Source organism: Rhinoderma darwinii, chromosome 3 (assembly GCF_050947455.1).
Source record: "Rhinoderma darwinii isolate aRhiDar2 chromosome 3, aRhiDar2.hap1, whole genome shotgun sequence".
NCBI classification, from domain to species: Eukaryota; Metazoa; Chordata; class Amphibia; order Anura; family Rhinodermatidae; genus Rhinoderma; species Rhinoderma darwinii.
The window spans coordinates 348,778,185-349,066,542 of record NC_134689.1 but is presented as its reverse complement, the minus strand read 5'-3'; the positions used below and the strand labels follow the sequence as shown (position 1 = coordinate 349,066,542).

At 43.4% G+C, this 288,358-nt stretch overlaps 1 long non-coding RNA gene across 1 annotated transcript; it reads left to right on the top strand.

Moving 5' to 3' along the window:
• Positions 1 to 50,439: 50,439 nt before the first annotated feature.
• LOC142748216 (uncharacterized) lies at positions 50,440 to 176,054 on the top strand. Its single transcript, XR_012882186.1, has 4 exons — positions 50,440 to 50,774; positions 53,174 to 53,802; positions 124,901 to 124,998; positions 175,869 to 176,054. It is a non-coding gene; the product is annotated as an uncharacterized LOC142748216 (long non-coding RNA).
• Positions 176,055 to 288,358: the final 112,304 nt, after the last annotated feature.

The window sequence follows — 288,358 nt, the reverse complement described above, 5'->3', positions numbered from 1 at the left end:
CTTTGCTCGGTGGCTTACACGTCGTTTGATGCGGCAGTTGCGTGGGTGCGCCGCTATGGTGTGGGTGCATTAATGGCAAAAACGGATATTGAGTCGGCCTTTCGCCTCCTCCCTGTGCATCCTGACAGCATACGGCTGTTAGGATGTTATTGGGACGGGGCTTATTTTGTGGATCGCTGCCTCCCTATGGGGTGTTCTATTTCCTGTGCCTATTTTGAGGCTTTTAGTTCTTTCCTGGAGTGGGTGGTTTGTGAGGTTGCGGGGGTCTCATCGGTCATACATTACTTGGATGATTTCCTGTGTGTTGGTCCAGGCGGGTCTTCGGTTTGTGCTACGTTGTTGAACACGATAGAGTGGGTGGCAAAGAGGTTCGGTGTGCCTTTGGCCCAGGACAAAACGGAGGGACCTAGCTCCTGTCTGGTCTTTTTAGGAATCACCATTGATTCTTTGAGGATGGAGTGTCGGCTCCCGGAAGATAAATTGGTAGCGTTACGGGCGGAGGTGGACCGGGCTAGACATTTGCGTAAGATCACGTTACGTGCTTTACAGTCATTATTGGGTAAGCTTAACTTTGCTTGCAGGATTATGCCCATGGGCCGGATTTTCAGCAGGCGGCTGTCGGGAGCGACGGCTGGGGTGACAGCCCCTCATCATTTCATTCGTCTGACACAGACGCTGAGGGCAGATTTGGCAGTTTGGTTTGAGTTTTTGCATCGTTATAATGGGAGGTCCTTGATCATGGCCCCGGTGGTTGACAGCGTGGATTGGGAGCTGTTTACAGATGCTGCGGGGGGCGTGGGATTTGGGGCTTACTGCAAGGGTCAGTGGTGCGCGGCGCGGTGGCCTGAGGAATGGGCGGAGTTGGGTTTGGTGAAGAACCTGGCATTCCTAGAGCTGTTTCCCATAGTAGTGGCGGTGGAAATTTGGAGTGAGAGGTTTCGGGACAGCAAGGTACGGTTCCATTGTGACAACTTGGGCGTAGTGGGGGCCATTAACAACGTGTCAGCGTCATCCCCCCCGGTCGTCCGGCTTTTGAGGCACCTTGTTTTACGTTGCTTGTCTTTGAACGCTTGGGTTGTGGCGGTTCATGTGCCAGGGATCAAAAATGACATCGCAGATTCTCTTTCTCGCTTGCAGTGGGAGCGGTTCAGGATGGTGGCTCCGGACGCGGAGGAGGACGGGATCGCTTGCCCGGAATGGTTGTGGGGGCTGGGTTACGAGCCGCAGGAGGTTTGATTCAGGCTTCGCTTGCGCAGGGTACTTGGGCTGCTTATGATTCGGCGTGGCGGGAGTGGGAGAGTTGGTTGGCAGTTCTGGAGGGTGTAGTGACGGATGAGGATCGGGTGGTGGCGTTGTTAGTTTTTCTGGGGCAAGTCTCTATCGCGGGCTGGTCAGTGTCCAAGGTGAATCGTTTTGTGGCAGCCCTGGCTTTTGGTTTTAAGGTCCGGGGGTACACGGATGTTACAAAAAGTTTTTTGGTTGGCCAGGCCCTGAGGGGGTACAGGAGAGGGAGGATGTTGCCGGATCGGCGGCGCCCTGTGTCGTTTATGTTGTTGGAACAGTTGTGGGGGGTGTTGTGTGACATTTGTTTTTCCAGCTACGAGGTGACCCTGTATAGGTTGGCATTCTCGTGGGCATTTTTTGGGGCCCTGAGGGTCGGGGAGCTGGTGGCTCCCAGCACAAGGAGACCTGGGGGGTTGAGAATGGAAGATGTGTTGGTAACGGATCGGAGTGTGGAATTCTGGATCCGGCGGTCTAAGACGGATCAAGGGGGTCGGGGTAAGAGAGTGGTGTTGGGGGTGGCCAAGGGGGTCAAGATGTGCCCGGTCGCCTGCTTTGCGGGGTTCAGAGAGGTCTCAACGGTGCGTAGGGGACAGTTGTTGTGTCATGAGGATGGGTCCTTTATGTCCCGGTATCAGTTTACGTGGGTTTTTCGTAGGTGTCTGCGGAAGTTGGGACTGGAGGAGGCGTTGTTTTCCCCCCATTCTTTTCGGATTGGGGCAGCGACGGAGGCGGTGGCATGGGGGTTGGGTGAGGAAGTGGTAAAGCAGATAGGTCGATGGGATTCCCGCCGCTTCCAGCTGTATGTGCGCCCTCAGTTTATATGATAGTCCAGTCGTAATCCCTCCTTCTCTACACTCCCTCCGGCTCCCCTCATCGTTTTTCTCTCCTCCTCCATGTTTCGCTTGCATCCTTACTCGTTTTGTTAATCAGTGGTTTTATTTTTCAGGACCCGCGGGCCGATTGGTGTGGATCGTCGGGCATTCCTACGTTCATTGGGGGGCGGAGCGGGCGGATGTTCGTCCAGACGGGCGGCAGTTGGGTTTTCGGCGGGAGGATGTAGTCGTGCGGTGGCTGGGGAGTAGGGGGATGCTGTGGAGTCGGGTGTTGCCGGACGTGCATCGGTTTGCGCTGATGGACAGGGCCCCGGATGTCTTGGTGTTACATGTCGGGGGTAACGATTTGGGTAGTCGTCCTTTTCGGGAATTGATCAGGGATATAAAATACGATCTACTCAGGTTATGGTCCGTTTTCCCGGCTATTAAGGTGGTGTGGTCAGAGATTGTCCCGCGGAAGGTTTGGCGGCATGCTAGATCGGTGCAGCGGTTGAATAAAGCCAGGGTTAAGGTTAATCGGGCAGTTTCGGGTTTCGTGGTGAGAAATGGGGGGGTCTTCGTGCGTCATTATGACTTCGAGGATGGCCAGGGTAATTATTGGCTAGGTGATGGTGTGCACCTGACGGCCGTGGGGATCGACCTGTGGACTCTGCGCCTGCAGGAAGGTATCGAAAGGGCCCTCTCGTTGGGTGGGGGCTCGCATACTTAAAGGTGTCTAAGTATGTTCGTGTGGCGGATTGGGGGTCCTTGGAGTTGGTGGTAAATTACTGTGGGGGGGGGGGGATTCATAGGGGGTATGGTCCCTCCCCAATTTATTATGGTTGGTAGTCTGCTCAATTTGGGCTCCTGCTGGGTGGTGTCCCGAGGAGTGGTCAATTAGGGCTCCCGCTGGGTGGTGTCCCGGGGAGTGGTCAATTTGGGCTCCCGCTGGGTGGTGTCCCGGGGAGTGGTTGCGGTTGAGGTCAGCCAACTGCAGGTATAACGGTGCCCCTGAGCCAGTAGGGTGACGGCTGGGAGTAAAATACTATGCAGGTGGGCTGTTTCGTGACAGACTTTTGTAGCTCCAAGGACTCCCCTTCCATTGTTATTATTATTTGTAAATTGTTGTTCTTGATGTTTGTTTGTAAATAAAATGGCTGCTGTGGCCAAATTTATCCAACCCAAGTGTCTGAGTCTTATTAGAGGGACAGGGGGTTTGGGAAAAGGTATGGCCATTAATGGGGAAGGTGAGTAGGTGAAGCCACTTCCCCCCCCGGTAGGAGTGTACGCACTCTACAGTCCCCTGATCAAGTACAGGCTGGACCCGGCAGAATGCCATAGGGGGAGGCCACCATGATCAGGGATGTTAGGAAGGGAAGGAGTTAAGGAGTTAGGGGTGTGGTTAGGAGGGGGCGGATGTGAGGGGGGCGAGGTCAGTTTACTTAAGGGTAGGAGAGGGAAAGGCGTCGCCATCTTTAGTAACAGCACAGGGAAGCTTGTCCCACCCTCCCTCCCAAAATGATGTGTTCATCTGTGTGACTATTTTGGTATTTCGCTTTGTTGCTCGTTGTTTTTGTTTTTCCGCAGGTACCAGAGGATGCTGTGGAACAGTTTTGCAATGTCGCAGCAGTTGTATGGCGGATTGGGGGTCCTTGGAGTTGGTGGTAAATTACTGTGGGGGGGGGGGGATTCATAGGGGGTATGGTCCCTCCCCAATTTATTATGGTTGGTAGTCTGCTCAATTTGGGCTCCTGCTGGGTGGTGTCCCGAGGAGTGGTCAATTAGGGCTCCCGCTGGGTGGTGTCCCGGGGAGTGGTCAATTTGGGCTCCCGCTGGGTGGTGTCCCGGGGAGTGGTTGCGGTTGAGGTCAGCCAACTGCAGGTATAACGGTGCCCCTGAGCCAGTAGGGTGACGGCTGGGAGTAAAATACTATGCAGGTGGGCTGTTTCGTGACAGACTTTTGTAGCTCCAAGGACTCCCCTTCCATTGTTATTATTATTTGTAAATTGTTGTTCTTGATGTTTGTTTGTAAATAAAATGGCTGCTGTGGCCAAATTTATCCAACCCAAGTGTCTGAGTCTTATTAGAGGGACAGGGGGTTTGGGAAAAGGTATGGCCATTAATGGGGAAGGTGAGTAGGTGAAGCCACTTCCCCCCCCCCCGGTAGGAGTGTACGCACTCTACAGTCCCCTGATCATGTATCTTGGTGTGTAAGGGAATGGAAAAGTTTACAACAAGTGCATATTTCGGTTATGCCACCTGGGGACAGTACAATTTTTTTTTTTTTTGGTCCTTTCTACAGTTGATGATGTCAAAACCCAGTGGAGGAGCTGCCAGGGATCAATTCCGCCGTGAATATGGCGCTAGAGGCCCCAGTGGTGACGGGGCCAGCAAAAAGCGTAAATACATCTACACCCAGCAACTAATGTTCCTCAAGGACATTATGGAGATGCGGCCGTAAGTAATGACTGTACCTTGAAGACATGTCTGTGTTCACATGTCATGCAACCAAAACTCTTTGTTTGTCCGTTGTGGCAATGTTACGAAGAACTGTACATTTTTTCATACAGATGCAGTGACAATCTTTTGGACACGGAAGAGGAGGCTGGCCATGAGGAGGCTCAGACGCCACAAGAAGAACATCCCGTGCTGCCCTTAACCCCAGAGGCGACTGCTCCAGAACCAGCCCCACAGGCGTCCAGCCAACCCCAGGTGCCACGGGACGTTCCGGCTGAAACCACCGCAGCAGCCAGGCGCAGGCGCAGCCACATTGGATCTGAAGGTGCCCAAGTGGACTCCAGGGTAATCGAGTACCTGCCTCGCTGCGCCGAGGAGGACGGCTGTGACGCCTTTGGCCACAGCATTGCCCCGCTTCTCCGGCGAGTACCCGACGACCGTATGGCACGCCTCCAAGGCTTGATACTCAGCCTCATAGATGCGGCCATACCTCCTAACAACCCATGCCAGTGCTTCCAGGCAATTGAGTATTGGCGTGGATTGTCCGAGCCATCGGTGCCGTTCACTGCACCTGGCCCTTCACAGCCTGCCACCCCCTTGGCACGCCAACACTTCCACCGCCCAATGCCGGCCCGCATGTCACCTGGTCCTGTGCCGATGCGGGACCGGCCAGTACCAGCCTACAGCCAACCCGTGGTAAACTTTCCACACGGCCCACCTCTAGGCTAACACACGCAGCATCAGCACCACTATGCTGTTGAGGAACATCCCCTGCAGGCCCATGGGCAGCATAGTTGTGCTGAAATGGGCAACTACAACTCCCCATCCCACCATTATCAGCAGTTATAGTGCTGGTGGCGCAGCATAGTTTTGGGGCTGAATTTAGGCCTTATTTAGCCAAATGTTTCCAGATTGTGCATCATGTTGGTGCGTTGTTTTGTTGGTTTGTTGACCTAGGTTGTATGTTATGTTTTGTTGGCCCATTACCCAATAAAGTGTGGTTTTGTGGAGCAACAAAAGTGTGTGTGTTTCTCTACATATATGTCATGTAACATGCTTTCCCAAACATGTCCTTAGGTAACGTTGCAACATGCTGCCCAGGGCCCAAGGTAGTTGCATGCCATAATTGAGGTATTAGTGTATCTTTTGCGGTTTTGCTCGAAACACAAACGACTTCTCTAAGGCCTTGCAGTGCTATGATAATGGACGCACTAAGGACATTTGTGATTGTATTTGCGAACATTGGATTGGCCAATGTGATTCACATACAATTAGAACTTTGGCAGCAAAACAATACGGCTAAACAACAAAAGATATAAGCTCGCAACCCACGTCAAGGGTCCTCATGTCTTGCGATTCCCTAATACTAAATTCCCCCCCAAAATTCATATCATTGCCCTCAGTAATGAGAAATTGTGGCAATAATCTCCACGAAGCCACCCTTCACAGAGAATCTTCCTGTCAAAATATTCGGCAAAAATTTTGCGCACTCGGATACCAGATGTTTGTGCCCTTCCTAGTGGAATTTGGCCTAGAATGGTTGATGTGGTTGCATTTCTCCGAATATATTCAGCATCAAAACTGGCGTCATGTATGCGGCTGAAGTTATGAAGAACGACCGACGCTTGTATGACACGGGTCACATTCTGCGCCGTCAGTTGCATTGTTGTGAGAAACACCCGCCATTTGTTTGTCATAATGCCAAATGCACATTCAACACATCTTCGAGCTCGGCTTAGCCGGTAATTGAAGATGCGCCTACGGTCACCCAAGCCCCTTCTTGCAAAAGGACGCATAACTTGGCTTGTGAGGCCAAAACCCTCATCTGCAACGATGACATATGGGACTGGTGGTCCTCGCGAGCAAGGGAGGATGCTCGGTACCGGCACAGAAAGTTGATTGCTCATTAGACGATGGCCCATTCTGGATGAGCGAAATATGCGTGCATCGGCCGAGCTTCCATACGAGCCTATGTGGACTATTGTAAAACAATAATTACTGTCGGCCAAGGCCAACAAGACGATGGAAAAATACTGTTTGTAGTTATAGTATCTTGAGCCAGAGTGGGGGGACTTCTTCACACGAATGTGCTTCCCGTCTAGGGCACCAATACAATGAGGAAATTGGGTGGCGGACAGAAAATCGTCGGTAATTCGAAGCCAGTGCTCTGTCGTGGGCTGAGGCATCACTGTGGGCTTTAATCTCTGCCAAAGCACCACACATGTGCCTGTCACAATGCCAGAAATTGTTCTCACTCCCAGAAGGAATTCAAAATGTAAGGAATGGTAGCTATTTCCGGTTGCAAGAAATCTAAATACGTGAGAAAAAAAAACACAAACAAATATACATTTTATAGGTAGGACATGACACCCACACACCATCCTGTAAGCACTAACTGTATAAAACACACATACCTCAACGTCACAAGGAGTCGCTCCTCGGGGGAAATGCAGCGCCGCATGTTTGTGTCCTGGTAGGTGATTCCTGTACGAATCTGCTCGAGCAGAATATCAAACGTGGCTACAGACATGCGGCAAAACGACCTAAATTTTTCGGGGTGATGGCGGAGGTCACCATAGAGAGTATGAAAGTGCCCTTTGGAGGTGCGCTGTGCCACAAGCGGATGAAACCAAATCCTCCCTCTTCTCCGGGTTCCCTCCTGAAGCATGGATCGGCGCTCGCCAAATCGCCGAGAAACCATCCACCATAGCAGCACATGGCCCAGCGGAGTCACCGGCATAATTTGGCTTTTAGACGCCAACAAGCCAAGAAACACAGTAAACGACCCAAAGTTATTTGCAAGGTGCAAAAAGGATGAGAACATGTGCTCACATCAAGCAGGTGTTTGAGAAGGATGACTTTTTGTAGGCTGGCCTCTCCATTACTCCACCCTCCTATTTTTTACGCGCGTGAAAAACACATGGCATACGCGTGTAAATAATGCAGAAACGCAGCCATAACGCAGGCCACACACAACTACAACGCATGCAAAACGTCGTGTTTTTTACGCCCGCAAAAACCACACGCTCGTGTGAATCCAGCCTTATAGATATTCTGGTCCATATTGGTAGTTCTATGTTATGAAAAGAATTATGCAAAAACTATGTATAGTATTACTAAGAGACTCGTTCACACATAGCAATTTGACCAAGGGATCTCGTCTCAGCAGAACTCAATTGTTCTGATTAGCTGCAGCTCACTGAAGCTCTGGAGGGTTTAGAGATTGGCCACAGATCAGACTAAGGCCTTATTTACACGAGCGTAGTTCGTTTTGCGCGAGCAAAACGCACACGTTCGTGTGAATTTCGCCTAAGGGTATGTTCACACGCAGTGGTTTCAGATGTATTTCGGACGTTTTACGCCTCGAATTACGCCTGAAAAAACACCCCTAATACGCCTACAAACATCTGGACATTGCTTTAAATGAGAATTACGATGTTCTGTTCCCACGAGCCTTTATTTTACGCGTCGCTGTCAAAATACAGCGCGTAAAATAACAGCTCGTCGAAAGAAGTGCAGGACAGTTCTTGGGACGTTTTTGGAGGCGTTTTTCATTGACTCCTTTGAAAAACAGCCGTAAAAAATGCAGTGAAAAACACGAGTTGTTGAAAAAACGGCTGAAAATCAGTAGCTATTTTCACCTGAAAACAGCTCCGTGTTTTCAGACGTTTTTGCTAACTGCGTGTGAACATACCCTAAGTGGAATAATAGAGATAAAGAATATAAAACAACTGATAAAATATAAATAAAAATCAATATAATGGATATGAGATGATATGTGGAATCTAACCAATTATATAGGGGGTGAATAGGCTTGTTAATAATAACATAATATGTTGTTCTTCCACTTTTTAAAAAGAATATGTATTTAAATAAAAAGTATAATATTTAGAAGTGTATATATATATATGTACACGATTATGATGATAAGATCAGATTATCTCTATATATTGAAGAGATCATTTGTTGTATATGTATTTATAACCATTTTTGAAATGTATGTAAATTTATATGAATTGAAATGTTTTGCAGCTATATAAACTTGTCAATTAGACACGTCAATCATGCCCCAGAGGAAGATGGAAGGGCGAAACCCAGGGTCGGGCGAGAGTGTTTGGCGTGCCGCCTAGAAATTTTACTTACTTTGATGCTTTTATTTCTTGTTACTTCTTTGTTACTTTGTTATTTCTTTGTTACTTCTGTGAGTATGGATTAAACTTGGCGTGGAGCAATCTTTTTTTCAGAGGCTGTTGCACTATGTGTCTTCCTTTTTCCATCTATTAGACATAAGATCCTTTCCCTACCAGGAGTTCTTTGCTCTGTGGGACTACAGGGATAAGAATTACCATCCACACCCTCATTGGATTGTGTACTGTGCACTGCATTTTTCTGGGAGAGCGCATCCATACCGAATGATATTGGACTGTTACCAGTGCCGTCTGAGTGGTAAATGTAACTGTACGTTAAATTAATAAAATTATTAGGCTATTGTCACATGACAGTTAAAAATGGTCGTGTGACAGCAGTTTAACAGCTAAAAGGAGATTTTTGAAGCAGCACTAGTCCCGAGTATGGTGCGGTGCACGCTGTCAAGCCAGGCAAACCCACTCCAGCACGATGTATATCCAAAGAAGTAGTAGGACAACAGCACACGTCTTCAAATCATCAAAGTGGTTTTATTGTCAAGACATCCACAAACGACAAGCAACGTTTCGACCCATAGTGAGTGAAGGGTCTTTGTCAAGCCTAACATTATGTCTAAAAACATCGTTATAAATGGGTGAATACAAATGATCACATGGCCCATTCCAACCAGTGAACATCATGAATCTGGTCTCCCAGGTGAAGCATACATTAGTCTTAATGACATACATCAAATAGTTATATAATCTTCAAAAACGTGAAAAACTACAATGTGTAATACATCTTTAATACATCATCATCAATAATATGTCAATCATTGTTATTACAATAGAAAAGTGAAGGAGGAAAGTTCACCACACTCCAGGTTCCAGCCACGATCACAGAGCTCCACTGTGCATGCTCAGCAATCAATCATCTCTGCTGTGCAAAAAATAAATAAAGACCAGCGTTCGATCAAAAATGGTAATCAAAGTATGTATAAATGTAAGACATCCTCAGTCATAACAGGAATCCATCATACTGCAGCTCCATATCTGTATGTTTTGAAGCAAAATTAATTCAATAATTAAAAACGTCTTCACTCTGTATAAGTCACATGTGAACAGGGCAGACGGAGGGAGAAGGGATCAGGTTCATATTACTTCATGATATCAATCACTAGAAGTTAAATATAAGACATCCTCAGTCATAAACAAGAATCCATCATACTGCAGCTCCAAATCTGTATATTTTTGAGGCAAAATTAATTCGATAATTAAAAACGCCTTCACTCTGTTTAAGTCACATGTGAACAGGGCAGACGGAGGGAGAAGGGATCAGGTTCATATTGCTACATGATATCAATCCCTAGGAGTTAATGTCATCAAATACTGTTTAGTGTTAAACCGCCTACATAAATCGGATCACCGAAGTGATTCAAAAACTTTCTAGGGAATGCTTGTAACTTCTGTCCGACAAATCATGTTGGACAATCATACCGCACAAAACACGAGATTTATATAATGATGATAAAAACGCCTTCATTCCGTGATGTTAAGTCACATGTGAACAGGGCAGACGGAAGGAAAAGGGATCAGGTTCATATTACTACATGATATCAATCACTGAAAGTTAGTATCATCAAATACTCTTAAGTGTTAATTAGCCTACATAAATCAAATCACTCAAAGTGATTAAAAGACTTTCTAGGGAATGCTCGTAATATCTGTCCAACAAATCATGTCGGACACCTATACCGCACAGAACACGAGATTTATATAATGATGATAGAGCATCAACCATAGCCCACCCAATCAAAAAATCACTATACTCAAAAACATTGCATAAAAAATACAGATGGATGCCAACATGAAAGGAACCGCTATAATCTTCGTTCTGATCATAAATCCGCTGGCGTGTGGTGAATAAACCTCCATCACGAACATGCTCAAATCTGTAAGAAATATTCCAAAAAATATCAAGACCCTCAGGAATACAAGACGATGCAAAAAATAGATGCTACACAATGTGTCAGAAATCACCCATCAAGTGTAAAATATTAAAATTAAAAAAATGTTAAAAACAGCAATGGGATTTCAGAGTCCAGGAATTATCTTGTATTCTAGATGCAAACCTTTGGGGTATAGGGAATCTAACTCAAAGATCCAACGTAATTCTTTCTTTTTCAATAGCTTCTGTCTATCCCCTCCCCTCCTGAGTATCGGGACACAATCTATTACCCTAAATCTCAGTTGATTTAACTGATGATTCTTTACAACAAAATGCCTTGGTAATGGAAGTTCCATCATTTTCTTTCTGATTGTACTTTTATGCTTATTAATTCTCAATTTAATAGGCATAGTTGTCTCTCCTATGTAAATCAATGAACAAGGACATGTAATCATATATACAACGAAATCTGAATTGCATGTAAATCTGTGTCTGATATTAAAGACCCTCCCCGTATGTGGATGCTGAAAACTATTCCCTTTCACAATATTATTGCAATTGCAGCAATTCAGACAGGGAAAATTACCATTTTTGGGGGGGCAAAGTAGTAATTGTGTATTTTTCTTTCTACTACCCACGTCTGACTTAACCAGAGTGTCTCTGATATTCTTAGTCCTCCGATATGACATAATGGGTGGTATTCTCAACGTGTCAATCTCATTATGTCCCTTGGACACTATAGGCCAATTCTTTCGCAGAATGTTACCTATGCGACCACTCAAATTGCCAAAAGTTGATATAAATGGTATACGTTCAACTTGTACACCCTTAATATTGGATTCCAAACTATTGTCTAGTCTATTCTTATGTTTCTGTACAAGTTTCCTAGGATAACCTCTCTTCTTAAATTTATTACACATCTGAGTCAACCTAATTTGTTTCTGTGTAGTATCTGACACAATCCTATCTACCCTCAATAATTGACTCCATGGTAACGACTCAATCATGTGTCTAGGATGGTTACTACTATATAAAAGGAGATTATTTCTGTCTGTGGGTTTCACAAATAAATCTGTGGAAAATACTCCGTCTTTCCATTGTACCAAAGTGTCCAAAAATTGTAATTCTCGATCAGAACAAACCATGGTAAATTGAAGAGCTGGAATATGAGTGTTAAGTTCTAACAAAAACTGATCAAGACCCAACCTATCACCTTCCCATATGACAAAAATGTCATCAATAAATCTCCACCAGCAGCGGATGTGACCCATATGGGGGGAGGTGTAGACATACTCCTCCTCAAAGGTGGACATGAAGATGTTCGCGTACGTTGGGGCCACGTTGGACCCCATCGCCGTCCCCCTAAGCTGTAAATAGAACTGGTCACCAAAGAGAAAATAATTCTTCCCTAGTACCAGCTCCAACAGCTGGAGGATGAAGCGTCTACACCCTGGGTCACATCCGGTGCTGGCGAGACATTTCTCTATTGCCCTTAAACCTCTATTGTGTTCAATGCTAGTATATAGAGATACAATATCAAATGATACAAGTAATACAGGACCACTGGCCTCAATCAGTTGTAATTTATGTAAAAAATCTGTTGTATCTTTAATGTAAGACGAGGACTTCAAAACATGTTCTCTCAGGATTTTGTCAAGGAAGATTGCAATATTATTAAAAATTGAACCCCTCCCCGACACAATTGGTCTGCCTGGGGGGGCATGGAGATTTTTGTGAATCTTAGGTAGTGTATATAATATCGGAGTAATTGGTTCCTCCACCTTCAGAAACTTCCCCAATTGTTGGTCAATAATGCCCTGTTCCACTGCAACATCAATAATACCTTTGATCTCTTTCAATAGCTCTAACTTGGGGTCTCTAGGTAACAATTGATATATCTCACTATCTGCCAATTGACTATAAATCTCTGACTCATATTTACTACTGTCCAAAATGACCGTGGCTCCACCTTTATCGGCCTGCTTTATGGTAATCTCCTTATTATTCATAAGTTCCTTTAAAGCCTTCCTTTCCTTATTTGTAAGATTCAAATTACCCCTTGTATCATGTATAGTACTCTCTTTTAATGATTTAATCTCATCTAACACAATCTTTGAAAACGTATCAATAATCGGGCTAGAGGGAGGCATATATGAGCTAGTTGGTCTAAGACCCAATTTGCTAGACTGAAACATACAATCAGAATCACTTTTCTCACAGACAGTAACATTATCTTTGGAAAACATTACTTTAAGGTTCAGACGTCTAAAAAAACTTTTAAGATCAAGATCCAATTGGAACCAATCAACATCAGTATCAAGACAAAATGAAAGACCCTTCTGTAACACCTGAAGTTGGTCATTCGTGAGGTCTATAGATGAGATATTTACCACTATATTTTCGTTCTTGGAGGGTTCCTCCTCATTGGGGGTCTCGATCTCGAACGAAATCGGCCTCTTGCGTTGCCGTTGGTGTTTCCGTCCACCCCTCCTAGACCGTCCATACTTCCAAGTGGACCTTTGTCTAAAAAAGGTGCATGATTGGCGTCATCGGTTGAATCAGAATCACCGGTAGTGTATAACAGGTTGCCACTCCCCAATTTCCTCGGTTTTCTCCGCCTCTGGGAAGGACCATATGAATTCATATTTTGCCAATTGTAGATTTTACCATTGCGATAGTCCTCCAAATCCCGATGCCATTTATCTCTTTTCGTTCTCTCTATCTCGGTCTTCACTCTATCCAAATTCATGGAGATTTTCTCCTTTAGAGAACCAAAAATTAGCTCATTGGAAGATTGGACAATTGACACTTCAACTTCCTTCAATTTATTTTCAATCAATGCAATTTCTGATTGTAGATATTCCACATTGAGAAGTCTTTGTTACTTTGTTATTTCTTTGTTACTTCTGTGAGTATGGATTAAACTTGGCGTGGAGCAATCTTTTTTTCAGAGGCTGTTGCACTATGTGTCTTCCTTTTTCCATCTATTAGACATAAGATCCTTTCCCTACCAGGAGTTCTTTGCTCTGTGGGACTACAGGGATAAGAATTACCATCCACACCCTCATTGGATTGTGTACTGTGCACTGCATTTTTCTGGGAGAGCGCATCCATACCGAATGATATTGGACTGTTACCAGTGCCGTCTGAGTGGTAAATGTAACTGTACGTTAAATTAATAAAATTATTAGGCTATTGTCACATGACAGTTAAAAATGGTCGTAAAGTTCTATGGGTGTATTCAAACCACAGGTTTTTGAAAGGCCCGTAAATACTGGTCAAAAAATAGAACATGCTCTATTTTTGCCAGTTTTCACAGCCCGACAGCCCACATAGTGGTCAACGGATCAGTTTTTAACAGCCGTTTTTCAGAAAGCCATCCGTGTGACCACCGTTAAAAACTGATTCTGGCCATCACAAGGGGACTTAATTGTATCCGCATCCTTAGGACGCATGCAGCGCGATGATGTTATCGTGCACCGTGCGTTGCTTTGCTGGAGCAGGCCTAGTCAGAAGAGACCAGGCCTGTATCGCTGGAGAAGAGGATGGCGCGGGGACAGGGACAGTATAGAGTGTGGCACTATCTATAGGGCGTATGTGGCGCTATCTACAGGGTATATGTGGCGCTATCTACATGGTGTGGCGTGTTGAGCTATCTACACGGGGTGGCGTGTTGAGTTATCTACATGGGGTGGCGTGTTGAGCTATCTACACGGGGTGGCGTGTTGCGCTATCTACACGGGGTGGTGTGTGGCGCTATCTACAAGGGTTTGTGTGTGGCGCTATCTACAGGGGTTGTGTGTGGCAATATCTATGTGGACACAATCTATGATGGGCCCTGTGGCAATATCTATGTGGGCACAGTGGCCCTATCTATGTGGGCATGATCTACAGTGTGCACTGTGGTACTATCTATGTGGTCACTATCTACAGGGGCATTGTGGCACTATCTACAGTGTGCACTGTGGTACTATCTCTGCAGACACTATGTGGGCACTATCTACAGGGACATTGTGGCATTATCTACATGGACACTGTGGTGTTTTCAGGGAGTTTAGACAAAAAAAAGAAAACAAATTAAATCATCCATTGTTTTAACGGCCATGAAAACGGATAACAAACGGCCACTTTAGAAGGTCAGTTGGCCGAGAAATGGATGAAAATGTGGAAACACACTGATGAATATAGCCTTAAGCGTCCCTGTGCACAAAGCATTAGTGTGTTGCGCTGTAAAGTCGCATCAATTCATAAATTTGCGAATCCAAACCCAATTGATTCCTAGTATTTATTAATAATATAATAATTTCATATGCTTACCGTATTTTTCGGACTATAGGACACACTAGACCAGGGGTCGGGAACCTATGGCTCGCGAGCCAGATATGGCTCTTTTGATGGCCGTATCTGGCTCGCAGACAGGGCTCCTACCTGTCTATGGGAGGGATGCACGTTGCAGCCGCACAGCTCAGTATAGTACACATGACTATGAGAGCGGGGCTGCGGCTGTGTAATTCAGCCACAGCCCCGCTCCTGAGTCCTGACATATGCGCGCGGGGTCAGCATCATGTGATGCGGCCGGCGCTGCACTAATGATCTGCGGCATTGAAGACAGAACATGGCGGGCGCGCTACAAAGCACCCCCATGTTGTCTTCAGTGCCTGAACTGCCGCTCATTAGTGCAGCGCCGGCCGCATCTCCTCATGCTGACCGCGCGTGCACTTCCTGTCAGGAGCGGGGCAATGGCTGTATTACACAGCCGCAGCCCCGCTCTATAACGCTGGAGATCAGAGAACCTCTCATCTCCGCCGTTATTCCCGTGAATGCTGCGATCACAGCTGACTGCAGCATTCAGGGGAAAGTGAGAAGGGGGGATGCCCCTGGATCGCATCACAGGGAATTCCTGTGACGCGATCGAGGGCCATACCATATATGGGCAGACAGCCCAGGGTCTATTGACGGACCCCAGGGCTGTCTGACCATATCTCTTGTTGTTAGGATATACCCAAGTATGTCCTAACAACAGCCTGTGTGCTATCTGTCCACAGGTTAATGTACTGGCACATATCTGATATATGTCAGTACATTAAAGTTTAAAAATAAAGTAAAAACAAAGTATGGTTACATTTTTAAAAAAATATACACCTTCACCTTTTTTACAATAAACATTAAAATAAGTCTCAATACATAAAATACACACATTCAGTAATGGCGCGGACAACAATGTTTTTGCATCATTTATGTGTACGCTGTAAAAAAATGAAATAAACACGGCTTTCATTCACTTATTAATGTGAGGCGCGAGGTGTGATGAATTTAACCTCCATGTTCCTCACATTAATAGTAATTAACCCCATCATGTACCTCGCCTATCTGCGCATGCGCGAGTTCAAAGAGACAGAGAGTCCTGGGTCCTGCCGCCGATGGCCATAGTGAAGCGCTCCTGCACGAAATGGTGAGTATATCTTAAATTCTATATTTTAAGGGTAAAAGTTGGGGGTCGTCTTATACGCCCAGTCGTCTTATACGCCGACATATACGGTAGTTCTTTGATGGCCTGATAAGCATTGGCGGCAGTGGTGAGCGGCAGGGAGCATGGACTACATTTCCCATAACTCCCTGCATAGCCGCGCCGTCTGCAAGCACGCACCTGCGTCCCCTAGTGAAGCGGCATCTGCCTCCTCCCTTGTGTCTCCCTTGGACGTTCCAGAAACCCCTGGCTGTGCTGCTGCTTTGAAGGTGAACATTATAACATGGAAATTGTTACACAGCCTCATGGTCAGCAGCAGTGAGCTGCATCAATAAAGGGGCTGTGTAATACAGTGTGTCCCACCAACCCCCCCTTCCCACTTCACCCCTGAAAATAATCCCACATAATCCATAATATAGCCCCCCCCCAAAAAAAAAAAAAAAATATGGCCTTAAAAAACATCTGCCACCCATATTACACTCTTGGGGGCTTTAAATTAATCTCTTGTGGGCATAAGAAACTGATTTAAAGGACCACTATCAGGGCAAAAATCTGTTCTGAGCGCTTTATTACAGCTCTGGAGGTCTCCCAGATGGGTCTGAGCCTCTCTTTTTTGTTCATTTTCTGTAAGACCAACACTTTTAAAAGGGCCACTGACAGATACAATTGCTCCAGCGGTCACTTAGTACACAAAGGAGTGTTCCTCTCTGCTGCACTAAGCCACCGCTGGACCGAAACAATAATTCGCTGTAAAATAATAAAATAGATAATTGACATAACTGACAATGCGTTGTGTGACATGTCCAACATTCCAGCTTCTTTCTTCTGCGAATGCCTCAAAGCTGGCATTCTCTCAACATCAGGTGGGAAGAATGCCAGCTTCCAGCCATGCGCAGGAAAAAGAAGAAGCCAGACTGCTGGACTGATGTCATGCATCGCAAGCTCACAATGTAAGTTATTTATTTAATTTTTTTACTGCTAATTACCATTGTTTCAGTCCAGTTGTGGCTTTATACAGCAGGGAGGAGCATTCCTTGCTGTACTAAGTGAACATTGGAGCGATTGATCTGTCAATGGCCCTTTAAACATATTGTACGGCTCTCGCGGAATTATATTTCAAAATATGTGGCGTTTACGGCTCTCTTAGCCAAAAAGGTTCCTGACCCCTGCACTAGACCATAAGACGCACCCATAAATTGTAGCATAAAAGTACATCTTCACATTAATGACTATTTTCTCATGTTTTCCCGAGCAAAGATATGAATTTCTATATATAGGGTTTGGTTTCAGTCAGCTGAAAGATGGTTGCACTTGCTCAACTGTCATCTTGGTAAAACTTACAAACAGACAGGATTAGACTGCCCCACTAGAGTACCAGAGGGTGCTATGGTGGGCCCAGGCTGTGACTCAATAATAGGTCAAAAAGGTCCAGCAGAAGACAATCCTATATATGGACCTGACTTTGGAGCAACTAGAGTCAGATTTTGTGAGTGCTAATCCACTTCTGAGTTGCTGTAAGCAGTTAAGCTGTGCTCCCTGTACAAGAGGGGCCCCATGACCACTGTTATACTAGACAAGTAGGCCAACCACCATCTCATCCAGAAGGAGAATGTGTGGTGAACAACTTATTGAATAGGACAACATAACAAAGTCCAGCCTACCCTGACTATAGGTTAGAAGAATTTAGAGACATAGAATGGTAAGACTGAGTTGCGATGAATCTCAATAATCTCATTATTACATTTGTAATTCCACTAAATATTATTTCAAATAAAACATAACACAATGGATCCATCATCTTTTTCCTTTGTTATTTATATAGACAACACTTGTTGATTTGCTTTTGTCTTTCTATATATGTATGTATTGTCTTCACTTTGGATAACCTTGTGGATTCACTTAGGATCACCTTGTGGATACTCCACTTAGGATCACCTTGTGGATAATTCACTTAGGATCACTTTGTGGATTCACTTAGGATGTAGCGTTCACAGCCGCGGACCGTCAGGATTACTCAGCCCCCGACGGCCGCAGCCATGGATCTTTGAGCGTTGGGCCGCATCGCCTCCCCAGGAGACGCAAGCGCTCACTTCGGCTCCGTTCTGCTGTGGCCCGTAGGGTGCGTGCACACGTTCATGCCCGGCCTTAAAGGGCCAGCGCGCACATGAAAATAATCATCAACTAATCCATAATCACCCTGAACTATAAAAAGGGCTCTAACCTTTTCTCATTGACTCAGCGTTGTTGTGTTTACCCGTGTTAGTATTGCATATGGTCCCTTAGTGTTATCCTGTTCCCAGTATTCCCATACCTGCTACCTGTATACTGTATCCCATGCTTCCGTTGTTCCTGCGCCTTAGAAAGTTGGGGTCGTGTTGTGCCATCGGTCATGCCTGCTGTCTTACACCACGCCTGGTGTCTGCTGCCAAGGTCCCATCTGAGCCTAGCCATTACTACTGTCTGAACTGCTACAGGTACCCTTGTACTTGGATTATATAGACATTGACTTGGTACACTGTTTGGCCAGATGCTATCCCGCTACGGCGGTATGGCCCAGTGCAGTGGCGCAGCTATAGGGGTCGCAGCGGTCGCAACTGCGACCGGGCCCTGTAGCTAGGGGGGCCCGCAGAGGGTGGAAAATGAATGATAGATGAATCCACTCATCTTATGAGACCCAGGCCCGCCCACTGTACTGTCCACCCAATCAGCTCACCTCTTGCTGTTTCCCTCTTCCTCGTGACCTGTTCAGAGGGAAAGGAATGGCTACAGCAAGAAGATGGTGTGCGTGTCTGCTGCTCCCCTGCAGTACGAGCTGCTCTCTGACCCCACAGCAGATGTAAGTAGCAACTAGTAATCCAGCTCTTAACCCCTTCACTGTGTGTATGTATGTCTGTCATGCTGAGCAGTCACACCTCAGGGCTGACCGTTTAGCATAACAGACAAAGTATCTATCTATGTATCTATCTATCTATCTATCTATCTATCTATCTATCTATCTATCTATCTATCTATCTATCTATCTATCTATCTATCTATCTATCTATCTATCTATCTATCTATCTATCTATCTATCTATCTATCTATCATCTATCTATCTATCTATCTATCTATCTATCTATCTATCTATCTATCTATCTATCTATCTATCTATCTATCTATCTATCTATCTATCTATCTATCTATCTCATGTCTATCTATCTATCTATCTATCTATCTATCTATCTATCTATCTATCTATCTATCTATCTATCTATCTATCTATCTATCTATCTATCTATCTATCTATCTATTTATCACCTATCTATCTAATCTATCTATCTATCTATCTATCTATCTATCTATCTATCTATCTATCTATCTATCTATCTATCTATCTATCTATCTATCTATCTATCTATCTATCTATCTATCTATCTAATCTATCTATCTATCTCATATCTATCCTATCTATCTATCTATCTATCTATCTATCTATCTATCTATCTATCTATCTATCTATCTATCTATCTATCTATCTATCTATCTATCTATCTATCTATCTATCTATTTATCTCATATCTACACTGGCGTAGCTATAGGGGTCGCAATTGCGACCGGGCCCCGAAACCAGGGGGGCCCACAGCCCCCCGCACACATCAATAAAAAGTTACTATAGTAACTCGGGCCGCGGGCCCCTGTTACTATAGTAACAGACTGACCTTACCTTCCTGGTTCCGGATCGCAGCGGAGGTCCTGACATCACAGCGCTATGTACCGCGCACAACATCGAGAGGACAGAACTTCTGCCGCGGCTGAAGAGGAAGGTAAGATTAGTTGCCCTGACTGGCGGGGTCCGACTCCCGGGACCCGCCAATCAGCTGTTTTGAAGGGGCTGCAGCACTCGTACGAGAGCTGCTCCCCTTCATTCCGGTCACACTGTGAATCCGTGTCGGCGATTCACAGTGTGAGCGAGTAGTGAAATGAAGGGGAAGCAGCTCTCGTACGAGTGCTGCGGCCCCTTCAAAACAGCTGATTGGCGGGTCCTGGGAGTCGGACCCCGCCAGTCAGGGCAACTAATCTTACCTTCCTCTTCAGCCGCGGCGGAAGTTCTGTCCTCTCGATGTTGTGCACGGCGCATAGCGCTGTGATGTCAGGACCTCCGCTGCGATCCGGAACCAGGAAAGTCCCGGGAGTCGGACCCAGACACATCAGCTATTCATGGCCTATCCTGAGGAAAGGCCATCAATGTTTAGGGACTGGACAACCCCTTTAAGCCTACGATGTAGCAGGCTTAGAGGGCCCATGAGACAGTATCACAGATTGTGTGATCCTGTTTGCTGGGCCCTGTATCTAAGACAATCACATGGTAGGCTTAGATACATGGCCCATGTGTGATCCTGTCTGTGGGACCCTGTATCTAAGCCTACCACACTGTAGGTTTAGATACAGGGCCCCAGCACACAGTAATCTTATACTGTATAAGATTACTGTCTGCTGGACCCTGTATCTAAGCCTACGTTGTGGTAGGCTTAGATACAGGGTCCCACAGACAGTATCACACATGGGCCCTGTATCTAAGCCTAACACACGTGTTACTAATCATTTTTTGTGTGTTTCCTTACAGGTTCGGTCGTTGGACTACGGCGGATTCCAGGACTACTTTGATGACGGCTTTTTTTTTTGTTATCAATAAAATGGTTAATGAGGGTTGTGTGTTTTTTTTTTTTATTTCAATAAAATATTTTTTCTATGTCTTTGTGTTTTTTTTTAAACTATATTACTACCGCTGGCTGATTGACAACCTCCATTACTAAGGCGGGGCTTAGTGTTAGCCGGTGCAGAGGCTAACACTAACCCCCTTTATTACCCCGGTACCCACCGCCACCAGGGGTGCTGGGAAGAGCCGGGTACGATTCAGTACTTGACCATCTGTAGTGATGGTCGGCCACTGGGGTGGCCGCAGGCTGGTATTATCAGGAGGGGAAAGGCCAAAAACAGTGGCCCTTCCCACCCTGGTGATGCTAGGCTGCTGCTGCTTTATTGTATCTGGCTGGTTATGAAAAATGGGGTGGACCCCAAGTCATTTAAAAAAAAATAAAAAATAAAAAATTGGAAAGAACGATGTGGGGTCCCCCCCAATTTTCATAACCAGCCAGATGCAACACAGCAGCAGCAGGCAGCATTACAAGGGTGGGAAGGGCCACTGTTTTTGGCCTTTCCCAGCCTAATACTACCAGCCTGCGGCCACCCCGGTGCCTGCCCGTCACTACAGATGGTCGGGTACTGGTTCGTACCCGGCTCTTCCCAGTGCTCCTGGTGGCGGTGGGTACCGGGGTAATAATGGGGGTTAGTGTAGCCTCTGCACTGGCTAACATTAAGCCTCGCCTTAGTAATGGAGGTTGTCAATCAGCCAGCGGTGATAATAAAGTTTAAAAAGATACAAGCACATAGAAAAAATATTTCATTGAAATCAAAAAACACAACCCTCATTAACCATTTAATTGAGAATAAAAAAAACGCCGTCATTGAAGTCCTCGAATCCGAAGTCCAACAACCGAACTTGTAAAAAAAACACAAACACACAAAAATAATCAGTAACACATAAAGAAGCAAAATTATTATTCTTACCTATCCTGGGTCCAGCGCTGGAGACGCAATGTCAGCGAGGTGGGCCCTGTATCTAATCCAATCATGTGTGATACTGTCTGCTGAGCTCTGTATCTAATCCAATCATGTGTGATACTGTCTGCTGGACCCTGTATCTAATCCTATCATGTGTGATACTGTCTGCTGGGCCCTATATCTAATCCGATCATGTGTGATACTGTCTGCTGAGCCACTGTATCTAATCCTATCATGTGTGATACTGCCTTCTGAGCCACTGTATCTAATCCTATCATGTGTGGTACTGTCTGCTGAGCCACTGTATCTAATCCTATCATGTGTGATACTGTCTGCTGGGCCACTGTATCTAATCCTATCATTTGTGATACTGTCTGCTCAGCCACTGTATCTAATCCTATCATGTGTGATACTGTCTGCCCAGCCACTGTATCTAATCCTATCATGTGTGATACTGTCTGCTCAGCCACTGTATCTAATCCTATCATGTGTGATACTGTCTGCTGAGCCACTGTATCTAATCCAATCATGTGTGATACTGTCTGCTGGGCCACTGTATCTAATCCTATCATGTGTGATACTGCCTTCTGAGCCACTGTATCTAATCCTATCATGTGTGATACTGTCTGCTGAGCCAATGTATCTAATCCTATCCATAGTTTATAGGGTCGTAGTGCTATAGATATGCTATGCTGTCTTATATACACACTTTTTTTGGGGCGGACACACATGTATTGGGGCTATTTCCCTGACATTTTAAGCCCTGAGGGTATGTTCACACGGCAGCGTCTGTTACGGCTGAAATTACGGTGCTGTTTTCAGGAGAAAACAGCACCGTAATTTCAGCCGTAATGGCATGTGCAGGCGTCTTTCGCTGCGTCCATTACGGACGTAATTGGAGCTGTTTTTCCATGTAGTCCATGGAAAACGGCTCCATTCACGTCCGAAGAAGTGACAGGCACTTCTTTGACGCGGGCGTCTTTTTTACGCGCCGCCTTTTGACAGCGGCGCGTAAAAAAAAATGACCGTCGGCACAGAACATCGTAAGACCTATTCAAATGAATGGGCAGATGTTTGCCAACGCTTTTGAGCCGCATTTTCGGACGTAATTCAATGCTAAAACGCCCGAATTACGTCCATAAATAGGGTGTGTGAACCCAGTCTTAGTGACGCCCCCGGTTGCTAGTGCTGCATTATTGGGTCACTTAGGAGACCCAGCGATGCAGCTGAAAGCTGCGGACCGTCGGCCATGAGGAGTTTGCGGGGGGGGGGGCAGTAAGAGTTTTTGCATCGGGGCCCATGAGCCTCTAGCTACGCCCCTGGCCCAGTGGGTCCATATACCCACAGATTGTGACATAGGATCACCTTGTGAATACCTGACAGGTATCTTCAATACATTCTATATCTAAACAATTCTCACTGATGGTTGTGCCACTCTCTAACGTTGCTTGAGACTGATTTGTATATCTGAGAATCAGCTTTAATGGACAAATGATGAGAGAAAACCAACAAAGAACTTTCAGAACGCTTTCATTTTTGGCCTTGTGGCCAGCAAATCCTTCATCCTCCATTATTTAGTAGAGAGAATGATGGAGTGAGGGGATGTAAGGAGCAGAGATCATTAGAAATAACACTATTTTGCATTAAATAGGATTAATCAGTTCAGACACATCTTAAATTTGATGCCTTCCCTTTTGAAGAATAGATGTTTATTTTCCCTGGGTTATATGCCTTTGGATAGAGCTGCAATACTTTGGCTCATAACACCTCTGCTTTATCGGAAAAAATTGTCATACAAGAAACTACAGTCTACTCTACTGCATGACACTTTCTGGTGAAGTTATATGTGTGATCACTATCATTAGACCCATAAGGGTATGTGCACACGTAGTGACAAAAAACGTCTGAAAATCCAGAGCTGTTTTCAAGGGAAAACAGACCCTGCTTTTCAGACGTTTTTTGAGCAACTCGCATTTTTCGCGGCGCTTTTTCGTGCCGTTTTCGCGCCGTTTTTTACGTGCGTTTTTGGAGCTGTTTTCATTGGAGTCTATGAGAAAACAGCTCCAAAAACGTCCAAAGAAGTGCCCTGCACTTCTTTTGACGAGGCTGTATTTTTACGCGTCGTCGTTTGACAGCTGTCAAACGACGACGCGTAAATGACAGGTCGTCTGCACAGTACGTCGGCAAACCCATTCAAATGAATGGGCAGATGTTTGCCGACGTATTGGAGCCGTAATTTGAGGCGTAAATCGAGGCATAATACGCCTCGTTTACGCCTGAAAATAGGTCGTGTGAACCCAGCCAAAGGCTTGACTGGAGCTAGAATGTGACACAGTATTTCATTCATGAATTCTTTACAAGGAAATAACTGTATTTTGTATAAAATCATTTCATTTCACTTTAATGTCACAGGTCTAGGTTTTCATTTTCTATTCATCAAGTTATCTATAGAAGGAAACGACTGACTTGTCTGTCACATAGTTAATATATAGATACTTCACATTGCATTATTTGCAATGAGGCATTTATTTAAAGAAGTTTCATCATTGTACAGTGCTTTATGGTAAAACTTGAAGCTTGAATACAGTTCTGAGCTATTTCAGACTCATGTGAATGATAGATATCCATAGTAGCCATGGTAATACTGGGAGGAATCCAGAATTAGGGGGTTGGCAAAATAGCAGAGCACAAAGCACTCCACCACAAAATTTTGCTTTGTTTGGTTACACCCTTAACTACGCTCTTAACCCCTTCAGGACTGAGCCTGTTTTAGCCTTATAGCCTTAGGCTGGGTTCACACGACCATGTTACGTCCGTAATGTACGGAATGTATTTCGGCCGGAAGACCCGGACCGAACACAGTGCATCATAGTTATGTACGACGCTAGGAGTCCCTGCCTCTGCGTGGAACTACTGTCCCGTACTGTAATCATGATTAATTAACCCTTTCAGGACTGATCCAGTTTTTGCTTTTTCATTTTCGTTTCTCACTCCCACGCTTTCCACGACCCATAACATCTTTTATTTTTCCGTCAATGGAGTGGTTTGAGGAGGTGGAGTGGTGTGCGCTATAAATTACATTTTATTTTATTCTGCGGGTCGATACAATTACGGCAACACCATATGTATATTTTTTTTATGTTTTGCAGCTTTTGCACAATAAAATCACTTTTTTTTATTTTTTTATAATTTATTTTTTTCTGCCATCATATTCGGAGAGCCATAATTTTTTGTTTTTAAAAGCTGTGTAAAGGCTTGTTTTTTGCAGGACGGGTCGTAGTTTTCAGTGGTACTATTTTGGGGTACATGCGACTTTTTGATTACTTTTTATTCCATATTTTGGGAGGGGTGTTGACCAAAAAAATAGCAATTCTAGAACTGTTTTTTGTATTTTATTTTTTTTGCAGTGTTCAGTTTTTCCAGTCCGTTTTGCATCAGTGTGTCTTCAAATTTTCATCTATTTCTCGACCATCTACCGTGTGTAGTGCAATGCATTAGAGTAAAGATCAGAAGTGCAGGCCCTCAATAAAAGTTTCACGTTAATAAAAACAAACACTGCCTTTTTTCCTATAATAAGTCTTTTGTTATAGGAAAACAATGAATACATTAAAAAAGGTACACGTATTTGTTATCGCCACGTCCAGAATCGCAATTTTTTTTTATCACCACCCCTCCCAAAACATGGAATAAAAAGTTATCAAAAAGTTGCATGTACCCCAAAACAGCACCAATAAAAACTACAACTGGTCCCGCAAAAAAACAGGCCCTTAGGGCGGGTTCACACATAGCGGAATTTCACTTAAATTCCGCTGCGGACACTCCGCAGCGTTAATCCGCAGCGGAGCCGTTTCTCCATTGACTTTCACTTTAATTTAGCAGTGTTCGTTTACACGATGCGTACAATTCCGCTGCGGAGCATAGGCTGCGGAGCGGAATTTGGTGTCCGCAGCATGCTCTGTCTGTTGCGGAGCAGTGGCGGACTGGTTGCGGACTCATGGCGGAATTTCTCCATTGACTTCAATGGAGAGTCAAAATTCCGCAATGAAGTCCGCAGATCTTATGTGTGCTGCGGAGCGTATTGTTTTTACTACCATGACATTTCTTCATTCTGGCTGGACCTATGTATTTCTAGGTCTACAGCCAGACTGAGGAAGTCAATGGGGCTCCCGTAATGACGGGAGCGTTGCTAGGAGACGTCTGTAAATAGTCACTGTCCAGGGTGCTGAAAGAGTTACGCGATCGGCAGTAACTGTTTCTGCACCCGGGACAGTGACTACCGATCACAATATACATGTATCTGTAAAAAAACATATAAGTTCATACTTACCGAGAACTCCCTGCGTCTGTCTCCAGTCCGGCCTCCCAGGATGACGTTTCAGTGTAAGTGACGGCTGCAGCCAATCACAGGCCAAGCACAGGCTGCAGCGGTCACATGGACTGGAGCGTCATCCAGGGAGGTCGGGCCGGATGCCGAAAGAGGGACGCGTCACCAAGACAACGGGCGGTAAGTATGAATTTCTTTGACTTTCACTAGGGAAAGTGCTGTCCCTTCTCTCTATCCTGCACTGAATAGGGAGAAGAGAAGCACTTTTCCTGCAGTCCGCAGCGGCCAGTCCGCATCAATTTTCTGCACATTTTGTGCAGATCCGCTGCAGAATCTGCAACGCAGATTCTGTGCGGCATTGATGCGGACAGTTGCGGAGGAATTCCGCCATGTGTGGTCATGCCCTAACACAGATTTTTTACTGTAAAATAAATAGTCATGGCTCTCAGAATATGGTGACACAAAAAAAAAAAAAAATGATTTTATTGCGCAAACGGTGCAAAACTTTTGGTGTTGCCGTAATCGTATCGACCCGCAGAATAAAGTAAAATTCTCATTTATAGCCCACGGTGAACGCCGTAAAAAAATAAATCAAAAGCATTGTCAGAATTGTTGGTTTTTGGTCACCATGCTTGCCACAAAATGGAATAAAAAGTGATCAAAAAATCACGTGTACCCCAAAATAGTACCAATGAAAACTACAGATTGTCCCACAACAAAGAAGCCCTCACACAGCTCCATTGGAAAAAAAATAAAAAAGTTCCGGCTCTCAGAATATGGCGATACAAAATGTGCAGAGTGTCCAAAAGCGGATAAGATTGAGCGACACTGGGCACATATCTACGGATTATTATTTATTTACCCCATTATTATACCCTCTTATTATTCCCTGCTGTACCCCTCACAGTTTACATATGCCCCCACATTATAAACTGAAATATTAGCAATACCTCAAACAGAACTATTACCAAGCTAAATCTGCGCTCCAAAAGCCAAAATTGCAGTTTACGTCCGCATATATGGCATCGCCATACCCCGAGAGAACCCGCTTAAAATTTTATGAGGTATTTGTCTTTGGTGGCACAAACTGGGCACTACATATTGTGCACTAAAATGGAATATCAGCGGAAAATTGCAATTTTCACTTTGCACCATCTGCTGCGCATTCATTTCTCATCAAAAAACATATGTGGGGTCAAAATGCTCACTACACCCCTTAAAATGCCTTAAGGGGTGTAGTTTCCAAAATAGTGCTCACTACTTGGGGGTGTGTTTTACTATTTGAGCTCAGAGCCCTGCAATTGTGGGCCAATGGTGGGAAAATCACCAAAATAGACCTCAAATGTGCATGCTGCTCTTCACTTCTAAGCCCTGTCATATGTCCAGGCAAATGATAAATGCCTTGAGTGGTATAGTTTCTAAAATGGATTCACTTCTTGGGGGCTACCACTGTACTCTGGTACCTTAGGGTTTTGCAAATGCATCATGGCGCCCAAAAACCAAGCCAGCAAAATCTGCATGCCTAATAGTGCTCCTTCCATTATGAGCCCTGCTGTGTGTCCAAACAGCAGTTTATGACTCCATATGGAGTATTGCCGTAATCGGGAGAAATTTATTTTCTAATGTTGGGGTGCTTTTTCTCCTTTTTTTCCTTGTAAAAATTTACAATTTCCACGTTTTATCAGAAGAAAAGTAATTTTCAAATTCACAGCATAATTCGACTAAATTCAGCAAAAAAATCTGTGGGGTCAAAATGCTCACTATACCCCTTCGAGAAAATTCCTTCAGGGGTCTAGTTTCCCAAATGGGGTCACTTTTGATTGGTTTCTACTGATTTGGTCCCACAGGGGCTTTGCAAATGTGACATGGCGCTGCAAACCATTCCAGCAAATTTTGAGCTCCAAAAGCCAAATGGTGCTCCTTCCCTTGTAAGCCCTGCCGTGGGTCCAAACAGCAGTTTATCACCACATATAGGTTATTGCCGTTTGAAACGCGTAGGCTTCCTCAATCCTCTCACTTCTCTCCCAGCACTTGAGGACATCACTCCGATTGACCTCTTTTAAAACAACTTTCATTAAACTTGGAACAAGTTCCTTTTTAGTTGCAGCTACGCTGGATCCAAACTACCTATTCCTCGGTTATTGCCGTGCTCAGAAGAGTTTGCTTTACAAATGTTGGGGTACTTTTTTCTAAAACTACATTTTATTAGAAAAAAATAGATTTTCATTTTCACGGCCTAATTCCACTAAATTCAGCAATACAAACTGTGGGGTCAAAATGCTAACTATACCCCTCGATAAATTCCTTCAGGGGTGTAGTTTTTCAAATGGGATCACTTTTGAGTGGTTTCCACTGATATGGTCCCTTAGGGGCTTTGCAAATGCGTCATGGCACCCAAAAACCATTCCAGAAAAAATTGAGCTCCAAAAGCCAAATGGTGCTTCTTCCCTTCTGAGCCTTTCCAAGCAGCAGTTTATTGCCACATCTGTCATATTGGCGTAATCGGGAGAAATAGATTTTTAAATGTTGTTTTTTTTTGTCGTTTATGCCTTGTAAATATTGAATATTTCTACATTTTATTGGAAACCATTTAGATTTTCATTTTTACATCCTAATTCCACTAAATTCAGCAAACAAACTGCTGGGTTAAAATGCTCACTATACCCCTCGATAAATTCCTTGAGGGGTGTAGAGTGCCAAATTGTGTCTTTTTGGGGGGTTTCCAGTGTTTTGGCTCCACAAGACCTCTTCAAACCTGACATGGTACCTAAAATATATTCTAATAAATGGAGGCCCTAAAATCCACGAGGTGCTCCTTTGCTTCTGAGGCCTGTGCTTCAGTCCATTAGCACACTAGTGCCACAGGTGGGATATTTCTAAAAACTGCAGAATCTGGGCAATAAATATGGAGTTGCGTTTCTCTGGTAAAACCTTCTGTGTTACAGAAAATAATGAATTAAAAGTGATTTTCTGAAAAATATGTTTTTGTAAATTTCACCTCCACTTTGCTTTAATTCCTGTGAAACACCAAAAAGGTTAAGAAACTTTCTAAATCCTGTTCCGAATACTTTGAGGGGTGCAGTTTTTAAAATGGGATGTTTTAGAGGGGTTTTGTAATATATAAGGCACTCAACGACACTTCAGAACTGAACTGGTCCCTTAAAAAATAGCCTTTTGAAATTTTCTTGAAAATGTGAGAAATTGCTGCTAAAGTTCTAAGCCTTGTAATGTCCTGGAAAAATAAAAGAATGTTCAAAAAACAATGCAAACCTAAAGTGAACATATGGGAAATGTTAACTAGTAACTATTTTGCGTGGGATTACTATCTGTTTTAAAAGTAGATACATTTAAATCCACAAAAATACTAATTTTTGAAAATTTTCTCTAAATGTTGGTATTTTTCACAAATAAACACTGAATGTATCGACCAAATTTTACCACTAACTTAAAGTACAATGTGTCACGAGAAACCAATCTCATAATCGCTTGAAAAAATAAGAGCATTCCAAAGTTATCACATAAAGTGACACGGCAGATTTAAAAAAAAAAAATCACTGTAAAAAACAAATTTCTTGTAGTTTTCCCTTGAAGCTAGAGCAACATTCACTGAGTTTTGTATCGCAAAGGATGTATTGTATATATTACCATCTATATGTGGTTACATTTGTTACATTGTTTTGTCATTTTAGCATAAATGAATTGTGGCAACAATCTGCCTTATTTAACTAGTGCCTGTGCACTTTACATTAACACCATTAGATGTAGTGTGGTAGATAAGGAATACAGATACTACCTATGCGGATGCATTGATCTCTATATGATATTTCTATTTTTTCCTCCTCCCAGTTTTTATTCTTATTTTTTTAGATTTTCATATTTTTCCTTTTCACCTTTTTAATATTTTTATTTTGATATTATTATAATATCCTTGATATTTTTGTGTGTATATATATATATATATATATATATATATATATATATATTGTTTTTTTTGTTTGTTTTTATTTTAAATTATTTATTAGTATTAGGTGAACTTATATCAGTGTAGTGGATATATCTGTTTCTTCCACTCTGTTTCTGATACTTGTCAATCGGAAGTAACTGAGATCAGGAAGTATAACACTCCTGCATTCAGGAAGTGTTATCCCTGTCTACCTTCTATCAGTCTTTCTGATGCTTATCCTCAGAGGTGGCTGAGCTCAGGAAATATAACACTCCTGCATTCAGGCAGAGTTATCCCTATCTACCTAATACCAGCCCTACGCGTTTCTTTACTAAGTTATTAATCTGCTGTAAATTGTCAGGGGCTTGCAGAGTCAGAATGTTATAGCTTCTAGCATTCTAGAAGTGCAATGCACTGAAACAAAGTCGCGTGGAGTAAGAATGCCAGCCACGTGATAGGAAACAAATTCTTATTTAGTAGAGCTAGAGTAAATCTCCTCTCCATTTAAACCATTTGGGAATCCGGTTTCCATTTGCAGCATCCAGTATGCTTCCCTATATAGAAGATGTCTTCTCCAGTCTCCTCCCTTAATAGGTCTCTACACAAACTCCAGCTCATGGAATCTGAAAGATTCCAAAGAGCTACCATGTTTCTCAATGGAGGATGGGGGAGGAATTTTTATTTATATTTGATATATGTTCCGCTATTCCAGGGGCGTAACTAGGAAAGACTGGACCCCATAGCAAACTTTTGACTGGGGCCCCCCCTCCGCTGGGTATCACACAACCCCCCCACTTGTAGATAGTGCCTACCTATAGATTCCACCACACAGTACCCCCCTATAGATAGCACCATACACAGCCCCCTGTAGATAACGTCTTACAGCCCCAATCCCCCCTGTAGATAACGCCATACAGCCTCCCTGTAGATAACGCCATACAGCCCCCTGTAGATAATGCCATATAGCCCCCTGTAGATAACACCATACAGACCCCCCTTTAGATAACGCCATACAGACCCCCCCTGTAGATAAGGCCACACAGAGTCCCCCTGTAGATAACGCCATACAGAGCTCCCCTGTAGATAACGTCATACAGAGTCCCCCTGTAGATAACGCCATACAGAGTCCCCCCTGTAGATAATGCCATACAGAGTCGCCCCTGTAGATAACGCCATACAGACCCCCCCCCTGTAGATAATGCCATACTGACCCCCCTGTAGATAACACCATACAGAACCTCCCGCCTGTAGATAACACCATACAGACCCCCCTAAAGATAACGCCATACAGCCCCCCTGTAGATAATGTCATACAGCCCCTGTAGATAACGCCATATGGCCCCCTGTAGATAACACCATACAGACCCCCCTGTAGATAACACCATACAGACCCACCTGTAGATAACGCCATACAGACCCCCCCTGAAGATAACACCATACAGACCCCCCTGAAGATAACGCCATACAGACCCCCCTGTAGATAACACCATACAGAACCTCCCCATAGATAATGGCATACAGATCCCCTGTAGATAACGCCATACAGACCCCCCCTGTAGATAACGCCATACAGACCCCCCCCCGTAGATAACGCCATACAGAACACCCCCGTAGATGACGCCATATAGCCCCCCCCCCCAAAAAAAAATATGGCCTATAGTTTGTCCCACAAAAGAGATGTACCCCTATCCACAGGATAGGGGATACATGTGTGATCGCTGGCAGCGATAAGGAGAACGGGGGACCGGAGTCTGCGCAGTTCAATAAAAATTAAAGGTGTGCTGGTCACGCATGCGCACAAGCGCGACCAGTGCACAATTAATTTCTATGGAGCTGCAGACAGACCCCGGAAGTCCGAGGTCTGTCATGGAGAACTGCGGGGGACTTTCGGTCCCCTGTTCTCCTTATCGCTGGGCATCCCAGCGATCACACATGCATCCCTATCCTGTGGTTAGGGGATGCATGTCTTTTGTAGGAACAACCCCTTCAGTGGCGTCGCGCTATAGCAGCCATAGAGGCTGCTAGCGGAGCCTCTGGCCATGGGCGGGCCCGTGCCGGCGGGTGGCATGGGCCCCCACATGCTGCGGGCCCCATAGCAGCAGCTACGGCTGCTGTAGCGGTAGTTATGCCACTGCGCTATTTGGATTTTTAATTTTCTAATTGTACAACCTATGTAGATCTGATTACACAGGGTGCATATAATTGCATAAACTACATGGCGTGTGTTACAGTTCATAAATGTATCAATTTTGTAACTTATGTTTTTTCGAGAAATAAACTCCTTGGTTTTAATACTATATTTGCAAACATTGCATCTGCTACCTCCGCATTTGAAAAAAGCTTTCTGGGACAGCCAAATTTTATTAGTAATATTTGAGGAAAAAGGCTAGGTGAAAGAGCATCTCCCAAAGTTTATCCGCTATTGGATACATATTTGCAGCCCTGATCAATCTGGAATCAGCTTTATTCTAAACTAGGGATAGGCAAAAGGTGGAGATCTACTGTTGTAACTTGGAAGGGTATTGAGATCTACTTGGCACCGACTTGTGACAGGACAATGGGGGGAATGATGTGTAAGTGATCAGGGACATTGCTAGGATCTGGATGGAAATTACTTTTTACATTAAACTCAGCGCTAAAGAACATACAGGAGAATCCAGCACTGATCAGACGCAGTCACAGGCATAATACATAACCATTACATTCAGTCACTGAAAAGTGACGTCTTCTCCGATTGTAGACGGTCTCTTTCTTCATCTTCTCCATTCGGCTCATACCGTCATGACAACTGCTTTCAGCATGAAGTGGTCTCTGCAGAAATTGAACTCAATCAGTAAAAGTAATTGCCACCAAATAATTGTAACAATCAGAGTGCTCACATAGTCATACCTTCCGACATCAAATGAATAGAAAAAGGGTGTCCCCAGGCGGGAATTTTTTATATTTTTAACTACTCCTCTAACCATGTCAAATCCCCAACCAAGCACACCTAATCACACACAGCCTCCTCCAGCAGACTAGTGCCAAAACCACTCTATAGAGCGCGACCCATCTCAGAACTGCAGATAGATGCAGGATGCAAGGAGCAGGCAGCCAGGAATATGCGCTGTGTAGTGTGACGTGCTCTACCAGGCAGAACAGTGGTAGGTCAAAGGGGGCACTGCCGCTGCGGTTGGGCACAAAGCTGAAGGCTCCAGAACTATTCCGCAGTTGTCAATTTCATCTACGTCCTGAGAACATGAATAGAGTTTAAAGTTGGAGAGAAATACAGAAACCACAATGAAGGAAGCGCTGTTTTTGTAATTGCCATAGCCTTTAAATTGAGCGTCAGGGCACATGCGGTTTTGCAACTGGGGGGCAAAGGTCCAGAGACTTGCAACTGGTGCGCTCGCAGTGGTCAGACCTCCACCTGTTTAACATTTAACACTTATCCAGTGGATAGGTAAAAAATGCTTAATACCAGAATAACTTTCTTGATGTACACGCTAAAAGTACATCATAACCTAAGACAGCAAACTAAATATTTGCCCCGGGTGAAAGAAAGATTAGCTACGACGAAAGTAGAGTAACGTTTAAAGTATAGTAAAGACGAATCACTGTCACACAGTCAAGTCCGTATACTTTCAAATGTATTGTTTATCACTGCCTGAATGAACGATTAAAATAGCTTTATTATTCAGTTTATTCTTAAAACATGAGCTCAGCAGCCAATTTCCTACACAGGCTCAAGCAGATAGACCAGATGATAGACTTAAGGTGTCAGGGTATTGTATGGTACATACCCTATTAACCATTCATTGACCGCTAGTCTATAAAAAATGATGATATAATCTATTGATCAGCTGACAAAAAACTGGTGTCCCTACGTGTTTCTATACAACATGGGCAACAGGGTGCGTTCTCAAGGGTCATACATTTACTAAACATTAATAAGCCGGTAAGCACATTTTTCAAGCTCTATCGTCTCCCCGGCGTGCACACAACACTGGTATATTGGCTGCGCGCACCGGGGAGACGCATAGTAAAGATGACAGTAATTAAATTTCAAATTATTTAAATATTCAATGTTTGCACATAACTTAGCGCCCGCTGGGTACTGCTGCATCTTTGTGCTTGTTTGCTTATGCATTTCAGTCACAGAAAATTTGCACTTTTGATGGGGCATCTTACATTCTGATCTAAAGAAAGGAGTCTGGTCACAGGCTCCATTTAAGTGTCAAGTATACAAAATAAAAACAGTGACATAAAGAGTATATAACTAAGTGGCTTTTTTGTATAAATTAAGACAATGGGAATATTTTTCTTCTTCTTTTTGCTTATATACCACCAGCACATGAGCCAATTTCATAGGAAGTCAAATACCCTACAGTATAGGTATGTTTTTGGAAAGAAATCCACACGAGGAGAACATACAAGCTCCATGCAGAGGTTGCCCTTGGTTGAATTTGAAACCAGGACCCCAGTGCTACAAGGCAACAGTGCTAACCACTGAGCCAACATGCTGCTTGATCCTATGGAATTGCTTGTTTTGCTTATTATCTAATGCAAATTGATAACATATCTATTTATATTTCGAATTGTTAGATGTTTGGTAGAATTAATTCACTATGTGATAATAATAGGCAAAATGGATGGTATTATTGAAGTTTTATAATATAAACAGAAGGGGTTAAGGAACAGCACAAAATTTGCTGCTGCATTTATTAGCAGGGATAATTATTGTGGATTATTTAAATTACAATGGAAATTACTCATGAACATGTTGTTATCTGTGGTAAATATAGCTGTGGTACACAATAGGACCTAAAGAGCTCTCTGATCACATAAAGGCTTATAGTTTACTTGATGCCATTCTGATGTGGTCTCTTCCTAACCCAACTGTGATACTATGCACCTGTTGTCCATCTTGTTCTCCAAGTTTTGCTTATTGTATAATTTTCTGTGCTTACTGCACATTTTTCTTTGACCAGAATATTCTAGTTGTACCAGGCAGGGCCACCATCAAGGCATCACGGCAAGTACTCCCGTCAGGGGCCCAGCAACAAAAATAAATAAAAGGGGCCCATCCGCCTCTGCCCACTACTGCTCATATAAAGTTATCCCCAGCGGTAGTTAGTTTGAAGAAAGAAATTAGCCCCATTATATTACAAGGCTCAATCCCTTCTCTAAAGTAATTACTTGAGGGGCCCTGCTTCACAAGTTCCTGACAGTGGTCAGTGTCAGGATGTTGTGCGCAGCAGCGCATTCAGCCTTCTGACGTGTTGTAGGCGACACCACACACAACATCCTGAAAATGTTGGCCAGTGGCCAGAAGGGGGAGAGGCGCCCAGAAGTGAATAGGCGCCCAGAGGAGGAGAGGCGCCGACTCAAAGTGGAGGCAAGAGGACCCAGTAGTGCTAAGAACATAGGGATCTGGTTTGGTGTTTGAATTAATTTGGAAGTCTCATTGAGGTGTAACTTAATATAGGTGTCTGGTTGGGAGTCTAAATTGGTCTGGTTGGGAGTCTTAATTAAAGGGGTTTTCCCATCAGAGACATTTATGACATATCCACAGTTCCCTTCTCTGGGACCCACACCTATCTCTAGAATGGGGCCCCTAAACCCCGTTCTACTGCTCTGTGTTGTGGGTGAAGCATGAGATTCCCAACCATGAATTACGGAAGCAGCGTAGCTCGCTGAGCTACTCTGTTTCCATAAGTCCCATACAACCAAATGGTAGTTACAGAAACAGAGTAGCTCACATGCTACGCTGCTTCCGTAATTGCCATTCACTACTATTTCCGTAATTCATGCCACAATACAGAGCAGTAGAACAGGGTTTAGGGGGCCCCGTTCTAGAGTAAGTTGCAGGTCCCAGAAGTGGGACCCACATCTATCTGACATTTATGACATATCCTGTGGATATCAAGAAAAAAAGGGATTTTTGAAGCAGCACTAGTCCCGAGTATGATGTGGTGCACGCTGTCAAGCCAGGCAAACCCACTCCGGCACGATGTGAATTTCAAAGAAGTAGTAGGACAACAGCACACGTCTTCAAATCATCAAAGTGGTTTTATTGTCAAGACATCCACAAACGACAGGCAACGTTTCGACCCATAGTGAGTGAGGGGTCTTTGTCAAGCCTAACATCATGTCTAAAAACATCGTTATAAATAGGTGAATACAAATGATCACATGGTCCATTCCAACCAGTGAAAATCGTGAACCTGGTCTCCCAGGTGAAGCATACATTAGTCTTAATGACATTCTTCAAATCGTTATATAATCCTCAAAAAAGTGTAAAAATGCAAGATATAGTACATCTTCAATACATCGTCATCAACAATATGTCAGTCATTGTTTTTGTAATGGAAAAATGAAGGAGGGAAGTTCACCACACTCCAGGTTCCAGCTACGATCCCAGAGCGCTACTGCGCATGCTCAGCAATCAGTCGTCTCTGCTGCACAAATAGAAACCAGCATTTGATCAAAAAAGAATCACAATCGGATATACGTAGATATAATAATATCCTCAATCATGACAAGAATCCATCGAACTACAGCTTTATTTCCATGCAATTTGAGGCAAACTCAATTCAGTTGTTATGGACGCCTTCACTGTGTGATGATAAGTCACATGTGAATAGGTCTCCGAAGAGTCAGAAAAAGGGGGAAGAGGTCAGGTTATTGCTGCTTCATAGTATAGATCACTAAGTGATAATATTATCAAATAATTATTTGTGTTAAATCGCCTACATAAATTAGATCACTGAAGTGATCAAAACTTCTTGGGGAATGCTCGTAACATCTGTCCGACGAATTACATCGGACAATTATACCGCAAAGGAAACGCAAGATTATAGAATGATGATCAAGCATCATCTGTGCCCACCCTATCCGGGTCCCTCTAACCTCAAAATCAATGCATAAAAACTCCCGATGGATGCAAACATGAGAGGAGCCACTATAATCTTCATTCTGGTCATACATCCGCTGGTGTGTGGTGAATAAACCTCCATCAAGAATATTCTCAAACTTTCCATGTTTGAATTGTTGCAATTGCAATAATATTTTGAAAGGGAATAAATTTAACCCCTTCCCTCTTTAGCCACTTTTGACCTTCCTGACCGAGCCTCATTTTTCAAATCTGACATGTGTCATTTTATGTGGTAATAACTCTGGAATGCTTTCACCTATCCAAGCGATTCTGAGATTGTTTTCTCGTGACACATTGGACTTTAAGTTACTGGCAAAATTTGCTCGATATGTTCAGTATTTAATTGTGAAAAACACCAAAATTAAGCGAAAAATTGCAAAAATTAGCATTTTTCTCAATTTAAATGTATCTGCTTGTAAGACAGGCAGATATACCACACAAAATTGTTGCTAATTAACATCCCCCATATGTCTACTTTAGATTGGCATCGTTTTTTGAACATCCTTTAGCTCTAGGTCCACTACCAGAGGGAACAATATTGGCAACTATGGATGTGGAATCTTTATATTCTAACATCCCCCATGAGGATGGCATAGCCGCATGCCAACACTTTCTTCAAAAGAACAATCTAGCGACAGAGCCAGCCCTACAACTCATCAGGTTCGTACTCCATCACAATTATTTTTTATTTGACAAAGACATATATCTGCAATGTATGGGAAGCGCTATGGGTAGCAAAATGTCACCACAATATGCTAACCTGTTCATGGCCAAACTAGAGGAAGAGTTTTTATCAACCTGCGCAACTAAACCTCTAGCATATTTCCGGTACATTGATGACCTGCTGATAATCTGGACAGGCTCTGAACATGAACTGCTTTCTTTCCATAAAAACTTCAACAAGTTCCATCCTACCATCAAACTCACTCTCAACTACTCTACATCTCAAATACATTTTCTGGACATGACCATATACATGAGAGACAATACCATACAAACAACAATCTACCATAAACCTACAGGCCGTCCAGCATATCTGAGATGGAACAGCTTCCATCCGAGACACATAAAGAAATCCATCATCTACAGCCAGGCTCTGCGATACATACGGATCTGTTCAGACTGTGAAGACACAAAACAACACCTGCTATCACTGAGGAATACATTCTTACAACAGGGATACCATCCAAGGATTATAGATGATCAGATCTACAGAGCAACAAGAATTCCAAGGAGCAATCTTCTGGAGTACAAAAAGAAGGAAGACAACAGCAGGGTTCCCCTAGTGGTCATATACAACCCCCAAATGAACATCTTGAGGAAAATTGCTGCTGATCTCCAACCTATATTTAACAAAGACAATAAACTGAAGGAAATATTCCCAGATTTACCACTCCTTGCCTACAAACAGCCACCAAACCTAAGGAATCTCCTGGTCAGAAGTGCCCTCTCACCACCAACAGAGACTGGCACTTTTCCTTGCAACAGTAGAAAATGCAAGACCTGTACCAACATCTGGTCATCAAACACCATCCAGATACCAAACACGCAGCAGGACTATAAAATCACTGGCACGTTCTCCTGTACATCCTCCAATGTAGTGTACATGATCCTGTGTACAAGGTGCATCAATAAAGGAATCTACATTGGAGAAACAATACAAAAACTACAAACCAGGATGAATCTTCACAGACATACAATAAAACAGGAGGTGGATACACCCGTGGGAAAACACTTCTCTGGACCAGACCACAGTTTGGCAGATTTAAAGGTACTCATTCTGAAGGGTCATTTTAAAAACAACAGAGAAAGAAAAATTTGGGAATTCAAGATGATGATAAAATTCCAGTCATTGACACAAGGCCTCAATCTAACACCAGGATTTATGAGCCACTACATGGACACACGTCACGTCCCCCATCAGACTGACTCCAGATGCCTTAACTCCTAAGTCATCACCCCTATAACCTCAGTTTTATTGCCCCGGCTTATCTTAATGATGTATCACCTCATGTACTAATTGTCTTTGTGTAACATCTAAATGTTGTGCTTTTTTCTAAGTCATTCATTTGTAAACTGCCTGAAGAAGGGGCCTCTGTGCTCTGAAAGCTTGCATATAGAACTTTTATGGTTAGCCAATAAAGGTATCATACCTATTATACTTTTGTCTTTTTTGACACAAAAGTATTTAACATTTCACATTTTCAAGAAAATTTCAAAAGGCTATTTTTACAGGGGCCAGTTCAGTTGTGAAGTGGCTTTGAGGGCCTTATATATTAGAAACCCCCAAAAAGTCACCCCATTTTAAAAACTTCACCCCTCAAAGTATTCAAAACAGCATTTAGAAAATGTCTTAACCCTTTACACATGTCACAGGAATTAAAGCAAAGTAGAGGTGAAATGTACAAATTTCATATTTTTTTGCAGAAATAAATTTTTAGTACAATTTTTTTTATAACACAGAAGGTTTTACCAGAGAAATGCAACTCAATATTTGTTGCCCAGTTTCTGCAGTTTTAGGAGATATCCCACATGTGGCCGTGGCGTGCTACTGGACTGAAGCATTGGCCTCAGAAGCAAAGGAACACCTAGTGGATTTTGGGGCCTTATTTTTGTTAGAATAAATTTTAGGCACCATGTCAGGTTTGAAGGGCTCTTGCGGTGCCAAAACAGTCAAAATCCCCCAAAAGTGACCCCATCTGGGAAACTACACACCTCAAGGAAATTATCTAGGGGTACAGTGAGCATTTTGACCGCACAGGTTTTTTACAGAAATTATTGGAAGTAGGCCGTGAAAATTAAAATCAACATTTCTTCAAAGAAAATGTAGGTTTAGCGATTTTTTTTCTCATTTCCACAAGGACTAAAGGAGAAAAAGCACCGTAAAATTTGTAAAGCAATTTCTCCCGAGTAAAACAATACCCCACATGTGGTAATAAACGGCTGTTTGGACACACTGCGTGGCTGAGAAGGGAAAGAGCGCTATTTGGCTTTTGGAGCTCAAGTTTAGCAGGAATGGTTTGCGGAGGCCATGTCACATTTGCAAAGCTCCTGAGGGGACAAAACAGTGGAAACCCCCCACAAGTGACCCCATTTTGGAAACTACACCCATTGAGGAAATTATCTAGGGGTGTAGTGAGCGTTTTGACCCAACAGGTTTTTTGCATAAATTATTGGAAATAGGCCCTGAAAATGACAATCTAAATTTTTTCAAAGAAAATGTAGGTTTAGCAAATTTTTTCTAATTTCCACAAGGACTGAAGGAGAAAAAGCACCACAAAATTTGTAAAGCAATTTCTCCCGAGTAAAACAATACCCCACATGTGGTAATAAACGGCTGTTTGGAGACACGGCTTGGCTTAGAAGGGAAAGAGCGCTATTTGGCTTTTGGAGCTCAAGTTTAGCAGGAATGGTTTGCGGAGGCCATGTCACATTTACGAAGTCCCTGAGGAGACAAAACAGTGGAAACCCCCCACAAGTGACCCCATTTTGGAGACTACACCCATTGAGGAAATTATCTAGGGGTATAGTGAGCGATTTCACCCCACAGGTTTTTTGCAGAAATTATTGGAAGTAGGCCCTGAAAATAAAAATCTACATTTTTTCAAAGAAAATGTAGGTTTAGCTTATTTTTTCTCATTTCCACAAGGACTGAAGGAGAAAAAGCACCACAAAATTTGTAAAGCAATTTCTCCCGAGTAAAACAATACCCCACATGTGGTAATAAACGGCTGTTTGGAGACACGGCTTGGCTTAGAAGGGAAAGAGCGCTATTTGGCTTTTGGAGATCACATTGAGCAGGAATGGTTTGCGGCGGCCATGTCACATTTGCAAAGCCCCTGAGGGGAAAAAACTATGAAAACGCCCAAAAAGTGACACCATTTAGGAAACTACACCTCTTGAGGAATTCATCTAGGGGCGTAGTGAGCATTTTGACCCCACAGATGTTTCATAGAATTTATTAGAATTGGGCAGTGAAAATAAAAACAATCCTTTTTCTTCAATAAGACGTAGCTTTAGCGCAAATTTTTTTCATTTTCGCAACAAATAAAGGAAAAAAAAGAACCCAAGATTTGTAAAGCAATTTCTACCGAGTACGGCAATACCCCATATGTGGTCATAAACGGCTGTTTGGGCACACGGCAGGGCTCAGAAGGGAAGGACCGCCATTTGGAGTGCAGATGTTGCTGGATTGGTTTCTGGGCGCCTGTGGGCCCAAAACAGTGGAAACCCCCCAGAAGTGACCCAATTTTGGAAACTACACCCCTCAATGCATTTACCTAGGGGTGTAGTGAGCATGTTAACCCTGCAGGTGTTTTGTAGAAATTAGTGTGAACTCGATGTTGCAGAGTGAAAATGGGATTTTTTTCCACAGATATGTGGACAATATGTGGTGCCCGGCTTGTGCCACCATAACAAGACAGCTCTCTAATTATTATGCTGGGTTTCCTGGTTTTAGAAACACCCTACATGTGGCCCTAATCTCTTGCCTGGATAGTCGACCAGGCTCAGGAGTGAAAGCGTACCATGTAAAATTGAGGCCTAATTTGGCGATTTACAAAGTATTGGTTCACAACTGCAGAGGCTCAGATGTGAAATAATAAAAATAAACCCCTGGGAAGTGACCCCATTTGGAAACTGCACCCCTCAAGGCATTTATTAAGGGGTGTAGTGAGCATTTTCACCCCACAGGTCTTTTCCATAAATGAATGCGCTGTGGATGGTGCAAATTAAAAATTTATATTTTTCCCTAGATATGCCATTCAGGGGCAAATATGTCGTGCCCAGCTTGTGCCACTGGAGACACACACCCCAAAAATTGCTAAAAGGGTTCTCCCGGGTATGACGGTGCCATATATGTGGAAGGAAACTGCTGTTTGGGCACGCTGTAGGGTTCAGATGGGAGGAAATGCTATTTGGCTTTTGGAGCGTGGATTTTGCTTGGTAGTAGTTTTGTTTGGAGTCTTACTGGTGTTTCCGTTTATAATGTAGGGCATATGTAAGCCGGGCGGAGTATATAAGGGGCATAGTCAGGTGGTATAATAATGGGGTAAAAAAAAACAATAAAATAATCCATAGATGTGTGTTACGCTGTGAAGCAATCCTTTCTGCACAGGCCGGTGTCGCACTGATATATGGCGTCCTTTCTTATCCCCCTTTTGGTCCACACTCCGCGCCTTTGTAGTTTGGGGAATTTTGCTAGGAAGTGTTGTCCTGGTATAATACGGGCACCCTTGCTTCCAGCAGATATGTTTGGGCTCTCCCTTTCCTGGTTCCCTAATTTTAGGTCCTTGATAAATCGCCTCTTCAAACAGAAGAAATGTTCCCCTCGGACCTGCACAACTGCATATTTTTTTATTTCCTGACTTATTGGAGCCATAACTAATTTTATTTTTTCATACATGTAGTGGTATGAGGGCTGGTTTGTTGCGGGACGAGCTGTAGTTATTATTGGTACCATTTTGGGGTACATGCAACTTTTTGATCACCTTTTATCCTATTTTTTGGGATGCCAGGTAAACAAAAAACCGCAATTCTGGCCCAGCTTTTTTCGGGTTTTTTTTTATACAGCGTTCACCATGCGTTATAAACTACATGTTCACATTATTCTGCAGGTCAGTACGATTCCGGCGATACCTAATTTATAGAACTTTTTCATGTTTTACAACTTTTTGCACAATAAAATTACTTTTGTAAAAAGAATGTATTTTTTCTGTCGCCAAGTTGTGAGAACCATAACTTTTTAATTTTTTTTGTCGACGGAGCTGTATGAAGGCTTGTTTTTTGCGGGACGAGCTATAGTTTTTATAGGTACCATTTTTGGATACGTGCGACTTTTTGATCACTTTTTATTCTAATATTTGTAGGGCAAAGTGACCAAAAAACAGAAACCCTGGTAACTTTTTTTAAGGTTTTTTTTTACGCTGTTCACCGCGTGCAATAAATAATATAATATTTTGATACCTCCGGTCGTTACGGTCGTGGCGATACCAAATACATATGGTTTATTATTATTTTTCAATAATAAAGGACTTGATAAGAGTAAAAGGGCGATTGTGTTTTATTTGATTACTTGAAACTTTTACTGTTTTCAAACTTTTATTTTTTGCACTTTTTTTTACACTTTTTTATACTTTTTTTTACACTTTTTCTCAAGTCCCACTAGGGGACTTGAAGGTCCAACGGTCAGATATTTTTTTTTTCTAATACATTGCACTACCTATGTAGTGCAATGTATTAGATCTGTCAGTCATTCACTGACAGCAAGCCGATTAGGCTTCGCCTCCCGGCGGGGCCTAGATCGGCTTCCGTAATGGCAGAGCAGGAGACCATTGTGTCTCCTGTTGCCATAACAGCAATCGCCAGTCCCGATTGCCTGTCAGGGCTTGCGATCTGCTAGTAACCGCTACGATGCAGCAATCGCTTTCGATTGCTGCATCGAAGGGGTTAATGGCAGGGATCGGAGCTAGCTCCGGTTCCTGCCGTTACAGGTGGGTGTCAGCTGTACAGTACAGCTGACTTCCACCGCTGATGACGCCGGATCAGCTCCTGACCCGGCGCCATCTTGCCGGCAGCTACGGAAGCCGATCAGGCTCCGCCGCCGGGCGGATCTTGACCGGCTTCGGTGCTAGGCAGACCGGGAGGCCTGTATTAGGCCTCCGGTTGCCATTGCAGCCACCGGAACCCCGGCAATTTCATTACTGGGGTTCCGATGAGCTGCAAACACCTTAAGTGCAGCGATCGCGTTTGAGCGCTGCACTTAAGGGGTTAATGGCGGGGATCAAAGCTAATTTCGGTCCCCGCCGTTACAGCCGGATGTCAGCTGTAAGATACAGCTGAGATCCGGTGATGATGGCATCGGCTCAGCTTCTGAGCCGGTCCCAAACATTCGGCGTACATGTACGGCAAGATGCGGGAAGTCAATGCTTTCCATGACGTACATGTACGGCAAATGTCGGGAAGGGGTTAAGCACCCATACACTGGGAAGGTCTTCAATATCGGACATAGGTTTACGTGCAATTCAGATTTCGTTGTGTATATGATCACATGTCCCTGTTCATTAATTTATATAGGAGAGACGACTATGCCTATTAAATTGAGAATTAATAAGCATAAAAGTACAATCAGGAAGAAAATGATGGAACTTCCATTACCGAGGCATTTTATTGAGAAAAATCATCAGTTAAATCAATTGAGATTTAGGGTAATAGATTGTGTCCCGATACTCAGGAGGGGAGGGGATAGACAGAAGCTATTGAAAAAGAAGGAATTACGTTGGATCTTTGAATTAGATTCCCTATACCCCAAAGGCTTGAATCTAGAATATAAGGTAACACCGGGACTCTGAGATCCCATTGCTGTTTTTAACATTTTTTATTAACAATGTACACATGATGGGTGATTTCTTGGATAAATTTTATTGCATCTATTTTTCATCTTCTTGTTTTCATGATGTTTTTTTAACATATTCTGAATATTTCTTACAGTTTGAGAATATTCTTGATGGAGGCTTATTCACCACACACCAGCGGATATATGACCAGAATGAAGATTATAGTGGCTCCTCTCATGTTTGCATCCATCGGGAGTTTTTATGCATTGATTTTGAGGTTAGAGGGACCCAGATAGGGTGGGCACAGATGATGCTTGATCATCATTCTATAATCTTGTGTTTCCTTTGCGGTATAATTGTCCGATGTAATTCGTCGGACAGATGTTACGAGCATTCCCCAAGAAGTTTTGATCACTTCAGTGATCTAATTTATGTAGGCGATTTAACACAAATAATTATTTGATAATATTATCACTTAGTGATCTATATTATGAAGCAGTAATAACCTGACCTCTTCCCCCTTTCTCTGACTCTTCGGGGACCTATTCACACGTGACTTATCATCACACAGTGAAGGCATCCATAACAACCAAATTGAGTTTGCCTCAAATTGCATAGAAATAAAGCTGTAGTTCGATGGATTCTTGTCATGATTGAGGATATTATTATATCTACGTATATCCGATTGTGATTCTTTTTTGATCAAATGCTGGTTTCTATTTGTGCAGCAGAGACGACTGATTGCGGAGCAAGCGCAGTAGCGCTCTAGGATCGTAACTGAACCTGGAGTGTGGTGAACTTCCCTCCTTCATTTTTCCATTACAACAACAGTGACTGACATATTGTTGATGACGATGTATTGAAGATGTACTATATGTTGCATTTTTACACTTTTTTGAGGATTATATAACGATTTGAAGAATGTCATTAAGACTAATGTATGCTTCACCTGGGAGACCAGGTTCACGATTTTCACTGGTTGGAATGGACCATGTGATCATTTGTATTCACCTATTTATAACAATGTTTTTAGACATGATGTTAGGCTTGACAAAGACCCCTCACTCACTATGGGTCGAAACGTTGCCTGTCGTTTGTGGATGTCTTGACAATAAAACCACTTTGATGATTTGAAGACGTGTGCTGTTGTCCTACTACTTCTTTGATACCCTGTGGATATGTCATAAATATCTCTGATGGGAAAACCTTTTTAAGTTAGGGAACTGGTCGGGGTTCCAACTTAATTTAGGGCTTTAATTAATTTAGGGGTCTGGTCAGGGATCTTAATTAAATTAGGGTTCTGGTCGGGGGGTGTATGAATTAATTCAGAGATATGGTCCGGATCTGAAATAATATAGAGGTGTCGTCGAGGGTTTTAATAAACTTAGAGGTCTGGTCAGGGGTCTGAATTAATTTAGAGGTCTGGTGGGGTGGTCTTAATTAATTTAGTGGTCTTGTTGGGGGTTTTAATTAATTTAGTGGTCTGGTCCGGAGTTTGAATTAATTTAAGGATCTGGTAGGGCATGTGAATTCATTAAAGAGTCTGGTCGGGAGTGTCTGAATAAATTTGGCGGCCTGATTGGGGTGTTTATTCATTTAGGGGCCTGATTAATCACACCAGAAGGGGACCCCATTTAAATTGTTTTTAAGGGGCTCCTATGTACCCTCCTACTATGGAATATAGAATATGAGCCTTGTAAACAACATAGGGTCCCAAACTTGGCTCTAATGTTAAAATGAAGCTTCTTTACTCATAGGTCTTTTTTTCAAAACATTATTCATTAAAAAAAAAGTACCCTTAAAGTCAATGTTCACCTTTTAACACCATGTAATTTTAGGACTAGCATTCTGTGCTGATTAATTTCAATATACACACTGATCAACCATAACATTAAGACCACCTGACTAATATTCTGTAGGTCCCCCTTGTGCTGCTATGAAAGCTCTGACCCATTGAGGCATGAGACATCTGAACAGGGGCGTAGCTAAAGGCTCATGGGCCCTGGTGCAAAAGTTCTTCTTGGGCCCCCCCCCCCCCCAAATTTCTTCTCATGGTCGACACTCCACAGCTTTCATGGGTCTCCTAAGTGACTCAATGATGCAACACTAGCAGCCAGGGGCGTCACTAAGGTCTTAAAATATCAGGGTCAATATACATATATATATGAGACAGCATATCTATAGCACTACAACCCTATAGATATTGATAGGATTAGCTACATTGGCTCAGCAGACAGTATCACACATGATAGGCTTAGATACAGGGCCCATTCACTGACATTGCGGCTCCAGCGCTGGACCCCGGAAAGGTAAGTATAAGAATTGTTTTGCTTTTTTGTGTTACAAATTCTTTTTGGGTTTGTGTTTTTTTACAGGTTCGGATGTTGGACTACTTCAGATGTTGTCCAAAGCAGAAAATTACCACAGCACTGGACCACAAGTGGGTGCACGCCTCAATAGGACCGGATCCGTGGTCCCCAATATCAGATAGACAAAATAGACGAGGAGACAGCACTTCCAAAATATGTCAGCTTTTTAATCACCCGTGCGACGTTTCAGTCCAGCAGGACTTTTCTCAAGCATAGTGAACACAGCAGTACAGGAGTATTTAAGGACTCACAGAGTCAACAGTAATAAAAAATGTGATTAATACAAAAACAGTTTGAAAGGATCTGTGTATAATAAAGCAGTGTAATTTTAAATCACAATCAGACCACCTAGGTGCTTATGCATAGAACTATATAAGTTTTAAGGGACTGGTACATCAATAAGCAGTCCGAATAAACAAAAAATAATAATGAATAACAAACTCACCAAGTGTGTGTATAATCAAAAACGATTACAGGATATTGTATCAAGATGCCAGATGGAACTACTTCTAATGGATAACGGCGTCCTGGAAGTCCAGATATCCACGTGTATAGGTTGAATAACATGCTATACTTCCTGTATTCAAAATGTGCATACTCTCGCGAGACTATGCTAATTAGTTCCTGCACATGTGCAGTGCATCTAGTGACTGCACGGCGGCCATTTTGGAAAGTGGCAATGACGAACATTAGAGGAAAATAGGGAAAAATTGTCAGTATCATTTAAAAAGGGGGGGGGGGGAGAGAATACTCTATAGGACAACTAGGAGTTAGGGACAATGATATACTGATCAGTATTAAATTGTAAAAAACAGCACACAGATGCTAATGTATAAACATTCTGACAGGGTGTGTGTGTAAACCAATATCATTGAGTATATGTCCCACATAATCTCACAAAAAGTGTCTACTCCCACCAAAATGACAATATATATTTATATCCCTTGGCCTCATACGTATGGAAAAAATTATTATATCTAGCCACACATGTTTCACAAATATGGTCGCCACAGGAAGAAATGTATTCGCAGGATTCCGAAAACCAGAGAAAGCAGTCCATTCAACAAATCGAATCTGTAATAATAATAAAAAAATATGTATATGTATATATAGTAATAAGACATCATTAAGAATGTGTTCAATTCACATAAAAAGAGATGATGCATAAAAAAATCAAGCAAGGTACATAAGGGAAAAATACGTTACAATATATGACATACTTAAGTGACTACACCGACTTTAAAATCAATGTTCAAACCATGTGGGGCAAGGCAATTTAACTTGAAAATCCATTCAAGTTCTCTCCGTTTGAGTCTGGAGACCCTGTCCCCACCCCTACGGTGTAGGGGAATATGGTCAATGATCCAAAATTTAAGGTCGCTGACCACATGCCCCGCTGATACAAAATGTGCGGACACTGGGAGATCCAATTTTTTAGTTCTAATAGTCGATCTATGTTTATTAAGACGAGCCCGACATTCCTGGGTAGTCTCCCCCACATATAGCAACTTGCATGGACACTGTAAAACATAAATGACATGAGATGATGCACATGTCAGAAAATGTTTAATGGGGTAAGTCTTGCCATTAGTCGGATGAACCAACGTGTTCCCTTTAATCATATTATTGCAATTGACGCAATTAAGACACGGGAAACATCCCAATTTTTTGGGAGCCAGAGTCAACTGGCGGTTCATTTGAAAGGATCCGACATCAGCATGAACAAGACGATCCCTTAGATTTTTTTGTCGTCTAAATGCCATCCTAGGAGGACAACCAAATTCAGGACCAGATTTAGTAAGATTTGTAAAAATATGCCACTCCTGGCGAATAATACAAGAAACTCTATTACTAATATCTGAATATGTAGAGACAAAAGTTAATCTATCAGATGATTCTCGTCTATGTGGTATAAGCAATTCTTCCCTAGTGATGGTTTGAACTCTGTCCCTCTGTTTTTGTAAGAGGGACAAAGGATATTTACGTCTGGCAAATTTGTCACTCATTTCATCTAAACGTAGTGTAAGTTGTTGGGGTTCAGTCACTATACGTTTAACCCTTAACATCTGACTAAAAGGTAAGGACTGTACCATTCGGCGGGGATGTTGACTATCGTATCGCAATAAACTGTTGCGATCAGTCACTTTGTTGTAAAGATCAGTAATTAACTTGTCACCCTCCCTATAAACTAGGGTATCCAAAAAATGTAGGTGTGTAGTTGATGATTCCATCGTAAATTTTATGTCATCATCGATGGAATTAAGGAACCCAAAAAAGTCTTCCAATTGTGACGTATTACCGGTCCAAATCACGAACACATCGTCTATGTACCTCCACCACCTCAGAACATGGCTGAAGTGGTGGGATACATAGACGTGGCGCTCCTCGAGGGCCGCCATGAACATGTTGGCATATGTGGGAGCCACATTCGAGCCCATGGCGGTCCCCCTCCTCTGAACATAGAAGGAGTCAGCAAACAGAAAATAATTTTCCGTGAGAATCACCTCCAAGAGGTCCATCAAAAATTGTATGCCTTCAGCCGAGTGTTCTGACCTCCCCAGGGCGTCCTTCACTACACTAAGACCCCGGCTATGGTTAATGGATGTATATAAATTACAGACGTCAAAAGACACCAAAATGATCTCACTACTCAGGGAAATGTGTGTTAATTTCACTATAAAATCAGATGTATCCTGTATATATGATGACGCTGAAATGGCATACACTCTAAGTATCTTATCCAAGAATATTGCTATAGGGTTAAAGATAGAATCTCTCCCCGAAACTATAGGACGTCCTGGGGGTTTATTTAGGCACTTATGGATCTTGGGAAGACAGTAGATGACAGGAGTAACTGGATGTGTAACGACAAGGAATTCTGACAACTCTTTATCAATAATCCCTACTGACAAAGCCTGTGAGAGAATATGTGTGATCCTATTTTGGATCCTGAACTTGGGGTCACCCGAGACCTTTGTGTATACATTAATGTCATGAACTTGGCCTCTGATTTCATCCAAGTATAGCGACGTATCCATGACGACCAAGGCCCCGCCTTTGTCGGCCGGTTTGATCGTCAGGGACACGTCACCAGACAGGTCCTTCAAAGCACTCAATTCGGCACTGGTTAAATTAGGGTGAAACAATGACGATTCACCCAACTCATCACGAAGTTTGTTTACTTTTTGTTTGACTATACTTGTAAATGCATCTATAATTGGTTCACAGACATATGGTTGCCAAACTGATTTTTTAAAAAGCCCTACTTTATTCAACGCAAATTCACATTGTGCCCCACTACCCTGAGGCATACTATGGGTGCCAAAAAAATGTTTCAATTTTATCCTGCGAAAAAAGGCATATAAATCTAGTTCTAACTGGAACCAGTCTATTTTAGACGCGGGGCAAAAAGACAGTCCCTTGTTCAACAACTTTAACTCAGTGTCGGATAGAGGACGTGAGGAGATATTTACCGCAAGTGATTCTAATTGGCTTTCTTCTCCTTGCCACGTGCCGACTGCCATTGACGTCTGGTTCTCTCCGGTCTTGGTTTTGTACCTCCTCCTATGTTTGCGCCCTCCTCTTCTTGTGCGTCCATGGTTCCCCCTAAAAAAGAATCTGGAACTTCCATGGGGTCACCAAATGTAGACTGTAGGCGTCTCCTGTTCTGAGGGGCTCCCTTGCCATATATTGCCCCTGTCGTATTTCTGGGCTCCTTCTGCCAGTTATAAATCCTCCCATCAGCATAATCTTCAACATCACGTATCCATTTCAATCTTTTAGTGTTCTCCAGATGCGATCTAAATTTGCCAACAGATGAGTTGCAGAAATACAAGGATGGTGCTAGGGAATCCTTTGGCAAATTTAGATCGCATCTGGAGAACACTAAAAGATTGAAATGGATACGTGATGTTGAAGATTATGCTGATGGGAGGATTTATAACTGGCAGAAGGAGCCCAGAAATACGACAGGGGCAATATATGGCAAGGGAGCCCCTCAGAACAGGAGACGCCTACAGTCTACATTTGGTGACCCCATGGAAGTTCCAGATTCTTTTTTAGGGGGAACCATGGACGCACAAGAAGAGGAGGGCGCAAACATAGGAGGAGGTACAAAACCAAGACCGGAGAGAACCAGACGTCAATGGCAGTCGGCACGTGGCAAGGAGAAGAAAGCCAATTAGAATCACTTGCGGTAAATATCTCCTCACGTCCTCTATCCGACACTGAGTTAAAGTTGTTGAACAAGGGACTGTCTTTTTGCCCCGCGTCTAAAATAGACTGGTTCCAGTTAGAACTAGATTTATATGCCTTTTTTCGCAGGATAAAATTGAAACATTTTTTTGGCACCCATAGTATGCCTCAGGGTAGTGGGGCACAATGTGAATTTGCGTTGAATAAAGTAGGGCTTTTTAAAAAATCAGTTTGGCAACCATATGTCTGTGAACCAATTATAGATGCATTTACAAGTATAGTCAAACAAAAAGTAAACAAACTTCGTGATGAGTTGGGTGAATCGTCATTGTTTCACCCTAATTTAACCAGTGCCGAATTGAGTGCTTTGAAGGACCTGTCTGGTGACGTGTCCCTGACGATCAAACCGGCCGACAAAGGCGGGGCCTTGGTCGTCATGGATACGTCGCTATACTTGGATGAAATCAGAGGCCAAGTTCATGACATTAATGTATACACAAAGGTCTCGGGTGACCCCAAGTTCAGGATCCAAAATAGGATCACACATATTCTCTCACAGGCTTTGTCAGTAGGGATTATTGATAAAGAGTTGTCAGAATTCCTTGTCGTTACACATCCAGTTACTCCTGTCATCTACTGTCTTCCCAAGATCCATAAGTGCCTAAATAAACCCCCAGGACGTCCTATAGTTTCGGGGAGAGATTCTATCTTTAACCCTATAGCAATATTCTTGGATAAGATACTTAGAGTGTATGCCATTTCAGCGTCATCATATATACAGGATACATCTGATTTTATAGTGAAATTAACACACATTTCCCTGAGTAGTGAGATCATTTTGGTGTCTTTTGACGTCTGTAATTTATATACATCCATTAACCATAGCCGGGGTCTTAGTGTAGTGAAGGACGCCCTGGGGAGGTCAGAACACTCGGCTGAAGGCATACAATTTTTGATGGACCTCTTGGAGGTGATTCTCACGGAAAATTATTTTCTGTTTGCTGACTCCTTCTATGTTCAGAGGAGGGGGACCGCCATGGGCTCGAATGTGGCTCCCACATATGCCAACATGTTCATGGCGGCCCTCGAGGAGCGCCACGTCTATGTATCCCACCACTTCAGCCATGTTCTGAGGTGGTGGAGGTACATAGACGATGTGTTCGTGATTTGGACCGGTAATACGTCACAATTGGAAGACTTTTTTGGGTTCCTTAATTCCATCGATGATGACATAAAATTTACGATGGAATCATCAACTACACACCTACATTTTTTGGATACCCTAGTTTATAGGGAGGGTGACAAGTTAATTACTGATCTTTACAACAAAGTGACTGATCGCAACAGTTTATTGCGATACGATAGTCAACATCCCCGCCGAATGGTACAGTCCTTACCTTTTAGTCAGATGTTAAGGGTTAAACGTATAGTGACTGAACCCCAACAACTTACACTACGTTTAGATGAAATGAGTGACAAATTTGCCAGACGTAAATATCCTTTGTCCCTCTTACAAAAACAGAGGGACAGAGTTCAAACCATCACTAGGGAAGAATTGCTTATACCACATAGACGAGAATCATCTGATAGATTAACTTTTGTCTCTACATATTCAGATATTAGTAATAGAGTTTCTAGTATTATTCGCCAGGAGTGGCATATTTTTACAAATCTTACTAAATCTGGTCCTGAATTTGGTTGTCCTCCTAGGATGGCATTTAGACGACAAAAAAATCTAAGGGATCGTCTTGTTCATGCTGATGTCGGATCCTTTCAAATGAACCGCCAGTTGACTCTGGCTCCCAAAAAATTGGGATGTTTCCCGTGTCTTAATTGCGTCAATTGCAATAATATGATTAAAGGGAACACGTTGGTTCATCCGACTAATGGCAAGACTTACCCCATTAAACATTTTCTGACATGTGCATCATCTCATGTCATTTATGTTTTACAGTGTCCATGCAAGTTGCTATATGTGGGGGAGACTACCCAGGAATGTCGGGCTCGTCTTAATAAACATAGATCGACTATTAGAACTAAAAAATTGGATCTCCCAGTGTCCGCACATTTTGTATCAGCGGGGCATGTGGTCAGCGACCTTAAATTTTGGATCATTGACCATATTCCCCTACACCGTAGGGGTGGGGACAGGGTCTCCAGACTCAAACGGAGAGAACTTGAATGGATTTTCAAGTTAAATTGCCTTGCCCCACATGGTTTGAACATTGATTTTAAAGTCGGTGTAGTCACTTAAGTATGTCATATATTGTAACGTATTTTTCCCTTATGTACCTTGCTTGATTTTTTTATGCATCATCTCTTTTTATGTGAATTGAACACATTCTTAATGATGTCTTATTACTATATATACATATACATATTTTTTTATTATTATTACAGATTCGATTTGTTGAATGGACTGCTTTCTCTGGTTTTCGGAATCCTGCGAATACATTTCTTCCTGTGGCGACCATATTTGTGAAACATGTGTGGCTAGATATAATAATTTTTTCCATACGTATGAGGCCAAGGGATATAAATATATATTGTCATTTTGGTGGGAGTAGACACTTTTTGTGAGATTATGTGGGACATATACTCAATGATATTGGTTTACACACACACCCTGTCAGAATGTTTATACATTAGCATGTGTGTGCTGTTTTTTACAATTTAATACTGATCAGTATATCATTGTCCCTAACTCCTAGTTGTCCTATAGAGTATTCTCTCCCCCCCCCCCCTTTTTAAATGATACTGACAATTTTTCCCTATTTTCCTCTAATGTTCGTCATTGCCACTTTCCAAAATGGCCGCCGTGCAGTCACTAGATGCACTGCACATGTGCAGGAACTAATTAGCATAGTCTCGCGAGAGTATGCACATTTTGAATACAGGAAGTATAGCATGTTATTCAACCTATACACGTGGATATCTGGACTTCCAGGACGCCGTTATCCATTAGAAGTAGTTCCATCTGGCATCTTGATACAATATCCTGTAATCGTTTTTGATTATACACACACTTGGTGAGTTTGTTATTCATTATTATTTTTTGTTTATTCGGACTGCTTATTGATGTACCAGTCCCTTAAAACTTATATAGTTCTATGCATAAGCACCTAGGTGGTCTGATTGTGATTTAAAATTACACTGCTTTATTATACACAGATCCTTTCAAACTGTTTTTGTATTAATCACATTTTTTATTACTGTTGACTCTGTGAGTCCTTAAATACTCCTGTACTGCTGTGTTCACTATGCTTGAGAAAAGTCCTGCTGGACTGAAACGTCGCACGGGTGATTAAAAAGCTGACATATTTTGGAAGTGCTGTCTCCTCGTCTATTTTGTCTACTTCAGATGTTGGACTACTTTGATGGCGCCGTTTTTTTATTCTCAATAAAATGGTTAATGAGGGTTCTGTGTTTTTTTTTTATTTCAATAAAATATTTTTTCTGTATATTTGTATTTTTTTTAAACGTTATTACTACCGCCTTCGTAATTGTCACCCCCACACAACCCTCATTAACCATTTTATTCAAAATAAAAAAAGCTGTCATTGAAAGTAGTCCTCAAATTCAAAGTAGTCCAATGACCGAACCTGCAAAAAAACACAAGCAAACAAAAAAAACATTAGTAACACACATTGTAGGCTTAGATACAGGGCCCAGCAGACAGGATCACACATGGGCCATGTATCTAAGCCTACCATGTAGTTGGCTTAGATACAATGCCTAGCAGACACCCGCCGGGACCCCGGCTAATCAGCTATTTTGAAGGGGGAGCAGTGCTCGTACGAGCATTGCTTCCCCTTCATTCCGGTCACTTGTTCACTCTGTGAAACGCAGACACACCGCGATTGGATAAGAGATAGATAGATAGATAGATAGATAGATAGATAGATAGATAGATAGATAGATAGATAGATAGATAGATAGATAGATGATAGATAGATATGAGATGGATGGATGTATATACTTTGTCTGTTATGCTAAACAGTCAGTGCTGAAGTTTGACTGCTCAGCATGACAGACATACACAGTGAAGGGGTTAATAGCTGCATTACTAGTAGTTACTTACATACATCGGGTGTGGGGTCAGAGAGCAGCAGGAGTCAGGATTCCTGGGAGGAGCCGGCACACACACGATCTTCTTTGCTGTAGCCATTCCTTTCCCTCTGCACAGGCCACGAGGAAGAGGGAAACAGCTAGAAGCGAGCTGATTGGCTGGACCGCACAGTGGGCGGGCAAGAGTCTTCCCCTCCGTGCAATGACTGTTTCACCGCTGAGCTGCCACCAATGCATTAAAATACATTGCTGGGTCTCTTTTGTACCCCAGCAGGGACCCAGCAATGCAGAGGAATCATTGTAGCACTACTGTGCTACTGTGGTGAGGGGGGCCTGTGGGCCCCCTAGCTGGGGGCTCGGTCGCAGTTGCGACCGCTGCGACCCCTATAGCTACGCCACTGCATCTGAAGGTGTCCTGTGGTATCTGGCACTAAGGGGTTAGCAGCAAGTCCTGTAAATTGTGAGGTGGATCAGACTTGTTTTTATAGCACATCCCACAGATGCCTTATCGGATTGAGGTCTGGAGAATTTGGAGGCCAAGTCAACACCTTGAACTTTTTGTCGTATTCCTGAAACCATTACGGAACAATTTTTCCAGTGTGGCAGGGTGCATTAGCTTGGTGGCAGAGACCACTGCTATTATAGAATGCTGTTGCCATGAAGGGGTGTACTAGGTCTGCAACATTGTTTAAGTAGGTTGTACGTGTCAAAGTAACATCCACACGAATGCAAGTACCCACGGTTTCCCAATAGAATATGGCTCAGAGCATCACACTGCATCTGTTAGCTTGCCATCTTCCCATAGTGCATTCTGGTGCTATCTCTTTCCCAGGTAAGCAACACACACACACCCCCAGCCATGTTTCATGATGTAAAAGAAAATGTGATCCATCAGCCCAGGCCACCTTCTTACATTGCTCCATTGTCCAATTCTGATGCTCATGTGCACATTGTAGGGGCTTTTGGTGGTGGACAGGGGTCAGCATGTGCACTTCGACCGGTCTGCGGCGATTCAGTCCCAAATGCAGCAAGCTGTGATATACTGTGTGTTTGGACACCTTTCTATTGCAGAAAGCAGCAACATTTTTTTTTATCAATTTGTGCTACAGTAGCTCTTCTGTGGGATTGGACCAGACGGGCTAGCCTTTTCTCTCCATGCACATTAATGAGCCTTGAGCACCCATGACCCTGTCGACGGTTCACCGGTTGTTCTTCCTTGGACCACTTTTAATAGAAATTAACCCCTGTATACTGGGAACACACCACAAGACCTGCTGTTTTTTTAGACGCTCTGACCCAGTCTTCTAGCCATCACGATTTGGCCCTTGTCAAAGTCGCCCAAATCCTTACGCTTGCTTTTCTTGTTCTAATAGATCAACTTTTAAGAACTGTTTGTTCACTTGCTGCCTTATATATCCCACACCTTGACAGCTGCCATTGTGTTTATAGTAGTTGGAGCTCCATTTTTCTGGTACTAAGTTCCAAATCCCCTGCAAAGACAGTTCAATTATAAAATTCTGGCTGCATTCAGTTATCACCAGTGTGTAGTTCGGAGTTTACTACGTGCTGATTTATTATTAAGTACAATGTACAGTATAAACAGTATGAAGTGAGCTCCTAAGTTCCCTTTTCTGGTAGCTGCAAGAAGCCACAAATGTATCATTATACCCTATGTTTTTGAAGGTGAATTTGAATATTTGTATCAGAAAAAACGGAGCTCCAACCAATATAAAAATATATTATAAAATGTATCAGAACAGAATATTGAACCTAAGTATTAAGATTTAGTTACCAAAATGGTGTGTAAGTCTGGATATGTACTGGAAAAAACAAAGGAAGTAATCCAGCGCTGAGTCCAGTTGTGAGTTAAAAAGGAAACGTTGTTCCCATCTTTATTGAGGTAGTATGGTTAAAAATCGTAGGGAGACGCAGTCCCAGAAAAATTGTGAGTAGGCGGTGTGCCCTGGCCTACGCGTTTCGAGCAGCTCCTGTGCTCTTAATCATGGCAAAGAAGTGTGAGGACAACCATCATCCTGTCTGCTTAATAAGCGTAACCAATGAGTACGCAGGAAAAACAGGTGAATAGTTAACCCTAGCTGCTGATTAACTTCTCAGGTGAGATACTCCTGTATATGGATAAGATACGGGAAGTATATATTAAACATAGAGAGGAAAACCCTTTCTATGAACCCGTACTGTTAACACATCAGATGGTAAAAGAATAAAGAAATTACAACTGTATTAGAACCAGTTCAGGGATACTCAAAGTCACAGCATATAGTATACTGGGTTAGATAATAAATATAGCAGTCAGGACGACTTAGTCCCCACAGTTCTCACAACGTATATCACAGATGTTATCAATTCAGTATACGGAATTTAAAAACAACAACACATATTAATGGTTTAGCTCAGTCAGAAGTATAACATTCTCCAACAAATATGTACTATAAAGCAAACATTTCATTTAACCCCTTAGTGTCTAAGCCTGTTTTGGCCTTGTGGACACAGCCGATTTTTGCAAATCTGACATGTGTCACTTTATGTGGTAATAACTCCGGAATGCTTTTGCCTATCCAAGCGATTCTGAGATTGTTTTCTCGTGACACATTGCACTTTATGATATTGAAAAAATGTTGTCGTTAAATTCAACATTTATTTGTCAAAACACCAAAATTTAGAGGAAATTTGCAAAAATCTGCATTTTTCTAAATTGTAATGTATCTGCTTGTAAAACATATAGTAATACCACACAAAATATTTACTAGTTAACATTTCCTATATGTCTACTTTATGTTTGCATAATTTTATTTATTTTTATGCTTTTTAGAATACACTGCAATACTAATGTATTGCAGTATATTGTGATTTTTACAGGCTCCTTTAACCGCGTGATCGCTGCTTCTGTCCGTTAGTCCCGTGTATCAGCTGTAATACACAGCTGAAACCCGCAGCGTATGGCGCGGGCTCAGCGCGTGAGACGCTCCATATATCCCACACCACGACATGCTATTAAGTCATGGTGCGCGAAGGGTTTTTATGCGCAGCGGATGGTGCAGAGTGAAAATTAAAATTTTCCACTGATGTGCCATTTTAGTGCACTATATGTTGTGCCCAGTTTGTGCCACAAATACCTCATAAAATATTAACTGGGTTCTCCCGGGTATGGCGATGCCATATCGGTGGACGTAAACGGCTGTTTGGGCACGCTGTAGGACTCAGAAGGGAGGGACGCCATTTGGCTTTTGGAGCGCATATTTTGCTTGGTAGTAGCTCTGGCGTTTTGCTGGTATTTCAGTTATGATGTGGGGGTATATGTAGGCTGGGCAGAGTACATCAGGGCATAATAAGAGGGTATAATAATGCGGTAAATAAATAATTATCCACAGATATGTGGCCAGTGTCGCACTTATAAATTGCACCCGATCCTATCCGCTTTTGGAACGCTCTGCACATTTTGCATCGCCATAATCTGGGAGCCAGAACTTTTTTTATTTTTTCACCACCGGAGCCGTGTGAGGGCTTATTTGTTGCGGGACAATCTGTCATTTTCATTGGTACCATTTTGGGGTACATGCGATTTTGTTGATCACTTTTTATGCCATTTTTCGGCAAGCCAGGTGACCAAAAACCATAAATTCTGACAATGATTTTTATTTATTTTTGACAGCGTTTACCCTGGACTATAAATGACCATTATACTTTATTCTGCAGGTCGGTACGATTACGGAGCAGATGTATATAGGTTTTTTTATGTTTTGCAGCGTTTGCGCAATAAAATAACTTATTTAGAAAATAATTTATGTTTGTGTCCCCATATTCTGAGAGCCATAAGTTTTTTATTTTTCAGTCAAAAAAGCTGTGTAAGGGCTTGTTTTTTGCGGGACGGGTTGTCGTTTGTATCGGTACTATTTTGGTATACATGCGACTTTTTGATCACTTTTTATTGCATATTTTGGGAGGGGTGTTGACCAAAAAATTGTGATTCTCGCATTGTTTTTCATAGGCTTCTGTACATGGCAGCCTGGAAGCCATTGTCCGGCGTCCGGTTGCCATGGGTACCATCGCCAGCCCCCGTGATTTCACGTGGGGGCTGCCGATCGGCGCTAAACACCTTAATTGTGACCTTCAAAATCGAACGCCGCAATTAAGGGGTTAGCTGCCGAAATCAGCGGCGATGGGCCGCTGATCGGCAACGGGGAATGCAGGGCAGACACCCTGCACAGTTAACCGCCGCTGCGGTGTAGCGCCGCGCGGTGGTTAACTGTCAAAGCACAGACGTAACTGCACGTCAAGGTGCGCGAACTTACTGCTCACCTCGACGTACAGTTACGTCAAGGTGCGCTAAGGGGTTAAATATACTGTATCATTTACAATATATGTAATATTTTCAGATACAAACCACCGTCTGTTTTTATCCTTTAAGGTAGAATTTTCCTTTATAAATTTTAGTATTTTTTATAAATCCATTTCAGCTTTATATTCAGGCTGCATAGATACAGTGTCGACAGGTTTATCTCATTAATGTTGATGGACAGTACTTCACAGTCTGCCCAGCAGAGATGCTTCTAGAAGTGGTACAATGGATGGGTCGTCTCTTTAATTAATGCTAACCAGTGCCCAAGGCTCATTTATATTGCCTTGAATTCAGTATGTATGTCAGAGGCTTTTCTGTCTTCTTACCCTAGAAGAGGATAATGATAGTGGATATTGGAGCCACAGATTTCCATTAGTTACATGTGATTTGATTATAGTTGTTTAAAACACATTGAAAAGGGGGTTATGTGTTTACTGTCTATCTACTAATACTGTACATTGGCATCAGGAAACATTGGCAGCCAACTCTGCCATCTGGATAATATATGTCTGCTCCATTGTGATCTTAGAAGTGCAGCCAATAAATGTTTGTAAGATTTTGGGCTCTATTTAACACAGCCAAATACTCTTATATAATACAGGTGAGAAGTTACAATGTCTTCTCTACACATGAGGATTAGGCAGATTCACAATTGAGAGATACATAAATATATTGTAAATTGCAAGGGGATCCAACACCTTTATATAAAACTGATTGATTAATTTATTACTGAGTGTTGGAAAACAGCGTTCATAGATAAAGATGTTATCAAGGTATTAATAAATAATTACCCCATACCAATGATTCTCTTAAAGGCTATGTAGATCTTCGATTAAATTGTATATACACACCAGAAAATGGCAACAGCACTCTGCAAACACCAATGCCGCCTAAAACACTATATAAAAATAAATATGCATTACTGCTGAATCTACTTACAATAGTGGGGTTCTTATCGCACATTTTGATCAAATTGTGTGATCCCACTTGCCACGACAAGGTGACCTCACTTATACGGTGGGTCCCTACACTGAACATACACCTCTGTTCTGGGTCTAAGCCTATAGAATATACTTGGGGAAGGTAGGAAGCAGCTGTAAACTAATTAAAATCATCCAAGGGCAGAGTGGGAGGAGTGCAAGAGCAAGCATGGAGGCAGTCACCACCCTGACACATCTACAATACACAAGAAAAATTGGTCAGCACATTCAAGCAAAACGAAAGAAACGTGTACAGGTGCAAATAGCCCTGTGACTGTAAACAATACGCTGGAAAATGGCAACAGCACACTGCAAACACCAATGCCACCTAAGCCACTGTATATAAATAAATATGCATTACTGCTGAATCTACTAACAATAGTGAGGTTCTTAGTGCATATTTTGATCAAATTGTGTGAGCCCACCCACCTGTTACTTGCAACTTAGCACTATTCAAGTACCCACATGGTAGCAGTAGCAGCTAGAGCTCATCTAGTAAGTTCAGGAAGTGTTTATAATTGAATTGTAAATGTATATCAGAATCAATATATGTCCCAGTGCCTGTAAACCTTGTTGGCCCAGTGCTAATAGCACCCAATTACTTGTTAGATATATTGCCAATTCCTGGTGTGCAAGTGTTGTATACACTGCCCAGTCTATACTATGTCCTATTGCTTGTAACCTAGAAATGCTGCCAATTCCTGGAGATCCAGTATTCTATATAGTTCCTGACCTTGTGTTACCAGGTGATCCAGTTGTGCTTAGGGTATGTTCACACGCTAAACAAAAAACAGCTGTAACATATATGGCTGGTTTCAAGGGAAAACAGCCTCTGATTTTCAGCCGTTTTTTAAGCATCAAACGTTTTTTGATGCGTTTTTTGCGGATGTTTTTGGAGCTTTTTTTCTGTTGACACAATAAAAATGGCTCCAAAAACGGCTCAAAAAGTGACATGCACTTCCTTATACGGGACATTTTTTTACGTGCCGTTTTTTCAAACGGTCGTGTAAAAAAATGCCCCGTCGGAATGAAACACCATTTTTCCCATTGAAATCAATGGGCAGATGTTTGCAGGCGTTCAGCTTCCATTTTTTCAGCCATTTTTCAGGGCGTTTGCACCCCAAAAAAACGACTGAAAATTAGCTGTGTGAACATACCCTTATACTGTATGTAGATCCAGAAATTAAAATTAAGATTTGTCCCTGGTGGTTTTGTGATGTTAATAATGGACTATATTTAGTATGCTAACAGAAATTTGTAAAGTGACTGCTAAAATCTGACCTGGTAATTTTTTCTTTTAATTTGTTTTTATGTAATATTATCACCAAATAATTCTTATACAGATCACATAAGATTTTTCTGAAGATGAAGCAAAGACTAAACAGCCTTTAACACAAAGCGATTATCATGTAAAATGTTGCAATCATTGGCTAGTGTAAAAATGTTCAGCAATTGGACGATCAGCGAGAAATTGCTCGCTTGCAGTCGATTGAATCTTTTATGATGGCCTAAAAATGATCACTTGTCGGTGTTATATCTCCTTGTGTAAACAGAAATATTTTAGTCATTAAAGACGAGATAGGCGGAAAGACAAGCAACCTCAAAAGTGATCGAAGTTGCGAAAAAAACCAAAAATATTCTTCCATATAAATGCACGTCTTTCAAACGTTAATGACTCGTTATATCGCCGATCGGCGCTCATTTTTTATCAATTTATCTTTACATGTAAAAGGACTCTAAGTCAAGTTACTGCATTGGTTAGCCAATTTCAATGAAATAACACAGTTGATAATCTATTACAAAAACAGAAAAATGCATGTTATTACTTTTGAAATGTTGCCAGTGAGACACTGCTGGAAGCAGAACCAACTCAGAGAAAATCTTTTACAGAGTAGGATAGAATTACATAATATCTTCTCAACAGGCTCAATGTTTATCCAGCCAAACAATATTTTGTTACAGAAAAGTAACCTCAGCTTCCCCAGCTGTCATGTGTAATGTATTGCCTGGTAAGGATCTGCCCACTACTTGTAATACAGACACTGGGTCAATGGGCATTACAAGCAGCAATATCATATATTTGAAATGGAGGTCAATGGGCAGTATAATAGAGATACCGCAGACAGGGGCATAATAAGTAACCAAGGAGCTACAAAACAAAACTTAGAATGGGTCCCCACTGCGACATGGCTACTTTTAGCAGTAGGTTCAGTACATGAAAAGCTTATGATGGTTTTAGTCTCCACTCTGTGTCTTTGTGTATTTCCAAACTGTACAGGGATAATGAGCAAACAAGGAGTGGACAGAGAAAGTAGAGGGCCCCTGTGCAAGAACAGTATATAGGCCCCTAAGGCCTAGTTCACACAGAGTTTTTTGCAGGTGAAAAATCTGCCTCAAAATTTCTTCAAGAATTTTGATTCAGATTTTGACCTGCCTGCACTCTCTTTGCCGTGTTTTTTTGTCACGTTTTTCAGCCACAGCCATTGAGCGCCGCAGGCAAAAAAAAACACAGCGAAAACCGCTTTCATTGATGTCAATGGGAGGTCAGAGACGGAAAAGTCTGAAGAAAGGGCATGACGTTTCTTTTTCCCGTGACGCTCAAACTCGCGGGGAAAAAACGCGGTTTCTGATGCGGTTTCCACATCAAAAACATTGCCAAAAACCCTTATTCTCCAGTAGCTCATCACAGAACACCCCATCCTTATGCCTCTCTAGCAATCCACCAATAATTGTGAGCCATTGTCATAAGTTCAGTCCCTTACTTTCAATGCAATAGACAGTGGGAAGCTGTTCTTAAAATAGCAGTGCCCCCCCCCCCCCCCATCTACTGGGCCCCTGTGCTGCTGCACCAGTTGCATCAATGGCATGTCCACCTTTACAGCAAAGTGATGTCACAGTATAGAGATAATATACACAATTATAATTGGCACAGTGCAAGAATTGACAACTCAGCTACCAAGTTACAGGACAGAATTGATAAAAACATACAGCACAAACATATGTCACTCTGCAGAGATAATGCACGTGATATCTTAGCGCAGGAATAACACACAGAAAAATGTCATCATGCATTAGAAAAAAACATAATGATGTCACCATTTACAGTTACATTGGTTGCTAAATGACACCATTGTCCATCAAGTTCAAACCCTCAAGATCGATTACACGTCATTCATTGCTAGAATAATTATAACCCTCAATGCCCATAGTCATTAGATAACCATCTAGCCCTTTTTTTAATGCTGTCATAGTATCTGCCATTACTACCTATTGGGGTAGGGCATTCCATAGTCTGATTACGCTAACTATAAGGCTATGTTCACACGGGGTATTTTGCCGAGTTTTTTGACGCGGAAACCGCGTCACAAAACTCGGCACAAAACGGCCCGAGAACGCCTCCCATTGATTTCAATGGGAGGCGTCGGCGTCTTTTTCCCGCGAGCAGTAAAACTGCCTCGCGGGAAAAAGAAGCGACATGCCCTATCTTCAGGCGCTTCCGCCTCTGACCTCCCATTGACTTCAATGGGAGGCAGGAGAAAGGGTATTTCTCGCTGTTTTATGCCCGCGGCGCTCAATGGCCGCGGGCGAAAAACGGCGCGATAATCGCCGCGAAAATCGGCGTGCAGGGAGAGGAATATCTGCCTCAAAGTTCCAAACGGAATTTTGAGGCAGATATTCCTCCCCGAAAGTACTCCGTGTGAACATAGCCTAAAGAACCCTTTCATATATTGATGTCTCAATTGCCTTTCCTCCACACATAAAGAATGACCCCTGCTTCTTTTTAAAGTCCTTGAGAATAATAAATAATGTGCTAGTTCTTTATATTAACCACACATGTAACCGATATCACCTCTAAGGCATCTTTTTTCTAAGCGGAAGAAGCCCAATTTTTCTAGCCTCTAAGGGAGACCTCCGATCCCATTTAATAACCTATTTTTAACCCTTTCCAGCTCTCCTATATCCTTTATACAATGTGAGGCCCGAAATTGAATTGAATTCAATATCCAAAAAGATGTGCTTTTACAAAAGAAATATAGAGGGGTAATATTATATTAGGCTCACAGGTTTTTATCTCTCATTTTATAAATACAATATAATACACACAGAGATTTCACAGTACAGGGATAATGTAGTGAGTGATGCCTCAGTTAGGGCCTGTTCACATCAGTGTTGGGTTTCAGTGTCAGGGTTCCGTCTAAGGTTTCCGTCGGGTGAACCCCGCAACGGAAAGTCAAACTGAAACCACAGCTTCCGTTTCCGTCACATTGATATCAATGGTGACGGAAACATTGCTAATGGTTTCCGTTGGTCACCATTCCAGCAGGTTTCCGTTTTTCCGACGACTGCACTATTGATTCCGTCGTTAAAACCGAAACCAGTGGTGACTGAAACTGAAGCTGTGGTTTCAGTTTGACTTTCTGTTGCGGGGCTCACCCAACGGAAACCTCAGACAGAAACCCGGCACGGAAAGCCAACGCTGATGTGAACAGGCCCTTACTTATGGTGTTTGGATGATGCACAGCCACAAAAATATCCTATGTAGGTCTGGATGTGTGCTTATAGAACATAGTAATAACAGCACAGATCGAGAATCAGAAAAGTATATACAACACATTAAGTAGTGGTAGAAAACCTTCAGGAAAAAAAAAAGTCCAAAATAAAATGTTAACACAAAATCGTATAATTTAATTAGGTTCCCCTTTAGAAAGAATACTATCATGTCAGTCCTTGTCAATTCACAATATAATATCCTTACAGAACGGCCGTACCCGAGCCGCACGGCATAGGGGGAGGCTCCATGAGAGGAAGAGGAAGGGGAGGAGCTGAGGGACGCAAGGCTGCTGGGTTAGACAGCGTTCTGGCTTGAGCGGCAGTCCAACCGGAAGAAGCAAACGGAGCAGTTGTCTTGCTGCTCGCTCCTGCTCTCAAGTGTCTCGCTCTCCTTTCTTTATTCTCCTCGATACCGGATGTTCCCAGGTTGCTGGAGAAGCTCCGTGACATGGCGGACAAGTGGGCTCGGAATGGCTGAGGGCCCTGCTTGCTGGACAGGTGGGAGGTCCGGCAGTGGACGGCCGAGCCCTCAGCAGAGGGAGCTCAGGTGATGCAAGCCAGGGAGGGGGAGACGGCTTGGGGAATTGCATGACCACGATCCCCAGAAGGTGAATGCGCGGCGGTCCAGGTGGGCCAGGCCGCCAGCAAGACTAAGCCCTGACACTACTCCCAGGGTCCAGCGCAGGGTTGGGAGCCCCTCTAGGGACCCTGGAGGCCGGGGCCTTGTGCCCTCTCATCCTGGGCGTATGCCCCGGTCTAGCAGGAATCCCGTTTCCCGGCCGGACCCAGCGGGATCAGGCGCCCTGGCCCCCAGTATGACATTTTTGCCTGGATCTCAGGCAGGCCGACCTGTTCCCATGAGGAAAGCGCCAGGATCTCCAGAGGGCCAGACTCGGTGGTCGTACGGGGCAACGGCGGTGGGCGTCGCCCCACTGGCTTGGCGGTGGAAGGTCAACTGCCTGGGAGAGCTCTGTCAATGGCTATTTTTCCAGCTTTGGCGGAGGACGGCGGGAGCGGCCCTCTAGGTTCGGCTACTGGATGCGGGACACAGGCGGAGGAAGATCCTGGTGATGTGCTTTGCGGAGGTCGACTGGATGATCCTGTTCTTCCGGCTGGTGGAATCACATCTCCTGCGCAGCCCAGTGAGTCTTGCTCATTTCCTTACTCTATTCCCGATATCTTTAGGTCCCAGGGCCGGGGTGTCCCTGGGGGGTGGTTAGGGAATACGTTGCTGGTAGCGTGGGTCAGGGGGAAGACAATAGTTTCCGTGATTTGTTGGGTAACGTGCGGGAATTGTTGTTGCGGTGTGAGAATGTCGGGTTGTTGGGGAGTCCGTCGCCGGTTGCTGCGTGGGCAGGTGCCACAGGAGCATTGCAAAGGTCTGGGGGGGGGGGACGGTTCTGGAAGGCAGGGGGCTAGAGTTCGGCAGCCAGCAGAAAAAACTGGAATATGCTGGCAGTTTAATGACGGACAATGTAAATTTGGAGCGAGTTGCAAGTTCAAGCACTCCTGCTCACTTTGCGGTGGAGCGTCCCATGAGTCGTCTCGTTGCTTCAAGAAGGGAAAAGGTAAAGGGGGCAGTATAGGTGGGCATGGGGAGACGCCAGTGAAGCTGGCAGAGATGTTGCCTTATCTATATAGGTACCCTGATAGGGAGAAGGTGAAGTTACTGAAGTTAGGGTTTAGGGTCAGTTTTGTATCCCGCCCCCTCCGCTTGAGGTCCCCTTTTCGTTGCGTAACCTAAAGTCAGCTTGCGAGTTCCCGTTAATAGTGGCTGAGAAGTTGAACAAAGAGGTGGGGCTGGGTAGAATGGCGGGTCCGTTTGTTTCACCCCCCATTTCTGACTTGGGTTTCCCCTCTCGGGGTGGTCCCCAAGAAGGAACCTAACAAGTTCAGGCTTATCCATCACCTGTCACATCCAAAGGGGGCTTCGGTGAATGATGGCATTGATCCGTCTCTCTGTTCTCTGGTTTACACCTCTTTTGATGTGGCAGTTGATTGGGTTAGGTGGTATGGCAAGGGTGTGCTTATGGCGAAGACGGATATCGAATCGGCCTTCCATTTACTTTCCGTTCATCCCAAGAGCATTCGGCCATTGGGTTGGGAGGGGTGTTATTTTGTTGATAGATGTCTTTTGATGGGCCGCTCGATCTCCTGCACCTATTTCGAGGCCTTTAGTTCTTTCTTGGAGTGGGTTATCTGTAAGGTGGCGGGGGTGGCTTCAATCATTCATCACTTCAATGATTTCCTTTGTGTTGGGCCATGGGGTTCCACGGTGTGTAGGAATCTGTTGTCGACAGTGGAGTGGGATTCCGCTTGCGCCTGCACAAACCGAGGGCCCCAGGTCAGTGATGGTGTTTCTGGGTATCACCGTTGACTCGGAACGCATGGAATGTCGCCTACCCCCGGAAAAATTGCAATATTTGAAGTTGCTGGTGGGCAGAACGCAGCACATGTGGAAAATCACGTTGCAGGATTTGCAATCTCTCCTGGCGAAGCTTAATTTCGCATGCCGAATTATGCCGATGGGTCGGATTTTTTGTAGGCGGTTGGCGCGAGCAACGGCAAGCGTGAAGGCCCCTCATCATTTTGTCCGTTTGGTCTGAGAACATTGTGACGACTTAGAGGTGTAGTCAGAATTCCTGGAGCAGTAGAATGCAGATCAATTATCATGGCGCCGGTTGTTAATAGTTTTGACTGGAACCTATTTACGGATGCATCTGGTAGTGTGGGTTTTTGGGCCTACTGTGGAGATCAGTGGTGTGTGGGTCAGTGGCTTGATACCGGGGTCGAGCAGGTTTGGGTTCGTAACCTGGCTTTCCTGGAATTGTTTCCCATTGTCGTAGCGGTTACAATATGGGGTGAGCGTTTTAAGAACAGGAAGGTGCGGTTTCACTGTGACAACATGGGGGTGGTGATGGCAATTAACAATGTTTCAGCGTCTTCTCCCCCTGTTGTCTATTTGTTGCGGCATTTAGTCCTGTTGTGTTTGTCTTTACATGCGTGGGTTACTCCAGTGCACGTCCCGAGTGTCAACAACTCAATTGCTGATTCTCTCTCTCGCTTACAGTGGGATCGGTTCCGGCTGTTAGCCCCGGAGGCGGATGTGGAGAGTCTTGTTTGTCCTCCGCACTTGTGGGATCTGGTCTGCAAGGAGCGAGTTGGCTGATCCGTTCTTCGTTGGCTCCAGGGACGTGGATAGCTTACGAGGCAGCTTGGAGAGATTGGGAAGAATGGTTGAGTGAAATGGATGGGGTTGTAATGGATGACGATTGAATTGTTGCCTTGCTTGCTTTCTTGGGCTATGTGTCGGCTGCGGGTTGGTCGGTCGCTAAGGTGAATTGCTTTGTGGCGGTCTTGGCTTCGGTTGCAAATGGCGGGGACGGCAGGACGTCACCAAGGATTTTCTGGTCGGCTAGACCCTGAGGGGGTTTAGACAGGGGCGGATGGTGTCTGTTAGATGTCACCCGGTGTCGTTTGTGTTGCTGGAACGATTGGGGTCTGCATTGGATGGGGTGTGCACCTCCGGGTATGAGTCGGATTTGTTTAGGTTGGCTTTGTCGTGGGCATTTTTCGTGGCGCTGTGCGTTGGGGAGCTGGTGTCTCGCGACCAGGGGGTTTGTTTGTGGAGGATGTTATGCAGCTGAAAGGGCGGGTGGAGTTCTGGATTCGCCGTTCTAAAATGGATCAGTCAGGAAGGGGCAAACGGGTGTTGTTGGGTACAGTGCTAGGTGCGATCATGTGTCCTATTCACTCCTTGAGGGTTTAATTATGAGGTACTGATGTAGTGTCTGGTCTATTGCTGCGTCATGCGGGCAGGGGTTTTCTGTCTCGGTTTCAGTTCACGGCTGTTTTCCGTAAGTGTTTGATGTCCACATTCTTTTCGGATTGGAGCCGCTAAGGAGGCGGCCAGCTGGGGTTGGAACCTGATGTGGTGCGCCGTATCGGGAGGTGGGAAACGCGGCACTTTCAGTCATATGTTCGTCCCCAATTGCTTGCAGAAGGGCAGGGGGTTGGGGCAAATATTATGATGGTTTGTGCTGCTGCCTTGTGTTCCTGTTTAACGGTTTCTTTATTTTCTTTCACATTATTCCCCGTGCCTGGTGTGGATCTTTGGGCACTCATGTCCATTGGGGGGGCAGTTTGGGCAGAGGTTCGACCGGATGGGTGCCAGATGGGTTTTGCCAGATCGGTGGCTACGTTGTTGTGGCACGGATTTCCATGGCATGTCGTGGGCAAGGGTTTTACCAGATTTCCATCATTCGGCAGGGCTGGATAGGGTGCCGGATGTCCTTGTGCTTCACGTTGGGGGGAATGACTTGGGTCTCCATCCGTTTCGGGAACTGATTTGTGACATAGGCTTAGATCTGCTGCGACTATGGTCCTTTTTTCCCCTAGTGGTTGTGGTATGGTCGGAGATCGTACCTCGTAGTTCTTGGAGGGAAATTAGGAAAGTGTCGGCAATTAATAGGGCACTGGTGAAGGTGAATCGGGCTGTGTCTGCATTTGTGGTGAGAAATGGCGGGGTGTTTGTGCGTCACTATGATTTTGAGGATTGTGTGGGCAATTTTTGGTTGGCAGATGGTGTGCATTTGAATGCGGTGTGTGTGAATCTGTGGGTGTTGAGGATTCAGGAAGGAATCGAGCGGGCTATGTTGTTGGGCGGGAACTCGAGTATTTGAGGAGTTCTAGATATGCTCGCTGTGGCGAGGTTGGGGGTCCTTGGAGTTGGTCAAATTTGGTGGGGGAGGGATTTATAATAGGGATGGTCCCTCCCAAATTATGTTATGGGGATCTGGTTGATTTGGGCTCCTGCTGGGTGGGGTCCCGAGGAGTAAATACATGTTACATTTAATCCATCTGTCACAGTGCTCCTGAGCCTGTGTTTTGGATGGCTGGGGTAAAATTGCAGTTTTATGGGTGGCGCCAAATCCTTCTCTGAGCTTCAAGAACCTCCTTCCCCGACTTTATATCAATTGTGGTGATTTATTTCTTGTATATTTAATTCTTGTATATTTATTTGTTGAATTGTTCTGTTTGTTAATAAAATGGCTGCTGTGGCCAATTCATTCCAAGCAAAGTCTCTGTGTTTTATTGGTCTAGTTAGAGTTATGGTAAGTGGGAGATATAAGGGATAAGGGGGTGTGAATTGCAGTAGCAAGACGTAAGGTAAGACAGGACCGCACTCTATTATCCCTTGCCATGCAAGAACTGATACTTCTGCATGCATTTTCAGTATAAGCGGAAACCAGAGTAACCATGCTTGCGATAGATGCTCTAGAATGAAAAATAACCAAATGAAAACTCAGATAAACAAAGAGCATGACAACTCAATGCAGATGTTGCCATTGTGTTACATTTTTGGGCAATGACATGAAAAAATGCAAAATATACAGCAGGTCGTGCAACCCTCACTGCAAAAACATAGCTGGCTTCCAACATGGCAGTTGCCTAAGTCACTTGCACATTTTAGTTCAGTCCTGGGGATGTAGAGATGAAGGCCCCAAAGGGGTTAATATTTTGGCATGTGGATGGCAAGGAGAGGGGATGATCAGTCATTGATACGCTATACTACCTTATTACCTGATGCTGGCCTCAACAGGAACCCAGTAGTTCCTACTTGGTGGATAGACCTTTCGGTAAGCACTTTAGATCTTGATAGTATCCAACTAGTTACCAGCAGTTTTTTGCTGTCAAACCCCTGGTCCTATAGGGTCAGATCTAAATGGCTTATGGTAGAAAATAATTTAAATCTTTTTTTAAAAAATTGGAACGGTTAAAGGGTAACAAAATGTTCAACAAACTTCTAACATGTCAGAAGTTTTGATTGGTGGGAGTCCGAGCACTGAGACCCCCACCAATTGCTAAAACAAAGTGGCAGAAGCGCTTGTGTAAGCGCTTTGCCGCTTTGTTTCTGCTCTGCTTTTTCCGGAAAGCCAATGTAGCAGGGTACGGGCTCATAGACTTTCTATTCAGTCTGTAAACCGCTACATTGATTTCCGGAAAAATCTGATCCGAAATGAAGAGGCTAAGCGGTCACGCGAGCACTGCTGCTGCTTCATTTTAGCGATTGGTGGGGGTCTCAGTGCTCAGACTCCCACCAATCAAAACTTCTGACATGTCACTATGACATGTCAGAAGTTTGTTGAACATTTAGTTACCCTTTAATGTATTTCTAGAGAATTCAAAAGCCTTCAGACTCTTAGTAATTACCCAACTTGCTACTGTCCTATTATCTAGTCTACATCCAGGAGCCGAGATAATAGAATACAAAGATTTATATTGTCAATAATTTAATACATTTTTTGTAATGATGGGGGTAGGGAAACAGACAAGTGAGCCCTAATCTACCCGCCACTCAGTCCCTGCCTACTTGCAGATCCTTTACAGTACCCCCCCTTTTATGAGGGGCCACCGGACCCTTTCCAGGTGGACCTGGTTTATTGGGGAAACGAAGGTGGAACCTCCTGACCAATACCCCAGAGTGAACATCCCGGGCGGGTACCCAAGTCCTCTCCTCAGGACCGTATCCTCTCCAATGGACCAGTCACTGGAGGGAGCCTTCGACCATCTTGCTGTCCACAATCTTGGCCACTTCGAATTCCACCCCCTCAGGGGTGAGAACGGGGACAGGAGGTTTCCTCGAGGGAGCCAAGGACGGGGAGCAGCGTTTAAGGAGGGAGGCATGAAACACGTCGTGTACTCGAAAAGATGGGGGCAACTCCAGTCGGAAGGAGACAGGATTGAGGACTTCAATGACCTTGTAGGGCCCTATAAACCGGGGAGCAAACTTCTTGGACGGGACTTTTAGGCGCAAGTTCTTAGACGATATCCACACCAGATCCCCGACCATAAACAAGGGGTTAGTAGAGCGTCTTCTATCAGCCTGAGTTTTTTGTATGCTCTGTGACGCCTCTAGGTTCTTCTGAACCTGGGCCCAGACTGTGCACAATTCCCGATGAACGACCTCTACCTCGGGATTGTTGGAACTACCAGGTGAAACGGAGGAGAACCGTGGATTAAACCCAAAATTACAGAAAAAGGGGGAGACCCCTGACGAGTTACTGACCCGGTTATTAAGGGAAAATTCAGCGAGGGGAATGAATGAGACCCAATCATATTGACAGTCAGAGATAAAACACATTAAATATTGTTCTAGAGACTGATTAGTCCTCTCAGTTTGCCCATTAGTTTCAGGATGGAAGGCAGAGGAGAAGGACAGATCAATCTCCAACTTTTTACAGAAGGCTCTCTAAAACAATGAAACAAATTGTACCCCTCTGTCAGAAACAATATTGACAGGGACCCCATGGAGACGCAGGATGTGTTTGACAAACAAGGTAGCTAACGTGTTAGCATTGGGTAGTTTCTTGAGGGGCACAAAGTGGCACATTTTACTGAAGCGGTCTACTACAATTCACACCACCGACTTGCCTTGAGATGGAGGCAAATCGGTGATAAAATACATGGAGATATGGGTCCAAGGTCTCTGGGGAATGGGCAAAGAACGTAGTAAGCCCGCTGGTCGGCACCTGGGAGTCTTGGACCTAGCAAAAACCTCACAAGCGGCGACGTAGGCCTTAATGTCTTTAGGCAACCCAGGCCACCAATAGTTTCTGGCATTGAGGTGCTTGGTACCCAGGATGCCTGGATGACAAGATAGTGCAGAGTCATGATTTTCCCTAAGTACCCTTAGCCGGAATTGCAGGGGAACAAACAGCTTGTTGTCAGGAAGGTTCCCGGGGGCTGAACCTTGATCAGCCGCAATTTCAGAGACTAAATCAGAATCAATAGAGGAAATGATTATACCTGGAGGCAAAATACAAGCAGGATCTTCCTCCAAAGGAGGGCTGGCCATGAAGCTACGCAACAGTGCATCAGCCTTAATATTTTTAGGCACAGCCCTATAGGTAACCAAAAAGTTGAATCTGGTAAAAAATAACGCCCATCGAGCTTGTCTCGGGTTTAGCCTCCGGGCAGATTCTAGGAAAGCTAGATTCTTGTGGTCGGTAAGGACCGTTACCTGGTGCCTAGCCCCCTCCAGGAAGTGGCGCCACTCTTCAAATGCCCATTTAATTGCTAAGAGTTTGCGGTTGCCAATATCATAGTTACTCTCAGTGTGCGAAAACTTCCTGGAGAAGTAGGCACAGGGACGGAGATGGGTGAGGGACCTGGTACCCTGGGACAAGACAGCCCCCACTCCCACCTCAGACGCGTCAACCTCCATGATAAATGGCTCCATTTGGTTGGGCTGAACCAGCACCGGGGCCGAGATAAAGCACTTCTTAAGGACCTCAAAAGCCTGGACAGCCTCAGGAGGCCAGTGGAGGAGATCAGCACCTTTGCGAGTGAGGTCCGTAAGAGGCTTAGCGATGACCGAGAAGTTAGCAATAAATCTCATGTAATAATTAGCGAACCCCAAGAAGCACTGTAACGCCTTCATGGAGGCAGGTTGGACCCACTCCGCCACAGCCCGGACCTTGGCGGGGTCCTTGCGGAATTCATGAGGAGTGAGGATTTGACCCAAAAATTGTATCTCCTGCACCCCAAACACACATTTTTCGGTCTTCGCAAACAGTTTGTTTTCCCGTAGGACCTGGAGCACCTTCCTGACATGCTCAATGTGGGAGGACCAGTCCTTGGAAAACACAAGTATGTCATCAAGGTACACTACAAGAAATACCCCCAGGTAATCTCTTAAAATCGTATTTATGAAATTCTGGAAGACCGCGGGAGCATTACACAACCCAAAGGGCATGACGAGGTATTCGAAATGACCTTCGGGCGTGTTAAACGCAGTCTTCCACTCATCCCCCTCTTTGATGCGGATAAGGTTATACGCCCCCCGTAGATCAAACTTGGAGAACCATTGGGCCCCCTGAACCTGATTAAAGAGTTAAGGAATCAAAGGAAGGGGATACTGGTTACTTACAGTGACCTTATTCAAGTTACGGTAGTCAATGCATGGCTTAAGACCACCATCCTTCTTCCCTACGAAGAAGAAGCCAGCACCTACCGGAGAAGTAGAGGGGCGAATGTAACCCTTGGCCAGGCATTCCTGGATATACTCTCTCATGGCTTCACATTCGGGACAAGAGAGATTAAATATCCTACCCTTAGGGAGCTTAGCTCCTGGTACCAAATCGATAGCGCAATCGTATTCTCTATGAGGAGGTAACACTTCGGAGGCCTCCTTAGAGAAAACATCAGCGAAGTCCTGAACAAACTCAGGTAGCGTGTTCACCTCCTCAGGGGGAGAAATAGAATTAACAGAAAAACATGACTTCAAGCATTCATTACCCCACTTGGTAAGGTCCCCAGAATTCCAGTCAAACGTGGGATTATGCAGCTGCAACCAGGGAAGGCCTAAAACCAAATCGATAATCCCTGCATCAACAGTACAGAGCACTTCTCCAAATGCATGGAGCCAACAAGGAGTTCAAAAACAGGGGTATGCTGTGTAAAATAACCATTAGCAAGAGGAGTGGAGTCGATACCCACTACCGGGACAGGTTTAGGCAAATCAATCAAAGGCATAGCTAGAGACATAGCAAATTCCACAGACATGATATTAGCAAAAGACCCTGAATCCACGAAGGCACTGCCGGTAGCAGACCTACCACCAAAAGAGACCTGAAAGGGAAGCAAGATTTTATTAAGTTTCATATTTACGGGAAATACCTGTGCGCCCAAGTGAGCTCCCCGATGATCACTTAGGCGCAGAAGTTTTCCGGCTGCTTATTCTTACGCCTAGGACAGGTGTTCACTTGATGCTTGTCATCCCCACAATAGAAGCAGAGACCATTCTTCCTGCGGAACTCTCTACATTGTCGGGGGGACACGGAGGCCCCGAGTTGCATAGGTACCTCCGAGTCTTCCGTGGAAAAGCGAAGCAACGGAACCTCGGGAGGCATCATGGGGGAGTCAGAGGGGAAAACACAAAAACGTTCAAGTTGTCGTTCCCTGAGACGTCGGTCAAGTCATACCGATAAAGCCATAACCTGGTCTAGGGAGTCAGAAGAGGGATAGCTAACTAGCAGATCTTTCATGGCGTTCGACAGACCCAACCTAAACTGGCACCTTAAGGCAGGGTCATTCCACCGAGAAGCTACGCACCACTTCCTAAAGTCAGAACAATACTCCTCAACCGGTCTCTTACCCTGACGTAAGGTCACCAGCTGACTCTCGGCAAAGGCAGTCCTGTCAGTCTCGTCATAAATGAGTCCGAGAGCAGAAAAGAAAAGATCAACGGAGGAAAGTTCAGGGGCGTCAGGAGCCAAGGAGAAGGCCCATTCTTGGGGCCCTTCCTGGAGCCAGGACATAATTTTACCCATCCGCTGGCTCTCAGAACCTGAGGAGTGGGGCTTTAAGCGATAATAGAGCCTACAACTCTCCCGGAAGGAGAGAAAAGTCTTCCGGTCCCCTGAGAACCGGTCAGGCAACTTGAGGTGGGGTTCAAGAGGTGAGGTGAGGGGCACTACCATGGTAGCATCAGGCTGGTTGACCCTCTGAGCCAGGGCCTGGACCTGTAGGGAGAGACCCTGCATTTGCTGAGCCAGGGTCTCAAGGGGGTCCATAGTAGTGTGAGGGACCAGGGTAGACTAGGTATATGGCTTGTGATTATGTAATGATGGGGGTAGGGAAACAGACAAGTGAGCCCTAATCTACCCGCCACTCAGTCCCTGCCTACTTGCAACGACCCGCCCTAGGCGACGGGGTACAACTGGGCGACGGTCCCTATGCTCAATAAGTGCACAACAGACAAACAGACAAGGGTACACAGAAGCTAAGGGAAATGGGGCAGTTGCCCACGGCAAACCGTGAGCAACAAAAGTGGTGAACGAGCCGAGTCAAACCAGGAGTGTACGAGGTACCAAACGCAGAGCAGAAGAGTAGTGAACAAGCTGAGTCAAACCAGGAGTGTACGAGGTACCAAACACAGAGCAGGAGAGTAGTCAGTAAGCCAGGGTCAATATGAAGCAGGGTCAAATAGTTCAGAAGCTGCAGCAGGGCCAGGAAACCAAACGAGAAGAATCACAAGCAAGGAGGAACAGGAAAGTCAGGTATAAATAGACAGAGGGCGGGAGCTAGCTCCGTCTGGCCAGGCTGTGATAGGCTCTACCACTCCTAAGCCTGCCATCCTGAGTGGTGGAAGATGGAGTCAGTCTCACAGACATAGAAGCAGGTGCAGACTGATTACCTATGGGCATTGACACAGAAGCTGTGCCTGGCAGATCCTTTACATTTTTATTCACACAATGCAAATAATTCAGTTTGATATCTTTTTTTGGAACTAAACATAAGAGAATTTTATATTTCCTTTAAACAAGGGATTTTGTGTTTTCTAATGCTCCATCATGAAATACATTTTGCGGGTGCATCTCTCTGTCTCTGCCACCTGCTAACCTTGTGTTCTGCTGTCTGATCAATGTTCATACACACCATTATCAAAAGACAATTTAATTTTATGGTGCACTTGTGAGATATGCTGAAGCTGAGTTGTTGGGTGACAGGGTGAGGGCAAGGCAGCGAACCGACTCTTAACTCCGGTAAAGTGATAAATCCATCCTTTGACACTTACTGTACATTAGTCTATTTGATGCTGTAATAGGGGCAACTAATGTACCAATTTCTGCATACATAATTTCATGTATTGCCTAAATAATATGTTTTGTAAGTACAAAGAACTGTATAATTAAGAGCTAATTACCAGAGATAAGCGAATCAACTCTATTTGAATAAAATTTGTTTCAAATTTTACAAAAGTTTCAGATTTTCATAAATCCTAAACTTTTGGGATTTGTCCTGCACGTATCGCTCAAAATAGCGGCTGCCATTTTACAGATCAGAAGATGACAAAAAGACAAAGAATAAGCTCTACATGACCTCGGGCGGCAGACCGGTGGGCTACCCCATATTGCCTTGCAGCCAGCCCTCCAGCACAGCCCATTATGAGGGGTATAGATGTGAGACACAGATAACTCAGTGGATGACAGTCATATGAGTCATAGTCACTATGAACAGCCCAACCAGGAAATGCTACTGCAGATATTGGATTAGTGTTAGTGAGTGTGTTTCATAGTGAGGAGAAGAGAATAGATAGTTAGATTTACAATAATTTGATAGATAGATATATTTTAGAAAGATAGGAGTCAGTCAGTGTATTAGTTAGGCAGGCACAGGCAGCCATTGTTGTGAGCAAGTGCTGCTGCAGCTATACAATTCTTACATTCATTTATGAATCACTAATCTTTATCACATCATTCACAAATCTTCAGTAAAATTATTTCTGGTGCTGATTGTGTGCCGCTGCCTTCTGAAACAGATGTCACACGACACAACATCACTTATTGTTTTGCATATATCTAATTGCTAATAATACCCATCATGCCTGTATATAACCCCCATCATTCCTGTATATATCAACCATCATCCCTGTATATAACTGTATATAACCCCCATCATCACTGTATATAACCCCCATCATACCTGTATATACCAGCCTGGCTGGTATATACAAGGATGATGGAGGTTATATACAGGAATGATGGTGTTATATACAGGGATGAAAGTTTATATATACAGGGATGATGTGGGTTATATATGGGGATGATAGCTGGAGCAGCCGTCATCCATGTATTTAACCCTCATCATCTCTGTACACAACCCCCTATCATCCCTGTATATACCAGCCATCATCCCTGTATATAACCCCCATCATCACTGTATGTAACTCCCATCATCCCTGTATATCCCAGTCTGGCTGGTATATACATGGATGATGGAGGTTATATACAGGAATGATGGCTGGTATATACAGGGATGATGGTTGATATATGCAGGGATGATGGGGGTTATATATGGGGATAATAGCTGGAGCAGCCATCATCCATGTATGTAACCCTCATCATCTCTGTACACAACCCCCTATCATCCCTGTATATACCAGCCATCATCCCTGTATATAACCCCCATCATCACTGTATGTAACCCCCATCATCCCTGTATATATACCAGTGTGGCTGGTATATACAGGGATGATGGGGGTTAAATATGGGGATGATAGATGGAGCAGCCATCATCCATGTATATAACCCCCATCATCTCTGTACATAACCCCTATCATCCCTGTATATATCAGCCATCATATATGTATATAACCTCCATCATCACTGTACACAACCCACTATCATCCCTGTATATACCAGCCATCATCCCTGTATATAACTGTGTATAACCCCCATCATCACTGTATGTAACCCCCATCATCCCTGTATATACCAGTCTGGCTGGTATATACAGGGATGATGGAGGTTATATACAGGAATTATTGCTGGTATGTACAGGGATGATGGTTGATATATACAGGGATGATCGGGGTTATATACGAGGTTATATACTGAAGCAGCCATCATCCATGTATATAACCCCCATCATCCCTGTACTATACCCCCCATCATCCCTGTATATAACCCCCATCATCCCTGTACACAACCCCCTATCATCCCTGTATATACCGAGTAACATGTTTTTTAAATGTATTTTCTATGAGTATATTAAAGTGCTTTTCTTTCTGAATTATAATAGTTGCATGCTGTAGGCCTAATTGTGAATGTACTTCTAGCTGCTCACCTGCTCTGCTTCTGGGATTTGTATTTGATAAGGTTTATGTGATGGATTAGAGCTGATGTTCTCCTTGCTTGTATTTGGCTAGTCTACTGCTTTCAAGTATCATGTTGGTTTAGATGTGTATCTCCTTTTGATATACCGCTGAACTGGTATTATAGTCTGCTATTAAACTTCTATAAATTAGGATGTGTCTCTGATATTGAGACGGCTGCCATGACTTCTCGTGTTAATCATTTTTAATGTAATATTCCCCTTCTTTTCTACTGTTTTGTATCATGTAGATAGCATTTAAACTCCGCTATACATGTATAATGTACTTAAGACGGCATTTTATACTACTCTCAAACTTTTATTTATCATGGATAATATCGCAGCGTATACAGTACAACACTCCTGCTCATTCACTATGATAACCACTATGATTAGGTTGCACCTCTGCAGTTGTAAAAATTTATTGGGGGGGGCCTACTGGGTTGGGGCCCACTCAGATATGTTTTGTCCCCCCCCCCTGTGCTAAACCCCTAGCTACGCCACTGATCTAAGGGGTTAAATGGCCAGGATAAGAGGTAACTCTGATCCCGGCTGATAGAGCAGGAGTCCGACTGTCTTTAGACCCAGCGCTGTGAAAAGGCATGTAGGTGGATATTTATGAAACCAAATGCAAATTAAAAGTGGTGGATCTGCCCATATGAACCAATATGGTCAAAGGACACCTAAAGATGAGAGCTGGAATCTAATTGATTAAATAATTGCTATGGATAACATTTAACTTTTTTTTTTTTTTTTAAAAGCTGGTGTACTGCCTTTCCATAGGTATTAATATGGAGTTGGTCCCAATTTGCAGCTGAAACAGCTTCCACTCTTCTGGGAAGGCTTTCTACAAGATTTTGGAGTTTGTCTGCAGGAATTTTTTCCCATTTATCCAGAAAAGCATTTGTGAGGTCAGTCACTGATGTCGGATGAGAGGGCCTAGCTAGCAATTTCCATTCTATTTTATCCCAAAAGTGTTCGATGGGGTTGAGGTCAGGGCTCTTTGCGAACCAGCCGAGTTCTTCCACACCAAACTCACCCAACCATGCCTTTATGGACCTGACTTTGTACGTGGGAGACAGTCATGCTGGAACAGAAAAGGGTCTTCCTCAAACTGTTACCACAAAGTTGGAATTTCTTGATAAGCTCAAGGATTAAAATTTCATTGAAACTGAGGGGCCTAGGCCAACCCAGGAAAACAACCCCATAGCACTATTCCTCCTCCACCAAAACTTTACAGTTGGCACAATGCAGTCAGGCAGGTAACATTCTCCTGACACACACCAAACCCAGACTGGTCCATCAGACTGCCAGATAGAGAGGCGTGATTCATCACTCCACAGAACACATTTCCACTGCTCTGAGACCAGTGGCGGCATGCTTTACACCACTCCATCCGACACTTGGCATTGTGCTTGGTGATTTAAGGCTTGCATGCAGCTGCTCGGCCATGAAAACCCATGCCATGAAGCACCCAGGATACAGTTTTTGTGCGGTAGTTAATGCCAGAGGATGTTTGGAGCTCTGCAGTTATTGAGTCAGCAGGTCTGCCACTTCATGGCTCAGCTGCTGTGGTTCCTATATGCTTCTCCTTTGCAATAATACCACTCACATATAAACGTGGAATATCTAGGAGTGAAGAAATTTCACAAACTGACTTGTGGCATTCTATTACAGTAACACGCTGGAATTCAGTGATCTCTTTAGAACGACCCATTCTTTCACAAATGTTTGTAAAGGTGACTGCATAGCTAGGTGCTGGACAGCAGAGCGAAAAAGCTGCTTGGTGGCAGCTAAATCATGCCATTCTCCAGATCAAGCTGTGTTATAATCAAGCTTCTTCCCTGTGCAGCCCATTCATGTGAGGCTGGCTGTAAGTGACAATAACAGGCTGAGCTTCCTCTGGGACAGCATGGATCACAAAAAATTCTGAATTCTGTCATTTTCAGCCCAATTTTAGCAAAGGAATAACTAGGATTAATAAAGACCCTTTAACAAAGTCAGGAATGAGTCCTCCGCCTTGTAGACAGTAAACAGAACTATAGTAATGCAAAGAGCAGCATAACTACTTTTACAAAAGGAAGGATAGAATTGACATAGTTGAGCAAGACAACAAAGAATCATCAACATCCCCCCCCCCCCCCCGCCTACAAAAAGGAGCTAAAGTAAAGAGCAAATGTAAGTTTCCAGTATTTTTAATGCTTCCCTTTAGCTCTAAATTAGCTTTATAAATCTGTATGTAAGAAGCTCCACCTAATGGCGGGTGCAGACAGAAATCATTTAACCCCTTAAGGACGCAGCCTAGTTTGGGCCTTAAGGCTCAGAGCCCATTTTTCAAATCTGACATATTTCACTTTATGTGGTAATAACGTCGGAATGCTTAAACCTATCCAAGCGATTCCGAGATTGTTTTCTCGTGACACTTTGGGCTTCATGTTCGTGGTAAAATTTGGTCGATATATTCAGTCTTTATTTGAGAAAAATTGCAAAATTTAGAGAAAATTTAGAAAAAATAGCATTTTTCTGAATTTAAATGCATCTGCTTGAAAAACAGACGGTTATACCACCCAAAATAGTTACTAGTTCACATTTCCCACGTCTACTTTAGATTGGCATCGTTTTTTGAACATTATTTTATTTTTCTTGGACGTTACAAGGCTTAGAACATAAACAGCAATTTCTCATATTTTTAAGAAAATTTCAAAAGCCTTTTTTTTAAGGTACCTGTTCAGTTCTGAAGAGGCTTTGAGGGGCTCTAGGGCGCTCGTGGACTAAAACACAAGCCCCAGAAGCAAAGAAGAACCTAGTACATTTTGGTGGTGCTTTTTTATTAGCATATATTTTAGGCAGCATGCCAGGTTTGAAGAGGTGTTGATGTGCCAAAACAGTAGGAATCCCCCAAAACTGACCCCATTTTGGAAACTGCACCCCTCAAGGAATTAATTTATGGTTATTGTTACCATTTTGACCCCGTAGTTTTTACAGCGCGTATTTGAATTGGGCTGTGAAATTAAAAGAATGAAAATTTTTCCAATAAGATGTCATTTTTGATCAGAATTTCTTATTTTCACAGGGAACAAAATGCCCCATTTTGTTGCCCAATTTGTCCTGAGTGCGGCAATACCCGATTTGTGGTGATAAACTGCTGTTTGGGCCCATGGGAGGGCTCAGAAGGAAAGGAGCGCTATGTGTTCTTAGGAGTCCAGATTTTGCTGGATTGGTTTTCGGGTGCCATGTCGCATTTGCAGAGCCTCAGAGGTATCAAAGCAATGGAAACCCACTAAAAGTGACCCCATTTTGGAAACAAAACCCCTCAAGGAATTTATTTATGGGTGTTGTGACCATTTAGACCCCACAGTTTTTTCACAGAACTTATTTGAATTGGTCTGTGAATTTAAAAAAAAAAACTTTTTTCCAATAAGATGTAGTTTTGGCTCAAAATGTCTTATTTTCACAATGAATAAAATACCCCATTTTGTTGCCAAATTTGTCCTGAGTGCGGCAATACCCTATTTGTGGCCATAAACTGCCGTTTGGGCCCATGGGAGGTATTAGAAGGAAAGGAGCGCTATGTGTTCTTTGGAGCCCAGATTTTGCTGGATTGGTTTTCGGGTGCCATGTCGCATTTGCAGAGCCCCAAAGGTATCAAAGCAATGGAAACCCACCAGAAGTGACCCCATTTTGGAAACTACACCCCTCAAGGAATTCATTTATGGGTGTTGTGACCATTTAGACTCCACAGTTTTTTCACAGAATTTATTTGAATTGGGCTGTGAATGAAAACATTTTTTATTTTTTCCAATAAGAGGTAGTTTTGGCTCAAAATTTCTTGTTTTCACAAGGAATAAAATACCGCATTTTGTTGCCCAATTTGTCCTGAGTGTGGCAATACCCTATTTGTGGTGATAAACTGCCGTTTGGGCCCATGGGAGGGCTCAGAAGGAAAGGACCACCATGTGGCCTACTGGGAATTTTCTGGTGCTAAGTCGTTTGTGCAGAAGCCCCTGAGGTATCAGTACAGTTGAAACCCCCGAGATGTGACCCCGTTTTAAAAACGACACCCCTTAAGGAATTCATCTAGAGGTGTAGTGAGCATTTTGACCCCACAGGTATTGTGTAAAAGATAATGTGCAGCAGATGGTGCAGAGTGAGATTTGCAATTTTCTATATATATGCCATGTCAGTGTCCGATATATTGTGCCCAGCATGTGCCACCGGAGACATACACCCCATAAACTGTAATGTGGGCTCTCCCGGGTACGGCAATACCCTACATGTGGCTGTTATTAGCTGCCTGGGCACACGGCAGGGCTCAGAAGGAAAGGACCACCATTTGGCCTACTGGAGCTTTTCTGGTGCTAAGTCTTGTACGCAGAAGCCCCTAAGGTACCAGTACAGTTGAAACCCCCAAGAAGTGACCCTGTTTTAAAATCTACACCGCTTAAGGCATTCATCTAGAGGTGTAGTGAGCATTTTGACCCCACAGGTATTGTGTAAAAGATAATGTGCAGCAGTTGGTGCAGAGTGAAATTTGCCATTTTCTATACATATATACCATTTCAGTGTCCGATATATTGTGCCCAGCATGCGCCACCGGAGATATACACCTCATAAACTGTAATGTTGGCTCTCCCGGGTACGGCAATACCCTACATATGGCTGTTATCAGCTGCCTGGGCACACAGCAGGGCTCAGAGGGGAAAGATGAGGAGGGGTAAGCTGTGCGAAGTGGATCAGAGCGAGTAAAACTGGGGTAAATTAAAAATAAAGGGATGGATGATAAATTTTAAAACACTCTTTCATACAGAGCTCTGGTTTTTCGGGACACGCGTCACATTGATATATTGTGTCCTTCCTTATCCCCCTCTTATAGCAGACTCTGCACCTCTTTTGACTTTTTCCCTTCTTGCCAGTTTGGGGAACTTCTCCTAAAAAGTGTTGCCCTGCTACGATGCCTGTGGCCCCGCTTCCAGAAGTACTGTAAGGCTTCAGGACTTGATCTGACAAGTCCACCCCTCCCATGTACCTATTGTAGTCCAGGATGCAGTCTAGTTTGGGGGTCCCTGTACTGGTACCTCGTACAGGTACATGGGTACTGGTGTGGCATCTCCCTGGTCTTGTACTTGACACACAATATGTTGCTGCTAGATTGTGCCCTGCTCTCACCCCTTCTGAGTGTTTGCCCAAGCAGAGTCTTAGGGAGGCCTCTCAGGTTTCTTCTAGCAGTGCCGCATGCCGCAGGACTTCTGGAAGCGAGGAAGTTGAAGAGTGGGACGTTGGTATAAAAATTATCCAGGTAGAGGTGGTAACCCTGGTCAAGCAGTGGGTGCACCAAATCCCACACAATTTTTGTATTAACTCCCAGTAAGGGGGGGCATTCTGGGGGCTGAGTACTGGTGTCCTTCCCTTTATATATGCTAAATTTGTAGGTATACCCTGATGCACTCTCGCACAGCTTATACATCTTCACGCCATACCTTGCCCTCTTACCCGGCAGGTACTCGCGGAATTGAAGCCTCCCTTTCAAATGTACCAGGGATTCATCTATAGAAATACACTTCTCGGGGGTGAATGCTGGGAAAACCGGGCACTGAAATGGTCTAATAGGGGTCTCCGTTTATACAAACGGTCAAAACTGGGGTCATCTCGGGGTGGGCACGGCTCATTATGAGTATAATGTAAGAAGCGAAGTATTGCCTCATTTTTATTTTATTCTTTCGTTTCCAGCTCAGTTCTGAAGTTGCTTTGAGGGGCCTATATATTAGACACTCTTATCAAACACCCCATTTCAGAAACTAGACCCCTCAAAGTATTCACAACAGCATTTATAAAGTTTATTAACCATTTAGGTGTTTCACAGGAATTTAGAGCAAAGTAGAGGTGACATTTAATTAATTTAATTTAATTTATTAGGCACCATGTCCAGTTTGAAGAGGTCTTGTGGTGCTAAAACAGTGGAAACCCCCCAAAAGTGACCCCTTTTTAGAAACTAGAGACCTTGAGGAATCCATTGTAGTTTTCTTGGGGTGCATGCGACTTTTTGATCAGTTTTTATTCTAATTTTAGGTGGCGTGGTGACTAAAAAAACAGCAATTCTACTATTGTTTTTTATTCAATTTTTTTTACAGCGTTCACCGTGCGCTATAAATGACATATTCACTTTATTCTGCGGGGAGATACGATTACGGCGATACCAGATGTTTATAGTTTTATTTTATGTCTTGTGGCGTTTGCACAATAAAATACGTTTTGTAAAATATAATTTATTTTTTGTGTTACCTTATTCTAAGAGCCATAACTGTTTTATTTTTCCATCAGGAAAGTCGTGCGAGGACTTATTTTTTGCGTAACGAACTGTAGTTTCGATCAGCACCATTTTTAGGTACATGCGACTTTTTGATCTCTTTTTATTCCATTTTTTGGGAGGTGAAGTGACCAAACAATTGTGATTGTGGTACGGTTTATTATTATTTTCTCTTACGGCGTTAACCGCGCGGGATAAATAACGACATCGTTTTGTAGTTCAGGACGTTACGGACGCGGCGATACCAATTATGTATAGTTTATTTGTTTATTTATATATTTTTATTAATAATAAAGAACTGATAAGGGAAAAAGGGGGAGTTTTAATTTTATTACTTTTAAATCTTTTATTTTCTTATTTTTACACAACTTTTTTTTACTTTTTCACACTTTTTTTACTTTGTCCCACTAGGGGACATGAGGGCAGGAGGCTCTGATCGCTATTCTAATACACTGCACTACATACGTAGTGCAGTGTATTAGAGCTGTCAGCTGTTCGCTGACAGCAAGCATAGTGGGTCCTGATTTTGTCGGGACCCACTAGGCTTCCGTCGATGGCGTAGCCAGAGTCCATTGTTAGGATTCTGGTTGCCATAGTAGCCATCACGGCCCGCTATCGTGTAGCAGGCCGGCGATGGCAGCTTAACCCCTAAGAAGCCGCGATCGCTATTGAACGCGGCTTCTAAGGGGTTAATCGGCGGGGACCACCGCGATCGGTCCCTGCACACTAAGCTGTGATAGCGTGCTGTCAGAAACAGCAGTTATCACAGCTCAAGCACGCGCCGGGATTAAATGGCGCCGTGTTTACTCAGGTCAGTACTATTACTGACCTGAGCGCGAACGATGTACTTAGCGCGACGTAATAGTACTGACCTGAGCGCGAAGGGGTTAAATACTCAACTCTATATGGAGAATATATTAACCTTTCTATGCCAGTTTTCTGGTGTAGAAAAGTCGCAAAAGTCAGCTTTTGGGCATTTTGCACCGCCCTCGATACTTTTAGAAAAACGGGATGTGGCTTACCAAAAGGGGCATGGCTACCACAGCCCGAAAAATGTATAATTTACGCCAAAAAACTGGCGTAAATTATAGCAAAAAATGTTCCCCATTCCCATCTTGCAATACAAAAAAATATATATAAACTTGCCTCTCTGCTTCTCCCCTCTGGGTCCTCTCAGGCTCCTTTTAGAATGCCGCGGCTCATAAAACGTACTGACACCAGCCAGCATCAAGACATTGTATGTGACGCAGCTTTCCAGACATTAATTGCTTCGTCGCATATAAGGACCTCCCGCTCCACAGCGTCAGGACCTTGTCTGAGACGCGGCATGCTGAGGGATCCTTAGGGCACATTCAGACGTGGTGGAATTGCTGTTGAATTACGCTGAGGACAGTCCGCAGTGGAACTCTGCATCAGCTGTTTTTTACATTGGTTTCTATACATCTTTAGGTAACTTAGTTCAGATGTTGCGGAAAATAACTGTGCGGAATTTAGGCTGTGGTGCAGAATTTTCACTCTGCAGCATACATATTTTCTTGCGGAGAAGCAGTGGAATTTCACTGTAGATTTCAGCCTTTGCAATGCAAAAACTGAAATCTGCGGCAAGTCCGCTGTAGGTCAGTATAACATGGAGGGCAGTATGGTGCTTTCTACAGGGGGGCTATGTGACACTATCTAAAGGGGGCTGTATGGCACTGTCTACGAGGGGTCTGTATGGCGCTATCTACAGGGGGGCTTGTATTGCACTAAAGGCGGGCTGTGTGGTGCTGTATCCAGGGGGCCTGTATAGCACTATCTACAGGGGGACTGTATGGCACAATCCACAGCAGGGGGCTGTATGGCACAATCCAGAGGGGGGGGGGGCTGTGTGGCAGAATCTAAAGGGGGTGGGGGCGCTATCTACAGGGAGGGTTGTATTGTACTATACAAGGGGGGCTGTATAGCGCTATATACAGTGGGAGCTGTATGACGCTAACCACAGTGGGGCTGTATGCCGCTATCTACAGTGGGGGCTGTCTGGAGCTATCTACAGTGGGGGCTGTATGACGCTATCTACAAGGGGCTGTATGGTGCTATCTACCGGGGGCTGTATGGCGCTATCTACAGGGGGCTCTATGGCACTATCTACAGGGGGAGGTGGGGGGCACTATCTACAAGGGGGCTGTATGGCACTATCTACAAGGGGGGTGGTACACTGTCTACAGGGGGGCTGTATGGCACACTCTACAGGGGGGCTGTATGGCATAATCAACAGGGGGCAGTATGGCACAATGTACAGGAGCAGTTGTATGGCACAATCTACAGGGGGCACTATTTACAAGGGGTACTGTGTGTGACACCTAGGGGAGGGGGACCCAGTCAAAAGTTTGATATGGGGCCCAGTCTTTCCTAGTAACGCCCCTGAGTCCCATAGTAGCTGCTATGGCTAGTATTGCTGTAAAAATACGCATTAGTACTCAGGATTGCATGGGAAATATGTTTTCCTGTATTCGGAAGAACTTATTCAATGACATATGCACAATCTATCTAACAACATTATTGTGGATTCAAACAGGGGGAAATAAAACATTTAGTCATGTCATGAGGCATTGAATAAAAAACCTCTGACCCTGGAATTCAGTAGAAAAGGATTCTTTGGGATGTTCACACCTCCAAAGTCACCACCATAATACCACCTTCCTCCTTCAAGGCAGAATATCAGGACATGTTGTATATAAAGTTCTTTTTACACGGCCCGATTCCCTGCCGGTAAAATGAATTCCGGTTGACCATACAGCACATCGTTCGGGGCTTCTTAGATCCATTTACAAGGAACAATAGTCGTTTAGTACGGGGTCAAACGATTGTTACTACTATCATTCATCCACATACATTGCATCATGTCGGCAGCACGTCTCACTGTGCTGCCAACTAGCAACCCTTTTTATGGCTGCATAAAAGATGTGATCAGCAGATGAACGAGCGTTTGCTCATTCATTGGCTAATCTTTGCCTTGTTTACTCAAAGCAATGATCGAGAACGAGCGTTCAAATTAACACACATTCGTCCGATTATTGGCCTGTGTAAAATGGCCTTTCGAAAGTTTCCCACATTCCCAATTTTAACCCTGTGGCACCATTTTATTATAGCTATACCAAACACAGTTGTACCGATCTTAAGCAATCAAATCCCCAGTGCAACTCTCATCTCTCATCCATGACCAGACACAAATGAGTCGATCGGATACTTGAATTCTTGATGGATTTGCTTATCACCACCTAATGATTCTTTCAGATTGAGATTTGCTAAATGTCATTTAGAACCATGTGTTCTGCCTCACTTATACTATGTAAAAATTAATATTACGTTAATATTATGCCTTTCGACTGAAGACCTATGTAACGAATGGCAAAAGTAAGAGAATCATTGAGAAGGTGTATCGTGGTATGCTACAGATACTCAAAATAAATTCATATTTGGTTTTGATTCAGCCCCTAAAAATTATGCAAGTTCTGCCAAACATCAGTTTGGATGATGTTATGCAGATCTCTAGAGTCAATTAGTCTTAAAACAAAACAGCTTCAGTATCTTCAAGAGAAGAAATGTAAACATGGATGCTTAGGCTATGTTCACACAGAGTATTTTGGGGGAGGAATATCTGCCTCAAAATTCCGTTTGGAACTTTGAGGCAGATATTCCTCTCCCTGCACGCCGATTTTCGCGGCGATTATCGCGCCGTTTTTCGCCCGCGGCCATTGAGCGCCGCGGGCATAAAACAGCGAGATATACGCTTTCTCTTGCCTCCCATTGAAGTCAATGGGAGGTCGGAGGCGGAAGCGCCCGAAGATAGGGCATGTCGCTTCTTTTTCCCGCGAGGCAGTTTTACTGCTCGCGGGAAAAAGACGCCGACGCCTCCCATTGAAATCAATGGGAGGCGTTCTCGGGCCGTTTCTGCCGAGTTTTGCAACGCGGTTTCCGCGTCAAAAAACTCGGCAAAATGCCACGTGTGAACATAGCCTTAGTGAGTTGAGGAGCTGCATTTTCTCCATTCATCTAGTGGTACATTCAGGTCCGGCCTTAGGATAAATGGCGGCCCGTGCAAAATTATCTTTCGGCTCCCCACCCCATCATAAAAAAAATGGACCATAAAAAAGTATAGTGTCCCTCACAGTATAATGCCCTATATAGTGCCCTCACACAGTATAATGCCCCTTTAGCGCCCCATACAGTATAATAATAATATTTAATAATATAATATATTATAACCCCTTCAACCCCTTCAAGGTCCCCACCAAAAATAGTTTTGAGAAAGACAGAAAATGGCTAAAAACAAGCACTACACTCGTAGGGTATGTTCACACAGCGCTTTTTGTAAGGCAAAAAAAATTTGCCTCAAAATGCCTTCGGGAATTTTGAAGCAGATTTTGAATTGACAGCATTGTTTAATCTTTTTTTTTTTGTGTTTTTTTTAAGCCTTTAAAGCTAATGCAAAAGACTCAGGCAAAAAAGCGCTCCAAACGAGCGCCGCAGGTATTTTCTGCCTCCTATTAAATTCAATTGGAGCTTAGATGTGGAAACCACTTGAAGACTATCAGCCCCCCCACTCACAGTAAAATGATCATCAGCCCACACTCACAGTAAAATGACCATCAGCCCCCCACTCACAGTAAAATTACCAGCAGCCGGCCACTCACAGATTCCCCCTGTAGATAGTGCCACACCGCCCTCTGTAGGTAGTGCCACACAGCACCTTGTAGGTGGTGCCACACTGCCCCTTGTAGGTAGTGCCACACAGCCCCCTGTAGGTAGTGGAACACAGCGCCTTGTAGGTAGTGTAACACAGCACCCTGTAGGTAGTGCCACACAGTCCCCTGGTAGGACCATCAGCCCGCCACACACAGATTCCCCCTGTAGATAGTGCCACACAGCCACTGTAGGTAGTGCCACACAGCCACCTTGTAGGTAGTGCCACACATCCCCTTTGTAGGTAATGCCACACAGCCCTCTTGTAGGTAGTGCCACACAGCTCCCTTGTAGGTAGTGCCACACAGCCCCCTGTAGGTAGTGCCACACAGCCCCTTTGTAGGTAGTGCCACACAGCACCCTGTGGGTAGTGTCACACAGCCCCCTTGTAGGTAGTCCCACACAGCCCCCTGGTAGGTAGTGCAACACAGCCCCCTTGTAGGTAGTGCCCCACAGCCACCTTGTAGGTAGTGCCACACAGTCCACAGTCCCCTTGTAGATAGCATCCCCCTTCCTGTAGAAAGCGCCACTGTAGCTCCCTCAAAGAGGGTCTGTCACCACATTATAAGTGCCCTATCTCCTATATAAGGAGATCGTCGCTGTAATGTAGGTGCCAGTAATGCTTTTTATTTAGAAAAACAATCTATTTTAAACCACTTTATGAGCGATTTTTTGCTTTATGCTAATGAGTTTCTTAACGCCCAAGTGGGCGTGTTTTACTTTAGACCAAGTGGGCATTGTACAGAGGAGTGTATGACGCTGACCAATCAGCGTCATGCACTTCTCTCCATTCATTTACACTGCACTAGCGATATAGTTATATCACTATGTGCAGCCACATACACAAACACTAACATTACTGCAGTGTCCTGATAATGAAAATACATCACTACCAGCCTGGACGTGATGTTTATTCAGAATCCTGACACTTCTGAATCTTTTCTGTGAGATTCCAGTAAAGCAAGTGTAATCTCGCGAGATTACGATGTAACCTGTCATTTCAAACGAGATTATGCTTGCCTTGCTGGAATCTCACAGAAAAGATTCAGAAGTGTCAGGATTCTGAGTACACGCCATTACTGGCCACATAAGTGCAGTAGGCCGGACAGGCCACTCCTCCTATGGAACATCACCTGGTGGGAAAACAGCATAAAATAGGCAGCACAAAAAGCACACCTTAAAGGAACAGCGCCTAATAAACACAGAGGCGTAGCTAGGTTCTCCAGCACCGGGGGCAAAGATTCCGTTTGGCGCCCCCCCCCCCCCAACATCTCCTTCCCCTTCGCCGTGTATGTTTTCTCTACCAATCGACGTGTCATTTATTTTTATGTAACGCGAGAATAAATTTATTTGTACATTTCACAAGCAATATGGTTCTATACACAACACCAGAACCAAGCTCACTACATATATACAACACCAGCACAAATACAGCTCAATTTAGTGCAACCCCTGCCGTATAGGTGTGTACGGTGTAAAACTACAGCTCCCAGCATGTCCCGGACAATGATAAGGATATTCTGGGAGATGCCGTTTCACAAAAAATAAATCCTATCATAATCATATCACCCACCATCTCGCTGCAGATCATACAGTGACTACAGTGCTGATTAGAGGCAGAATAAACATTTACATTAAGTGACTCACCGGTGACGTCTCAGATTCTAGTTCTTTCTCTCCATCCGGTACAGACCTCTATGACGACTTCACCCGGTCACAGCTCATTTCTGCAGTTTGCCGCTCAGATGTCTTTATATAAATATAAAGTTATCATTATACCACACACTACGCCCCTAAATATAATAGCGCCATACACTGCACATCTAATTATAATAGCACCATACACCGTGTCACACACACACACACACACACACACACACACACACACACACACACTGTGCCCCCTGTAGATAGTGCCTGCCATAGAGCCCCCTGTAGATAGTGCCTGCCATAGAGCCCCTGTAGATAGTGCCCCCCATATAGACCACCCCTGTATATAGTGTCCCACAAATAACTCCCCCTATAGTCTTGGTGTAGAGGAGAAGGATTTGGGTTCCTAGAGCACTGGGCTGACTTTTCATTGGGGTACAAACTGTATTCTGCAGATGATTTGCACCTAAATGGAAGGGGGTCCGCTGTGCTGGGGGAGAGAATTCTAGCTGGGGTGGCGGAGTATTTAAACTAGGGCTGAGGAGGGAGGTCAATGTAGAAAAAAAAGGGGTAGCCAGGTTAGAGAGGGGTCAGACTATATTGGTGGGGGGAGAAACAGAATGTGGGGAGAGGACTAGACAACAAGATAAGGAGATCCTTTCGTTACAAAACATCAGTGTAAATAAAAAGGACCGATTAATGTCAAATCACATTTCTGATAATAAAAGTGAAAAACTGACAGGCAAGTTAAAGTGTATGTTCACAAATGCCAGAAGTCTAGCAAGCAAAATGGGGGAGCTGGAGGCCTTGATACTGGAAGAAAATATAGATATAGTTGGTGTTGCTGAAACATGGCTGGACTCTTCACATGACTGGGCTGTAAATCTACAGGGTTTTACACTTTTTCGTAAAGACAGGACAAATAGGAAAGGTGGTGGTGTATGTCTGTATGTGAGAAGTGATATGAAGGCGAGTGTGAAAGAGACAATAGTGGGTCAAGACTGTGAGGAGGTTGAAACCTTGTGGGTGGAACTAGAAAGGGAGGTAAACACTGAAAAAATTACTTTTGGTGTAATCTATAGACCCCCCAATATAACTGAGGAGATGGAAGTTCAGCTATATAAACAGATGGAGCGGGCTGCACAGGCGGGTACTGTAGTGATAATGGGAGATTTTAATTTCCGGGATATTAATTGGTGTCATGGTTCGGCTTCAACTGCAAAGGGGAGACATTTCCTCAACCTATTGCAGGAAAATTTTATGGGCCAGTTTGTGGAAGACCCGACTAGAGGTGAAGCTCTGTTGGATCTGGTCATTTCTAATAATGCAGATCTTGTTGGGAATGTCAATGTTCGTGAAAACCTCGGTAACAGTGATCATAATATAGTTACATTTTACCTATACTGTAAAAAACAAACGCAGGCTGGGAGGGCAAAAACATTTAATTTTAAGAAAGTCAATTTCCCCAGGATGAGGGCTGCAATTCAGGATATAGACTGGGAAGAACTAATGTCAAATAATGGAACAAATGATAAATGGGAGATTTTCAAATCTACTTTGAGTTATTATAGTGCAAAATTTATTCCTACAGGTAATAAGTATAAACGACTCAAATTAAACCCCACATGGCTTACACCTTCTGTGAAAGGGGCAATACATGACAAAAAAAGGGCATTTAAAAAATACAAATCTGAGGGTACAGCTGTAGCCTTTGTAAAATATAAAGAGCTTAATAAAATCTGTAAAAATGTAATAAAATTAGCAAAAATACAAAATGAAAGGCAGGTGGCCAAGGATAGTAAAACAAATCCTAAAAAATTCTTCAAGCATATAAATGCAAAAAAGCCAAGGTCTGAACATGTAGGACCCCTAGATAATGGTAATGGGGAGTTGATCACAGGGGATCAAGAGAAGGCAGAGTTACTAAATGGGTTCTTTAGCTCTGTATATACAACAGAAGAAAGAGCAGCTGATGTAGCCGGTGCCAGTGCTGTTAATATATCAGTTGATATACTGAATTGGATGAATGTAGAGATGGTCCAAGCTAAATTAAATAAAATAAATGTGCACAAGGCTCCGGGACCAGATGGGTTACACCCTAGAATTCTTAAAGAGCTTAGTTCAGTTATTTCTGTCCCCCTTTTCATAATATTCAGAGAATCTCTAGTGACTGGTATAGTGCCAAGGGACTGGCGCAGGGCAAATGTGGTGCCTATTTTCAAAAAGGGCTCTAGGTCTTCCCCGGGTAATTATAGACCAGTAAGCTTAACATCCATCGTGGGGAAAATGTTTGAGGGGCTATTGAGGGACTATATACAGGATTATGTGACAATAAATAGCATTATAAGTGACAGCCAGCACGGTTTTACTAAGGACAGAAGTTGTCAAACTAACCTAATCTGTTTTTATGAAGAGGTAAGCAGAAGTCTAGACAGAGGGGCCGCTGTGGATTTAGTGTTTTTGGACTTTGCAAAGGCATTTGACACTGTCCCCCATAGACGCCTAATGGGTAAATTAAGGACTATAGGTTTAGAAAATATAGTTTGTAATTGGATTGAGAATTGGCTCAAGGACCGTATCCAGAGGGTTGTGGTCAATGATTCCTTCTCTGAATGGTCACCGGTTATAAGTGGTGTACCCCAGGGTTCAGTGCTGGGACCACTATTATTCAACTTATTTATTAATGATATAGAGGAAGGGATTAATAGCACTATTTCTATTTTTGCAGATGACACCAAGCTATGTAATATAGTTCAGACTATGGAAGATGTTCATGAATTACAGGCAGATTTAAACAAACTAAGTGTTTGGGCGTCCACTTGGCAAATGAAGTTTAATGTAGATAAATGTAAAGTTATGCATCTTGGTACCAACAACCTGCATGCATCATATGTCCTAGGGGGCGCTACACTGGCGGATTCACTTGTTGAGAAGGATCTGGGTGTACTTGTAAATCATAAACTCAATAACAGCATGCAGTGTCAATCAGCTGCTTCAAAGGCCAGCAGGATATTGTCGTGTATTAAAAGAGGCATGGACTCGCGGGACAGGGATGTAATAATGCCACTTTACAAAGCATTAGTGAGGCCTCATCTAGAATATGCAGTTCAGTTCTGGGCTCCAGTTCATAGAAAGGATGCCCTGGAGTTGGAAAAAATACAAAGAAGAGCAACGAAGCTAATAAGGGGCATGGAGAATTTAAGTTATGAGGAAAGATTGAAAGAATTAAACCTATTTAGCCTTGAAAAAAGACGACTAAGGGGGGACATGATTAACTTATATAAATATATTAATGGCACATACAAAAAATATGGTGAAATCCTGTTCCTTGTAAAACCCCCTCAAAAAACAAGGGGGCACTCCCTCCGTCTGGAGAAAAAAAGGTTCAAGCTGCAGAGGCGACAAGGCTTCTTTACAGTGAGAACTGTGAATTTATGGAATAGCCTACCGCAGGAGCTGGTCACAGCAGGGACAGTAGATGGCTTTAAAAAAGGGTTAGATAATTTCCTAGAACAAAAAAATATTAGCTCCTATGTGTAGAAATTTTTCCTTCCCTTTTCCCTTCCCTTGGTTGAACTTGATGGACATGTGTCTTTTTTCAGCCGTACTAACTATGTAACTATGTAACTATGTAACTATAGTGCTCTACAGATAGCCCACCCCTATATATAGCCCCCTGTAGATATAGCCCACCCCTGTATATAGAGCTCTACAGATAGCCAACCCCTGTATATAGCCACCTGTAGATATAGCCCACCCCTGTATATAGAGCTCTACAGATAGCCCAACCATGTATGTAGCCCCCCTATAGATATAGCCCACCCCAGTATATAGTGCTCCACATATAGTCCACCCCTGTATATAGTGTTTCACATATAGCCCCCCCTTGTACATATAGTCCACCCCTGTATATAGTGCTCCACTAGATAGTCCACCCCTGTATATAGTGCTCCACAGATAGCCCACCCCTGTATATAATATATACAAGGGTGGGCTATCTGTGGAGCACTATATACAGGGGTGGGCTATCTGTGGAGCACTATATACAGGGGTGGGCTATCTGTGGAGCACTATATACAGGGGTGCACTATATGTACAAGGGGGATATATACAGGGGTGGGCTTTCTGTGGAGCACTATAGGGGGAGCTATTTGTGGGATACTATATACAGGGGTGGGCTATATCTACAGGGTGACTATATACAGGGGTGGGCTATCTACTGGGGGACTATAGCTACAGGACTGGGCTATACACAGGGCTGGGCTATACACAGGGGGGCTATATCTACAGGGGTGCCGATATACAGGGGGAATATATCTACAGGGGGCTATATCTACAGGTCTGGGCTATATACAGGGCGACTATATCTACATGGGGGCTATATACTGGGGTGGGCTACCTATGGAGCACCATATACAGGGGTGGGCTATATCTACAGGGGGCTATATACTATATAGCCCACCCCTGTATATGGTGCTCTATAGATAGCCCACCCCAGATATAGTCGCCCTGTAGATATAGCCCAGCCCTGTAGATATATTCCCCCTGTATATAGCCCAGCCCTGTAGATATAGTCCCCCTGTATATAGCTCAGCCCTGTAGATATAGTCCCCCTGTATATAGTCAACCTGTATATAGCCCAGCCCTGTAGATATAGTCCCCCTGTATATAGCCCAGCCCTGTAGATATAGTCCCCCTGTATATAGCCCAGCCCTGTAGATATAGTCCCCCTGTATATAGCCCAGCCCTGTAGATATAGTCCCCCTGTATATAGCCCAGCCCTGTAGATATAGTCCCCCTGTATATAGTCCCCCTGTATATAGCCCAGCCCTGTAGATATAGTCCCCATGTATATAGCCCAGCCCTGTAGATATAGTCCCCCTGTATATAGCCCAGCCCTGTAGATATAGTCCCCCTGTATATAGCCCAGCCCTGTAGATATAGTCCCCCTGTATATAGCCCAGCCCTGTAGATATAGTCCCCCGTAGATAGACAGCCCCCCCGTAGATAAAGTCCCCCTGTATATAGCCCAGCCCTGTAGATATAGTCCCCCTGTATATAGCCCAGCCCTGTAGATATAGTCCCCCTGTAGATAGACAGCCCCCCCCGTAGATAAAGTCCCCCTGTATATAGCCCAGCCCTGCAGATATAGTCCCCCTGTATATAGCACAGCCCCGTAGATAAAGTCCCCCCCCCCTCGCAGATACAGCCACACGTCTATTACAATTAAAAATAAAAATAAAAAAAAATTTCAAACTCACCTTATTCCCGCTCCCACGCCGTCCGGCAGCCATGGAGACCTGCTCTCTTCTGCGCAGGTCTCCAGGGGGTTGAACGCGGCGTCTATGAAAGGCGCTGATTGGCTGGGCAGGATGACTTTCCCTGTCAGTCAGTCAGCGCCTTTCATGGATGGAAGCTTCACTGGTACAAAAGGTACCAGTCGCTTCATTCGGGGAAAGGCGCTGAATGGCCGGGCACGGAACGTGCCCGGCCATTCATTGCTTCTAATTGTACCTGTGTACTTGCGACACAGGTACAATTATAGTGCAGGAGGAGGTGGCGCTGGCGCCCCCCTCTGAGCTGCGCCCGGGGCAAGTGCCCCGCCTGCCCCCCCCTAGCTACGCTCCTGAATAAACAGACCATATACCTGCATATCTACAAAATATACATTAAAACAACATAAATGTAAGAAAACGTCCGTTTCTTTAAGGTTGTCATGACTACTAGCCTAGTTTCTGGGCGGCTCTGGGTTGAGTTGCAAAGCTAATCTCATTTCTCTGTTTTCATCCTATTATATTCTGGGGTGGAGTTTTTAAATCTGGTCAGTTCTTTCATTGTTGCTTGTAATTTTGTGTGTATGCAGTTTCTGATCAAGCTCCTGGCTACTCCCTGTATCACATGGCTATTTGGATTTTTGGAACTGGACCTCGGCTTTGTCTTTGGATTAACCTTTTTGCTTACTGATTTGAACATTCTGCTCTCGGGTGGTTTTGACCTCTGCAACTCCTGGTATTCTTCTGTTTACTGATTTGGACTCCCTCCTGGTTGTGAACTCGGTTGCTGTTTATCTTCTGGCTTGTCTGGTTTTCCGCTCTGGTATTGCCTACGTTGCACCTCCTGTCCAACACCATATTCTGTTAATGCAACCTGGGTTTTATGCAGCCAAATCCAACCTGCCTTGCGATGGGCTTTGGTGAAGACCATTAGACTCTGCTGATCAGAGTAGTGACGAACTTGAGGTTGCGGATTATTTTCACGCTTATTCCTGACAGTTTCCAGCTGCTTGTGGGGAATCGCTTAGAGAGCAATTCCATAACTTGCACTCTTGGGGAATTGCTCAACTAGTAATTCCATTACAGCAAAGTCCCTATTAATAGTTGGGAATTCTCCCCCATACTCTTACAGAGACATTATCACATATGATATTAATTGCACCATGTTAACACGTGGATATTTTGACATTCAGAGATATTGGTGCGACAAAAATCCAAGCCATAAATGCAATAGTAAAAGCAGATCCTTTATTTTTTTTAGTTTTTTTACAGGATAATCCCTTTTAATCTACTACTATGAAAAAACATGTAGCAGTACGGCATGTTAAATTACATTTACCTTTAAACTTACATTTATCTTTTCATTTACATTTGCCTTTTAATGCTGCAGTTTTCCCCATTGAATCCCATTCTGCAACAGAACTGCATTGGATATGGCATGCTGTAGTTTGTAAAATCCTGTCCACTTTATGTAAAATCCTGTCTACTGTATGTAACATCTAGCCGCTGCAGTCAATTACAGTACCAACCATATAGAAGCGAGTGGCTCCCTTCACAGCCATATATTGTATTTCTTAAATCACAGGAGATAAAATTGGCTTCATCCACAGCATCAAAATGTTTTAACCTTCTTCTCAATATTTTTCATTTGTTCATCATCTGTATTTATAACGTAATGTCAGCGCTCTTGGATCAATCACTTAAGGCTTTTCAAACAGTTCCGTTTTTAGAGGGCTTCACGCTGCTCGACTCAAGGACTTCATTAAAATAAACAAAAGATAAAATGGTCCAATCAAGAAAGGTTGTTTATAATTTTTTTAATGTCTATTTTTATATATGAACACCAAGGAACTAATGTTGCTTTCTAAGAATGATGCAGAGAGAATGAAGTATCCCCTGCAGAAAGGGATTTAAAAAAAAGTAAAATAACAAGAACACTACAAGTTTTACATTCACATTTAGTGAATCAGCACAAAATAATTTTATTGAGGTATTGCTGAAAAGGCCACTTGCTAATATATTGTCATGCAGTTTATAGGGCAGTAATGGCCTGACACAGGCGGTATGATGACTTCATTGCATTGTGCTAGCCTGTGTGGTAGATGGGCTGCCTAGAAAAGCAAAAGCTATAATTAGCCTACCACGTGATTAAGAGGACAGGAAGCTGAAGGCTCTATTACGCCTGCCAGATAACTGCTTCTCCCAATCCGGTTGTGATTTAAAGGGCTCTGTCACCACATTATAAGCTGCCTATCTTGTACATAATGTGATTGGCGCTGTAATGTAGATTACAGTAGTGTTTTTTTATTTAGAAAATCAATCATTTTTGACGGAGTTATCACTTATTTTACCTTTATGCTAATGACTTTCTTAATGGATAACTGGGCGTGTTTTACTTTTTGACCAAGTGGGCGTTGTGGAGAGAAGTGTATGACGCTGACCAATCACCTTCATACACTTCTCTCCATTCATTTACACAGCACATAGTGATCTAGCTAGATCACTATGTGCAGCCACATACACACACACACTAACGTTACTCAAGTGTCCTGACAGTGAATATATATTACCTCCAGCCAGGGCGTGATGTCTATTTAGAATCCTGACACCTCTGTAACGTTTGTGCGAGATTTACAGCAAGGCAAGCGTAATCTCATTTTAAATGACAGTTTACAGCGTAATCTCGCGAGATTACGCTTGCCTTGCTGTAAATCTATCACAAACGTTACCGAGGTGTCAGGATTCTGAATATACATCACGTCCTGGCTGGAGGTAATGTATATTCACTGTCAGGACACTTCAGTAACGTTAGTGTGTGTGTATGTGGCTGCACATAGTGATCTAGTAAGATTACTAAATGCTGTGTAAATGAATAGGGAGAAGTGTATGACGCTGATTGGTCAGCGTCATACACTTCTCTCCACAACGCCCACTTGGTCAAAAAGTAAAACACGCCCAGTTGTCCATTAAGAAAGTCATTAGCATAAAGGTAAAATAGGTCATAACTCACACTGCTGTAATCTACATTACAGCGCCGATCACATTATGTACAAGATAGGGGACTTATAATGTGGTGACAGAGCCTCTTTGATTGAAGATGTATAGTCTGAAACGCATCCGCTAATTGTATTCTAAATTTTCTATCTTTGCTTTGAAAAGCCATCAGCAAGGTATCGGCTTCTGTTTAGGGCAGCCTGTACTTCTTTGCATGTTTATACTTTATACAAGTAACTGTCTCATTTACAATGCTTTTTACTCACCAAAACAGGGACATACATAGAGCTAAATAGCAAAAATGTAATTGGTACCCCTTCTGCTGATGGTTCATGCCATCACACTACACTATGCCAGAAAGGGATACACTGATGCTTGTTGTCTACTCCCTTTCCATCCCTTGTAGGCGAGTAGGGTGACTTGACCTTCGGGCAAAGTCTTCCTTAGTTTGTTCCTAACTTGTGATATGCGAGGGTTGACCACATAGAGTTACATAGGTTGAAAAAAGACACAGGTCCAATAAGTTCAACCTTTCTCAATAAATTACCTGTCATTTATTGCTTGATTAATTATAATCCTCAATGCCATTCGTCAGTAAATAAGCATCTAGCCTTTTTTTAATTGCTGACATAGTATCTGCCGTCGCTACCTCTTGGGGTAGGGCATTTCATAGTCTGACTACTCTAACTGTAAAGAACCCTTTCCTATATTGATGTGGGAAACGTCTTTCTTTCAAACACAATGGATGTCCCCCGGTCCTCTGTAGAGTGCTTGGAAGGAACAGATCATGTGCTAGTCCTCTGTATTGACCACACATATACTTATACATGTTAATAATATCACATCTAAGGCATCTTTTTTTCCAAGCTGTACAAGCCCAATTTTTCTAGCCTTACATTGTAAGCACACCTCCCATCCCATTTAATAATCTAGTTGCCTGCCTATGAACCCTCTCCAGTTCTCTTTTTTACAAGGTGGAGCCCAAAACTGAATTCCATATTCAAGATGTGGCCTTACAAGGGATTTATAGAGGGGTAATATTACATTTGAATCACAGTTTTTTCTCTCTATTTTTAAACACCCTAAAGTCCTACTTGCTTTTGCAGCAGCTGCTTGACATTGAGTGCTGCTTAACTTATTTGTTAACAAAATACCCAGGTCCTTCTCTTGTTCAATTATCCCCTGTTTTATTCAATTTAATGTATATGCATTAATACTATTATTTCCCCCTAGGTGCAGTACTTTACATTTATCAACATTAAATTTCATCTGCCATGTTTTTTGCCCATGCTGCCAGCTTATTTAGTTTTTTTTGTAATATTTTATAGTCAAGTTGAGTTTACAGTATACTACAAAGTTTTGTATAATCAGCAAAAACTGATACCTTACTATCAATCCCATCCACAAGGTCATTAATAAAGAGATTAAAAAGAATTGGGCCTACCACCGATCCTTGTAGTACCCCGCTGCTGACTTCAGCCCATTTTGAGTAGGTTCCATTTATAAAGAACTCTTTGTTTTCTGTCCCTTAACCAATTCTATACCCACATGCATATATAGTCCAACAGTCATTGTGTCTGTAGCTTCGGAACAAGACTGTTGTGTGGAACAGTATCAAATTATTTTGCAAAATCCCAAAAAATCACATCGGCCGCATGACCAACGTCCAGATTTGCACATAAAGCCTCATAGAAACCGAGCATGTTAGTTAGGTACGACCTGTTTTTCGTGAATCCATGCTGGTTATCAGTAATTAGATTTTTCTCCTCTATATACTTTTGCAGTTCATCTCTTAGAATACCCTCAAATATTTTACATACCGTAGATATCAAACTTACAAGACGGTAGTTACCCGGTTCCACCTTTTTGCCCTTCTTAAATATTGGTACAACATCAGCCGTCCTCTAATCCTGTAGCCAGGGCCAGTTTTAGACAAAGTGTGGCCCTGGGCAAAGTTAAAAGTAGGGCTCCAAAGGCTGCATTAGGGCCTGTTCACATCTGCGTTAGGGTTTTGTTGATTACTTCCGTCAGACCTTTCCGTCAGGGGAACCCATGAATGCAAACCAAGCGGAAACCACATATTTCCGTTTGCATTACCATTGATTTCAATGATAATGTTTCAGTTAAATGGTCATTATTTGTCTCCATTCCATAAGGTTTCAGTTTTTTGGCGGAAATAATAGTGCAGTCAACTTCAATGTTTATTGAAATTTCAGTAATACGGAAAAAAATTGTTTTATTTTAGGCATCAAAGTAACAGCTACATTAACATTGAAAAAGAAAAAGAAACCAAGCCCTCTTATACAAATACAAGAAGACCAGCATTGGGGATTGGTTTCTGACAATTTCACATATTTTTCATATTACAAAAAAATGCAATGGAGGAGAAAATAAAAAAAGTGACGTTGACTCACACAGTGTTGGAATATAATTTCAGGGTGACATCAGCATATAATAATACCAGATTACAAGGCACAACAGTGGATAAAATATATAAAAAGATAATGCAAGCCCAAAACATAAAAATAATAAACTTTCCTATAGACATATCTTACTAATTTCTTTTCATTCCCCTGCTGACGGTATCTCGGTTACCTTACTGGTCCTTGTGCCCCACCCCCCTGCGTGCATGCTAATCTGTAAATTACAGTGATGACACTTCAGGCAACCGCAGTGGCAATTGCTGAAGCGGTGGCACCACAATGTACTGAATGTCACTACTGTGGGCCTGCGACCAGTGATTGGCCAGGTTGTCACGTACTATGGAAGACACGTTAACATGCAGGGTATGCAAAACATTGGCAGTGGGAGTATAAGTATATTGCAAAGTTTGTCATGTTTATGTCTTGGACCTGATCTTTACTGCTTTAAAAAGAACAAAATTGACCCACAAGTTCTTGTGCCAAAAATTATATATTTGAGGAAATTATTTTTCACCATATTGTAAATTATATCAACAGACAATAAAAATGACATAGTATCACCTGGAAAAAAAATACTCAACAATTGACTCAATATACCAAAAAAAATTACTGAATAATATACGATTTAGACTCTGGGGGGAGGGGAGGGGCAGGATTTGCCCAAAATCAGAACGTACTTTTGTTAGTATTTAATCACATATGATGTTCCGTCCCAATTATAATATGTATTTATTTCTCCTGAACTGTTGCTTTTCAACTTACCATATATGACATCATAGTGAGACCAGAGAGTAATGTAGACTCATTTCCATTCCAGGTGCTGATAAAGAAATAGTTTCCATAGGCGTCCAAAATAAATCAATCTTTAGCAATTTTCGTAGCACAAGCTCATTCCAGGAACCACTTCTTAATATTGAGATTCCAGATACCTCCATCTACTGTAGCAGCCTAGTGCACATTATACTTCAGGAACTACATTATCAAGCAATGAAAAATAGAATGAAGCGGAGCATTCTGTAGAGAGCTTCATAAGTTTTCTATTTCTTCTTCTTTATTGACTGTATTTTTGGATACTTTCATGACCACAGCTTTGGATGCAGTATCAAATACTTCTAAGAGTATGTTCACACACTGTGATTTCAGGCATATTTTAGGGCATAAACGCCCTGAAATACACCAGAAAAAACAGTAGCTAAATGCCTACAAACATCTGCTTATTGAATTGAATGGGAAAAACTGTGTTTCATTCAGATGGGGCTTATTTTACGCCGGCGTTTTAAGAAACGGGGGCATAAAAAAAATCCCCTGTAAAAAGAAGGAGCATGTCACTTCTTCATCCGTTTTTGGAGCTGTTCTTCATTGTGTCAATGGAAAAACAGCTCCAAAAACGGCTCCAAAAAATACCTCAAAAAACGTTTTCAGCTTCAAAAACCCTGCTGAAAATCAGAGGCTGCTTTCTCTGAAAACAACTCCGTCATTTTCAGCCATTTTTGACTTTGCGTATGAACATACCCTAGCAGATACAGCTGAAACAAGTAGGACTATCTCTATTATATTCTAGGGATAATTGTTAATTATGAAATGAAATATTAAAGGGGTAAACTGAAATATTAAAGATTGCTGAAAAGTTCAAGCACGGTGAACAAGCCCAAAGTGTGTGACCAAGCAAGATACCATAAATAAGATTGCATTTGCCTTCTACATTTACATCAGTGACCTCCAGTCTGTAGCTATCCAGCTGTTGTGAAGATTCAAGTCCCAGCATACCGTAAAAGCTGCAGACTGTCATTGCATGCTGGGAACTTTAACTTTCTCAAAGTTGTTAAGTTGTAGATTGAAGACCCCTGGTACAAATACACATACTTATTTTTGGCAAAAACACATAAATAATGCATTTGAGCATTGAAAGTGCATGTAACCTGGGCTTGCTTGGTAACATAGTTCAAAAATGGCAATATTGAGGGAAGAAGTTTCGGCATGCAAGGGATTTAGACATATTTTCACCGAATTGATTGGAGCGTATTAAAATATAAATTCTTTTTAAGTACAACAATATTCAAGCAATTGAGATTGATCAAACTTTAAAAATGACCACCAAAGCTCCAATTTTTTTTTTTTTTAAATGATGCCAGCATGGTGCATTGTTATAGGAGACTTAACCACAGAACACCTTTAGTTATAGTCAATCTTATGACATATACTGTTACTATTTGTATGTTGTTTATAAATTATAGTCTGTCAATTACTATAGTGGCAGGTAAAAAAAAATGTGCTAATAATAAAATGTTAATATTTGCTATTCCCCCTACCTCCCACGTGAACTGCATGTTAAAGGACATGCTGACATAATAATGATGCTGGTGAAGATATATGTGATCTGCTAATAGTTAAATAATTGCTGGGTTCCTAGAACTCGCTTGGTTTATTGATCAGGTAAATTGAGCATCCTAAGATGTATGTCACTGCCCTTTTATCATAAAGTAAAATAGTAACCTGTTTTTCCTCTGTAATATGCACATACGATTAAACAATAAATGGTCAGGGGCTAAAATAAGTGGGGTCCGGAAGCTCAGATCCCCAATTCCATAAAAGAAGGGGCCTGTCTAGCGATCAAACTCTTCTAAAGCTAAACTCATTATGGCATCCGATCAGTGGAAGTCTTTGAAACAGTAAATCCTTCTGTACTCTCCAGGATTTCACTGGAGTTTCCCATGCACAAGACACATGCAAATCTCCAGCAAAAACATCTAGCCTAGGGAGAGCTTGTCGCATATGTGTTTTTATTGACCCCATTGTCTTCAATATCTGTATAAATATGTATTCAGTGAGCGCCCCCTAGTGGTAGTTTCAGGCAGCCAAAATGTTATCAAGTAACTCTATGTGTGATAGGATGCAGAGTATTTGGAGTTCTGTATCAGACAAACGTAGGTCCAGAGTTATGAGACTAGGTTCAGTAAATAAAATGATGGGATCTATTCTGGAACTGCTTAGGTCGGGCATTTTGCTGGCACTATTATTTTCAGATGCAGACCGTTGACATTGTTTCTGGTGGCACAATTCTGTCATTGTTTATAAAGAATACTCTGATGGCATTGTCGATAGGATCGCTCTAACTCTAATGGTGCCGGCAATAGAGCCATTTTGGTTGTCACCACAGGTTTGTGACTTTTTTTTGCTAGGGTTTTAATAAAAATACATTACTGCATTGCGCAAAGTGTGGCTGTCACTGTGGATCTCACATCTCTTTGAAAATTATTGCAAGTATGACACAGCGAGAATGGAGGTTTTAATAGATATGGGAATTATAGATAGACGTGTACATATATTCAGCAACAATGAAACAGCAAAATACATGGAAGAGAGTGTGCCCCATAGATAAGATAAAAATGCGTTCCTTATTATGGTACCCTGACAGAGGGGCCTGGTATATATTTTCCCTTCACACTCTTTCAATGACCCTTGGGCCAGTTGTCCACCACTTGTTTGCTAAAAAGAAAGTTACCCTGGAGAAGGTAGTGCTGCACAGGTTCTTGCCACCCAGTAGCAAAGTGGATGGTACCACCTAAGGGTGGGCCAATGCTCTCCAAGGATCCCATATCAGCTGCATGGTCTTCCCCTATGGTAAAACATCTATGCCCTTTCATTGAAGATTTGAAAACTTCTACTGTTCAATAGAAATAGAATAGCCTCCTATGAGTTTATATGTGACTGGACACTAGGGTTAGTGAAATTTATCAATAATATTATATTTCCAATAAAGCTTCCGAAAACAAAGGTTGTAACATAATTTTGGATGTGAGAGTATAACCGTATTCATAAAGTTATCCTTGTAGACTGAGTGGCTTTATTTACACAGTTACAATTATTAAAAAGGCATTTATTTAGATAGAACAGATAAGGGCAGGGTATTTTTTCTCACCATGTCGTTGATGTATGGAAATCATTACTTCAACTTTAGCAATATGTACTGCATAGAAATAATGAAGAAAAATTTACTTTGAACATCATTTCATAGTTTTAAGTTGGCCACAAATTTTCGACAGCTATTTCTATCGAACTCCCCATAAAAAATGCACACTCGGTTCTTGTCGAGCATGCATTTGTTTTCAATGTGGAGAAGGGAGTAAACTGCTGCTAAACACCCCTGGCGGCAGCTTATCGCATCTGAGTAAAAAAAAAGCAGATGTTGAAATACACGATCTGATTCTTATTTACCGTTTGTTTGTTCCTGGACTGGGTGAATAATCATGCTGTTACACTCTGTCAGTCGATCCTTGCTTTTGGGCGCTTATCTGCTATGTGTCATATTGCCTTTCAGTTATCTAATTATACTGACTCCTTTCCCTCCCTTCTATTCTTTGCCGTTTTTGAGACCCTCTGTGGTCACATCTGTCGCTATGGGACGCCTTGAGTGATCCCCTAGATTATATATAGCGAATTGGTGTACCCCCCCTTTTTTCAAGTTACACACAGCGACCGAGTGTACCATATGAATTGGTTCCACGATCGCTGTGCTTCCTGTTGCTAGGATACAAGCAGCGATCGAGTGTGCCATTTGGTTTGGGTCCACGATCGCTGTGCTTCCTGCCACTGGCCTTTTTCCTGGCAACATGTCTCATGCCAGTTCTATACGGCCGCCTTGTGATCCCTGGTTACTAGGGACGCTGGTTTGGTTGCTCCCTCCTGCAGTGACAGCGAGCGTCCGGGGGTCGGTCCTGTTTGGGCCGCGTCATGTGTGTGGCTCGTGACGGATTGGCTGCCCGGCCGCCGCGTTATCTCGGGGAGGGAGTGGCTAGTACTACTTATGCCCGGCATCACACTCGGCTCGTGTTCGACCAGCTGACTAGTGTCGTGCACGAGCCGGGTGAATGTTATGAGACACGCAATAGGTGTCTCCCGGCCATAAAATAAAATATAGATGTGTTAAAACCACATCAGTGTGACCCCTGATGAAGCACCTTGACTACTAGCGGTGCGGAAACGCGTAGGGACATGTTTTCAGTGGCACGGATTGACCAGGTGTTATATTATAATACAGTCAGGGGGATTTATCGTTCAGCAGTGTGTGTTGCTACCAAAAGCACCCCCAATTGCTCCTCCTTCTGTATGGTCTACCGTGCTTACGCCTTTATTAGTACATTTGGCTATTTAGCCCAATTTTAGTATGGTTTTTCTATAATAAAAATCAAATTTTAATCGTTCATATAGGCAGTGATACAAATTCAATTAATCAAGTGAACGGACATCTTTCATATATTGATGCAACAATTGTTGTGTAGTGTCAAACTTTATAATTAAACATTTACAGTGGGGATGGCAGGCTTTCTTACTGGCGAGATTAATGTAGCGAAATGGATGAGTGACGCACAGGAAGTGTTTTCTGAAAATGAACTGGTGTCACAGACTCAACATTTAAGCATTAGTGCCTCTTTCAGTCAACTCACTAGGATTTATAAGGACCACATTAGGTCGTGGTGGGAGATTCAGACGCTTGACACGTATCTGAGAAATAAGATAGTACCCAGGGGCTTACGTATTTCCCTTATTCCCGCTGCACGGGTCAGGTCTCCAGATCTCCTCAAAAAATGGGAGAAGGAGTCCATTGACTCATCCCTCAGGTTTATGGGGATTTTACTGGAGGAGGAAAAAATATTGTTGGCACGCAGTACAGCGGAATTGAAAGAGGGCATTGAATCGGTCAGGAGATTCTCTAATAACCCAGACTATGAGAGAAAAGAGATAGTACTCCAACAGGGTATTGAAAAATTTACCAGACATATAAAAGAGAGGAAGCATTTCCAATATGTCCGAGATACCGCTGATTTTAAAGAAGGAAAAATCTTCGATTATAGTGTCAAAAACATGGCGGGATTTGAGATCGAGACCGAACAATCCTCCTCAGAGCAAGATCAATCAGATTCCGACACTGCGAGAAATCCCAGTAGAAGAGCTAGGGGAAGTCAACACTCTGGGAAGAATCCAACCCGTAATTACTAAAGGGGCAGAGGTAGAGGTAAGGGCCCAAATAGGGATGGTTTTTCATCAAGAAACCACCCCATCTCAGAATACCTCCTAAGAGACAGGAGAGAGGTTTAGTGTCTGGGAATCATGAGGACGATTTGCAGATAATCAACCTCTCATCGCGTATCCTAACGACTGAGGAGACTAGCATTCTGAAGAAAGGTTTATCATTTGTGCCCACGAATAGATTCGACCTGTTTATGTGGGTCAAGGATCTGAATCTATTCGTGCGCAAATTGAAATGGAAGAACTTTTTTAAAACCCACGACAGGCGAGAATGCCTTGAACTGGGGATCTCTGAGGAGGACCTTCCGCACTTTAGAACACTCAATCAACTATGGGAAGAAGGTCAGAGAAGTGTGGGTGATGGTCCTTTTACCGATCTGAGGCAGCCTTCCATCAGAAATGCACCTGTCAATGACAATACACCAATTGATTTATTTCTGGAGGTAGTGGTGGACCAGCTCAGGAAAATAGATTCTTCCAATACTATCAAATTCAATACTTCAAGAGAGGAGATGGCAGGTCTACAGGCCCTTGAGCAGGACGACAGTATTGTCATTAAACCGTCAGATAAAGGTGGCAATATTGTCGTGATGGATCGTAATCAATACAGTGATATGTGCCACCGCATTCTGAGTGATACAGTATGCTATAGGATTTTATTGAGTGATCCTATGCCGATTTTTGCAAACCAACTAAAAATACTGGTAAATCAAGGCAGATCTCTCAATCTGGTGAGCACTAATGAACAACGCTTTATCTTGACTGATCATCCACAATATGCCACCTTTTACAGCCTGCCCAAGGTACATAAAGGCACATCTCCTCTGAAGGGTTGCCCCATTGTTTCTGGGGTTGATAACGTGACACAGAATGCTAGTCTCTACATTGACCGGATCCTTAGTCCATTTGTATTGGCCTTCCATCATACGTTCATGATACGATGGATGTACTTAGAAGGTTAGAGGGCATCAAATGTGACACTGGCGTATATTTAGCCTCACTGGATGTAGAGGCTCTCTATAGCTCTATACCCCATGCCACTGGGTGTAGAGCTGTGGAGGATTTCTTGAAAGAAAGGGGAACACATTTTCAGGCCCACAACGAGTTTGTGGTCAGCCTTCTTCATTTTGTTCTTGAACATAATTTTTTTCTATTCGATGGCAAATTCTTTCACCAGCTAAGGGGGGTAGCGATGGGGACCCCTTGTGCACCCTCCTATGCCAACTTATATCTGGGCTGGTGGGAGAAGATGATTGTCTTTGGGGAGGAGATGGATCGATGGACATCCAGGATTATTCTCTAGCTAAGATTTATTGACGACATCATGATTTTGTGGTCTGGAACTAAGGAGGAGTTCAGTGAATTTGTGGTCATTCTCAATGTTAACGAAATGGGGCTCTTTTTTACATCTGTCATCCATGAGAGCAAAATGACCTTTTTGGATATTAATATATGTAAAACGGAACAGGGATACATACAAACTAATATCTTCAGGAAGGAGACAGCAACTAATAGTCTCCTCCGATGGGAGAGCTGGCATCCCGCACCATTGAGAAATGGGATACCCAAAGGTCAATACCTGAGGGCACGCAGGAATTGCTCCACCATGACTGACTTCAAATTAGCTGCTTCTGATCTACAAAATAGATTTCGCCGGAGGGGTTATCCCCATGATGTCCTTGGATGTAGGGGATCTTGTGGGCAACAGACCCTTGGTCACCTATAGGAGGGGCAGAAACATTAGGGATCGTGTGGTTCATAGCCACATGCAATCCATCCGCCCTACAACATGGCTTACACACAACATAAAGGGAACATTTAGATGTGGGTCCTGCAAAGCTTGCGAATGTATATCTTGCAGCAAGAATTTCAACAGCCATGCGACTGGTAGGATATTTGAAAACAGATCCTTTATAAATTGTAAAATGAAGGGCATCGTCTACCTGATCTCTTGCGTCTGCGGACTGCAATATGTCGGCAAGACAATTAGAGAATTTAGGAGACGAATAAGGGACCACGTAGGCGACATTCGTCGCAATATAGACACCCCGGTGGCCCGACACGTATGGGAAAAGCATGGCGGTGACACCCATGTTATTCAATTTCAGGGGATCGAGCATATACGGCCATCGGCCAGGGGGGGCAATTGGGACAAGAGGATTCTACAGAAAGAGGCTCAATGGATTTTCCGCATGCATACCATGAAACCGGCGGGTCTCAATGAACAGATATCGTTCAATTGCTTCCACTGATTCTTATTTACCATTTGTTTGATCCTGGACTGGGTGAATAATCATGCTGTTACACTCTGTCGTTCGATTGCTTATCTGCAATGTGTCATATTGCCTTTCAGTTATCTAATTATACTGACTCCTTTCCCTCCCTTCAATTCTTTGCCGTTTTTGAGACCCTCTGTGTTCACCTCTGTCGCTATGGGACGCCTTGAGTGATCCCCTAGATTATATATAGCGAATTGGTGTACCCCCCCTTTTTTCAAGTTACACACAGCGACCGAGTGTACCATATGAATTGGTTCCACGATCGCTGTGCTTCCTGTTGCTAGGATACAAGCAGCGATCGAGTGTGCCATTTGGTTTGGGTCCACGATCGCTGTGCTTCCTGCCACTGGCCTTTTTCCTGGCTACATGTCTCATGCCAGTTCTATACGGCCGCCTTGTGATCCCTAGTTACTAGGGACGCTGGTTTGGTTGCTCCCTCCTGCAGTGACAGCGAGCGTCCGGGGGTCGGTCCTGCTCGGGCCGCGTCATGTGCGTGGCTCGTGACGGATTGGCTGCACGGCCGCCGCGTCATCTCGGGGAGGGAGTGGCTAGTACTACTTATGCCTGGCATCTCACTCGGCTCGTGTTCGACCAGCTGACTAGTGTCGTGCACGAGCCGGGTGAATGTTATGAGACACGCAATAGGTGTCTCCCGGCCATAAAATAAAATATATATGTGTTAAAACCACATCAGTGTGACCCCTGATGAAGCACCTTGACTACTAGTGGTGCGGAAACGCGTAGGGACACGTTTTCAGTGGCACGGATTGACCAGGTGTTATATTATAATACAGTCCTCCTTCTGTATGGTCTACCGTGCTTACGCCTTCACATAGTTTAGGCTTAATTGGAGAAGTGCCAGTCTATTATTGATAGGTTACAGAGAATAGTGCATGGACTAACATGTCTCATACTTGTGGATTTGATACATTTTAATTTAAAGATGGAATGAGGAGGTGAGAGTGTCAATGTGAGGTCGCATTCCTGGAGAAGATGTTAGATTGTATTTTAAAATGCGATAGAAAGGGGCCATGTCACAGATTTTGCATCAGGTCCTGATCTACAAGTTACATCTTTCTGTATATAAACAATTCAGCCTTTGCTGTACTTATTGGCATAGCCTTGAAAAATCCTCTTCTTTTTTTTAGCTAAATTGAACATTTTATTTGTTTGTAATATCCAAAAGCTTATGGCACTTACCAAAAACTTCTCGTGAATTGTCCAAGCATTATTAATGTCACAATCTTTTATCATCCTAAATGCGCTAAAAGTTGGCACATATTCTACATTTGTAACACAAGAATTCCACGTTTATTGATTTACACATTTACACTTAACCATGTATTGTGCATACCTTTTCCTATTACAGAACCTGTGGAGAGATGCTTCCATGGCCAGATAATCTATTCCATCTGTGTAACTTTCCTATCCATAATGCCCCCTATCGAGACTTATGACCCTAAGGACAAACAGACATCTGTTGTCAACTAAGCTACAATGGTCTTGAATACTAAATTAAATGAAATCCTGATAAAGAAAGAAAACATGTAAATGTGTGTTTCATTAAAGTAGCAGACATCTCTGCAAGGGCCACGTAATGGGACAATTATTCCAAAAATTTCATGTAATTCCATGTAATATGTCTTATGCAGCAGTTAAACAGTTAGTTATGGTGGGAGAACCTTTCCCACATCTCTCATTATTCATTGATGCATGGCTCTCTAACTCTCATATCTATTCTAAACAAATTTTAGAAAAGGAACATGCGGTTCCTGGTACACTTTTTGATTAAACGGTATAAGCCCACTTGCAACTTCACGGTAACTTCTTGCAACCCTATTGTAATATTAGATGAAGTAACCATCTAAAGCGGCCAACACCACCGTAACCCAGAACCTGTGGTCAGCAACTCAACCGCACTGCTGCTGCCAGACTAAGCCCCTTTGACTCTGGGGTATTTTCCCCCAGACACAGCATCACAGACTGCCACTCAGGACTACAGCAACCATGTGAACAAAAGGCTCACCTCTCCATGTAGCCTCAGACTCAGTTATTTATGTAAGTAGCCAATTGCTTGCAGCTGTGAGTACTGAACTGCTTCCATTAAAATATATGTAAGACTGTGTTCACACATGCCATATCTTCATGTAATTTACACAAAAAAAACATGACAAAAACGACAGGCGTGAACACAGCCTATCAGCTCGGGGTCAACTGCTGAGCATTTAGAGATGGGTTAGTGGACCATACCATGCTCCTCTGCCTCTGATCTTTCCAGATAGTAAGAGCTTTAACGCAGATCCATCAAGTGCCCTATCTGAGGGCAGCATATAATACATAGGGGGATGCTGAGTTTTAAGATTAATCGATTTTCGAGACCCCCATCACTCCTGAGTTTAGTACTGCTTTAGAACTGTGTCTGCTTCAAATTTTTACCCTGGCCTGCAGCGCTCCCAGCCACCGGCTGTGCAGGAAATTGCAGCATGGCCTCATTCACTTGCAGTTCCCGGCACAGTGGGTGTCCGGGAGTGCTGCTGTGCAGGGAAAAAACAGTAAAGGGGTCGTAACGCTAAACTAGGGTTGCAGGTTCTTCATTCTCAAGATCGGTGGGCGTCTCAGGAGTCGGACCTCCGCCGATCATAAAGTGATGGCATATCCTAGCAATATGCCATTATTTTATGAGATGGGCAATCCCTTTAAATACGGTCAGGACTTATAGAAAATGCCTGTGAGTCCTGCTTTACACAGCCGCACACTGTTCATTGACAGCTTTTCCTGTATGAAATTGTATACAGGGGGAGCTGTCAATCACGATGTGTGGGCAGGGGATGTACTGTAGGACTCACAGGCTTTCTCTATGAGTCCTGGTATCATTTAAAGGGGTTTTCCCATCTCAGACATTTATGGCATATTCACAGGATATCTTCTATCCCTATCTCTAGAAGAGGGCCCCATGTGGATATGCCATAATAACATGAGATAGGGATACCCATTATAGCAACTTTCACATGGAAATACTGAATCACATCACAGAAATCTTGATATTTCCGAGCACAATCTTACTCTGTGGTGCCCTTAGGGGAGCATAGGAGACATGACAGAAATGCTGTAATTTATGAATAATGGTCCTATAGTCTGGTATATGGGCAGTAAAGTTTTTGTGGCTTTGTTGTGATTCCTAATCTTGCAACCCCTTTATATAAGCCACTGTAAACAAATGCATTTTGAAACTTTGCAGAATCGGACGGTACTTTCGCTACTTTGGCAATGGTAATAAAAACATTCACTTTAAACAAAGGAGAGTATAGTCTGTCCCAATGCTTATCTTTTGCTTATAATAAAGACGTAAAAAAAGCCAACCCATTATAATTCTACAATCATGTGCGTTTTTAAATGTATTATATCTCACTATGTGCATCAGTAAGATATGAAAAGATATGGTTTTATCATACAGAAATGTTCCAACATATTCAATCATTGGTACTTTATTAAGGCCAGAACCTTTGGAATAAAGGACTTCTGTAGCCCAAGATCTCCACCTTCTATTAGACTTTTCCCCACTATATTTTATTACTACGTACCCCCTTTTCAAGCCACTTAAGGCCCTCTTACATGAGCCAATTATTGGGCAAACGACCATTCACAGAACGCTCGTTTCCGATCATTGCCCTGTGTATAACCTCGTTCATCGGATGATTGTATTGAGTATGCAGTTTAAAATATTATCGTTGTCGGCAGCACATCTCCCTGTGTAAGAAGGAGACGTGCTGCTGACATGATAGAAATGCATCGGGACGAGCGATCATAGTAATTAGCGCTCGTCCCCATACATAGCTCCTTCTAAAAAAGAAAACAAACGCCAATTAACGAGCTGTCTCATTGATCGGCGCTCGTTTACACGGCCCACGTCGGGAGGACCCTTAAGCCCCTATTACACCAATATTGGCCAGTGCAACGAGAAATGATCAACGAGACAGCTCGTTGATTGCCGCTCGTTTGCTCCTGTCACAAGGTGCTATGTATGGGGACAAGCGGTCGTTACTCCGATCACTTGTCCCCATACATTATTATCATGTCGGCAGTGCGTATCACTGTTTACACAGGGAGATGTGCTGCCGACAACGATAATATTTCAGTTTTTTTTAAATGATACGATCAGCAGATCGTTTGCTCATTCATCTGCTGATCGTTCCCCTGTTTGCACAGGGCAATTATCGGGAACGAGTGTTCTAGGAACACTTGTCTGCCCGATAATTGCCCAGTGTAAAAGGGCCGTTACACCTAATAAAGTGTTGTAGATAATGGGTATCTATCAAAAGTCAGCAATTACTAATAGAAAGTCTATCATATCTGGGATCATCAATGAGACAGGAGAAAACCCAGATTTGGTGTGTTATAATTAGGCCAGAAATAGACCATTATAACTATCCTTTATTGGACTACAGGATTCGTGTTGTCTTTCCTGATAAAAGCCATCATCCTCTATTAGACTTCTTTCCTCAATATTCCATTATCACATATCCCCACTTCAAGACACTTACACCTAATAAAGTGCTGTAGACACCAGTCATATTTCAATAGTCAATTACTAGTAGATATGTCTTATCATATCTTACTGGGATTATCAATTAGACACTTAGGCTAATTTCTCACAACATATTTTACAGTCGTGTGAAAGACATTTACTAGCACATTTTCAAATAATTTTTCAATTTTGCAACCGTTTTTTGAGGCATTGTTTACGTTGCATTTTTTTTAAGTGTCAATAGGAATGACTTCCATGGAAAAAATCAAATCTTAAAGTCACTTCTTTTTATTGAGGCATCTTGTTACGCTGCCTTTTTCAATTCAGTGGCACGAAAATACGCCTCGTATGAACTACACAGCGCATTTCCAATTTAAATCAATAGGAAGCTGTTTGTAGGCATTTTTTCAAGTGTATTTCAGCACGTAATACGAGCTTACTATGCATCAAAATATGCTGTGCGAACACAGCCTCAGACGTAATTAAGTGTTGAAGACAATAGGCATCTTTCCGCAGTCAACAATTACTAGTAGGTTACCACAAATGATCACCATGATGTAAACTGAGACTTGTATTTAACCACCAATTGTCTTGATTATATACTAGAACTTGTCCAACCATTAAGTAAAACCCTGCTGTCACACTAGAAGTATCAATAATAGCTCAATAACTGCAGTGACATCAAAATCGATCTCTCAATGATGGAGATAAGTGCAGTAAAAGGAAAGATCTGTAAAACTGCAAAGCTTTTAAACAAGGTTCCTATCTATACAAAACATAAGTTTGAACATATATTGTTTATCCTATCCATCATATCTCAATTTCTTAATGTCTATTGCCTTATTGTTTACTTACACGCACCTATTCCACAAGCTTAGTGTCATACAGATGTAGTCAAGTTTATCTTGACTGATAACTAGCTGCAGCGTGAGATCACACAACAAAAGCCATTGAAAAGTAATAGAAAATGTCAAATTAAAGTTTCTTGTCACTGTGTATTTAATGCGTTGAGTCAAGATCTGTATATTGTACACTCATCTATGTATATGTGTTCAAAAATATACAAGGAGCCTAATGCCTACATAATGACATTAATCTGCAATTATATTAATAATCCTGAGTACTAACACTAATCCACACACAGGTACATCAAATATATGGATTTATAGAATCTCACCAAATGGAAAATGACATGCATTAGAAATAAGCTGGGAGTTATATGCTTGGAAACTACTTTAATTAACTCTATGTTTGCTTTGTGCCTTGATCGAAGTCCCCTAGGAAATTATCGCAGCACAGTGGCCAATTGTTCACTTTACCTTGTTACCATTATATTGATTTATCTGACCATCACTTATGTTTCCTCTGTAAAGTGGGCTTAGAATATACTTGAAAAAGGGCAAGGATTGTGGACATCTAATGTATTAGGGTATGTTCACACGACAGCGTCCGTAACGGCTGAAATTACGGGGATGTTTCCGCCTAAAAACATCCCCGTAATTTCAGCCGTAACGGCATGTGCAGGCGCTTGAACGCCGCGTCCATTACGGACGTAATTGGCGCTGCTATTCATTGGAGTCAATGAATAACGGCTCCGATTACGGCCAAAGAAGTGACAGGTCACTTCTTTGACGCGGGTGTCTATTTACGCGCCGTCATTTGACAGCGGCGAGTAAATATACGCCTCGTGTGAACAGACAAACGTCTGCCCATTGCTTTCAATTGGCAGATGTTTGTCAACGCTATTTTCGGCGCTATTTTCGGACGTAATTCGGGGCAAAAACGCCCGAATTACGTCCGTAATTAGTGCGTGTGAACATACCCTTAGGCTATGCGACATTCAGTATAGAAATAAAACCAAAAACCTTCATATTGCCAAAAAACATGAGACTAGAGCAATGAGCAATGCTCATTGTCTACAACACCACCAACAGCATTGTAGCTGCCACACTAAAAGTATGTACAACGTGTCCACACTTAACTTCTCTTGAATAGCAATAAGTTATACTATCTGTCAGGATACTGTACCAATTCAATACAATTTCACGCCATCCAGTAAAAAAACATATACGTCAAGTTATAATTTTTTTTTAAACATGGCAGTCTATGGGCAAGGGATGGTTGACAGATTACAGCCATCAGAGGCTACTGTCACAGCCATCCTGTAAAGAAAAAGTATACTTTTTTTTAACATGGGTGTCTATGGGTGATACATGGCAGGCAGATGGTTTACATTTGGCATCCGTCACAAGCATACATCGACGCTTTTTTTTATATGTTTCTTTAACATCTTACAGGGTATTTCAGGTTTAGAGATAAGTTAAGGGAGGACATTTCTGTATATCTATTATTTTAGCCAGGGCCATTGGTGGAACCATATAAGGGGACCCAGTGCAAAGATTTAATGAGTAACCCCCTCAACCTCCAAAATTTGAAAATGGAACCAATCAAACTTCCTAAAGGCAAGTCAATCCCCCCCCCATAGGGCATTACCACCGTAATGAGCTCTTAGGCTGCATATATACTCACGTATTGTACTTAGGTGTGGGTGCTGTATATATTGTTCTACGGGCTAGATCGGATCCCATCAGAGGAAAACAGAAAAAAACACTGCTTTCTACTGATGGCCTCTGATGCAGTCTTAGGAACAGGACATAAAGCGCTCCCAGAAAGTTTTATAGATCAGTTGCACATAGTTCACCTCGAAAGCTACAATAACTAAAAGAATTAAAAATGAGCTCTAACAGTTCCAATTCTAATCCAGTCTTGATGGCTATGTGACCTTGAAGACTATTGGGGCAGGGTCCAATTGCAGTTGCATTGTATCACACCAACTTACAGACAATGTTTGATCTCAATTGGATGCAATACCGCTATGTGACGATGTTTAATTTAACTGAGTGCCATCTATCACTATGTAGCTGTGGCTTAAAGTAAGGTGGTATGTAATTTATATGAATGATGATCATAAATTAGATTATTTGGGGGTCCTATATATATTTTTAATGTGACCATATAGATTTTAGGATCATTCCAAAGTATGGAAGTTAATACTCACACTACACTTTATTTGGTAACCAATCGTTGAGGTTCTCAAATTTTTTTTTAAAATAAAATGTAACTCATTTGGTATTTTGAAACAGAACAAGTGTGGTACTGTAGTACTGCCAGGCCTCTTTTTCTGCACTTACCTCCGTGCCAATTTGGTCTTGATGCTAAGTCCTGAGGTATCTGAAACAGTCTGGTTAGTACTGACTTAACTACAGATAAAATGCCTGTGGCTGGTAGGCAGCATACATTCTGTCTCGAATGACTTACCTATTTCATCTTGTTTGGCTGTACCACCATCCGAGAAGGGGAAAATAGCTTGGCAGCAGTCATGCCATGTCATTCCATATCTCTCTATCTGTGTTATTAATCATATCTTTCAAAAAAAATACAAAATGTAAGCGGACAACCTCCACACGCATTGGATTTGCTGCGAATTAGTTCCGCAGCAAATTCACTGGGAACTGTGCAAGACAAATCCGCACAGATTCTTGCAAATTTTGTTGCAGACCTGCTTTTCGCTTCGGAAAACATTGCAGATTTGACGCTCTGGATTTTTTTTTGCGAATATCACTTAGTGGCAATAAAAGTAAAAAAAAGTATTTTCCTATCATTTAAAATTTACAATTGCAGAAAAATCTGCAACACTACATTGCTTGCAGTTTTTATTGTGGATATTTTCTTCCCCATTCTTCCACAGGGAAAGTCTGCAACAAACCCGTGTACAATCGAAAACAGCATTGACATGCTGCACGAAAATTTCAGTAGAATGTCAAGAAGTTTTGTAAAATCGAATCCATTTATCTTGCGCTGTAATCCACTGCGGATTTTACTTGTGCAAATCCGCAGGTAAAATCTGCAACATTTCTGCCAATAATAAATAAATAAATGAGTGCAAGTCAATTTGAGCTGTAAAATTGTTCATTCCTTGCCAATTTCGAATACGCTGTCTATGGGTAAATCCATGTGAGGGAGTTGGCTAAATGTCAGTGAACATGTTAAAAAATGTACTGAAATGCATCTACAGGATCCAGGCATTAGCTTCTCAGCACACAGCGTTATGTTCCAGATTTTTTCCTCTGCTGCATCAAAACAATTCATCAAGTAATATGTCAGCAGTCTCATCTTATGATTAATGCTACTTGGGTTTTTTCTTCCTTGTGTTTCTGCAGAGAACAGGCAGACAAGGTGTGCTAATGTATCCGGAGAAAACAAGACTATACGGTTTTTTTATTTGCCAAGAATATTTTCTATTGATTTTGTTAATAGTTTCAATTGAAGGAGCCTGTGTCGAAGCAACCTTTATGTTGCACTTTAATAATGGCCTTTGTCATGAAAATACAAAATGTTCTGATGCTACAACATATACAAACAGCCAGTGGCGGATTATCATTAGGGCGTTTCGGGCGGTCGCCCGGGGCCCAAGACTGCCAGGGGGCCCAAGGCTCCCAGCGAGCCTATGACCGCTCGAACCCCCTCATGCCCAGTGGCGTCGCTAGCACCGGAGGGAGCCCCGGTGCCAGGACCGCACCTGTCAGGCGAGGGGAGCTTTGCTTCTACTTAGCAGCCGTGGTCTGTGCTGCTTTAGTAGCTCCCCCTCCAGCCCCCCTTCCCTGCTCTAAACATCTCTGCTGCTAGCTGTCGGGACATGGGGGAGGGGAGACTGTCGGCGGGCTCTGTGCTGTGAGCAGGAGAAGAGCTGCAGTGAAGACATAAAAGGTAAGTGCATGTGTGTTTAATATCCATATTCATGTGTGTTTAATGTCCATATTAATGTATGTTTAATGTCCATATTCATGTATGTTTAATGTCCATATTAATGTATGTTTAATGTCCATATTCATGTATGTTTAATGTCCATATTCATGTATGTTTAATGTCCATATTCATGTGTTTACAAGGTGTACTTTGTGTATAATGTGCATACTCGTGTATAATGTGCCTACTTAGTGTATAATGTGCATACTCGTGTGTACTTTGTGTACTATGCATACTTTGTGTATAATGTGCCTACTTTGTGTACTTTGTGCATAATGTGTGTACTTTGTGTACTGTGCGTACTTTGTGCATAATGTGGTACTTTGTGTACTGTGCGTACTTTGTGCATAATGTGCCTACTTTGTACTGTGCGTACTTTGTGCATAATGTGCGTACTTTGTGCGTACTTTGTGCATAATGTGCGTACTTTGTGCATAATGTGCGTACTTTGTGCATAATGTGGTACTTTGTGTACTGTGCATACTTTGTGCATAATGTGCCTACTTTGTGCATAATGTGCGTACTTTGTGCATAATGTGCGTACTTTGTGCATAATGTGCCTACTTTGTGCATAATGTGCGTACTTTGTGTACTTTGTGCATAATGTGCATACTTTGTGTACTTTGTGCATAATGTGCGTACTTTGTGCATAATGTGCGTACTTTGTGCATAATGTGCATAATGTGCGTTCTTTGTGCATAATGTGCGTACTTTGTGCATAATGTGCGTACTTTGTGTACTGTGTGTACTTTGTGCATAATGTGCGTACTTTGTGCATAATGTGCCTACTTTGTGCATAATGTGCGTACTTTGTGCATAATGTGCGTACTTTGTGCATAATGTGCCTACTTTGTGTACTTTGTGCATAATGTGCGTACTTTGTGCATAATGTGCCTACTTTGTGTACTTTGTGCATAATGTGCGTACTTTGTGCATAATGTGCGTACTTTGTGCATAATGTGGTACTTTGTGTACTGTGCGTACTTTGTGCATAATGTGCATAATGTGCGTACTTTGTGCATAATGTGCCTACTTTGTGTACTGTGTGTACTTTGTGCATAATGTGCGTACTTTGTGCATAATGTGCCTACTTTGTGTACTTTGTGCATAATGTGCCTACTTTGTGCATAATGTGCCTACTTTGTGCATAATGTGCCTACTTTGTGTACTGTGCGTACTTTGTGCATAATGTGCGTACTTTGTGCATAATGTGCGTACTTTGTGTACTGTGTGTACTTTGTGCATAATGTGCGTACTTTGTGCATAATGTGCCTACTTTGTGTACTTTGTGCATAATGTGCGTACTTTGTGCATAATGTGCGTACTTTGTGCATAATGTGCCTACTTTGTGTACTTTGTGCATAATGTGCGTACTTTGTGCATAATGTGCGTACTTTGTGCATAATGTGCCTACTTTGTGTACTTTGTGCATAATGTGCGTACTTTGTGCATAATGTGCCTACTTTGTGCATAATGTGCGTACTTTGTGTACTGTGTGTACTTTGTGCATAATGTGCCTACTTTGTGTACTAGTGTTTAGGTAGTGTTAGCAATAGTTACGGCGCGGCAGGGTGGTGGTGGAGAAGGGGGGCCCAAGTTTGGGTAACAGCCCAGGGCCCATGGTCTTCTTAATCCGCCACTGCAAACAGCTAGTGCAATATTATCGATGTCTTACATGAATGATATACACTATATGGACAAAAGTATAGGGACACACCTCTTAATCATTGAATTCAGGTGTTTCATTCAGTCTCATTGCCACAGGTGTACAACATCCAGCACCACTGAGGAGTGTAGTGTGTGCTTGTGTGTGGACGGGTGTGGTCGCTTTTGAAAGAGCTCCTGGGACTCCAGCTTTCAGGCCCAGACCAGGGTTTTCTCCTTATACCATCAGCCCAGGTTTGTAACATCATACCTGGGCTTGGAGAGGTTCCTGAAGGGGGCTCCATCTTAGGATGGAGCCTCAGTCCTTCACTCTCAGGAGGAGGCTGGTGGATGGTGGATGGAGGAGGCTGGAGGCACCAGCCAGCAGGCTGAAAAGAGAAAGCCGGCTTCAGGGAAGAAAAAATCATCTCGGGGCAGGAACAATGTTGTCCAGGCTTCCCCAAAGGCTGAGGCGCCAAGAGGGGCTGCGAGGAGGGGACCAGAGATGGCGTCAGTTTTCCCGGAGAGGGCCCAGCACCATCAGGGCCAGAACAACAGAGCTGCAGGGACACCCTGAGGTGAGGATCATTGAGGCCGGGAGAGGATGTCACAGTGTTTAGCTCCAGTCTGGCGACCCACATCCCAGAGTACCGTGCCCAGCATCTCCTCCCTGGAGAGCTGGCAGTGGCCCGAAGCAGAGCCGCCAGGTCCTCCGGGGCAAAGAGGGCCCGGTACTCACAGCAAGTGCGGACATTGGTGCGGGACAGAAATGCACCTGGAGTTAATTGCTGGGGGGGGGGACATCTTCTCGGTGAAGCTCCAGAATAATGACCATTTTGGAGAGGTGTCGTCCCCCAGCGTGGAGACATGTGTGGCAAAGGAGGAAAAGGAAACAGAGTTACCATTTGTGCCAGTCTCCACTGGGTCCCCTCTGAGGGAGGACAGCGATTCAGAGGTCCCGAGGGAGACTGGGGAGACTGGCAGCGAGGAGGAAGATGGAGGAGCGATGAGGAAGACGGAGCCCAGCAACGTGCAGATGCCTTTGTCGTCCGAGAGCAGCTCTGAGTCCACTTACTCAGAATCCGGGAGCTGGAATCCCTAATATCGATGGAGGGATTCTGCGTCGGCTCAGAACTGCCAGCTGAGGATGAAAAAAAGAAAAATAAAGAAGGAGAAGAGGCCCCAGTTGAGACTTGTGTACAAATTGGGGTCTCCCCTGCACTCCGGGCCGGAAGATGTCTCAGTTTGGGGGGGAAGGTCCCGCAAGCCCCCAAGTTCCAGCCTCTGCAGTGGGGCTAGAATAGGTAAGCGGGGAGAAAATCATGGGGCCGGGCAAAATGGTGTTGGACGCTGTTCCCTGCAAAGGGGGCGGTACTGGTGCCATCGCATCAGGGGGAGTGGACCTGAGGCTGACAGAAGGTGAGCCCCTGAAGCCGGCCAGTAGCGTGAGTCAGGGGCTGGTGAACGGGGCGGACCGGAAGTCAGCGGCGTGTTTCTGTGATGTAGCTGACCAGATGTCAGTCGGTTCTGCAACATCTGAGTGGGCTTACAGAGTAGGCGGAAGGTCAGCTACCGCCCCACCACAGAGGCAGTGCTGATAGGAATCAGGAGCCAGTGGGAAGCCACCCCCTGAGCAAGGGGAGTGGTTTTGACGCTGCGGCCCAGGCTGGGAGCGACGTCCGATACAACGAATTTATGATCCCAATTCTGATACTGCAGCAATGAAGTGTCAGTGTCGGAAACGTGGAACTAATTAAAAATGCCCCGCATGTGGGCTGTGTGAGAAGTGTCTCCCACCTCCCCCTGGTTGCCATGGACACCAATGAAGCGGAGGGTAGTGTGTAGGTTTCGTCTATAACATCTGGCGGTCTCTCGACAAAAGCACCCAATGATACAGAGGTGGAAAGTGGAGGAGGGGGAAAAAAGCGAAAGAAAAAATAATAATGTGGAGCCTGACCTAGCCAAAAAACGTAATAAAACTGTGATGTGTGAAAATACGATAAAAAATGTGGTATATGTGTCTAAAAAAGTTAATGCGCCAACAAGAGTGCAGAGGGGCCGAGTGCTCCCTCCACTACTACTCTCAGCAGATCTTATGCTGGAGTAGTAAGGGGTGGGACCACTGGCTCACCCTTCTTCATCCTCTGGCCCCAGGGACGGTAACTTTCAACAGCGTCTCCTGGAGACCTTAAGGGAGGGGAAGCAGACCTTAACGGTAGGGGGTGTGCAGCGAGACCTATCCTTTTGGATAGAGAGGTACGGTCTGGATGCCTTCCGAGGGAGAAGGGGAGATTAGTGGTCGCTCCCAACAACTGGGCTGGCCGCTGCCAGGAGGAATGTAGTCCATCTCTGGTGGCGTGGCAATGATGCGTGCCCTCCTAGAAAGAGGGTGGTGGTGCTGCTGTTGGAGATGGGCTTCAAGGCGAGTGACATCTTTGCCTTGATACATCCTTATGGTACCGCTGAGTTCGACATCAGCTTTGTTCACCTAGGGGGCCTTGAGGTCTTCTGGGGGAATTATGAGCTGGTGAAGAGCGAGCCCGTTGGGCGGGATTTTGCTGTACAAGCAATATCCCGCCAGAGTGGTCTCAAGAAAGTGACCATTCTCATCCGTAACAATTCACTTTCTTGCATTGACATCATGACCTGGTTGACTAGATATGGTGAGGTGCCAAAGAAGAACTTGGATGAATTTAGCATCTGCTCAGGGGCCTGGACGTTTATGATCAAACTTAAATGTCTGGGGCAAACTGTGTCCCACATTCCATTCTTCGCTTTTTTTCGGGAGGGATCAAATCCTGGTCTTCTACCAGGGGCAACCGAAGCTGTGTCACCAGTGTGGCGACCCTTCGCACCTGAGCGTGGGCTGCACTGTGCAGAAGTGTGTTCATTGCAGAGGGGTAGGCCATGTGGCCGCAACGTGTAACCAGATTAGGTGCCACCTGTGTGGTGACTTAGGTCACCCATTCAGTCGGTGTCCTAGCTGCGTGGTCAATGCTGTCTCTAAACCTGAGGAAGAGGAAAGTGGGGTGGCTTCTGCAGGTGAGGAGGCATGTGGAGATGGCAGAGCCCAAGGGCAAGTGAAGAACGCTAAGAGTGGCCCCACTTCCTATCAATGAAGGCAGGAGAAAAGGCCGAAAGGAACGGGAGCAGAGAGACGCCCAGGCAACTGGGATGATCTCTGGCCCTGACCTGGACCCTGCCCCAGAAACAGATGCCATTGAGGAAGCCGATTTGAATGGGGAGATCAGGAGGATCCAGAGAGAGCGAGTGGCTGAACACTCTCAGTCCTCCCATTATGAAATTGTTGGTGAGAAGGAGAGGGTTTGGCCAAAAGAAAAAGGGACACAGGGAAAGAACTTAAAAGAGCCAAGAACATCTGTCTCTGTCCTGACCAAGGAAGGCAGGACCTGCACCCCCCTGGGTCTCTCCCCCAACCGCTACCAAGCCCTCATGGAGGTTCCAGCTCTTCAAAGCCATGAAGAGGGTGAGGTAGGGGTCTCCAGGTACGCTGAACCTCCTCCCTTATGAGGTGCACTGGCCTCAGGGGTGGGGGTTGCCCTGGAGTCGGAGGATAAAGAATGGAAGATAATTTGTTTAAAAGACATTTTTTTCAAAATAAAGGACGAAGAGGAGTAATTCTGAGGGGTATTCCTCAGATAAGGAAAAGAAGGGTGGGAAGAGGAAAGTCGTCTAACCCAATCATCTTAGATGGCGGCACCCGCACCGTTGACGCTGGCATCGATTAACATTGCCAGCATTAAGTCTGATACGGTTAGATTTGCAGCCTTGGATTTTATTGTGTCCGTTGTTCAGGTGGAGTTCTCCAACCATTGTATGATTATGTTTTCTTTGAATATTGCAGAGTCCCTCCAGATGGGAAGAGGTATATGGAGACTGAATTCAACTCTATTGGAAGAAACGGAGATAAGACAGGCCTTTGAGGATTACCTTCAGAGCCAGGTATCTTTGTTGGATCTTGGTGGTACTATGTCTGAGTGGTGGGAGATGTTCAAAGAATGCGTGGCAGAGTTTTTCCACCAGGTCTCGTGCCTCAGGTCCCTGAATAGTGTACATCAGGAAATCTCCTAACGTACACTATAAACAACGTAGACGATAATTCACAGGGCTCCATTATTTCCTTTTAGCCTACGTCGGGCTGGTAGATGTCGGTTTACCTTATTTTTGAAGGATGGAATAGCATAGTAGACTTTGCTATTCCGGAGTCCCCAGGCAGAGCATTACAAGTGCTCTACCCATGGACTTTGTCCCTGGGAAAGCTCCTGACATCACTGTCCATATATGTAAAGTGACGTCAGGGGATTATCAAGGGCCGGAATCACTGGCCAGAGTGTTGCCGACGCTCCAGCCGTATACTCAGGCTTTGCAAAGCTTCGGATGTCACTTTATGTATAGGGACATCAGGAACAGCGTCATAGTCCCTGGGCAGAGTGCTAGTAGATCGCTCCAGCCCTGTTCATGGACAGTGACTTCAGTATCCCCTGGGCCATTCCCCGGACAATGTATCCCACTGTATGCCATACAGTCGGATACGTTTTGGCTAAATAGATCAAAATCCAGAGCATTAACCGGTCACTGCCTGCTCCATGGTTTCGTTCACTGTAATTGACATCAGCACCAAAATCAGTTAATGCGTATAACGTACAAACGTGAGTGCCACAGTTTCCATTGCCCACCTGCACAGTGCCAACCCAATCTTGAGCTGAATAGCTGAGTCTGGTTGCTAGGGATACTCTGCTTAACAACAATAGTTTTTAAATTGGTTTCTCAAGCTGTGAGTCTCTAGTAACTAGTATTTGAAAGATTACATATGTCTTCAACTTAATATTGAATTGCTTCTTAACTGGGATAAAAAGAGTCTGCTTTTTTTTCCCAGAAACAGCGCCATTCTTTCCAATAGGCTGTATATGGGGTTGCAGGTGAGCCCTATTTAAGTGAAAAGGACTGGCCTGCAATGCCAAACACAGGCAATGGACAAGAAGGGACTGTTTCTGGAACCGAATCAGACCTTTTTCTAATCTCAGACAAACCTCTTTAAGTGATGAATATTTTTTTTAATATAATATGTATAACAAGCTGTATTTGCTGCAATGATTTATTTAAAATATTTAATTTCAGTTCAATGAAAATGTGAATGATTTTTTTCCATATCATTCAAGTTTAGTTTCAGGCATTATTAATTGTTTATGGATTCTGCTTTATTCTTGAAGTAAATATTTATTATAGCTACTATTGATCATGATGCTTTCATAATTAACTTATATTATTTAGTACCAAATACTAGATATTGGATTTTGCTCAGTAACACTGTCTTGTATGATTGAATTTAATACATTGGGTATTATTTTATGAGCTCTTAATGTGTGGCTTTTCTATGTAAATGGTGAATCATGTTTTGATCTCTTTGACACTCACGGGATTGTTTTGAAAGTTCCTTCAATGGTTTTCGCTTTTCCTATTTTTGCAAATTCACTCTCCTCCCTATCTGGCTCTAAACATTAAACAAATATGTCATATTTGTTATTTTCTTCTGCCCATTTTCCAGGTGAAATAAATTCACAAAATACAACGATTGCAATAATTCTTATTGTTTGAAGGAGGTATTCTATATTTTTACAAACAGTGTGGCAAACATTTGGGCAAAGACCGGCCTGTGGCCCCACTTTGATCACATCATAGCGATTGATCAGTCTTTGACCCAAGGGCTATCTGGCCATATTATCTGCAGATATGGCATTCATAGGTATGCTCTAACAACTTCCTTGTGTACTACACGTACACAGGATAACATAAGATACAGTATCTGCTAGTACATTATAGTTAAAAACTCCTTTTTGGGAATTTACAACAAAATAAAATAAAGACAAAAGAATTCTTGTTAAAAAAATAAATAAAATCTGTCAAAAATCTCCACATACTTAGGTACATTTTATTAAGTCCCAAGACACCAGATAAGCCACCATACACTGTAATATAGAAATATTTGGCATCTGCACAAAAGTATCAAATTTATAACATCGGTTATAAAATTGCACCTAAAAAGTTGTCTCTTTGCAAAAAAACAAAGCCTACACAAACTAAAACAGGAAAAAAGTTATGACGACAGAAATGCAAAGAGGCAAAATGAATTAAAAATCTTAAAAAATTCTTCAAAACTGGCCTGTCCTCAAGGGGATATTAAAAAATAAATAAATTCCTTAGCATTTAAATTCTAAATTTAAAAACACTTTGGAAATCAGCTAATAAAATGCCTGAATTTCAGAGTCTTATTTCTCTTGACATCAGCCTTGAGTTTTTCAGCCTGTAACATATGCCGTGTAAACTTTGCCAAAGAGAGGGCGAATATGTAGCTGATCCATCCTCTGTGGAATGCTAAGTAATGTCTGATATTAGTGGCTGTCACCTTCGGAAATCTAGCAATTTCAACTTCAATTGCAACAAGGATAGAATGATTATTACAAGCAACTAAACTGTTAAGATGTGTTCATATGTTGTCGCCAAATAGCATTTTTGATGTGGTTCTGCAAAACCACAGCAAAAAACGCGATATGACTGCAACATGTAAAACACAGCTTTATACCACTTTCACTCTCCAGTATTTTGGTCAGTATTTGAATACCTCCCAACGTTCAAGTATCACAAAGAGGGACAACCGATGTGGCGCCTGCAGCATGCCACGGCAATTATTTTTTCCTTTTAAGCCACGGCTCTAACCCCACCCAATCCCCGCCCATACACACCAGTTTCAGCCCACACAGTATCATGCTTCCATAGTGCCTCCCACACAGTATAATGCCAATTAGCTGCTCCCACACAGTATAATGCTTTCTAGCTGCCACCATACAGTATAATGCACCCATGTATGCACCCATACCATATAAACCCAACGCAGATGCCCCCACATAGTATAATGCCCACACAGATGCCCCCATACAGTATAATGGCCACACAGATGCCCCCATGTATTATAACGGCAAAACAAATTTCACCATACAGCATAATTTCTCATAGCTGCCCATACAGTATAATGCCCTATACAGTATAATGTCCCCTTAGCTGCCCCCATAAAGTATAATACCCCATAGCTGCCCTCATACAGTATAATGCCACCTTAGCTGCCCCATACAGAATAATGCCCCCTTAGCTGCCCCTAGTGCCAGTGGCCACATATAAAGTGCCAGAGCCCACATACAAAGTGCCAGTGCCCACATATAAAGTGACAGTGCCCATGTAGATCGTGCCACACACAGTGCCCATGTATATAGTGCCACACCCTCTTTAAAGATAGAAGCCACTCCCACTGTAGGTAGCGCTACCCCCTGTAGTCACTGGGACTCCCTCTAGAGGCGGAATCCCTGGCCAGAGCATCGGCAACACTCTGGCCGGGGATTCCGCACCAGGTAGAGCCACTGATGTCACTGTCCATATATGGACAGTGACTTCAGGGATTCCCTCTAGGAGCGGTATCCCCAGCCAGAGCGTCGGCAATGCTCTGGCCGGGGATTCCGCTCCTGGAGGCGCAACTGATGTCACTGTCCTTATATGGACAGTGTTGTCAAAGGCTTCCCCAGGCTCAACGCTTAAAGTAGCATTGGTATCCTGAGGATGATGATACAGTTGACACCGGGAGTACGGGACATACCACAAGCCGCCCGGGACAGTGGGACACTTTCCGAAATCCGGGACAGTTGGAAGATATGGTACTTGAAAGCCAAAACTAGGAATGGAAAAGAAAAAGTGTAATGGAAAGATTTGCACCTTATCCGTGTTTTGAACCTGATCCTGGTTTTGGCTTCCAAATACTGATGCAAAATACTAACCTAAGTACTGCCGTGTTTAAGTGGCCTTACATATATATATATACTGATTGATATAATTTAAATTTTAATGTATATTACATCTCTTTAACACCAATATGTCCATACTAGAAATTTTTAGGCTTCGAAAAATGATATACAACGTTTTTTTTTTTTTTTTTAAAAATACAAATTTCAGTTGTCTTAAATTAGAAAAAGGGTTTTATTTTTTATTTTTTTACAGAAACAGCACAAATTTTGTCCATGAACTTTGTCTAGTATTGTAGCTGAGTCTTATTTACTTTAGGCCAGGATTACACACACAATTTTGAGGAACATTTTTGGTGCAGTTCTTGGAGCCAAAGCCAGAGGTGGATCCAAAATGAAAGAAAGGTATAAAGAAAAGACCGATGCATCTCCTTTCTTTTGTCCAGTTCTGTGTTTGCCTAAAAAAATACTGAGCCAAAAGCTGCATCAAAAACCTTATCAAAACTGCATGTGTGATCCTGGCCATAAGGCCACTTTCACACGGTAGTATTTTAGTCCGTATCTTTCTTCAGAATTTGTAAGCCAAAACCAGGAGTAGGTCCAAAACATGGAACAGGTGAAAATCTTTCCATTATACTTTTCTCTGTTTATGTTTCACCCCTGGCTTTGGCTCACAAATACTGAAGCAAAATACTCAGCTAAATATTGCCATCTGAAAGTGGCCTATGGTTGAGTGGCAATACCAAACACAGCCCTACGGCAAGAGTAGCGCTGTTTCTTAAAAAAATCAGACCCTTTAATCTAGTCTCTAATAATCCCTTTAATAAACTTGGAGCAAAACACACCCACAGGTAATTTTACGCTTCAAATCAGTCTCATTTGTATTTCTATGCATAAACTGAACCCCATTACCTCTCCTGCACAGGTTTTGCATGCAAGTATAGCAACAAGGCACTTCTCTTACTCTTGTATTGAAAAGGGAGAGGAGCACTAAGCCACTATACTTGAATGTAGCGTCTATACAGGAGAGCCAATGAGAAAGCTGTGAGTCTAGAGCTTTCTTATTTACAAGCAGCCGATTGGTCAGAGTGGGCGGGCTGCGAGAGTGAGTGCAGGCTCTGCTGTGAGTCTAGTTTGAGAATGCTGCAGAGCCTAGACAGTAAGGGCACGTTCAGGTGTGGCAGATTTGCTGCGGGATTCACTGCAGACGGGCCACAGTGGAAATCCACAGCAGACATTTTTTTTCTTTGGTTTCTATCGCATTTTGGTAAAGTTAGTGCAGACGTTGCGGAAAATAGCTTGCGGTGTGGAATTTACATTCAGCAGCAAGCACATTCTTTTGCAGAGAAGCAGTGGATATTCTCGCCTTTGCAATGCGAGAGCTGAAATCTACAGCAATTCCGCTGCAAAATCCTCTATGTCTGGATGGAACCTCAAATATATGCTAATTTTGCTGCAGATTTGTTGTGTATTTGCCACGAATTTGCAGCAAAATCTGCCTTGGAAAATTTCTGCCATGTCTGAAAGTGTCCTAAGAGAAAATTATCATTTTTATTTAAATGTACGGTAATCGTGTGTGTATATGTGTAAGATTTGCTCTGCCCCCACACATGTATATTATTTGGACTGTGCAAATGTGCAGTTTTGGGCGGCATAGTGTAGTAATACTTAAATTAAGTAGTACTTTACAAGCGCCTGAGCCACAGATTTGCGCAGTTCAAATATAATGGATGTCCTGCGGCGGCTGGGAGCCACACACCTTATTTAACAAGTGTTATATCAAGTCCAGAGTCAACGCAGCCATCTACCAGGATATTTTCGAGCACTTCATGCTTCCCTGTGCTGACAAGCTTTATGGAGATGCTGATTTCATTTTCCAGCAGGACTTGGCACCTGCCCACACTGCCAAAGTACCAATACCTGGTTTAATAACCACAGTATCGCTGCACTTGATTGGCCAGCAAACTCGCCTGACCTAAACCCCATAGAGACTCTATGGAGTATTGTCAAGAGGAAGATGAACGACACCAGACCCAACAATGCAGACGAGCTGAAGGCCGCTATCACAGCAACCTGGGCTTCCATAACACTTCAGCAGTGCCACAGGCTGATCGCCTACATGCCACGCCACATTGATGCAGTAATTCATGCAAAAGGAGTATTGAGCGCATATACTGTACATACTTTTCAGTAGGCCAACATTTCGGTTTCAAAAATCATTTTTGAAATTGGGCTTATATAATATTCAAATTTTTGAGATACCACATTTTGGGTTTTCATTAACTGTTCGCCATAATAATCAATATTAAAAGAAAAAAATGCTGGAAATAGATCACTCTGTTTAATGAATCTACATAATATATGAGTTTCGCTTTTTGTGATATATATATCAGTGTATTTGGTGGAACTTTATAAAAACTTTTTATTAAAAATTCTATCTACTTTTTGCGATACAGAACGGCCGGAGCTTAGTCACGGGCATAAGAAGAGGCCAAATGACCGGGGGAAACAGGAAGGGGAGGAGCTAGGACACGAGGTGGACAGGCGGCGCGCTGATTTGGGCGCCAGTCGGTCTGTCCCTATTTGTTGTTTTTTGAGAGTTATCTTCTAGGGGTCCGGGTTGTTAGGCGGGTGTCATGGCAGCGTATGGCGAGTTTTGGGGGGGTCCTTGGAGTTTGTTAAAATTGGTGGGGGAGGAATTCATACTGGTGATGGTCCCTCCCAGATTACACATGGTGGGGGATCTAGCTTATATGGGCTCCTACTGGGTCGGGTCCCAGGGAGCAAAATAGAAATGCTTTAGCCATCTGCGGTTCGCATGGTGCCCCTGAGCCTGTTGCAGGACGGCTGGGGGTAAAAATACAGATATGGGCAGAATGGCGCCAGATCCTTCTTATTAGCTCCAAGGACCTTCCGTATGGAGGTGTAATGATAGGGGTGGGGAAACAGACAAGTGAGCCCTAATCTACCCGCCACTCAGTCCCTGCCTACTTGCAACGACCCGCCCTAGGCGACGGGGTACAACTGGGCGACGGTCCCTACGCTCAATAAGTGCACGATAGACAAACAGATAAGGGTACACAGAAGCTAAGGGAAATGGGGCAGTTGCCCACGGCAAACCGTGAGCAACAAGAGTGGTGAACGAGCCGAGTCAAACCAGGAGTGTACGAGGTACCAAACGCAGAGCAGGAGAGTAGTCAGTAAGCCAGAGTCAATATGAAGCAGGGTCAAATAGTTCAGAAGCTGCAGCAGGGCCAGGAAACCAAACGAGAAGAATCACAAGCAAGGAGGAACAGGAAAGGCAGGTATAAATAGACAGAGGGCGGGAGCTAGCTCCGTCTGGCCAGGCTGTGATAGGCTCTCCCACTCCTAAGCCCGCCATCCTGAGTGGTGGAAGATGGAGTCAGTCTCACAGACATAGAAGCAGGTGCAGACTGATTACCTATGGGCGTTGACACAGAAACTGTGCCTGGCAGATCCTTTACAGGAGGGGTATGGTTTTCACGTGAATGATGTTTGGATGGGGGTTTGTGTGGAAAGGTTATTAAGTTATGGTTACAAAACCGTACTCTGTTTATCCCATGGTCAAGAACGGCCGGAGCTGAGCCCCGGGCATAAGAGGAGGCCACATGACCGGGGGAAACAGGAAGGGGAGGAGCTAGGACACGAGGTGGACAGGCGGCACGCTGGTTTGAGCGCTAGTCTGTCCGGAAACACAGGAAGGAGCAGTTGTCGATTACATCTAAGTTCATAACTTAGATGTGATCGATTACAGGTAGATCCTGCATGTCAGAGACATGCAGGACCCGCTGACACTAAACCCGTCAGTCCTGCTACTCAGCGCTAGAAACAGCTGCTCTGTATACTAGATACAATGCAGCTGTATCGCAAAAAGTAAAAATAATTTTTAATAAAAGTATTTTGAAAGTTGCACCAATCACACTGACGGACATTTTTATTTTAAAAAAAAAGCACAAAAAAAATAAAAAGATTTCAAAGATATTCTTTAAACTCCCTATTTATGCATGGAAGCATTGTTATGAGTTATAGTAATGATGCAGAAATAGCGAGTTCTTAGCTTCACGTACACCTAGGTATTGTTTATTTGAATTACTGCAAATTACGTACTCCTCCTGGGCTAAAAGTACACTTCCATAATGCTAAGAGCAGTATTTTTACCCGGCTGGAAAATATGTAGTGCAACCTCTGCCGTCCATACCTAAAAGCTGGTAATGCACATTTGGCTTCTGCAGTTAAATAAGGTAAAAAAAAAAAAAAAAAAAAAGCCTTCAAGATGAGGACCTGAAAATGTTTCATACTGGATGATGTGACACAAAGCTAACTGGGCTTCATAAAAAGTCCTTTTATTTGGCCGAAGTCCAGGAGGAGCAGCAGAAGGATCAGTGAAATGTAAATATTATACTTTACTGCTCTATCTAGCGCCTGCATTATCTATGGAATGAATACATTTATATGGAATTGGAAGTATATAATGTTGGTGGTCTCCATATTGGAGTCTAGAGAACTATCTTGGCTTTAATCATATTCTGTAAGGATAACAATGTCTGAGCGCCTTCTATTCAGTGTAAACCAGGGCTAAAAATGTATATGGCAAATTCAGGGAGATATGTAAAAACTGCTAGAAACAGAAGCACATATGCTCCAGACGTATGCAACTGTATTGGACTGTATGTACCTGAATAAAAGGATTTATTCTCCACATTGCTGACGAACCACTTGCCATACCAGCGTCCCATTTGCAAGTAAAAGTGGCAATATCTTTTATATAGTTATAATGGAAGCTGTATGATTATTAAAAGATATATTATTATGTATGAATAGCTCAAAGTGACAGAATCCACGTAGCAGTAAACATGGCACATCTGCACATGAAAATATAAAAATTGCATTGTTTTTCAGGGTTTTTTTTACGCCATGCACCATGTATTAACCCCTCCAGGACTGAGCCTGTTTTGGCCTTCAGGACGAAGCAGATTTTTTCAAGTCTCACATGTGTTGCTTTATGTGGAAATAACTTTGGAATGCTATTACCTATCAAGTGATTCTGAGACTGTTTTCTCATGACATGTACTTTATGATAGTGAAAAAAATTAGTCGATAAATTCTATATTTATTTGTGAAAACACCAGGATTTAGAAAAAATGTGCAAAAATTAGAATTTTTCGAAATTTAAATGTTTCTGCTTGTAAAACAGATAGTAATACCACACAAAACAGTTACTAGTTTACATTTCCCATATGTCTACTTTATGTTTGCATTCTTTTTTGAACATTCTTTTTTTATTTTTCTAGGATGTTACAAGGCTTAGAACTTTAGTAGCAATTTCCAGTTCTGAAGTGACTTTGAGGGCCTTATATATTAGAAAGTCCCCATAAATCACCCCATTTTGAAAACTGCACCCCTCAAAGTATTCAAACAGCATTCAGAAAGTATTTTTAACCCTTTAGGCGTTTCACAGGAATTAAAGCAAAGTAAAGGTGAAATTTACAAATTCAATTATTTTTTTTTGCAAAAAATTAATTTGTAATAAAACATTTTCTGTACCACAGAATGTTTTACCCAAGAAATGCAACTCAATATTTATTGCCCAGATTTTGCAGTTTTTAGAAATAACCCACATGTGGCTCTAGTGTGCTAATGGGCTGAAACACAGACCTCAGAAGCAAAGGAGCACCTAGTGGATTTTGGGGCCTCCTTTTTTTAGAATATATTTTAGGCACAATGTCAGGTTTGAAGAGGTCTTGTGGTGCACAGTAAAGACCGCCCAAAAGTGACACCATTTTGGAAACTACACCCCTCAAAGAATTTATCTAGGAGTATAGTTATCATTATGAACCCACAGTTTTTTTGCTAAATTTATTTGAATTAGTATGTAAAGATGAAAATCTACTTTTTTTTCTGAAAAAAACATAGACATTTTTAATTTTTACAAGGAATAAAGGAGAAAAAACACCCCAACATTTGTAAAACAATTTCTCCCGATTACAGCAATACCCGATATGTGGTAATAAACTGCTGTTTGGACCCACAGCAGGGCTCAGAAGAGAAGGAGCACCATTTGGATTTTGGATTTCTGATTTTGCTGGAAGAGTTTTCAGTGCCAACGTCGCGTTTGCAATGCACTGGAGAAACCAAAACAGTGACCCCCAAAAGTGACCTTATTTTGGAAACTACACCCCTCAACAAATTTTTCTAGGGGTATAGTTAGAATTTTCACCCCACAGTTGTTTTTCTGAAAAAAACTTAGACATTTTTAATTTTTACAAGGAATAAAGGAGAAAAAGCACCCCAACATTTGTAAAACAATTTCTCCCGATTACGCAAAGACACCATATGTGGTAATAAATTGCTGTTTGGACCCACAGTGGGGCTTACAAGGGAAGGAGCGCTATTTGGCTTTTGGAGATTAAATTTAGCTGAAATGGTTTTCGGGTGTCATGTCGCATTTACAAAGCCCCTAAAGGCCAAAATAGTGGAAACCACCCAAAAGTGACCCCATTTGGGAAACTACACCACTTAAGGAATCTATCTAGGTGTATAGTGAGCATTTAGACCTCACAGGTCTTTTGCAGAATTTATTAGAAAAAGGCCATGAAAATCAATATCAACATTATTTCCACTAAAATGTTGCATTTTTTCATTTTCACAAAGTAAACAGGAGGAAAAGCACCCCAACATTTGTAAAGAAATTTCTCCAGGGTACGGCAATACCCCACATGTGGTCATAAATGTTTTTTCATTAGAAATTAATTAACCCTTTCCGGACTGATCCATTTTTTGCTTTTTCGTTTTCGGTTTTCCCTCCCCGCATTCCAAGAGCCATAACTCTTTTATTTTTCCGTCAATAGAGTGATCTGAGGGCTTATTTCTTGCGGGAGGAGTTGTAGTTTCTATTGACACCATTTAAAGTACCATTTAATGTATTGGAAACCTGAAAATAAAATTCTTTGCTGGCTGAAATTGGAAAAAATTGCGATTCCTCCATTGTTTTTTGGGTTTTGTTTTTACTGTTTTCACCATGCAATAAAAACGACAACTTCAATTTTTTTCTGCGACTCAATACTAGTACGGTAAAACCACATTTATGTAACTTTTTATTAAAGATAAAAATAGTTTTGTTTCACCATATTCCGAGCGGCATTACTTTTTTTTATGTTTTGGTGGATTGAGCGGTGTGAGGGCTTATTTTTTTGTGGGACGAGCTGTAGTTTTAATTGGTACAATTTTTTGGAACATACAACTTTTTGAACACTTTTTATTTTATTTTTTGGTAGAGCCAAGTTGACCAAAAAACAGTGGCTTTGCCGTTTTATAGTCTTTATTTTTCACAGCGTTTACCGTGCAAGTTAAATAATGGTATATTGTAATAGTTCTAACTTTTGCAGACACAGCGATACAAATTTTGTGTACTTATTAAATTTTTTACATTACGGTACTTTAGAGAAAAAATGGGAAAAGGTTTTTTTTTCGGACTTTAAATATTTATTTAATTTTTTTCACTAATAATAACTATTTGCTTTTTTTTTTTTTTTTTTTTTTTTTTACACATTTTATTAGTTTCCCTAGGGGACTTGAACCAGCAATCATTAGATCACTGGTACAATACACTGCAATACTAATGTATTGCAGTATATTGTAATTTTTACAGGCTCCTGTAACAGCGCGATCACTGTTCCTGTCCGTTAGTCCCGGGTGTGGGTGTTAGCTGTAATACACAGCTGGCACCTGCAGCACAAGGCGCGTGAGCCCGCTCTATACATCACCCCCCCACACCACAACATGTTATTAAATCGTGGTGCATGAAGGGGTTAATGCACAGTGGATGGTGCAGAGTGAAAATTACAATTTTCCACTGATATGCCATTTTAGTGCATAATATGTTATGCCCAGTTTGTGCCACTGAAGACAAATACCTCATGAAATATTAACTGGGTTCTCCCGGGTATGGTGATGCCAGATCTGTGGGCGTAAACTGCTGTTTGGGCACAATGTAGGGCTCAGAAGGGAGGGTGCGGCATTTGGTTTTCGGAGCGCAGATTTTGCTTGGTAGTTTTTCTGTTTGGCGTTTTGCTGGTATTTCAGTTGTGGGGGCATATGTAAGCTGTGCGGAGTACATCAGGGCATAATAAGAGGGTATAATAATGGGGTAAATAAATAATACTCCGCAGATGTGTGGCCAGTGTCGCACTGATAAATGGTGCCCGAACGTATCCGCTTTTGGAACACTCTGCACATTTTGCATCGCCATATTCTGAGAGCCAGAACTTCTATATGAGGGCTTTTTTGTTGCGGGACAATCTGTAGTTTTCATTGGTACCATTTTGGGGTACATGCGATTTTTTTGATCACTTTTTATTAATTTTTTTGGCAAGCAAGGTGACCAAAATCCAGCAATTCTGACAATGTTTTTTTACGGCGTTCACCGTGGGCTATAATTGACAATTTTACTTTATTCTGCGGGTCGATACGATTACGTATGTATATCTTCTTTTATGTTTTGAAGCATTTGCGCAATAAAATCACTTGTTTATAAAAAAATAAAAAAAAATTGTGTCCCATATTCTGAGAGACATAACTTTTTTATTTTTCTGTCAAAAAAGCTGTGTAAGGGCTTGTTTTTTGTGGGACGGGTTGTAGTTTGTATTGGTACCATTTAGGGGGACATGCAATTTGTTTGATCACTTTTTATTCTATATTTTGGGAGGGGTGGTGACCAAAAAATAGTGATTCTAGCATTGTTTTTATACTTATTTTTTTTGCGGTGTTCACCGTACAGGAAAAATAATATTATATATTTATGGTTTGGGTCGTTACGAACGCGGTTATACCAAATATGTGTATTTTTTTTAACGTGTTTATTTTTTTTCCTATAATAAAAGACCTATTATAGGAAATAAAGCACTTTTGTTTATGTAACATAACTTATTTTGACACTTTTTTAAAACATTTTTCGAATCTTTTTTTTAAACTTTTTTTACTCGTTCCACTAGGGGACACGAAGACTTGCAGCACTGATCGCTGCCGGAATACATTACACTACCTACGTATACACACAAGAAACAGAGTATAAAGCCAGGTATATATCAAAAGAATAACAAATTTTATTAGATACATATAAAAACAGACATGTTAAAAAGGTACATGAGTGGAGAGACTCTATATGGTATAAACACAGGTAACTCAGAGAACCAGGTGTATAGTATATTAAAGTCCCTATATTGAGGACATATGAATAGGGCAATGTGTTATCGTATATAACATTAGATGTTTGAGTGTAAACTGTTTAATTAAGTACATGAATGTCCAAAGAGTAGTTTCTAGAGTAAAAGTACTCCTAACATTAATGGTTCAAATAGTCTTACCCATATCAGTAGTCACTGGTGGCCTGGATACCTGTGTGTAGAACCCCACATAATGTAACGTATTCTTAGGGTATGTGCACACGACCTATTTCCAGACGTAATTCAGGCGTTTTACGCCTTGAATTACGCCTGAAAAGACGGCTCCAATACATCTGCAAACATCTGCTTGCGGTCTTCCGATGTTCTGTTCAGACGAGGTGTAATTTTACGCTTCGCTGTCAAAAGACGGCGCCTAAAATTACGCCCGCGTCAAAGAAGCGCAGGACACTTCTTGGGACGTTTTTGGAGCCGTTTTTCATTGACTTCAATGACAAACAGCTCCAATTACGTCCGTAAAAGACGCCGCAAAAAACGCGAGTACATGGAAAAACGTCTGAAATTCAGGAGCTGTTTTCGACTGAAAACAGCTCCGTAATTTCAGACGTATTTTGCGTTTGCGTGTGAACATACCCTAAGTGTCATTGTGACGTGACAGACACTCTGACAGGAAGCCTATGAGGCCATTGTCCGACCTCAGCTTGCCGTGACAACCATCGGTAGCCCCCGCAAATGCATGTGACGGCTGATGATCTGCTCTAAACCTCTTAAATGTGGCGATCGCTATCGACCGCCGTATCTAAGAGGTTAATTGCCAAAATCAGCGGCGATGGGACGCTGATCAGCAACACGGAGAGCAGGGCTGTCACCCTGCACAGTTAGCTGTTAAAACGCGTTGATTCTTTGCAATAGCTCCGTTCGTCGCAGCAACGGGGCCTATGTGAGTGTAACTTTTTTTGTTTTACTTGGGGGTGCTTTCTACAAGGGGGGCTGTATAGCACTATCTACAAGGGGGGGCTGTATGGCACTATCAACAAGGGGGTTGTGGGTCACTATCTACAAGAGGGTGCTGTATGGCACTATCTACAAGGGGGAGGGGGAACTATCTACTGGGGAAGGGTCGCACCATATACAGGGGGGCTGTATAGCAGTGCCTACAGTGGGGGCTGTATGTCACAATCTACAGGGGGCACTGTCTACAAAGGGGGGCTGGGTGTGGCAACCAAGGGGAGGGGGGACCCAGTCAAAAGTTTGCTCTATATGGTATAAACACAGGTAACTCAGAGAACCAGGTGTATAGTATATTAAAGTCCCTATATTGAGGACATATGAATAGGGCAATGTGTTATCGTATATAACATTAGATGTTTGAGTGTAAACTGTTTAATTAAGTACATGAATGTCCAAAGAGTAGTTTCTAGAGTAAAAGTACTCCTAACATTAATGGTTCAAATAGTCTTACCCATATCAGTAGTCACTGGTGGCCTGGATACCTGTGTGTAGAACCCCACATAATGTAACGTATTCTTAGGGTATGTGCACACGACCTATTTCCAGACGTAATTCAGGCGTTTTACGCCTTGAATTACGCCTGAAAAGACGGCTCCAATACGTCTGCAAACATCTGCTTGCGGTCTTCCGATGTTCTGTTCAGACGAGGTGTAATTTTACGCTTCGCTGTCAAAAGACGGCGCCTAAAATTACGCCCGCGTCAAAGAAGCGCAGGACACTTCTTGGGACGTTTTTGGAGCCGTTTTTCATTGACTTCAATGACAAACAGCTCCAATTACGTCCGTAAAAGACGCCGCAAAAAACGCGAGTACATGGAAAAACGTCTGAAATTCAGGAGCTGTTTTCGACTGAAAACAGCTCCGTAATTTCAGACGTATTTTGCGTTTGCGTGTGAACATACCCTAAGTGTCATTGTGACGTGACAGACACTCTGACAGGAAGCCTATGAGGCCATTGTCCGACCTCAGCTTGCCGTGACAACCATCGGTAGCCCCCGCAAATGCATGTGACGGCTGATGATCTGCTCTAAACCTCTTAAATGTGGCGATCGCTATCGACCGCCGTATCTAAGAGGTTAATTGCCAAAATCAGCGGCGATGGGACGCTGATCAGCAACACGGAGAGCAGGGCTGTCACCCTGCACAGTTAGCTGTTAAAACGCGTTGATTCTTTGCAATAGCTCCGTTCGTCGCAGCAACGGGGCCTATGTGAGTGTAACTTTTTTTGTTTTACTTGGGGGTGCTTTCTACAAGGGGGGCTGTATGGCACTATCAACAAGGGGGTTGTGGGTCACTATCTACAAGAGGGTGCTGTATGGCACTATCTACAAGGGGGAGGGGGAACTATCTACTGGGGAAGGGTCGCACCATATATAGGGGGGCTGTATAGCAGTGCCTACAGTGGGGGCTGTATGTCACAATCTACAGGGGGCACTGTCTACAAAGGGGGGCTGGGTGTGGCAACCAAGGGGAGGGGGGACCCAGTCAAAAGTTTGCTCTGGGGCCCAGTCTTTCCTAGTTAAGCCCCTGGGATATGGAATGGGTGAACTACAGTACCTTGAAAGATTATTAAAATTTGGGTTATTTAGTAAAGGAAAAAATGGCGGCTGAGGGTGACCTAATAACTATGTATAAATATATAAAAGGTCAATACAGAGATCTCTCTCATGTTCTATTTATGCCCAGGACTGTAACTGTAGCAAGGGGGCATCCTCTATGTTTAGAGGAAAAGGAGTTTCTACACCGACATAGAAGAGTATTCTTTGATGTAAGAGCAGTGAAACTATGGAACTCGCAGTCAGACAAAGTTGTCATGGTGAATTCATTGAAAGAGTTTAAAAGAAGCCTGAGTGCCTTTCTTGTGTGTGATAATATTAGAAGTTATGGTTACTAGATTACTGTACATGATCCAGGGATTTATTCTGATGGCCATATTGAAGTCGGATTAAAAGTAGGAAAAACGGGACCACCGGCGCTGCTTAGACAGAGATATTACACAACCATCATGGTAGGTAAGGTATATAGGGCTTTATTGTTAACAAGGCTACGCGTTTCGACGCCGAACTGACGTCTTCCTCAGGCCAATGCAGACTGTGCGGTTCCTGCCTTATTTATACATCAGGGCAAGGAAAAAGACCGCCAGAAAAAACGGGTCAAAGGTCACATAAATAACAAAATAAAGAAACAGTATTGTGAATTTAAAACACATACGCGCATGGTGATTCAGTATAAAAGAACAGAAATACCAAAGGGTTTAAAAGATGTTTTACATATTAGAAATATATACTGCTTGTGTCAGATTGACAGGTCAATACGGAATTCCACAAAAGAATCTTTTATGAACAAAGTGTTAACTTTTATATGTGCGTCTGACTATAGATAAATAAACAGTCCCATAATTAGTTAAGTATAGGTTTTTTTGTTTTTGACTAATGTTTTGACGTAAACACAGCAGTGACAAGCGAACTGCTGAGTCAAGCGTCCTTGGTTACCGAAAGTTAGAAAAAATTATAAAAAATTACGGAAGCCGTGGGGGACCAAAAGACTTTCAATGGACCGCATGTTGAACCACTTATATTTGTAATTTTATTTTCTGTTTTATTGTTTTTCATTTTTACTTTTATTCTAAAGATGACTCCGTAAGGTCATTTTTACTTTCTTAGAATAAAAGTAAAAATGAAAAACAATAAAACAGAAAATAAAATTACAAATATAAGTGTATCCTCAGCTCTATACCCCCCGTCGTCTATGATGATAATATCAATCAGGATATCCGTATTCACTAACATTAATGGGCTTTAACCCCCGTTCCTTTTTACATATATAAGGTTCCCTTTATAACATAAGGTCTTTTCTAAACAATTATATTTATATTCACATGTTCAGTCCTTTTATAAATGTATGTATTATTGATATATATAATCTAATTCTTACTGATATAAATCCAGGATTTTTTATAACTCTTTTAATGCTAGTTCCTTTTAAGCGAATTTCAAAAAGTCATCTATCTTTTGCGATAAGTATTTTAAAGATCAGATATTATTTATATTCTCTATTTATAATGAGGTCTTTTATCAATTTGTAATAACTAAATGTCCTTTTATCAATTTATAATAACTAAATGTCCTTTTATCAAGTTTCTCTGTCACTCACCCGTTCCGGTGCCGTGGTCCCCTTCTGACTTTTCACTGCTGAGATCCGCGTTTCCATGCGGTTCAACATGCGGTCCATTGAAAGTCTTTTGGTCCCCCACGGCTTCCGTAATTTTTTATAATTTTTTCTAACTTTCGGTAACCAAGGACGCTTGACTCAGCAGTGCACTTGTCACTGCTGTGTTTACGTCAACATTAGTCAAAAACAAAAAAACCTATACTTAACTAATTATGGGACTGTTTATTTATCTATAGTCAGACGCACATATAAAAGTTAACACTTTGTTCATAAAAGATTCTTTTGTGGAATTCCGTATTGACCTGTCAATCTGACACAAGCAGTATATATTTCTAATACGTTAAACATCTTTTAAACCCTTTGGTATTTCTGTTCTTTTATACTGAATCACCATGCGCGTATGTGTTTTAAATTCACAATACTGTTTCTTTATTTTGTTATTTATGTGACCTTTGACCCGTTTTTTCTGGCGGTCTTTTTCCTTGCCCTGATGTATAAATAAGGCAGGAACCGCACAGTCTGCATTGGCCTGAGGAAGACGTCAGTTCGGCGTCGAAACGCGTAGCCTTGTTAACAATAAAGCCCTATATACCTTACCTACCATGATGGTTGTGTAATATCTCTGTCTAAGCAGCGCCGGTGGTCCCGTTTTTCCTACTTTTAATCCTACTACAAACCGACTGCAAACTCCGTTTGGCTGTGATGTGGACCTGGCTGCAGCTTTCCAAGCCTTGTTGACACCTATGGTGTCCACCACCCGAGGTGAGCGTAATTGTCGCATCCACCATTTTCTCGTCACCCTATCAGATCCTGAATTGTCCTTTGTGGCGCCGTGTTCCTTTTTCTAATTTACTTACCATATTGAAGTCGGGAGGGGATTTTTTTTCCCTAAAATGCAAAAAATTGGCTTTTGCCTTCCTCTGGATCAACACTGCATAATAATAAGCTGAACTTAATGGATGTATGACTTTTTTCAGCTTTACAAACTATGTTATTATGTAGAATTGAGCGAACTTATGAAAGTTCGGTTCGGCTGGTTCACCGAATTTCATGAAAAAGTAAGATTCGGACCGAACTAGTTCTGACCGAACCTGTAATACAAGAAAGCCCAAGTACTTTTGAGCTGTCTTTAAGGCAAAGTTAGTGTCAAAGTTACGCCAACATGTATGGCTATAGGAAAACGGATGGGACACGGTGATAACTAACAGAAACCACTGCACTTGTGCATGTTGTATGCTTAATGCATTGTTAAAAAAGGTACAAAAATTAACCATTTTTGGTTGCAGATGCCTGCCAGGGTTCATACATATAAGGTGGTAAAAGAAGAAGCAATGGCTTTTGACAAGCACTCCAAAAATGTACCCTTTTTATTGGCAGATGCCTGCCGGGGTTCATCCATACATGGATGTAAAAGCAACAAGCAATGGCTTTTCACAAGCCCCCCAGGCCTGCTTGTAGCAGACGGCAGTGGAGGTGTATTGGTTGTAGTAGAGGTAGCCAACAGACAGCAAGTGTGGTAGTAGTAGTAGCAGCACATTAAAAGACACTGGACAGTCACAGGACAAAGCCCTGTGGTGGGGCAGGCCTGCTTGTAGCAGACGGCAGTGGAGGTGTATTGGCGGTAGTAGAGGTAGCCAACAGACAGCAAGGGTGGTAGTAGTAGTAGCAGCACATTTGTTAGAGACTGGACAGTCACAGGACAAAGCCCTGTGGTGGGGCAGGCCTCAGTCCTGCTTGTAGCAGACGGCAGTGGAGGTGTATTGGTGGTAGTAGAGGTAGCCAACAGACAGCAAGGGTGGTGGTAGTAGTAGTAGTAGTAGCAGCACATTAAAAGAGACTGGACAGTCACAGGACAAAGCCCTGTGGTGGGGCAGGCCTCAGGCCTGCTTGTAGCAGACGGCAGTGGAGTTGTATTGGTGGTAGTAGAGGTAGCCAACAGACAGCAAGGGTGGTAGTAGTAGTAGCAGCAGCACATTTGTTAGAGACTGGACAGTCACAAGACAAAGCCCTGTGGTGGGGCAGGCCTCAGGCCTGCTTGTAGCAGACGGCAGTGGAGGTGTATTGGTAGTAGTAGAGGTAGCCAACAGACAGCACGGGTGGTGGTAGTAGTAGTAGTAGTAGCAGCAGAACATTTGTTAGAGACTGGACAGTCACAGGACAAAGCCCTCTGGTGGGGCAGGCCTCAGGCCTGCTTGTAGCAGACGGCAGTGGAGGTGTATTGGTGGTAGTAGCGGTAGCCAACAGACAGCAAGGGTGGTGGTAGTAGTAGTAGCAGCACATTTGTTAGAGACTGGACAGTCACAGGACAAAGCCCTGTGGTGGGGCAGGCCTCAGGCCTGCTTGTAGCAGACGGCAGTGGAGGTGTATTGGTGGTAGTAGAGGTAGCCAACAGACAGCACGGGTGGTGGTGGTAGTAGTAGTAGTAGTAGCAGCACATTAAAAGAGACTGGACAGTCACAGGACAAAGCCCTGTGGTGGGGCAGGCCTCAGGCCTGCTTGTAGCAGACGGCAGTGGAGGTGTATTGGTGGTAGTAGAGGTAGCCAACAGACAGCAAGGGTGGTAGTAGTAGTAGCAGCACATTTGTTAGAGACTGGACAGTCACAGGACAAAGCCCTGTGGTGGGGCAGGCCTCAGGCCTGCTTGTAGCAGACGGCAGTGGAGGTGTATTGGTGGTAGTAGAGGTAGCCAACAGATAGCATGGGTGGTGGTAGTAGTAGTAGTAGTAGTAGTAGCAGCACATTAAAAGAGACTGGACAGTCACAGGACAAAGCCCTGTGGTGGGGCAGGCCTCAGGCCTGCTTGTAGCAGACGGCAGTTGAGGTGTATTGGTGGTAGTAGAGGTAGCCAACAGACAGCAAGGGTGGTAGTAGTAGTAGCAGCACATTTGTTAGAGACTGGACAGTCACAAGACAAAGCCCTGTGGTGGGGCAGGCCTCAGGCCCGCTTGTAGCAGACGGCAGTGGAGGTGTATTGGTGGTAGTAGAGGTAGCCAACAGACAGCACGGGTGGTGGTAGTAGTAGTAGTAGTAGCAGCACATTAAAAGAGACTGGACAGTCACAGGACAAAGCCCTGTGGTGGGGCAGGCCTCAGGCCTGCTTGTAGCAGACGGCAGTGGAGGTGTATTGGTGGTAGTAGAGGTAGCCAACAGACAGCAAGGGTGGTAGTAGTAGTAGCAGCACATTAAAAAAAGAGACTGGACAGTCACAGGACAAAGCCCTGTGGTGGAGCAGGCCTCAGGCCTGCTTGTAGCAGACGGCAGTGGAGGTGTATTGGTGGTAGTAGAGGTAGCCAACAGACAGCACGGGTGGTGGTAGTAGTAGTAGTAGTAGTAGTAGTAGCAGCACATTAAAAGAGACTGGACAGTCACAGGACAAAGCCCTGTGGTGGGGCAGGCCTCAGGCCTGCTTGTAGCAGACGGCAGTGGAGGTGTATTGGTGGTAGTAGAGGTAGCCAACAGATAGCAAGGGTGGTAGTAGTAGTAGCAGCACATTTGTTAGAGACTGGACAGTCACAAGACAAAGCCCTGTGGTGGGGCAGGCTTCGGGCCTGCTTGTAGCAGACGGCAGTGGAGGTGTATTGGTGGTAGTAGCGGTAGCCAACAGACAGCAAGGGTGGTAGTAGTAGTAGCAGCACATTTGTTAGAGACTGGACAGTCACAGGACAAAGCCCTGTGGTGGGGCAGGCCTCAGGCCTGCTTGTAGCAGACGGCAGTGGAGGTGTATTGGTGGTAGTAGAGGTAGCCAACAGACAGCACGGGTGGTGGTAGTAGTAGTAGTAGTAGCAGCACATTAAAAGAGACTGGACAGTCACAGGACAAAGCCCTGTGGTGGGTCAGGCCTCAGGCCTGCTTGTAGCAGACGGCAGTGGAGGTATATTGGTGGTAGTAGAGGTAGCCAACAGACAGCAAGGGTGGTAGTAGTAGTAGCAGCACATTTGTTAGAGACTGGACAGTCACAGGACAAAGCCTTGTGGTGGGGCAGGCCTCAGGCCTGCTTGTAGCAGACGGCAGTGGAGGTGTATTGGTGGTAGTAGAGGTAGCCAACAGACAGGACGGGTGGTGGTAGTAGTAGTAGTAGTAGTAGTAGTAGCAGCAGCACATTAAAAGAGACTGGACAGTCACAGGACAAAGCCCTGTGGTGGGGCAGGCCTCAGGCCTGCTTGTAGCAGATGGCAGTGGAGGTGTATTGGTGGTAGTAGAGGTAGCCAATGGACAGCAAGGGTGGTAGTAGTAGTAGCAGCACATTAAAAGAGACTGGACAGTCACAGGACAAAGCTTGTAGCAGACGGCACTGGGGGTGGATTGGTGGTAGAAGTAGTAGCAGCACCAACAGCGGCACATTAAAAAAAGAGTGGACAGGACAGAATCCCGTAGTAGCAGGCGGCAGTAGCAGGCGGCAGCGGCAGCAGCAATGTCAGATCTAATCAGTGGCATCAGGCACAGGGGTTTTAAAATCCTCACCGATCCACGCTTGATTCATTTTAAGAAACGTGAGATTTTCCAAGCTGTTGGCGGACAATCTTGTTTGCTTAGGGGTGACGAAGCCCCTTGCCGCGCTGAATACCGTCTCTGACGCTACACTGGAGAGTGGACAAGACAGTACACCCATGGCAAACTGGGCCAGTTCTTGCCAATGATCCATTCTGCTGACCCAGAAGTCCATGGGGTCTGGGATCAGGATTTCTGACGGAGAAAGGGCACAGTCCAGGTACGAGTGAACCTGGTTGTTTAGGTGCTGGACCTGGTGATGGTGAACATCCCTTTGGTGACTACGATGTGTGTTAGGTCGGGGTATTGGATGTAAAAATGTTGTCATCATATTTTCCAAACTGAATTGGCTGCTGCTGCTGCTGTTGCTGCTACCGCTGCTGCCGCCTGTTGCAGAGAGCTCTGCCAGAGGCGGTGGAACGATGAGACAGTGGGGAGCGGAGAGTGGCCCCCCGATCAGACATGCTTGCAGCAGGTGTTTGCCGTTTGAAAGCCGTGACAAGCTGGCTGCATAGCTTCTCTCGATAATAAGCCAATTTTGCCTCCCTCTCGGAAGGCGCAAAAAACTCCCCCATTCTGGCTTTATACCGAGGGTCTAAAAGTGTGGCTATCCAGTACTCATCTATTTGCTTCATGCTAACAATACGACAGTCAGCGCGCAAGTAACGAAGCATACAGCTCGCCATCCTGGCCAGCGTTTCAGAGGGCCCGGTTGGTTCCATCTCCGCCCCATACTGCCATGGTTGTCCATCATCAAGGTCGTCGTCAGACTCGTCATCACCGTCACTGTCATGTTGTGCGGCTGCCTCATCCCCTATCCCTTCCTGTGATTCCATCTCCAAATCCAGCTCCTCTTCAGGTCCTGTTTCCTCATCCTCATCCTCCTCCTCCTCCTCCCCAACATCCATAGCCAGATGTGATCCTTCCTCCATCCTTTGCTGAATCATCACTGTGAGCGTTTGCTCCATAATGAATATCAGCGGCATAACATCGTTCATTCCGCTAGCGTCACGGCTCACAAATCGTGTGGCCTCTTCAAAGGGCTTCAAAACGCGACATGCGTCTCTAACCAGCTGCCAGTGCCTGAGCTCTAAATTTCACTGGCTCCAAACGCTGCCCGTCTGCTGCATCAGGAAATGATTCACGGCTTTCCGCTGTTCGTACAGATGGTCCAACATGTGCAGGGTGAAATTCCAGCGTGTTGGAACGTCGCAAATCAGGCTGTGTTCTGGGAGATTGTTTTGAAGCTGCAAGTCCAGGAGGGCGTGCTTAAATGCATACGACGTCTAAAGCAAACGCAAACCCTCCTGGACATGGCCAGCACACCCTTCAAACCAACATATGACTTTAAGAAGCGTGTTATGACCAGATTGATCAGATGTGCCATGCAAGGAGCGTGTGTCAGGTGACCTAGACGCAGTGCAGCCACAACGTTCTTCCCGTTATCAGAGACAACATTGCCCAGTGTGAGTTTCAGAGGAGACAGCCAGCGTGCGATTTCCTCCTTGATGCACAGCAGCAGCTCCTGGCCTGTGTGGCTTTTCTCGCCCAGGCTCAGCAGGTGTAAGACAGCGTTGTGGTGCTTCACCTTGCACCTATGAAAAGAGGAGGGAGGAGTGGAAGATACGCTGTGTCCTGTCGGGGACGGGAAGACCTCCATTGAGGAGGGCAAGGAGGAGGAGGAGGAGTAGGAGAAGGAGGATGGTAGGCGCCTGGTGTCCGGAGTTGAACCAGAAAGATACAAGCGTGGAGGTGGTAATGCCTGGCATTTCTGCGGTGGTGCATCGGACTGCAAAATATTGACCCAGTGGGCCGTGAAAGACATGTACTGTCCCTGCCCATAGTTGCTGCTCCACGTGTCGACGGTGGCATGTACCCTGCTGCACACGGATAATTGCAAGGACTGGCCCACCTTTTCCTCCAGGTGCTTGTGCAAGGCAGGGACAGCTGTTTTGGAGAAGTAATGTCGGCTAAGTATTCGCCACTTAAGCTGAGCGCACGCCATCAATTGCTTGAAGCCGGCGGAGTCGACCAGGTGGTACGGCAGCGACTGCACCACCAACAATTTAGCCAGGTGTGAATTAAGCCACACGACAAGTGGATGACTGGGTATATATTGTTGCTTATTGGACAACGATTCCGTAATGGATAACTGACGGGACGTAAGAGGAACACTAGATGACAGTGATGATGATGATGACAATGACATGGTGGATAAGGCCTGGCTACTACTTAGATGACAGGGACTCGGAGCAGCAGCAGCAGTGGCAGAGGGGTCTTCATTAGATGTACATGATGGTGGGGCATGTCGATTGTCACACATGGCCTTGTGATGCCGCTCCCATGTGTTTACGTAGAGCGGTAGTTCCTACATTGCTGCCCTGCCCACGCCTTACTTTCTGCTTGCAGATACGGCACTGTGCCATGTTTTCGTCCTCCGGGAAGGTAAAGAAAAATTGCAACACGGCAGAGTACCGTAAAGAGGTAGTACCACGTCCACCACCACCACCACCACCCGAGCTTGCCCCTTGTCTGGCAGGCTTTTTTCGGGAGCCTACACCAGTAGCATCAGTGTCGCCGTCACCGGCTGCTGAGCTGACCCTACCGCTGCAACGTTTTGCAGATTGACTTCTGCCCCTACCTCGGCTTGGCTGTTTATCACTGCCAGTGCCGCCACTACTACCCTCCTCCTCTGACGCCGTCATCACCTCGTCACCTGGTTCCCACGTCCTGTCTAAAACAAAATCATCATAGCCCTCCTCATCATCCCTGCCACTTCTGTCACTGTGTTGTGAATGTGATGTGACATCATGGCGGGCTCCATGCCCCTCCTCTAAACTGCGTCTGCCACCACGGCTACCACCAACACCCCAACTACCACAGCTATGCGTCTCGGACACCGCTTCCACCTCCACCACCGCCGCAACACACTCCGTTGGCTGACTCGCGGAAAACAAATCATCATCACTATGTTGTTCAGTACCTTCCTTCGCACCCGAGGAGATGTCTTTTAGGACTTTCATGAATGATGGCTTCCCGCTAGGAAGGGGGAGTGAAGACATAGATGATGGAATGGAAATACTAGAAATACCCATACTACTGTCACTGTGCCAAGGAACTGTAGAGGATCTGGAATCCAACGAAACGTGGCTTGAAGCCAGATCGTCAGAGTCTTCCTGCTGAGATGACCGCGAGCCAGCCAACCAGTCCACAATGGCCGTATTGTCTAAAGTAACCCGCCCACCGGAGGAGATGGACAAGTCTGTCTTGCTGATACTGCTACTACTACCAGCAGGCACATGGCTGCTGCTACTAGTGGAACTGGGCACATTAAAAGCGTATTCACACACTGGCTTGGCAAATGGCAATGAATGAGAATTTCTATCAGCCACTGCACTGACTCAGGGAATGCTGGGCGTTGTAGTACTACAAAGGCTGCCTGTATTGCAAGTTGGATTGTTATGTTAAAGGTAACGGTAACGAGCCCCTTCTAAAAGCGTATTCACACACTGGCTTGGCAAATGGCAATGAATGAGAATTTCTATCAGCCACTGCACTGACTCAGGGAATGCTGGGCGTTGTAGTACTACAAAGGCTGCCTCAGCTGCCTGTATTGCAAATTGGATGCAACGGCCGGGGATGAGCCCCTTCTAAAAGCGTATTCACACACTGGCTTGGCAAATGGCAATGAATGAGAATTTCTATCAGCCACTGCACTGACTCAGGGAATGCTGGGCGTTTTAGTACTACAAAGGCTGCCTCAGCTGCCTGTATTGCAAGTTGGATGCAACGGCCGGGGATGAGCCCCTTCTAAAAGCGTATTCACACACTGGCTTGGCAAATGGCAATGAATGAGAATTTATATCAGCCACGCCGCGGTGCACTCAGGGAATGCTGGGCGTTGTAGTACTACAAAGGCTGCCTCAGCTGCCTGTATTGCAAATTGGATGCAACGGCCGGGGATGAGCCCCTTCTAAAAACGTATTCACACACTGGCTTGGCAAATGGCAATGAATGAGAATTTCTATCAGCCACGCCGCGGTGCACTCAGGGAATGCTGGGCGTTGTAGTACTACAAAGGCTGCCTGTATTGCAAGTTGGATTGTTATGTTAACGGTAACGGGGATGAGCCCCTTCTAAAAGCGTATTCACACACTGGCTTGGCAAATGGCAATGAATGAGAATTTCTATCAGCCACTGCACTGACTCAGGGAATGATGGGCGTTGTAGTACTACAAAGGCTGCCTCAGCTGCCTGTATTGCAAATTAGATGCAACGGCCGGGGATGAGCCCCTTCTAAAAACGTATTCACACACTGGCTTGGCAAATGGCAATGAATGAGAATTTTTATCAGCCACGCCGCAGTGCACTCAGGGAATGCTGGGCGTTGTAGTACTACAAAGGCTGCCTGTATTGCAAGTTGGATTGTTATGTTAACGGTAACGGGGATGAGCCCCTTCTAAAAGCGTATTCACACACTGGCTTGGCAAATGGCAATGAATGAGAATTTCTATCAGCCACTGCACTGACTCAGGGAATGCTGGGCGTTGTAGTACTACAAAGGCTGCCTCAGCTGCCTGTATTGCAAATTGGATGCAACGGCCGGGGATGAGCCCCTTCTAAAAGCGTATTCACACACTGGCTTGGAAAATGGCAATGAATGAGAATTTCTATCAGCCACTGCACTGACTCAGGGAATGCTGGGCGTTGTAGTACTACAAAGGCTGCCTCAGCTGCCTGTATTGCAAATTGGATGCAACGGCCGGGGATGAGCCCCTTCTAAAAGCGTATTCACACACTGGCTTGGCAAATGGCAATGAATGATAATTTATATCAGCCACTGCACTGACTCAGGGAATGCTGGGCGTTGTAGTACTACAAAGGCTGCCTCAGCTGCCTGTAGTGCAAATTGGATGCAACGTCCGGGGATGAGCCCCTTCTAAAAGTGTATTCACAAACTGGCTTGGCAAATGGCAATGAATGAGAATTTCTATCAGCCACTGCACTGACTCAGGGAATGCTGGGCGTTGTAGTACTACAAAGGCTGCCTCAGCTGCCTGTATTGCAAATTGGATGCAACGGCCGGGGATGAGCCCCTTCTAAAAGCGTATTCACACACTGGCTTGGCAAATGGCAATGAATGAGAATTTTTATCAGCCACGCCGCGGTGCACTCAGGGAATGCTGGGCGTTGTAGTACTACAAAGGCTGCCTCAGCTGCCTGTATTGCAAATTGGATGCAATGGCCGGGGATGAGCCCCTTCTAAAAGCGTATTCACACACTGGCTTGGCAAATGGCAATGAATGAGAATTTTTATCAGCCACGCCGCGGTGCACTCAGGGAATGCTGGGCGTTGTAGTACTACAAAGGCTGCCTGTATTGCAAGTTGGATTGTTATGTTAACGGTAACGGGGATGAGCCCCTTCTAAAAGCGTATTCACACACTGGCTTGGCAAATGGCAATGAATGAGAATTTCTATCAGCCACTGCACTGACTCAGGGAATGCTGGGCATTGTAGTACTACAAAGGCTGCCTCAGCTGCCTGTATTGCAAATTGGATGCAACGTCCGGGGATGAGCCCCTTCTAAAAGTGTATTCACACACTGGCTTGGCAAATGGCAATGAATGAGAATTTCTATCAGCCACTGCACTGACTCAGGCAATGCTGGGCGTTGTAGTACTACAAAGGCTGCCTCAGCTGCCTGTATTGCAAATTGGATGCAACGGCCGGGGATGAGCCCCTTCTAAAAGCGTATTCACACACTGGCTTGGCAAATGGCAATGAATGAGAATTTTTATCAGCCACGCCGCGGTGCACTCAGGGAATGCTGGGCGTTGTAGTACTACAAAGTCTGCCTCAGCTGACTGTATTGCAAATTGGATGCAACGTCCGGGGATGAGCCCCTTCTAAAAGTGTATTCACACACTGGCTTGGCAAATGGCAATGAATGAGAATTTCTATCAGCCACTGCACTGACTCAGGCAATGCTGGGCGTTGTAGTACTACAAAGGCTGCCTCAGCTGCCTGTATTGCAAATTGGATGCAACGGCCGGGGATGAGCCCCTTCTAAAAGCGTATTCACACACTGGCTTGGCAAATGGCAATGAATGAGAATTTCTATCAGCCACTGCACTGACTCAGCGAATGCTGGGCATTGTAGTACTACAAAGGATGCCTCAGCTGCCTGTATTGCAAGTTGGATGCAACGGCCGGGGGTGAGCCCCTTCTAAAATCGTATTCACACACTGGCTTGGCAAATGGCAATGAATGAGATTTTATATCAGCCACGCCGCGGTGCACTCAGGGAATGCTGGGCGTTGTAGTACTACAAAGGCTGCCTCAGCTGCCTGTATTGCAAATTGGATGCAACAGCCCGGGATGAGCCCCTTCTAAAAGCGTATTCACACACTGGCTTGGCAAATGGCAATGAATGAGAATTTCTATCAGCCACGCCGCAGTGCACTCAGGGAATGCTGGGCGTTGTAGTACTACAAAGTCTGCCTCAGCTGCCCGTATTGCAAGTTGCATGCAACGGCCCGGGATGAGCCCCTTCTAAAAGCGTATTCACACACTGGCTTGGCAAATGGCAATGAATGAGAATTTTTATCAGCCACGCCGCGGTGCACTCAGGGAATGCTGGGCGTTGTAGTACTACAAAGGCTGCCTGTATTGCAAGTTGGATTGTTATGTTAACGGTAACGGGGATGAGCCCCTTCTAAAAGTGTATTCACACACTGGCTTGGCAAATGGCAATGAATGAGAATTTCTATCAGCCACTGCACTGACTCAGGGAATGCTGGGCGTTGTAGTACTACAAAGGCTGCCTCAGCTGCCTGTATTGCAAATTGGATGCAACGGCCGGGGATGAGCCCCTTTTAAAAGCGTATTCACACACTGGCTTGGAAAATGGCAATGAATGAGAATTTCTATCAGCCACTGCACTGACTCAGGGAATGCTGGGCGTTGTAGTACTACAAAGGCTGCCTCAGCTGCCTGTAGTGCAAATTGGATGCAACGTCCTGGGATGAGCCCCTTCTAAAAGTGTATTCACACACTGGCTTGGCAAATGGCAATGAATGAGAATTTCTATCAGCCACTGCACTGACTCAGGGAATGCTGGGCGTTGTAGTACTACAAAGGCTGCCTCAGCTGACTGTATTGCAAATTGGATGCAACGGCCGGGGATGAGCCCCTTCTAAAAGCGTATTCACACACTGGCTTGGCAAATGGCAATGAATGAGAATTTTTATCAGCCACGCCGCGGTGCACTCAGGGAATGCTGGGCGTTGTAGTACTACAAAGGCTGCCTCAGCTGCCTGTATTGCAAATTGGATGCAACGGCCGGGGATGAGCCCCTTCTAAAAGCGTATTCACACACTGGCTTGGCAAATGGCAATGAATGAGAATTTTTATCAGCCACGCCGCGGTGCACTCAGGGAATGCTGGGCGTTGTAGTACTACAAAGGCTGCCTGTATTGCAAGTTGGATTATTATGTTAACGGTAACGGGGATGAGCCCCTTCTAAAAGCGTATTCACACACTGGCTTGGCAAATGGCAATGAATGAGAATTTCTATCAGCCACTGCACTGACTCAGGGAATGCTGGGCATTGTAGTACTACAAAGGCTGCCTCAGCTGCCTGTATTGCAAATTGGATGCAACGTCCGGGGATGAGCCCCTTCTAAAAGTGTATTCACACACTGGCTTGGCAAATGGCAATGAATGAGAATTTCTATCAGCCACTGCACTGACTCAGGCAATGCTGGGCGTTGTAGTACTACAAAGGCTGCCTCAGCTGCCTGTATTGCAAATTGGATGCAACGGCCGGGGATGAGCCCCTTCTAAAAGCGTATTCACACACTGGCTTGGCAAATGGCAATGAATGAGAATTTTTATCAGCCACGCCGCGGTGCACTCAGGGAATGCTGGGCGTTGTAGTACTACAAAGGCTGCCTCAGCTGACTGTATTGCAAATTCGATGCAACGTTCGGGGATGAGCCCCTTCTAAAAGTGTATTCACACACTGGCTTGGCAAATGGCAATGAATGAGAATTTCTATCAGCCACTGCACTGACTCAGGCAATGCTGGGCGTTGTAGTACTACAAAGGCTGCCTCAGCTGCCTGTATTGCAAGTTGGATGCAACGGCCGGGGATGAGCCCCTTCTAAAATCGTATTCACACACTGGCTTGGCAAATGGCAATGAATGAGAATTTATATCAGCCACTGCACTGACTCAGGCAATGCTGGGCGTTGTAGTACTACAAAGGCTGCCTCAGCTGCCTGTATTGCAAGTTGGATGCAACGGCCGGGGATGAGCCCCTTCTAAAATCGTATTCACACACTGGCTTGGCAAATGGCAATGAATGAGAATTTATATCAGCCACGCCGCGGTGCACTCAGGGAATGCTGGGCGTTGTAGTACTACAAAGGCTGCCTCAGCTGCCTGTATTGCAAATTGGATGCAACAGCCCGGGATGAGCCCCTTCTAAAAGCGTATTCACACACTGGCTTGGCAAATGGCAATGAATGAGAATTTCTATCAGCCACGCTGCAGTGCACTCAGGGAATGCTGGGCGTTGTAGTACTACAAAGTCTGCCTCAGCTGCCCGTATTGCAAGTTGCATGCAACGGCCCGGGATGAGCCCCTTCTAAAAGCGTATTCACACACTGGCTTGGCAAATGGCAATGAATGAGAATTTTTATCAGCCACGCCGCGGTGCACTCAGGGAATTCTGGGCGTTGTAGTACTACAAAGGCTGCCTGTATTGCAAGTTGGATTGTTATGTTAACGGTAACGGGGATGAGCCCCTTCTAAAAGTGTATTCACACACTGGCTTGGCAAATGGCAATGAATGAGAATTTCTATCAGCCACTGCACTGACTCAGGGAATGCTGGGCGTTGTAGTACTACAAAGGCAGCCTGTATTGCAAGTTGGATTGTTATGTTAACGGTAACGGGGATGAGCCCCTTCTAAAAGCGTATTCACACACTGGCTTGGCAAATGGCAATGAATGAGAATTTCTATCAGCCACTGCACTGACTCAGGGAATGCTGGGCATTGTAGTACTACAAAGGCTGCCTCAGCTGCCTGTATTGCAAATTGGATGCAACGTCCGGGGATGAGCCCCTTCTAAAAGTGTATTCACACACTGGCTTGGCAAATGGCAATGAATGAGAATTTCTATCAGCCACTGCACTGACTCAGGCAATGCTGGGCGTTGTAGTACTACAAAGGCTGCCTCAGCTGCCTGTATTGCAAATTGGATACAACGGCCGGGGATGAGCCCCTTCTAAAAGCGTATTCACACACTGGCTTGGCAAATGGCAATGAATGAGAATTTTTATCAGCCACGCCGCGGTGCACTCAGGGAATGCTGGGCGTTGTAGTACTACAAAGGCTGCCTGTATTACAAGTTGGATTGTTATGTTAACGGTAACGGGGATGAGCCCCTTCTAAAAGCGTATTCACAGACTTGCTTGGCAAATGGCAATGAATGAGAATTTCTATCAGCCACTGCACTGACTCAGGGAATGCTGGGCGTTGTAGTACTACAAAGGCTGCCTCAGCTGCCTGTATTGCAAATTGGATGCAACGGCCGGGGATGAGCCCCTTCTAAAAGCGTATTCACACACTGGCTTGGCAAATGGCAATGAATGAGAATTTTTATCAGCCACGCCGCGGTGCACTCAGGGAATGCTGGGCGTTGTAGTACTACAAAGGCTGCCTCAGCTGCCTGTATTGCAAATTGGATGCAACGTCCGGGGATGAGCCCCTTCTAAAAGTGTATTCACACACTGGCTTGGCAAATGGCAATGAATGAGAATTTCTATCAGCCACTGCACTGACTCAGGCAATGCTGGGCGTTGTAGTACTACAAAGGCTGCCTCAGCTGCCTGTATTGCAAATTGGATACAACGGCCGGGGATGAGCCCCTTCTAAAAGCGTATTCACACACTGGCTTGGCAAATGGCAATGAATGAGAATTTTTATCAGCCACGCCGCGGTGCACTCAGGGAATGCTGGGCGTTGTAGTACTACAAAGGCTGCCTGTATTACAAGTTGGATTGTTATGTTAACGGTAACGGGGATGAGCCCCTTCTAAAAGCGTATTCACACACTTGCTTGGCAAATGGCAATGAATGAGAATTTCTATCAGCCACTGCACTGACTCAGGGAATGCTGGGCGTTGTAGTACTACAAAGGCTGCCTCAGCTGCCTGTATTGCAAATTGGATGCAACGGCCGGGGATGAGCCCCTTCTAAAAGCGTATTCACACACTGGCTTGGCAAATGGCAATGAATGAGAATTTTTATCAGCCACGCCGCGGTGCACTCAGGGAATGCTGGGCGTTGTAGTACTACAAAGGCTGCCTCAGCTGCCTGTATTGCAAATTGGATGCAACGTCCGGGGATGAGCCCCTTCTAAAAGTGTATTCACACACTGGCTTGGCAAATGGCAATGAATGAGAAATTCTATCAGCCACTGCACTGACTCAGCGAATGCTGGGCATTGTAGTACTACAAAGGCTGCCTCAGCTGCCTGTATTGCAAGTTGGATGCAACGGCCGGGGATGAGCCCCTTCTAAAAGCGTATTCACACACTGGCTTGGCAAATGGCAATGAATGAGAATTTATATCAGCCACGCCGCGGTGCACTCAGGGAATGCTGGGCGTTGTAGTACTACAAAGGCTGCCTCAGCTGCCTGTATTGCAAATTGGATGCAACAGCCCGGGATGAGCCCCTTCTAAAAGCGTATTCACACACTGGCTTGGCAAATGGCAATGAATGAGAATTTCTATCAGCCACGCCGCAGTGCACTCAGGGAATGCTGGGCGTTGTAGTACTACAAAGTCTGCCTCAGCTGCCCGTATTGCAAGTTGCATGCAACGGCCCGGGATGAGCCCCTTCTAAAAGCGTATTCACACACTGGCTTGGCAAATGGCAATGAATGAGAATTTCTATCAGCCACTGCACTGACTCAGGGAATGCTGGGCGTTGTAGTACTACAAAGGCTGCCTCAGCTGCCTGTATTGCAAATTGGATGCAACGGCCGGGGATGAGCCCCTTCTAAAAGCGTATTCACACACTGGCTTGGCAAATGGCAATGAATGAGAATTTTTATCAGCCACGCCGCGGTGCACTCAGGGAATGCTGGGCATTGTAGTACTACAAAGGCTGCCTGTACTGCAAGTTGGATTGTTATGTTAACGGTAACGGGGATGAGCCCCTTCTAAAAGCGTATTCACACACTGGCTTGGCAAATGGCAATGAATGAGAATTTATATCAGCCACGCCGCGGTGCACTCAGGGAATGCTGGGCGTTGTAGTACTACAAAGGCTGCCTCAGCTGCCTGTATTGCAAGTTGGATGCAACGGCCCGGGATGAGCCCCTTCTAATAGCTTAATCACACACTGGCTTGGCAAATGGAGAATTTGTATTGCAATTTGGATGTTGAGAGTAGACTCCCGCTGTAGTGGATGAGCCCCTTCGATTGCTGGATTCCTAAAGCTTTCCCTAACTGCACAGAGATGCTATCCCTACAGCTCCTGTCTGTAAAATGGCCGCTGAGCTCCGTGCATAGACTTTTATTTCAGGCTTGAGCCCGCCCCTATGCTGCTTCCTGATTGGCTGGGAGAGCCGTTTGCAAGGCATTATGGGGTAGCATGATGTCAGGTGATATTGTAAAATCCTCCATTTTACATCTAACATGTGGCAGGCGCCAAAATGTTCGTTCAAAACGAGTTCGGCCGAACACGGTGAAGTTCGGATTCGCTGCGAACCGAACTTTTCACGATGTTCGGACTGAAACCGGGTTCGGTTGTCCCGGTTCGCTCATCTCTATTATTATGTAAGGAAAAAAGGGGTATATTTTTTATTTTTTTGAGGGGAAATTTTTTTTTTTAATTACATTTCATTAAACTTAATTTAAAAAAAATGTTTTAAGTCCCACTAGGGAACTTGTAATTGTGATCACTGTATCTAAAAAAGAAATAGAAAATGAGGCACCACAACAAAATAAATGAAATAGTGATCCTGTTTAATTCCACATGCAACGTTTCAGCTCAGTGTGAGCCTTTCCCAAGCATAACAGTGTAACAATGTGATCAAATATATATATGTTTCATAATTACAAATCTCATTAAGAACATTTCATATAAAAAATAATGAAAAAGTACAAAATCTCATATAAAACCCACTTCACTGGGATCATATGGAAATATACAGACATATGAATATATATCAATAAAGAGAAATATTCATAAAGTGTTATAGTTATATAATATAAATAAGGACAATCAATAAGATTGTCAAAACACACGTAAATAACTGTGAATATTATATCACCAGGTGTATAAAACATACAGAAATTAAAATAAATTTACTTCACCATCACTGGAAGGCTGTCAGCGTCCTAAACCACCTATTGTGCATGTCCACTAATTATAGTATACATAATTTTGCGCCTGTATGTGTCTTAACGTCACGTGCCATCTCGCGCATGCGCAGTTGCGCCGCTGAATATATCAGGTGCCATTTTGGAAAAGAGCACAATCTCTGCCATATCTCGGCTAGGGTATAAAAACTCATCGAAGATAAGCAAATCCAAACCAATGGGACGGAACCCAAAGAGGTCGGCAACCATATTAGGATACCTCAGCCATAAGATGAACAATACATTCCACCTTGGTGCACCCCAAATTGTAGTGGGGATATACATCAAGACGGGACATATATTCAACTAGTCAATAATATCTAAGATTTTAAAACCATCAGGATATATAACTCATATATATACTAGTATATTATAAATCATAACCAATAGTTTCCAGAAGCTAACGAGGTTACTGGGCTAGGTATTGTTCCAAAAAACATCCTCCCATTTTTAAAGTTACGGCAACTCTATAGTATATATATAGAAGAAAGAGAAAACAGAGTCTTAGAGCCAAAATATATCAAAGAGTATCAAAAAATTCCTTTATTCAATATATATAGCAACAAACATTTAAAACTGTATATGACAGGAGAGACTCAAAATAATGTCAACACAACGATGTATCAGGGAAACCCAGATTATAGGTAGTAAGCCATTTACCAGTATAAATCTACAGGCAAGAGTATCAATGATTTGGAAAGTGCAGTGCAAGAGTTATGGCTGCTACAGGGTCAAAATGATCCTGACAAGAAGCATGGATGTACTAAATAAATACAAGTAAGCCATCCCCTGAAACTCCAGGAGTAGGCATGATAAACTTACCCATGTACAGTCTTAATGAGTTCCCAGACAATCGGTGTGTGCGCCCCGACGCGCGTTTCGCGATTATTCGCTTCCTCAAGGGGGAGTGACTACCTATAATCTGGGTTTCCCTGATACATCGTTGTGTTGACATTATTTTGAGTCTCTCCTGTCATATACAGTTTTAAATGTTTGTTGCTATATATATTGAATAAAGGAATTTTTTGATACTCTTTGATATATTTTGGCTCTAAGACTCTGTTTTATATTATAAATCAGAAGGGTATATAATGTGGTTATATTATATGATGCACAACACAAATATATGGATTATACCAAACTCCCCTCAGGGTAATCAATATTCTACTGCAACAATCACCATCGCATACCGTAAATTACAGATTTAATATGGGATACGAAGTGCATTACCAATGAGAAGTCCCAATGCAATCAGGTACTATCAAAGGAATGAAATTTGAATATATCTAGGGGAATATATATTGCATGAAAGAAATGCTCTCATACATTATAGTTTAGTATATAGATGATATCCAGAACAAGTGAACTGAAAAAATGTACAGAAAATCAACATATGGCAGGATATTTAAAGTCCGAACTATACAGTGCTCAAAAAGAAAAAAACAATTCAACAAATTAGTATATGGACATTCAAGGTAGTATATAGGTACTTCCATCCGATCCCAGAGACGAAACTTAAGGACATACCATATTTTTCGGACTATAAGACGCAGTTTTTAGCAAGAATAAATTTTGCTAAAAAGTTCCTGCGTCTTATAGTCTGCAGTCAAGGGACCCGGCAGTGCCGGGCTTCCTGACAGCTTCTTACTTATCCCCTTCCCGACCCATGATGTGCCGGCACATCATGGAGCGGGGAGGGGATGATGTTTGGAGCGGAGCGGGCTCACACGCTAAGCCCAGTCCATACACTGTAGGTGTCAGCTGTGTTTTATAGCTGACACGCTGTTCTAATGGCCAGGAACAGCGATGGCGCTGTTCCTGGCCGTTTAACTAGTAAAATGCCGCGGTCAATAGCCACAGGATATGTCATAAATGTCAGATAGATGGGGGTCCCACCTCTGGGACCCGCACCTATCTCTAGAACAGGGTTCCCTACATCCTGTTCTCTCTTACTCACTCCGCTGTCACTTCCTGGTTAGGTGGTCGGAAGTTACGGAACCAGCCGAGTGCTCGCTGAGCTACGCTAACTCGCTGACCTACGCTGTTTGCGTAACTCCCATAGAACTGAATAGTAGTTACGGAAACAGCGTAGCATGCTACGCTGCTTCTGTAACTGCCATTCACTACTATGGGAGTTACGGAAACAGCGTAGGTCAGCGAGTTAGGCTGTTTCTGTAACTCATCCTTGTATTGCAGTATATTGTACAAGCGATCTAACGATCGTTGGTACAAGTCCCCTAGGGGAAGTAATAGAATGTGTAAAAAAAAAAGTTAGATATATTTTCAGTAGTGTAAAAAATATTAAAAGTAAAAAAAAACAAAAAAAACCTTTTCCCACTTTTCCCCAAGCACAAGATAAAAAAAGGAATGAAATAAAAAGTGCTAAAAAAAAAAATCGTATATACCAAAAAATGCCTCTCAGAATGTGGTGAAACAGAACAAATTTTTTTTTTTTAACAAATGGTTTTTGTTTTGTAAAAGTAGTAAAAATGAATTTTTTCCCAATATTTTGTTGTCTAAAACCTGGGTGCGTCTTATAGTCAGGTGCGTCTTATAGTCCGAAAAATATGGTAATTCTCTAAAGAGAGAAGAAAGACATTTTTAGAAAAAATGCTAAAACTAGCTATAGATTAAATTTTTCAAAAAGATTTTACAAAGAAATGTTTTTATATACACTGTTACTATTTTCAAGCCCAGAGGAGGTTCCATAAGCAAAATCCAGCAGGTAAAGGGCAGGTAGTCACATCAAAGCCACAGTGTGACTCATCTTGAGAAACTGGGGGAAATTTTTAAATCCACATTTAGATCTCGGGGAGATAGAGTATCTAACTTGAAGATCCGTTCTAATTCTATATGTTTTCATTTTGAGATTCTATCACCTCCACGTCTATGACGCGGTACATAATCAACAATGAAAAGTTTGAAATAATTTTCCATATGCCTCCAATGACCCTTCAATGTAAATAGAAATAGAAAATGAGGCAGCACAACTAAATGAAATGGTGATCCTGTTTAATTCCGCATGCAACGTTTCAAATCAGTGTGAGCCTTTCTCAAGCATTAGGCCTCATGCACAAGAACTTAGCCAAGTGCACGGCCGTGATTTTCGGGTCGGCCGGGGGCGGAGTGTCGCCGTGCACATGGCCGCGTCCACTATTTCCTATGAGCCTGGACTAATACATGCCCGTTCTTTCTGCGGTCCGGGCTCCTGCGCCATGCACGGACCGTGGAAACCACGGTCGTGTGCATGGCCCCATAGGAATGAATAGGGCCACAATTCTCCCGTGGATTTTCGGGGCAATTGCGGACGCAAAAGCACATTCGTGTGCATGGGTCCTAACAGTGTAACAATGTGATCAAATATACATATGTTTCACAATTACAAATCTCATTAAGAACATTTCATATAAAAAAAAATAGTAAAAAGTACCTTTAGTCCTACCCCTAGCATGGATTGGTTCCAACTTGAATTGGACTTATATGATTTATTTAGTAAGATTAAGTTTAACCCCTTCGCGCACCCGGATGTGCCATTACATTCGGTGTGGGTGTTGATGTTTGGACACCCGGGACTAACAGCGGGGAACAGCGGTCGCGCTGTTCCTGGCTGTTTAACCCCTCAAATGCTGCGACCGCTGTATCTGAGGCATTGAAAAGCGCGGGGGGGGGGCAGCATCCTCCAACAGCTCATCACCCCCCCCCCCCCCGCAGTGAGTTTGGGGGGAGACGATGATTGTTATGGCAGCCCAGTGGCTTAATGAAGGTCCCCAGGCCTGCCTTCACACTGCCTGAGGCAGGGCTTAACAGATGCCTGTAAAAATAACTATATACTGCAATACGTTAATATTGTTTGCAGTATATTGTACCAGCAATTTAACAATCGCTGGTTCAAGTCCCCTAGGGGGGCTAATAAAGTGTGTGAAAAAAAGTGAAAAAATAAATCAAAAATATTAAAAGTTAAAAAAAAAACCTTTTCCCATTTTCCCCCTAAAGTAATGTAAAAAATTAAAAAAGTAAACAAAATTGGTATTTCTGCATCCGTAAAAGTCTGAACTATTACAATATAGCATTATTTAACGCGCACAGTGAACACCGTAAAAAAAAAAAAATGTAAAACGACAAAATCGCAGTTTTTTTGGTCAACTTAGCTCTAAAAAAAAATGTAATAAAAAGTGATCAAAAAGTCTACGTACCAAAGAATGGTACCGATAAAAACTACAGCTTGTCACGCAAAAAAATAAACCCTCACACCGCTCAATCGGTGAAAAAATAAAAAGTTATGGCTCTCAGAATGTGGCAACACAAAACATTATTTTTTTAACTAAGAGTTTTTTATCAATAAAAGTTGTAAAATATAAAAAAAACTATATAAGTTTGGTATCACCGTAATCGTATTGAGCCACAGAATAAAAATAAATTGTCATTTAAATCACACGGTGAGAGGCGTAAAAATGAAAACCAAAAAACATTGAGGAATCACAGTTTTTTACAACTTCAGCCCGCAAATATTTTTTTTTCAGTTTCCCAGTACATTATATGGAACTTTAAATGGTACCAAAAGAAACTACAACTCCTCCTGTAAAACATAAGCCCTCACACCACTCTATTGACGCAAAAAATAAAAAACTTATGGCTCTTGGAATGCGGGTAGTGAAAAACAAAAATAACAAATAAAAAAATGGCTTTGTCCTGAAGAGGTTAAAGTTTTTATTGCTGATAAAAATGTAGAGTCTAATTATGAAAAATTTACTCTTAAAGACATGTGGTTATATAAGAAAATCACTAGCCAACCAGTGATCAATGAACCAGCTATTGATGCCTTTATAAATGTTGTAAAACAGCAGACCAGAGATGAAATAAAGGCAATTGATGGCCAGTCTTGTGATGTGTCCCTGACCATCAAGCCCACTGATAAAGGTGGTGCCATGGTGATCATGGACACATCGCGATACATGGCTGAATTGGCCAGAAAATTGGATGATAAAAATGTATATGAAATATTGCCTAATGACCGTTAGTTTAGAATTAAAGGTAAAATTGATAAGTTGCTGAAGGATGCGTTTTGCGCTGGCATTATTGATAAGGATCTCAGAGATTTTTTGACAGTTCAATATCCGGTGGTCACGGTTCTATACTGTCTACCTAGGATTCACAGGTCTATGGTAAATTCTCCCGGTAGACCGATTGTGTCGGGCTGTGGATCTATCTTTTCCTCCATAGCTGTTTTTTTAGACAAAGTATTAAGACATTCTGCGACATCTGCAAAATCATATATTCAGGATACCACAGACTTTTTGGTTAAATTAAATGAGATAGAGTTGGTTTGTGACGGCATACTTGCATCATTTGATGTATGCAGTCTATATACATCGATTAATCATATTAGAGGGTTATATACAGGCCTTAATGCTCTACGTAGTTCACATTATACAAATGAATGTGTTGAATTTCTGAAGGGGCTATTGAAATTTATTGTTTCTGAAAAATATTTCCTACATTGTGACAATTTTTATGTCCAGAAAAGTGGAACTGCTATGGGTTCAAATGTGGCACCCACATATGTGAATATGTTCAAGGCAGCCCTTGAGGAAAATGTTGTCTATGTGTCTCCCCACTTCACTAACATATTGAGGGAGTGGAGATACATAGACGACATTTTCGTTTTCTGGACAGCCACTCAAACCGAATTAGAACAGTTATTTTCTTTTTCTCAATGGAGTAGACAGTGACATTAAATTTACTATGGAATCATCTGTTCATTCTTTACAGTTCCTTGATACAAGAGTTTTTAGAAAGGATAAGAAATTATGTACTTATTTGTACAACAAACCAATGGACCACAATAATTTATTGCAGTTTGAAAGTTGTCACCCCAGCTCCATCAGCAAATGATTTCAGCAAAATGTTGATGTTAAAAAGAATCATGCAAAACCCTTTAATACTTGATAATGGATTAAATGATATGGCAAAAAAATTAAACATTGTGGTTATCCTAAAAGGTTGTTAGATCGAAAAAGACTGAAAGTTGAGGAGTTTTCTAGAGATAATGTATATAGCGCTACCCCCCTTCCCCTGTAGATAGCGCCACTGTAGTTCCCTCTAGCCGCGGAATACCTGGCCAGAGTATTGCCGACGCTGTGGTCGGGCTTCCCTCCAAGAGGAGTCCCTGATGCCACAGTCCATATATGGATCATGACATCAGGGGCTTCTCCTGGAGCGGAATCCCCAGCCAGCAGAACGTCAGCAACACTCTGGCCAGAAATTCTGCTTCTAGAGGTAATCGCTGACATCACTGTCCTTATATGGACTCTGGCATTAGGGGCTCCTCCTGGAGGGAATCTCTGGCCACATCGTCAGCAATTTTCTGGCTGGGAATTCCACTGCTAGAGGGAGCTACAGTGGCGCTATCTACAGGGGAACGGGGATAGCTCTATGTACACTAAAAGTGGCTCAATGTACAGGGGGGTGCTGTGTGGCGCTATGTACTGGGGGCATTGTGTTGCGATATGTACAGAGGGTGCTGTGTGTTGCTATGTACAGGGGGTGCTGGGTGGCTCTATGTACAAGGGGTGCTATCTACAGGGGCTGTGTGACATTATCTGCAGGGGGTACTGTGGCATTATCTATGGGGGAGGTGTGTGCCAATATATACAGAGGGCACTGCAGCATTATCTACAGGGGGTGTGTGGCAGGATGTACAAGGGGGTGTGTGGCACTATCTAAAGAGGGCAGTGCGGCATTATCTACAGGCGGTAGCACTATATACAGAGAACAGTGTGGCACTATCTACAGAGGGCACTGTGGCATTTTCTACACGGGGTGTGTGCCACTATATACAGAGGGCACTGCGGCATTATCTACAGAGAGCACTGTTTCATAATATGCACATGAAAATCATAAGTTTTTAAAAATTCATCAGAAACGGAAACACGAACATGGAACGGATACAAAACAGATGCAAAACGGCCATCAAAAATGGACCGAGATGTGAATGCAACAATAATCCCGACATGGTGTGGGCAGGATATGCGGGGTGGGATTGGGCAGCTTTACAGGCGCCAAAAACTAGCTGCTCTCTGAAGTTAGGGCTTGTCATATTTTCAGATCCTAGACGACCTTTTTGGTTGACCATTGTGATAAAAACTGATGTTAAAAACAGATGGTAAAAACTGATGAGAACTAACGATAACTGATAACAACTGATGGTTTTATAGTAAAAATTGTGAAAAAGCCTGATGGCAACTGATACATTTTTGCATCAGTTTTTGCATCAGTTGTAATCACTTGAGAGACAAAAAAACTGATGCTGATGCAACAGATATATGTGAACGCACCCTAAAATCTCTAAACCATCAGGAAATAAAAAAGGCCAGTTTGAGAGAGCAACAACCCCAAAACCTATAAAAATCACACATTGCTTTATAAACATTAACACAAATTGCATAATGAAATTGATGTGCATTGCGACGATTGATTCTACAACAATCAAAAATATTGGCAGAAGAGATTTTAAAATCGATTTGTCAGATTCAATATTGGCAGTGAATAAAGCTGATTTACCTTCTGAGGAATTAATGAAGAAGAGAGTTTAAGTATTTTCACAAGTCTTTAACTTTAATAACTACTTTAATAGTTCTTCAAAGTAAACTTCAAGACTGGATTTTGTATTATGTAAAAATGTTATTCCACAGAACTGAAATATTGATAATGAAAACGAGTCAGAAGCCTAGGCATATATCATTGGCCACTTAGATGACTTGGACCAGTCACAATAATAAATACGAAAATAGCAGGTGACATGTTTATTCTTGGCAAGCACCGTCATCTGAGGAGTATCCTATTACCTTTCTGTGCAATGCAGTAGGTGGCGTCCCAATAATATAACACTGAACTACCTGATAATGCAACATCTTTATGTAACACAAGATCAGTGTACATTAATTTCCATCTGGTATCAGCGGGTTAACTTAATGCTCCTGGACCCCACTGTAAAATCTGTAATAAGGACCCAACTATGACACATCCTTTATAGTATTGGATTCCTCATATGGAACAGAAGTTGCTTTGGGCCCCTTGAGACTCCAGGTCCTGAGTGCAACCCCAACCTATACACCCCAATAGTTACGTACCTGCCTGGTATATATTTATATATGATATTGCTAATATAAAATAAAATAAAAATTTACCTATTATGGATGGGAGTGTCCAAAACATAAAAAGGATATTTCTAATTGTGCACAGGCTCTTATAATGTCAGTTGGAAACCAGTAAAGCAAACATAGTTTAAAAGGGAAGAATATAGGAGAGAATTTTATCCAATGAGATTTTCCTAAAAAGTGCAATACATATTGCACGGTGCAATTTCCAGAAACATAACAATATCAAAAACAAGAAAAGAAAAAGATAAGGTCCGGAAATATTCAAGGCACTCTTTAGGTATAGAAAAATATTTTATTTGTTGTTTTTTTTATATTTTATTTTAAATTTTTCTAAATAGATTACATTTATATGTATATAAAAAAGGGGATTTTTATCATTAAAAAAAATCCTCGTAAAACTTTTACTAATAGTTTACAATAAGAGGCAATACAAATTACCTGGCCAGGTTCTAGAAAAATAAATACATACAATGATACATCAATCAGAATTATCTTGAATTGTATACATAAAGATATGCATTTATATGTAATTAATGACAAGGGACTGGTACAAAACAAAAAGTATAATAAAATTAAATTAATTAACTTTAGTACCAAAAGATCATAACCCCCCTCACAAACTTTCAAGGTAATTTCTTCGGATCATAGGTCGAACAAGCAATAAGTCCCGACTCTATATAGAGTTATAGTAACAAGTGTTAGATTTCTTTTCACACTCGTGTTTCGATTTTGCATTTGTTAAAATCTTAGTATAGAATTGACTATTGCACAGAACCAAAGGGCCTTTTGGACCAAGCACAGGTATATGGTGCAGTAAGATTATAGAAAGTATCTTGGAGTCGCGAGGTACGTTTCCTCTGTTACGCCCGAACAGTGCTTTTTTCTTTTTCCACTGTTATCTGGACCGTAGATATTTAGAAGGTAAACAATTTAACTCCTCCAAACTCTCTGGACCGGGCCCGGTCTAAGATATCCCTCCAGGAGATTTTTGGATAAAGATGTTCCAACGGAGAAGCCTCCAATTTAAAGGTAAGCAGGGACCTGGATCAGAGTAAACTCGGGTTAAAAGGGGTTTGGAGCTCCAGTTGTTCAGTAGCAGACCTTTAAGCCCCCTTCTTCCCTTAACAGAACCATAACATTAAATTGTAAAACTCTAGCTACCACTAGAGGGAGCTTACTGCATACAGAGCTATACAGTTTCCATTGAACTCAATACAGTATTAAATCCATATGTAGCATGACAATATAGTGTTATTAGGGCTGTCACAGATCATTTTTTGTCATTGTTAACATAGTTTAATGATTCAGACTGGAGAAGTGGATGCGGGGGGCCCAACCGGTTTATCCCTGGCTAAACTCTAATCTAAGGAATCACCCCGTTCTTCACCCTTAACCCCCACAAGAAGGTATAGACTTTCAAAGTCCGATTCCCAGGTCGCGGACCCCAGTGTAGTCACCAATTGGCGACAAATGCTCTTCAATCAATGTCAGGAACACGAAGCAGGGGTCATCACCGTTTAAGTGGTCAGGGTGAAACAACCAGAGAATGAGATAATAACGGAGATAAACCAATCTGAACGAGCTAGACATGAGCAGAGTTCAGAGTCAGGAACATACACAAGTAACAAACATAATTGAAGTATCTTAATACAATAGTACAGGATCCATAGATCATTGCAGGATGGGGAAAGGTGAGCGAGAGTTCCGATTGCTCTTGCAACCTGACGCAGCCTGCAGCAGGAGGCAGGGGAGGCACAGTTGCCAGAGGAGAATATTCGCTGGATCTGGGAAAGGTGAGTGACACATACTGTAGGTAACAAAGACAATTTTGTGGAAATGACCATGCAGTATTTAAGCAATACCATAGTAATAAATGAAAGGCGACCACTTGGATGCACTTGTATGAAGATCGAAACAGACAGACTTAGGCTTCGTTCACATCTGGGTCATGCCTTTCGTTTTAGAGAATCCGCTCAAATTAAAAAGAAAAATGACACAATTAGGGTATGTTCACACGGCTTCTTTTCAGCCATTTTTTGGGGCGTTTATGGCTGAAAATATGGGGGCTGAACGCCTCCAACCATCTGCCCATTGATTTCAATGGGAAAAACAGCGTTTCGTTCCCACGGGGGCAGTTTTTTACACAACCGTCTGTAAAAACGGCACGTAAAAAAACGCCCTGTAAAAAAGAAGTGCATGTCACTTCTTGAGCCGTTTTTGGAGCCGTTTTTCATTGTCTCAATAGAAAAACAGCTCCAAAAACGGCCGTAAAAAAACGCATGAAAAAACGCTTGATGCATAAAAAATGGCTGAAAGTCAGAGGCTTTTCCCTTGAAAACAGCTCCGTATTTTACAGCCGTTTTTAGTCCAGCGTGTGAACATAGCTTTACTGATGCCTGACTGAAAGCAATAGAAGGTAACACATTCCTTTTTGTGACTGATCCGTTTGCAGAAGCCGTAAAAAAAAAAAGAACACTTTACTTCTCATTTGTTTCCGTTTGGCATCAGTTATGAAGTTGGCTGAGTTTACACTTGTGTTGTATAATCCGTTACTCTGATCCATTTTAGATCAGAATAATGATAAAACCTGATCCTTTAAAAGTCCCATTGAAATCAAAATAACGGATACAAACGGATTACAATCCATTTCTATCCATTTTACATTGACACCAGTAATAATAATAAAAAAAAAAAAAAAACATCCGTTAGACATCTGTCTTTTTGAATACAGAAAAAGTCCTGTACTCTGATCTTTTATCTCCGTTAAGAAACGGATGACTTATGCTATGATCACATCTGCATCGGAGGCTCCGTTAGGGGCCCTGGTCGCAGATCTGTCAGGGATTGCTGGAGTTTACCGGAGATCATAGCGCAGCATGCTGCACTATTGTGTCCGGTAAAATCATGGACACCCCTATGGAAAGCCGCCGGAACCTATTAAAGTCCATAGGTTCTGTAGGCAACAGGCGGTATCTGTTGTGCAACGGAACCATTGGTTCCGTTATGTCCTTGTTCTGCTCCTCTGACGGAGCAGAAAAACTGAACACACCAACGCAGGTGTGAACCCAGCCTTACATAATGGCTGCAAAAGGATGGTAACGGATGCAATTAAAAATCCCATTAATTTTGTCCTTATTCTGATCTAAAAACGCCTAATGCTTCGTTTTTAACAAATCCGTTTTTTAATAAGTCTATGTAATTTTTATTCTGCGCATCTGCATAAAAAAAAGGATCAATTAAACGTAATGCATAACATATACAAACGGAAGGCATATCTCTTTGTATCCGTTATCAGTTGACTTCGAAAAAAAAATAGAACGCTCCTTTTCGTCAAGTTTCCGTAATTTTGGATGGAAAAAAGTCCATTAAAGTAATGGGTAGTATGACGGAAACGTTTATATCCGTTTTTCTGTTCCTCTGACAAATCAAAAGAATGGAAATGCACAACGAAGATGTGAACAAAGCCTTAACTACATGCCTGGTCCCTATTTATAAATACTTCAGCTCTCTACGATCACAGTACTGATCGAGGGACTACATTTAGATGACAGCTAAATATTATATTTCATTGAAATCAGATTCAATTTTGTACTATGTAAATGACTTAAAAGAAATGGTTGCACTTCTACCAATAGGTATTGGATAAAAAAAAGAAGAATTTAGTTACAAAAGGCCTTAGGCCTGAGAACATTACACTTGACAAGGAACTACTGTTCTTAATCTTTTAGCAGTGCTGAAAAGGATGTAAACAACATAATCATGAGAGAAAACCTATTGCTTTCCTCTTTGAGTTTCAACCATGAAAGCAATGAGCTGTGTCTGGAACATATGTACTATCGGAGAGGCCAATACATCAGGAGTAAATCAAATGAACATGTCTAATTTGGGAATGTGAGTTATGCATCATAGATCGATTGGCGTCCTGGGGCTGTGGGGACCAAGCCAACATTATTCATTTTGGGCTTGAAACTATAACTGTCTGTTATTTTTCACCATGTAACAGTTCTGAATCTGTGATCATATCCAAATGAACCAAGTCCGACGGAAAAATATATATTTTGTCAACTCTGAGGGCACTTAACGGGATTTTCTGGTTTTATATAAATAAACCTTAAAGAGGTTGTACAGGATTGAAAAAAAAAAAGTGGCTGCTTCAAAAAACAGCGCCACACCTGTCCATGGGTTGTGTCTGGTAATGCAGCTCAGCTTTATTGAAGTAATTGGGGCTGAGCTGCAATACCACTCGCAACCTATTGACAGATGGGGCACTGTTTTTGGAAGAAAGCATGTTTTTCGAATCCCGGACAACCCCTTTAATCATTCTTTAATGAAAGGTTTTACAACTTTCTTATATACTTTATCAATTCATCACAATTTTCAAGATATATACCTGCTGTCAGTGAATTTGGACGCTCTCGTTTACAGGTTGAAACTGCTTTTCACAGCTGAGTGTTTGCTACAATTTTATCCAGTTTAGTCAATCCTCTGTGAGAGCTAAACTGCCTGAATTCCAAATTGATACATTTTACCTGCACTGAAACACTGTAGACGGCAGAGGCATAACCTGAAGCTCCTGGGCCCCAATGCAAAATCTGTAACAGGACCCGCCAGTTACCATGTGCCATTTATAATACTGTGGTTGTCTTAGGGTATGTTCACACGGCCTATTTACGGACGTAATTCGGGCGTTTTTGCCCCGAATTACGTCTGAAAATAGCGCCTCAAGAGCGCTGACAAACATCTGCCCATTGAAAGCAATGGGCAGACGTTTGTCTGTTCACACGAGGCGTATATTTACGCGCCGCTGTCAAATGACGGCGCGTAAATAGACGCCCGCGTAGAAGAAGTGACCTGTCACTTCTTTGGCCGTATTTGGAGCCGCTATTCATTGACTCCAATGAATAGCAGCGCTAATTACGGCCGTAATTGACGCGGCGTTCAAGCGCCTGCACATGCAGGTACGGCTGAATTTACGGGGATGTTTTCAGGCTGAAACATCCCCGTAATTTCAGCCGTTACGGACCCCCGCCGTGTGAACATACCCTTATGTGGCAGAGAGGCCTTTGGGCCCCCTCAGACACTAGCGCATGGGTGCAACTGCTCCCTCTGTACCCCTTATATCTACGGCCCCTGCTAGAATGCTGATGTATTCAGCTCAATTCAATTTTCCTAGGCTGGACACAATTGTAGCAAACTCTCAGATGTGAATTGAAAAGATATTATTTTCAATACAACTGTATATCAAAAGTACACACTGCGGTATCTCCTTAGAATACAAATATGACACAAATTAAACTTTCAACAATTCCATATTTAACGGCAAACTCTTAGGTCACCCATGCATGATTCTGTAGAAAATCCTAAGTGAATCTGCTGTGTTTTGTGCGGATTAGCTGCGGATTCACTGCGGATATGACCCCCTCTACATTGAAAAGGGTTAAATCTGCTGGGAACATCCAGAACAGAATCAGCAAGCTGTGATTTGAAAATTTTCATCATGCTCTGATATCTCTGCGGTGTAGAAAAACCTGTAGAAAAAGTGGTCAAATATTAACCCAGACGTAATAGGTACTAGAAATTCATTTTATTAACAGACAGATACAAATACAATTAAAAATTGAGTCATGCAATGTTTAAAAGGCGTCAACCTATGCAGGATATATTTGTAGTACTAATAATGTATGAACAAATGTATTAAAGACATATGAAATAGAAACTTATCAAATGTGTGCTCACTATGCCTGACATGCAATGATTAGACAGTGCAGTAATAAAGTGCTATGTGCAATATAAGGTGCTTTCCTATATATAGAACATTTATTATGTGTACAAATGTAGCGTACATGCATGCAGGACACGAGCAACGAGTAAACCGGGCTTCGAAACAAAAAATGTGTACCCGACGCGCGTTTCGGCAGATGCCTTCGTCCGGGTGTGGCCTTCGAAACGCGCGTCGGGTCTGGCGTCTCCTCTATGTGGGATTATGAACCCGGGTATGTACCTGCATTTATCTAGACATGCGATCTAATCTCTCTAGGGCTGGTTACACATTTTTTGTTTCAAAGCCCAGTTTACTCGTTGCTCGTACAAATATATCCTGCATAGGTTGACGCCTTTTAAACATTGCATGACTCAATTTTTAATTGTATTTGTATCTGTCTGTTAATAAAATGAATTTCTAGTACCTATTACGTCTGGGTTAATATTTGACCACTTTTTCTATAGGTTTTTCTGTATGTTTTTTGGTCAAAGCACCAAACTATACTTGGTTTATATATATGGCTATCTCTAAATGGTATACAATTATTATTTAATTCTATTTGCTGGTATATACATCTATACTATCATTTATTGAGATAATCTATTTGTGCTGCATGTGTACAAATTGGTGATATATCTCTGAGGTGTACGGGCTCAATTGAAGTATATGAGTCCATACACCGCTCGCTCTGCTTTCCGAGGAAAGCTGATCAGAAACTAAGTGGCCCAGCGATCACCCAAGCGCTTTTGCCATTTTGTTTTAGCAATAGGTAGGAGTCTCAGTGCTCGGACACCCACCGATCGAAACTTCTGACATGTCGCTGTGATATGTCAACAGTCTTATAAAATTTTAGTTACCCTTTAAATAAGATCTAATAGGTTATTTATGATCAACCCATAAGAGATAGACCCTAGTGGCAAGTGATTGGCTCCAAAGTTACCTTTAAATGAGGTTGTCTTCTGCTGGACCTTTGGGGCCCATTATTGCATCACAGACTGGACCCAACAAAGGATCCTCTGGTACTCCAGTGCTATTCTAGATCCCTAAATTGATCATAATATACATATAAATACAAATACATGAAAAAAGTAATTATGTATAGGCGCATAACAAAACCATAAATATATACAGTATGTAAAGGTTTTTTTATATGCCCATAAAACAATTATCTTTTGAAAATATCTGTTTCCCAACATTTGACATATTTGTGGCGGCTTCAACTTATTTTTTCTTCTTAGCAATTGTTAGCTTTCTCCTAAATCAATATGGAGATAATGAAAAACTTTAGTTTTTCCATAACAATTTTGTAAACATGTAACTATGTGAGATTAAAAATACCCAAATCAATGATGAAGAAAACAATAATGACAGCGATTCAAACAAAAACAGGACATAATACCATTAAAAGTGTCTGGCAGCAGAAAATGAAGCTTCTTTGAACATTAAAAACAAAAGAATTAAACATAATGCATTTTTATGCATGTGGAACAGCAAACACAAAGAAATCTACTTCATCACCCCAAGGACTGCGCCAATGCTGCTTATTTAAAACTGTCACATAAATATACTGCATAGAACAGATTCAATTATGACTATTTTGTTTTCAACATACAAAAATGGTAGCGTTTTCTGTTTGTTTTTCTTCTTATTAACTATGCAATAAAAATACTCGCATTAGGGTTCATACACATGACTACAGAACTCCATACAACTTAGGAATTGTATGGCGCCATAATACAGCACCCGTAGAAAGGATCCGACTGGCCCAACAGAGTACCAGAAGATCGTCAGGTGGGCTCAGGCTCTGACCCAAAAATTGGCCCAAAGCATTTCGAAGAAGACAATCCAATATGGAGCCGACTTTGAAGCCAATCACTTGTCACTGTGGTCTATTTTTTTATGGGTTGATTAAAAAATAGCTTATTGCAGTTTATTGATGATATGTCCTCAACAAAGAGTATGATGCAATTAAAAGTGAATGAGTATAAGTTCCTTACAGATGGCGGGTGAGCCACTGGTGAGCCCAAGGAACCCCATTTTGACACTTTCCCTATTCCGTATGACCCAGCAGAAAAAAAACGGTGGCAAGCTCCACCAGATGTCATATTAAAAAGGTATTGTCAACTATAAGCAATGGTTCTAGAGTAGAATATCTTCATAATACGATGCCCTATGGAAGCACATGGAATTCCTACAGCTTTGTAGTACGGAACCAAAGAGAAACCACGTGCCAATGTATAGGCTCAATGCACACGGCTCTGCCTTTCATATGAGGCCCTATTCCATGAACATTACATAAGACCACTGGCAACCAGCGAGAGATTTACCTATATGCCCAAAGGCTGACTAGGGGAAAGGGCACCTACTGAAGGGAAAATGTACACGGGTATTATATGTTAATAAAGCACACACAATGCTGTGGGACTGAGACGAGGACTCCCAGAAAGGGACAAGGGCCAGGCTGCAGAGGGCGCTAGATGTTATGAAAGGTACACCACTGTTTTATCGTGTAAGAACTGACAAACGTTTTACAGCCATACATGACTTAAGGTGCGACTTACTTGATAGGTGTGGTCTTAGGCGCCAGACAATCTGTGCCTATAGACTCCTGAGATATAAATCCAATACTGCCAGCAAACATTCTCACATCATAGACATCAATGGAATTTCTGATGGCGGTGGGCCAGGAATATTAGAAGTCTTAATTCAGGAATCGGATGTTAAATACATGAATAGCGTTTCATTCTTATTGTAAGCAAGAGCACAAACCATGTATCGATTCTCTTGTCTACTCCACAGAATGAAGAAATGCGTAAGGTGGAGGGAATGATTAAAGAAGCCTTGGATTCTATTGTCTTTTTGTTGGACATCTGCCACAAGTGTTTTGGATACTCAAAAATGAAATTAACAACAAGATATATATTCATTTTTATAGCACAAAAGTACATTGTCTACTCCTTCTGCTCAGAAAATCTTTAAAAGCTCTGTACACCTTTGTAAGCAATTGTTTTCTTTATTAAATGAATGTATTTATTGTTTTTAAGCAACTTTCAAAATCACTTTTATTTTAAAAATGTTTTACCTTTTAAGTATCTTGCTGTATACATAGAAGCTGTATCGTTCTATCTCATCTGGTTCCATCAGTTCAGCTGTACTGACGGTTCTGCTGAAAGTGGGTCCTGCGTGGGTAAGTTCATTCATGGTAGCAGGGGAACACTTTTACAAGTTATACCATGATAGCCAAAACTTTGTCCCACCACTGCCCAGAGTATTTCCTATTTTGGCTACCTGATGATGAAATATGGCAGGAATTTGACTCTTTATGAGTCTTCATTACAATGAAACAATATTTCTGAGCAACTTCACATTAAATAAAAAAAAATTACTACTACAAAAGATTTTACAATTAGCAGATGCTCATTATGTATTTTAGTCCAGTACTTTGCCATAGATAAAGCACCCACACAACACACAGAATACCTCATGAACATTGTACTATTAAGGGACCTGTCAAATATGTAGCATTGTACAGAATGTTCTTCCCCACTGAATCACACCAGCTGTATCACTTAAACTTCCTCTGGTACTATATCAGTGACGTACAGTACATATCAGATGACCTATTGATAATGACAACCACTATAGGTTGTTTAAAGTGCATGAGTACTGTTGAAATGAGTTACTAGGATAATATTAGTGCATACAATTGACATGTTTTTCCCATAGCTTTATAATAGAAAATCATAGTCCAGACATTTTTTTATCATTTCACAATTCAATTATAACAATTTGAAAGCCTCTTTTTTTTTAAACTAAATTTAAAGGATAACTGAACTTTAAAAAAATGACTGACATGTCATAGACTTTATATTGAGCCCGGACACCAATTACTGGGCTTTCCAAGCAAAGCCGATCAGAAATGAAGCTGCTCATCGCTCACCCGACCGCTTCTGCCACTTTGTTTTAGAAATCGGTGGGGATCTCAATGCTCGGACCTCCACCGAACAAAACTTTTGACATGTCACTATAACATAAATTGTTTTCTCGTGACACATTGTACTTTATGTTAGTGGTAAAATTTGGTCGATACATACAGTGTTTATTTATGAAAAACACTAAAATGCTGAGAAATGTGCAAAAATTAGCATTTTCTAAATGTAAATGTATTTGCTTTTAAGACAGATAATAATACCACACAGAATAGTTACTAGTAAACATTTACCATACAATATGTTTACTTTATGTTGGCATCGTGCTTTTATTTTTTTAGGACGTTACAAGGCTTATAACTTTACCAGCAATTTCTCACATTTTCAAGAAAATTTCAAAAGGCTATTTTTTCGGAGACCAGTTTAGATCTGGTGTCCTTGAGGGCCTTATATATTAGAAAGTCCCCATAAATCACCCCATTTTAAAAACTGCACCCCTCAAAGTATTCAAAACAGCATTCATAAAGCTTCTTAACCCGTTAGGCATTTCACAGGAATTAAAGAAAAGTGGAGGTGAAATTTAAAATTGTAATTTTTTTGGTCAAAATTAATTTTTTATAATTTTTTTCTGTAGCACAGAAGATTTTACCACGGAAACGCAACTCTATATTTATTGCCCAGATTCTGCAGTTTTTAGGAATATCCCACATGTGGCCCTCCCTCGTGCCCTAATGAACTGAAACACAGGCCTAAGAAGCAAAGGAGCACCTAGTGGATTTTGGGCCTTTTATTTTTTAGAATATATTTAAGGCAACATGTTATGTTTGAAGAGGTCTTGTGGTGCCATAACAGTGGAACCCCCCCCTCCCCCCCAAAAAAATACCCCATTTTGGAAACTACACCCTTCAAGAAATGTATTTCGGGGTATAGTTATAATTTTGACCCCACAGTTTTTTTGCTTGGAATTAGTCTGTAAAATGAAAATCTTACATTTTTACAAGTAGTAAAGGAGAAAAACACCCCAACATTTGTAAAGCAATTTCTCCCAATTACGGAAATACCCCATATGTGGTAATAAATGGCTGTTTGGACCCACAGCAGGGCTCAGAAGGCGAAGGAGCGCCATTTGGATTTTGGAGAAAAGATTTTGCTGGAATGGTTTTCAGCGCCATGTCATGTTTGCAACACCCTGGATGGAAAACAAATGTAAACCCCCAAAATGACCCCATTTTGGAAACTACACCCCTCAAGGAATTTTTCTAGGGTATAGTTAGCATTTTGACCCCAATGTTTTTTTTGCAGAATTTATTGGAATTAGGCCGTGAAATTGAAAATCTAAATTTTTTTCTAATAAAATTTCGTTTTAGCTCAGATTTTTTCACTTTCACAATAGATAAAGGGGAAAAAGAACACCAATGTTTGTAAAGCAAACTTTTCTGGGCACAGTAATACCCCATATGTGGTAATAAACTGCTGTTTTGACACACGGCAGGGCTTAAAAGGAAGGAGCACCATTTGATTTTTGGAGCTCATGTTTTGTTGGAATGGTTTGCGGCGCCATGTCACATTTGCAAAGCCCCCGATGGGCCAAAACAGTGCAAGCCCCGCAAAAGGCACCCCATTTGGAAAACTACACCCCTCAAGGAATTTATCTAGCAGTATAGTGAGCATTTTGACCCCACTGTTTTTTTGCTGAATTTATTGAAAATAGGCAGTGAAAATGAAAATCTAAAAAATTTTTCCACTAAAATTTTGCATTTCTTTCATTTTCACAAGGAATAAAGAAGAAGCACCCCAACAATTGTAAAGCTATTTCTCCCGAGTACGGCAATACCCCATCTGTGGTCATAAACTGCTGTTTGGACACTTGGCATGCAGATTTTGCTTGATTGGTTTTTGGGTGCACTGGTTCTTGGTTCGAATCAAACCGAGGGATACATCTGCATGGCGTTTGTAAGTTCGACCCGTGCATACATGTATGGAGTTTGCATGTCTCCCCGTGTTTGCGTGGGTTTCTTCCAGGTTCTCTTGTTTCTGCCCACACTCCAAAAGCATACTAATTGGTTTCTGAGGAAACAACCGTAGTGTGTGTCCCCTAGTGAAGTTAGATTGTGAGCCCATTGGGAACAGGGACTAATGTGGAAGACGAACTTCTCTGTACATCGCTGCGGAATATGTTAGCACTATATAAGCAACAGAAATACATATAGTGGCACTTGCTATTTATGTTGCTCTAACCTATGGGCAACTCGAGGTGGCAGAGCTCTGAATAAACCCCTGATCACCAAAAAACAGAGCAAATTTCTTACCATAATTCAAAGTCTGTGTTTTTTTGTTTTCTAATTTCTTCTTGGCTACTTGAAGACATAACATGGCGCTCCATCTTGTGTATTTATCTCATCCGTGTCGTTTACGACTATTAATGTATTTCTTTACTTCTCTATTACCTTAGCACAAGACAGGTTTCTGATGTATCTTTTTATTTTTTTTGCAATCCATCTTCTCCTTCACCTTTTATAGGTTTCACTTAATGAATTGCACCATGCCTCATATACAGTTTGCTGCCAGTGAACGGTGTCGTTCAGACATTTAGGTTCTAAATGTCACTGTGCCAGCATGTGTGAAGAGGACAGCTTGTGACCGGGGCTGAGATAGCACAGACTGTGATGAGATATTCAACCCCGGTCAGATGAGAGAAGAATGTACTCCTGTTCATGGAAAAAATGAATTACATCCGTTGTGATTTTTTTTTTTACGTTGGAAACATTTGCTCTTATTGATGATATATTTGCTAAAAATGCTGGCTAGTTTTATATAATTGTTTTGCTTTTTAGATAAAAGTTGTGTAAGGGTGATTTCACATGTAGCAGATTTGTTGCAGAGATTGCTGCAACAAAAAATTAATTTCATTAATCTGAATGGGGTTGTTTCGGCAACAAGCAAGCCCTATTCAGTCGATCAGGACAACCGCAGAAATCTCTGCAATAAAACTGCCGCGTGTGAATATATCCTAATAGCGTAAAAGCTAAAATCATTTAGCAGGTTTTCTAGAAATGTTACTGTGGGTAACATAATAGTTTAAAAATGAATTGCCTTTGAAGGGGCATAAGCACGTGTTAAACCCCCTAAATTGTTTAACACAAATAGCCACACAAAAACATATTATGGCAAAATTGATGGCACCAGCCACTTTATTTATAATAATAAGCAGCAAAGTTGGGTGACTCAACAGATTGCGGCACGTGACATAATGGCCGGGGCACGTGTGCATGCATCTCTCCCACCAACTAAGACCCAGTGGTCCCTGCCCCCCAAACAACCGTTGGTCATCCTCGAACCAACCTTCCTGGTTGCCCAAGTTCATCCAAATAAGAGAGCTTCCACACAGCCTGTGTTCCCCACATATGAAAAACCATGCTGTAAAGCCTGTGGTTAGCCCGCCATGAACTAGACACACCAACTCCATATATGTGTGAAGTTCCACAAGCCAAACCTTGCAAAACAAAACATCTTACACTACTAAAAACACTTTCAACAAGTGTGGATGGTGCTTACTTTCTCCAGTGAGTATAGAAGCAGATTGTTATCCCTTGCCCTATTCCTGACTTTAGTCCTCCTACTCAACACCAGCCCTAATCCCTTCTACCAATTACTCTTCCTGCCCAAATGCCCCCATTGTTCTACCTCCCCTCCTAGACTAACTGGAGCCATCAGCCATGTGGCCTGCACCATTTTCAGACACCTACCTACGACTTCATGCAAATTAAGTCTCCCCGTACCCCCTCTTCTTGGGGGCCACATGGCCCTTTTTATGGTTTCTTAGATTGTTCATCACCCTTTCTACTAATTGCGACATGTCAGATATCAGTAGTGCAGGTCAGTGTCAGAGTGGGGATGCTTTGGACCACCAGAGGAAATAATTCTGAGGAACCACCTTCCACCCATACAGAACATGCACACATCCACTTTTATTTCATCACAACCTGTGCTTTTACACACACACACACACACACACACACACACACACACACACACACACACACACACACACACACAGTACTTCAATAACATCTTACAGGTCATGTGTAAATGAACTCATATAAATTAGACCATAGTGACAAGTCATTGGCTTCAAAGTCTGCTTAAAATTAGGTTGTCCTCTGCTGGATCTTTGGGGCCCATGAATGTGTCAGAGCTTGGACCCATGGAAGCATCTTCAGGTACTCTGGTGGATGAAGAACCTATAAAGTGTAGGGCACAATTAACACAAATGTATTTGAGAAAAAATATATAAATTTTATTGAGTGTCACAACATTAAAAAATAGGTCATACTGAGCATGAACAAATAGACGTGTAACAATTACAAAGGACATACAAACGACAGTAAATGACAGTGTCAAGGGTGGTATAACAATCTACTTCTAGGTTAAGTTAGTCTGATCAGACAAATAGTAATTACAACCTCTGTATATAAATGTTGGCATATGAATTGCAAAGTGCAAGATATATACAGAGGAAAAGAGACTGCATAAAAAAATGTGACTGCAACCAGTACAGATATAACGACAAGCACAGAGCCTGATGCTGGGGTCCAGTGTATGGTACAAACAGTACCTTCGGTGTATGATGCAAGCAGTTTAAAGGAAATAACACCTAGAGGATAAGATGTGTAACATACCCATAGTAGTCCTTTGCAAGGAGAGAACGTCAGTCCCGACGCGCGTTTCGGCGAAATGCCTTCGTCCGCCGCTCCTTGCAAATACATTTGTGTTAATTGTGCCCTACACTTTATAGGTTCTATATCAGTTGTTTAGGGCAATACACCAAGGTTCACTTGGCTCTGCTGAGGTCTAGCCTTTAAATATAGGCACTAGTATAGCATATATTGACATATGTATACTAATTAGACCTTCTTCCTGTATGTACCAATAGGCTTATGTTACTCTGGTGGATGAGTCGAACCCTGGTGCAGGTCCATGACCTTGACTAGTCCAAAGAAAGAAGGGTACACATTGCTCAGAATTGGTCTCGACCCTTATGGAATTGTCCAGAAATGCATTCAAATATCCAACATGTGCACTCTGATTTTAATGGAGTTGTGTTGTGAATTCACACTTTCAAAGAAGCAGTATGTAAGATTGTCAGTTACAAGGGGTTAAGGCACATTACTGAGTGCCACATCCATTACATCTTGGGAATCTGTAGAGATGCCAGTTTACCCTAACTGGTCACTATGGGTGATTTCCCCACTGTTCCTTTGCATTCATTTATACCATTCTCATGCATTGTATGTTATTTGGTTTGGATAGAGTTAGCGTGTTCTCTTTTCTCATTAAACACATTAAGCTTGGTAAATTTGTCATTAGCATGGTTCCCTGTGGCTGAACTGTACAATGGCTCACAGTAATTGCAGTAGCAGACAGCACTGTGCTTTCTTTTTGGCTGGTAAATGGAAGCAGATATAGATTCACCTTCCCACTGACCGGCTCTGTTTCTGCTTTATAAATAGCAGGTCGTTGGTACGTTTATAATTGGATCTTTAATCACTTTCTCACTTCCCTCTGTACTTCCTTTCCTCTAGGTATTAATGGCTGGAAGTAATATAATACACATTTGTCGTAATAATGTTTGTCTTGTGGAAGCAACGCAGTTCTTATGTTACTTGTTGGTAAATTTGTTGTGACTATTCTTCTATATGCAAACAAAAAAGCCCTGACAGGAATTTTAAAAGAACTATATGGTCAGAAAGAGATTTTTTTTAATGTATATATATATATATATATATATATATATATATATATGTGTGTGTATATATATATATATATATATATATATTTATTTTTTTCTATTCTTTTTAATGTTTTCATCTGAATCCGTGTATAAAATAATCACAAAATACTACTTTTTCACATGGGCTGACATCCAGTGCGCAAAGAAGCTACACTCCAGACTTGTAAATAAAGCTTACAGCTTACTGAAAGTAAATGCTATCACTTCATTAAAGGGGTTCTCCGATGACAGACATTTATGACATATCCACAGGATATGCCATTAATGTCTGATAGACGCAGGTTCCACCTCTGAGATCCACACTTATCTCCCAAATTGAGATCCCTAAACCCTTCCTGCTAGGTGGCCGCTAGCCACCGCATCCAGGTGGAAAATCATTGCAGAGCAGGACGGAATTCCAGAAACAGCTAAGCTTGCTGTGCTACTCTGTTATCGTAACACCCATTCACTTTAATGGGAGTTACGGAAACAGCATAGCTCAGTTAGCTTGGTTGTTTCTGGACACTCGTTGTACTCTCCACTGATTCTCTACCTGAATGTGATGTGGATATGCCATAAATGTCTGTCAAAAGACAACTCATTTAACACTACTAGGCAAAATGTTAATTACAGGATGACAGGTCTATTCTGCTGCCTGACTAAGATAAGCAGCTTGCACACTGAACATACTAAAGGGCAAATTTTTGTTATTTTTTTTGCCATTGTATGAAGTTTGCACAATGCTTGTTTTAATCTTGGGTATGAATGGATATTTGCACTTTTATATACATATGTGACTGTCCACCCTTACATTTTGCCTGAATTTGGCAAAACCTTTGACAGGCAGCAATTTACATCACAACTACTGGGTGGCAACACATAGACACATATAGCATAGACATCTAGTAACAGAGTATCACAAAACCATGTGTTTTTGTTTTTTTTCAAACCTGGTCATCTTGCGCCACACATCTAAGGATATGTTGAGATAAGAGAAAAGGGAAGTAAGAAAAGAGTTGTACATGTGATTTGTCAGAGTTTGTGCCCTGAAAGAAGCCAGTCCAATGTAAAACTGGAGTCGGGCTAATGGTGGATGCCACATGGTTGATTGACATTTATCCTGGGAGATCGCGGAGTGTTGTACTACTGTACTGATATTGTATCCTGGATAGTGAGAGTTGTACTACTGTACTGATATTGTATCCTGGATACTGGTCGAGCGCATCAAGTACTGTAACTAGCTGACACAGAGCAGAGTGAGGGGACGGGGTGATCTGGGGATGTCCCTGTCTGTCTAGAGTTACCGACTATGTTGGCTATGAGGGAAAGCATACAATCTCGTGCTGTAAAGACATTGTGGAGATCAGTTCACTTAAGGACTGCCTCTAGGAAATACATTCAGTATAATATAAAATAAATGAATATAAAATTATTAGATTCAGGGTATGTTCACACGCTAGCTGGCTTTTACGGCTGAAATGACAGCCTGTTTTCAGAAGAAAACAGCTGCGTCGTTTCAGCCGTAAATGCTCCTCCTCGTAATATACGAGGCGTCTGTGACGCTCGTATATCTTGAGCTGCTCTTCATTGAGTTCAATGAAGAACGGCTCAAATTACGTTGCAAAGAAGTGCCCTGCACTTCTTTGCCGAGGCAGTCAATTTACGCGTCTTCGTTTGACAGCTGTCAAACGACGACGCGTAAATTACAGGTCGTCTGCACAATACGTCGGCAAACCCTTTCAAATGAATGGGCAGATGTTTGCCGACGTATTGTAGCCCTATTTTCAGGCGTAAAACGAGGCATAATACGCCTCGTTTACGCCTGAAAATAGGTCGTGTGAACCCAGCCTAAGAAAATAAATGGAAACAATAAATCAATGCACTACAATAATATCTTTTAAAACCCCAGTGATTTTATTTATGTACATATTTAACATACAGTTTGTACTGCAATTTTGTGTATCTAGCCGGGAAGGCAGCAGTTTTCTATAAGGCCCTGTTCACAATGCGTTTTTATGCAGGCAGAAAAAATCTGCCTCATAATACCATCAGGAATTTTGAGACAGATTTGCAATTTCTTGTCGCGATTTTCGATTGCCATTGTGTGCCGCGGGCAAAAAAACGCAGCGAAAAACGCTTTCTTTGCCTCCCATTGATTTTACTGGGAGATCAGAAGCGGAACTATGGCAAGAAAGAGCATGCTGCATTTTTTACCACGAGCGGCTAAAAGTCGCCGCAGAAAAAAAAAAAACGTCTCAGTCTCCCATTGAAATCTATAGGAGGCAGTTTCAGAAATTTCTTGGCGCTGATTCCGGTGCTGTTTCCGCGTCAGAATCAGCGTCAAAACTCTGTGTGAACTGGGCCTTATTACTGTTTCTTTTAAATCTGTACCAAACGTAAAAGCTGCACATGACTTTTTTTTTATTTTGTCTTTTTTTTTTGTTGCATGGATTAGTGTATTGTAGTTTTTCCAAATTAAGATTTATGGAGACAAAAATTACACAAAACACCATGCCGAAAGCATACTGTGACATTAAAATAAAAACTGTACATGTTCTAAAATTGCTGCATATTTACAGCTAAGAAACTGCACTGTGTGAATGGACTTTCATAAAGTCCCAACATTTAATTAATCCGTACAGTATGTTTAACATTAGCAGTGGATTATATGCCCATATTGGAAGTGGCTAACTGTTGGTAGGGTACAGATGATTGTGTAGTCATGGCATAATATTGCTTCTTTAACCCTTTCCCGACATGCGCCGTACATGTACGGCGCTGTCGGGAGGTGGTTCCCGCAAAGCGCCGTACATGTACGGCGCAGTGATTGTGCGGGCTCAGAAGCAGAACCGGCACCATCACCGCGGGGTGACAGCTGTATTATACAGCTGGCACCCTCCTGTAACTGCCAGGACCGGAGCTATTCTCCGATCCGGCAGATTAACCCCTCAGATGCTGCGCTCGTTTTCACCCGATCGGCAACCCAGTGATGCAATCGCTGGGTTGCTGTGGCAATCGGACGCCAGAAAATGGCGTCCCAGTCTGCCTTGTACGGGAGCCGATGAGGACCCGCCTTCGGCGTGTCCTCATAGGCTTGCTGTCAGTGAATAACTGACAGCGCTAATACACTGCACTACGTATGTAGTGCAGTGTATTAGAGTAGCGATCGGGGCATCAGGCCCTCATGTCCCCTAGTGGGACAAGTCAGAAAAGTAAAAAAAAGTTAATAAAAATGTGGTAAAACAATAAAAACACACACATTTCAAATAAAAATAAAGCTAAACTGACTTTTTCCCCATAGTAAGTCTTTTATTATGGGAAAAACCGTAAAAATAAAAAAAAACTATACATAATTGGTATCGCCGCGTCCGCAACGACCCAAACTACAAAAATATTATGTAATTTATCCCGCACGGTGAACGCCGTAAAAAAAAAACATGAAAAACAACGCCAGAATCTTTGTTTTTAGGTCACATCTCCTTCCAAAAAATGCTATAAAAAGTGATCAAAAAGTCACATTTACTCCAAAATAGTACTAATAAAAACGGCAATCCGTCCCGCAAAAAATAATCCCTGACACCGCTTTGTGCACGCAAAAATAATAACGTTATGGGTCTTACAATATGGCGACACAGAAAACAAATGATTTTATAAAAAAAGTGATTTTATTGTGCAAAAGCTGCAATACATAAAAAAAACTATATAAATTTGGTATCGCCGTAATCGTATCGACCCGCAGAATAAAGCGAACATGTAATTTAGGGCGCACTGTGGATGCCGATAAAAAAAACAATAAAAAACGATTCCAGAATTGCTTGTTTTTGGTAATTTCCTTTACCAAAAAATGAAATAAAAAGTGATCAAAAAGTCGTATGTGTTCTAAAATGGTACCAATAAAATCTACAGGCCGTCTCGCAAAAAACAAGCCCGCACACCGCTCAATCAACTGAAAAACAAAAAAGTTACGGCACTAGTAATGCGGTGATGAAAAAACATCTCAATGCGCAGGCTGGAGGGGAACATTCCTTCAGTTTCAGGGCCCTAGTATTTAGGAACTAGGAAAGGGCAGGGACATAGCACATCCGCTGGAAGCGAGGGCGCCCGTATTATACCAGCGCAAAACTTTCCCAGCAATATTTCCCAAACTACGAAGGAGAAAAAGTCCCCAAAAGGTGCAGAGCATTACAGAAGGGGGATAAGAAAGAAAACCGTTTATCAGTGTGACACCGGCCTGCGCATAACGGATCGCTTCACAGCGTAACACACACCTATGGATAATTGTATTATTTACCCCATTATTATACCCTCTTATTATGCCCTGATGTACTCCGCACAGATTACATATACCCTGATGTACTCCGCACAGATTACATATGCCACCACATTATAAACTGAAATAACAGCAAAACCCCAAACAAAACTACCAAGCAAAATCCATGCTCAAAATGGCGGTCTATTCCTTCTTAGCCCTACAGCTTAGCCCAAACAGCAATTTATGGCCACAAGTAAGGCATTACCATACCCGGGAGAACCCGCTTAACAATTTATGGGGTAAGATTCTCTAGGGGCACAACATCTTGTGCGATGAATAGGCAGATCAGTGGAGAAATTGCAATTTTCACTTTGTACAATCCACTGCGTATTCATTTCTGAAAAACACCTGTGGAGTCTAAATTCTCACTACACCCCTTGATAAATGCCTTTAGGGGTGTAGTTTCTAAAACGGGGTCACTTTTGTTTGGTACATCAGGGGTTTTGCAAATGCAACATGGCGTCCGCAAACCATTCCAGAAAAATCTACGCTCCAAAAGTCAAATACCACTCCTTTTCTTCTGAACCCTCCCATATACGTAAACAGCCAATTATAACCACATATGGGGCGTTACTGTACTCGGGAGAAATTACTTTACAAATGTTGGGGTGCTTTTTCTTCTCTATTCCTTATAAAAATGAAAAATGTTGATCTAAAACGACATCTTGTTGGAAAAAATATATATTTTTCATTTTCATGGCTTAATTCTAATTAATTCAGCAAAAAACCTTTGGGATCAAAATTTTCACTATACCCCTAGATGATTCCTCAGGTGGTGCAGTTTCCCAAATGGAGTCAATTTTGGGGTGTTTCCACTGTACTAGTACTACAGGGGCTCAGCAAATATGACATGACACCCAGACACTATCCAAAATCCAAATGGTGCTAGTTCCATTCTGAGCCCTACCGTGTGTCCAAACAGCCGTTTATGACCACATGTGGGGTATTGTTTTACTCGGGAGAAGTTGCTTTACTAATTTTATGGTGCTTTTTCTCCTTCAGTCCTTGTGGAAATGAAAAAAAAAACCTAAACCTACATTTTATTTCAAAAAATGTCGATTTTCATTTTTACGGCCTACTTACAATAAGTTCTGTAAAACACTTGTGGGGTCAAACTGCTCACTGTACTCCTAGATAATTTCCTCATGGGGTGTAGTTTCCAAAATGGGGTCACTTGTTGGGGGTTTACCACTGTTTTGTCCCCTCAGGAGCTTTGCAAATGCGACATGGCCTCCGCAAACCATTCCTGCTAAATTTGAGTTCCAAAAGCCAAATGGCGCTCTTTCCCTTCTCAGTCTCGCCGTGTCTCCAAACAGCCGTTTATGACCACATGTGGGGTATTGTTTTACTCGGGAGAAATTTCTATACAAATTTTATGGTGCTTTTTCTCCTTTAGTCCTTGTGGAAATGAAAAAAAATTAGCTAAACCTACATTTTATTTGAAAAAATGAAGATTTTCATTTTCACAGCCCACTTCCAAAAATTTCTGCAAAAAACCTGTGGTGTCAAAATGCTCACTATACCCCTAGATAATTTCCTCAAGGGGTATAGTTTCCAAAATGGGGTCACTTGTTGGGGGTTTCCACTGTTTTATCCCATAGGGGGCTTTGCAAATGCGACATGGCCTCCGCAAACCATTCCTGCTAAATTTGAGCTCCAAGAGCCAAATGGCGCTCTTTCCATTCTAAGCCCTGCTGTGTGTCCAAATAACCGTTTATTACCACATGTGGGGTATTGTTTTACTTGGGAGAAATTGCTCTACAAATGTTGTGGTGCTTTTTCTACTTTAGTTCTTTTGGAAATGAAAAAAAATTAGCTAAACCTACATTTTATTTGAAAAAATTTAGATTTTCATTTTCATGGCCTAGTTCCAAACATTTTTGCAAAAAAACTGGCCGGTCAAAATGCTTGCTACACCCCTAGATAAATTCCTCGAGGGGTGTAGTTTCCCAAATGGGGTCACTTTTGGGGGGTTTCCACTGTTTTAGTTCCACAAGACCTGTTCAAAGCTGACATGGTGCCTAAAATATATTCTAATAAAAAGGAGACCCAAAATCCACCAGGTGTTCCTTTGCTTCTGAGGCCGGTGCTTCAGTCCAGTAGCACACTAGAGCCACATGTGGGATATTTCCTAAAACTGCAGAACCTGGGCAATAAATATTGAGTTGCATTTCTTGGGTAAAACATTCTGTGGTACAAAAAAAATGGATTCAAAATGAATTTCTGGAAAAAAATAATGAACTTTGTAAATTTCACCTCTACTTTGCCTTAATTCCTGCGCAATGTCTAAAGGGTTAAGAAACTTTCTAAATGCTGTTTTGAATACTTTGAGGGGTGCATTTTTTTAAATGGGGTGACTTATTGGGGGTTTCTAATATCTAAGGACCTCAAACCCACTTCACAATTGAACTGGCCCCTGTAAAAATAGCATTTTGAAATTTTCTTGAAAATGTGAGAAATTGCTGCTAAAGTTCTAAGCCTTATAACGTCCTAGAAAAATAAAATGATGTTCAAAAAACGATGCCAATCTAAAGTAGACATATGGGGGATGTTAGTTAGCAACATTTTTGTGTGGTATAACTGCCTGTCTTACAAGCAGATACATTTAAATTGAGAAAAATGCAAATTTTTGCAATTTTTCGCTAAATTTTGGTGTTTTTCACAATTAAATACTGAATGTATCGGGCAAATTTTGCCAGTAACATAAAGTCCAATGTGTCACGAGAAAACAATCTCAGAATCACTTGGATAGGTAAAAGCATTCCGGAGTTATTACCATATAAAGTGAAACATGTCAGATTTGAAAAATGAGGCTCTGTCAGGAAGGTCAAAAGCGGCCAAAGAGGGAAGGGGTTAAGGGCTTATTCACACGAACGTTGTATACGTCCATTAAAACAATGGCCGCCACACGGACGCATGTATTTCATTGGGGCCGTTCACACAGCCGTTGTTTTAGTAGACTGTGTGAAGGGTCCATTGAAAAATAGGACATGTCTAATATTCTTCCGTTTTCACGGATCCCTCGATAGACTCAAGTCTATGAGGGATCCGTGAAAACGACAGTTTTTCACGTCCGAGTTTGCACTCGGTCGTGTGAATCTAGCCTAAGAGAAATGGGGAAGAAAATGATAAAGTGAACATAGAACAATCTATGAGTATAGTGATATTTTATTAGTAGAAAAGCAGAATGTAAGGGGAGAAAAAATACAGTATTAAGCAGGTAAAAGCTTACGGAATGATGATGAAGACAGCGTTTAAGGCTAATAACACAAATATTGGAACTAGTAATGACTTTGAACACTTGGCCGGTAGAACACCGGATTATTACAAAAAAGCAAGCAGAAGTCAAGAGCCATTACAATTGTACCTGTGCCCTATAAATTGAATATTCCAAAGCTGCAAAGAAAGCTATTGATGGATCCAGATAGCAGAGTGAACATAAGTACTGTGTATTAGACAGAGTGGAGAACATGACAGTAGTAATTAATATATACTGAAATACCATTGTAAAAATCATCCATCTATTGGAAAACCACAGTAGCACCCATTGCGAGCTGTCGCTGCCCAGAGGCTCCTTTTATGATTGGTCACATTTATTCATAGTATTATATCAATAAACTAAATTATAGTAAATTACTATCTATGTATACATTTTCTGCTACGGATTTTGACGCAAATGCTACGGATTTCACCGCAGTGTACTTTAAAATACACACTGATTTCTCTGCACAATGTAAATGAGTTTTTAAAAACCCTGTTCACTTGAATTGTACAGTACGTTGATACAGATTTTAAAAAATAAGCAGCAATTATGCCATGTTTAAATTTATCCTAACAAGCAAGAAGGTATTTCAATTTAGAAAGTAGCCAAGATTGGATCAGGAACAGTACGCAGTCACGCAGGAATCCACAAGTTATTTGTAGTCAAATGTGGATAGGTCCGTCCACTATTAAGTTTATTGTTAAGATCGTACCATCTGATGGAGTTTTATGAATGAAAAGGAGATAGGCCGTTCATTGATTAGATTGTATCACATGATGCCGATCTTTTTACAAATTCAAACATTGAATTGATACAATTATAAGTTGAATATTTTTATAAGTGACTGGGATATGGCAATAGAGCAAACTCAGTACCTAATTAGGAGAAAAACTTATCCATAGTTCTAATATTGAATTTAAGAAGTTATCAGATTGAGTCTAGATATACGAAGAGTATGGGAAATTAGGAAAATATGTAATATTGGACATGACTTTAGTATTGTAGAGTTCAGTACGCCTTTAAAATAATTCTCTTTACCCCTCTAAATGGCCAAATTTATTTTCCTTCCCACTATCTAACCTCCCTCAAATAATAGCCAGAGACAGTGGTTCTTTGGATATTTCTGGCCACAGCAGCTATTTTATTAACATACACAATAAAAACACAATGCAAAAATATGATAAACATTTTTAACTGTACACCAGAAAACAGAGGGGATCCTTGGAGCTTCAAAAATTAGTTATTAAATCAATTACTGTATTTACCCCTAGTCGTGCAACACCGGCTCAGGGGCACCAGGAAAAATTAGAGATGGCCATTTAAAATCCCCACCCTGCAGGAGCCGAAACAAAGCCACATCAAGTATGGAAATTCAGCCCTTTACTCCTCCTATTACCTCCCTTCCCTCCACACTCTGAATACCCCCATGGCTAGCTGCCTGGGTCAGGCCTCTCTGGATAAGACTGTTATTGTGAAAGAGATGAACATCTTTTTTGGATGTTTTTAATATTTTATTCATTGTGAACTCTATATGTGAGGCTGCTTTCAGCGGCTATTTAGGAATATAACAAAATGGTAACGCCTAGTATGCCCTGTAAGAAGCCAAAGAGGCGAAACCCAGGGTTGGGCAGAGAGAAGGCGTGCCACATTTTTAGGTTTTGCGATATGCTTGTTTTATTGTTGGTACTTTGTGAGTATAATAAAACTGGATTTTTAAAGTGATTACAGTATCACACTACGTTCAGTGCTCTCGCCTTATCTAATATTCTTGAAGATGAAGATTCTTAGTCCTATCCTGGTGCTTTTCAGCTTTGGAGAACTAGAGTAACCAGTAGACGTGCAATACAGTGTGAATAGCAAACTATTGGATTTTCCCCGTGGTATATACAGTGGCATCTCGATAAGAGGATATTAGTTGTCTCCCTCCCTATAAAGATTGTTCTGAGCTGTGAAGCGCAATATTGCATTTTATTTATTTTTATGTCTTCAGTGGAATAATACTCCTTATCTTATCCACACCTGCTCCGGTGTTTTGAATAACAAGTGAGACTGTCGATACTACATCATACATCATTCATGCATTGTGCATACCTCCCAACAGTCCCAGATTCAGCGGGACAGTCCCGGATTCCCTCTGGGTGGTGTCCCTCTGTCCCGGGCGGCCGGTGGTATGTTCCAGTGTCAACTGTATCTGCGTCCTCAGGACGCAGATACAGTTGAATCCAATGCTGAAGCAAGGAACCATCAGCTCCCTGCTTTAGCATTAGTACAGAGCGGAGGAAAAGTGGGAGCTCCTCCACTCGTCAAGGACTCCCCAGGTACAGCGCTACTTTAAGCACTAAGCCTGGGGAAGCAATTGACGGCACTGTCCATATACGAGCAGTGATGTCGGGCTTTCAACTATCGGGTCCAGGCCAGAGCAATGCAAGCTCTCTGGACGGGGACTCCTGCCTTAGGAAAGCCCTTGACGTCAATGTACATATATGGACAGTGACGTCTCTGGCTCCTCCAAGAGCAGAATCCCCTGGCAGAGCTTTGCCGATGCTCTGGCCAGGGATTTCCCTCCTAGAGGGAAGACCTGTCCTCACTGTCCATATATGGACAGTGACATCAGGGGCTCATCCTGGGGCGGAATTCATGGCCACAGCATGGCCGATGCTCTGGCTGGGGATCCTGTCCTAGAGGAAACCCCTGACCTGACTGTCCATATATGGACAGTGACGTCAGGGGCTCCTCCTGAAGTGGAATCCCCTGCCATAGTGTTGCTAACACTCTCGCAGGGGATTCCTCTCCTAGAAGAAACCTCTGACCTCACTTTCCATATATGGAGCAGAGCGGAATCCCCAGCCACAGATTGGCCGATGCTCTGGCTGGGGATTCCACTCCTAAAGGAGTGACGTCAGGGGCTCCTCCTGGAGCGGTATCACCTGCCAAGAGGGATGCTGATGCTTTTGCCGGGGATTCCGCTCCTAGAGGGAACCCCTGACTTCACTGTCCATATATGGACAGTGATTTCAGGGACTCCTTTTTGAGCGGAATCCCCTGCCAGTGCGTTGTTGATGCTTTCCCTGGGGCTTACGCTCCTAGAGGGAACCATATATGGACAGTGACATCAGGGGTTCATGCTGGAGCATGGCTGGGGATTCCGCTCCTAGAGGGAACCTCTGACCTCACTGTCCATATATGGACAGTGACGTCAGGGGCTCCTTCTGGAGCGGTATCCACGGCCACAGCATGACTGATGCTCTGGCTGGGAATTCCGCTTCTAGAGGGAATTCCCTGACCTCACTGTACATATATGGAGAGTGACGTCAGGCGCTCCTCCTGGAGCAGAATCCCCTTCCAAAGCATTGCCGACACCCTGGCCAGGGATTCAGCTCCTAGAGGGAACCCCTGATCTCACTGTCCATATATGTACAGTGACGTCAGGGGCTCCTCCTGGAGCGGAATCCCCTGCCAGAGCGTTGCTGATGCTCTCGCCGGGGATTCCGCTCCTAGAGGGAAAACCTGACCTCACGGTCCATATATGGAGCGGAATCCCCAGCCACAGCATGGCCGATGCTCTGGCTGGCGCTTCCACTCCTAGAGGGAACCCTAATGGAGCTATATACAGTGGTGGGTAGCGTTATTTAAAGGGGGTGGCGCTATCTTCAAGGGGCTTGTGGCACTATCTACATAGGAACTGTTGCAATATATGGGCACTATCTACAGGGAACACTATCTACATGGGCACCGGCACTTTATATGTGGGCACTGGCACTAGGGGCAGGTAGGGGGCAGCTATGGGGGCATTATACTGTATGGTGGCAGCTAATGAGGCATTATACTGTATAAGGACAGCTATTGGGGTATTATAAGGTATGGGGCAGCTGTGTGGGCATTATACAGTATGGGGCAGCTATGGAGGCATTGTACTGTATGGGGCAGCAATGGGGGCATTATGATCTATGGGGCATTATATTGTATGGGGCATCTGTGTGGGCATTATACTGTATGGGGCAGCTATGGGGGCATTATACTGTATGGGGCATCTGTGTTGGCATTATACTGTTTGGGGCATCTGTGTGGGCATTATACTTTATGGGTCAGCTATGGAGGCATTATACTGTATAGGGCAGCAATGGAGGCATTATGCTGTATGGCGGCAGCTGTGAGGCACTATACTGTATGGGGGCAACTATACTATATGGAGGCATCTGTGTGTGGGCATTATACTGTATGGGGCAGCTATGGCGCATTGTACTGTATAGGGCATTTAAGGCAGCATAATACTGTATGGTGGCAGCTAAGGGGACATTATGCTATATGGCGGCAGCTAATGGGGCATTATACTGCATGAGGGCAGCTATGAGGGCATTATACTGTACGGGAGCAGTTATAGGGGCATTATACTGTATGGGGAAGCTGTGGGGGCATTATACAGCATGGGAGCAACTATAGGGGCATTATAATGTATGGGGCAGCTATGGGGGCATTATACTGTATGGGGCACCTATGGAGGCATTATACTGTATGGGGCAGCTATGGTGGAATTATGATCTATGGGACAATATACTGTATGTTGGCAATTATTGGGGCATTATACTGTATGGGGCATCTGTTTTGGCATTATACTGTATGGGGAATCTGTGTGGGCATTATACTGTATGGGACAGCTATGGAGGCATTATACTGTATGGGGCAGCTATGGAGGCATTATGCTGTATGGGGCAGCTATGGGGCACTATACTGTATGGGGGCAACTATACTGTATGGAGGCATCTGTGTGGGCATTATACTGTATGGGACATTTGTGTGGACATTATACTGTTTGGGCATTATGCTGTATGGGGCATATGTGTGGGTATTATACTGTATGGGGGCAGATATGGGGGCATTATGCTGTATGGAGCAGCTATGGAGCATTATACTGTACACTACCGTTCAAAAGTTTGGGGTCACCCAGACAAGTTTGTGTTTTCAATGAAAACTCACACTTATATTTATCAAATGAGTTGCAAAATGACTAGAAAATATAGTCAAGACATTGACAAGGTTAGAAATAATGATTTTTATTTGAAATAATAATTTTCTCCTTCAAACTTTGCTTTCGTCAAAAAATGCTCCATTTGCAGCAATTACAGCATTGCAGACCTTTGGCATTTTAGCTGTTAATTTGCTGAGGTAATCGTGAGAAATTTCACCCCATGCTTCCGGAAGGCCCTCCCACAAGTTGGATTGGCTTGATGGGCACTTCTTGCGTACCATACTGTCAAGCTGCTCCCACAACAGCTCTATGGGGTTGAGACCTGGTAACTGCGCTGGCCACTCCATTACAAATAGAGTACCAGCTGCCTGCTGCTTCCCTAAATAGTTCTTGCATAATTTGGAGGTGTGCTTTGGGTCATTTTCCTGTTCTAGGATGAAATTGGCTCCAATCAAGCGCTGTCCACAGGGTATGGCATGGCGTTGCAAAATGGAGTGATAGCCTTCCTTATTCAAAATCCCTTTTACCTTGTACAAATCTCCTACTTTACCAGCACCAAAGCAACCCCAGACCATCACATTACCTCCACCATGCTTGACAGATGGCGTCAGGCACTCTTCCAGCATCTTTTCAGTTCTGCTTCTCACAAATGTTCTTCTGTGTAATCCAAACACCTCAAACTTCTATTCGTCTGTCTATAACACTTTTTTCCAATCTTCCTCTGTCCAATGTCTGTGCTTTTGCCCATATTAATCTTTTCCTTTTATTATCCAGTCTCAGATATGGCTTTATCTTTGCCACTCTGCCCTGAAGGCTAGCATCCCGGAGTCGTCTCTTCACTGTAGACGTTGACACTGGCGTTTTGCGGGTGCTATTTAATGAAGCTGCCAGTTGAGGACCTGTGAGGCGTCTATTTCTCAAACTAGAGACTCTAATGTACTTGTCTTGTTGCTCAGTTGTGCAGCGGGGCCTCCCACTTCTCTTTCTACTCTGGTTAGAGCCTGTGTGTGCTGTCCTCTGAAGGGAGTAGTACACACCGTTGTAGGAAATCTTCAGTTTCTTGGCAATTTCTCGCATGGAATAGCCTTCATTTCTAAGAACAAGAATAGACTGTCGAGTTTCACATGAAAGCTCTCTTTTTCTAGCCATTTTGAGAGTTTAATCGAGCCCACAAATGTAATGCTCCAGATTCTCAACTAGCTCAAAGGAAGGTCAGTTTTATAGCTTCTCTAAACAGCAAAACTGTTTACAGCGGTGCTAACATAATTGCACAAGGGTTTTCAAGTGTTTTCTAATCATCCATTAGCCTTCTAACACAGTTAGCAAACACAATGTACCATTAGAACACTGGAGTGATGGTTGCTGGAAATGGGCCTCTATACACCTATGTAGATATTGCATTAAAAACCAGACATTTGCAGCTTAAATAGTCATTTAGCACATTAACAATGGATAGAGTGTTTTTCTGATTAATTTAATGTTATCTTCATTGAAAAAAACTGTGCTTTTCTTTCAAAAATAAGGAAATTTCTAAGTGACCCTAAACTTTTGAACGGTAGTGTATATGAGCATTTGTTTTGGCATTATACTGTATGGGGGCAGTTATGAAGGCATTATCTTATGTGGGGGCAGCATTGAAGTTATTATAATGTGTGGGAGACTCTATGGGGTATTATACTGTTTGGGGGGTACTATGGGGCATTATACTATTGGGAAGCACTATGGGAGCATGATAATGTGTGGGTACAATTGGGTGCGTATGGGTGGGGTTAGAGGCATGGCTTAAAAGGAAATAAAATTGCCCTCTTTGCGATATATGAAAGTTGGGAGGTCTGGCATTGTGATGTATTTGTATTTTGTGAAATGTAGTTGTTTTTTATTCATATATAAATAGTCTCCCAGGAATGTATAATGAAATTGACTTCTGGTCCACACAGCAGACACTGTACGAATCGGATCGACACAGCGCGGTCACGTGACATAATTGTGGCCGTGATGTTTTTGCAACAAAGTGCCCGTAAGATGATGGCCTGTCCTACCTTTTACCAGGTGTACTGTACAAACGGGGGCAACAATAAAAAAATTAGCTGGAGTGTCTCTTTAAAGGAACAGTGTCATCACAAATTTTGTTTTAATATGTTAAAAATGTTAGTGCTTTATTAAAAACGTTTATATTTATTTGTGTGTTTGTGTTTTACTTTTTCTTATTTTTACACTTTTTCTTTCCTATGGGGGCTGCCATTTTTTGTTCCATTTCTGTATGTGTCGATTAACGACACATACAGACATGGAATACGGCAGCCACAGTCCCATAGGGACTGCGAACGGCTCCCGTCCCATCCACTTCTGTGTACGCCGTCTGTGTGGGAACTGCGCATGCGCCGCTCCCACACAGTCCAATTTGAAATTGGCGCCGTCCGGCGCCATTTTCCTGTGGACCGGAAGTCGCGGCCGGACAGTAAGATTACTACTTCCGGTCGCGGCTTCCGGACTTGTGCACTTGGACCAGCGGCAGCAGACGGAGCGGACGGGCCGGAGGGAGCCGCGGCGGCAGGAGCAGGTAAGAGATTTCAATGTATGTTCGTGTTTGTGTACGTTTACTACTGTATGTAAACCTTCTACACTGTGTGTTAGCTCAAAAAATGGCGACACACAGTGTAGGAGGTTAGACCGTTCAAACCCCTCGTTTATCCCGGCACTAGCCAGGATAAAGGAGGGGGGGATGCTGAGAGCTCACTAGAGCGAGGGCTTTTTACCCAATTTTGCAATGCTGCAATTTTGGGAATAGCTCCATCTAGTGACCAGCAATGGGAAATATTATAAATTAGAATCTAATTTATAATATTTCCTGACTCGTGAAAAAAATAAAAAAAATGTGAACAATGTTTAATCACCTACACACTAAATGTTTAATTAAAAAAAAAAAACATGTTTTTCTGGCAACACATTCCCTTTAAGGCCAAAACAATGTACGGATGTAACCATCTTTATCTTGATTCTGATAACTTGCTGCAGCGTGATATCACACAACAAAAGCCATTGACAAACCATTGAAAAAGTTAAAGAGACTCTGTCACCACATTATAAGTGCCCTATCTCCTACATAAGGAGATGGGCGCTGTAGTGTAGGTGACAGCAGTGCTTTTTATTTAGAAAAACTATCTATTTTTACCATGTTAGGAGCGATTTTAGCTTTATGCTAATTAGTTTCTTAATGCCCAAGTGGGCGTGTTTTTACTTTAGACCAAGTGGATGTTGTACCGAGGAGTGTATGACGCTGACCAATCAGCGTCATGCACTTCTCTCCATTCATTTAGTCAGCGCATAGTGACACTGCGTTATTCACTATGTGCTGTCTTATATTGACACATTAACGATACTGAAGTGTTTAGACAGTGAATAGAAATTCCTTCCAACCAGGACGGGATGTCTATTCACAATCCCGACACTTCGTTAACGTTTGTTTGGTACTTACAGCAGCGCAAAGCGTAATCTCGCTGTAACCTGTCATTTACAGCGAGATCTCGCAAGATTACGCTTGCTCTGCTGTAAGTAGGATCTTGCCACTGTGTATTTAATGTGTTAAAAGTCAAGATAGAGACGGCTTGTATCATCACAGATGAACAGTAAACTGCTGGATCATAGGGAAAAGACACAAAGCACTTGATACCACCATCAATCAAAACTAAATAACTAGATCATCAAAGACAGAACACTTGGTCCCTGGATCACCAGGAACAGAGTAATATACAGAGACAATAGCAACGAAGAGAAAGGATCCAGCGATGTATGGTGTAGATAAGGGAAAACTGAGTTCCCACTTTATTGAAAAATAATCCACGAACAGTGACACAAAGTAACGGAAACACCAGGAGGGTAACAAGGTGGTAGAATGGCAAAGAATGAAGCCTACGCGTTTCAAGCACTGGCTGTGCTCTTAATCATGGCTCAGACGAATGAGCTACTGCAAGGCGTGGGGGTAAATATATCCTGGGAAAGGTAGAAGGATGTACCTGGAACGTAACAACGCCCTCTAATATGGTAATTTCGGATCCAGGAAACTAGATCAATAAAACGGTATGTATACCTTCGGGTACACTAGCTATATTTAGTTTATATTTTATACATACCGTTTTATTGATCTAGTTTCCTGGATCCGAAATTACCATATTAGAGGGCGTTGTTACGTTCCAGGTACATCCTTCTACCTTTCCCAGGATATATTTACCCCCACGCCTTGCAGTAGCTCATTCGTCTGAGCCATGATTAAGAGCACAGCCAGTGCTTGAAACGCGTAGGCTTCATTCTTTGCCATTCTACCACCTTGTTACCCTCCTGGTGTTTCCGTTACTTTGTGTCACTGTTCGTGGATTATTTTTTAATAAAGTGGGAACTCAGTTTTCCCTTATCTACACCATACATCGCTGGATCCTTTCTCTTCGTTGCTATTGTTACCTGCCGCGAGCCGTGGCGGGTGATCCGGGCGATACTCAACACAGGAGTGTGAAGCTGGTGAGCTGGAGGTTTCCTCCCTTTTCCTTTTTCCCTGCTATTACCTTAATATACAGAGACCCCTGATTATAGGGATACACTTTTTTAACTAGATGACCAGGGACAGGGTAACCTCTGCCTAAGTCACCAAATACTAAGGACTATAAATAATCTCTTCTGGGTCATAATAAACTTTCAACTTTACCATTTGCATAACAGAAACTAGGTGCTCTACCAAACAAATGTCTGAGTCATCAGGGCTTCACATTGTATATGCCAATGGATCAATATGACGTAGGCGATTTAGTCATACCGTAATTGCACTAGAGAATGTGGTTGGTTTAGGTGGTGCCAATAGTTAAATGTAGTATTTGCTAAGTTATCTTATGTTTCATATGTAAAAGAGGTTCCCTGGTGTTTTCTTTCATTGGAGGAGAGTTAGTTTACATATTTTCCCAGGAATCATTGCCCTAAGGACTCCCTACTAGTTGGATCTAAAGATAAAAAGAATCAATACCTTCTGGGAGCCAGTTTACATGGCATCTTAGCCAACCAGAACCTTACTCCGTACTGACAGAAAGAAACAACTCTGAAACTTATGGGTTTCTCTAATTTGTCTAATAACTTTAAAGGCTTAGACATTGACTTACAGGGTAGCCATCTATTAGTGACACTACAGGAACAGTTTTCTTTCTTCTGGAAGAGAGTTGTTTTGCATGCTTTTCCCACAGAGCATTGCCCTAAAGACTCAAAGCTAGCTGGATCCCTGAAAGGAAGATCTTCTGGGAGCTGGTCTTTTGGAAAAGCTTATTCATGTTCCCAGATTTGTAGCCTCTCACTGTAAACAATTAATGTTAACATTTACTGACCGCAAGCAGTGATCTTGAAAATGGCAGGAATTTAAAAGTTACATACCGTTTCATTATACAATACTTAAATGTAAAAGTATTGGGACGCATCTCTTAGTCATTGAATTCAGGTGTTTCATTCAGTCCCATTGCCTCAGGTATATAAAATCCAGCACATAGTCATGGAGTCTGCACATACCCCAGCACTCAGAAAAGGCAAGTAAATATATTGCAAGTTAAATTGATTTATTTCCACAAAGCTGTATATCATATATTACTTCATATATAAATGCATGAATTAAGTCGCCTTAATTCACGCATTTATATATGAAGTAATATATGATATACACCATTGTAACAAGTCAGGTCATGAAAATTCTTCCCTCCCAGATATTCCACAATCAACTGTGACTGATATTATTACAAAGTGGAAGCGTTTAGGAACCACAGCAACCACGTAAAGTTACAGAGCAATCGCCGAGTGCTGATTCTATTACATGATTTTGAGAAGCTAAGTCCACTGACATGCGCAATGGTGTATAATCTGTACTTATCGTTTCGTTGCTAGTATTTTTGCTGGATCGCGCAGGCGCGGAAGATGGTCAGTGATTGGCCGAACTCCGATACATTCCATTGGAGCAGGCATCTCCCAATGATGTCTCTGGGAGGCCTGACTGGCCTTGCCGCTCTGATTGATTATGACGTAGACGCTCTAAGCGACACGAGTAGGAAGCTTATAAAAAGGGGGATGCTCTCGTGCTCGCCACCATAAGCCCCGATACCCCTGAAGACGCTACTGGTTGTGGTGAAACATGTTGGGGGGGCTATGAGAATTCCTATTTTTAAACATATCAATGCGGTCTAATGTCTTGCGTCCTCTTGTAAGTGGACTGCAGCCGCAGATTTGTTCACGTCACAGCCAGACATTGGTTACTCATTAGCATTGCATAGATAGACTCTGTAGGAGAGAACTGTTACACTGTGTAGCTCTGACACTTGATACACTGTGTGGCTTTGATACATTATATAGACTTTACAATAAGAGTGATACATTGTTAAATTGACACTATATATACAATCACTTGGACCAATAGTCCACGTTGACCTTTTTTATTCACTATATGTGTTTGTTTGCTCTCTAATATAATTAAAAGTTAAGTTATATGATATTTACAAAGATATGTTAGGTACCTGGGAAACAAGGGCTTATTCCTTTGCCATTGGAAATTTGGTTTATTGATCATAAATTTAGCCCACCAGCTACCTGGGTCCATTAATTGTTCATGCATATACACAGTATGGTGACGCTGGTCCTAGACATAAAAAAATGTGGAGGGGGTGCCTGATAAATATGCTGCCGTCCCTTCTTTTTTAGGCAATTACACTAGAAAACTGTGAGAAATATCATACAGCACACTCTGTAGTCTTCCCCATGTCTTTCCCTAGGTGTCAATTTTGCAAGACTACAGAACAGAGAAGACTATACAATTCATGAAATAGGCAGGCTAATAAAATGTGACTAGATCATTGGACTCGGCCTTGTATAATCTGACATTTTAGGTTTTTTTTCTGGCTTACACCCTTTGATAAAGGAGCTCTATTTTTTTTTTTTGTAGTACTCCATAAATTTAAACACATGATCTCTGGACTAAAAATGAGGGTGGATTTTACAAGTGTTCTAAAAGAGCTAAATATTTTCTGGCTGTCTAGGAGTTTAATGCTTCTGTGTAGTTATTTTACAAGACCACAGACCAGAAAAAACGGCAAAATTCATGAAATAGGCAGACTAATAAAATGTGACTAGATCATTTAAGGAACATGCCTCCTATCAGCTATGTGACCCCATAATCCGTCACATCATAACATCTATCATAATCTGTAATCTCATAGTTACTCGAATTTTTGTCTGGCCAAGTCACATGATGAAGTCATACAATTCATTGACCTGGGGGGGCGTGGCTTTCACATGGCGGTGTGAGGACATGTTTCCATGGAGCTCCGGACACTTGCTACAGTAAATCGCCCACAAAGGGCTCACTTACCTGATCCTGGCTATCAATGACGAATGGGAGGCACCGCAAGAGCCTCTCGGTCACTACCGGCACCCCGTCCATAGACCGGTTCTTCCATTCCAGACGAGACGGAGCTTCTCCGTGGCCTTCCTCCACTTCCGCTGTAGGCCACAGTTGGACCCCGCCGGCACGTGAGTGCTCACCTGTTTCCAGCCCCTCTGTCCCGGCGAACCTCGGCTGCCGCTCCCAGGACTGCACTCCTGCCAGCTTGCCTCCGAAGGTAGGTCAGGGCACAGCGGCCATGTCTGGGTCGACTCCTCCGCTGTTGGTGGATGTCCTTCTCCCCCTCCAGCCCCAGCCTGTGTCCGGACAGGAAGATGGCCACACGGCCTTGCAAGGCGAGGTAGTCCCGGTGCCGTTTTCCCTTGCTGCGCCGCGGCACTTTCCCCCAGTGGACTGGCTGCACCTCAGTCAGGGGATACCTGCCATTTTGAGGGGGCCACTCACCCTATCAGCTGTTTTGGGGGACGACCATTCTGCCTCATCCCCGGGACCCCCCCCCCTCCTCCATGGAACAGACCCTGTCGGAATAATGGGAAATGGTGCGGGTATTACCCACCAAATCTGACCTGGATGTACGCCTCTCCCGGCTGGAAGAGAAGCACGATAGGGCCATTGGGGCTGTTTCACAAGATGTACGCTTATTGGCGGCATGGGTGGAAACTTTGGAATGCCAGAACTCTGTCCACACCATGGACATCTCGGTTCTCTCTCAGACCGTGGAAACCCAATCTACCCAAATGTGGGATTTTTCATTGCACCTGGATGATGTGGAAAACAGGGGTAGGCGGAACAATCTGAAATTGAGAGGCACCTCAGAATCTGTGCCCCCGGAGGGGTTATATGATGCGGTTACTCATATCCTAAATAAGCTCATGGATAGACCACGTGTTATGGACATTGAGATGGACAGGGTGCATAGATTGGCGGGCCCCCTGGACCAGGGAAGGTAATCGCCCGCAGGATGTCATATGCAGAGTGCACTTTTATAAGCAGAAGGAGGACATTGCACGGAGGGCATGGGAGAAGGGGGCCATTCGTTTCAACAGCTCAGAGGTTACTGTCTTGCCGGATGTCTCCAGACTGACTCTCCACATGCGCAGGGTTGCCCGTCCCTTGCTGGAGGCAACTAAAGAGGCAGGCGCTACCTACCGATGGGGCCATCCCTTCCACATCATACTTCGCCGTCAGGGACACTCGTTTGCTGTTCGCTCCCCGGATGATCTGGAAGAAGCTCTTTCCTAGAGGCGGTTCCTACCCGGATCCTGCGCACCCAAATCCGCCTCGTTCCAGAGACGGGTCTGTCAGGCTGCGGACACCTGGATGGCGTTCCTCGCGCAGAGACTGACCTACCACAATCTGACTGTATAGTTTAATTCTCAGCAACGGGGCATTGTTTATGGCTTGCATATTATCTGTGCTTAATTTTTCCTTTGCAGCGTTTTTCATGAGAGGCAGATGTCGGAACTGGTGGTGATCATGAACGGGACACTATGTTCAGTATGTTGAGTCTGGGGTTATTGTTTCGGGGGATTTACCTCTGTTTAGCTGTCAGGGGCCGGGAGGTCCACACTGCCCACAATAGTTTGCTGGTTGGGTCCGGGGTTCCGTTTAGCTCATTTTGATCTTATTAGTTTAATTTGTACTTCCTTTAGGGATCGCTTCTTTTGCTCCGCTGTCATTCTTCGTTCCCTATTAGGGTTCCGTGCTATTGTGTCGCTGTCCTCCTGAGGACGACATAACACTTGACGAGTTGGTGAGGGGTTTTGTACTCCGCTACTAGTAGGGCAGTATTGTTCTAATTTCTTGATACTTTTGTCCTGTCTAAGGGGGTCTTTCTTTTTCTCTCCCCTCTCTTATCCCCTTCTCTGTCTTTCCTTTTCTCGCAATATGTCTAACATAACCGTTGTCTCCCTGAATGCACAGGGCCTGAGCATCCCGGAAAAGCGATCCTCCATTCTCCGTCTCCTCTGGAAGAAGAAAGCGCAAGTGGCGTTTCTTCATGAAACCCACTTCCGGGCTGCTTGCATACCGAAGTTGACGGACTCCCAATATACGGAGGGGTATCATAGCGCGTCCCTTAATTCCAAGACCAAAGGGGTCTCCATCCTGATCTCGCGTTCTCTTCCTTGGGAGTATGTGGAGACTCGTGCTAATGGAGCAAGAAGGTATCTCTTCGTGAAAGGTAGGTTGGCTAATACACTGTTCACACTGGCTTCATATTATCTCCCTAACACTGGTCAGGTTGCCTTCCTGGAGAGGGATTTGGTGGAGTTGGATGGCTTCCTGGAAGGCACTCTAATACTGGGGGGGGATTTAAATGTCACCTTGGATCCTACATTAGACTCCTCGCGCGGGCACTTGTCTTTACCCAGGTCAGCTCACCGTCGTATACGTTGGTTGTTGCACGAGCACCAATTGGTTGATGCGTGGCGGCTCCTGCACCCATCAACAAAAGACTATACTTTCTTTTCGGCCCCTCATAACACATACTCCAGTCTGGACTATTTCTTCCTACGTAACTCCCACCTATCCGACCTCTCCTCAGCCTCCATTGATGATATTACCTTCTCAGATCATGCTCTCATCACTCTTTCCCTCTCACTCCCAATGGCCCACCCTCGCTCCCGGCAGTGGCGCTTGAATGACTCGCTCCTGCAGGACTCGACGGTGGTATCGGACATTCGCAGGGATCTCCGGGAGTATATTGACACAAATTTTTCCCCGGAGGTGGATCCGCTTTGTATTTGGGAGGCACATAAGTGTGTGATCCGCAGTTCCTTCATCCGTATAGGTTCTAAACTGAAAAAGGAGAGGACGGCACACTTGTTGGATCTTTTGTCCCGCATACGTCTCTTGGAACAGTCCCATAAGGCCTCCTTGGATCGGGTCGTGGGGCGAAGCTGGGGCAGCTGCGAGTTCAGGTTCGTTCCCTCTGCCTTGCTAAGGCTAGGGCCTCGCTGGTTAAATGCAGACGACATTTCTACGAATTTAGTAACAAACCTAGTAAGACCCTGGCGCGGGCACTTAGAAAAACCCGATCATGTACCTATGTTCCCCATATCCAGGCTTCCAGCAATAGGCGTATGCACCTTCCCCATGACATCTCTAAAGCCTTCCGGGCCTATTACCACTCCTTTTATAATCTTCCTCGGGCCTTTCCATCTGCGGATGGGGGGGAGCCGATTGGAGCAAATAGAGACATACCTTCGGTCCTCAGGGATGAAATGTATCCCCCAGGAGGCTATTGCTGTTCTGGAGGAGCATATTTCCCCAGAGGAATGGTCATCGGCTTTGGAGGACTCACCGACAGGGAAGGCGCCGGGTCCTGATGGCCTGCCCATACAATACTATAAGGTCTGCTCAGACCTGCTTTCATCCCAATTCCTGCATGCCTTCAACTCACTTACTGAGGGGCGCTCCCTTCCTCGGGACACGCTGCGGGCCTACATTACGGTGATACCCAAGGAGGGGAAGGATCCATCCATATGCCAAAACTATCGCCCCATCTCTTTGATAAACGTGGATCTGAAGCTGTTTGCAAAGATCCTGGCCCATAGGATTACCCCCTCCTCCATAATGTGATCCATTACGATCAGGTGGGCTTCATGCCTCTTAGGGAAGCTTGGGATAATACCACAAGGGTAATTAACTTGATATATCACGCGGCTGCCTTGGCCCTGCCTACGCTCTTGCTGTCAACGGATGCGGAGAAGGCCTTCGACAGGGTCGACTTGGACTTTATGATGGCCACCTGGCGGCATATTGGGTTGGGCACTCATATGATGCAATGGATTTCGAGCCTCTACTCCTCTCCCTCGGCCCGGGTTAAGGTCAATGTTACTTTTTCGTCCCAGCTCGCTATCTCTAATGGCAAGATGCAAGGTTGCCCCTTGTTCCCCTTAATTTTCATTTTGTGCCTGGAGCCCTTCTTGTGTCAGGTTTGCTCCAATTCAGACATAGCGGGTGTATCGCTGGGAGGACAGTCCCATAAGGTTGCAACGTATGCGGATGACCTGCTTTTCTTTCTCACCGCACCCAGGATCTCCTTGCCCAATCTCATGGCAGAGATGAGTAGATACTCAAAATTGGCCAACTTCCAAATTAACTATCAAAAGTCAGAGGCTCTCAATGTCTCGTTGCCGCAGTCTCTGTTGGAAGATCTGTCGGGGTCCTTCTCTTTTAAATGGGCTAGAGACTCGCTCAAGTATTTGGGGGTCCAGCTCTCTAGGGATCTATCTCGCCTTTATGCAGTTAACTACCCTCCCCTCCTTCAACGTGTAAAGAGCGATCTGGATTCCTGGACGATGGGCACCTTTGCTTGGTTCGGCAGGTGTGCAATTTTTAAAATGAATATCCTGCCGCGGATCTTGTACCTCTTTCAGGCCCCGCCGATTCATATCCCCTGTACCTTCTTTCAAGCCCTGTTGTCCTTACTCCATAGATTTATTGGGTGGGGAAACAAGCCCATATTGCCTGGTCCATGCTTTTCCGTTCCAGGTGTGAGGGCGGGGTGGGTCTTGCTATCACCAGGCTTCACACCTGTCACGGATTCTGGATTGGTTCAGGCACATGGAGGTTAAACAGTGGATGTCGATGGAGCAGTCCATGTTGGCAGTTCCTCTGCAGGCTCTGCCTTGGTTGGGCAGGGATACTCCCCTATCGGTGTGAACACACCCGACGATTGGACCCACCTTGGCGGTTGCGTCCCGGCTCTTTACCCGGAAAGAGATCTCTCCGCCTCCCTTCCCCTGTTCCCAGCCTGGGCAATCCTGCATTCCCTCCGGGGCGAGAAAGGGGTCCATTCCGGCGCTAGTTGCGGGCATATACGGGGCATGCTGTGCATTTCATACAAGGGGAGGTTTGGATGACCGGCACACAATTAGCAGCTCTGACAGACCCTCTTCCTTTTACTTCTTGGCAGATCACTCAATTGAGACATTTTCTCGTGTGCTTTGCTAATCCTTCGGAATATGCTCGGGATAATTCCCCTTTTGAGCTCCTTACCCTACTGATTTCCCCATCCAATCTTCTTATAACATAAGGACCGTTTGTTCACAATGACACATAAATCCTCCATGGCTAGAAGGTTTCAGGAGGCGGGATTTAAGATCTTATCGCGTTGGTATAGAGTGCCTTCCAGGTTGCATGCAATGATTCCTGTGGTTTCACCGCTGTGTTGGAGATGTGGAGACCAGGTGGGCGTATCTCCTCCAAATTCACGGATTTCCATCGCCCGCGTACGCCGGCCTTCTTCCTGCTCCATCTGTGCGAGGCTCCATTATCTACGTACCGTCGCTCTGTGGTTCGCCATCTGGTGACTGCAGCTAGAGCGTGTATCCCAGCGCTGTGGAGACAAACTTGCCCTCCATCGATTGGTATGTGGTTCGGTAACATCCAGGAAATTATGAGAATGGTGTTAAGGATCAGCCAGGCACAGCTTCTGTATCTACGCCCATAGGTAATCAGTCTGCACCTGCTTCTATGTCTGTGAGACTGACTCCATCTTCCACCACTCAGGATGGCAGGCTTAGGAGTGGGAGAGCCTATCACAGCCTGGCCAGACGGAGCTAGCTCCCGCCCTCTGTCTATTTATACCTGCCTTTCCTGTTCCTCCTTGCTTGTGATTCTTCTCTGTTGGTTTCCTGGCCCTGCTGCAGCTTCTTGAACACTGGTCCCTGCTTCGTATTGACCCTGGCTTACTGACTTTTCATCTGCTCTGCGTTTGGTACCTCGTACACTCCTGGTTTGACTCGGCTTGTTCACTACTCTCCTGCTCTGCGTTTGGCACCTCGTACTCTCCTGGTTTGACTCGGCTCGTTTACTACTCTTGTTGCTCACGGTGTTGCCGTGGGCAACTGCCCCGTTTCCCTTTGTTCTGTGTTTCCTTGTCTGGTTGTCTGTCGTGCACTTACTGAGTGTAGGGACCGTCGCCCAGTTGTACCCCATCGCCTAGGGCGGGTCGTTGCAAGTAGGCAGGAACTGAGTGGCGGGTAGATTAGGGCTCACTTGTCTGTTTCCCTATCCCCGTCATTACATAATCACAAGCACCATATACCTGCTCTACCCTGGTCCCTCACACCACTATGGATCCCCTTGAGACCCTGGTTCAGCAAATGCAGGGTCTCTCCCTACAGGTCCAGGCTGCCTGACCGGTTCTCAGGGGACCGGAAGACTTTTCTCTCCTTTCGGGAGAGTTGTAGGCTCTATTTTCCTTTAAAGCCCCACTCCTCAGGTTCTGAGAGCCAGCGGGTGGGTATAATTATGTCCCGGCTCCAGGAAGGGCCCCAAGAATGGGCCTTCTCCTTGGCTCCTGACGCCCCTGAACTTTCCTCCGTTGATCTTTTCTTTTCTGCTCTCGGACTCATTTATGACGAGACTGACAGGACTGCCTTTGCCGAGAGTCAGCTGGTGACCTTACGTCAGGGCAAGAGACCTGTTGAGGAGTATTGCTCTGACTTTAGGAAGTGGTGCGTAGCTTCTCGGTGGAATGACCCTGCCTTAAGGTGCCAGTTTAGGTTGGGTCTGTCGAACGCCCTGAAAGACCTGCTAGTTAGCTATCCCTCTTCTGACTCCCTAGACCAGGTTATGGCTTTAGCGGTACGACTTGACCGACGTCTCAGGGAACGACAACGTGAACGTTTATGTGTTTTCTCCTCTGACTCCCCCATGATGCCTCCCGAGGTTCCGTTGCTTCGTTCTTCCACGGAAGACTCGGAGGTACCTATGCAACTCGGGGCCTCCGTGTGTCCCCCAACAACGTAGAGAGTTCCGCAGGAAGAATGGTCTCTGCTTCTATTGTGGGGATGACAAGCATCAAGTGAACATCTGTCCTAGGCGTAAGAATAAGCAGCCGCAAAACTTCCGCGCCTAAGTGATCATCGGGGAGGTCACTTGGGCGCACAGGTATTTCCCGTAAATATGAAACGTAATAAAATCTTGCTTCCCTTTCAGGTCTCTTTTGGTGGTAGGTCTGTTTTACAGGAGAATATTGTTCCCATCCAGACACTCTGTCTTATGACCACATAAAATATACCTGGTAAATAGATATAGTATATACTGATATTATTCAGTGGTGTTCACCCTTTGAGGTGGCAGTATGCTCAGAAGCCATTTGGTCATAGATTCTTATCGACTGCCTTATTAGCATTACAATGGACCTCAGTACAGGAAGGAGCCATTGTAAACTGGATGTAGAGACAGCTGAGTATACTGGGAATAGATTTACCTATACTGTACAGATGCACATTGGAAGGTGTATGGGTGGTCATAAGGCGGAGTCAATGGAATGGGTGGGTTCAACCCAGGGATAGGAACATATAGGTCATGGGAAGCTCTTGGTGCTGGTTCTTTCCTGCCAGCCCTGGACGCTCAGCACTTAACATCAGGAGCAAGCTAAGTTATATTATATGTGTGCTTTCTGTGTATGTATATAAGTATAATTATATTACAGCAGACTTTATATGTGTACATAGAGATATTCTAGGAATCTTATGTGGATTATAGATGAGTAGATATATATATGCTCTTTAAGCATGAGTCTCTATATGTACATGTACTAATGGTAAAGCGGTGTATGTGGCTTTGATTATAGTTGTAGTACCAGGAGACCGTATAGGGTTGGGACCTGGATTTATATTATATATACATACACATTACTAGTCACATGTGCAAAGTGTCCAGGGAAGGTAGGAACAGAGGCAGCTGTGTGTGGTTGTGTTGTCTATGTAATGTATTGTATCTTGATGTAGTGTATATTGGTTGGTCACGTCTATGTTATGAGTAAAGTATGTTTATATATTTAAGCATCTGCGAGGGTTGTATGTTACTCCTGTGGTGTGTGACGGACTGGAGTGTGTGCACATTGTGAACAATACAAAGTAAGTGGACTATATAGGAAACAGAGGTAACGGACTAGGAACGGAGAAAAGGGAGATAATACAGATAGTCAATTGTCCCCTTTTACAATGGCGCCCGAACGTGGACTGTTTTAATTACTCTTTATGAGGATATAAAGTAGAAATCTTTGTTATACTGTGAATTTAGGTTATTATCCCTGAGAGGTTCGGACAGGTAGCACAGTTTCTTCTGAGGCCTAGTGTGAACGATTAATTACAGCGAATCTAGTTAAGTTGAGTTCCTAGAATATTGCTGACTTCCTGTGTTTTTTGTGTTGTTTTTTTTTTTTTTTTTTTTTTATGTTTCGTTGTTTTGTATTTTCAGTCCTTTGGTAGAATCTTGCTGGTCGGGGAAAGAAGTTCAAAAGAGGATCTTTCCCATGCAGCAACCACTAGACACCACTCATAGGAGTAGCACGGATCGCAGGGTATCAATGAGTGACAAAGCAGGACATGTAACTTTTGAAAAGTTAAGTAAATGCAGTACGTTTAACCCTGTAATACTGAACACGTATGAATCTACTAAGATTTTATGGGAATCACTGTTAGAACAGGCTGGTTCCTATGATAAGTTGCATATTGCCAAGCGTAGTGTGTTGAACCAAACCTCTAAACGCCTTCACATGCTTGCTAAGCTGGTGTGCGTTTTTGAGGACAGCATTTGTAAGCTGGAGGTGGTTGACCAGCACAATAGGTCAGAGACAGTTATCTCTGGAAATTTACATTGCTATTGTTGTACAGAATGGGTTAAACAGGTTTGCAGTTTAGAGACACAACTAAAAGAAAACAGTGAGGTAACCATAGAGAAAGACAGCCAAATAATCAGGCTACAGTATCAACTAGCTGAAAGAGAGAAATATTATGCAGATGTTGACAAGGTTTTTAAACAGTTATATATGGACATAACTGAATATAAGAAAAAAGCAGCATCTACTGATGTGACTATTGCTGACCTGAAAAGCGAGCTAGGTAAAAGGAATGAGACTATCAGTGATCTGAAAAAGACTATAGGTGAGTCATCACGTCAACAATATTTGCCCACAAAACAAATTTGTGTTTTGAGTGCAAACAGGGGGACTGAGGAGACTGCACCTATGACTACTGCAGACTATACAATGTCTGACCCAAAGGGGACTGCTTGTCATGCTGCCACAAGTATTGCTGGTGACACAGTTGGTGGATTGGGGGGGGACGTGGAGAATTTTCAGGCCACCTCCAACTCACAAATGTGCCACAGTAGTACTGGAGAATTGCAATCTTTCCATAACATGGAGAGGATGCAATATCTGATGAAGATATACAAACTGATTCCTAGATCCAAACGTAGATCCCTTCACTTCCTGTGACATTTTTGAGGTACATTGTAAGAAATTTTCTGTCCCTCAGGAATATCGCATGGAACTGTTTAAACTATGGTTACCTACACATCTTCATCAAAGATATGAGGTCCTAGGGAAAACTGCTCCCAGGAATGGCCTATTTCATGATGAGGAAGACAGACTTTCCATCCTCATGAAATTGGTAACAGGACATTTAGACGTCACCCCGGAAGTCCTAAGTAATTTCAGGCCTACCATCCATGATGAGCCCTTGTCTCTATGTGGGAGGTTTGAAGCTATGTATAGGAAAGTGACTAAGGATCATAGTATGGGAGTCCCACAAGCAATGGTACGCATGTTTGTGGAAAAGTTTCCATATCTTGACATCGCAATTCGTTTGTACGCGGCTAAAGCGCCATCACTCATTGAAGCAGCATTAGTGATAGAGCAGTTAAGGCAGGATTTGCTGAAGAAAACAAAGTCCATAAATATCAGGAGACAGGTAGCAGCTAATAGCAAACTGCAACATGACCATGTGCTACAGGATAAGGCTTCTAGCCAAATACCTGTGTGTCCTAATGCATCCAAATTTGGGAAGTGGGGGAATGTCCGGTGCTTCCATTGCCTACAATTTGGGCACATAAAGCGATTCTGTCCAAGAAGAGTTCACAAGAATCATGTGAGCTTAGATAATAATGGTTTCACAATGAAATCTAATTATGTTAGGTGGGCAGGTACTCCAACACAGGTACAGAGAGAACATGTGAGCACACAGGCTACAGATAAAGTTGGGCTGGTACAAGACACTGGTACAACAGATGCCCATATTGGGATACTGCTACAGTAAGACTTGTGGTTGGGGATCCCTAAACATCTGGCCCTAATATGTAATATTCATTGATACCCCATAGAAAATTGGCCACAATTTATTATTCATGTAAACCTAAATAACTCTCAGTTTGTAGTGATAAGACATGATCACCAACAAGGGGGGGGGGAGGGATTTGGTTTACTGTTACAGAACCTCTTTGTTGTATTGTTTTTCTTAGCAGAATGTAAATGTATTACAGTCCTGTTTGCCCAGTGGATGGGGGTTGTCTACACAAGAGATATCTAGAGTTGCCTTGGCTTTTATGGCGTTTTTACTGTAGAAGCCATTCTATTCACAGGTGTGCCCCTCAGGGGGTAAGGCCATGCAGCTTTCACAGACATTGTGACTCTTGATTTCCCAGAAACAACAGCAGTGGCAATGCGCATATAAACTTTGTGAATTAAAGAAGGAAATACTGGCCTAACTAGTTTATGCACATTCATTGTAGTACAATTTTGTTATACTGGCAAACATAGCATGAAAACCCTTACTTTACACACACATTTGGTGTTTTCTGTGAAAGGTATGCTCATGAATATCAATCTTTGACTTTTAAAATGCAAAATATTTTTACTATTTTGTTTGTCTTTTGGCATCCAATGGCAATAGTGGTGTTGATGGTTCTCAAACTATTGTAGTGCACAGAACTCCAAGCACTATAAGTTCTTGTAGAATTGGGCTGTTCAGTTCATGCTGGGAGTGCTAAAATGTTAATAACACCCCCAGATCATTGAAGAATGGTAAGGCAGATGCATAATGTACCTAAACGACAAGAGTATGATGCAGAACACACCTAGCAGCAGAACTGCATGTGATACAGGCTGCAGTCTTGAAGATGGTGGTGTTGGGTCTTGATACGCGTTTTCCAAGGTCTATTGCTTATTCTCCTGTGTCTCTTACTAAGGTAAACCCTGTACGTAGGCGGTTAGTCAGGCCGACAATTGCCGATCATTTGTGTAACCGGTCCAAAGAAATGTAGCGGATAGCTTCCACTAGGACCCATGGAGGCGTGTGGTGCGATTTGGGCGCAAGCCCACAAAGTCTGCGGCGCAGCCAATAGGCCGTGGAGCATAGCTCTCGCTATTGGGGATTCTGTGAGGGAGTGGATAGCCCCACTGTGTACCACAGAGGCGCATTGAAGGAACAACGACCGCCCGGTCGGACGCAGGTCTTTGTCGCAGCCGGTCACAGGGGGAACTCCAGAGGAGTCATGATCCCAAGCCTCTGTTCATACTGTAACTACTGAGGGTGCCAAGTGTTGTAGTCTGTTATAGATACCGTCCACAGGGGGAGCATCAAATCTCCTGATGGATTCTAATCATGTAAATGACAGATAACTGAGACAACAATGACAGGTGAAGGAAAGCATGGAAAACATGCAGAGATTAAATGTCTTGAACCTTGTGTTTGGTACTAACTGCAGCTATTGAGGAGACCTCCTCCGAGGAGCATACTGTTCTCTTAATATCATTTCAGGTACAGAAATGCACAAAGAAACAATGAATGCCTTGGACGGTAAAAGTGACCTAACATCCGCCCAAACAACCCATTTCTGATGGACTTCAAGATGGAGTGACAACCAGAACTGATGATGCCCAAGAAGATGAACCAACAGATTGGCCAGAAATGCAAAATGAATAAACTTATACTATGTCTTATGTGCTTGCAAGAACATATGGACTGCCTCTAAGATACATGTTCTTGTGAACAATCTTCTTTCTCACATCCAAGGGAGAAGAAGTGATTTTTATTTTTCCACTGTGGACTTCCTAGGTGTTTTTCCTGCTGTGTGCCAATTACACAGATGTTTGTTTCTACCTCCTCCACAGTGGTTGACAGAAGCTCTCACCTTTAATTGTTTTTGCAATGAAATGTAAGCACCCCACACACAAAAGACCAGACTTCCAACATATTGTGTCGGTATACCGACAACAGGGGGAATGTTACAGGAGAATATTGTTCCCATCCAGACACTCTGTCTTATGACCACATAAAATATACCTGGTAAATAGATATAGTATATACTGATATTATTCAGTGGTGTTCACCCTTTGAGGTGGCAGTATGCTCAGAAGCCATTTGGTCATAGATTCTTATCTACTGCCTTATTAGCATTACAATGGACCTCAGTACAGGAAGGAGCCATTGTAAACTGGATGTAGAGACAGCTGAGTATACTGGGAATAGATTTACCTATACTGTACAGATTCACATTGGAAGGTGTATGGGTGGTCATAAGGCGGAGTCAATGGAATGGGTGGGTTCAACCCAGGGATAGGAACATATAGGTCATGGGAAGCTCTTGGTGCTGGCTCTTTCCTGCCAGCCCTGGACGCTCAGCACTTAACATCAGGAGCAAGCTAAGTTATATTATATGTGTGCTTTCTGTGTATGTATATAAGTATAATTATATTACAGCAGACTTTATATGTGTACATAGAGATATTCTAGGAATCTTATGTGGATTATAGATGAGTAGATATATATATGCTCTTTAAGCATGAGTCTCTATATGTACATGTACTAATGGTAAAGCGGTGTATGTGGCTTTGATTATAGTTGTAGTACCAGGAGACCGTATAGGGTTGGGACCTGGATTTATATTATATATACATACACATTACTAGTCACATGTGCAAAGTGTCCAGGGAAGGTAGGAACAGAGGCAGCTGTGTGTGGTTGTGTTGTCTATGTAATGTATTGTATCTTGATGTAGTGTATATTGGTTGGTCACGTCTATGTTATGAGTAAAGTATGTTTATATATTTAAGCATCTGCGAGGGTTGTATGTTACTCCTGTGGTGTGTGACGGACTGGAGTGTGTGCACATTGTGAACAATACAAAGTAAGTGGACTATATAGGAAACAGAGGTAACGGACTAGGAACGGAGAAAAGGGAGATAATACAGATAGTCAATTGTCCCCTTTTACAATGGCGCCCGAACGTGGACTGTTTTAATTACTCTTTATGAGGATATAAAGTAGAAATCTTTGTTATACTGTGAATTTAGGTTATTATCCCTGAGAGGTTCGGACAGGTAGCACAGTTTCTTCTGAGGCCTAGTGTGAACGATTAATTACAGCGAATCTAGTTAAGTTGAGTTCCTAGAATATTGCTGACTTCCTGTGTTTTTTGTGTTGTTTTTTTTTTTTTTTTTTTTATGTTTCGTTGTTTTGTATTTTCAGTCCTTTGGTAGAATCTTGCTGGTCGGGGAAAGAAGTTCAAAAGAGGATCTTTCCCATGCAGCAACCACTAGACACCACTCATAGGAGTAGCACGGATCGCAGGGTATCAATGAGTGACAAAGCAGGACATGTAACTTTTGAAAAGTTAAGTAAATGCAGTACGTTTAACCCTGTAATACTGAACACGTATGAATCTACTAAGATTTTATGGGAATCACTGTTAGAACAGGCTGGTTCCTATGATAAGTTGCATATTGCCAAGCATAGTGTGTTGAACCAAACCTCTAAACGCCTTCACATGCTTGCTAAGCTGGTGTGCGTTTTTGAGGACAGCATTTGTAAGCTGGAGGTGGTTGACCAGCACAATAGGTCAGAGACAGTTATCTCTGGAAATTTACATTGCTATTGTTGTACAGAATGGGTTAAACAGGTTTGCAGTTTAGAGACACAACTAAAAGAAAACAGTGAGGTAACCATAGAGAAAGACAGCCAAATAATCAGGCTACAGTATCAACTAGCTGAAAGAGAGAAATATTATGCAGATGTTGACAAGGTTTTTAAACAGTTATATATGGACATAACTGAATATAAGAAAAAAGCAGCATCTACTGATGTGACTATTGCTGACCTGAAAAGCGAGCTAGGTAAAAGGAATGAGACTATCAGTGATCTGAAAAAGACTATAGGTGAGTCATCACGTCAACAATATTTGCCCACAAAACAAATTTGTGTTTTGAGTGCAAACAGGGGGACTGAGGAGACTGCACCTATGACTACTGCAGACTATACAATGTCTGACCCAAAGGGGACTGCTTGTCATGCTGCCACAAGTATTGCTGGTGACACAGTTGGTGGATTGGGGGGGGGACGTGGAGAATTTTCAGGCCACCTCCAACTCACAAATGTGCCACAGTAGTACTGGAGAATTGCAATCTTTCCATAACATGGAGAGGATGCAATATCTGATGAAGATATACAAACTGATTCCTAGATCCAAACGTAGATCCCTTCACTTCCTGTGACATTTTTGAGGTACATTGTAAGAAATTTTCTGTCCCTCAGGAATATCGCATGGAACTGTTTAAACTATGGTTACCTACACATCTTCATCAAAGATATGAGGTCCTAGGGAAAACTGCTCCCAGGAATGGCCTATTTCATGATGAGGAAGACAGACTTTCCATCCTCATGAAATTGGTAACAGGACATTTAGACGTCACCCCGGAAGTCCTAAGTAATTTCAGGCCTACCATCCATGATGAGCCCTTGTCTCTATGTGGGAGGTTTGAAGCTATGTATAGGAAAGTGACTAAGGATCATAGTATGGGAGTCCCACAAGCAATGGTACGCATGTTTGTGGAAAAGTTTCCATATCTTGACATCGCAATTCGTTTGTACGCGGCTAAAGCGCCATCACTCATTGAAGCAGCATTAGTGATAGAGCAGTTAAGGCAGGATTTGCTGAAGAAAAGAAAGTCCATAAATATCAGGAGACAGGTAGCAGCTAATAGCAAACTGCAACATGACCATGTGCTACAGGATAAGGCTTCTAGCCAAATACCTGTGTGTCCTAATGCATCCAAATTTGGGAAGTGGGGGAATGTCCGGTGCTTCCATTGCCTACAATTTGGGCACATAAAGCGATTCTGTCCAAGAAGAGTTCACAAGAATCATGTGAGCTTAGATAATAATGGTTTCACAATGAAATCTAATTATGTTAGGTGGGCAGGTACTCCAACACAGGTACAGAGAGAACATGTGAGCACACAGGCTACAGATAAAGTTGGGCTGGTACAAGACACTGGTACAACAGATGCCCATATTGGGATACTGCTACAGTAAGACTTGTGGTTGGGGATCCCTAAACATCTGGCCCTAATATGTAATATTCATTGATACCCCATAGAAAATTGGCCACAATTTATTATTCATGTAAACCTAAATAACTCTCAGTTTGTGGTGATAAGACATGATCACCAACAAGGGGGGGGAGGGATTTGGTTTACTGTTACAGAACCTCTTTGTTGTATTGTTTTTCTTAGCAGAATGTAAATGTATTACAGTCCTGTTTGCCCAGTGGATGGGGGTTGTCTACACAAGAGATATCTAGAGTTGCCTTGGCTTTTATGGCGTTTTTACTGTAGAAGCCATTCTATTCACAGGTGTGCCCCTCAGGGGGTAAGGCCATGCAGCTTTCACAGACATTGTGACTCTTGATTTCCCAGAAACAACAGCAGTGGCAATGCGCATATAAACTTTGTGAATTAAAGAAGGAAATACTGGCCTAACTAGTTTATGCACATTCATTGTAGTACAATTTTGTTATACTGGCAAACATAGCATGAAAACCCTTACTTTACACACACATTTGGTGTTTTCTGTGAAAGGTATGCTCATGAATATCAATCTTTGACTTTTAAAATGCAAAATATTTTTACTATTTTGTTTGTCTTTTGGCATCCAATGGCAATAGTGGTGTTGATGGTTCTCAAACTATTGTAGTGCACAGAACTCCAAGCACTATAAGTTCTTGTAGAATTGGGCTGTTCAGTTCATGCTGGGAGTGCTAAAATGTTAATAACACCCCCAGATCATTGAAGAATGGTAAGGCAGATGCATAATGTACCTAAACGACAAGAGTATGATGCAGAACACACCTAGCAGCAGAACTGCATGTGATACAGGCTGCAGTCTTGAAGATGGTGGTGTTGGGTCTTGATACGCGTTTTCCAAGGTCTATTGCTTATTCTCCTGTGTCTCTTACTAAGGTAAACCCTGTACGTAGGCGGTTAGTCAGGCCGACAATTGCCGATCATTTGTGTAACCGGTCCAAAGAAATGTAGCGGATAGCTTCCACTAGGACCCATGGAGGCGTGTGGTGCGATTTGGGCGCAAGCCCACAAAGTCTGCAGCGCAGCCAATAGGCCGTGGAGCATAGCTCTCGCTATTGGGGATTCTGTGAGGGAGTGGATAGCCCCACTGTGTACCACAGAGGCGCATTGAAGGAACAACGACCGCCCGGTCGGACGCAGGTCTTTGTCGCAGCCGGTCACAGGGGGAACTCCAGAGGAGTCATGATCCCAAGCCTCTGTTCATACTGTAACTACTGAGGGTGCCAAGTGTTGTAGTCTGTTATAGATACCGTCCACAGGGGGAGCATCAAATCTCCTGATGGATTCTAATCATGTAAATGACAGATAACTGAGACAACAATGACAGGTGAAGGAAAGCATGGAAAACATGCAGAGATTAAATGTCTTGAACCTTGTGTTTGGTACTAACTGCAGCTATTGAGGAGACCTCCTCCGAGGAGCATACTGTTCTCTTAATATCATTTCAGGTACAGAAATGCACAAAGAAACAATGAATGCCTTGGACGGTAAAAGTGACCTAACATCCGCCCAAACAACCCATTTCTGATGGACTTCAAGATGGAGTGACAACCAGAACTGATGATGCCCAAGAAGATGAACCAACAGATTGGCCAGAAATGCAAAATGAATAAACTTATACTATGTCTTATGTGCTTGCAAGAACATATGGACTGCCTCTAAGATACATGTTCTTGTGAACAATCTTCTTTCTCACATCCAAGGGAGAAGAAGTGATTTTTATTTTTCCACTGTGGACTTCCTAGGTGTTTTTCCTGCTGTGTGCCAATTACACAGATGTTTGTTTCTACCTCCTCCACAGTGGTTGACAGAAGCTCTCACCTTTAATTGTTTTTGCAATGAAATGTAAGCACCCCACACACAAAAGACCAGACTTCCAACATATTGTGTCGGTATACCGACAACAGGGGGAATGTTACAGGAGAATATTGTTCCCATCCAGACACTCTGTCTTATGACCACATAAAATATACCTGGTAAATAGATATAGTATATACTGATATTATTCAGTGGTGTTCACCCTTTGAGGTGGCAGTATGCTCAGAAGCCATTTGGTCATAGATTCTTATCTACTGCCTTATTAGCATTACAATGGACCTCAGTACAGGAAGGAGCCATTGTAAACTGGATGTAGAGACAGCTGAGTATACTGGGAATAGATTTACCTATACTGTACAGATTCACATTGGAAGGTGTATGGGTGGTCATAAGGCGGAGTCAATGGAATGGGTGGGTTCAACCCAGGGATAGGAACATATAGGTCATGGGAAGCTCTTGGTGCTGGCTCTTTCCTGCCAGCCCTGGACGCTCAGCACTTAACATCAGGAGCAAGCTAAGTTATATTATATGTGTGCTTTCTGTGTATGTATATAAGTATAATTATATTACAGCAGACTTTATATGTGTACATAGAGATATTCTAGGAATCTTATGTGGATTATAGATGAGTAGATATATATATGCTCTTTAAGCATGAGTCTCTATATGTACATGTACTAATGGTAAAGCGGTGTATGTGGCTTTGATTATAGTTGTAGTACCAGGAGACCGTATAGGGTTGGGACCTGGATTTATATTATATATACATACACATTACTAGTCACATGTGCAAAGTGTCCAGGGAAGGTAGGAACAGAGGCAGCTGTGTGTGGTTGTGTTGTCTATGTAATGTATTGTATCTTGATGTAGTGTATATTGGTTGGTCACGTCTATGTTATGAGTAAAGTATGTTTATATATTTAAGCATCTGCGAGGGTTGTATGTTACTCCTGTGGTGTGTGACGGACTGGAGTGTGTGCACATTGTGAACAATACAAAGTAAGTGGACTATATAGGAAACAGAGGTAACGGACTAGGAACGGAGAAAAGGGAGATAATACAGATAGTCAATTGTCCCCTTTTACAATGGCGCCCGAACGTGGACTGTTTTAATTACTCTTTATGAGGATATAAAGTAGAAATCTTTGTTATACTGTGAATTTAGGTTATTATCCCTGAGAGGTTCGGACAGGTAGCACAGTTTCTTCTGAGGCCTAGTGTGAACGATTAATTACAGCGAATCTAGTTAAGTTGAGTTCCTAGAATATTGCTGACTTCCTGTGTTTTTTGTGTTGTTTTTTTTTTTTTTTTTTTTATGTTTCGTTGTTTTGTATTTTCAGTCCTTTGGTAGAATCTTGCTGGTCGGGGAAAGAAGTTCAAAAGAGGATCTTTCCCATGCAGCAACCACTAGACACCACTCATAGGAGTAGCACGGATCGCAGGGTATCAATGAGTGACAAAGCAGGACATGTAACTTTTGAAAAGTTAAGTAAATGCAGTACGTTTAACCCTGTAATACTGAACACGTATGAATCTACTAAGATTTTATGGGAATCACTGTTAGAACAGGCTGGTTCCTATGATAAGTTGCATATTGCCAAGCGTAGTGTGTTGAACCAAACCTCTAAACGCCTTCACATGCTTGCTAAGCTGGTGTGCGTTTTTGAGGACAGCATTTGTAAGCTGGAGGTGGTTGACCAGCACAATAGGTCAGAGACAGTTATCTCTGGAAATTTACATTGCTATTGTTGTACAGAATGGGTTAAACAGGTTTGCAGTTTAGAGACACAACTAAAAGAAAACAGTGAGGTAACCATAGAGAAAGACAGCCAAATAATCAGGCTACAGTATCAACTAGCTGAAAGAGAGAAATATTATGCAGATGTTGACAAGGTTTTTAAACAGTTATATATGGACATAACTGAATATAAGAAAAAAGCAGCATCTACTGATGTGACTATTGCTGACCTGAAAAGCGAGCTAGGTAAAAGGAATGAGACTATCAGTGATCTGAAAAAGACTATAGGTGAGTCATCACGTCAACAATATTTGCCCACAAAACAAATTTGTGTTTTGAGTGCAAACAGGGGGACTGAGGAGACTGCACCTATGACTACTGCAGACTATACAATGTCTGACCCAAAGGGGACTGCTTGTCATGCTGCCACAAGTATTGCTGGTGACACAGTTGGTGGATTGGGGGGGGACGTGGAGAATTTTCAGGCCACCTCCAACTCACAAATGTGCCACAGTAGTACTGGAGAATTGCAATCTTTCCATAACATGGAGAGGATGCAATATCTGATGAAGATATACAAACTGATTCCTAGATCCAAACGTAGATCCCTTCACTTCCTGTGACATTTTTGAGGTACATTGTAAGAAATTTTCTGTCCCTCAGGAATATCGCATGGAACTGTTTAAACTATGGTTACCTACACATCTTCATCAAAGATATGAGGTCCTAGGGAAAACTGCTCCCAGGAATGGCCTATTTCATGATGAGGAAGACAGACTTTCCATCCTCATGAAATTGGTAACAGGACATTTAGACGTCACCCCGGAAGTCCTAAGTAATTTCAGGCCTACCATCCATGATGAGCCCTTGTCTCTATGTGGGAGGTTTGAAGCTATGTATAGGAAAGTGACTAAGGATCATAGTATGGGAGTCCCACAAGCAATGGTACGCATGTTTGTGGAAAAGTTTCCATATCTTGACATCGCAATTCGTTTGTACGCGGCTAAAGCGCCATCACTCATTGAAGCAGCATTAGTGATAGAGCAGTTAAGGCAGGATTTGCTGAAGAAAAGAAAGTCCATAAATATCAGGAGACAGGTAGCAGCTAATAGCAAACTGCAACATGACCATGTGCTACAGGATAAGGCTTCTAGCCAAATACCTGTGTGTCCTAATGCATCCAAATTTGGAAAGTGGGGGAATGTCCGGTGCTTCCATTGCCTACAATTTGGGCACATAAAGCGATTCTGTCCAAGAAGAGTTCACAAGAATCATGTGAGCTTAGATAATAATGGTTTCACAATGAAATCTAATTATGTTAGGTGGGCAGGTACTCCAACACAGGTACAGAGAGAACATGTGAGCACACAGGCTACAGATAAAGTTGGGCTGGTACAAGACACTGGTACAACAGATGCCCATATTGGGATACTGCTACAGTAAGACTTGTGGTTGGGGATCCCTAAACATCTGGCCCTAATATGTAATATTCATTGATACCCCATAGAAAATTGGCCACAATTTATTATTCATGTAAACCTAAATAACTCTCAGTTTGTGGTGATAAGACATGATCACCAACAAGGGGGGGGAGGGATTTGGTTTACTGTTACAGAACCTCTTTGTTGTATTGTTTTTCTTAGCAGAATGTAAATGTATTACAGTCCTGTTTGCCCAGTGGATGGGGGTTGTCTACACAAGAGATATCTAGAGTTGCCTTGGCTTTTATGGCGTTTTTACTGTAGAAGCCATTCTATTCACAGGTGTGCCCCTCAGGGGGTAAGGCCATGCAGCTTTCACAGACATTGTGACTCTTGATTTCCCAGAAACAACAGCAGTGGCAATGCGCATATAAACTTTGTGAATTAAAGAAGGAAATACTGGCCTAACTAGTTTATGCACATTCATTGTAGTACAATTTTGTTATACTGGCAAACATAGCATGAAAACCCTTACTTTACACACACATTTGGTGTTTTCTGTGAAAGGTATGCTCATGAATATCAATCTTTGACTTTTAAAATGCAAAATATTTTTACTATTTTGTTTGTCTTTTGGCATCCAATGGCAATAGTGGTGTTGATGGTTCTCAAACTATTGTAGTGCACAGAACTCCAAGCACTATAAGTTCTTGTAGAATTGGGCTGTTCAGTTCATGCTGGGAGTGCTAAAATGTTAATAACACCCCCAGATCATTGAAGAATGGTAAGGCAGATGCATAATGTACCTAAACGACAAGAGTATGATGCAGAACACACCTAGCAGCAGAACTGCATGTGATACAGGCTGCAGTCTTGAAGATGGTGGTGTTGGGTCTTGATACGCGTTTTCCAAGGTCTATTGCTTATTCTCCTGTGTCTCTTACTAAGGTAAACCCTGTACGTAGGCGGTTAGTCAGGCCGACAATTGCCGATCATTTGTGTAACCGGTCCAAAGAAATGTAGCGGATAGCTTCCACTAGGACCCATGGAGGCGTGTGGTGCGATTTGGGCGCAAGCCCACAAAGTCTGCAGCGCAGCCAATAGGCCGTGGAGCATAGCTCTCGCTATTGGGGATTCTGTGAGGGAGTGGATAGCCCCACTGTGTACCACAGAGGCGCATTGAAGGAACAACGACCGCCCGGTCGGACGCAGGTCTTTGTCGCAGCCGGTCACAGGGGGAACTCCAGAGGAGTCATGATCCCAAGCCTCTGTTCATACTGTAACTACTGAGGGTGCCAAGTGTTGTAGTCTGTTATAGATACCGTCCACAGGGGGAGCATCAAATCTCCTGATGGATTCTAATCATGTAAATGACAGATAACTGAGACAACAATGACAGGTGAAGGAAAGCATGGAAAACATGCAGAGATTAAATGTCTTGAACCTTGTGTTTGGTACTAACTGCAGCTATTGAGGAGACCTCCTCCGAGGAGCATACTGTTCTCTTAATATCATTTCAGGTACAGAAATGCACAAAGAAACAATGAATGCCTTGGACGGTAAAAGTGACCTAACATCCGCCCAAACAACCCATTTCTGATGGACTTCAAGATGGAGTGACAACCAGAACTGATGATGCCCAAGAAGATGAACCAACAGATTGGCCAGAAATGCAAAATGAATAAACTTATACTATGTCTTATGTGCTTGCAAGAACATATGGACTGCCTCTAAGATACATGTTCTTGTGAACAATCTTCTTTCTCACATCCAAGGGAGAAGAAGTGATTTTTATTTTTCCACTGTGGACTTCCTAGGTGTTTTTCCTGCTGTGTGCCAATTACACAGATGTTTGTTTCTACCTCCTCCACAGTGGTTGACAGAAGCTCTCACCTTTAATTGTTTTTGCAATGAAATGTAAGCACCCCACACACAAAAGACCAGACTTCCAACATATTGTGTCGGTATACTGACAACAGGGGGAATGTTACAGGAGAATATTGTTCCCATCCAGACACTCTGTCTTATGACCACATAAAATATACCTGGTAAATAGATATAGTATATACTGATATTATTCAGTGGTGTTCACCCTTTGAGGTGGCAGTATGCTCAGAAGCCATTTGGTCATAGATTCTTATCTACTGCCTTATTAGCATTACAATGGACCTCAGTACAGGAAGGAGCCATTGTAAACTGGATGTAGAGACAGCTGAGTATACTGGGAATAGATTTACCTATACTGTACAGATTCACATTGGAAGGTGTATGGGTGGTCATAAGGCGGAGTCAATGGAATGGGTGGGTTCAACCCAGGGATAGGAACATATAGGTCATGGGAAGCTCTTGGTGCTGGCTCTTTCCTGCCAGCCCTGGACGCTCAGCACTTAACATCAGGAGCAAGCTAAGTTATATTATATGTGTGCTTTCTGTGTATGTATATAAGTATAATTATATTACAGCAGACTTTATATGTGTACATAGAGATATTCTAGGAATCTTATGTGGATTATAGATGAGTAGATATATATATGCTCTTTAAGCATGAGTCTCTATATGTACATGTACTAATGGTAAAGCGGTGTATGTGGCTTTGATTATAGTTGTAGTACCAGGAGACCGTATAGGGTTGGGACCTGGATTTATATTATATATACATACATACACATTACTAGTCACATGTGCAAAGTGTCCAGGGAAGGTAGGAACAGAGGCAGCTGTGTGTGGTTGTGTTGTCTATGTAATGTATTGTATCTTGATGTAGTGTATATTGGTTGGTCACGTCTATGTTATGAGTAAAGTATGTTTATATATTTAAGTATCTGCGAGGGTTGTATGTTACTCCTGTGGTGTGTGACGGACTGGAGTGTGTGCACATTGTGAACAATACAAAGTAAGTGGACTATATAGGAAACAGAGGTAATGGACTAGGAACGGAGAAAAGGGAGATAATACAGATAGTCAATTGCCCCCTTTTACAGTCTGCTACTGGCAGTGCCTTCGTGGATTCAGGGTCGTCTGCTAATATCATGTCTGTGGAGTTTGCTATTTCTCTAGCTATGCCTTTGATTGATTTGCCTAAACCTGTCCCGGTAGTGGGTATCGACTCCACTCCTCTTGCTAATGGTTATTTTACACAGCATACCCCTGTTTTTGAACTCCTTGTTGGCTCCATGCATATGGAGCAGTGCTCTGTACTGTTGATGCAGGGATTATCGTCCGATTTGGTTTTAGGCCTTCCCTGGTTGCAGTTGCATAATCCCACATTTGACTGGAATACTGGGGATCTTACAAAATGGGGTAATGAATGCTTGATGTCATGTTTTTCTGTTAATTCTATTTCTCCCCCTGAGGAGGTGAACACGCTACCTGACTTTGTTCTGGACTTCGCTGATGTTTTCTCTAAGGAGGCCTCCGAAGTGTTACCTCCTCATAGAGAATACGATTGCGCCATCGATTTGGTACCAGAAGCTAAGCTCCCAAAGGGTAGGATATTTAATCTCTCCTGTCCCGAACGTGAATCCATGAGAGAGTATATCCAGGAATGCCTGGCCAAGGGTTACATTCGCCCCTCTACTTCTCCGGTAGGTGCTGGCTTCTTCTTTGTAGGGAAGAAGGATGGTGGTCTTAGGCCATGCATTGACTACCGTAACTTGAATAATGTCACTGTAAGGAACCAGTATCCCCTTCCTTTGATTCCTGATCTCTTTAATCAGGTTCAGGGGGCCCAATGGTTCTCTAAGTTTGATCTACGGGGGGCGTATAACCTTATCCGCATCAAAGAGGGGGTTGAGTGAAAGACTGCGTTTAACATGCCCGAAGGTCATTTTGAATACCTCGTCATGCCCTTTGGGTTGTGTAATGCTCCCACGGTCTTCCAGAATTTCATAAATGAGATTTTAAGAGATTACCTGGGGGTATTTCTTGTAGTGTACCTTGATGACATACTTGTGTTTTCCAAGGACTGGTCCTCCCACATTGAGCATGTCAGGAAGGTGCTCCAGGTCCTTCGGGAAAACAAACTGTTTGCGAAGACCGAAAAATGTGTGTTTGGGGTGCAGGAGATACCATTTTTGGGTCAAATCCTCACGCCTCATGAATTCCGCATGGACCCCGCCAAGGTCCAGGCTGTGGCGGAATGGGTCCAACCTGCCTCCCTGAAGGCGTTACAGTGCTTCTTGGGGTTCGCTAATTATTACAGGAGATTTATTGCTAACTTCTCGGTCATCGCTAAGCCTCTTACGGACCTCACTCGCAACTGTGCTGATCTCCTCCACTGGCCTCCTGAGGCTGTCCAGGCTTTTGAGGCCCTTAAGAAGTGCTTTATCTCTGCCCCGGTGTTGGTTCAGCCCAACCAAATGGAGCCATTTATCGTGGAGGTTGACGCGTCCGAGGGAGTGGGAGTGGGGGCTGTCTTGTCCCAGGGTACCAGGTCCCTCATCCATCTCCGTCCCTGTGCCTACTTCGCCAGGAAGTTTTCGCCCACTGAGAGTAACTATGATATTGGCAACCGCGAACTCTTAGCCATTAAATGGGCATTTGAAGAGTGGCGCCACTTCCTGGAGGGGGCTAGGCACCAGGTAACGGTCCTTACCGACCAGAATCTGGTTTTCGTAGAATCGGCCCGGAGGCTAACCCTGAGACAAGCTCGATGGGCGTTATTTTTTACCAGATTCAATTTTTTGGTTACCTATAGGGCTGGGTCTAAAAATATTAAGGCTGATGCACTGTCGCGTAGCTTCATGGCCAGCCCTCCTTCGGAGGAAGATCCTGCTTGTATTTTGCCTCCAGGTATAATCATTTCCTCTATTGATTCTGATTTAGTCTCTGAAATTGCTGCTGATCAAGGTTCAGCTCCCGGGAACCTTCCTGAGAACAAGCTGTTTGTTCCCCTGCAATTCCGGCTAAGGATACTTAGGGAAAATCATGACTCCGCACTATCTGGTCATCCAGGCATCCTGGGTACCAAGCACCTCATTGCCACAAACTATTGGTGGCCTGGGTTGCCTAAAGACGTTAAGGCCTACGTCGCCGCTTGTGAGGTTTGTGCTAGGTCCAAGACTCCCAGGTCCTGACCAGCGGGCTTACTACGTTCTTTGCCCATTCCCTTTAGACCTTGGACCCATATCTCCATGGATTTTATCACCGATTTGCCTCCATCTCAAGGCAAGTCGGTGGTGTGGGTTGTAGTAGACCGCTTCAGTAAGATGTGCCACTTTGTGCCCCTCAAAAAACTACCCAATGCTAAGACGTTAGCTACCTTGTTTGTCAAACACATCCTGCGACTCCATGGGGTCCCTGTCAATATTGTTTCTGACAGAGGGGTACAATTTGTTTCTTTGTTTTGGAGAGCCTTCTGTAAAAAGTTGGAGATTGATCTGTCCTTCTCCTCTGCTTTCCATTCTGAAACTAATGGTCAAACCGAGAGGACTAATCAGTCTCTAGAACAATATTTAAGGTGTTTTATCTCTGACTGTCAATATGATTGGGTCTCATTCATTCCCCTCGCCGAATTTTCCCTTAATAACCGGGTCAGTAACTCGTCAGGGGTCTCCCCCTTTTTCTGTCATTTTGGGTTTAATCCACGGTTCTCCTCCGTTTCACCTGGTAGTTCCAACAATCCCGAGGTAGAGGTCGTTCATCGGGAACTGTGCACAGTCTGGGCCCAGGTTCAGAAGAACCTAGAGGCGTCCCAGAGCATACAAAAAACTCAGGCAGATAGAAGACGTTCTGCTAACCCCTTGTTTATGGTCTGGGATCTGGTGTGGCTATCGTCAAAGAACTTGCGCCTTAAAGTCCCGTCCAAGAAGTTTGCTCCCCGGTTTATAGGGCCGTACAAGGTCATTTAAGTCCTCAATCCTGTCTCCTTCCGACTGGAGTTGCCCCCATATTTTCGAGTACACGACGTGTTTCATGCCTCCCTCCTTAAACGCTGCTCCCCGTCCTTGGCTCCCTCGAGGAAACCTCCTGTTCCCGTTCTCACCGCTGAGGGGGTAGAATTCGAGGTGGCCAAGATTGTAGACAGCAAGATGGTCAAAGGCTCCTTCCAGTACCTGGTCCATTGGAGAGGATACGGGCCTGAGGAGAGGACTTGGGTACCCGCCCAGGATGTTCACGCTGGGGTATTGGTCAGGAGGTTCCACCTTAGTTTCCCCAATAAACCAGGTCCATGTAGAAAGGGTCCGGTGGCCCCTCATAAAAGGGGGGGTACTGTTAAGGATCTGCCAGGCACAGCTTCTGTATCCACGCCCATAGGCAATCAGTCTGCACCTGCTTCTATGTCTGTGAGACTGACTCCATCTTCCACCACTCAGGATGGCAGGCTTAGGAGTGGGAGAGCCTATCACAGCCTGGCCAGACGGAGCTAGCTCCCACCCTCTGTCTATTTATACCTGCCTTTCCTGTTCCTCCTTGCTTGTGATTCTTCTCGATTGGTTTCCTGGCCCTGCTGCAGCTTCTTGAACTACTTGTCCCTGCTTCATATTGACCCTGGCTTACTGACTACTCTTCTGCTCTGCGTTTGGTACCTCGTACACTCCTGGTTTGACTCGGCTTGTTCACTACTCTCCTGCTCTGCGTTTGGCACCTCGTACTCTCCTGATTTGACTCGGCTCGTTTACTACTCTTGTTGCTCACGGTGTTGCCGTGGGCAACTGCCCCATTTCCCTTTGTTCTGTGTTTCCTTGTCTGGTTGTCTGTCGTGCACTTACTGAGTGTAGGGACCGTCGCCCAGTTGTACCCCGTCGCCTAGGGCGGGTCGTTGCAAGTAGGCAGGGACTGAGTGGCGGGTAGATTAGGGCTCACTTGTCTGTTTCCCTATCCCTGTAATTACAAATGCAGGATCTCACGGGATCCATGAGAGGGACCCATGCCAAGTTCCTTAAGACTTGGTATCACTGGGTCAGATTCCAATCTTCTGCTGAGTTCAGGAACATTGTGGCCTCATGAATATAATTCTGAAGCTTAGGGGACACTGCTAGCTTTCTTCCCTCTCTTTCCTCTCTCTGTCACATCTCCTCTTTTGCTTATCTCTTCCTTTCTGTTATTTCTACCCATGGAACATTGTGCATGGCTGCGGGTTCAGGATGCATAGGTCGTCCGTCACAATTATCGTATCAGATATACCTTATTGTTCTTCTTGCACTTATTGTGGAACCTTATATTGGCCTGTGAGCCGATGTGTGTGCTGCAGATGTCTGCATTATCGTGTTCTGTTTTTGTGGAAAATCGAAAATAAAAGGATTTATAAAAAAAATAAAAATTAATGGACCTGAGATAACCAGAGTGATTGACCTCCCGGCTTGGTACAATATTATCCTTACAGGCAATGAGGAGGTTAAATACACCATACAATCTCGTACACAAGAGAGAACAAAATTGCTTTGAGCAGATGCCAGTAAAAATGCTTCTCATCCTAAAATTGAAGACATTGGATGTTAAAAAGCTTTAAGATTGTAAAATAAGTGCACTTTTAAATAATAGGCAATAGTTATTGTAAATGTGCCAGGAAACACTTAAGCAGAACGCTATTATTTTGTACTAAGTACAATATATATGTTAGATTGGGCCAGAAATATGAAAAACAGTATGTAATAGGAAACAAGACATGCATTATACGAGAAGCATTGCTACATTGTAATGTTTATACTTTGACAATGCATTGAAAATTACTGTTTTTCATCACTAGGTACTATTGGTGTCCACATTTATATTATTTCTGACCGAGGCTAGAAATTGTGGAAAATTATGACAAAACAAGACCTTAGATGCCACTAAAATCAGATTAGCAGCCGCCATCAGGACCAGATTATAGAAAGAGAAAAAGGCCAATTGCCCAGGGCTTTTGTGTGGAGCCATTAAAGAGCTGCCATAGGGCCTCTACTGTATCCCGTATGTCTTAGTTTTAATATCTAGGATTTTTTGTCAGACTTTATATGAAACCAATAGAAAAAAATTGTGCCATGTTCCATCGGACTCGATATGTATGGAGGTATTCTCACCTAGAAGCATAGTAGATCTGAAGTAGACTGCAGCACAGACTGCAGTACCCAGAAAGATTATCAAAATTTAGTTTATTTAGTTTAGAAACTAAAAGATGGCTGAGCGTTGACCTCATAACTATATATAAATATATCAATTGTCAATGTAGTGATCTGTCTGGTGATCTATTTATACCCAGGACTGTAACATTTACAAGGAGGGAATACTCTATGACAATAGGAAAGACGGTTTCTACACCAACATAGAAAGAGATTTTTTACTATAACAGCAGTGAGACTATGAAACTCTTTGCCATAGGACATTGTCATGGTTAATTCACTTAAAGAGATCAAAATGGTCCTGGATGCCTTGCTTGAAAGTAATAATGTTACAAGCTGTATGTACTAAATCATGGTTTCCTAAACTGTAGTTCGCCACCCCCTGGGGGGTCATGTGAAGACTTCTGGGCGGTCGCGAGCCACTGACTGATGTCCCTATTTCAATTGTATCTGCATTATCAGGACGCAGATATAGTTGAAATCAATGCTAGAGCAAGGAGCTGACGGCTCCTTCCTGCATCATTCACTTTGCCATGATCGCTGAGCTGCGAGTGGCACGGAGCAGACAGGTGCGATGTAGTGACATCAACACGCCTGTCTGCGCTGAGCCACACATTGCACAGACCAAAAGAATCTCCTCTACCCGTTGTGGGAACAGGCATACGTGAGTATGCATTTTATTATTTTTATTAGGCACTATTGGGGCTGTGTGGAGTCAGCAATGGGGGCAATATACTGCGTGGAGGCAGCTGTGGGAAATTATGCTGTGAGGTGGCAGCTATGGGGGCATTATACTGCGTGGGGGCAGTTATGGGGCATTATACTGTGAGGTGGCAGCTATGGGGGTTTTATACTGCGTTGGGGCAGCTGTGGTGCATTATACTGTGAGGTGATGATTTTGGGGATATACTGTTTGGGGACAGCTAGGGGGGCATTTTACTGTGTGTGTGCAGCTATGGGGGCATTATACTGTGGGGAGGACAGCTATAGGGTCATTATACTGTTTGTGGGGGCAGCTATAGGGGCATTATGCTGTGGGGGCAATTATGGGGTCAATATACTGTGTGGGGGCACTAAGGGGTCATTATACTGTGTGGGGGCAGCTATAGGGACATTATACTGTGTGGGGGCAGCTATTGAAGCATTATACTGTGTGGGGGCAGCTATAGCGGCATTATCCTGTGGGGGCAGCTATAGGGCATTAAACTGTGTGTGGGGAGCTATAGTGGCATTATCCTGTGGGGGTAACTATGGGGCATTATGCTGTGTGGAGGCACTAAGGGTTTTTTATACTGTGTGGGGGCAGCTTTACGGCCATTATTCTGTGTAGGGAGGCACTATAGGGGCACTATATAGGAGCATTATACTGTGTGGGGGCAGCTATAGGGGCATTTTACTGTGTGGGGCACAAAGGGATCATTCTACTGTGTAGGCGCAGCTATAGGTGCATTATACTGTGCAGGGAGGCAATATAGGAGCATTGTACTGTGTGGGGGCAGTTATAGGGACATTGTACTGTGTGGGGGCCTCTAAGGGGTCATTATGTGTGGAACGCCCACTGGGTTAGGGCCCACTCAGATGTGTTTCACCCCCTACTCAAAACCCCTAGCTAGGCCTCTGTTGGCCACTAATGGATGGGTCGGGTCACATGGGGCTAAGTATGGTAGTGGGGGTCCCAAACAAAAATCTCGGCCAAAAGTGGTTCCCAGCCTCAGGAAGATTGGGAACCACTGCACTGGATTACAAGACATGGGTCATTGATTTAGGGATTTATTTTCATTGCAGTATTTGGAGTTGGAAAGACATTTTTCCATAAGATGAGGAAAATTGAGTTTTCCCTCATGAAGTTACTTAGCCTTAATCTGGATCAACATTGCAGAACATTAGGTTAGACTAGAGGGACCCCATTTTCAGGCTTACATACTGATACTTAATATGTTACTGTTCTTGCTTTGTATGCAGCTACTGAAAAATAAATGTATTAAAAAGATATGGTGGGAAATATGTGAGAAAAGTCTTTAATGGCAAATGCCCAATATCAACCGGTTCATGTAATGATGTTCAATCAAAGACCATTAAAGATTTCAGTGAGCAGAATTTTGGAATAACAGCAGGAAAATTCATTGTTCCAATTATTGTATTAACTATATTGATCCATGCTGCTGTAAAACACAAAAAATCTCCAGCAAAATATCTCTAGAAAACCAAACCACATCAGCATCTAAAGTAATGAGAAGCCAAGACATTACACTTGCGATTGCCTTGGATTTACAAGGCTCTCGCACATCCAGATACTTACTGCTCATTATTAATTGTGCGTTGCACCTGCCTGTATTTTGTATGGTTCATCAGACTCTGATGAGTGATACCCCCATCTACTTTTCAATGCTCAGTCAGAGGGAATGCATTAATGGTGGCACCAAAATTATGAAAAGGCATTAAAAGGGCATCCATTCATCTGTATGCTTCACTAAAACCTGGCGAGGCAAACTGGCTTTGGAAGTACAAAAACAAAACACTTCAATAACCCCTGACTGAGATTCCAAGAAAAATTAGGAGAAATTCGTCAACAGGCGTAATTACTGATGTATGTCCCAGTGTGTGAATAATAACCGTGGGACAACATTATTATACAGAAGTGCTAAAAAAAAATTGTTTTTTTGTTACTTACTGCTGGAAAACTACGATCGGTTGGATCTATGTGTAATTACTTATTCATTGGAAGACCCTAGAAATGATTCATTCAAATTTATTTAATGGAAACCAAATTAGTGACTTGGGGCGGCCATGTTTTTCTGTGCATAGAAGAATATTGTTACATTTAATTCCAAATGACAGACTATCAAACCTTAGGGAGGTTTGAGGTTAATCCATTCTGCAGCCAGACAGCAATGTATGGCTTCAGGATTCAATGTAGATATATACTGAATTCTAAAGGACAAATTGTACAGGTAAAAAAAAATCCAATTTACAGTTATGTTAATGAGTTTTTGTTCCATAATTTACTTTTTCGTTTTCTTTTGAAGTACTTGAGAAGATTCTTTACATCATTGGGAACTCTCCAGTTTATCAATTATACTTCAGTGACATATATTTCATAGATTTCACTTTTTCAATATGACAGCCTCTCATCATAATGAATAAAATGGATTAGAGGTTGACAACTTGCCACCTCTATTACTATCATTATAACCTGTATGCCTCCACAATAAACCTCGGAGCACGTCTTGTCCCGTTTTAGCTATTACATATTTGAATACATCCATGGATTATGATCTTTACAGAGAATGAAGCATTAGTCAAAAATAGCTGTATAAATGCATAATGTTTTTGTTTTTTTTAATTATTACTCCTATGCTACTCTATCTGAGGGTAGTTTATAATATAAGAGGAGATGCTGAGCTCTGGGATGTATGATTATGTATGATTTAGTTCTGTATATTTATTTATTAAGATGTTTAACCCCTTCAGGGCTGAGCCTGTTTTGGCCTTCAGGACGAAGCCGATTTTTCAAATCTGACATGCGTCAGTTTGTGCGGTAATACCTTCGGAATGCTTTTACCTATCCAAGCGATTCTGAGATTGTATTCTCGTGACATATTGTACTTTATGTTAGTGAAAAAATGTGGTCGATAAATTCAATATTTATTTGTAAAAAACACCAAGATTTGGAGAAAATTTGCAAAAATTAGCACTTTTCTAAATGTAAATGTATCTGCTTGTAAAGCAGATAATAATACCACACAAAATAGTTACTAGTTCACATTTCCCATATGTCTACTTTATGTTTGCATCATTTCTTGAAAATTCTTTTATTTTTCTAGGACGTTACAAGGCTTAGAACTTTAGCAGCAATTTCTAATATTTTCAAAAAAATTTCAAAAGGCTATTTTTCAGGGACCAGTTCAGTTCTGAAGTGGCTTTGAGGATCTTATATATTAGAAAGTCCCCATAAATGACCCCATTCTGAAAACTGCACCCCTCAAAGTATTCAAAACAGCTTTAACAAAGTGTTTTAACCCTTTAGGAGTTTCACAGGAATTAAAGCAATGTAGAGGTGAAATTTACAAATTTTTTTTTTTTTGCCAAAATTCATTTGTAATACATTTTTTTCTGTACAACAGAAGGTTTTACCAGAAAAATGCAACTCAATATTTACTGCCCAGATTCTGCCGTTTTGAGAAATATCCCACATGTGGCCCTAGTGTGCTAATGAACTGAAACACAGGCCTCAGAAGCAAAAGAGCACCTAGTGGATTTTGGGGCCTCCTTTTTTTAGAATATATTTTAGGCCACATGTAAGGTTTGAAGAGGTCTTGGGGTGCTAAAACAGTAAAGACCCCCCAAAAGTGACCCCATTTTGGAAACTAAACCCCTCAAGGAATTTATCTAGTGGTATAGTTAGCATTATGAACCCACAGTTTTGTTTTTTTTGCTAAATTTATTTTAATTAGTATGTGAAGATGAAAATCGACTTTTTTTCTGAAAAAACTTAAATCTTTACAATTTTTACAAGGAATAAAGGAGGAAAAACACCCCAACCTATGTAAAGCAATTTCTCCCAATTATAGCAATACCCCATATGTGGTAATAAACTGCTGTTTGGACCCACAGCATGGCTCAGAAGCAGGGGCGTAACTAGGAAAGACTGGTCCCCATAGCAAACTTTTGACTGGGGCCCCCCCTCCCCTGGGTGTCACACAACCCCCCCCCCCCTTGTAGATAGTGCCTTTTTTTACAGCCCCCCTGTAGATAACGCCATACAGCCCCCCTGTAGATAACGCCACACAGTCCCCCCTGTAGATAACGCCACACAGTCCCCCCTGTAGATAACGCCATACAGCCCCCCCCCCTATAGATAACGCCATACAGCCCCCTTTGTAGATATCTACAGAGGGGGACTGTATGGCGTTATCTACAGGGGGGACTGTGTGGCGTTATCTACAGGGGGGACTGTGTGGCGTTATCTACAGGGGGGACTGTGTGGCGTTATCTACAGGGGGGACTGTGTGGCGTTATCTACAGGGGGGACTGTGTGGCGTTATCTACAGGGGGGACTGTGTGGCGTTATCTACAGGGGGAACTGTGTGGCGTTATCTACAGGGGGGACTGTGTGGCGTTATCTACAGGGGGGACTGTGTGGCGTTATCTACAGGGGGGACTGTGTGGCGTTATCTACAGGGGGGACTGTGTGGCGTTATCTACAGGGGGGACTGTGTGGCGTTATCTACGGGGGGACTGTGTGGCGTTATCTACAGGGGGGACTGTGTGGCGTTATCTACAGGGGGGACTGTGTGGCGTTATCTACAGGGGGGACTGTGTGGCGTTATCTACAGGGGGGACTGTGTGGCGTTATCTACAGGGGGGACTGTGTGGCGTTATCTACAGGGGGGACTGTGTGGCGTTATCTACAGGGGGGACTGTGTGGCGTTATCTACAGGGGGGACTGTGTGGCGTTATCTACAGGGGGGACTGTGTGGCGTTATCTACAGGGGGGACTGTGTGGCGTTATCTACAGGGGGGACTGTGTGGCGTTATCTACGGGGGGACTGTGTGGCGTTATCTACAGGGGGGACTGTGTGGCGTTATCTACAGTGGGGACTGTGTGGCGTTATCTACAGGGGGGACTGTGTGGCGTTATCTACAGGGGGGACTGTGTGGCGTTATCTACAGGGGGGACTGTGTGGCGTTATCTACAGGGGGGACTGTGTGGCGTTATCTACAGGGGGGACTGTGTGGCGTTATCTACAGGGGGGACTGTATGGCGTTATCTACAGGGGGGACTGTATGGCGTTCCCTGCAGGGGGGACTGTGTGGCGTGTAACGCCATACAGCCCCCACTGTAGAGAACGCCATACAGCCCCCCCTGTAGAGAACGCCATACAGCCCCCCTGCAGGGAACGCCACACAGTCCCCCCTGTAGATAACGCCACACAGTCCCCCCTGTAGATAACGCCACACAGTCCCCCCTGTAGATAACGCCACACAGTCCCCCCTGTAGATAACGCCACTTTCAGTCCCCCGTTCTCCTTATCGCTACCAGCAATCACACATGTATCCCCTGTCCTGTGGATAGGGGATACATGTCTTTTGTTTAATGGCAGAGCGGGGAGATACCTCCTTGCTCTGCCGTAGTGATCAGTGGCGTCCCGCTGTAGCAGCCATAGCGGCTGCTAGCGGAGCCTGCGGCCATGGTGGGGGCCCGTGCCGGCGGGCGACACGGGCCCCCTCATGCCGCGGGCCCCGTAGCAGCCGCTACTGCTGCTACGGCGGTAGTTACGCCACTGCTCAGAAGAGAAGGAGCACCATTTGGATTTTGCTGGAATAGTTTTCAGTGCCGTGTCACGTTTGCAATGCACTGGAGAGACCAAAACAGTGGAAACCCCCCAAAAGTGACCCCATTTTGGAAATTACACCCCTCAAGGAATTTTTCTAGGGGTAAAGTTAGCATTTTGACTCCACAGTTATTTTGCTGAATTCATTGGAATTAGTTTGTAATGGTAAAAATCAACTTTTTTTCTGAAAAAACGTAGACATTTTTAATTTTTACAAGGAATAAAGGAGAAAAAGCACCCCAACATTTGTAAAACAATTTCTCCCGATTATGTAAATATGCCATATGTGTTAATAAACTGCTGTTTGGACCCACAGCGGGCTTAGAAGGGAAGGAGCGCTATTTGGCTTTTGGAGCTCAAATTTAGCTGAAATGGTTTTCTGGTGCCATGTAGAATTTGCAAAGCCCCTGAGAGACCAAAACAGTTGAAACCATACAAAAGTGACCCCATTTGGGAAGCTACACCACTTAAGGAATTGATCTAGGGGTATAGTGAGCATTTAGACCCCACAGGTCTTTTTCAGAATTTATTAGAATTAGGCCGTGAAAATGAATATCAACATTATTTCCACTAAAATGTTGCATTTTTTAAATTTCACAAAGGTTAAAGGAGGAAAAAGCACCCCAACATTTATAAAGCAATTTCTCCTGAGTTCGACAATACCCCACATGTGGTCATAAATGTTTTTTTCATTAGAAAGTAATTAACCCTTTCCGGACTGATACATTTTTGCTTTTTCTTTTTCGTTTTTCCCTCCCCGCTTTTCAAGAGCCATAACTTTTTTATTTTTCCGTCAATAGACTGGTGTGAGGGCTTATTTTTTGCAGAACGAGCTGTTGTTTTTATTGGTTCTATTTTTTTATGGCGTTCACCCTGGACTATAAATGACCATTTTACTTTATTTTGCGGGTCAGTACGATTACGGCAATACCATATGCATATCGTTTTTTTTTATGTTTTGCAGCGTTTGCGCAATAAAATCACTTATTTATAAAAATAATTTATTTTTTGTGTCACCATATTCTGAGGCATAACTTTTTTATTTTTCAGTCAAAAAAGCTGTGTAAGGGTTTGTTTTTTGCGGGACAGGTTGTAGTTTTTATTGGTACTATTTTGGCGTACATGCGACTTTTTGATCACTTTTTATTGTATATTTTGAGAGGGGTGGTGACCAAAAAAATAGTGATTCTAGCATTGGTTTTTTTACTTATTTTTTTGTGGTGTTCATCGTGCGGGAAAATTAATATTATAGTCTTATAGTTGGGGTCGTTGCGAATGTGGTGATACCAAATATGTGTACTTTTTTTAACGTGTTAATTTTTTTCCTATAATAAAAGACTTCTTATAGGAAAAAAAGAATTTTTTGTTTATGTAACTTCTAACTTTTATTTTTACACTTTTTGAAAACATTTTTATTATCTTTTTTTTAAACTTTTTTTACTTGTCCCACTAGGGGACATTTAGACTTGCAGCTCTGATCGCTGCTAGAACATATTACACTGCCTATGTAGTATAATGTGTTCTGTCATTGTGACGTGACAGTCAGTCACGCCATCTTGATGATCATGTACAGTGATTAGAGTTTTGTTTAAAAACTGGGAGAGCTGTCAATCATTGTGCGCGCGCAGGGCTCTCTGGCTTTCTCTATGAGTCTTGGCAGTATTTGTACAGCTTTTTACACAAAAAATAATGAATACAAAAATACTATTTATCCCCAAGCTCAGCATCCCCTCTCTGTGATATACTGCCATCAGATAGGGGAGCACAATATTTAACAGACATATCACCCACGTGAAAAGGTAACTGCCTCCATAGTTAGTTAAAAGGGTATTCCCACCTGACAATGTTGTGGCATATCGCTATAACAATATGATCGGTGGGGGTCCAACTCCTGAGTCAGTCAGAACTAGATAACCTTTCTCAGAATAAAGTTCTATGTGACAAGTGCAATGGGGACATTTTGTATTATACGGTGACTACTCAAATTAATAAACAACCATGTAGGACATGGGGTATAGAGGGGGTATTCAGTCTTAATAGAGCATATTATTTAATAAAAAAAATTCCGTTGATTGAAAGTAGTCAGGCCAGATTGCAGCCAGTCCTGTTGAATGTCATTTTATTATATGAGAGTGAAGTAGTCATTACAAAGTATCTAAAAGAACAGTATACCATGATTAAAGGAAATTCCATAACATGTTAGAAAATGAAAAAATATATAAAATTCTGAAAAATGTTAGACAACCATTTGTAAGGGCTCATGCATATGGCCATATTGTGGCTCTGTATAATCTCTGAGTTGTACAGAGCCGTAATAAGGCACCTACAGACTGTTTTGGGGCCATACTGTACCTACATATGGCTCTGATTTTATATAAGGGAATGCATAGTTTTTTACTGTCAGATAGTATATGAATCCGACAGAATAAAAATCATGCTCTATTAGATGCCGTATTACTAGGGAAGAATACCTCCTACAAATGCTGCTGCATAGAGCACTATGCAGGTGCAAATGTAGTCCCCGTGGCTCCATATGGGAACGTCTGCATACGACAGAGCCTAAGCCCTGTTCACACTGAGTTTTTTTGCATGCACAAAAGATTTTGACCTGCCTGCAAATTATTGCCGCGATTTTCGCTGTGTTTTTTGCCCATGGCCATTGAGCACCCCGGGCAAAAAACGCAGTGAAAAACACTTTATCTGCCTCCCATTTCAATTGGAGGTCTGAGGTTGAACCGCGGCAAGAAAGAGCATGCCGCTTTTTTTACAGTGAGAGGCTACAAACCACTGTGGAACAAAAACGCCTCCACCTCCCATTGAAATCACTAGGAGGCGGTTTTGGCAATTTTCGCATCAAAATCAGCGTAAAAAAACTCTGTGTGAACTGGGCCTAAGATAGTGAAAGCTAGTATACTCAAATAAATAAGACTTGATGCAGTGCTGAAAATACCCAGGAATGGTTGGCCTGCATCATAAAACATGTGAGAAAAAACATCCAAAGACCACCCGACCTCTAGAGCTTCAATTGTGATTAGTGTTCATCAGGCCACTCAGCAAAAATGGGATTTATAGGAGAATATCAAGAAGGAGACTACTGGTAACACCAATGCAAACCTCACTTTTACAAAAAAAATTGCATTAGCGAGCCAAGAAAAGAGTTGTCTTACATCAAGGGTGGCATATGGAGTGAACTTAGCACACACTCATCAGTAACTAGTATAGTATGTGAGAAGAAGGGTAATATGAGTTGAAGATAAGTTTTTGACAATGCCACAATACTAATAACAGATTTTTTTTTATAATAATGAAACAACAAAGCAGTGGCATAACAATTGCAATTGCAGGGGTGCAAACAAGACCGAGCAACGAGGGGAAGGGGGCCCGCCCAAAATCCTCTGGCTAGCGTCGCTTTTAACTGGTTCCGTGTCCTCAGGATGCGAGTCCATTTGAGCACTCTTCCCTACCCCTCCATGTGCCTATTTCTGTGTCCACAGGTCCCTCTGCCACTTCAGACCTCGGCACTCAAGGTCTCAAGGAACATATATGCTCCGCTGCACAGACCTTGTGTCTTGGGTCCTGATGTATTCCGGGGGCCTTGTGTGCCTGGCCCTGAAGACTAGAAGAGCAAGGAATGGTGAGTCAGTCTTTTTTATGTCTGATTTAGGGGTCTGGGAGTCCCTGCTCTCCGGGCACCATTCAAAATTGTGGCACAGGGCCCAGCCAGCTGTAGTTACACCCCTGCAACCAATCCCAGAGGTTTGAGATAAGTCTAAATAGCTATGTTAGTTAAAAAAAAAAAAAAAAGAAGGGAAAGAGTTTGACCTAGCATAGACAAATGTATTCACTAATGTGAATACTGCGGACCCCACGTCCCACACCTTTTGGCATGTGGAAGAACTGGTGTCAGCTTTGCCAGTTATAGCCTCAGCAGGGGAAAGATTACAAAATACAATCTGCCCTTCAAAAACTCTCTACTCCACTTATTTTTACTTTATGAAAGGATGTCAACAGCTATAAGTAAGAGATAACTATAGCGGAGCACCTTCTTTTTATAGACTGAAAGGTCTATGGTTACATTAAGAAAGATACATCTTCTCTCTTCACTGACTCAAGATTGAATATATGCATCTACTTATTATGAATAATTCTTGACTGAATAGAGTGTGAATATATTCGCTTATCTGCACATAGCTAATAGCTTTCCTTCACTGCCTGGTTGGCCTATTTAAATTGCGCTCTAAGATAGCCTTTATGTTTTATACTTGAAATTAATTACACAAAGTAATCTGATCTATCCTCTGAGGATCAGAAAAAAAATCTGATAACATTCTCTGGATGGCTTTACAAATGTTATCATAGTACGGTTCTTCTTTTATACGACTATTTAGTATTCTTAAAGATAAGGCAGGGCAATATGGAAATATAACTGCACAAGTGTATAGCCATCAACAGCTCATAGATATATGAGCAGAAATATAAGAATTTGATACTGCTTTTGTCGAAAACAATTGAAACATTTTACATGCAATAACATGACAGACCACATGGAGCGCTCTTTAGGCATACCACTGTCTGCAATGCTCTAAAGGAAAGGCTTGGTACTCCACCTGTAGTACATGTAGGTGTGTATCTCGCTAGTTCTTGTAGTTCCACACGGTGATGCATTTGCTTGCTGTGTAGATTCTTGTAATCGATGATCTAAATCTCCAGCAAGATTTAGATTCCGCAGGGCTGCAGAATTTGGCGTGGCGCAAGAGATTGTCTTATGCTTTTATTCTATGTTTGTTTTGTAAGTATGGAATAAACACGTGGAGTTTGTAATTTTCCAAAGGTGGTGGACTATATATTTTTTCTCCTCCTTGTTGGAGATTTAGACCATCGATTGCAAGCATCTACACAGCAAGCAGCTGCATCACTGTGTGGAACTACAAGAACTAGCGAGATACACACCTGTGGAATTTTGGATTGTCTTTTTTGCATGCAAGCTGGGGAAAGAGGAACCCTTGATGGACACTTCAGACTTTTTGCCTACAATCGTCTGAGTGGTAAAATCTATCTATTTAAATATCAGCCACTGCTACATGACAATATGGTGACACCGTTTCACATTATAGATAGGTATAGATCAGCAGCACTGGACACACAACTGAAGTGGGTGCACGCAAGTGGGTTTCACATTATATAAGCACTATGCTATAGGTTAAAACAGGGGCCTCAAGCACACGGCCCACAGGCCGCATGCGGCCTCTAAGGCTGTCATCTGCGGCCCGCGGGACACAGAGCCGCTAGTAGAGGCTCTGCTCCGGGACTCTGTGGAAGTCCCTGACATGGCTGCCCATATATGGACAGTATTGTCTGGGTCTTCCCCAGAGCGGAGTCCCGGGCAGAGCGCTAGCATAGGCTCTGCTCCAGGACTTTGTGGAATCCCCTAACATCGCTGTCCATGAATGGACACGTGATGTCAGGGTCTTCCCCAGAGCGGAGTCCTGGGCAGAGCGCTAGTATATGTTGTGCTCCGGGACTCTGTGGAATCCCCTGACATTGCTGTCCACATATGAACAGCGATGTCTAGGGCTTCCGCAGAGCTGGACAGTGATGTCAGGAGTACAGCTGGAGTCCCAGTAGGAGAGCTAGTAGTGCTCTGCCCAGGACTCCAGCTCTGGGGTTTCCCCTGACATCCCTGTCCATATATGAACAGTGATGTCTTAAGCAGAGCTGGAATCCCAGGCAGGGTGCTAGAAGCGGCTCTGCTCCGGGACTCCAGCTCTGGGCAAGCCCCTGACATCATTGTCCATATATGGACACTGATGTCAGTGGCTTCCCCAGATTTCCGGAGCAGAGCCTACAATAGTGCTCCGCTCTGGGATATCGGCTTTGGGGTTTCCCCTGAGATCACATTCTGGTCCGGGAGGATCCCCTGACGTCACTGTGTATGGACAGTGACATCAGGGGCTCCTCCAGCAGAGTTATCCAGGGCCAAAGCGTCGGCAACGCTCGGGCTGGGGATTCCACTCCTAGAGGGAGCCCAAATGGAGCTATCTACTGGTGGTGTCTATGGCACTATCTACAAGGGGGGTGTGTGGCAGCATCTACAGAGGGCACTGTGGCAGCATCTACAGGGGGCACCATGGCAGCATCTACAGAGGGCACTGTGGCAGCATCTACAGAGGGCACTGTGGAATTATCTACAGAGGCGACTGTGGAATTATCTACTGAGGCCACTGTGGCATTATCTACAGAGGGCACTGTGGCATTATCTACAGAGGGCACTGTGCCATTATTTACAGAGGGCACTGTGGCATTATCTACAGAGGGCACTGTGACATTATCTACGGGTGAGTGTGTGGCAGTATCTACAGAGGACACTGGCATTATCCAGGAGTGTGTGGCATTATCTACAGAGGGCAATGTGGTATTATCTACAGAGGGCACTGTGGCATTATCTACAGAGGGTACTATGGCATTATCTACAGAGGGCACTGCGGCAGTATCTACAGATTGCACTGTGGTAGTATCTATAGAGGGCACCATGGCAGCATCTACATAGGGCTCTGTGGTACGATCTAAAAAGGGGCTGCCTAATCTTGACATTTGTGTGTCTGCCAAACGCTGCCAACTGAGCTGCCGGACTGCATTTAGTGTCACTTAAACCGTAAAACTTGACTGTTGAAATAAGTACATAGCGAAATCTTGCAAATTTCCGTTTAAACCTAGCGCTATTATTATAGTAATGTAGTAATATTATAGTAATGTAGTATTATTATAGTAAAGTAGTATTGTTGTAGTAATGTAGTATTATTATAGTAGTTCAAATAACTAATTGATTAACAATCATTTTGTAAAGTATCAAATTTGAAAGTAATGCGGCCCGTCAACTTCACATTTTTTCTATATGTGGCCCACTTACCCGACCGAGTTTGAGACCCCTGGGTTAAACCTTGATATATCTGGGTGTGCATGCTATTGTTATTTATTATATTCCACATCAAACTATCAAACAGATGCTTGTTCCACTTAGTTCCACTTAACATAAGCCATTCTGCATGTTTTCCATTCACATTGTATTTTATTTCCCAAATTCTAAACTATCCCTTCAAAGGTAACATCTAAATAAAATAATTACTTTATGGCTTGGAGTTCCATAGTACCCAATAATATTATTTCTTTCCTTTACAAAAATGCTGCACAACAGTACTCAATTGCTGCCCATGTGCTGGAAACATCCCACATTACAAAAAGACTTCCAATTTGTAGTTAGGACTTGTAAAGGGAACAACCTTTCCTAGTCACATGTTTCAAGTTATAATGGGTGGATATCTCATTTCTCACCAACAGGGAAATATTTGTCTCTCTCAGTAAAATTAACAATAATGCGTCACGATCTAGGGGAATGTGGACCCACTAGGCCGCTCCGCTGTTGCGGAGAGGCAGCTGGAAACTCACAGTCTATGCAAAGTCTATGGAAGAGGTTCATAGCACAAGGGTACCTGAGATAGTCCAGACGGCGGCAGAGGCTCTGGCACAGATGGGGCTAGATGTGGCAGGTTGCGCCAGACTTGGCGGATGGCACTAGGAGTGGCAGACGACACCAGACGTGGTGTATTCCAGAAGCCAAGGCAGGTTGCACCAGACGTGGCGGATGATACCAGGGACGGCAGATGACACCAGACATGGTGTATCCCAGCAGGCGGCACAACACATCTCCGACACTAAACAGGCTCAGGAACTAAACACAGCAAGGGATACAGGAGACAGGTAGCAGGGCATGGGAACATAAGGAGCAGATAAACATGAAAAACTACAACAATGCTCAGGCAAGGAGTGGAAGGGCGGAGCCCTTTTTATAGTCCAGGGTGCTCTGGGGACAGGTTAGGGAAATTTTAGAGAGTGTGCACCCTATCACACAGTCCAGGATGGGAAGGCCGTGCCAGCTGGTATCTCCAGGGAGGGAGACGCTGGCAGATGGCAAGGAAGTTGCGGTTGTGGCCGTTCTACGAAGATGAGCGGCAGCAGTCTACGACCGCAGTCATAACAGTACCCGCCCTACACTCCCTCTTCTTGGTTCCGGAGCATAAGAGGAAGTTTTTAATGAGGGTAGGTGCATTAAGGTTCTCTTCAGGCTCCCGAGACCTCTCCTCAGGACCAAACCCTCTCCAGTCCACCAGATAGAGGGTCCTCCCTCCGACTCTCTAGTCCAGAATCTCCTTCACCTCGAAAACAGAAGAACCACTGGGAGCAACTGCAGCACGTTTGCTGCAGTAGTTTGCTGCCAGATGTGAATAAAAGAGCCAAAAGAAGAGTTAGCTGCCGGTACTTGAGTTATGGCTGGCACAGGAAGAGGAAGTCTAGGATGCTGGCTGTACACAATATAGTAGGGAGACGAGGCAGTAGACTCACTTGTGTGATTGTTGTACGAGAATTCCGCTCAAGGCAAGAGTTGTTCCATTGTCGTGTTGGGCGGAAACAAAAGGACAAAGACAATTCTCTAAAATTTGGTTGGTCCTCTCCACTTGACCATCGGACTGAAGGTGATAGGCAGAAGAGTAGTCCAGTTTAACGCCTAGCAGTTTGCACAGGGCTCTCCAGAACTTGGATGTAAACTGTACACCCCGGTACGAGACAATATGTAGAGGAAGTCCGTGTAGCTGGATGATGTGCGAAGTAAACAGACTTGCCAGGCGAGGAGCAGATGAGAGGCCAGTCAGTGGAATAAAATGTGCCATTTTAGAGAAACGATCCACTACCACCCAGATCGTAATACATCCAGCTGAAGGAGGAAGGTTAGTGATAAAGTCTGTAGCGATATGCTGCCAAGGGGCATCAGGCATGAACAGGGGTAGGAGCAGACCAGTAGGTTTGGAGCAGGAAGACTTGTTCGAGGCACAGTTCGTACATAAAGAGACATAGTCCGCAACATCTTTAGGCAGCGTGGGCCACCAGTACTGACAGGCTATGAAGTTCTGAGTCTTTTCAACACATGAGTGCCTCGCCGATTTGGAGCTGTGTCCCCAGCGGAGAATTCTCTTCCTGTCTGCAAGATGGGCAAAAGTCTTTAGAGGAGGAATGTCTCTAATTTACAACAGGCTAGCGACAATAATCCTAAAAGGATCTATTATATATTGAGAAATTTCCTCAGAGTCATTAGTCTCAAATGATCGAGACAGGGCGTCAGCCTTCACATTCCTATCAGCAGGATGGAAGTGAAGCAAGAATTGAAATCTAGCGAAGAACAACGACCACCTGGCTTGGCGAGGATTTAGTAGTTGTGCTGACTGTAAGTACGTAAGGTTCTTTTTGTTCGTATAAATAATAATAGTGTGAACCGCGCCCTCCAGCAAGTGTCTCCATTCCTCTAATGCCAACTTGACGGCTAGCAACTCCCGATCCCCGATGGAATAGTTGCGCTCTGCCGGAGAGAATAATTTTGAGAAGAAACCACATGCTACCATCTTGCCCTTAGAGTTATTTTCACAAAGTAGTGCTCCAGCACCAATGGAAGATGCGTCCACTTCCAGAAAGAACTGCCGAGAAGCATCAAGGTGTTGGAGAACAGATGATGAGGTGAAAGCGCTCATGAGGTTAGTAAATGTCGATTCTGCCTCTGGAGGCCAAACCTTGGCGTTCACCCCTTCTTGGTGAGTGCCGAGATTGGAGCAGTCAGAGATGAGAAGTTCGGGATAAATTGCCGATAGAAGTTTGCGAATCCCAGAAATCTTTGTATGGACCGAAGACCCTGTGGACGTGGCCACTCTAAGACAGATCTCACCTTCTCTGGGTCCATCTTGAGGCCACGGTCAGTTACAATGTAGCCCAGTAAGGGCAGGGAGTTTCTCTCAAACACACATTTCTCAATTTTAGCATATAGGCGATTCTCCCTTAACCGTGACAGAACTTGGCAAACGAGCTTCCGATGTGTCATCAAATCAGGTGAGTAAATCAGGATCTTGTCCAGATTGACCACCAAACAGACATACAGAAGATCCCGGAAAATGTAATTTACAAATTTCTGGAACACAGCTGGAGCGTTGCACAGCCCAAAGGGCATCACAAGGTATTTGTAATGGCCATCTCGGGTGTTAAATGTGGTTTTCCATTTGTCTCCTTTGCGGATACGGATCAAATTATATGCTCTGCATAGATCCAGCTTTGTGAATACCTTGGCCCCACGAATTCTATCAAAGAGTTCTGAGATGAGCGGCAGGGGGTACTTACTTTTAACCGTAATTTGGTTTAGTCCCCGGTAGTCCATAAATGGACGAAGAGATCTGTCCTCCTTCTTCACGAAGAAGAATCCGGCTTCGGCCGGTGAAGAAGATTTCTGGATGAACCCTCTCTCGAGGTTCTCCTTAATGTAGGCGGACATGGCTAGGGTCTCTGGCAGGGAAAAAGGATAAACTCACCCTCGAGGCGATGAAGCATCAGGGAGTAAATCAACAGGGCAGTCGTAGATGCGAAGAGAAGTTAGAGTCTCTGCTTCCTTCTTACTGAAGACATCCGCAAAACTAGCATAATGAGTCGGTAGATCTAAGAGTGACTGAGGCAGCGGAGGCAAAACAGGACGAACCTGTGGCAGGCAGAGGCTAAAGCATCTGGCCCCCCATTGGAGGACCTCTCCAGAATTCCAGTCGAGAACCGGGGCGTGTAGACGAAGTCAAGGCAGGCCCAGCAGGACAGGGTTGGCAGTTTTAGGCAGGACGAGGAAGGTGATCTGTTTCTGAGTGAAGAACTCCGATTTGTAACATCAGTGTTTTAGTGATGGACACAATAGGGTTGGGCAATGGTAGTCCTTTCACAGAGGCGACAGCCAGGGGTCTCTCCAGAAGAACTGTGGGTAGATGTAGAAAATCCGCCAGATCCTGCTGGATAAAATTTGCTACTGCTTCAAAATCCAGATAGGCAGAGGAGGAGTGTGATGTCTCTCCAGAGGCGATGGTCACAGGAATAGATAATTAGGAAGAAGCTTTTTTTTTATGGTAGGCGTTAGCCTACCTAGGATTGTCTCCCCAACCAAACCTAGGTGCTGGAGTTTCCCAGCTTTTGGGGATATCGGTAGATGAATTGGCCCTTAAGGCCGCAATACAGACACAGATCTGAAGAGTGTTTGCGCTGTTTCTCCTGCTTGGACAGTCTGATTTTGTCTACCTGCATAGGCTCCTCAGGTAGAGCAACAGGAGGAGGCAATAGTGGACTCTGGAACGAGGGTGCCAATCTGTGGAAATGTCTCTCCCGTCGAACCTCCAGACCATGTTCCTGGATCCACATGTCGACCCGGGTAGCCAACAGGACCAGAGCATCCAGGGTAGAGGGAAGATCGCGGGCTGCTAGCTCGTCTTTGATGTGGGAGGACAGTCCCTGCCAAAAGGTCGCCACCAGCACCTCATTGTTCCATGCCAACTCTGCTGCCAGGGTACGAAAGGAGATAGCATACTCTCCTACTGTGGACCCTCCTTGCTTGATGGTTAGCAGAGTGGCCACTGCAGTGGATGTTTGGCCCGGCTCCTCGAACACAGTACGAAAAGTCTGTAAGAGTAAGGCTAGGTCATTGAATTCCAGTCCCTGTCATTCCAATATGGGGTTTGCCCATGCGAGGGCCTTGCCAGTGAGAAGGGAGATAATGAACACTACCTTGGCCTCATCAGAGGGGAAGAGATGAGCTCATAGTCTAAAATGAATAATACATTGATTGATGAACCCTCTACAGGCTCTAGGGTCACCGTCATAGCGAGGAGGAAGAGGCAGCGAAACTGTAGATCCAGAACAGGCAGGAGGAGTAGCGTGCAGTGGAACGGCCGCAGCATCCGGAAGAGGGGCAGGGGGTTGATCCAGTCATGTGATTATGGAGTTTACATCCACGAGGAGCTGATACTGGCATGCACGTAGGTCACACATATCCGTTTGAAGCACCTGAACTGTGGTCTTAGATTGGCCAGCGGGTTCCATGGCCTGAGCGTACTGTTAGGCTGGGTTCACACAACCTATTTTCAGGCGTAAACGACGCGTTTTACACCTCGAATTACGCCTGAAAACATGGCTCAAATACGTCGGCAAACATCTGCCCATTCATTTCAATGGGTTTGCCGACGTACTGTGCCGACGACCTGTAATTTTACGCGTCACTGTCAAAAGACGGCGCGTAAAATAACAGCATCGTCAAAGAAGTGCAGGACACTTCTTGGGACTTAATTTGAGTCGTTTTTCATTGACTTCAATAAAGAACAGCTGCAAATTACGGCCGTAATTTCTCCTGAAAACAGCTCTGTAATTTCAGCCGTAATTGACGTTATCGTGTGCACCTACCCTAACGATCTAGGGGTATGTGGACCCACTAGGCCGCTCCGCCATAGCGGAGAGGCAGCTGGCCAAATCACAGTCTATGCAAAGTCTATGGTTCGTAGCACAAGGGTACCTGAGATAGTCCAGACGTCGGCAGAGGCTCTGGCACAGATGGGGCTAGATGTGGCAGGTTGCGCCAGATGTGGCGGATGCCACCAGGAGTGGCAGATGACATCAGACGTGGTATATTCCAGCAGGCGTGGCAGGTTGCGCCAGACATGGCGGATGATACCAGGGATGGCAGATGACACCAGACGTGGTGTATCCCAGCAGGCAGCACAACACGTCTCCGACGCTAGACAGGCCCAGGAACCAAACACAGAACGGGAGACAGGTAGCAGGGCACGGGAACACTGGGAGCAGGAAAACACTAAAGGACCATTTGCAATACAAACATGGGAAAATACAACAACGCTCAGGCAAGGAGTGGAAGGGCGGAGCCCTTTTTATAGTCCAAGGTGCTCTGGGGATAGGTTAGGGAACTTTTAGAGAGTGCACCCTATTGCACGTTCCATGACGGAAAGGCCACCCAAGCTGGCATCTCTGGGGAGGGAGACGCCGACAGACAGCCAGAAACTTGCGGTCGCAGCTGTTTGTCGAAAGTAATGCTTCCTAAAAACACCAGATAGCTACATAGCGCAACTGCTACAATGGAGACAGATCTTGTCTCCCATTATGTACTTAGCTGAGCTCCATGTGGTGACACTGAGGGAATACTGTCTCCTATCTATATATCTGTACATCATTGGATATTTTATCTTAAGGAATAGAGGATATAAAGGAAAAAATTCTTTACAAATGTGGCCTAGTCATAGTCGTAATACAGTCTAGTCATGTCTTCTAGTTAGTGTTCTAGGCACTTAACTATATATGCTTAAGAAGACAAACCCTTCTCTAAAGACAGCTGCCCTAGCGATCCGCTGATTGCTGCAGTTACATTCATACATTTCCCCTGCGATGGCCAGACAGGGTGACTCCACCAGAGCGTGCAACACTATTTTTCCTGACAAAATGACGTATATCACGATGGAACCTGATTGATAACTATTACCAAACATAAAATGACAGCATGAAACACAGTGCAGGCTAACCTATGCTATACATCACGCCGCATAGGTGTGGGGAGTGGGAAAGAGGGGATAGGGAGGGGGAAATCACAGGCCCGAAGCTTTATTGAGAGACAACACACAAGAAGGGAGAGTAAGGAGGAAGGGGGTATTAATCTTCTTCCTCATCGACGTCCGGGCTGTCCCAGTTGGAATAATCTCTCAGCAGGCTGTGGATCAGACTGCGGCAGTCCACTCTCTTTGCAGAATTAGGCGAACCATATAGAGTGCTTAAAACCGTTCATAAGGCGCCTGGCCTCCTGGATAGCTCCAAAATTGTGAATCCCAGGAAATAGTCTGTAAAGTACCAAGTGGTACGACAATCTGTTCCTGGGAACTGAGTCCCTGAGTTCGTGTTCCAAGGCTTTAAACAGGCCCTGTGCAAAGGGGCACTCCCAGAAAATGTGCAAAGATGTTTCCTCTATGAAGGGGCACCTGGGCAGTATCGAGGCAGTCCTCGCTGGATGGCCATCCATGAAATGCCCTTGTGCCCGTTGGTCAACCTACCAGATAATACGTTAGTCCAAACAGTCTCCAACATGTCAGCATGAAGCCCTGGAACAGACTTCGCCAAGTCCTTTGCTCTGTTGTGCTTGTGGATCGTCTTCGGTTTCCACAATTCGGGCTTAAGACTCTCCAGTTGATGCTCCCTCACAAACCAGACATCTCCATAGAACCAGGTAGCGTGCCAGTTGTAAGGGAAGGAGCTGTCCCACTTGTCCTAGCCAAAACCTCGCCAGAGGGGAAGAAGGAGGAAACGGGACATGACCTTGCCCGCAGAGCCGTTTGCTGTCCTTAGAGTCCTACGAACACAGTCACATACAAAGGCAATCCGCAGCAGAGTGGGGATGTCGGGTATATCCTTCCCACCTTTGCGGGGCTCCTTGTACATAACAGTCCGCTTTACTCTGTTCATTTTCGAGCCCCAGATGAAGCGAAACACAACCCTGGTAATGGCCCTCGTGACAGTGGCAAGAGGGGGCCATGCCTGCGCAGTGTATTGCAGCACGGGCAAGACTTCGTTACACAGGACTAGTGCTTTGTCATCAATAGTGAGTTGTCTGAAGCTCCACAGTCCGATTCTTTGTTTGACTTTGGCCAAGCGTTCTTCCCAGGACTTTAGGGCTGCACCTTCCTTCCCGAACCGGACTCTCAGAATTTTGATGAAGTCTGGATGGTAAATTGGAAGGGGGCAGAAGAAGGCAGGTGCCAGTTGTACCCAGTGTTTGCTCTGTTTAAACTTATAGCAGTAGCAGGGTGCAAGTTCGGCCTGCAAATAACCCCCGTGAGATATCCATCAAGGAGCACGTACGTTAAAGTTTGGTACTATGCTCGCCTCAAAGGGAATCTGTCACCATCTTTTACCCCCAGCAAACTGCTGAAATGAATGTTTAAGGTTTAAGACGTTGCTTAAATATATGTAATTTGTATATACTTACTCCCAGGCATTACCCCACAATTTGTAAAATCTCTGTGGGCTATATGCAAATATTTGCTAATATATGCCCAGTCTGCCGCTCTGCGCTGTACTATTGTATCCGGATCCTATGACATTTGTGTGCTTGTAATCTCCATATCACCGACAACAACACTAAGGCTGGATTCACACGAATACATTACGTCCGTAATGGACGGAACGTATTTCGGTCGCAAGTCCCGGACCGAACACACTGCAGGGAGCCGGGCTCCTAGCGTCATACTTATGTACGATGCTAGGAGTCCCTGCCTCTCTGTGAAACTACTGTCCCGTACTGAAAACATGATTACAGTATGGGACAGTTGTCCAGCAGCGAGGCAGGGACTAGTATCGTACATAACTATGATGCTAGGAGCCCGGCTCCCTGCAGTGTGTTCGGTCCGGGACTTGCGGCCGAAATACGTTCCGTCCATTACGGACGTAATGTGCTCGTGTGAATCCAGCCTAACTTCTCCTTTACCAGCGGCATTCTCTTTGAAACAAATGACTTTAATCATTGGGCATGATCACCGATTGTTGAGCAGCGCATGCATGGGATTTAGATGCAGGACAGCTAATTACAATCGGTGAAAGGGCTCCGGTCTATCAAAGATTGCCGGGATAGGCGCTAATTTGCATTCTGAGGACTCCACGTCTTGTATATATTTTATTGAAATAAAAATTCCACACAACCCTCGTTATCCATTTTATTGAGAATAAAAAAAAACGCAGTTATCGAAGTAGTCTTCGAATCTGAAGTAGGCCAACAACCGAACTTGTAAAAAAAACACAAACGCACAAAAATAATTAGTAACACATCAAAAAGGAAAATAATTCTTAGACTTACCTTTCCTGGGTCCAGCACTGGAGCTGCAATGTCAGCGAGCTGGGCCCTATATCTAATCCTATAATGTGTGATACTGTCTGCTGGGCCATATATCTAATCCTATAATGTGTGATACTGTCTGTGAGCCACTGTATCTAATCCTATAATGTGTGCTACTGTCTGCTAAGCCGCTGTATCTAATCCTATCCATAGCTATATGGTCGTAGTGCTATAGATATGAAGTCTCATATATATATATATATATATATATATATATATATATATATATATATTTTCATACACACACACATTTTTTTTTGTTGGGGGGTACATATGTTTTGGGGCTATTCCCCCTGATGTTTTAAGTCTTTAGTGACGCCCCTGGCTGCTAATGCTGCATTGTTGGATCACTTAGGAGACCCAGCGATGCAGCTGAAAGCTGCGGGCCATCGGCCATGAGAAGTTTGGGGGGAGGGGGGCCCAAGAAGAACCTTTGCATCGGGGCCCATGAGCCTTTAGCTACGCACCTGGCCACATTCATTTGTATCTGAGTCCTCAGGACTTAGATACAAATGAATTCTATAGGCTGCAGGTCATGTTCGGCTTGCAGCCTATAAGGCGCTGGGAAGACTCCCTGCGCAGGCCGACGTGATGAGGTACTGCATCACGCCGGTCTGCGCATGCTTCTAGTCCGGAGGATTCACACGCGTCAAGCTGGAGCGCCCGCCACGGGGTAAGGTAAGTAAACTGTATATATTTTTTTAGGTGGGGACTATCGCTGTGTATATATTCAAGGAGGGGGGAATTGCTCCGTTACACTATATACAAGGGGAAGTGCTGGGTGGCCCTATATACAAGGGGGACGGTAGCGCTGTGTGGGCCTGTATACAAAAGGGAAGAGTGCTCTGTGACACTTTATACAAGGGGGGAGTGCTGTGTGGCACTCTATACAAAGGGGGGAGAGCTGTGTGCACTATATACAAGGGGGAGTGCTATGTGACCCTATATGCAAGGGGGAGCGCTGTGTGTCCCTATATACAAAGGGGGAGCGCTGTGTGACACTATATACAAAGAGGGGAGCGTTGTGTGATAATATATACAAGGGGGGGTGCTGTGTGACAATATGTACAAAGGGGGAGGGCTGTGTAGCACTATATACAAGGGGGGGCTGTGTAGCGCTATCCACGGCGGTATGTGTGTGGCACTCCTTATAGGGGTGCTTTTTGGCGCTATTTACAAGAAGCGCTGTTATTTTTCGCTGATTTTCCTAAATGGTCGATGCAAATGACAGTCAGTATAATCTTCAAGCCATCAACCGTTGGAGTATAATGCAAATTTTATTGAACAAATCTCCTAATGATAAAATATTTTTTTTTAGGAGTAAAAAACACAAAATGCACTGTTTCAAATTATTATGCACAACAGATATCAAAACATTTTAAAGGTTGTAAAGAGAACTAAAATGGTAATTTGTTGAATTTGCAGCATCAGGAGGTCATATTTACAGAAATCAAAAGCTCTTTCAATGAAAAAAACTTAGCAGGCCAAGTTACATGTTAACATAGGACCCCTTCTTTGATATCACCTTCACAATTCTTGCATCCATTGAATTTGTGAGTATTTGGACAGTTTCTGCTTGAATATCTTTGCAGGATGTCAGAATAGCCTCCCAGAGCTTCTGTTTTGATGTGAACTGCCTCCCACCCTCATAGATATTTTGCTTGAGGATGCTCCAAAGGTTCTCAATAGGGTTGAGGTCAGGGGAACATGGGGGCCACACCATGAGTTTCTCTCCTTTTATGCCCATAGCAGCCAATGACACAGAGGTATTCTTTGTAGCATGAGATGGTGCATTGTTATGCATGAAGATAATTTTGCTACAGAAGGCACGGTTCTTCTTTTTGTACCACGGAAGAAAGTGGTCAGTCATAAACTCTACGTACTTTGCAGAGGTCATTTTCACACCGTCAAGGACCCTAAAGGGGCCTACCAGCTCTCTCCCCATGATTCTAGCCCAAAACATGACTCCGCCACCTCCTTGCTGACATCGCAGCCTTGTTGGGACATGGTGGCCATTCACCAACCATTCACTACTCCATCCATCTGGACCATCCAGGGTTGCACAGCACTCATCAGTAAACAACACGGTTTGAAAATTAGTCTTCATGTATTTCTGAGCCCACTGCAACCGTTTCTGCTTGTGAGCATTGTTTAGGGGTGGCCGAATAATAGCTTTATGCACACTTGCAAACCCCTGGAGGATCCTACACCTTGAAGTTTGCGGGACTCCAGAGGCACCAGTGGCTTCAAATACCTGTTTGCTGCTTTGCAATGGCATTTTAGCAGCTGCTTTCCTAATCCTATTAATTTGTCTGGCAGAAACCTTCCTCATTATGCTTTTATCTGAACGAACCCATCTGTGCTCTGAATCAGCCACAAATCTTTTCACAGTACGATGATCACGCCTAAGTTTTCTTGAAATATCCAATGTTTTCATACCTTGTCCAAGGTATTGCACTATTTAACGCTTTTCGGCAGCAGAGAGATCCTTTTTCTTTCCCATATTGCTTGAAACCTGTGGCCTGCTTAATAATGTGGAACGTCCTTCTTAAGTAGTTTTCCTTTGATTGGGCACACCTGGCAAACTAATTATCACAGGTGTCTGAGATTGATTACAATGATCCAAAGAGCCCTAAGACACAATACCATCCATGAGTTTAATTGAAAAACTAATAATTAAATTTTTATGACACTTAAATCCAATGTGCATAATAATTTGGAACATTTGTGCATAATAATTTAGGTGTGAAAATGTTGGAAAAGTGAGGAGCCAAAGACATCTGAGTGGCAAATTCTGCAGAAATGAGTCATGGCCGGGAGAAGTCGTCATGAGCTCTGGACCGGATGGAGAAGAAAAGAGGAAAAAAACTAGTAGAATCTGAGACGTCGTCACCTGTGAGTCACTAAATTTCTAGAGAATCTGTCACCTCTCCTGACATATTTATTATAGGAAATCCTTGTATTTCACAAAAGGTCTTTCTGCAGTCCGGGACTGATAGACAATTCCCCTTGTCAGGATGATGTGTCCCAGCACAGTGTGATACTATCAGTATGTAGGGACAAAGCACTGTGACAAGGGGAATTGTAACACCCATTTATTAATGCTTGCCCAAAAACGTAGTGTTAAAAATAGTTACGGCGCGGCAGGGCGGTGGTGCGGAAGGGGGGCCCAAGTTTGGGTAACAGCCCAGGGCCCATGGTCTACTTAATCCGCCACTGCCTGCAGCTGACTCTGCATTCCGGGTCATTCTACAGATCTGGCAGCAAACCCGGTCCTCTATTCTGCAGGCAGTCGACCGCATGAAGCGAAAGGCAGATACGAGGAGAAGAGAGCCGCCTCAGTTTCTTCCGGGTACCAAGTTCTGACTGTCCTCCATAAATATTCGGCTGAGGGTGCCATCATGCAAGTTTGCTCCCAGGTTCCTCGGACCCTTCGAGATCTTCCAACAGATCAACCCTGTCTCCTAGAAGCTTCAGCTGCCTCCTACCCTCAAGATCCCCAACTCCTTCCATGTCTCCCTCCTGAAGCCTGTGGTCCTGAAACGCTACACCAAGATTCCTAGTCCTGCAGTTGCTCCCAGCGGTTCATCAGATACATTCGAGGTTAAGGAGATCCTGGACACCAAAAGAGTAGGAGGAAGAACTTTTTATTTGATGGATTGGAGGGGTTTTGGTCCAGAAGAGATGTCCTGGGAGCCAGAGGAGAACCTCAATGCCCCTACCCTCCTGAAGAGGTTTCTCTCCCGCTCTGGTCACAAGAGGAGGGGCATAAGAGGGGAAGTTACTGTAACATCTGCGGTCGCAGACCGCAGACTCCTATGTTCCTGCAGACGTTGTTTTCCCAGAGATGCCAGCACATGCGGCCGTCCTGTCTTGCAGTGACCACTAGGGTGCGTGCTCGAGCTAATTCCCGGCCTCAATGAGCCAGAGCACACACATGTTTTAGATTTGAGCTGATTGCTCCCAGATCACCCTGGACTATAAGAAGGGCCCTGCTCCTTCCTGCATTGCCTGAGCGTTGTTTGTACCTACCCATTGTGACGATGCGGTATGTGGACCCACTGGGCCGTACCGCGTAGCGGGATGGCAGCTGGCCAAACAGGTAAAGTACAGAGTCTAAAGTTCAGAGAGGATACCTGAGGCAATGTAGACAGTAGCAAGGCAGGCACGGCAGGGACGAGGCGGCAGGTAGACGTCAGGCGTGGTTTAGGCAGAACAGGCGTGGAACACAGCACAACTCGTCAACAGCTCAGCATGGCACTAGACCAGTATAACTCGAAACCAAAGAATGGGTATGTATAAGGAAAAAACCAATAAGTCATGGAATAGCTATGTAAATATCCAAAATATATTTTATTTGATTAGAACTCAGTATGCTATGCAGAGGTTAAAAACATTTAAAAACGGCATAGAAAATGCCATATACAAGTCAATGGGAAGGGGAGACAGACCACCATGATAAGTGGCAAACAAAGTAGTAACTCCCACTCACTCACCTAAACCCCTAGAGCAGATGTTCGAATGCCAAAGATAAAAGGAACAAGGACAAAAATGTTGCATCAAAATTAGCATGAGATCAGCATGTCCTGTGTGAGAACCGTTTTAGGGAAGAGGGAGGAGGAGAAAGAGCCCCACGCGTATCGCCAACAAGTGGCTTCCTCAGGGGTTAGCTCAGGATACTAGATACTAGACCAGGATAATACGGGAACAGGATGCAGGAACAGGGAACACTAGGAAGTTGGAAGACACTAGGGGACCACAAGCACGATAAACTTTGGGTAAAAAACAATGCTCTGGCAAGGAACAAGAGGGCAGAGCCCTTTTTATAGCCCAGAGCATCCTAGGCTAGATTGCAGACTTCCTGCAATATGCGTGCACTGGCCCTTTAAGACCATGCATGCGCGAGCACACGCGCCCTCCGGAGACAGTCACGGTATCCGGAAGTAAGTGCCGGCGCCTCACAGGAGGACGATGCTGCACACAAGTCGGATGTCCATGGCCACGGCCGTCGAGGGGTAAGTCAGAACGACGGGCCGTGGCCATAGATGTGTTACACCGGTATCTGTCTCTGCAAATGGTCCCATGAGTGGTTTCTAGTTCCAGTGTTCCCGTTCCTGCTAACTGTACCCTGTATCCCGTGCTATCTTGTTCCAGTGCCGTGTAGAGTTGAAGTCGTGTTGTGCCGTATACTATGCCTGTCTTAGTAAACCACGCCTGGTGTCTGCCTGCTGCCAAGGGCCCATCCGAGCCTATCCTGCTACTGTCTGAAGTTACCACAGGTTCACCTATACGAACTATAGACTTTGACTTGTATCCTGTTGGCCAGCTGCCATACCATTAAGGCGGTACGGCCCAGTGGGTCCACATACCTACAGATCGTGACAGTAACTATAACGAGCCATGCAGCTGTGGGTCCATCACATGACCAGGACAGATTGTTATCCACTGAAACTAAACAGCGAATGACAGCAAGCAGAGATCTTGAAAACAGAAATTGATACAGAACGTATTTCGGGAAAACGTTATTTGCTGAAACTGTAATACCTCTTTAAAAATTCAGCAATGGAAAAATAAACAGGTAATTAAAAATGTATATCAGAAAAGAACACTATTATTTAGAAAGTAAGCCGTTATTGAATGTAATTTGCCAATGACATTGCTTTATTGTTTGTTATGTTGATTCTACAAGCTTACAGGAAAATTTAATACATTGTAATAAATGATATGTCTGGTATAAATCTGGACCATCACATTAAGACAGGCAGAAATTGCTTCATCTAAAAGAGTCAAAATTGGAGCCATATTTAATAGATACTTTAAGTAGTATACAATCAAAACTCGCAACTTAAGACGCAAACAATAATTCAAACAGTTTTCAGGTTGTTCACGTTGTCAACAAAAGAACATTAAATTTCATGCAACAGTTGACACCGTGTGGGAGCACAAACCTGTCTCTCAGTATCCTCCGTATAATGGGAAAATAAATTGCTATTTCCCAATCTGTCAGAAAGAGAAAATATTAAAACACAAATTTTATTAGATTCAATTTATGAAGTGACAGTAAGAAAATAAGAAGTGACATAAGAGATATCTTGGTTCAGGTGGGTGGTTCTCCAGGTGACCAGTGCAATAATACACAATACATTACCTTCTGTCATTTACAACCGGAATTAAGGGTAATGTCACCATTGGTTGAATGTAGCATGGTCGGGTTATTTGATTTTAATCATGTTGTATGACTTTTGTTAGAAAAATACTAAAATAAAGTCTCATTTTCAATGACCACCTACGCAACCTATTTGCAGACATCATTATGCCCATTTGTGACCGCAAGCATTACGCTGTGTGTGCCATTGTATATAAACTGGCAAAATTGAATACTTTATTGCAACTATAAGCTTGTTGCCGTTACGTGAGTAAAATTCGTTGCCATTTACTACCATTGTGCCTCAGTTACTGTGCCATCCTCAGTGAGGTCCTGTGTCATGATCTGGGGCCATCAGCACACAACTAGACCTGGTAAGATTTGACCCTCTTACAAACCAGGAGGGGTTCCAAAACACTGAAAAGTTATTGTACAAACTTTTTCTCTGTTTAGGTTCCACTCCTGGTTTTGGCTTACAAATAATGAATCAAAATACAATCAAAATACTGTTGTGTGAAAGTGGTCCTATTCTCATTTCTCCATTTCAGAAAATGTTTGGGTGTAAAAACCTATATTTTGTATGGTGCACGCAGAGTAAACCTCCATTCAATTGTAAGCTTTCCTCTAATAACAATTCCCAATCAGACAATCCCATAAAGCCCATTAGTCTCTAGAGACCTCTCTTCGGAAACCTATGCTATAATTCCCACTTTTTATGGTGCAAGGAAATAGCTTGTAAATATTAACGTCTTTGTGGAATAAATTGCTCTCTGTTTAATTTTTACATAAAATTTGCTTTTCTGAACTTTTTGGTCTTTAATGTATTTCATAAATATTATTAGGAAATAAAGCGCTGAAAATAACAAGGGAGTCCTGCCGTGCACTACTTTAAGGTGGGTTCATGCATAGTGAGCCTTACCTGATTATCCGTGTATGAAGGTCACAGGATGTTAACCCACACATTCTAATTCCAAATTCAGCCTCTAATTATGTTCTCGATAATAGATTGTGCCACACACACAAATGCATTGTTAGATAATAACCCTGGCTCTGAAATTCATTTTGAAAGTAAATAACATGAAGAAAATATATCAGAAGGCTGTTATCCTGGACTGTAAAAGGTATTTAAAGGGTTATAAAAATGAAGTATTTGCCTTGTGCACAAATTCTACGCAGGTACATTGTGTACCAGACTTTGTTCTGTAGATGACCCATATTAGGCTATGTTCCCATTAGAAGGTTATACCCTAAATTTCCACCACATGCCTCTGTTGCCTGTTTTGATGGGAAAAATAAAAGAAGCAGATGTTATTGAGGACAGAGGGGCTGTTAAATGCCAATATTACTTTGAGTTTTGGGATGAATCAGAATTACTACACGTTGCGCTGTGTTCTGTCTGAAAATGTTTTAAAAATGGAAAATAAATGGCCCCTGGAGATTGTTTTGCTCTCTAACATCATATGGGGAAAGAAATAATAAATAATGTTCTGCGAACAAGGGCTTAAAACCTAAGTTCAGTGACTTAATATTTTGCTTATATAACATATACACGATTTCAGTGATTTTCCTATGTAATACCCCCTTCTGCTCTAAATGATATCCTCCTCTCTACATCTGTAAATCTTATAAGAGCACTTACGGTCTCAGTGACCACAGAGTCTAGTTTCCTAACAGACCTGTCATGATCACAGACAATAATCCAAAAAGGGGCCTGGGAGAGAACAGGGTTGCAAAGGCTCCAATCACGAAGCCAGCAGCAGTTATGAAAGATTCAGGCCGTTTAACCCTTATTAGGCCCCGATCGCAGCATCAGGCTGAGTACACATGTCGCGGATTTGACACAGATTTTCAGCGCAGATTTGACACTTTGCAATGCAAAAGGGTGAGATCTGCGTCAAAACCGCAAAAAAATCTGCGACAAGTCCGCAACGTGTGAAATCAGCCTCACAATGGAGGGGGACTCCTTTTGACCCCTGATCATAAGCCCTGGAAATAGCGATTGCTGGGGCTTACAGTTTTAAGGGACATCTCTGGGTCCTACAAAGTCACTCAGGGTTGTCCTAAACTAATCCCTGTTAGGGCATACCTGACGTATGTCCTAGCTGCCCATGCATTTTATATACTACAGACAGTAATGCATTGGAATGCATAGGAATTCCAATGCATTATAAGGAAAAAATAAAAAGTGAATGTAAATGAAGACAAATAAGGTTTAATAAAATAAGTAGTTTAAAAAAACATACGCATGAAAAATAAAGCTTTAAGACAATTGTTTTCAATAAAACCTGTTTTTATTAAATCAAAGTCATCAGACATAAAAAAAAAATACTAATTATATATTCCCTGAATCGATACAACCTATGCAATAAATTGAGGACCTATTTTAAGGTGTTCAGAGAACGATGTGCACAAAAAAAAATGTCAGTATTGAAATTTTTCTGAAGTCTGCTTCAGAAAAAAAATTAGATGAATTTAATTAAAATTTGTATACAAAATGATGGCTCTTGGAATGCAGTAAAGCAGGACAAAATAACCCACATCCTTAAAGGAAGCCTTTCAGCAGTTTTGAGGCCTCAAAACTGTTGACAGGGTGATATAGGCGAAGGCATTGTAAACAGGGCCGGCCTTAGGGGTGTGCGACCTGTGCCTTCACACAGGGCACATCACTCCAGCAGGTGGAAGGGGGCGCTGCTCTGGCTCCCTTCCCCTGCTTGTTTCAGAAGCACCCGGGCCCGTCAACTCAGCAGTCGTCTTTCGGCCCAGGCGCTTCTTCACTCAGTGCCGTTGCTACCGCTGTAGCAGCCATAGCGGCTGCTAGCGGCGACACCGGGCATGAGGGCGGTGGCGCGCTAGCAGCCGCTGCGGCTGCTACAGCGGTAGTGACGGCACTATAGCAGAGCAGAGAAGTATCTCCCTGCTCTGGTATCTACTAGCGCCACTGTAGCTCCCTGAAGTATCTCCTGGAGCACTCCGCTTGATGTCTCTTCTCCAGGAGAAGCCAATGACGTCACTGTCCATAAATGGACACCGACGACAGGAGCTTCTACTGGAGAGGAATCCCCGGTCACAGTGAAGGCAAAGGCTGTGGACAGGGAATCCGCCTTAGGAGTTTCCCCTGAAGTCACTGTCCATATATGGACAGAGAAATCAAGCGGAGCACTCCAGGAGAGGAATCCCTGGCCACACGGGGATCCCGCTCCTTCAGGGAGCTACATTAGAGCTATCTACAGGAAGGGGGGGTGCTATCTACAAGGGGGCTGTGGGCTGTGTGGCATTACCTACAAGGGGGCTGTGGGCTGTGTGGCACTACCTACAAGGGGGCTGTGGGGCACTACCTACAAGGGGGCTGTGGGCTGTGTGGCTCTACCAACAAGGGGGCTGTGGGCTGTGTGGCACTACCTGCCAGGGGCATGTGGCACTCCCCACCAGGGGGCTGTGTGGCACTCCCTACCAGGGGCCTGTGTGGCACTCCCTACCAGGGGCCTGTGTGGCACTCCCTACCAGGGGCCTGTGTGGTGCTCTCTACAGGGGGCTGTGTGGCGCTCTCTACAAGTGGGCTGCGTGGCACTTTCTACAAGTGGACCGTGTGGCGCTATCTGCAATGGGGTTGTGTGGCGCTATCTACAAGGGGACTGTGTGGCCCTATCTACACGGGGGCTGTGTGGCCCTATCTACACGGGGGCTGTGTGGCGCGACCTACAAGGGGGCTGTGTGGCACTACCTACAAGGGGGCCATGTGGTGCTATCTACAAGGGGCTGTGTGACACTACCTAAAAGGGGCCGTGTGGCACTACCTACAAGGGGCCGTGTGACGCTACCTACAAGGGGCTGTGTGGCACTACCTACAGAGTGAATCTGTGAGTGGGGGGCTGATGGTCGTCATTTTACTGTGAGTGGGGGGCTTATGGTCATTTTACTGTGACTAGCGGGCTGATGGTCATTTTACTGTGAGTGGTGGGCTGATGGTCTTCAAGTGGTTTCCGACTCTGACCTCCAATTGAAATTAATTAATTATTAGGCAGGAAATACCTGCAACGCTCGTTTGGAGCTTTTTTCCTTTCGTCTTTTACATTAACTTCAACGGCTTAAGAAAAAAAAAGGTCAAACAATGCTGTCAATTCCTGAAGGAATTTTGAGGCAGATTTTTTTTGCCTTACAAAAAAACGTGTGTGAACATACCCTACGAGTGTAGTGCTTGTTTTTAGCCGTTTTCTATCTTCCTAGAAACTATTTTTGGTAGTGGTGCCCTGAGGAAATGTTATTTTTCCAGTGCTGCCTCGAGTCTGAAAACGTTGGGAAACTCTGTACTAGGCTACAGGATCACGCCAGCCTACGCAAGGATCCCATCGTGGAGCAGCTCAGTTCGTTGTGGGAACAGGGGCTAGGTGAGTACAATTTTTGTTTTTGTTTGGGGGCACTGTCTACAAGGGGGAGGTGAGGGACTGTATGGCACTTTCTACAAGGGGGAGGTGGGGGGGCTGTATGACACGATCTACAAGGAGGAGGTGGGGGATTATGGCACTGTCTACAGGGAGGCTGTATGGCAAAATCTACAGGGGGGCACTATACTGTGTGGGGGACACTAAACGGACATTATACTGTGTAGGAGTACTACAGGGGGCAGAATAGTGTGGGCACAATTAGAGGACAAAATACTGTGTCCTTGAAGGGGTTGTAATATATTATCTTATTAAATATTATTATTATACTGTATGGGGGCACTAAAGGGGCATTATCATTTTTTATGGGGCATTTTTTTTTAATGATGGGGTGGGGCGCCGAAAGATCATTTCGCATGGGGTGCCATCTATCCTAAGGCTGGCCCTCATTGCAAACATATATTTTTTGTCGGTCATGCAAGTTGCATGACTGAGAAACCGACGTTTGATTGAACCGATGCGGTGGTCGAAAGTGCCGCACTCTACTTGTGACGGCTCTAGTGGTCCTTCAGGAGACCGCTAGAGCTTTCACTCAGAGTAGAGGGGCGGGGCTTGCTACGTGCAGTGCAGGAGCACATTCACTTCACACCTCAGTGGCACTTGCGATCGATGCACATATGGAGATAAACCTCATTTTCTCTGTCATGACCAAGAAAAAAGGTAAGATTAAAATGCCCTCCCGCCTCCCCTATATCACGCTGTCAGCAGTGTTGAGCCCTCAAAACTGCTGACAGGTTCCCCCTTTAAAGGGTTAATATTGACAGTTCTGGAGTAGAGTATCAGCTTAATGACTACATAATCGGCAGCAAAAATTACATGTTCATTGTAAAGCGTGAAATCCACAGCGAAAATCCACAGCAAATCCAAGGCAACATAATATGCATGCAATGGATTAGAAAATTTGCAGCTTGCCCTCAACCCCGCAGCAGAAAAATCTATAATTGTCTTTGTGAATGTGGCTTTGAAAACCACATTTATTTGTGTTGTACTTTATCTTATTGCTGATTTCGGTGTGGAATATGGCCTAAGGTAGCTTCTACTGTATCTGACTACAGAGGAGATTGCTTGTAGTCAGAATCCATTATTTAACTACAAAATTCTATATACCAGTAGAAAATACACACAGGCACTGGCGTAGCTATAGGGGTCGCAGCGGTCGCAATTGCGACCGGGCCCCGAAGCCAGGGGGGCCCACGGCCCCCCGCACTACATCAATAAAAAGTTACTATAGTAACTCGGGCCGCGGGCCCCTGTTACTATAGTAACATACTTTACTTACCTTCCTGGTTCCGGATGGCAGCGGAGGTCCTGACGTAAAGCGCTGTGCGCAGCGCATGACATCACCACGCTATGCGCCGCGCACAGCATCGAGACTACAGAACTCCCGCCGCGGCCGAAGAGGAAGGTAAGGTTAGCCCTGACTGGCGGGGTCTGACTCCCGGGACCCGCCAATCAGCTGTTTTGAAGGGGCCGCAGCACTCGTACGAGAGCTGCTCCCCTTCATTCCTGTCACTTCATTCCGGTCACACTGTGAATCCGTGTCGGCGATTCACAGTGTGAGCGAGTGGTGAAATGAAGGGGAAGCAGCTCTCGTACGAGTGCTGCGGCCCCTTCAAAACAGCTGATTGGCGGGTCCCGGGAGACACATAAGCTATTGATGGCCTATCCTGAGGATAGGCCATCAATGTTTAGGGACTGTACAACCCCTAAGCCTACGATGTAGCAGGCTTAGGGGGCCCATGAGACAGGATCACAGATTGTGTGATCCTGTCTGCTGGGCCCTGTATCTAAGCCAATCACATGGTAGGCTTAGATACATGGCCCATGCGTGATCCTGTCTGCTGGGCCCTGTATCTAAGCCAATCACATGGTAGGCTTAGATACATGGCCCATGCGTGATCCTGTCTGCTGGGCCCTGTATCTAAGCCTACCACACTGTAGGTTTAGATACAGGGCCCCAGCACACAGTAATCTTATACTGTATAACATTACTGTCTGCTGGACCCTGAATCTAAGCCTACGTTGTGGTAGGCTTAGATACAGGGTCCCACAGACAGTATCACACATGGGCCCTGTATCTAAGCCTAACACACGTGTTACTAATCATTTTTTGTGTGTTTTCTTACAGGTTCGGTCGTTGGACTACGGCGGATTCCAGGACTACTTCGATGAAGGCTTTTTTTTTATCAATAAAATGGTTAATGAGGGTTGTGTGTGGGTTTTTTATTTCAATAAAATATTTTTTCTATGTCTGTTTTTTTTTAAACTATATTACTACCGCCTTAGTAATGGCCGCCGGCTGTTTGACAGCATCCATTGCTAAGGCGGGGCTTAGTGTTAGCGGATGCAGAGGCTAACACTAACCCCCATTATTACCCCGTTACCCACCACCACCAGGGGTGCTGGGAAGAGCCGGGTACGATCCAGTACCTGACCATCTGTAGTGATGGTCAGCCACTGGGGTGGCCGCAGGCTTGTATTATCAGGAGGGGAAAGGCCAAAAACAGTGGCCCTTCCCACCCTGGTGATGCTAGGCTGCTGCTGCTTTATTGTATCTGGCTGGTTATGAAAAATGGGGGGGACCCCACATTATTTAAAAAAAAATAAAAAATTGGAAAGAACGATGTGGGGTCCCCCCCAATTTTCATAACCAGCCAGATACAACACAGCAGCAGGCAGCATTACAAGGGTGGGAAGGGCCACTGTTTTTGGCCTTCCCCAGCCTAATAATACCAGCCTGCGGCCACCCCGGTGCCTGCCCGTCACTACAAATGGTCGGGTACTGGTTCGTACCCGGCTCTTCCCAGTACTCCTGGTGGCGGTGGGTACCGGGGTAATAATGGGGGTTAGTGTAGCCTTTGCACCGGCTAACATTAAGCCCCGCCTTAGTAATGGAGCTTGTCAATCAGCCGGCGGCCATTACTAAGGCGGTGATAATAAAGTTTAAAAAGATACAAGCACATAGAAAAAATATTTTATTGAAATAAAAAAACACAACCCTCATTAACCATTTTATTGAGAATAAAAAAAACGCCGTCATTGAAGTCCTCGTATCCGAAGTCTAACAACCGAACCTGTAAAAAAAACACAAACACACAAAAATAATCAGTAACACATAAAGAAGCAAAATTATTATTCTTACCTATCCTGGGTCCAGCGCTGGAGCCGCAATGTCAGCGAGCTGGGCCCTGTATCTAATCCAATCATGTGTGATACTGTCTGCTGAGCTGTGTATCTAAGCCAATCATGTGTGATACTGTCTGCTGGGCCCTATATCTAATCGTATTTTGTGTGATACTGTCTGCTGGGCCCTATATCTAATCGTATTTTGTGTGATACTGTCTGCTGGGCCACTGTATCTAATCCAATCATGTGTGATACTGTCTGCTGGGCCCTATATCTAATCCTATCTTGTGTGATACTGTCTGCTGGGCCCTATATCTAATCGTATTTTGTGTGATACTGTCTGCTGGGCCCTATATCTAATCCTATCATGTGTGATACTGTCTGCTGGGCCCTATATCTAATCGTATTTTGTGTGATACTGTCTGCTGGGCCACTGTATCTAATCCAATCATGTGTGATACTGTCTGCTGGGCCCTATATCTAATCCTATCTTGTGTGATACTGTCTGCTGGGCCACTGTATCTAATCCTATCATGTGTGATACTGCCTTCTGAGCCACTGTATCTAATCCTATCATGTGTGATACTGTCTGCTGAGCCACTGTATCTAATGCTATCATGTGTGGTACTGTCTGCTGAGCCACTGTATCTAATCCTATCATGTGTGATACTGTCTGCTGGGCCACTGTATCTAATCCTATTATGTGTGATACTGCCTTCTGAGCCACTGTATCTAATCCTATCATGTGTGATACTGTCTGCTGAGCCACTGTATCTAATCCTATCATGTGTGGTACTGTCTGCTGAGCCACTGTATCTAATCCTATCATGTGTGATACTGTCTGCTGGGCCACTGTATCTAATCCTATTATGTGTGATACTGCCTTCTGAGCCACTGTATCTAATCCTATCATGTGTGATACTGTCTGCTGAGCCACTGTATCTAATCCTATCCATAGTTTATAGGGTCGTAGTGCTATAGATATGCTATGCTGTCTCATATACACACTTTTTTTTGGGCGGACACATATGTATTGGGGCTATTTCCCAGACATTTTAAGCCTTGAGGGTATGTCCACACGGCAGCGTCTGTTATGGCTGAAATTACTGTGCTGTTTTCAGGAGAAAACAGCACCGCAATTACAGCCGTAATGGCATATGCAGGCGTCTTTCGCTGCGTCCATTATGGACGTAATTGGAGCTGTTTTTCTATGGAGTCCATGGAAAACGGCTCCATTTACTTCTGAAGAAGTGACAGGCACTTCTTTGACGCGGGCGTCTTTTTTACACGCCGCCTTTTGACAGCGGTGCGTAAAAAAAAATGACCGTCGGCACAGAACATCGTAAGACCCATTCAAATGAATGGGCAGATGTTTGCCAACGCTTATGAGCCGCATTTTCGGACGTAATTCAATGCTAAAACGCCCGAATTACGTCCGTAAATAGGGTGTGTGAACCCAGCCATAGTGACGCCCCGGCTGCTAGTGCTGCATTGTTGGGTCACTTAGGAGACCCAGCGATGCAGCTGACAGCTGCGGACCGTCGGCCATGAGAAGTTTGCGGGGGGGGGGGGCCCAGTAAGAATTTTTGCATCGGGGCCCATGAGCCTTTAGCTACGCCCCTGCACACAGGAGTGAAACAGGACTAGGGAGGTAAAATAGGAAATTAAGAAACAGGAAGTTACAAAGTGATATTTTATAGCTATTAACCCTAATTTGTATAAAGGTCAACCTTCCATTTAACATTTGACTTCATTGATGAACATTGACACTTTCTACACCAGGGTCATCTAACTTAATGATTCTCGTTTGCAGCAATGTTCTTGTAGCTCTATAAAGTACCTTAGTCATAGTATCAAAAGCATAAAAAATCAGCAACTGCAGTAATATGGGCATGACAAGAGGTTTTAATAAATTTAATTGATTTTAAAAGATAAAGATGAATTCGTAGAGAAGTCAAGATTGAAGATTTCTTTTAGATTAAACTTGTCCATCCAATTGAAGTAATCCCAGATGTTATAGGCTGATAAAGACTCGGGTTTGACTGAATTGGCTATGTGACTGTGAGAATAAAAGGTCAGTGTCATTGAACTCTATGGATGCTGCTGCTACTATTATACACTGCACACTTCTGTGGTATTTCTAGTGTCTAATGCCTTGATAGGTTTAATATGAGCTTAACTAACAAAATTGCTGCTTGCTTCCATTATCTGTAGACGACAGATGCGTTGTAAGGGTATGTTCACACGCAGTGTTTTCAGGCATTTTTCAGGGGTGTAAACGCATAAAAAAAGGCTGAATAAATGGAAGCTGAACACCTCCAAACATCTGCCCATTGTTTTCAATTTGAAAAACGGCATTTCGTTCAGGCGGTGCCCCGTAAAAATGAGTGCATGTCACTTCTTGAGCCGTTTTTCATTGTGTCAACAGAAAAACAGCTCCAAAAACGTCTCCAAAAAACGCATCAAAAAACGTTTGATGCTTCAAAAAATGGCTGAAAATCAGAGGCTGTTTTCCCTTGAAAACAGCTCTGTATTTACAGCCATTTTTACTTTAGCGTGTGAACATAGCCTAAGGGTATGTTCACGCGTAGTGTTTTCAGCTGTTTTTCGGGCTGTAAACGTCACAAAAAAACAGCTGAAAAATCGGAAGCAGAATGCCTCCAAACATCTGTCAATTGATTTAAATGAGAAAAACGGCGTTCTGTTCCGACGGGGCGTTTTTTTACGCTTCGTTTTCCGAAAACGGCACATAAAAAGACGCCCGTGAAAAAGTGCATGTCACTTCTTAGAACGTTTTTGGAGTCGTTTTTCATTGACTCTATTGAAAAACAGCTCCAAAAATGGCCATAAAAAACGCTGCGAAAAACGCGAGTTGCTCAAAAAACTTCTGAAAATCAGGAGCTGTTTTCCCTTGAAAATAGCTCGGTATTTTCAGACGTTTTTGAGTTTGCGTGTGAACATACCCTAAAAATGACATGTTGCAAGAAAATCCCTTAAAATCTGCATATATTAAAGGGTCGGTTTAGGTCAATGTAGTCCAAGTTTCACTATATACTGTCTATCCAGCAGTGTGGGTGAGTTTTCAACAAATCTCGTCTCCACACTGCAGAAAAATGCTGCCAAAAAAAAACGCACATAAATTGACCTGTGGTGCGGTTTCTTCAACTGCAGCATGTCAACTAATGCTGCGGAATCGCAGCTTTTCTGTTGCAGGTTTTCCCATTGAATGCAATAGGGGGCTTAAACCTGCAACAAAGTGGTGTGTGTTGCAGCAGAATCAGAGCGATTCCGCCTCAAAATGTGGAAATTTTAAATTTTTACAATGCATACAGGAGAAAAAGCACCGCAACATTTGAAAAGCAATTTCTCCCGATTATGGTAATACCCCATATGTGGTGATAAACTGCTGTTGGACACACGGCAGGTCTCAGAAAGGAAGGAGAACCATTTGGCTTTTTGAGCTCAAGTTTTGCGGCAATAATTTTCGGGTGCCATGTCGCATTAGCAAAGCCCCTGAGGCACCAAATCAGTGGAAATTCCCCAAAAGTGACCCCATTTGGGAAAATACACCCCTGAAGGAGTTTATCAAGGGGTATAGTGAGCATTTTGACACCACAGTTTTTTTGCTGACTTTAGTGGAATTAGGCCGTGAAAATGAAAATCTAAATTTTTTTCTAATAAAATGTCAACATTTTACAAGGCACAAAGAAGAAAAATCACCCCAACATTTGAAAACCTATTTCTCCTGATTACGGCAATACCCCATAAGTGGTCATTAACTGCTGTTTGGATACACGGCAGGGGTCAAAAGGGAAGAATCACCATTTGGAGCTCAAATTTAGCTGGAATGGTTTTCGGATGCCATGTCACATTTGCAAAGTGCCTGCGGGACCAAAACAGTAGGAACCCCCCAAAAGTGACCCTATTTGGGAAACTACACCCCTTAAGGAATATATCTAGGGCTATAGTAAGCATTTAGACCCCACTGGTCTTTTGCAGACTTTATTGGAATTAGACCGTAAAAATCAATATCAACATTTTTTTCCACTAAAAAGCTGTATTTTTTAATTTTCACAAGGAATAAAAGGAGAAAAAGCTGCCCAACATTTGTAAAGCAATTTCTCCAGAGTACGGAAATACCCCACATGTGGTCATAAACTGCTGTTTGGACACATGGCAGGGCTCAGAAAGGCAGGAGCTCTATTTGGCATGCAGATTTTGCTATTTTAGAGCACAATATGTTGTGCCCAGTTTGTGCCACCGAAGACACACATCTCGTAAACTGCTAAGATGGTTCCCCCCAGGTATGGTGATGCCATATATGTGGCTGTAAACTGCTGTTTGGGCACGCTGTAAGGTTCAGAAGGGAGGGAGCGGCATTTGGATTTTGGAGCGCAGATTTTGCTTGACAGTTGTTCTGTTTGGATTTTTACTGTTATTTAAGTTTATAATGTGGGGGTACATGTAAGCTGTGCTGAGAATATCAGGGTATAATAAGAGGGTATAATAATGCAGTAAATAAATAATATTTTAGGGATATGTGGCCAGTGTCGCACTGATAAATGGTCCCCGATCTTATCCGCTTTTGGACACTCTGCATGTTATATGTCGCTATATTCTGAGATCCAGACCTTTTTAATTTTACATAAAAAAAAGCTGTGTAAGGGCTTGTTTATTGCGGGACAGGTTGTAGTTTTCATTGGTACTATTTTGGGGTACGTGCGACTTTTTTTTTTTTTTTTTAACAAACAGATTTTTATTGATCCATATATTACATACAACAATGAAACATTGCAAACAAAGCATTGGGATAAGGATCACATTTTTTACAGAAAAACAAAAAAGAAACATACAAACAAAACTCTCGATCCAGACACGGCAAATTGACCACATATTCGACTAAGGTAATCATAAGAGTATGTTGGAGTAAGTAGAGTCAGTCCATTGATCCCATAAGGAAGTATAAGCGTAGGACCCTTGAATAGAGGTTAAAGCGCGTTCCATAACACAATTATTGTTAACATATAAAATCACTTCACTCATACTAGGCACTTTTGTAGATTTCCAGTATTTTGCAATCAATATTTTTGCAGACAGCAATACATGAAAAAGTATGTTTCTGACACCCGGAGAGAAATCCACCAATCCCACATGCAGTAGGGCTAGAGCAGGGGCGAGCTGAATGTCAACCCCTAATAGAGATCGTAAGAAATCTTCTACTTGCTGCCAAAAGCTGGACAATACTGTACACTCCCAGAAAATATGGAGGATGGTACCCTTAGAAGTGAGGCACCTTCAGCACCTATCTGATGATGTTGGATATATTCGCGACAAACGACTAGGAGTGTAATACCACCTATACATTATTTTCCTAGACGCTTCCAAATGTGTAGCGCACTTAGAGAGAGAGCAAGCTAGATTGAAAGTGGCTTCCCAATCCTGCGTACTTATAGGGATTCCCAGATCTCTCTCCCAATGCCCCAGACAAGGAAATTCCTCCCGAAGCAGACCCTCACACAATAACTTATAAATGTTTGATATCCCTTTGCATGTTTTATCCAGATTAGTGAATGATAATTCAAAAGGCGTTTTAGGGGAATCAATCAGAGGAGGCAATGTACTCAACAAATGACGTATTCTAAGGAATTTATAGAAGTCCCTACGGGGTATGTTGTACTTCAGACATAGATCATTAAATGCCATTAGATGAGTTCGCTCCATAATGTCAGAAATACACTTAATGCCGGACAACAGCCAATTTTGGATATCAATATCAGGTATCAGAAGCGGAAGCAGTCGAAGAGGAAGATCAGAAAATCTCACCGGGATTATAGGGTGAATAACAGTACATTTTTTCCAGACCTGGAGCCCTGCATCAATCGTTAAAAAAGAAGATTTAGATATTTTAGCACCAGTGGACAATAGCCACATGCGCGCTTCTACAGAACATCCATCAAGTAATTCCTTTTCCATAGAAATCCAATGCTTCATAGGAACTTTAGTCTTCCACATTCTGGCTTGATCCAAAATTGCTGCATAATAATAATGAGCCAAGTTCGGGAGACCCAAACCCCCTTTAACAATTGGCTGGTATAATACCTCCGCAGCTATTCTAGGGCGGGAATTTTTCCATATATATTTATTAATTATACCTTGGAGTCTTTTAAGATAAGATACCGATAGCAGAATAGGTAAATTTCTAAATAGATATAGTATTTTTGGGAGGATCATCATCTTAACCGCAGAGATTCTCCCTACCCGTGATGCCTCATACTTCATGTACTTGGATAAGTCTGCTTCTATCGCAGATACCAATGGTATATAATTATATTTATATAAAAGAGAGGTCGGGTAGCTAAGTTGTATTCCTAAGTATGAGAAAGAGTGCTCAACCCAAACAAATGGAAATTTCTTCCGGAGAGAGTCCAAAAGAAGACGAGAAATATTCATACTCAAAACCATAGACTTAGTAACATTAAGCTTATAATACGAAATTGCACTAAAAGCCTCCAATATCTTAGTGACCTCTAATAGAGATGTCTCAGGGTCAGATATAGCAATTAGCACATCATCCGCAAATAAGCCAATTTTATGAGATATATCCCCCACCGTTATCCCACTAATAGCAACAGATGACCTAATGGAAGTAGCCAACGGTTCCATCACCAAGGTAAAGATAAGTGGAGATAAAGGACACCCTTGTCGAGTCCTATTGGTTATGTAACAATTTTTTTATGTACATCCAGAGGTAAATACCAATGCAGAGGGAGAAGAATATATGGCCATTATACTATGATGCGCCGTACCATGAATTCCAAATGCCTCCAGAAGTAACCGCAAATATCCCCAATGGACCCGATCGAAGGCCTTCTCTGCGTCCAAGAAAAGAAGCAGAGAAGGCGTCCGATCTCGCTCCACCAGGCCCAACAAGTCCACAAAACGCCTTGTGCTATCAGATGAGAGCCTCCCCTTTACAAATCCCACCTGATCCTGATGTATCAAATCAGGCAAAATGCCGGCTAGGCGTTCCGCAATTATTTTAGCAAACAATTTTAAGTCTGTATTCAGCAATGATATAGGTCTGAAGTTACCCGGTTTGTCCGGAGTTTTCCCCAGTTTAGGTAAAATAACTACTGTAGCTTTTAACATTTCCGCAGGGAAATTACCACCTTGCTGTATCAATAAACAGATTCAATAAATGGGGTAGGAGAAGAGAACCAAATTTTTTGTAGTAGTCTACCATGAGACCATCGGGGCCAGGAGCCTTATGAGGTTTCAAGGACTTTATAGCATGGAGGATTTCAGTTTCAGATATACAAGCAGAGAGCATCTCCAACTGATGAGAGGTGACTGAAGGCAAAGTCATGTCCTGTAGAAAGGAAGAAATCATGGACACAGAAAGCTGTGGGGTATCTAAATTATCCTTGAGATTATATAGATCTGCATAGTAATCTGCCAGTACATTTGCTACGCTTTGAGGATCAAATACCTTTTCATTCTTACTATTATGAGGCCTGATTTACACGAGCGTGTGCGTTTTGCACACGCAAAAAACGCTGCATTTTGCGTGCGCAAAAGGCACTTAACAGCTGTGTGTGTAATCAGTATATGATGCGCGGCTGCGTGATTTTTGCGCAGCCGCCATCATTATGACACTCCGTTTGGATGTTTGTAAACAGAAAAGCAGGTGGTGCTTTTCTGTTTACATTGAGTTTGACAGCTGTTGCGCGAACCACGCAGTTCGCACGGAAGTGCTTCCGTGCGACCTGCGTGGTTTTCACGCACCCATTGACTTCAATGGGTGCGTGATGCGCAAAAAACGCAGAAATATATAATATGTTGTGAGTTTTACGCAGCGGACTCACGCTGCGCAAAACTCACGGACTGTCTGCACTGCCCCATAGCCTAATATAGGTGCGTACGACTCGCGTGAAAAGCACGCGCGTATATTACGCTCGTGTAAATGATGCCTAAAGGAAAGGAATCCTAGATTGAGCCGATCTCTGTTTGAGATGCGAAGCTAATAAGGCGCTGGTTTTATTGTTATATCCATAATAACGTGCCTTCACCTTTCTCAAGGACTGCTCATATTTATAAAGGTCAAGTTGGTGGAGTTGATTCTGTAAATTCTTGAGCAAAGCAGCCCTGTGTGGACAGTAAGACTGCTTGTTGGAAGCACTTAATTGAGTGATGTTGGATGACAAATGAAATCTCAATTCATTTTTCTGTCTTTTATCTCTAGGTGCAATACTGATAAATTGAACTCGCATATAAGCTTTGTGTGTGCACCAAAGCGTAGCCGAGGAAACGTCGGCAGTATCATTGAGCAAAAAAAATTCTTGCAATAAATCAGCGGATTTGTTAGCAAATTGAGGGGCAGATAGAAAATAATTGTTAAGTCGCCATTGGTTCGCAGGAGGAGTACTATATCTTTCTGCAATGGATAAATAAATGGGCGCATGATCGGACCAATCGATATTACCTATTTTTGTAGATATTATTCTACGAAACAAAAAAGCATCCGCAAAAAATATATCTATCCGTGAATATGTCTTATGTGGATGAGAGAAAAAGGTGTAATCTTTCTCTGAAGGATGCTGGAGCCGCCACACATCTAATAACATTTCTTTTTGAGTAATATTGTACAAGTCGGACGGTTTATCTGACCCTGAATGAGCTGAGGAGTCTAGTGCGGGCCACATTGTTTTGTTAAAATCTCCCATAAGTAACACCGAACCCGACTGATGCTTATTGAGAAGTTTAAACATTGATTGGAAAAAACGTAACTGTTTTTGGTTGGGCGCATAAATTGCGACCAGAGTGTAGGTAATATTATTAATGTCACATATCAATATCACAAAACGCCCATATGGATCTATATGGGACTCCCTAAGTATAAAAGCCACAGAGTTTCTAATCGCAATTGCGACTCCCCTTTTTTTTGTGATAAGCCGGGGAGGCATATATATTCGCAAATTGCTTATGGTGCAGCCTACTTACATCTACCTGATTTAAATGGGTTTCCTGCAAACATACGATATCCGCATGGGACTGTTTTGCCTCTTTCCATACCATAGAACGTTTAAACGGACTATTAAGTCCTTTAGTGTTAAGCGAAACTACCCTGTAGCACAATTTTAAGACATGAAATGCATCTGCTAAAAGACAATTACCTGAGACCCACTGACTTACTACATGTCTGAGATAGAGATTTCCAGAGCAGCTTTGACCTGCCCTATATAGACCGGAGTTAACAAAAACAGACATACAACAATTAAACAGTATCCTGAGAGGGAGGACATCAAACCCTAAGGTGAGATGTAGAGGGGGGAAGGTGAAACACATCAATTGCAGTGTATCACCGTGAACCATACCATGGCATTTAAGAAAATACAGCAAGGATATACAACAGACAGTTATGTCATAGCCCTTTCTGAAGTACAGAGAATATTCTGCAATAACCTTTAGGCCCTGTTCACACTGAGCAAAGCTCGTCAAAAACCGCCCGAAAATGCCTCCCATTGATTTCAATGGGAGTTGGACAAGTTTTCTTTACCGCGAGTAAAAAAAATAAATTAAAAAAAAACGCGTCGTGGCAAAAAGAAGCGTCATGACCCATCTTCAGGCGGTTGCCGCCTCCAAAACCCAACTTCAATCAGTTAGAAAGAGGAAAAAAACGCCTCGGAGTGTTTTGACGAGTTTTTGTCAAACCACTGTGCAAAAAACGTCTGGAGCAGTTTTTGCAGGAGGAATTTTCCTCCGGCAAAAAAAACTCAGTATGAACACAGCCCTAGGAATCATATCAGAATTTATCAAGACATACAAGAGGCAGCCAGTCAGGATCTTTAGTTTCCCATTCCTTCTCCAATCTAGGTAAGGATCTGGATCTTGGCGATTTAGGAAGGGAAGCAATCTGAGATAAATGCCATTCCTGAAGCAGTTGCAGAACTTTGGCTGGATTGTTCGCAATCACTTTCCGACCATCTTTAGTGATAATGAGCTTGACAAGAAATCCCCAGCGATATTGAACATTGTGCGATCTTAAAATCTTCGCCACATCTTGGAACTCCCGTCGTTTCGCCAATGTAACCGCTGACAGATCCGTGAACACGGAGACACCTTGAAACCTGTCTGGAAGAAGAGGTGGTTGTCTGGCGGCTTGCATCATCTTCTCTTTAAATCGATAGAAGTGTAAACGAGCGATCACATCCCTTGGAATATGGCAGGTAATTCTTTGGGTTTTTGTATACGATGCACTCTGTCAATAAGCAAATCTGACACAGGGACATCCGGTACTAGCGCCACACAAAAATCAGTAAGAAATTCTTCAAGTTGTTCCGGTTTTATCGCTTCAAATATGCCTCTAAACCGCATGTTATTGCGGCGGGACCGATCTTCCAAATCCGCCACCTTTAAACGTAAGGACCCCACTTCCTCTTCCAAAGAATTGTTGATGTCTACCAGCTCATTATGCGCTGCTGAGAAGTCAGCCATTTTATCCTCCATATGAGAGATACGTTCTCCCAGAGCAGCAAATTCCATTTGGATATTTTTAAAACAGCTTGAATGTCAGACTGGAGAGAGGTTCTCAAACTATCCAGTAAGATTTTTAAAGTATCTTCCGATACAGGCGAAGCAGTAGACTGTGATGCGTGCATAGCAGGGGAGAGACAAGTCTCTGTACTTTGCATATGTGGCATAGGAGACAGAGTATGAGGAACAACATAAGTACTCACTCGGCTCCTGGGTGTATCACTTTGCATGTGAGGAGAGAATCCATGAGAGGACCAGGTGTGGTCTCTCCGACTAGCTGAAGATTGCAGCGAGGAAGCAGGAGAAGAAGGTCCCTCTTCAGCCGTTCTCACATCCATTCTCACAGCCTGGAAGCCGCCGGCACCACTTTGGGACCTCGTGGAGGGAAAGAACTCCGTAAGTCTAGCAGAGTTTGCTTTCTTTTTAGCTTTCCCCATGTTGCAGGACTTAAAGGGTTATTCCCAAGTTGATAAATGTAGCTATTAAGCTCCCCCATGTAAAAATAAGAACTTTTCTAATTACCTGTCCGTCGCCCAGCGATGTCGTTTTCCTGCGATTCTTGATTGAAGTCCAGGTTGGTCCCTCTTTGTATCTTGCGCGTTGTCTAGGTTCCCAGCCACCGCTATTTACCTTTAGCGGTGGCCGCGCATGCGTAATGACATCCTCTCCTTCCTGAGGAGAGGATGTCATTTATCTTGTGAACGCGCATCTCGGTGCATCTCGGCGCATGTGCCGTAGATGCACGGCGAGACACCAGGCGAGACACCAGTCGCACGGTGTGTGTGTGTATATATATATATATCCAAAAAAGAGAACGTGAAGCAGCACTCAAATAAAGTGAATTTATTCATCCAACATGGAACCACAACGTTTCACCTCCTCTATGAAGGCATTTGACTTGAAAATGCCTTCATAGAGGAGGTGAAACGTTGTGGTTCCATGTTGGATGAATAAATTCACTTTATTTGAGTGCTGCTTCACGTTCTCTTTTTTGGATATCTAACACATAAGGAGAGGTCACTCCTTTATTTTTGAAGCTTTGCACCAGCCTAGTCAGGCATTTGTTCACAGTTCTGCTCCAATCCTCTGCTTTTTTCTATATATATATATATATATGTGTGTTTGTGTATATATGTGTGTTTGGGTATGTGTGTTTGTCTGTTTTTGTTTTTATATATGTGTTTGTGTGTTTATGTGTGTTTGTGTATATGTGTTTGTGTATATGTGTGTGTGTGTGTGTGTGTGTTTTTGTATATGTGTGTGTATATATGGGTTTGTTTGTGTGTAGATGTTTGTGTGTTTGCGTATTTGGGTGTGTGTTTGTGTGTATATGTGTTTGTGTATATATGGGTCTGTTTGTGTATATATGGGTCTGTTTGTGTATATATGGGTCTGTTTGTGTACATGTGTTTGTGTATATGGGTGTGTGTGTATGTGTGTGTGTATATATGGGTCTGTTTGTGTACATGTATATATGTGTTAGTTCGTGTATGTGTGTGTGTGTGTGTGTGTGTGTGTGTCTCTTTATGTGTGTGTTTGTGTATATCTTGTTGTGTTTGTGTATAACTGTGGGTGTTTGGGTGTATGTGCGAGTGTGTGTGTGTGTGTGTATATCTTGTTGTGTTTGTGTATATATGTATGTTTGTGTATGGTTGTTTGTTTGTGTGTGCGTGTATATATGTGTGTAGGTGAGAAGTATTGGTATTGTTCACATTGATAACTGTTTTTTTATGTCGTTGCAGATTTTGATGTACCGATTGGACTACATCTTCGATTCGTTGGACTACTGCGTAGATCTACGTTTTTTCAAATTTTAATAAAATGGTTAACGAGGGTTTTGTTGGGGATTTCTTATTTCAATAAAAAAAGAATTGTCTTTGTGGTTTTTTTTAAACTTTATTAGTGCCTAGATAATGGCAGTTGGCTGATTGACAGCGTCCATTATTAAGGCGGTACTTAGTGTTAGCCGGTGCAGAGGCTAGCACTAACCACCCATTATTACCCCGGTACCCACCACCACCAGGGGTGCCGGGAAGAGCTTGGTACGATCCAGTACCCGACCATCTGTTGTGATGGTCGGGTACTGGGGCGGCCGTAGGCTGGTATTATGAGGCTGGGAAGGGCCAAAAACAGTGGACCTTCCCACCCTTGTAATGCTAGGCTGCTGTGTTGTATCGGGCTGGTTATAAAAATGGGGGGGACCCTCACGTCGGTTTTTTTTTAAATTTAACAATAGCTGGTTCCCCACATTTTTAATAACCAGCCATATACAAGGCCGCAGCAGTCTGGCATTACATGGGTGGCAAGGGCCACTGGTTTTGTCCATTCCCAGGCTAATAACACTGTGTTGTATGTGGCTGGTTATGATAAATTGGGTGGAACCCCATGTCTTTTTTAAAAAAAAATAAAAAATAAAAAAATAAATAATAATAAAAAATGACGTGGGGTCCCCCCCACTTTTATAACCAGCCAGATACAACACAGCAGCAGCAGCCTAGCATTACAAGGGTGGGAAGGTCCACTGTTTTTGGCCCTTCCCAGCCTCATAATACCAGCCTGCGGCCGCCCCAGAGCCCAACCATCACAACAGATGGTCGGGTACTGGATCGTACCTGGCTCTTCCCGGCACCCCTGGTGGTGGTGGGTACCGGGGTAATAATGTTGGTTAGTGTTAGCCTCTGCACCGGCTAACACTAAGCCTCGCCTTAGTAATGGATGTTGTCACTCAGACAGCGGCCATTACTAAAGTGGTAGTAATAAAATTTGAAAAGAAAAGATAAAGATATAGATAAAATATTTTATTGAAATAAAGTACCCCCAACACAACCCTCATTAACCATTTTATTGTAGAAAAAAAAAACGTCATCTAAGTAGTCCTCGAAACCGACGTAGTCCAAACACCAAACCTGTAAAAAATAAAAATAAAAATAAATGAAATAAAACATGTCGTAGGCTTAGATTCAGTTTAATGTGTGATACTGACTGTTATACCATGTATAGAAGCCTGCCGCGAAGTTGACTTAGATACAGGGCGCCAGCAGACAGTATCATACATGGCCATACAGACATATATACAAACAAACATACATGCAAACATACATATATACAAACATACATGCATGCATACATACATACATATATACAAACATACATATATACAAGCATGCACATATATACATGCATGCAAACATACACATATATACATACATACATACACACACACACACACACATATATATATATATATACATACATGCAAACTATCATACATACATACATGCATACACATGAAAACATACATACATACAAACAAACAAACATGCAAAAATACATACATACATACATACATACATATATACAAGCATGCACAAATATACATGCAAACATAATTACATACATGCACATATATATACACATACATGCAAACATACATGCAAAAATAAATACATGCAAACATACATACATGCAAACATACATACGTACATGCCAACATACATACATACATACATACATACATGCAAACATACATACATGCCAACATACATACATGCAAACATACATACATGCAAACATACATACATGCAAATATAACTATACATGCAAACATAAATACATGCAAACATACATGCAAAAATAAATACATGCAAACATACATACATGCACATATATGCATATATACATGCCAACATACATACATGCATGCCAACATACATACATACGATATATACATGCAAATATATACATGCAAATATACATACAAACATGCACATATATACATACATGCCAACATACATGCACATATATACATACATACATACATGACAACATACATACATACATACATGACAACATACATACATGCCAACATACATACATGCAAACATACATACATGCAATCATACATACATATACACATACATACATGACAACATACATACATGACAACATACATACATAAATAAACTAACCTAAGACGTCCCCACGAAGATCTGAACGGTCCCGTCACTTTTCTTCTTACTGCTCCCATTCACAATAACAGAGCGGTGGGCGCATATGACGTAATCACGTGTGCCTGATATGATTACGTCATCTGCGCCACAACGCATTGTTACTATGAATGCGAGCGGCGCCAAGTAGCAGGAAGATGGCAAGTGACGGGACCGTTCAGAGCGCCTTTAGAACGTCTTAGGTGAGTTTATTTTTTATATATTTTTAGTTGTTCGCCGGGTGCTGATGCAGCACCGGTGCGGCGGATAAAAAAAATTACATGTAGTGACAGGGTGGGTGATGGAAAAGTAGCTTGCCGAAACGGGGTGAATGTAGTGTAGTGTAGTGTAGTGTAGTGTAGTGTTGATGACATTCACGGTAAGTTCGTCTCAATCGGGCTTATCATGCCCGCTTGAGACGAACATTCTCCCGATGTTGCTAGAACTACAGTATCTAGCAACGTCGGGAGCGCGCACACTGCAGAGCAGAGCGGCTTGATTGACATCGAGCCACTCACGCCCCTTTTTAGAAAAGATAACCAGCACTTGCTGAGTTATCAAGTGTAAAAAAAAGGTAGTTAGGAAATTAATTTTTAAAATTTTTTAACAGCAAATGTTTTAAAATTCATTTCCTGCTTAGAATGTCTAAAAAAAATTTGAGTCAACTTGGGAATAACCCTTTAAGTGCCGCTGTTAGTGCACTTGCTGGGTCTTTTCTCAGCCGTTTAGAGCCGCTTAGGGCCGTTTGTAACGCCCGGTGTTCAGGAGCTGAGGCACACACGTCTCACTCCATGCTCATCTCACGTGCGACTTTATAATCACTTTTTATTCCATGTTTTGTGAGGGGTGGTGATAAAAAAAATATCGATTATGGCTTTTTTTGGGGGGGTTTTTTGCGGAGTTCACCGTGCGGGAAAAATAATATAATAGTTTTATAGATTGGGTCGTTGCGGACGTGGTGATACCTAATTTGTGTACTTTTTTTAACGTTTTCATTTTTTTCCAATAATAAAAGACTTATAGGAAAAAAGGCAGTGTTTGTTTTTATTACCTTGAAACATTTCTTTTTACACTTTTGTGCAACTTTTTTTTTGTCCCCCTTAGGGGACTTGAGTGCCTGCACCTCTGATCTTTACTCTAAAGCATTGCACTACCCAAGTGGTGCAATGCATTAGAGCTGTCAGTCATTCAGGTCTGTGGGCGGGGCCTAATAGGCTATCATACGTGGCAGACCAGGAGGCTATTATTAGCCCTCCGGTTGCCATAGCAACGATCGGCATCGTCACGATAACATCGTGTCGATGCCGATCTCTACAAATCACTAAGATTCCGCGATCGCTTTTGATCACAGCATCTAAGAAGATAATGGCAGGAACAGGGGCGTAGCTAGGGGGGGCAAGCGGGGCATGTGCCCCGGGCGCAGTTCAGAGGGGGGCGCCAGCGCCACCTCCTCCTGCACTATAATTGTACCTGTGTCGCAAGGACACAGGCACAATTAGAAGCAATGAATGACCGGGCACGTACCGTGCCCGGCCATTCAGCGCCTTTCCACGAATGAAGTGACTGGTACCTTTTGTACCAGTGACGCTTCCGTCGATAAAAGGTGCTGACTGACTGACAGGGAAAGTCATCCTGCACAGCCAATCAGCGCCTTTCATAGACGCTGTGTTCAACCCCCTGGAGACCTGCGCAGAAGAGAGCAGGTCTCCATGGCTGCCAGACGGCGTGGGAGCGGGATTAAGGTGAGTTTGAATTTATTTTTATTTTTTAATTGTAATAGAGTGTGTGGCTGTATCTTCGGGGGGACTTTGTCTACAGGGGGACTATATCTACAGGGCTGGGCTATATACAGGGGGACTATATCTACATGGGGACTATATCTACAGGGCTGGGCTATATACAGGGGGACTATATCTACAGGGCTGGGCTATATACAGGGGGACTATATCTACAGGGCTGGGCTATATACAGGGGGACTATATCTACAGGGCAGGGCTATATACAGGGGGACTATATCTACAGGGCTGGGCTATATACAGGGGGACTATATCTACAGGGCTGGGCTATATACAGGGGGACTATATCTACAGGGCAGGGCTATATACAGGGGGACTATATCTACAGGGCTGGGCTATATACAGGGGGACTATATCTACAGGGCTGGGCTATATACAGGGGGACTATATCTACAGGGCTGGGCTATATACAGGGGGACTATATCTACAGGGCAGGGCTATATACAGGGGGACTATATCTACAGGGCTGGGCTATATACAGGGGGACTATATCTACAGGGCTGGGCTATATACAGGGGGACTATATCTGCTGGGCTATATACAGGGGAACTATATCTACAGGGGGGCTATATACAGGGGGACTATATCTGCTGGGCTATATACAGGGGCACTATATCTACAGGGCTGGGCTATATACAGGGGGACTATATCTACAGGGGGGCTATATCTACAGCGGGACTATATCTACAGGGGGACTATATCTACAGGGGGACTATATCTACAGGGCTGGGCTATATACAGGGGGACTATATCTACAGGGCTGGGCTATATAAAGGGGGACTATATCTACAGGGCTGGGCTATATACAGGGGGACTATATCTACAGGGCTGGGCTATATACAGGGGGACTATATCTACAGGAGGGCTATATACAGGGGGACTATATCTGCTGGGATATATACAGGGGGACTATATCTACAGGGCTGGGCTATATACAGGGGGACTATATCTACAGGGGGCTATATCTACAGGGGGACTATATCTACAGGGGGACTATATCTACAGGGGGACAATATACAGGGGGACTATATCTACAGGGCTGGGCTATATACAGGGGGACTATATCTACAGGGCTGGGCTATATACAGGGGGACTATATCTACAGGGCTGGGCTATATACAGGGGGACTATATCTACAGGGCTGGGCTATATACAGGGGGAATATATCTACAGGGGGACTATATCTACAGGGCTGGGCTATATACAGGGGGACTATATCTACAGGGCTGGGCTATATACAGGGGGACTATATCTACAGGGCTGGGCTATATACAGGGGGACTATATCTGCTGGGCTATATACAGGGGAACTATATCTACAGGGGGGCTATATACAGGGGGACTATATCTACAGGGCTATATACAGGGGCACTATATCTACAGGGCTGGGCTATATACAGGGGGACTATATCTACAGGGGGGCTATATCTACAGCGGGACTATATCTACAGGGGGACTATATCTACAGGGGGACTATATCTACAGGGCTGGGCTATATACAGGGGGACTATATCTACAGGGCTGGGCTATATAAAGGGGGACTATATCTACAGGGCTGGGCTATATACAGGGGGACTATATCTACAGGGCTGGGCTATATACAGGGGGACTATATCTACAGGAGGGCTATATACAGGGGGACTATATCTGCTGGGATATATACAGGGGGACTATATCTACAGGGCTGGGCTATATACAGGGGGACTATATCTACAGGGGGCTATATCTACAGGGGGACTATATCTACAGGGGGACTATATCTACAGGGGGACAATATACAGGGGGACTATATCTACAGGGCTGGGCTATATACAGGGGGACTATATCTACAGGGCTGGGCTATATACAGGGGGACTATATCTACAGGGCTGGGCTATATACAGGGGGACTATATCTACAGGGCTGGGCTATATACAGGGGGAATATATCTACAGGGGGACTATATCTACAGGGCTGGGCTATATACAGGGGGACTATATCTACAGGGCTGGGCTATATACAGGGGGACTATATCTTCAGGGCTGGGCTATATACAGGGGGACTATATCTACAGGGCTGGGCTATATACTGGGGGACTATATCTACAGGGCTGGGCTATATAGAGGGGGACTATATCTACAGGGCTGGGCTATATACAGGGGGACTATATCTGCTGGGCTATATACAGGGTAACTATATCTACAGGGGGGTTATATACAGGGGGACTATATCTGCTGGGCTATATACAGGGGGACTATATCAACAGGGCTGGGCTATATACAGGGGGACTATATCTACAGGGCTGGGCTATATACAGGGGGACTATATCTACAAGGCTGGGCTATATACAGGGGGACTATATCTACAGGGCTGGGCTATATACAGTGGGACTATATCTGCTGGGCTATATACAGGGGGACTATATCTACAGGGGCGCTATATACAGGGGGACTATATCTACAGGGGGGCTATATACAGGGGGACTATATCTACAGGGCTGGGCTATATACAGGGGGACTATATCTGCTGGGCTATCTACAGGGGGACTATATCTACAGGGGGGCTATATACAGGGGGACTATATCTACAGGGGGGCTATATACTGGAGTGGGCTGTCTATAGAGCAGCATATACAGGGGTGGGCTATATAGTATATAGCCCCCTGTAGATATAGCCCACCCCTGTATATGGTGCTCCATAGATAGCCCACCCCAGTATATAGCCCCCCTGTAGATATAGTCGCCCTGTAGATATAGCCCAGCCCTGTAGCTATAGCCCCCTGTAGATATATTCCCCCTGTAGATATATTCCCCCTGTATATAGCCCACCCCTGTATATAGCCCACCCCTGTATATAGCCCACCCCTGTAGATATAGCCCCCCTGTGTATAGCCCACCCCTGTATATAGCCCCCCTCTGTAGATATAGCCCACCCCTGTAGATATAGCCCCCCTGTGTATATCCCAGCCCTGTGTATAGCCCAGCCCTGTAGATATAGCCCAGCCCTGTAGATATGGTCCCCCTGTAGATATGGTCCCCCTGTAGATATGGTCCCCCTGTAGATAGATATGGTCCCCCTGTAGATAGATATGGTCCCCCTGTAGATATGGTCCCCCTGTAGATATGGTCCCCCTGTAGATAGCCCACCTCTGTATATAGTCCCCCTGTAGATATAGTCCCACTGTAGATATAGCCCACCCCTGTATATAGTCCCCCTGTAGATATAGCCCACCCCTGTATATAGTGTCCCACAAATAGCTCCCCCTATAGTGCTCCACAGAAAGCCCACCCCTGTATATAGCCCCCTTGTACATATAGTCCACCCCTGTATATAGTGCTCCACAGATAGCCCACCCCTGTATATAGTATATACAGGGGTGGGCTATCTGTGGAGCACTATATACAGGGGTGGACTATCTAGTGGAGCACTATATACAGGGGTGGACTATATGTACAAGGGGGGCTATATACAGGGGTGGGCTATCTGTGAAACACTATATACAGGGGTGGACTATATGTGGAGCACTATATACAGGGGTGGGCTATATCTACAGGGGGGCTACATACATGGTTGGGCTATCTGTAGAGCTCTATATACAGGGGTGGGCTATATCTACAGGGGGCAATATACAGGGGTGGGCTATCTGTAGAGCACTATAGGGGGAGTTATTTGTGGGACACTATATACAGTGGTGGTCTATATGGGGGCACTATCTACAGGGGCTCTATGGCAGGCACTATCTACAGGGGGCTCTATGGCAGGCACTATCTACAGGGGGCACAGTGTGTGTGTGGGACACGGTGTATGGTGCTATTATAATTAGAGGTGCAGTGTATGGCGCTATTATATTTAGGGGCGTAGTGTGTGGTATAATGATAACTTTATATTTATTTATAGGTGTAGAAATGTTGGAAAAGTGAGAAGCTGAAGACATGTGAGCGGCAAACTGCAGAAATGGACCGGGAGAAGTCATCATAGAGGTCTGGACCAAATGGAGAAAAAGAACTAGAATCTGAGATGTCACCGTGAGTCACTTAATGTAAATGTTCATTCTGCCTCTAATCAGCACTGTTGTCACTGTATGATCAGCAGCGAGATGATGGGTGGTATGATTATGATAGGATTTATTTTTTGTGAAACGGCATCTCCCAGCATATCCTTACCATTGTTCGGGCTATGCTGGGAGCTGTAGTTTTACGCCGTACAAACCTATACGGCAGGGGTTGCACTAAATTGAGCTGTATTTGTTCTGGGGCTGTATATATGTACCGAGCTTGGTTCTGGTGTTGTGTATAGAACCATATTGCTTGTGAAATCTACAAATAATTTTATGCTCGCGTTACATAAAAAGAAATGACAAGTCGATTGGTAGAGAAAACAAACACGGCGAGGGGGAAGGAGATGTCGGGAAAGAGGTTGGGGGGGGGCGCCAAACTGAATCTTTGCCCCGGGTGCTAGAGAACCTAGCTACGACTCTGGGCAGGAATCAGAGCTAGCTCAGTTCCCTGTCATTACAGCATGGTGTCAGCTGTAACATACAGCTGACACCAGCAGCTGATGTCGCAGGCTCAGCTTCTGAGCCTGTGCCATCTTGTTACTGCGGCCGGACGCCTTTTAGGCCCCGCCTCTGGGTGGGACCAAGCAGGCTTGCGTACTTGGCAGACGGAAAGCCATTGTTAGGGTTCCGATCTGCTTGTAAACACCATAGATGCAGCGCTCGCTTTTGAGTGCTGCATCTAAGGGGTTAATCGGCCAGATCGGAGACTAGCTCCGGTCCTGGCCTTGAAGCAGTGATAGCATTAAGCTATCACTGTTTTAAAACTGTGTCTGCAGACGCGTCTGCCGACACAGTACCCTGTTAATGCTCTGACGTAATAGTCCGTCAGTTTGCGTTAACAGGACAAAGCCTGTGACGTACTATTACGTCACATAGTATTAAGGGGTTAAAACAGGTGTATATGAAAGAGGAATAGTTCTTGATAGCTCCAACTCCATCGAATCCACTGCTCTTCCAAATAATGAACATGCTCAATATTCTAGAGGATTTTTTCCTGCGGAGCGGAGAAAAATTCAACCAGACTTCTTTTCACTGCATTTGAATGAGGTATAAAATTGACCATTCACTTGTAATGGATGCAGTATGTTTGTGGATTTGAAAGGGATTTAGGTGTGGAATCAGGGGTTGCAAATTATACCATTATACAATGCTAAAATATCATCATACTGTAACTAAATAGTATGATTTATATTTTATATTCAGCCATATACACACACACTCACATGCTTGACACATGACGCACAGATGCAACCCAGAAGCTGGGCATGCTGCATTCGTGCC